General features: G+C 44.0%; 2 protein-coding genes and 1 pseudogene across 2 annotated transcripts; all 3 read left to right on the top strand.

The window, feature by feature from the left end:
• Positions 1 to 8976: 8976 nt before the first annotated feature.
• On the top strand, positions 8977 to 13381 carry LOC127302661 (protein STRICTOSIDINE SYNTHASE-LIKE 10). The gene is made up of 3 exons (XM_051333190.2): positions 8977 to 9357; positions 12325 to 12591; positions 12683 to 13381. The coding sequence occupies exons 1-3, from the start codon at positions 9074 to 9076 to the stop codon at positions 13257 to 13259; spliced, it is 1128 nt and encodes a 375-aa protein (XP_051189150.1). The 5' UTR covers positions 8977 to 9073; the 3' UTR covers positions 13260 to 13381.
• A 67777-nt stretch (positions 13382 to 81158) lies between these two features.
• Positions 81159 to 228700, top strand: LOC139831594 (protein STRICTOSIDINE SYNTHASE-LIKE 10-like; annotated as a pseudogene).
• A 2458-nt stretch (positions 228701 to 231158) lies between these two features.
• Positions 231159 to 236458, top strand: LOC127302660 (2-isopropylmalate synthase A). The gene is made up of 12 exons (XM_051333189.2): positions 231159 to 231948; positions 232498 to 232711; positions 232791 to 232871; positions 232996 to 233085; positions 233182 to 233268; positions 233536 to 233636; positions 234379 to 234412; positions 234517 to 234591; positions 234785 to 234868; positions 234948 to 235082; positions 235733 to 235872; positions 236041 to 236458. Exons 1-12 carry the CDS (start codon positions 231254 to 231256, stop codon positions 236180 to 236182), a joined length of 1878 nt encoding a protein of 625 aa, XP_051189149.1. The 5' UTR covers positions 231159 to 231253; the 3' UTR covers positions 236183 to 236458.
• The last annotated feature ends 51900 nt before the right edge of the window (positions 236459 to 288358 follow it).

The following is a 288358-nucleotide window of genomic DNA, read 5'->3' as shown; positions in this document are numbered from 1 at the left end:
CTACTGTCTGTAAGTATTATTTTTGTAATTAAGTCTCTACCGCGGCTCGTCCATTGCATGCATATAACCATACTCTCACTGTATTATGCAGAATGAAGATCCGCGAATGCCGCAAGGGGCAAATCTATGATCTTGGGTTCGTTGACCCATATACCGTGAATGGGTATACTGTCGACCACTCTCCCAAGGACACGGAGAATAACTTGGTATATGTCTTAAGGAAAAACTCATACAAAAGGGCAATACTATTTCCTTACAACTTCGCGTGAGTGTTACTGTCTTCACACATTAAATCTTTTTCGCTTACTCCATGTGTTAAGTGTAATTGATGAGTTATGCATATATATGTGTGTCCGCAGGTTTCACTATATCCTGCTAGTCATTGAACCCGACACCGGGATAGTAGAAGTCATGGACTCGAAGAGTAAACCCCTTGAGGCGTGGGGGGACATGGCTGATATCCTCCTCAAGGCTTGGAAACGGTTCACCAACAAGTCTCCGGGTTTAAAGAATAAAGAACTTCGAATAAAACATGTACCGGTAAGTAATACTGGCTAGGCCGCGCATCTCTTTGATGATTCTAGTTTCAATACCATTATTATCATCCTTGATTATATATATATATTATTTTGATTGAATTTTGTTCTCGTAAAGTGCTTGAGGCAGGAGGACGGGAATAATTTATGCGGGTATTACGTTTGCGAGTTCATCCGCCAGAATACCCACCATAAGAGGGACATTTTGGAACAACTTGATGTAAGTAAACAACATTCATGGCTTTATTTTATCACCTTCTGTTTCATTCACATACACACACATATATATTGACCACCGTACCTTCTTCAAATGATTAGATCGAACGGTTGCGGGACGGTCTTCTAGCAACCGAGCGTGTACGAGCAATTCAAGAAGAGCTGGCGGGATTCTTACTTGAGCAAGTCTTAGCTCCAGACGGAGAACACTATGTGGCCGACATCCAGTATCAAAGTTGATGTAGACATATATATATGCATGAACGTGTGTCACTTTGATCGATATATGTAATATAATGGTTTCCTATATATATATATATATTTGAATTGTCTGCATTAATATTATACCGTGTTTCGAATGGGGCAGAGTCTCTGCCGCGGCAGCGTTTTAGTGCAATTCCCTACCGCGGCGAGTGCGCGGCGAGAAGGGCACTAAAATGCTGCGCGATAACCCTTTGCACCGGTTCGTATTACGAACCGGTGCAAAAGCTTCCCCGCCGAGCGCCCCACAGCCGGCCACGTGGAGACCCCTTTAGCACCGGTTTGTAAGCCAACCGGTGCAAAAGGGGGGGGGCCTTTTGCACCGGATGGTTTGCACCGGTTGCCCATCCGGTGCATATGGCCTTTAAAAACCGGTGCAAAAGGCCATGTTTGCACTAGTGGGAGGTGGAGCGCCAGCGGAGAGAAGATCGATCTGGAGGGTCACTCCTCGTTCACCTCCCTACTCGGGAGTTTTCGCCCCCTGCAGCTGCCACCCAGAGATGACGGCGGCGACGCCAGCGGGGACGGGGGCAGCACGGCTGCGGCAAGGACGAGGGATTCTGAGGACCTCGTCTCATTCAATGGGTAATCCCCCTCTCAATCCATTAATTTTGTGTTAATTAGATACTCTCTCTGCTAGGGTTAGTTGTGGCTGAAGAACACTGCGTGTTGCCCCCCATAATTTCGTGTTCTGATCGATGTATAGGTGCTTTGACTTTCTTAATTTTGTGGGGTTGTCAATTGCGAGAACTGTTATACAATTGTGCAATGTGATGAAAGAATGTAGGCAGATTGGAGGATATTTTTAATTCCAGATGGTTATATTGTTCCCTGTGTGGAGCTTTAACATTACTATCTGATTTTGTAGGTTAGAGTTCTTTGTGGATCCGCAGTCAGGTCACATTCCAGGCACACACCAGAGTGTGAATCTATCATGGGGATGTGCAGTATATGGTCAAGAGAGCCAGATTGAAAGCATGGAAGATGTTTATTCAGATTGCGAAGATGAAGCGGAAAGCGAGCCTGACAATTATGACGACTTCCTTTTCCGCTGTGAAGGTGACACTGATGTTGAGGATTGTTTTCCAACACAAATCCAAGAAGCTGCTGTAGTAAAAGTAAGGTCTATGGTAGAAATTCGGAAGGAAGTTAGAGTTAAAGATGCCAAGTATAAGGCAGAATTGACAAGGGCGGCAAAGAGAAGGGCAATAGAAGGAGTGGTAGATGATGAAGACATCATATTTAGTGACCAAGATAGCGATGAAGGCCAAGTGCAGGTGAAGGTCAAGATGGAAGTGTCAAAGTTGCTACTATTACTTGCTCAAATTGTAATTTAAAAGGACACACGTACACCACTTGTACACAACCTTTGAAGCCTGACCTCGCAATTAGGAAGGCAGGGCATATGGTAATTATATTTTCAACAAACACTATTTCTTTTTTCCCTAGTGCATTCCATTACGTTGAAGATCTTAACACTGTCTTATTGTTTCAGAGCAATCGAACTCGACCGGATGCCCCTCCTGCAATACCTGCGCGTCCTCCGCCTACATCAGCACCTACATATACACCTACAGACCCTGCTGCAACATCGCGGCGCCATCCTACAACACCTGCACCACCACGGCGCAATGCTACAGAACCTGCACTATCACGGCAACAACAACGGCAGAATCACCCTAACTCGTCAAACTCAAGGTTGTATGGCTACTTCACAGCAGGTCGTGATACGCAACCGGCGCAAAAAAAAGGGCTTTCCAAGCCAGGTGATCACATGATCACACGAAGGAGGTCACGGGCGGCGCAACCTCGACGGCTTCCTCATCGGCGGTCGGCGGCAGCTCCGTCGCTGCAACAGGATCCACGGTCGCTGGGAGAGGCATGAACGTCGATGGTGCCGGGGGAGACATGAACGCGGACGGTGCCGGGGTAGACATGAACGTCGACGGTGCCGGGGGAGACATGAACGCGGACGGTATCGGGTGGACGGTGCCGGCGGAGACGCCAACGCAGGTCGTGCCGCCATCAGCTCTTGGCCGATGCGCTCGCGGTACATCTCGTGCCACGAACGCGCCAAGGGGTCCATCTTCTCCATGTCGGCCATCAAGATTTTCGATTCTTGAGACATTTTGGCCAACGATAGCTGCGTCGCTTCATTGTTGGCCTTCATTGCAGCAGCGTGAGCTTCCATCTTCGTCGCCTCCACCCTCTCCCTCTCCAACTCGATCTTGGCGTCTTGCTTGTCGAGGATGGCCTTCCACACGACGGCGGCTCTATCGGCAACTTCCTTGTTCTCCACCGAGAACGAGGTGATCATCTTCTCGATGGAGGCGTCCATTGCTACCAATACCGGCGCCGCATTCCTATCGGCCTTCGCCTTCTTGTTGTCAATGGGGCGCCCGGTGGAGGTGCCGGCTGGATCGATCGGCCCATCTTCCTCGTCCTTCAAGAGAGTGTGGAGGAGGTCGTCCCATTTCTTGCAACCTTGGAGCTTGTTGTAGCAATGCATAAACGGAAAGTCTTTGTCCTCGTGTTGGTGCTTGTACATTTTGAGGGTTTTGAGCATCTAACAATATATGATGCAAAACAATGAAAAACATTGAAGATCATCAATTCATATGCAACAAGTTGGATCGTCAATTCACATGCAACAACATTGATCATCAATTCATATGCAACAAGTTGGATCATCAATTCATATGCAACAACATTGGTCATCAATTCATATGCAAATAAGATAGGCGTAGATCATACCCAATCCACCATCGCCGTGCCGCTCTCCTTCCGTGCCTTGATCTTCTCATAGTAGCCGTGGAACTTGCTACACGCCCCCTTGATCAAGTTCCAATGGTGAGAGAGGGCGCCCTCGTTCCGGTTCATCTCTATGGTGGCGTAATCACCATAGTTCTTCTTCTCGTTGAAACAATCGAGGATGCGCTTGTAATACTTGCCCCCGATTTTGTTTGCGTCGGTGATGGGGCAAAAGCTCACTTGCTTCCACACCTCGATGAGGCATTCATCCTCCAAGGACCTCCACCTCGGACCATGAGTGCCGGTGGAACGCCTGCGCATCCTCCTCATGCTCGTGCCGGTCTCGGCGTCGATCAGCTGCTCCTGGACTTCCTCCTCACCTTCGTCTTCGTCGGCCTCTTCTTCATAGTCGTCGACCGGGGGTTCGTAGGCATGGCCACGTATGATGTCGTTAAGGATCTCCTCCTCGTCGGCAAACTAGGCATAAAGTTATAAACTTTCAGTCGCCGCCAGTGTCTACGATGCACACAACACATAGAAAGAAAGGAAACGAACCTCGTCCTGGCCCATGGACACGCCGGACCCACTGCCCAACACCTGCTGGGTGCGCCTGCCGTCGTCGAGGAAGAGGTCGCGAGGAAGGCCGGTGCCGTCCGTCACGTGGCTGCGGCGCATGCCAGGCGAATCGTTCAGGTCGGGGAAGCGGAAGGCGCCGCTGCCCCGAGCCGTTGAATCCGGCGAGAACGGGGCGTTGTTGTCGACGGTCATGTCGTTGTCCCCGAACTCGGGGGAGTAGCGGGCGCGACCGTCCATCTGCGACAGCCGCATCTGCGATATCGACGGCGTGTCCGCGGTGTACCCCGCGTAGTAACCCGGCGACGACGGGGAGCTCGAGATGCTGTTCAGGCCGCCGCCCAAGCTCAGGCACTCTTCCGCAGAGGCCGCCGCTTTCGCTGTGTCGAGTGCGGCGATGCGGCGCCTCTTGCAGTCGGCCGTGACGAAGGCGCGGCGTTCCATCTCCGTCTACTAGTCCTCCTGTGATATGGTCACCGGCTTCTCCTTCGGCGCGACGGTGCGCGTCTTCGGCGGCGCCTTCGTCGGCGCCTTCGCTGCCTTCGCTGGAGCCCTTCTCTTCGGTGGCATGGCGCGGCGGCTTGGGTTTTTCGGGTTGGAGGCTGGATGGGAGATTGAGCGGTTGGCGGGAGAAATGAGCGGTGGAGGGGACGGGGTTTTGGGGCAGAAGAGGTATATTTTGTTGTTGTGTGGCTGACAGGCGGCTCCCACGCCCAAAATTTTCAGCCTCGCGAGGCGCCGGCGCGCCCGATTCGCGCCCTTGGCGAAGGGGCCGGCACGGGGTTGCCGGTGCTTCTATTGGGCTCCAAAAAACTCCGGCGCCGTTTGGGGCGCGCCGGTGCGAGCCCATTTTCGCCCCCGGCCCCCAAAAAGCGATCGGGGCTGCTATCGGGCGCGCCGGTGGAGATGCTCTAACCTCAGAGTTCTTTGGATATGGGATTCCAGAAAAGAAGTTGAAACCTATTGGTATGAGTATCCTATCAATCCTATTAATCCCTGAGAGCATCCCCACTCGTCTCCCCGAAGATGCTCCCGAGCGACGTTTTTCTCATCCGGACGGCGAAATTCGGCCCAGTCGCGCCCCCGATTCCTTGTTTTTCTCCGGATTTGGGCCTAAATCCATCCGGCGAGCCCACGCCATCCCCGGTCCCCCGAGGCGCGCTCGGGGACTCCGGACGAAGCGAAAGAGTGTGAAACGCCCAGAATTCTCTCCCACGCTTTCGCTTCGGCTTCGCCACAGAGATGGACCCGGCCAGTCAGCGACAGACACATCGTCTTCCGCGCGCAATAAAGGATGCCGCCGGTCAGCTCGCCGCGGACGCGTAGCATCCACGCGGCATTTAATCGCCGAGTCCAGCCCCGCCTAAATAACTCGCCGCGACGCGTAGCACCGACGAAACCCCAGCCAGAGATGAACCCTATCCGCCACTTCTCACTCGCCGAGATCCATGGCGTTCAACGAGCAGGACGGCGCGGCCAACAACGGCTTCCCCCGCCGGTCGCTCCACGCGTGGGAGGGCCACCTCCTCCACCAGGCGGGGTACCCCTGCCCGCCGGATACGAGGCCTCCCGGCGGCGGGTGGCGGCTAAGTGCGGGCGGCGTGCCAATCCCGCCGCCGCCCCAGGGACACACCCTCGACGTCGCCATCGAGGAGGTCCGGCTGACCTTGTCGGACCAGGACCACGCCCAGCCACAGTTCCACCCCGACAACTACACGGCGTGGAACTCCTTCTTCCTACGGCGGTGGGAGCGGGAGCTCGCCTCCTACAACGGCTCGCCGCCTCCGTCTCCGCGCAACAACGCCACTGGGCGCCGGCGTTGGTGGAGCGCGCCGGGTCGGACCCTCGAGGCCGTCCTCGAACACATCGATGGCGGCAACTATCCCATTCCGACGATGCCACCGCCATCGAGGGCATCGGCCAGCCGCTGCCGGGGCAGCTGGCAGCCACGGCGCATGGCTGCTAGCTCCTCGTCGTCCGGATCGGCGACGAGGGCGACGCCGAGCTCCAGGTCGGCGCCAACCTTGGCGCCGGTGAAACGGGAGCCTCTTTCCCCGTCCCGCAACCGTGGGCGCAGCAGCGGCGGAATCGTCATCCGCGAGTCGTCGACGCCACGCGGCCACCAGCGCCTGGTTCGCCCCAAGCGCGAACCAGGCACCTCCGGCGAGCGGAAGCGGAAGCGGAAGCCGGTGAAGGAGGAGGTCCACGACGCCGAGGAAGCCGCAATCCTCGAGGCCCGAGGGAGCAGTGGGAGAAGGAGGAGGCGGAGCGGCAGGCTCGGCTCCTCGAGCAGGCCGCTCACTACCGCCGGCCTGCGACTCCTCCATCCGGTGTCCCCGTCCCCGTCATCGACCTCGAGGAGTCCTACGACGAGTGGTACAAGCCCTCGCCGTCCCCGCCTCGCAACACTGGCCAGTGGGGAGACCCCGGCCAAGGCAGCAGCCAGGCGGCGTCGGCGCCGCCGCAGTTCAACGACAACGGCTCCGACGATGATGGCGGCGACGGCGACATGGACTACACGGTGTTCTACCGCCATTTCGGCATGTAGAGCGCCGTGTTTTAATATTTATAGTTATATTCCCCTGGCCGAATTCCAAATATATTCAAATTCGGCCTCTAGTACGAACTTCGCCCTCTATATAATAAATATCATTAAAGTTAGTCTGAATTCAATTGTTTTTTGCCGTATTTCGTCAACTTTTCGTTTTTGAAAATTAAATCGCCGTCTACGACTGGGATCGCGGTTGGGAAACTGGCCCTCCCCACGCCATTTTTTTCGTCCAATCCGGACGAAATTAACCCCGGATTTCGGTGTGGGGAGGCCAAACGAGTGGAGATGCTCTGAGCCTGGATGTTACACCAACCAAGTTAGTTAAGCTCACTTCTTTGATTCTTTATTACATTTATCTAATTTTGTTTCATTTTTAGTTTTTTTGCAAGAAATGGATAATATGATTTTCCACACCAATTAACTCAGTATATTTTAGAATCTTGATTTTATATCTTCACAAAAAAATAAACAAAGTAAATTAGTCATGTTAGCTGAACAAGTTTTTAATACTTTACTATTTGTATGTATGTGAAATACACTTTGGAATATGCTTTACACATGAAACATATGTTTTACATGTAGGACCAATTTGTAGGGCCTATACGAACATTTTCTGTGATATAAACAAATTCTACATGTCAAACCCATAGATATGAATTGCATACGTTATGGGACTTTTATACATTATGTTGGGATTATTTTCTTCTTATACACATTGTATATCCGCTAGTTATAATTTTAATTGTTTTATTTCTGAAATTCTAGTGACAACAAATTTTGGAAGCATTTATTGGTCTAGCCCATGAAGACTATCAAAATGCTATGGTAGTGGACGATAGTTCCCGGGTGAGCAGGGGACTCATGTTCACCTGTCTTAGTAGGCTGGGTGTGTAGCGCCACGTGAAGGAAACAAACATTAGGCCACATTATCACATCACATCCACGTGAGAATTTTTGTGTTTTGAAATCCTATGCTTTTAATAAATCTCAGAAGAAAAACCAAGTTTCTATGAATTACAATGTCGGTCTACTAACGCAAATATATATACTTTTTGAACTGTTGAACATTTTGTACCCCCGAACATTTCTCTGGAGTCCCAAATCCATGTTTATTCTCTTAAACCCCATGGGCATTTCTTCAAACCTACTGAACCTATTTTATCTATGAAGAATTTTCCTTGCTCGTGACCATTGAAAAAACATATAAAAATAAACTAAAAGAAAGGAATAAAAATGAATTCAAAAAATGAAAGAAAGAAAGATAGAAAGAAAGAAATGAAAAGAAAAACAGGCCAAATGTTTCAGCCCACTAATTATTCGTTACCACCAAGCATATCCCTACTATGTGTGTAGCGTGGCCTTAAGGAAACAATAATTGGGCAGTATTATAGTGTCCATCAACATGTGTGAGTTTTGGTGTTTTAAAATCTTAAAATGTGTTTTCAGTAAATTTCATAAGAATGAAGATTTTCTGCCTCCTCCCCGAAATTTTTTTTCCGAGACCCAAATTCCTTGATATTTTTTTAAAACCCCATGAACATTTCTTCAAACCTAGGCAACATTCTTTTTAGACGTGAACATTGCAAAAAAATATAAAATATATAAAAAAGAAATCATAAAAAACATAAAAAATAAAGGAAAGAAAAAGAAGAAACATACATACTGGGCCGGCCTATTAGGTGGCGGCGCGAGGCCGGGAGAAAGATGGTGCACAGCCCGGCCATATGACGGAAGTCAGCTGAAATATGACCGGAGCGGCCCACAGGCAGAAAAGCTTACCCTAGATTGCACGAAAGGGACACGACAACCACATGGTCTTGGGTGTTTCCGTCGATAGCAACACAAAAACATGGCTTTGGGTGTGCGCCATGCGTGCATAGAGCCCGCATCTCCGGGAACCAGTGACGTGCGCTCCACCGAGGATCATCTTATCTCGTCTCTTGGCGCCAACACGAAAGACGACGAATTGAGACCATAGCGCCCACGACACATATGGCACCTAGCTAGGGTTCAAGCAGCTCTCATCCCTTCCCTTCAACTTCCGCGATTTGATCTTCTTTCTTAGAACCAACCAGCGTGGGCGTCGCCACACGACGACGAAGACCATATATATCGTCGCCAAGCGATCTCCACTACTATAATATCCCCCTCGATTCCGTCCCGTCGTGGTACGTGGCTCGCGACCATGATCACCAACGCCAGGCTCGTGGCGCTCGCGCTCGCCGTGGCGGTAGCGGCGGCGCTCCTGTCGTCGTCCTCGTCGCGGCGCGGCGATGACGCGCGGGCGGTCGTGGACATACGCGACCTGGAGCTGATCCCCGTGGACGGCGGCGCCGCGGGGCCGGAGAGCGTGGCGTTCGGTATCGGCGGGGATGGGCCCTACGCCGGCGTTTCGGACGGGAGGGTCATCCGGTGGCTCCCGGAGGAGCGCCGCTGGGTCGACCACTCCTCCGCCGCCGCGCCAGAACTGTAAGCCTTTCTTACTCGTTCCTCCAACATGGCAACATATATATCCCATGCTGCTTCCGTTGCGTTGCGTCGCGTGGTCCTCCAGCTCCGATAGATCAAATTGGGTAGAGACCAGAGAGCAACCAATCTATCCTCTTCCCTCGAATTAGCAACTCTTTCATGGTGCTTTGCACGATCAAACCCTGACCTGTTAATTAGAGTAGCAGCTAATTTATTTTCCCAACTATATAATTGGTTCGCTGATTGATCTTAGGCAACCGCTCGATCGGAATACGACGTGAGGTTGCCGTACTCGTACGCCAAATGGTTCGGTAATGTCACGTCCCACTATGGCTGCTTTGCCGCACTAGCCGCCGGCGTCGATGGCTCCACGACCACGCGCGTATAAGCAACCAAATGCCGCACTGTTATGTTATCTTCCCCGGCCGTGTCCACACCAAAAGGTAAATAATGCTAGGTGCCGCCGCCTCGCATAGCTACATTCCCTGTACTTTCTCCAACACCCTCTGGTTAACAGCCAATCGAGTTCAGATCACAAGGTAGATCCAACCTAGATGCATGAATTGTGCGATTGTCTGTCCCTAAGATGACGTCAGCATTTTTTCAAAAAAAAAATGACTGTCATCTTTTAGTGAACATCCCCCCTTAAAAATAATGGAAATTGCTGATTCGTAGGCTCTTGGCTAGTTGAGAATTAACTTAGCGCTCAGTCAAGTCCAAAATCTGAGATTTGTGCATCTATGAATTGCAAGTGAAGTTACAATTCAGTTGCAAGCTGAGATATTTAAGTTTCAAGTCCAGTTACAGCTGAGATATCTAGATCGCAAGTGGGCTGTAATTTTAAAAATGGTACGCGCAGTGGAAACATATTCACATAATAAAAGCTTACTCGTATAGTACAAACTTTTCAAGATTGCATCACTTCATTGAGAACTAAGTTAATTCTCAGTCGACTTGAAAGTAGCCACACCTAAAAATAATATAGTTTGGAAATTGGGATGGTAATCATCTGCTCCTACCATATCTAGTTTTTGAGATCATAGGTGTTCAAGCTATATTACTAGCTTGAGGCCCTAGTATTTTTTTATGTAGGGAACTAGTGATTTAATTTTGCTAGGAGATGGAAGGGGATTAAGGTGGATCCAAAGAGACTGTACCTCTTGTGAATTTAAAATATGATTTCCAACAACAAAGCAAACTGATCACACCCATTCAACAAAAAAAAATACACTTTTTATTGATCTGACAATTGTTAGTCCCTTCACTTTTACTTTCTCAACTTGCTTAACCGAAGAAATTTGAGTAGGATCAATGAATTTACCCTTTGAATTAACAATTCATGAGTGGTGCTTTGCACGACCAAATTCTGATCAATTAAGTGGAGCAGTTAATTTATTCCTTGGACTACAATTAATTCACTTATGAATGGTACGTTTACTTGTAACAATCATTCGCTCGATCGGAAACTGACGTGAGGTCGCCGTACCTGTAGTCATGTACCGTACTTGCTTGCTAATGCATGATTTGGTAAATGTCATGTCACAGTATGGCTGTTATGCCGCGCTAACCGCCGGAGACAGAATTGTCGATAGCTCCACGCGCGTACAAGCGAACAAATCCTGCACTGTTATCTTCCCCGTGTCCACACCAAAAGGCAATGGGTACTCTCATCAATCATCACCGCCTCACATAGCTACATTTCCATGTCCTTTCTCCAACAAATGTGGCAAGATAGATCACAAATTGACTACTAACAGCACTGTAAGATAGATCCTAGCTAGATGAATTATCTGATCACTTCCGCTTCGGGTGCACACACTATGTAACTCAACAATTGAATCATGGGGGCATATCCTATGGATTTGATATGTATTTATTTTTTCATACAAGTATAATATGTGCGTAACACGTTTCATTTATACGTAAGACGAGTGAGTAATTTTATTTTAAAATAAAGTTTCAATCATCTTTTTACCCATTTGATTCCTTTAATTAATATAGTTTAGGATGACCACCATCTACCAAGTCTTGTTTGAGATCGTAGATGTTTAAGCAAAGTTAGCTTGAAGACCCTTGTGACTTTTTTAGGGAACTGATGATATTATTTTTTAACTGAGCGTTAATCTTTAATTTTTATTTTACTTGGTATAAGTGACCTTGGAGATTGGCCTTGTATGCACGGAAGGAGGGAACCTAGCTATATTGATATTTGTTTTTAATACAAGAGGATTTACAATCCCACCACGGCACCACCTAGGTTCAGATCCTTAAGGACACGAAATTGTGCTCGTAGCTCTTCTTTTTCGTCAGAAAAAACAACATTCTTTTTATGCAACATGCCTACATCTTGGTTCAATCAGGTGACACAGAATTCAGGGTAGCTGGCGAACCGCATATCAGGGCTAATTTAACAAGCACCAGTATGTAGCTTTCCGTGTGTGATAGACATTCCTTGTATTTTTAGACATCATATTCCTCTTGATAACTGAGGGACGAGTAGCAGAGCGACACCCTTTTAATTTTCAGGTTAGTTGCAACCGTGAAACACAAACGGCATTAGTACGAAGTGACCATGAGAATGTGATTGCTGAACATGCATTACTGTTATTATTATTTTGAATAGTTGCAGCAGTACATACAGCTGTCATGATCGATACTCTGTTGCCTAGCCCAAAACTTCGAGTAATTGTCTTGGCTAAACCCTTGTCACGGCGGCAGTGATCCTCTTGTCAAGGTACTGAGGCGGTGGACGGGTTCGGCCTAATGCTTCATGCTTCCAATTTTTTATCGTGACAAAAGATGCTAAAATCTTGTGGGATTGATCATCTCACACCTCGTTCATTAACCTGGATCACTCTGTTTTTCCCTTTGTAACAGTACATATTGTAAAGACACAAGTCTGATCTCTTCCTAATCCTAACATCTTTGACTAAAACAGTAAAACTGATCAAATTATGTGAACTGCAGACTGGATGGTTGCAGAGGGTCCCAAGATCCGATGAAGGAGCACGACTGTGGACGCCCACTGGGCCTCAAGTTCAACAACAAGACCGGGGAGTTGTACGTCGCAGATGCCTATTTTGGGTTGAGAGTGGTCAGTCCTGAAGATAATGTGTCGAGGCCGCTTGGACCTCAACATGCTGGAATCCCATTTAGCTTCGCCAACGGCGTCGAGATCGACCATGAAACCGGAGTTGTCTACTTCACCGAGACCAGCACGAGGTTCCCGAGAAGGTAACGCTGCCCGTTCATTTTCCTTCTGCGTACTTATTTACCATTGATTTTTGCTAACCTGACGAGTGAGACTTTGTGTTCCATCTCGCAGGGAGTTTCTGAACATTGTCGTATCCGGTGATGCTACCGGAAGATTGCTCAAATATGACCCCATAAAAAACGAGGTGGAAGTATTGGTCGACGGCCTGGCATTCCCTAATGGCATTCTCATGAGCGAAGACGGATCCCACCTTCTCCTCACCGAGACCACAACCGGTAAGATCCACAAGTACTGGCTCAAGACACCCAAGGCCTCAACACTTGAGGAACTCGTGCAGCTACCGGGCTTTCCGGACAACATCAAGGCGAGTCCGAGAGGCGGCTTCTGGGTAGGCCTCCATGGAAAACGAGGCAAGATCGCTGAGTGGTCTACCACTTACCCGTGGCTGAGGAGGCTGGTCATGAAGTTGCCCCCACGACGCGTGCAGAGGATCATGGCCTTCCTGAGCCGTTTCGGGCGTCACGTGATCGCTCTGAGGGTAACTGGGGAGGGAGAGATAACGGAAGAGTTTATTGTCCATGGTGCAGCGAGGGAAATGTTTGGGTCCATTAGCGAAGTGGAGGAGAGGGATGGCTGCTTGTGGATTGGCTCGGTTCATTTGCCTTTTCTAGGGCGTTATTGTTTATAGATTTGGTGTTACAGATTGTGCAAATTATCGATGCGGGAAATATGTGCATATTAGGTCGTGGATGGTGTAATAGAAGGACCTCATGCACTTTGTTGCGTAGTCATTTTTTCTGTTCGTGTTTCTTTCTTTTCTCTCTATGTTTGTGCATTGGACTTCGCTCGCGCTATACAGAGGGTGCGCTACAGTCAATTTGTTAGTTTGGCATTGTATTTTAGTTTCAGCTATGGACCTTTTGTCCATGCATAGCAAAGGTGGAATACAAATTAAGGTACTTGGTAGCTCGAACTAAAATATGAACCTGGTCAAATAGATTACACAGTTAAGATTTATGACAAAAAAAGAACAGATGGTAGCAACTGACGCACTCAATAGATTTCTAATCTTGCTTATTCCACCATTAAACAAACTTTTAAAATAATAAATATGGGGTCAAACAATTTTTGTTTGCTTCCCTTTGAGATCAACATTGCAATATACATAGTGTATCAAAATAAATAATGACACTCTCTATTGGTCAATGTCACTCTTTAGCGTGGCGACCTCGCGATGGATCCAAACGATAGAAAAGATCAATTCAAAATGAGCAAAAAGAACGAGATGCAGCATGAAGAACAGCTAGGATGAAGAACATACCTGTAGAATGGAGATTGCCTGCAGGAATCTAGTGCCAGCATGCCATGAGTATATTGGGTGTTACCGGCAAAGGACTACCTACAAATTTTGATCTTACACACAACTTGGGAGAGATGGGGATGTGATCTATGGTTCGTAGTGGGTAAAGTGGAGTGTTGTGAGAATAGTGTTCGTAGAGAGGGGGAATGCTAAGAGATCTAGGTTAAGTAGTGGTGAGAGGGAGTGCGGCGGCATGGTTTGACAACATGTGTTTCGTGTGTTATGTATGAGTGTGTAGAAATCTAAAGTTAGCTTAACGGATGTTTGATTGAGTGAGGCACAACTCTAGGTCCCGCTTTCTCAAATGGCCTAAAGATCAGGTCCAAAATCTGGTGGGCCCAGCTTGTGCCGCTCGGATGATGCTATGTAGATCGGTGACAAGGTTGTTCACACATCATGAATATCTTTCAACGACCCCGGCGCGATGGGAGCTTTGGAGAACAAAGATGTGTTCAAAGACTACAAACAAATTTAAGAGATTTTTCCTGAATAAGATTTCTTTTGTTGATAGCTTGATATGTATAAATTTAGGTATAACGGTAAACACTAAGCTTTCCTCTTAAGGAAATCTTATACTGAAAGTTCCACATTAGCAAAATGATGATGCTGACATTTTAGTAAATCTTGTACTGAAAAATAATGGATGTAAATGGAATTTTATACGTAAATTAAATAAAAAATTATGATTTGAGTCTAATTAAGCATGAATTTAGTAGGCCTATTTGTATTTAAGTGTTTCAAGATGCTAATGACGTAACTAACGCAAAATCAGTGTCAGACTTATCTTTATCACGGCAGTAACTTCTCCATATATTGATGTACCGAGACATTTTAGTAATCGTGTCGCGTAGGAGAGGGTGTGGCGAATCGCGATGCGCCACGATAAAAAAATAAAGCGTTGCGTGTGCACTATCGTCGACGCGGTTATTCCTGTCGGCTTTGAAGTATCACCATAACGCGAGCGCAACGATTAGGATTGTGCCTCGGTGTTTAAAATCTCTAGGGCCCCGTGTGATGTTGTACTGTACATGCATTTATACATCATTATTAGATCGTGTTACTATTAGTTTATTTATATTTTATTTGTGTTGATCTTGTATTATTTACCTATTTCTAGTTGATTTACGGGATTTTATTTGAAAGTTATTTTACTTTCGTATGTAAGTTTGGGAGGTGGAAACACCTTCTTTACTTATTCGATGTTTCAATGACGTTACAAAATTCAAATAAAACAAGAAAAATCATTTTGTACTCCCCTGTCTCGAGAAAAACCGCCGCCCAAGGGGCTGCCCGCACCATGGTGGCCCCTGGGCCCTGGCACATCGCACATTGTCTCGCCCCCTCCTCTTTACGTATTCCTTTGTCCTGAAAAAAACTTACACCAAAAAAATCATGCGAAATTACACAGGCCGCCGTAGAGGTGAAAGTATTCTCCTTATATGGGACCCAGACTGTCGCTATTGTGAACACCAACTCAGCGTCGGGGAGCACCTCATTACTTTCTTCACCCCCCCCCCCCCCCCCCCACACACACACCCTCATCACCAACATCTCTGAGATCGACGTCACCCCCTCATAGTTTGTGTAGATCTGAATGACGTGTCCATGCTCTTATTTGGCGTAGTATTATTATTCTATGGTGGAGTTATATACTCTCTAACTGTGTTGTAATTTATGTGCCATTAGGCATGTTCATATCTCATCGATGTGAGTAGTTTCCTATGTTACTGAGGGCATAAAGTAAATTAGCTATGATTTTTATATAACATGGTCTTGCTATTTTATTAAGTCTTATACTCTCCTCGTCTAAAAATATGTGACACTTTGTCTCACTTTTGTCTAGATACAAATGTATCTAGATGCATTTTAGTTAGCGATACATCCATATCTAGATAAAATTAAGACACCTATTTTTAGACGGATTGAGTACTTTATTACATTTCTATAATGATAATGTACATATATTAACTGTATATTTACTTTACCTATATGGAAGGGCAGTGCTTGCCATCCCCCGGACGATCAAATTTTTTGATCCTCTTCTTCCAGAGAACGATACGTGTCCATCTAGCCTCCCCAAATCCTGGTTTTGCTTTCATAATATACCAATGGAGCAAAAAACTTTTCGTTTATAGCAAAATTTATTCGCACTTAAATCCCAGTTTTGCTTCCATAATGTACCAGTATAGCAAATAACGCTTTGTTTGTAGCAAAATCTATTCACACCCAAATTCCTACTTTTGCATCCATAAAACACCAGTGTAGCAAAAAAAAAGGTTTCGTTTGTAGCAAATTCTATTTACACCTAAATTCTCACTTTTGCTGCCATAAAACACCAATGTAGCAAAATTAACCTGATTTTTGCAAAAAAAAAAATCACCCATAAATTAGCAAAAAATAACTTCGTCGAAAACATCATCGGAGAAAAAAAAAAGTTGTGCAACCGACTTTGTTGGAGACTCACGTCACATACATCGTAGAAAAAACTTTGTAACATTATAGCAAAACATTTATATACTATTGTAGCAATAGATCGACCTTGATAGCGACATTGCCATCGCTGGAGAAATAAAAAAGCTAATGTAGCAAAATCGACTTCGTTTGGAGAGTAGCAACAATTTTATAATATTATAGCAAATTCACAAAATTATTGTCGCAATAAAAATTATAGGTAGGTAGCAACTCGCCGCTGCTCGAAGCAACACCGTCACCCGATGGTAGCACCTGCACCGTGGTGAACCTACAGTATCGCCGCCGCTCGTGCATCATTGGCAAACACAGGCTTGTAGTATCGGAGGCGGATGATTTGTAGCGTTGGCAGACGTATGTAGAAGCACAAAGGCGTCTCCCCCACCTACAACACATGTGGCCACAGAGGTCGAGGCCAAGGATATCCACCGTCTGCCCCGTCGCCATCACCGGTCCTAGCTCGGAGCAGCTGTCCTCTGCACTTTCACCGTTACCAGGCCCTGGCTCGCAGCCGCGGTGGCGCCTCGAAGCAGCGCTGCCATCCTCTCCATCGTAGGGGTTTCTGGCAAGATGGGGCGATGAGAGATTAAGGGGCAGCAGCATCCGAAACGGAAGTACGCGCAGGAACCGTCGGCGGCAGTTCCCGTGGTGGTACCTCACTAGTGGAGAACATGCCTAATGTTGCGGGCCGTAAGCCCCTTTTATCGCGGGCGGCCAGCCACCTTTTATCGGGGATCGCTTACCACCCGCAACATATGGTCCACCACGTGGCAGGCGCGGGTGCCCAGGTGACACACCTTTTGTCGCGAGCGGTATTACCACCCGTGACAAAAGGACCTCTACGTGGCGCGTGCAGAACGCTACTTTAGGGTTTGAGGCGTGATACGTCCAAAACGTATCTACTTTCCTGAACACTTTTGCTATTGTTTTGCCTCTAATTTGTGTATTTTGGATACAACTAACACGGATTAACGATGTTTTCAGCAGAATTGCCCTGGTGCCTTATTTTTGTGCAGAAAATCAACTTTCAGGAAAATCCCCGGAAATAATTGCAATGGGCCTATTTTCACAGAAGACCTACGGAGCCAGAAGACGAGACGGAGGGGGCCACGAGGGGCGCACACCACATGGCGGTGCGGTGGGCCCCTGGGGCGCGCCGCCATATGGGGACGCCGCCTCGGCCAGCCCCCGACGCTCCCCTCTGGACTACTTAAAGCCCTTGACCTAAAAACGCACGGGGGTTCGACCAATTTTGCAGAAGACATCCAGTACTCCGCCGCCGTCGCGAAACCCAATCTCGGGATTAGAAACTCCGTTCTGGCACCCTGCCGGGACGGGGAATTGGAGGAGATCATCGCCATCATCGCCACCGACGCCTCTCCATCAACCATCCATGCTTCCACCATCCATGTGTAGGCTGAAGGGGATGGTAGGGATTGGATGAGATTGTTCATGTAATAGCCATAAGATTGTTAGGGCATGGTGCCTAGTATCCGTTGTTGGCACTTTTATGATATTGTTGCAACTTGTTATGCTTAATGCTTGTCACTAGGTGACATAGGCATCCCAAATGGGCCTGCCGAAGATGGTACCCGGGGTTTACTGGAAGCCCAATACCCGAAGAATAAGAAGATTCGGGAGCCCAAGATTTACTAAGGAAAGATAGAGTTGTAATAGGAAGTGTTGTTTGTAATCTGGCGGGATGAGTTAGAAACCGTCCCGGACTCTGTAAACTTGTATAGCACGAATCCCTCGGCTTCACCTCCTATATAAAGGGGAGTCGAGGGACAAGGAATCAATCGAATCATTGTCTGCAAACCCTAGTTTTCATAGTCGTCGAGTACTTTTCGGCTGAAACCTTCGAGATCTACTTACCCTCTACTTCTAACTAAACCCTAGCCTACAATCCATAGGCATTGACAAGTCAATACCTTGTCAATTGGCGCCGTCTGTGGGAATCGAACCCACGACCACGATGCCTATGGATTGTAGCCGAGTCACATATGCGCCTCGATGAAGGTATTTTATCCAAGATGAGGACCGTGGTCGAAACTATCAACCGAGGCGAAGATTTCCTCGGACGTACCACAACTACGACGCTCCAGGACAAATTTCGGCAGGTTTTCGGACAAATACAGGAGGCAACAGAGATGATTACCAGAGAAGCAGTGAACAGCGAGGTGATAATAGGGATGATTCACGCAACAGGCAAAATAGTGGGCCGAGGTTTCCAAGACCTTTCGTGTCCCCCGAGGAAATGCTGAACGGACCGTGCCAGATGCATTTCTTCCTTGACAGCAACGGGAAGAGACAGTCAGGGCACCTGCAGAAAGACTGTCAAAATTTTCAGGCAATGTTCAGATACGCAGAAAATGCTCACGCTCGAGCAGCACAGAGAAACCCTCGGGAGCCTAGGAGCGAAGTTCATCTACCGCCACCTCCCGCGATTACAGAGGACAATCGACACCAGCTAAGAATAGCGGCAGCACCTGCACCACCACCCTATGTTGATCCTAACTCCAACGGAGCAGTGTCGATGATTCAGAAGGGAAGGCCGTCCAATAGAGCTCAAAAAGTAATCTCACGACAGGTGTTTATGGCAGAGAAAATGCCTCCACCAACAGTTGAGTACCTTAATTGGTCAGGACAAGATATTGGCGCCGTAAGGTTGTGAACGTCTTTCCTTCTTGGATGCATACTCTGGTTATAACCAGATCAGATTAAAAGAAGATGATGAAGCCAAGACAGCGTTTATTACACCTTACGGCGTGTTTTGCTACAAGACAATGCCCTTTGGTCTAAAAAATGCGGGAGCAACATATCAGAGGATGATGCAGAAGTGTTTAGCAACACAGATCGGGAAAAATGTGCAAGTATACATCGATGATGTCGTCATAACATCAAAAAAGGGGACAACGCTGATCGAGGATCTCAAAGAAACTTTTGACAACCTCGACAAATTCTGCCTCAAACTGAACCCGACGAAGTGTTCTTTTGGCGTCCCAGCAGGAGAACTTCTGGGGTTTCTAGTTTCGGCAAGAGGGATTGAAGCAAATCCCGACAAAATACAAGCCATAGTAACAATGAGAAAGCCAACAAAGTTGAAAGAAATACGACAGCTAATCGGGCGATCGCAGCTTTGAGCAGGTTCGTCGCCAGGTTAGGAGAAAAAGCGTTACCATTTTATGCGCTGATAAAACAAGGAGATAAATTCCAGTGGAACGAAGAGGCCGACAGAGCTTTCGAGGATCTGAAGCGAAAAATCTCGACACCACCAATCCTGGTGGCTCCAAAGGAAAAGGAACCCCTCCTGCTATATATTGCAGCCACGCCCCAAGTGGTTAGCACGGTATTAGTTGTCGAAAGAGAAGAAGAAGGGAAAATCCATGGAGTGCAGCGGCCAGTATACTTCGTGAGCGAAGTCTTGTCACCTTCAAAACAAAGGTACCCTCAGTACCAAAAGCTAGCATATGGAGTGTTCACGACAGCACGAAAATTGCGCCACTATTTTTCGGCACACCCGATCATAGTGGTCAATGAAGCTCCCTTGTCAAATATACTGAATAACCCAGAAGCTACGGGTCGTGTCTCCCTTTGGGGAATAGAACTTTCCCCTCGGGACATCACGTATGAAAAAAGAAAAGCAATAAAGTCGCAAATACTGCCAGACTTCATCGCAGAATGGATGGAGTTGCAAAATACAGGACCTCCAGATTTATCGAGAACTTGGACCATGAACTTTGATGGGTCCAAGAGACTAGAAGGAGCTGGCGCAGGAGTAGTACTCATATCACCTGAAGGCGACAAATTGAAGTACATCCTCCGGATGACGTTCCTTAACGCATCTAACAATGAAGCAGAATATGAGGCTCTCATACACGGGATGAAGATGGCGAAAGCTGCGGAGCAACTCGATTAAAAATCTTTGGCGACTCACGGTTGGTGGCTCGGCAAGTTATGAACCAATGTGATGCAGTCAATGATAGCATGATGGCATACAAGGAGGTGTACAACGAGCTTGAGAAGTTATTCGATGGATGCGAAGTAAATCATATTAGCAGGTTGAGCAACGACGACGACGTTCTTGCAAACATCGGGTCACAGTGCCTTCCGGTCCCGCCAGGTGTATTCGGGAAGAGATAACGAGAGAGATCCACTAAGCCAACAAAGTCAAAAAGAAGGAGAAGAAACCCTCGGGGGCTGCCAAGGAAAAGCAAGAGGACGAAGAAGATCAGGACTTGGTCATGATGATACAGATACCGTGGATGCAGCCGTACATATCATATATCCTTAGGAAAGAAATACCTGACGATCCAGTTGAAGCAAGGCGAGTAATTCGACGCTCCAAAGCTTTCACGGTGGTCAAGGAAGAATTGTATAAGCGAAGTATTTCGGGCGTCTTGCAAAGGTGCGTCACACCCGAAGAAGGAAGAATAATTCTGAAGGATGTACACGAAGGAATATGTGGCCACCACGCAAGTAGTCGAGCTATTGCAGCCAAGGTTTTTCGGGCAGGATTCTACTGGTTGACAGCAATCGAGGACGCCAAGGACATAGTAAGAACTTGCGACGCGTGTCAAAGGTTTGCCGCAAAACCCCACTCTCCAGCAGCAGAGCTAGCACCAATACCATTGTCATGGCCCTTTGCTCAATGGGGACTTGATATGGTGGGTAAGTTACACAAATCTTGGCCAGGAGGAAAGGAGTACATGCTAGTAGCTGTCGATAAGTTTACAAAGTGGATAGAAGCGAAGCCGATAAATTCACCAGATGGAGCATCCGCATGATAAAATTAAGTAAAAGGCCTCGTCTTCAGATTTGGAGTGCCCCACAGCATCGTCACAGGACAACGGCAGTAACTTCACATCCCATGAATTCAAAGATTATTGCGAAGAGGTGGGTATTAAGCTGAACTTTGCGTCAGTTGCACATCCTCAAACCAATGGGCAAGTCGAGAAAGCCAATGGCATCATCTGCAATGGTATCAAGAAGCGCTTGTTAGGACCACTGGAAAAAGCTCGACATACCTGGCCAGAAGAACTACCAAGCGTGTTGTGGAGCATCCGAACAACACCAAACACAGCAACGCAGGAAACTCCGTTTTTCCTGGTTCATGGAGCAGAGGCAGTACTACCAATCGAGATAGAGCACAACTCTCCACGTGTCGCTGAATATAATGAAGAAACGTCGAGAAGAGTGCTAGAAGACGACGTCGACGCACTTGATGAAGCTCGAGATGAAGTATTATCTCGGGTAACCAAATATCAACAGGACTTGAAGAATTACCACAGTCGACGTTTGCGGCCAAGATCTTTTCAGGTGGGAGACCTAGTTCTTCGGCTCACGCAAAAAAGTCATGAAAAACTCGAGTCACCATGGCTTGGCCCTTACATTGTCACGGAAGTAATTGGAGGAGGAGCATACAGAATAAAGGACAAGAAGACAGGGGTGGAGGAGCCAAACCCCTGGAACGTGGCGCAACTTAGGCGTTTTTACGCCTAGAGTCAAAATATAGTCTTTGTAAAGCTTCAATGTCCTGAAACGCCCGCGAGTTTTCAGACGCACTCTTTTCCTTTTTCGGGGCACCGAGTGGGGCCGGAGAAGGTTTTTAATGAGGCGGGCTCGCGGTGCTGCAATATAATAAAGATAGTGACAATATAACTTTTCTTCTTTATCGACATGACCAAAGTTTTCGCTCCGACGAATTTCAATATAGTTCATCGACAAAAGGAAAAACTTGCCTTGGTATTCAAATACCTCGTGAGTCAACAAAAATACAAAATAGTACTCAATAAAAAGCTTGGGGGCTCATATTCGCCTTAAATATATAAATGCCTTGGTTCAAAACCTCGCAAGTATACAAATATAGTAAAGAGTCACCGAAACACTCGGGGGCTAAACAAACAGAGAAATATAATGATTGCTTTACAATATAGTCATGGATTACAAAGAAAAAATATCTACAAGAAGAAAATAACTAGTCTTGATTCAATATGTCATCAAGAGTAACCCTGTTTTCCTCAGGAGCAGCACCAAGAAAATCGGCATAATGGCCATCGGCAAAAAAGTCGGCATCCATCCGAAGTAGGTCCTCAATCATTTCTTCGGCTATAGGCGTAACCTTCGTGTTAATCCTGTCAACACCAACTCTCCGACGTTTTACCTTTTGGTGAACCTTCTCGACAACCTGGGTAAGGTCAAGCTTCGAGTGGCAGATTTGGAGCATGATAAGAGCAAATGCGGCGCCAGCTACTAGTTGAGCTTTGACAAAATCATGGATACTGCGAGCATCCTTGAACCTTTCCATCAATTCAGGAAGAGTTTTTGGTTGGACGTTCCGAGGAAACATGGAGTTGTAAACCATGGACAAGGTCTTGGTACAGAAGTCGAGGAAATCGCGAGTTTGAGAGGCGCGATCTTGAAATCTGACAATTTGGCGGGTCCTTTCCGGGGTAGCCCAAAACCAAGAACCAGGGTCCAAGGAGAGATTAACAAGGAGGGTTGTCCTCGCATTCACCCTCTCTTCCTCGGCAGCATCGGTAAAGGCACCTATCAAAACAAAGAAGCGGAAACCTTCAAGAAACAATAGTATGCGAGATAAAGGATATCGGCGGATGAAACAGGCATACCCGACATATCTGCACTGGCTTCATTCATTAATTCGAGCATGAAATTTTCTCGAATAGTCGCCTTTTCAGCCTCGGAAGCAGAAATTTCCTTAGCAGCTACGGCCTCGCGAGCTTGTTGAAGAGCAATTTTTTCGGCTTCAGATGACTTACGAGATTGCTCCATCATCACAAGTGTTTGCTTCTTCGCATACTGAAGTTGTTGCCGAAGTTCATCCAGTTCTTGCGACAAGGTATCGTCGACAGGAGCGGTATCACCAAAAGCTTTCCTCGCGCGGGAAGAAGAAGGCGAAACATTGGAAGGAGCAGAAGATGGAGTATAGTTATCAAATATCAACTGAAAAATAAACAAGACAACATCAAATAACAAGCAAAGATAGAAGTCTTCATTAATCTCTTGGAATAATTACAAGGGCATTACAGTGGAGTTAAGAAAGTACGTGTCGCCAAATGACTACTTTGGCGACAGAAGCAAAAGAAACGAGAAAGAAAAACGAGAGGCATGCAACTAGACCTCCGGCCTCGAGGAGCTAGGAGTTGAAGCTGGCTTGATCCCCAGATACGCCAAGATCTTCTTCGTGTTGGGCTTGGCCGCCTTGATCAGCGACCTCCATCTCGATCGCTCTATCGGCGGGTGTCGCCAACCTTCATCCAATCAAGCGTCTGTTGGCTGTCAGCAACCAGGGCAACAGTACTCTCGACAGCAACCTTCATATTCTCCTGACGCATCTTCAATCCCAGGTCTTCCGAAGCATTAAACATCTTGGCGAGGTTAAGGAAAGTTGCGGGTTCTTCTTTCTTCGGGAAGAAATAAGGGAACAACGCTGACAATCCTGCATTAGCATTTGCCACGCCTTCACGAATTTCGCGCCCGTGAAACTCCAGAAGAGAAAGTGCGTCAAGGAGAGGATCGTTGACAGGATTATCCAGATCAAAATCCTGGTTTGTTTGGGCTGCCACACGAGACAAGACATCAGTCAACAACCAAGAAACAGGAAGTGCAGTAAAATAAAAGGGATTGATAATATTACTCAGAGTACGTCGACTTTGCGACTTCAAACGCTTGAGGATTCCTTCGTCACGAGAAGCTTGTGCAGCTTTGTGCTCATCCAAGGCAGCTGTCGCATCCTCAAGTTTCTTCTGCAGTTCCTCGACACCAGCAGCTTTCGCCTTAGCTTCATCAGCTTCGACCTTGGCTTTGCTAGCAGCGAGTTCGGCTTTCTTGCGAGCCGCCTCACTTTGCTCAAGTTTTTGAGCCAGTGCGTCGGCGCGTTCGTTAGCCTCTGCAAGTTTCTCTATCGAGATATAGAAAAAAGAGAGAAGAAAGATCAAAAAATCGCGGCAAGCAACAGGAGTGACAAATTAAGGAAAAACGACAAGTATGAAAGTCGTTACCTTCGGCTCTATTAGCATATTCACGGTACCCAATAAATTTGGAACCGATGCGGAGAAGATCCTTGATCATAGGCTGTTCAGCGTGAACACAGTAAAGAGAAACATCGGCATAAAAAAAAAAAAAGGTGTGAAAAAACAAAATAAGGAAGATATAGATGTCGACAAACTTACATCATCTAGGAGCGGGGTCGACGAACTGCCCAACTGAGGGGCAGGATCAACAATCTTTTCAACCCGTGCCCTTTTTGGTGAAGGGGCACGGGGGCTCGAAGGGGTAGATGTATCAACATTTTGTTGAGGAGGCGACGATTCCTCCCCTTCAACTGGTTTTTCTGAAATAACTAAAGTATGTGACGTGCTCGTTCGAGCAGCCACATCTAAAGTTGGTGTTTCTTCATCATCACTGTGACAAAATAGTGGCAGCATAAAAAGCAAGGCAAAATAAAATTCTTCAAATAAAAAAGGAAAAGAGCAAGGAACCTACGAGCTGATGATACTCTCGATGTATGGATCATAAGCTGCTTTTCGAGGTGCAGGAGCAGTTTCTTCGGGTTTCGAGGTCCCGGAATCTTCGGCATTGCTCCTTTTCCTTTTGCTCTTCGGAGAAACAGCAGGAGGAGGAGATTGTGCTGATGTTGTATCTTCAGAGGCAGCATCCCTCTCAGTAGATCCCGCAGATTTTCGAGAATCTGCGGGTTCATTTACAAAAGAGGGGGTCTCCTGGTTGTCATCATCGACAACAGCTCTTTCTTCGACCTCTCCATCCTCCGGAAGAGGAGGAAGGGAAGCCATAGTAGGATGATTCTACAAGGAAATAGTGACAAAAGAGAATAAGTGAGATACCACTGCAATAAGATACAAGGAACAGTTCAGAACAAGATAGAAATTCGAGAAGACAAAATACCTCGGGAAGAGGATTGGAAGCACTGTATGGTTCCACTCGACAGGAGGAGGGAATAGGATCCTTCTTGCCTAATCGAGAAATTCTTCGAACCAATTTTTCCAAGTCCTTGGTGGAAAGATCACCGGACATTCTGTTGGCGTCATTTTTACCAGAATACGTCCAAAGGGGATTTTTGCGAGCTTGAAGAGGCTGCACTCTAATCCTAAGGAAATAGGCAGTGATTTGAACACCAGAAAGCTCTTTGCCTCGAGTATTTTGAAGTTGGCGAATGCGAGACATCAGTGCCTCTGTCGCCTTTTTCTCTTCCTCGGAAGCTTCGGCATCCCAGGAGCGGCGGCGCTGAATTCTGGCACTTCCGTCGAAAGGCATTATGTTGTGCTCAACGGAGTTGGCACTTTCTTCGTGGATGTAGAGCCACTTCTTGTGCCATCCTTGGACAGAATCAGGAAACTTGACGTCGAAGTAGTCGACATCAGTACGAACACAAATAACAACGCCACCTATGTTATAGGTGACGTTGTGGGAGCCATTGCGGCGGAGGCAGAAAATGCGCTTCCACAGAGCCCAATTGGGAGGGATTCCGAGGAAGCATTCGCAAAGCGTGATGAAAATAGAAATATGAAGGATGGAGTTGGGGGTCAACTGGTGCAGTTGAATCCCATAAACGAAAAGAAGGCCGCGGAGGAAATCGTGGATTGGGGTCGAAAGGCCGCGGATCAAGTGATCAACAAAACTAACCCGATACTCCATTGGAGGCTTGGGGTAGCTTTCTTCGCTAGGAAAGCGGATGGCGTCCTCCTTCGTCATGAGGCCGAGCCTCTTCAGCGTATTGGTGTCTTGGTTGGAGATTTTGGATCTCTCCCACTCAAGATCCTCGGCGGCCATCTTGGATTCCGGCGTGCTGTGGCGAGTCAGACGCGTGCGCGGTGGCATCAATGGCAGCGGGCAGAGCAATGTATATGCGTACGGAAGATTGGAGAGAGTTGGGCGCAGGGGAAGTTTTGCGAAGAGGAACAGGTGAGCGGCGCAAGCGAGGGGATGAACGAAGGTTGAAGAAGGGTTTATATAAGAATCGGGTGAAGCAGTGTGCCGTTGGATGAAGAAATCGTGTGGTGAGGATGGATCTTCTAGACACAAGGGCAAAAGAGTATTTTTACTGAAATAGGCGTTACCGTACGTGCGCCAGGAAAAGCGGAGGACGTGTGTCCACTACTTGCACGACGTGTCAACGTGGTCGAAGCAATGGACCCACAGGGCAGAAAAATCACGACTATTAGAGAAGGATGAAGTAAATTTGATTAAGGGAAGTATGTCGACAAGAAAAACAAAAGAAAAGTGGCGACAGAAAGAATTATTCAATACTTCGGGAGCCTTTGGTCAAATACAAGTTTTTGCCCAAATGCTCGGGGGCTACTTCAGAAAAAAGTAAATTTTCGAGTATGACAAATATAGAAATTGCGGGAGCCTACAACCAAGCACAAGTCCTTGGCTGTAGCCTCGGGGGCTACTCCCATCGGGAGCGCTGTTCGCGCACCCGAGAGATAAAAAAAGAGAGAAGAAGAAAGAGATCATATTGGGAAGTAATGAAAATATAGCGACAAGGTGGACTAAAATGTTGAGCCTACAACCAAGCACAAGTTCTTGGTTGTAGCCTCGGGGGCTACTCCCATCGGGAACGCTGTTCGCGTGCCCGATGAAATTAACAAAAATAGAAAAACAAGAGAGTATATTTCGAGTTATAATTAACTCTACATATACTCCCATCGGGAGAACAATATAAGTCATATGTGACTCGATAAAATGTGCCATTCCAACAGCCGGAAAAGCACTCGACAATATATTCTCAGAACGCCGAAGTTGCGATCAATTTCTGAATGCCGCAAATTTGCGAAGGTAAGACCCCAGATCCGTTCTGCTGGGCGTGGCATCGCCAAAGACTGCGCTCTGCTACTTTTATCCGTATCAACAGATACGAAGAAAAATCCTAACGGACGCGTTAGGTACCCGATAAATTTGACTGGGACTCGACAGAATGGTAAGACCTTAAGCGGCACCTGTCGACGTTTTACACCAGTATCCCGAGATCATGTCCGGGGACGTGATTTTGAAGTAGGTTTTTGCGGATTGCCACTAGAGCAGTTAACTAGTACCTGATCCGTCAGATGAACTAGCCCCAATTACCAGTATCCCTGTACAATATAGAATTTTATGTGAAAAAATATAAAAGGTTAAAGCTTTCGAGTAAAAATAAACAATGGAGATTTTCCCTGACTCTACGATTCAAGCAAAATCTCGGGGGCTACTGACATAGGCATCCCAAATGGGCCTGCCGAAGATGGTACCCGGGGTTTACTGGAAGCCCAATACCCGAAGAATAAGAAGATTCGGGAGCCCAAGATTTACTAAGGAAAGATAGAGTTGTAATAGGAAGTGTTGTTTGTAATCTGGCGGGATGAGTTAGAAACCGTCCCGGACTCTGTAAACTTGTATAGCACGAATCCCTCGGCTTCACCTCCTATATAAAGGGGAGTCGAGGGACAAGGAATCAATCGAATCATTGTCTGCAAACCCTAGTTTTCATAGTCGTCGAGTACTTTTCGGCTGAAACCTTCGAGATCTACTTACCCTCTACTTCTAACTAAACCCTAGCCTACAATCCATAGGCATTGACAAGTCAATACCTTGTCACTAGGGCCCGAGTGCCATGATTTTAGATCTGAACATGTTATTGATTCATGATGATATTCATTGTTTTATGATCTTACCTGCAAGTTGTATACACATATTGCTGTCCGGAACCCGAGGCCCCAAAGTGACAGCGGAGGGGAAGGTTGTGATATGAGGATCACATGTGTTCACGTAGTGTTAATCCTTTGCTCCGGTACTCTATTAAAAGGAGTAACTTAATTACCAGTAGTTTCCCTAGAGGCCCGGCTGCCACCGGCTGGTAGGACAAAAGATGTTGTGCAAGTTTCTCATTGCGAGCACGTACGACTATATACGGAACACATGCATATGGTTATTTAGTACTTGGATACTGTTTTATTATTATCTGCAAATGCATTGTCTTGATTATTACATGAGTTATCTTATCCATGCAGCGCCCGTTCATCCATCCCTATGCCTACAGTATTTTAATCCTGCTGTTTACTATAATCATTACTGCTGTCTTTATTATACTGCTGCTTATATTTCACTACTGCTACTGCTATAAAACTATTGCTACTGATAAACTATTGCGAGCAAGTCTGTTTCCAGGTGCAGCTGAATTGACAACTCCGCTGTTAAGGATTACAAATATTTTTTGGCTCCCCTTGTGTCGAATCAATAAATTGGGTTTTACTTCCCTCGAAGACTGTTGCGATCCCCTATACTTGTGGGTCATCAAGACTATTTTCTGGCGCCGTTGCTGGGGAGCATAGCTTTATTTGCAAGTTCACTTGAATTGATATTGTTCGCTGCAAATTCTCCATCATGGGTAAACCTCGCAATGCTAAAGTCGCCATATTACCATCCACTACAAGAAAAGGGCATACCTGGACAGTTGTGCTGGTTGTGTTTTTAGGAAAAGAACTCCAGACGAAGCTGAAGAATTAATGGCTAGAATAAGCCAAAATCATGATGATTGGACTACACCTTAACCAACCCCAACACCAATATTGAAGAAGAGGGGTATGATTGAATTAAATGATGAAGATATGAAGGAAGCCAAGAAATCTCTTAAAGAGAAAGGTATTAAATCTGAAGATGTGAAGAATTTACCTCCCATAGAAGATTTATGTAAGATAACTCCCCCTTCATCCACAATTGAGGTACATTCTCTTCGACGCTTTGATAAAGAAGATATTCCTTACTCAAAACCTCCTGATCAATGTTTAGATGAATTTGATAATTATGTTGTTAAGCAAGATAACTTTAATATGACAGTAGAGAATCATTTAATGGAAAATTCTCAAGCTATTAGTAAATTGCATGATATTGTGGAGAGAACCTCCAATGATGTTAAGATGCTTGTTAAACATTTTCATATGGTTCAAACTCAAATTGATCAACTCACTAAAGTGCAAAATGACTTGTTAAGAAATACTTCTAAAGAAAAACATGCTTATGAAGTAACAACTAGAGGCGGTGTTTCCCCTCAGGATCCTCTATATCCCGAGGGGTATCCCAAAATAGTTGAACAAGATTCTCAACGAACCAAAGAAACTAGTGCTCCTTCTAAGAAAAAGAAGAAGAAACATAAAACTGTTGTAGAATCCTCTGAGCCTGTTAATGATCCTAATAGTATTTCTATTTCTGATGCTGAAACTGAAAGTGGTAATGAACATGATAAAGATAATGATATGAATGATGTTTCTAATAAAGAAGAGGTTGAAGATGAACCTGAAAAGCATGCTAAAAATAAAAAGTACACTAAAGAAGATTTTATTGCTAAGAAACATGGTAATGAAAGAGAACCTTGGGTTCAAAAGCAAATGCCTTTTCCTGTTAAGAAACTAAAAAAGGAGGAAGAACACTATAATAAATTTTGTGATTGGATGAAACCTTTGTTCCTGCAAATCCCTTTGACCGATGCTATTAAATTGCCTCCTTATTCAAAGTATATGAAAGATATTGTCTCTAACAAAAGGAAAATTCCTAATGAGGAGATTTCCACTATGCTTGCTAATTACTCTTTCAATGGCAGAGTTCCAAAGAAGCTGGGAGACCCAGGTATACCGACTATCCCTTGTTCCATCAAGAATAATTATGTTAGAACTGCTCTATGTGATTTGGGAGCAGGAGTTAGTGTTATGCCTTTTTCTCTTTACAAGAGACTTTATTTGGATAAGTTGATACCAACTGATATATCTTTGCAAATGGCTGATAAATCTACTGCTATTCCTGTTGGTATATGTGAGGATGTTCCTGTTCAAGTTGCTAATAATTGCTTAATATTAACTGATTTTGTTGTGTTGGAAATGCCTGAAGATGATAATATGTCTATTATTCTTGGAAGACCTTTTCTTAACACTGCAGGGGCTGTTATTGATTGCAATAAAGGAAAAGTTACTTTCAATGTTGATGACAAGGAGCATACTGTTTATTTTCCCAAGAGGATTGATAAAATATATGGAGTTAATACAATTTCTAATTTGAGAACTATCAAAGTGGGAGTTATTGATTGTCCTATATATGAGCCTAAACAAGGATATCAAAATATTATGATTGGATCCATATCAATACAATATAAGGTAACATGATTGATTTGAGGTTTATTTCTTCTTATGTCATGTAAAATTTATTTGGTGGCAAGACTTGATCAACCTTGTCAACAAGTACATTTTATATGCATAGAAGAGCTAAACAACATTTCTTTCTTTCTCCACACTTGTTTACTTTCTGTAGTACTACTTGTTTTGCAAGATGCTTTAGTTGTTTAGAAGTTTGAAAACCTTTTTCTGCCCTGTAATAGTTATTTTAACACCTAGAAATGTGCATTTTACGAAGTTTTCAAAAATTTACAAAAATTATATCACTGGTCCTATTTTTCAAAATGCAACCTGGGAGTGCCTGGGGCTGACCAGTGGGGCACCCCAGGTCTGCACCCCATGTGCTGGCGTGGCCAGCAAGGGGGCGCGCCACCCTGTGGGGAGGGCCCCACCTGGCCCTCCACTCACTCATCCACCTACCACTCCGCTCTCTTTCACCGAAAAACACACCACCATTGTTCAAACCCGAGTTTCTTGCTGCTCTTGCTCGAGATTTTCGATCTTCTTGCTCAGCCCATCTTTGCTGCTGAGATTTGAGGTATTTGTTCTCCGGTATGTGACTCCTCCGATTGTCCAAATAGAATTTTGTTTGGTTGAGTATATCTTGAGTATTTTCCTGTTGTAGGTGACATGTTAAGTGAGTTTGCATGCTTGTTCTAAGTTGTAGAAATTAGTTTTGATGCATGTTTAAGTACCCTATCAAGTTCCTATAGTACTTTCCCTCATTTATATGTCTCAAAATCAACTTTTATAATGATTGTTGAAAAAATTCAGAAAATGGAGTGGAATAGACACAAACTCAACCAACGTGAATTGGAGGTACATGAAGTTATGAGAGTCCACCGTGAATAGGGGGTATACCCCTCCTACTACCCATGCACCGATTTCATGAAGAGTGCAGGAATTTTCAGGATGTTCAAAATCTAATTTCTAATGTAGGGTTAGAAGATTTTGTTGTTGGTGAACCTTACCAATATGCAAAACTAACCATGTCAGTGGTGTAGGATTTTGAATTTCATTGGTCCCAACCTAACCCCATGGTTCGATATAAAATCTACAATAAAACTATCAACTTGCCCTTTGATGATTTTTGTGCAGCTATTAAAGTGCCACAATGGGGATCATGTGAGAAGATTAGGGGGCTGCCACGGCAACTCTTGAATCTATACGAGATGATCTGTCAAGGGAGAAGCTTCTCAGATGAGAGTGGGAAAATTGGTCAGTCACAGAAGATGAACTTGATGCATACATAGATAGGAGTGGCCATCATGCAGGGGACGGCATGGAGGAGGCCGAGGAACCCCTCAACTTGTCATCCGACGCAGCAAGTTCTTCACATCAGCATTTTGGGCATGTGGAGCCTTCATCGTTTTCTTCTGCACAGGGATCTTATTATGAACACGCCATGTATGATCCACCGGCGTGGAACCCTGACCCTCGCTGGGGTTGATCTCCACTTAGGCCAAAAGCCTAAGCTTGGGGGAGGTATGCCGGCATCACTCATTCATTGCATATTACAATTGCCGGTCATTTGTATATACTTGTTTCGCTTCTTTTGGTTGTTTCTCTTTCGGTTATTTTTATTTCAGTAGGTTCTTATTTTAGTTTTTGAAGGTTGTTAGTACTGTAGTAACCTTTACCTTTACATTTTATTTCATTTGTGTGCCGATAGTTGCCTCTAATATGAGGAAGATGGTATTTGGGGAAGTGCTGTCTAAAAAATAGATTCTGGACTGATACTAAAAAAAATTCTAAAACTAGCCAGAACGTTATTTTGAGCAGCCAATTTTTGTACATGTTCCCCAGGTTATCATCTAACTTTCATTAGTTGAGCACTTTTCGAGTTGAACAGCAGAAGATTTTCTAAAAAATAATTACTGTAATGCTGTCAAGTTTGACGGATTTCTGCCACCTTGTGTTTGTGTGACTCTTTTAGTTTTCATTCTCTTGTTTTTTGCTTTGTTTCTTTTCTAAAACATAAAAAGACCAAAAATATTTCTGTTGTTTCTCTTTATCATTTGTTTATTTGGTTTCTTGTTCCTATTTTGCTTTATTTACTATCGTTGGTTTGCTATGAGAAAATCCAAAAAGATTATACTTTCGCTCTTGTTTCCAATTCAAAAACACCAAAAATATTTGGTGTTCTTCTTTGGTTTTTTAAATTTTATTATGGAGTCCAGCGGTCTCCGGTGGTTGGAGCTTGTTTTTCATTTCATATTATTCAAGCCACACAAGTGAAAGGCAATAATGACGATCTACGACAACTCGACTGTGGTGAGAGGCTGGTATGAACTCTATTTGTTTTCATTTTTGTACATATACTCATCCATGTGAGCATGCTTAGGTTGTTCATGTGAGGTATATGTCATTTAATGAAAGTCTAGTAGTTCATGATCTCTCATGTTTAGCTCCAATTATTAATAATGAGTAGCATGTCATAAATATTTGCTTGCATTGTTTTATTCATAGATAGGTATGACATTGTGGTATCCTCCTATGAATAATTCATTTGAATTGACTTGGCACATGCTCACGCATGCATATGACTGAAAAACAAAAGACAATTAATCCTCGATGATTTACTTTGCTTCAGAATTCTTGTATCACTTTTATGCCTCCGTTAATTTTATTTTGTCGCAAGCATGATTATGAAGGTTATTGCTCTCTTGATTGTCGCTTCCCAGTCTATTGCTAGCCTTCACTTGTACTGAGCGGGAATGCTGCTCGTGGTTCCAAATCCCTGAAAACCAAGTTATTCCGAAGTGTCCACCATAAATACCTATGCATGGAATTTCAAACCATTCCAAGTAAATTTTCATGTGCTACCTTTAAAACCTTCAAAGTACTTCTCAATTTGTGTCAATTTTTTATAGCTCATGAGGAAGTATGTGGTGTTTCATCTTTCAACCTTGTCATTTACTCCTGACAGACTTTCACCAATGGATTAGTGGCACATCCGCTTATCCAATAATTTTGCAAAAAGAGCTAGCAACGGGGTGCCCAGCCCCAACTAATTAACTTTCATTAATAATTCTCTTCACATGTTTTGCCCTGAGTTATCAGTAAGCAACTTAATTTGCAGAAAGACACTCCTCCATGGTATGTGAATGTTGGAAGGCACCCGAGGATTTGGTTAGCCATGGCTTGTGAAAGCGAAGGTTGGGGGGAGTGTCATCCATAATGAAACTAAAATACATGTGTAAACTAAAGAGAAGAGGGATGACCTACCTTGCTGGTAGAGATAAAGTCCTTCATGGGAGCCGCTCTTGAAAGTCTGGTTGACAAGGTAGTTAGACTGCCCGCTACCATTCGTTGACAACAACAAACACCTCTCAAAACAATTTTACTTCTATTTAAAAAATGAAAAGCTTTAGCACATGTTAATCCCTGCTTCCCTCTGCAAAGGGTCAATCTTTTACTTTTATGTTGAGTCATCATCCTTTCTTTGAGCACTTTCTTGAGAGCATAATTGTCATTCTTAGTGTAATATGTTTGTCCCAGAATATGGTTAACTGTGATATAACTTTGATGCTTCTATCTTTGATAATCTTTACTTCTAGTCTTTCCATGAAATTCAGAGGTGCCTGGGCATTTATGTTTTGTTGTACAAATACGGGCAAGCGAGATACCACTTTATCATATCTTTTTATGAGCATTGCAATCCTGCTGATAGATATGTTTCATGATGCTTATTATTAGTTTGTTGGTATCTTTTTCATGATTGACATAACTGTTAGATGACTTTACTTGCATTTATCTTATTATGAATTGCCTAAGTACTTGTTCATATAATGAGAATATTTACATCATATGAGCAAATGTGTTCGTGAAAGTTCTTTTATCGCACTCAGTTGTTAACTGAATTTCTTGAGGACAAGCAATAAGCTAAGCTTGGGGGGAGTTGATACGTCCAAAACGTATCTACTTTCCCGAACACTTTTGCTATTGTTTTGCCTCTAATTTATGTATTTTGGATACAACTAACACGGATTAACGCTGTTTTTCAGAAGAATTGCCCTGGTGTCTTATTTTTGTGCAGAAAATCAACTTTCAGGAAAATCCCCGGAAATAATTGCAATGGGCCTATTTTCACAGAAGACCTACGGAGCCAGAAGACGAGACGGAGGGGGACCACGAGGGGCGCACACCACATGACGGCGAGGTGGGCCCCTGGGCCGCGCCGCCATATGAGGACGCCGCCTCGGCCAGCCCCCGATGCTCCCCTCTGGACTACTTAAAGCCCTTGACCGAAAAATGCACGGGGATTCGACCAATTTTCCAGAAGACATCCAGAACTCCGCCGCCGTTGCGAAACCCAATCTCGGGATCAGAAACTCCGTTCTGGCACCCTGCCGGGACGGGGAATTGGAGAAGATCATCACCATCATCGCCACCGACGCCTCTCCATCAACCATCCATGCTTCCACCATCCATGTGTGAGTAATTGCCCCGTTGTAGGCTGAAGGGGATGGTAGGGATTGGATGAGATTGTTCATGTAATAGCCATAAGATTGTTAGGGCATGGTGCCTAGTATCCGTTGTTGGTACTTTTATGATATTGTTGCAACTTGTTATGCTTAATGCTTGTCACTAGGGCCCGAGTGCCATGATTTCAGATCTGAACATGTTATTGATTCATGATGATATTCATTGTTTTATGATCTTACCTGCAAGTTGTATACACATATTGCTGTCCGGAACCCGAGGCCCCAAAGTGACAGCGGAGGGGAAGGTTGTGATATGAGGATCACATGTGTTCACGTAGTGTTAATGCTTTGCTCCGGTACTCTATTAAAAGGAGTACCTTAATTACCAGTAGTTTCCCTAGAGGCCCGGCTGCCACCGGCTGATAGGACAAAAGATGCTGTGCAAGTTTCTCATTGCGAGCACGTACGACTATATACGGAACACATGCATATGGTTATTTAGTACTTGGATACTGTTTTATTATTATCTGCAAATGCATTGTCTTGATTATTACATGAGTTATCTTATCCATGCAGCTCTATGCCTACCGTATTTTAATCCTGCTGTTTACTATAATCATTAATGTTGTCTTTATTACACTGGTGCTTATATTTCACTACTGCTACTGCTATAAAACTGTTGCTACTGATAAACTATTGCGAGCAAGTCTGTTTCCAGGTGCAGCTGAATTGACAACTCCGCTGTTAAGGCTTACAAATATTCTTTGGCTCCCCTTGTATCGAATCAATAAATTGGGTTTTACTTCCCTCGAAGACTGTTGCGATCCCCTATACTTGTGGGTCATCAAGGCGTGCAGCACCGCCCTCCCCCGCCGCCACCGCCCCCCCTTTTATTTCATTTTTTAATTTTAAAATAAAATTTGCATATATTTTCCCGCTACTACAAGTTGCACACGTTCATTAATTATATATGATCGTGAAAATAAATATTGGAAGCAAAAGTCTATTCGTGGATTCCCCTTACATATACATGCATGGAGCTCACTGTAGGGATTCGTTGCATAGAAAACAAAAAATTTCCTACCGCGAACACGCAATCCAAGCCAAGATGATATCTAGAAGACGGTAGCAATGAGGGGATTATCGAGTCTCACCCTTGAAGAGATTCCAAAGCCTACAAGATGAGGCTCTTGTTGCTGCGGTAGACGTTCACTTGCCGCTTGCAAAAGCGCGTAGAAGATCTTGATCACGACGCCACGAACGGGCAGCACCTCCGTACTCGGTCACACGTTCGGTTATTGATGAAGACGACTGATACGTCTCCAACGTATCTATAATTTCTGATGTTCCATGCTTGTTTTATGACAATACCAACATGTTTTGTTCACACTTTATATCATTTTTATGCGTTTTCCGGAACTAACCTATTGACGAGATGCCGAAAGGCGCTTGCTGTTTTGTGCTCTTTTTGGTTTCAGAAATCCTAGTAAGGAAATATTTTCGGAATCGGACGAAATCAACTCCGGAGATCTTATAATTTCAGGAAGCTTCCGGAGCACCGAAGAAAAGTCAGAGGGGTGCCAGGGGGGCCCCACCTCACAGGGCGGCGCGGCCCAAGGGGGGGGCGCGCCCCCCTATGGTGTGGGCACCCCGTGGCCCCTCCGACTCCGATTCTCTGCCTATATATTCGTCCCTGACCTAAAAACATCGACCAGTTCGACGGAAACAGAGAAAACCATCCAGAGCCGCCGCCATCGCGAAAGTCCAATTCGGGGGACAGAAGTCGCTGTTCCGGCACCCTGCCGGGACGGGGAATTGCCCCCGGAGCCATCTCCACCGCCGTCTCCACCGCCATCTTCACCGCCATCGCTGCCTCCATGATGAGGAGGGAGTAATTCACCCTCGGGGCTGAGGGCTCCGCTGTAGCTATGTGGTTCATCTCTCTCTCTTTGTGATCAAGTTGAATATCATCTATGTGCTACTCTAGTGATGTTATTAAAGTAGTCTATTCCTCCTCCATGATGTAATGTTGGCAGTGTGTGCATCATGAAGTACTTGGTTTATGCTATGATTGTGATCTCTTGTAGATTATGAAGTTAACTATTACTATGATGGTATTGATGTGATCTATTCCTCCTTTCATAGTGTGATGGTAGTAGTGTGCATGCTATGTTAGTACTTGGTTTAGTCGTATTGATCTATCTTGCACTCTAAGGTTATTTAAATATGAACATTGAATATTGTGGAGCTTGTTAACTCCGGCATTGAGGGTTCGTGTAACCCTACACAATGGTGTTCATCATCCAACAAGAGGGTGTAGAGTAGTCCTATTATGTGATCATTGTTGAGAGTGTCCACTAGTGAAAGCAGGATCCCTGGGCCTTGCTTCCAAACATCGAATCTCCGTTTGTTTACTGTTTTGTTGAATGTTTACTCGCTGCCATATTTTACTCAGATTGCTATTATCACTCATACTCATCCATATTACTTGTATCTCACTATCTCTTCACCGAACTAGTGCACCTATTGTATTAGGTGTGTTGGGGACACAAGAGACTTCTTGCTTTGTGGTTGCAGGGTTGCTTGAGAGGGATATCTTTGACCTCTTCCTCCCTGAGATCGATAAACCTTGGGTGATCCACTTAAGGGAAATTTGCTGCTGTTCTACAAACCTCTGCTCTTGGAGGCCCAACACTGTCTACAAGAATAGAAGCTCCCGTAGACATCAAGCACTTTTCTGGCGCCGTTGCCGGGGAGGAAAGGTAAAAGGCACTCATACTTCGGTTCCAGGTAACAGTACTTTTCTGGCGCCATTGTGTTTGTGCTCGAAGCTATCTCCTTTAGATTCTGCAATTGCATCTTTTTGTTTCTTGTTTTTATTTTCACTAGTTAGGCATAATGGAAAACAACAAAAAAATTGGTGAGCTTTTTAATCTTTTTCCTGATTTAGAATTGTTTGATGCGAAAATTAAAAAACCTATGGAACCTTATTTGCATGCTAGTAGCGATGTTATTAGTATGAATGCAATTACTGCTAATGCTATGGAGAAGTCTAAGCTTGGGGAAGCTAGTTTTTGTGATCTTTTTAGCTTCCCATCTTTAGGGGAGAAAATTTGCTCTGATAATACTTTATCTCCCATATGCAATAACTCTAATGATGCTTGTGATATTTTAAATGCACCTACTGAAAGTATTCCATATAAAATCCCTATGAAAATTATTGAACGTGTTATTGATAACCGCTATAAAGGGGATGGAACTGTCCATCCTGGAGATCATTTACTGTTTTTGCATGAATTATGCGGTTTATTCAAGTGTGCAGGTATCTCTATGGATGAAGTGAGGAAGAAGCTATTCTCTTTTTCGCTATCTGGCAAAGCGGCGCATTGGTATAAATTGTTGGAGAATAGTCATTCTCTTGGTTGGGAGGAAATTGTACCTCTCTTTTATTCTAAATTTTATCCTCCTCATGAAGTGCATATTGATAGGAATTATATTTATAACTTTTATCCTCATGATGGAGAGAATATTTCTCAAGCGTGGGGGAGATTGAAGTCACTAATGCTCAAATGTCCCATTCATGAGCTCCCCCGTAATGTTATTGTTAACAATTTTTATGCGAGGCTTTCAGGACAACACAAGGACTATCTGGACGCGTGTTCGGAGGGATCTTTCAGAAGCAAGGAGGTTGAAGCTAGGTGGGATCTTCTTGATCGGATTAAGGAGAACGCTGAAGGATGGGAGAACAATGAAGGTAAAGAGTCAGGTATAAATTATGATTATGAATGCATTGAAGCTTTTATGGATACCGATAAATTTCAAAATATGAGTGCTACTTATGGTCTTGACTCTCAAGTTGCTGCAAATCTTTATAAAGCCTTTGCTTCTCATTTTGAATTGCCTAAAAAGAATTTTGATAAGTATCATGAACCTTTTAAAGAGGCTTGCATGAAGAATGAAATTGTTGTTAATTATTGCAATAAGCATGCTCAAACTCCTAAGAATGCTATTTCCTATAAGCATGTTAATTTTTGTGGAATGCATAGACCTTGTGGAATTAATCAAGTCAAAGATGAATATTGCATCCATCATATTAATGAAAAAACTAGAAAGTGGCTTAGGGCTCTAGATGATCTTGGTAAAAAAGTTTGTGCCCTCTATCCTTTTATTTGTGAAGTTTGCCATGAAGTGGGTCATTTTAATTTTCAATGCTCCTCCAATGATAATTTGAACCCAATGAGTGCTGCAAATTTGTATTGTGATGATGAAATTACTCCTAATCAGCATGATGAACTTACTTTATTTTTTGGGTGTGAAGAACTGTCGAGAAAAATCTCTTTGTTACATATGAGTGATCTTGATATTGATGATGTCCTGCATGGGTGTTTTTCTTATTGCATTGATAATAGCCATACAAATACTTACATACAAAATATTTTAGAAGATGACACCTTGCCAAAATATGATAGGACCGCTGTGTGTTTTCAACTAATTAATGAAAAGGAGGGATCCTCCCAAGTTTCTTCTATTGTTTCTGAAAGTAAATCAGGTTATGCGGACAAGCCACCCTTCAAGCCTCTTCCTCCTAAAGAAGGGAACGAGGAGAAGGAAGAGAAGAAGAAGAAGAAGAAGAAGGGAACGAAGAAGAAGAAGAAGAAGGAGAATAAAAAGAAAGAGGTAACGGCGTATCCCCGCGTGAATGAGATAACGCTAGGTAACCGTAAGTATGTTGCTCCTAATGATTATTGTGATAATGAATCTGAATACGATGATCTACCTATGCTCTCTACATACATTAGCGATCATGATTTGAATGAGCACACTACCTTTGATATTGCAAATCTCTGGGAAACTAATTCTGAAAATGATGGTGATAATAATTGCCATAGTGTCAGTGCTATCCATGCTTCCTCCCATAATGATATAGAAAGCTCTAAGCTTGGGGAAGAGGTGTTTGAAAATCCTTTTGCTACTGATCATTATGTGTTTGATACATCTCCTTCTAATAACAATGATGGTATGGTCATAGATAAACCGACTGTGAAAGATAACTATTCTATTTCTTATGATGACACTGTGCCTCCGATCTTTGATGATTATTATAAAGAATGCTATGATATAGGTTATAATTATCCTTATGAAACTTGTCATAGTCATGATTGGATTACCAAAAACAATTCTTTTAATATGCAACTTGTTTACCATGTTCAAATTCTTGATAATAATCTTGCTCCAATTACTATTGATGAGAAGAACTCTTCTTATGCCAAAATTAATGATACTTCTATGCATATGAACCATGATAAGAATGTTTTAAGTGATGGGTATATTGTGGATTTCATCAATGATGCTACTGAAAGTTATTATGAGAGAGGGAAATATGGTTATATGCATCTTAATAATATTAAGTTTCCCCTCTTTATGTTGAGAATCTTGAAGTTGCTCGTGTTTTATCCTCTTATGCTTGTCACTTTGTTCTTCATGAATTCATTTGTGTACAAGATTCCTCTTCATAGGAAGCATGTTAGACTTAAATGTGTTTTGAGTTTGCCTTTTGAAGCTCTCTTTTGCTTCAAATACTATTTCTTGCGAGTGCATCATTAAAACTGCTGAGCCCATCTTAATGGCTATAAAGAAAGAACTTCTTGGGAGATAACCCATGTGTTATTTTGCTACAGTACTTTGTTTTATATTTGTGTCTTGGAAGTTGTTTACTACTGTATCAACCTCTCCTTATCTTAGTTTTGTGTTTTGTTGTGCCAAGTAAAGTCTTTGATAGCAAGGTTGATACTAGATTTGGATTACTGCGCAGAAACAGATTTCTTTGCTGTCACGAATCTGGGCAAAATTCTCTGTAGGTAACTTAGAAAATTATGCCAATTTACGTGAGTGATCCTCAGATATGTACGCAACTTTCATTCAATTTGAGCATTTTCATTTGAGCAAGTCTGGTGCCTCAATAAAATTCATCTTTACGGACTGTTCTGTTTTGACAGATTCTGCCTTTTATTTCGCATTGCCTGTTTTGTTATGTTCGATGGATATTTTGAGTCCATTGACTTTCAGTAGCTTTGTGCAATGTCCAGAAGTGTTAAGAATGATTATGTCACCTCTGAACATGTATATTTTGATTGTGCACTAACCCTCTAATGAGTTGTTCTAAGTTTGGTGTGGAGGAAGTTTTCAAGGATCAAGAGAGGGAGATGATACAACATGATCAATGAGAGTGAAAGCTCTAAGCTTGGGGATGCCCCGGTGGTTCACCCCTGCATATATCAAGAAGACTCAAGCGTCTAAGCTTGGGGATACCCAAGGCATCCCCTTCTTCATCGACAACATTATCAGGTTCCTCCCCTGAAACTATATTTTTATTCCATCACATCTTATGTGCTTTTCTTGGAGCGTCGGTTTGTTTTTGTTTTTGTTTTGTTTGAATAAAATGGATCATAGCATTCATTGTGTGGGAGAGAGACACGCTCCACTGTTGCATATGGACAAGTATGTCCTTAGGCTCTACTCATAATATTCATGGCGAAGTTTCTTCTTCGTTAAATTGTTATATGGTTGGAATTGGAAAATGATACATGTAGTAATTTGCTATGATGTCTTGGATAATGTGATACTTGGCAATTGTTGTGCCATTTGCCATTTGCAGTATGCCATTTGCAGTATGGCTTTCCGTTCAGCTCCTGTACCGTGGGGAATTTGAGACCTTCGGGTATCTTCAACTGCTTCTCCTTGAGCAGGAGGTCGAAGATTTGCTCAGTTTTGGTCACGTCAAAATCAAACCCCCTAGGCGGGCCTGGTGGCTTTACCCATTTGCAGGATACGGGGGTTGCCCCCCGAGTCCATTCAGCCACTGCTACCTCTTGATCTCCCGCAGAAACTTCGTCTTCCTCTGCCTCGACCAGGACTACTGCACGCTTGAATTTGTCCTGGTATAGGTCCGGGTGGCGCTGTTCATATGCCGACAGTTTCTGAACCATGTGCGCCAGCGAAGGATAGTCTGCTTGAGAGGCCACATCTTTGATTTGTGAGGCAAGGCCCACCACTGCCAACTCGACTGCTTCTTTTTCAGTCACACGAGCCGAATAGCATCGGTTCCTTAGATTTCTGAAGCGCTGGATGTATTCTGCCACAGTTTCCCCACGCCTCTGACGTATTTGTGCTAGATCAGCAAGGCCAGACTCGGAAGCGTCTGAGTGATACTGCATGTGGAACTGTTCTTCCAACTGCTTCCAAGTCCGGATCGAGTCTGGTGGCAACGAAGTGTACCACCCGAAAGCCGATCCTGTGAGGGACTGTGCGAAGAACCTCACATGTAGTTGATCCGACGCTGAGGCCGTTCCTAGCTGCGCCAAATATCGGCTCACATGTTCGATGGAGCTGGAGCCATCTGATCCACTGAACTTGGAGAAGTCAGGGAGCCGATACTTGGGTGGTAACGGGACCAACTCGTATTCATCGGGGTACGGCTTGGAATAGCCGATTGTCCTCCTTTTCGGCACCATGCCGAACTGGTCCCTCAGGATCGTACTGATCTGATCCGCGGTGCTGGCTGTAGGAGTCGAACTCTGAAGATTCGCCGGGGTGGCGTACTTAGCCAGCCATGCTTGCTTTTCCAGCTCTGAGCCAACTGCAGGAGCTGTGCTCTGGAGGTTCGTCGGGGTGGCGTATTTAGTTAGCCACGTCTGCTTCTCAAGATCTGTTGCTGACGTTCCTCCCGTTTTCCCAGAAGTCCCTGATGTCGCGGCCTGGTTTGTGAGCGCCCAGTTACCGCAATCTGGCACATACGTGCACATGTACCCGTGAGGGATCTCCTTAGGCGCCTCATGCAAGAACTGGCAGTCACTAGGGTCACCACCGATCTTGTAGACGACGAATGCCGGTGAATTCGGCACTTCTGGTGCTGCCAACGCAAATGGCAGCGGTGGACGGGACTGGAGTGGCATCTCTCCTTGGTGTGTCCCGAGAGCTGGTCCTGACGGAGAGTATTGACGACTCATGATTTCCTGGATCACTCGAAGAGCAACACGCTCCAAAGTGTTCACCAGGTTCTCAGAGTGGCGGTGTAGCGAGTGAGCCACCATGTAGTTAATCTCCCGACGAAGGGACCTGGTGCGTTCTTCTGATGGGGCAGACAGGTCTATTCCATCGAGCGCACCTTGAGGTGAGAACCCTTTCCACCTGATGCCATGTGAACGGGTCCTGTGGAACGAGCCGATGAGGTCGGCTTCGAGGATCGTTTTAACCTCGTCATACTTCTTCTTGAGCTCGTCGGTCAGATCCTCGTACGTGACTGGAGTGCCGTCCACCATCTCAGATGTAGATGGCGATGTGGTTGATGATGAAGCTTGTCCCACCGGGCGTGCCAGAATGTGTTGCGGTCAAAACCCACCGGCGGGCAGCGACGGGCAACACAGTAGAGCCGGGAACAACTTAGGGCTGCGGCTGGCCCTGGTCCCTCCGAGCGACGGCCCGCAAAGCCTCTGGTACACACGTCCGATGCTGATGCAAGGGCGTGCCACCTGACCTATACCTGGTCAGGAAGGTGATGGAGATGTCTCGCTTAGTTTCCTGCATGGCATACACGTAAACATTAAATACGAGCCTCGATCGGCTCTCAGGTTATCCTGTGAATCGGCTCAAGGAGCCGATACACCCATGATTCGTACGAGGTGCACGAATATATGGTGGTCCTGCTTGATCAAGATAAAGCTAATGCGATCTACGACGATTTAGGGTTTTCACCGCATAACCGGATCATCCTACTCACGATTGGGCCTCGCGGCCACGCACGGTGATCGTAAGCCGATCCTAGACAAGGCCTAAAAACAAAACACGAGGTTGATCCCCGGAACATCCTGTCTAGGACTAGCAAACGACACCCTACGTGCCGCTGGATCCTCCAACCCTTTGTAAGGCCTAACTATTGCAGATATTAAACTAATCCTTGAAGAACAAGGAGCAACCGTAACGGATCAGATCTACTAAATAATGATCAAGCGGGGTGCCGCCCCTACACCTAGGATAGGTGTAAGGGCGGCTAGACATGCAAGGGTTGCACTACGATAGCATGTGATACGAAGAACAATGCTAACTCTAACATATCTAAGATAACTACGTTGCTCGCCATCAAAATGGCTTCAGTACGAGTAACGCATGAACAACGGGCATAAGCTTGTGCTGCCTAGATCGCAAGATGCGATCTAGGCAGCATGATGCTTACCGGAAGAAACCCTCGAGACGAAGGAGTTGGCGATGCGCCAAGATTGATTTGTTGGTTGAACGTTGGTTGTTGTTTATTCCATAAACCCTAGATACATATTTATAGTCCAGGGGACTTTCTAACGTGGGAATAATTCCCACCGTGCACGAGACAAACTTTTCCTAAACGACACGTATCCTACTATATTACAGATACACGGGCCAACTAGCCCAAACTTTGCACAACAGGCCGATTCACGTTTTTTCTTCCATGTATATTCCTCAAGTCCATCTTGATCGCGGCCCACCTCTGACTCGGTCAAATCCTGGTGATAACACATGCCCCCCTGGTTTTGGAATTGATAATTCCAAAATCACTCTGCTTTTCCTTCGTTGGGTCATGTCGTGGCAGAACCATCGCAGTATCCTTCATCATGATGCCTTGCCTTCTCAACTTCTCCGCATGACCTGGCAGTTTTTTTTCTTTTAGGCACCACTTCCTCGGAAACTGCTGTGGCATTGAATTTCCACTATATCCCCTTTTATTTAACCGCTCCGAACAGTTTATTTCCGCATCCCCTTCGCATTAGCACTCCCAAAAGCCCTCCTGCGCCACCATGTCTTCTTCCTCCTCTGCTCCATCGGATCTTTCCAGCCAGTCCTCCTCTTCCCGCGAGCCGACGCCGGAGCCGAACCAGGAGGAGGTCCATGCGGCGAACACCCGCCGCGCCATCGAAGCCGGGGAGGAGTCCAGCCATGACTTCTCCGTCTGGTCTGAGGACGATAAGTCCTTGACCGACGGGGAAAGCGACCTCCGCTTCCTCCCCGACGGGGAAACGGAGGAGGAGAGCGATGACGATCGCTTCTCCTGCGACTTCACCTCTTCCGAGGAGGAGGAGGAGAAGGAAGAGGAGGAGGAGGAGGACGACCCCTCCTCCGACGAGCCGCCGGCCAAACGGTTCTTGCCCTGGCCGGGGAACCTCAGCGACTTCGACAGCGACGACGACGACGCTGATGAGGAGGACGAGGACAATGAGGGCCCAGTCGGCGGCCATTGGAGCAGCGACGATGAGCCCGCCGGGAGTAGCGCCGACAGCGGCGACGACGACAACGACGAGGGCAGCGACGGCCCGTAGATAGGACCAGTAGTAGTAGATGGGGCAATGTATCCCCTAGTACTTCCTTTTGAGAGCAATCAGCTCTTTATGTAAGAAATCTTGTTTATCAATGAAGAACTTCTCCCAATTTGATTTTGCCGATTTCCTTTGAGCTTAATTTAGCCGATTTCCTCTCAAACTGATCCTGCCGATTTGTCCCCTTAGCCAATGCGTAATGAGCCGATAGCCATGCATCGGTCCTTTAAAATTCACCCTTCACTTCTTCAACTGATGATTTTTGAGATCTGGTAGACAATGTAGAATCTTCAGGAAAGCCTTTGAATTCTTCCAACCAAACCTAATGGTCTTCTTCAAACACTCATCATTTCGTGAAGAAGGTTGCGACGAAAGATCAGCCGACGGTCCCCCAATCGGCTCCTGAACAGAGCATCCACCAGGCCTGCTGCCCCCCGAGCCTTACTCGAGGCGAGAATGTCAGAGAGTATGCACCAAAGCCGATCACCTTTCTTACTTCGAAAGCCGATATACCTCTTCTGTCAACACTGCTGAACTAGCACCAAGGGCTAAAAATCCTCGGCCAGAAGGTTCAGGAACCCGAATCGGCTCAAGGCAGCTGAGGAAGTTCTCATTGTTTTACTCCCACGAAGAAGCAGAGGGCCCCACAGCTGAACTGGACTTGGTGGAGATCCGGTAAACCTTGTATAATTGCACTAGAGTCGATGGCTGCGCATCGGCTGTATGTCACTCTGGCCGATTTTTTCCTATCGGCCCCAATATTTCACTGCACACATGTTCTCCTGCACATGTTCACATGTTCATCGTGTTTAAGTGCCCCCCGAGCCGAATCTGTCAGGGAACGGCAGATATCGGCTCTGTAATTTGTACGTCGGCTCCGGTAGGATCAATGTCGAGCACAAGCAGAACATGTGGTGAGGTTAATTTTGGCCGATTGCTGGAATCGGCCTCCATGTTGATTGAAGTGCTCAATGAAGGCTCTGTAATGTTCCTTCCTAGATCCTTGGGGCCGATCCAAAGGATCGGCCTCGCCACGTTTCTCATTGGTTTGTTCTTGCTACTCGGTTAGGCCAGTGGATAATACTAGCCTAACCCTGCCCTTCGTCACGTCGATACGCTCGCAGTCGTCCAAATTGATACCTGAGAGGGGTTCTTGGCCTACTGCTTCCCATGCATTCATGCCAGCCGTTGAAATTTCGGCTGAGTCATCGGCCTGGACGACCTCTACCTCATCTCCATCCCACTGTATTATGCATTGGTGCATCGTGGAGGGAATGCAACAGTTGGCGTGGATCCAATCTCTTCCTAGCAGAACAGCATAGGTGCTCTTGCTATCGACGATGAAGAACGTCGTAGGTATGGTTTTCCTTCCTACGGTCAGATCCACGTTCAGAACACCTTGCGCGTCAGACGCTTGGCCGTTGAAATCGCTCAATGTCACGTTGGTCTTGATTAGATCCGAGCTAGAGCGTCCCAACCGACGTAGCATAGAGTACGGCATAATGTTGACTGCCGCTCCGGTGTCCACCAGCATCTTATTGACAGGCCTCCCATCGATATAACCTCGCAAGTACAGGGCCTTCAGATGTCTGTAGCTTCTTTCTCGTGGCTTCTCAAAGATAACCGGCCGTGGGCCGCAGTCAAGTTGTGCCACAGGTGCCTCATCTAATCCTGGAGCATTGAACTCTGAAGGAAGGATGAACACCATGTTTGTGCCAGCCGATGTCTCGTCATCGGCTTTCCTTTGCTTGGGGCGCCACTCCATCTTTCGTGGTCGACCCTCTTCATCCAGGGTTCGCTGAATTTTCGCGGCCAGATCAGGCCGCGCCTTCCTTAGCGTATGCAGGTATAACCTTTCGGCTTCCTCCAAGCCGCGCAATCGTTGAACCCTGCGCTTTTGGGAACGGCTGAGTCCATCAGGGCACCACCTTGGACGGTGGTACCTGTCTTCTTCTTCTTCTCCCTCGTCTTCCGAATCCTCAAGATCCTCCATCCGAGGGGACTCCGCACGTTTGCTTTGTGGTGGGAGAGGCCCTAGACGTTTGAACACTGACACGTTGGCTGCCTCCTTCTTCTTCTGGTTGCATTCTGGGCAATTGCCGATTGTGGGCAATCGGCTCATTCCTGAATCCCAGCAGTGTCTGAAGAAGGGGCAGTCCCAGTGCCTATCCTCGTCGTCTCGCTCCCTTGACTTCTCCTTGGCACGGCGCTCGCACTCCTCCTCATCGCGATCATGCCGACGATGTCTTCTGGCTTCTCTAGCCAGACGATCTCTTTCATCATCATCGCTGGATCATCGACGTTGGTCATACTGACTCACATACTTGTTGAGGAGGTGATCAGAGAGGGGTCGCTGATATCTTACGTTCTTCACTTCTCCCTCTGTAACGTAGCGCTTGCCATCATGACGGAGCCGATCGCGTGGAGCGGCCTCCTCTGTGTCCTTGCTACGAGAGCAGCTGCCCTCGTCTCCATCCTTGCCAGAGTGGTGCCCAGGTCCTACCATGTTGATGCTGAACGAGGATCCTGGCTGGCAACCTTCAGGGTAAGTGCATTCCACCATGTTAACGGTGGGAAAGGGGTGAGTGTCGACCTTCATGGCGTACTGGTTGAAAATCAGACGTCCTTGTTCTATCGCCATTTGGATCTGTTGACGCCACACCCTGTAGTCGTTGGTGGCATGGGAGAGCGAGTTATGCCATTTGCAGTATGGCTTTCCGTTCAGCTCCTGTACCGTGGGGAATTTGAGACCTTCGGGTATCTTCAACTGCTTCTCCTTGAGCAGGAGGTCGAAGATTTGCTCAGTTTTGGTCACGTCAAAATCAAACCCCCTAGGCGGGCCTGGTGGCTTTACCCATTTGCAGGATACGGGGGTTGCCCCCCGAGTCCATTCAGCCACTGCTACCACTTGATCTCCCGCAGAAACTTCGTCTTCCTCTGCCTCGACCAGGACTACTGCACGCTTGAATTTGTCCTGGTATAGGTCCGGGTGGCGCTGTTCATATGCCGACAGTTTCTGAACCATGTGCGCCAGCGAAGGATAGTCTGCTTGAGAGGCCACGTCTTTGATTTGTCAGGCAAGGCCCACCACTGCCAACTCGACTGCTTCTTTTTCAGTCACACGAGCCGAATAGCATCGGTTCCTTAGATTTCTGAAGCGCTGGATGTATTCTGCCACAGTTTCCCCACGCCTCTGACGTATTTGTGCTAGATCGGCAAGGCCAGACTCGGAAGCGTCTGAGTGATACTGCATGTGGAACTGTTCTTCCAACTGCTTCCAAGTCCGGATCGAGTCTGGTGGCAACGAAGTGTACCACCCGAAAGCCGATCCTGTGAGGGACTGTGCGAAGAACCTCACACGTAGTGGATCCGACGCTGAGGCCGTTCCTAGCTGCGCCAAATATCGGCTCACATGTTCGATGGAGCTGGAGCCATCTGATCCACTGAACTTGGAGAAGTCAGGGAGCCGATACTTGGGTGGTAACGGGACCAACTCGTATTCATCGGGGTACGGCTTGGAATAGCCGATTGTCCTCCTTTTCGGCACCATGCCGAACTGGTCCCTCAGATCGCATCGATCTGATCCGCGGTGCTGGCTGTAGGAGTCGAACTCTGAAGATTCGCCGGGGTGGCGTACTTAGCCAGCCATGCTTGCTTTTCCAGCTCTGAGCCAACTGCAGGAGCTGTGCTCTGGAGGTTCGTCGGGGTGGCGTATTTAGTTAGCCACGTCTGCTTCTCAAGATCTGTTGCTGACGTTCCTCCCGTTTTCCCAGAAGTCCCTGATGTCGCGGCCTGGTTTGTGAGCGCCCAGTTACCGCAATCTGGCACATACGTGCACATGTACCCATGAGGGATCTCCTTAGGCGCCTCATGCAAGAACTGGCAGTCACTAGGGTCACCACCGATCTTGTAGACGACGAATGCCAGTGAATTCGGCACTTCTGGTGCTGCCAACGCAAATGGCAGCGGTGGACGGGACTGGAGTGGCATCTCTCCTTGGTGTGTCCCAAGAGCTGGTCCTGACGGAGAGTATTGACGACTCATGATTTCCTGGATCACTCGAAGAGCAACACGCTCCAAAGTGTTCACCAGGTTCTCAGAGTGGCGGTGTAGCGAGTGAGCCACCATGTAGTTAATCTCCCGACGAAGGGACCTGGTGCGTTCTTCTGATGGGGCAGACAGGTCTATTCCATCGAGCGCACCTTGAGGTGAGAACCCTTTCCACCTGATGCCATGTGAACGGGTCCTGTGGAACGAGCCGATGAGGTCGGCTTCGAGGATCGTTTTAACCTCGTCATACTTCTTCTTGAGCTCGTCGGTCAGATCCTCGTACGTGACTGGAGTGCCGTCCGCCATCTCAGATGTAGATGGCGATGTGGTTGATGACGAAGCTTGTCCCACCGGGCGTGCCAGAATGTGTTGCGGTCAAAACCCACCGGCGGGCAACGACGGGCAACACAGTAGAGCCGGGAACAACTTAGGGCTGCGGCTGGCCCTGGTCCCTCCGAGCGACGGCCCGCAAAGCCTCTGGTACACACGTCCGATGCTGATGCAAGGGCGTGCCACCTGAACTATACCTGGTCAGGAAGGTGATGGAGATGCCTCGCTTAGTTTCCTGCATGGCATACATGTAAACATTAAATACGAGCCTCGATCGGCTCTCAGGTTATCCTGTGAATCGGCTCAAGGAGCCGATCCACCCATGATTCGTACGAGGTGCACGAATATATGGTGGTCCTGCTTGATCAAGATAAAGCTAATGCGATCTACAACGATTTAGGGTTTTCACCGCATAATCGGATCATCCTACTCACGATTGGGCCTCGCGGCCACGCACGGTGATCGTAAGCCGATCCTAGACAAGGCCTAAAAACCAACACGAGGTTGATCCCCGGAACATCCTGTCTAGGACTAGCAAACGACACCCTACGTGCCGCTGGATCCTCCAACCCTTTGTAAGGCCTAACTATTGCAGATATTAAACTAATCCTTGAAGAACAAGGAGCAACCGTAACGGATCGGATCTACTAAATAATGATCAAGCGGGGTGCCGCCCCTACACCTAGGATAGGTGTAAGGGCGGCTAGACATGCAAGGGTTGCACTATGATAGCATGTGATACGAAGAACAATGCTAACTCTAACATATCTAAGATAACTACGTTGCTCGCCATCAAAAAGGCTTCAGTACGAGTAACGCATGAACAACGGGCATAAGCTTGTGCTGCCTAGATCGCAAGATGCGATCTAGGCAGCATGATGCTTACCGGAAGAAACCCTCGAGACGAAGGAGTTGGCGATGCGCCAAGATTGATTTGTTGGTCGAACGTTGGTTGTTGTTTATTCCATAAACCCTAGATACATATTTATAGTCCAGGGGACTTTCTAACGTGGGAATAATTCCCACCGTGCACGAGACAAACTTTTCCTAAACGACACGTATCCTACTATATTACAGATACACGAGCCAACTAGCCCAAACTTTGCACAACAGGCCGATTCACATTTTTTCTTCCATGTATATTCCTCAAGTCCATCTTGATCGCGGCCCACCTCTGACTCGGTCAAATCCTGGTGATAACAGATATCAAAGAGTAATTACAACCTTGAGAATCAAAGATATACCAATTTAACCAAGTTCAAAAATTGAAAATAGGATCACATATGATAATGGTCATTGTTGACTTTTATAGTCTGGTCACCACTTTGAGCCTCTCTATTTCAAAATTTCTAAACTAAACAAATCCAACTCTTTGCATGTCATCCAAGTACACAACAAGGTGAACAACTTTTGTAAAGATCATGACACCAAATTCATTTTTAATCACAAGATATAAGCATGCCAAAATGAGACATTGAAACATATGTAAGATTCACCAAATTCAAAATGTGATCAAACCTGGCCAAAACTTGACCACCAATTGACCTAGCCCTACTTCCCTGACCTAACCCTACCTAGCCCATGCAATGGATCGACATGGACATGACCAGAACATGGCTGGCCATGGCCATGCCGACCCCGTTCCACCTCGACGCCCTCCCCTCTCATCTCTGCCTCTCCACTCCTCTCCACCTTGCCAAACACGACGCCAGAGATCTCCTGGATCCGCCCGTACTCGCCATTGACCGAGGAGACGACGACAAGACCCGGACGACGCGCGCCCAGTACGTCCCAGGTACGCCGCGAGCGGCATGGGCGACGTCACTGGCGCACGGACACGCCCACGCGGCGCTCGCCAAATCTCGCCGTACCCGACCACATCCGCGCACCGTAGTACTTCTCTCGCCACGCGGAGCTCGCCGGACATGCTGACGTCATGCCTTGGCGACCACGGCCGCCGGAGAGGACGAACGCGCCCGCCACGGCCGCGACAGTACACGCGCCCGCCCGACCACCGTACGCGTCGCATTAACTCGCCGCGGACGCTCACGGATTCGCCGTACCCTCACGATCGTCGCTGCGTCACGCCTAGCCCTCTAGCTCGCCAGAGACGCCACGCTCGCGACGACCCACTCCATGCCTCGCAGCACCCCCTTCCTCCTATAAATAGAGCACTCCCTGGACACAACCAAGCACACCACCATGATCACCACTCACCACCGCCTCGCTCAGCACCAGTAGCCACCTCAATCGTCGCCGGAGCAAGGCCAATCGACGCCTCACTGCCGCGGAAGCTCTGCAGCAATCGCCGTCGATCCAGGCCTCCCCAAGCGACGCCACTGCTACCAGGAGCCTCGCCGTCGTCTACAACCTCGTCGAGCATACTGCCAACCCTAGCTGGAGCCACCGTAAGCCCTCCGACCCCCTACCTGCGCCGCCGGCGAACTCTCTCTCGCCGTCGATGACGATGCTTGTGAGCCGTTAGATCGCGTTCTAATCCAACGCGCCTCGTTGATCCATACCGCTTCGGCGTTAAGCGTCGCTGACGGGTGGAGCCCACTGTCAGGCGGCCCGCGCGTGCACAGATGCGTGGTGGGCTGGCCTTGGGCCGTTTTTAAACCATTGAGCCCAGTAGTTTTTCCCGCCGGCCTTTTTAATTCAAACTTCGTTTAATAAATTTAGTTTAAATTCAATACAGAACCCAACTTTGAAAATTCATAGAATCTGTTTGGCTTGGCCAAATTTAACAAACTTTATATATTTGGAAAGCTAGCAAAAAGATCTACATTATGCCACTGGTCTCACCTCGAGATCTGTTGTGGAAATAAAATGATAAAAAGAAGAAGGTAGGGACTTTTTCCTATTCAAATAATTATTAAAAATCAACCAAAATAGATATTGAATTAATTCCAACTCCTATAGCTCACATTTGACTTACACTAATTGTTTCTGCAAGAAAATGGTGTGGTCACTTTGCATGATCATGCTCTAGATTAATTAATGGACTATATGGCTAGTTTAGCTATGTGATATTGTCCAAAACTATTATGTAAAGCATATGAAGTATTTTACTTCAATTAAATCTTGTCCCAAATGAATTCATGTGATGTTTGTACCCCAGGTCCAAACACTCCTATATGAATATTTGGAGATTTAAATCATTTATAGAATTATAAAATGGTATGAGGTGACATACCTCATTTAAATCATTTTCTCAAATACTAATAATGAATGTTGACTTTGGTCAATATGCATTCAAGTATGGTTATTTGAGAAGTTAAATCTTAAGAAGATTTCAAGGAAATTAGTTTTCCTCAAGAACTAAATGGAAATTTATTAACTACATATGCTATGAGAGGAAATCACTTTTCTTTAATAAAGAAAACCAATGCACCTAATTATTTTATGTGTGTGCTTAGCCTAGATTGTGTGAGATAATGATGTGCTTAGCATAGTCCTTGAGTTTGTTTAGTGATTATACCTCGTATTCAAATTTAGACGCTAGCACCGGAGATTTCCAAGAGGAAGGAGAATTCTACCCAGAAGAGGAAGAAGAAAACCTAGAGAACTACCAAGGCAAGCTAATACTCTTGCAAAGTGCACAGCCCTCCTTGAGCAAGGCACCATGACTCTTATCTTTATTCATACCATCCTATTCTACATTTATACCATATAAGTTTTACTTGTTGTGTTTTCAAAGAGTTGATATCAAATGGTATAGTGAATATAACTACTAGAGTAGCAATGTTAGCAAAGCAATGTAGCACCCCTCAAATTAGTGCTAGTGCTAAAATACTAAAACTTGACTACTTTAGATGGGAACATATGACTTGTTGAAACCTTGGAATGGTGAAGCATTCCATTGAATGATGTGAAGTTGATGGTGAACAAGAGAAGATAGTGATTTTTGATAAAACACTGATATTGGTTTGAATGCGATACCTTTCCAATTTTTGAGTACCCCCACAATACCTGATTATGGGTAGGGCTTAACTGGAAGTTTATAGATTTTAGTATGAGTTCCCTCTGAACACACATCATAGGGGTTATGCCGAGGCTGCCTCCGTTGTTAAGATATGATGTGAATTGAGGTGAAATTGTACGGCCAAGCCCTGTGCAGTTCCCAGGTTAACAGTTGGTTTTCAGTGGGAGGCCAAGCTCATGGGGAGAGGTGCTCATACTAGGATGTGTAAGTGAAAGGTTATGGTTGATGATCCGCGTACTGTGTTACGGTGACTCGGAGTTATTCCGACGGATGAAATCAAATGTTGTGGCACAAGTGTGCAACCTCTGCAGAGTGTCAATCTATTCGAATAGCCGAGTCCACGGTTACGGACGGTTGGCAGGGCCATACAGTTTCCTGTGTCAGATATTTTGAAAACCCTAGTGAATGTGAAGGGTGATGTGGTGACTTGTTGCAATATTACCAATAATGTGGGAATGGCACTAATGTTTCCATTTGAGTTAGTTAGCACATGACTCAAGCTTGTGAACTAAAATTTGGCTTATGCAAGTTAAATTAGAGCTTGAATACCTTTAGTGAGCATTTTACACTAGTATTAGTTTGCAAGTACTTAAAGTACTTACGGCTTTGTCCCTGGCTATTCAAATGGCCAGAGTACGATGATGAACAGAATTATCACGAGGATGACCAGCAGGACGCCTACGACAACTAGGGGTTTCGGACGTCAAATGTTGGCCTGTGGACTAGAGACTCCATCTATAGTTACGCTTCCGCTATGTATGAACTTGTGTATGTATGTTGATTGAAGGATCAACTATTTATGTAAGATGAATCATGTGATTCAAGATTGTATGACAATATGGCTTGTAATAAATAATGACTGTGATATTCGACTATTATGCCTCGCAACAACATTATCCTGGGATTGCGATGAATGACATAATAGGCATCTGGACTTAAAAATCCGGGTGTTGACAAGTTGGTATCAGAGCCATTATTTGACCTTAGAAAACCTTAGTTAGAATGGGCGTTCATAAAAACCTACCTTTGAAATAAAAATGAAAAGAATATTTATGAAAAACTTATTCGTACTCTTGTCTTGGAGGATTTTTCAAAATTGGTTAAAACATGCTCTTTCTTACTATGTCTACTTAAAATTTTGCCACACTTGTTCAAATCTCTAACTTACTCTCCCAATTCACTTTCAGATGGAGCCCAACGCACCCGTCAACACCAAGTTTTACCAACTTGGTAATGGAGGCAGCTTGATTTTCGAGCATGATCTCACTGCGGTCTCGAACTTTCTGGGGCGCCTCCAGCCCGAGTTCCATGGGATCCAAGTGAACGATCAGCCTGGCGGCGAGATGCAATGGATCATTACTGCAGATCTGAGGGGGAACATGGAGTCTCCTACCGAGGAGAGAATCCTGTTCTCTTTCCGTGAGAGCAACTGGCTCGATGGCCTTGCACGCGGTCTGCAGGAGGCACTGGCACGCCTCTGCGGACAGAACGCGGTGCGCCTGCTTGCGTCCCGTTTCGCTCACCTAGTGAAGCGTGATGCCGCAGGAGTACCCATGGCACTGCAGTCTCACCCTGAGCTGAGGCATCACGCCGAGCATCTAGACTTCATGCTGTACCATACTCAGCAGGATCTGGACAACGCCAGGATGTACGCGAACCAGACTCACCTCGCCCTGGCCACCCATGGCGACGCTATCAAGATGCTGTCTCGGGACCGCAACAAGCTTCGCCTGCGGTGTGCGAAGAAGGATGTCACTATCACGCGCCTTCGCGCCCAGATAGCGTCACTTGAGACCACGGTGAAGGCCCAGGAGGAGCAGCTGCAGGAGATGGAGGAAGACGAAGCCGGTATCGATATTCGGGGAGGAGGTGCCTTCCTGAGTGACGATGACGACTTCGAGGAGGACGAGTTCACTGAGGAGGAGGATTACGCGTTCCTGGAGCCAGGACCTGATGATGTCGTTCCCATCGACATTGAGGATGAGGGCAGCCACACCTGAGCACTGATGTAGGCATGAGTTGTATCCCGTCAGTTGTATCGTAGCATGTGAAATGGTTCTTAAAACCATTGGAGTGTTGAACTACTAGTTTGTAATATGTGATGTGAAATGAATGAATGAATGTTTGTGTGTGTCATCCAAAGCATTCAAGTTTTTACAAGTTTTTGAACTTAATTCAAAATAAACCATAGAATTTCCCTCTTATCTTATAATCTCCTGTATATTCAGATGGCCCCTCCCAATCGCAACAACAATGATGCCATGATGCAACTGCTGCAAACCCTGCTTCAAGACAGGGAGACTGAAAGGGCTGAACGTCAAGCCAACATCGCAGCCCTGCAAAATCTTGCTAACCAAGGCCATGGGAATCATGATCACCCTGGATCCAAACTCAAGAACTTTCAGAATACCAACCCTCCGATATTCAGCAAGACTGAGGAACCCCTCGACGCCGATGACTGGCTTCAGACTATGGAGAACAACTTGGAGGTCACCGGAGTTGAAGCCAATGAGAAGGTCATGTTTGCAACCCACTATCTTGCCGGACCAGCCCGAGCCTGGTGGACCAGCACCCGTGCCATGAACGGAGGTCAAGTCATGACTTGGGCAGATTTCAAGCTCAAGTTCAGCAAGTACCATGTGCCCCCGGGTCTCATCAAGAAGATGCGGGATGAATTCCGCGAACTGAAGCAAGGACGGATGACGGTGGTAGAATACCGCGACAGGTTCCTTACACTGTCAAGGTACGCCCCCGATGAGACTGACACCACAGAGAAGAGGCAGGAGAGATTCCTGAATGGACTGCATGATGAGATGCAAACTGTCCTAGTCAACATCCCCTTTGCCGACCTTGAAGCCCTTGTTGATTCCGCCATTCAGATGGAGGGCAAGCTGAACCAAGCCAATGAGAACCGCAAACGCCGCATGATGCACCAGAGTGGGCCCAGCAATACTCCCAAGTATCGCCCCAGCTCAAGCGGAGGTTTTGCCCCCAGAAACAACAAACCCCAGATGCAGACTGCACGCCCCGGTTTCCAGAACCGGAGTGGAGGAAACTCCAGGCCAGGAAGCCATCCCAACCACAACCACAACTACCAGAACCACACCAACAACTTCAACCGTGCCCCAATGAGAGCCCCCAATCCCAACAACAACAACAACACCAACACTGCTCCGAGGACTGGGAGTAACGCCATTCCTGTCGCTACCAAAGACAAGTCCACCATCACCTGCTATGAGTGCGGTGTAGTGGGACACTACTCCAACGAGTGCCCCAAGAGACTCGCCAAGCTTGCCGGCAACCCTGCTGCACCTGTTTAGCAGCAACGCCGCGTCTCCACCGGAAAGAAGTTCGCCCCCAACAATCCCAATAACCGCAACGGCCGTCTCTTCCACATGAATGCCGAAGAAGCCCAGGAAGCACCAGATGTTGTACTGGGTATGTTTCCTGTCAACTCAGTACCTGCTAGAGTGTTGTTTGATTCCGGAGCATCTCTTCTTTTGTCACCGAAGACTTTGCATCAACCAGTAAAATTCACCTCTCAGTTTGAAACATGTCATGATAGTTCAAATTCCCGGATCAACCACTAAAGCCAGAAAATTTTGTAAAAATGTACCCATCAGTATACATGAAGTAGATTTCTATGCCAATCTAATAATTTTGGGAACCAAAGGTTTGGAAATAGTGCTGGGAATGGATTGGATGGCCAAACACCATGGAATGATTGACTGTGCCAAGAAAGCCATCACCATGACCAGTAGCACCGGTATCATAGTAGAACATGTCTCGGAACTGCTACCCAGAAAATTTACCTGCAACCAGAGTGTAGCCAAGCCAACCCTGGATCAAATCAGGGTCGTTTGTCGATATCCTGATGTGTTTCCTGATGGTTTACCCGGTATGCCCCCGGATCGGGATAACGAGTTCATCATCGAGTTAATCCCCGGAACTGGACCTATAGCCCAGAGAGCCTATAGCATGATCCCAGCAGAGCTAGTGGAGCTGAAGAAGCAACTGGATGAACTGTTAGCCAAAGGTCTGATTCGACCAAGTGCGTCACCTTGGAGATCCCCAGTTTTGGTTTGTGGACAAGAAGGATGGTGCCAGTCGTTTATGTACGGACTATCGTAAGCTTAACGATGTCACCATCAAGAACAAATACCCCTTGCCAAAGATAGAAGACCTATTTGATCAGCTGACCGGTGCCGTAGTTTTCTCAAAGATTGATCTCAGGACTAGATACCACCAGCTGAAGATTCGTGCATCGGACATTCCCAAAACTGCCTTTACCACGAGATATGGATTGTACGAGTACAATGTCATGTCATTTGTATTGACCAATGCTCCCGCTTATTTCATGAATCTCATGAATAAGATCTTCATGAATTTTCTAGATAAATTTGTTGTCGTTTTCATCGATGACATCCTTATCTACTCCAAGTCTGAGGAGGAACATGAGCAACACCTAGAAGCTGTGCTGGAGACCCTTAGAGAGCATAAGCTGTATGCGAAGTTCAGCAAATGTGAGTTTTGGCTGAAGGAAGTAGGATTCCTGGGACATATCTTGTCTGCAGGAGGAATTGCCGTAGATCCCGCCAAGATCAAAACTGTTGCAGAATGGAAGCCCCAACCACCCAGACCGAGGTCCGCGCTTTTCTTGGATTAGCCGGATATTACCGCAGATTTGTCGAAGGCTTTTCGAGTATCGCTCGACCAATGACTCAACTGCTGAAGAAGGACAAGAAATTTGAATGGACTGACAAATGTGAGGAGAGTTTCCAACAACTCAAGCTTAGACTGACCACAGCCCCAATTCTGATCATGCCGGACATCACCAAACCCTTTGACGTTTACTGCGATGCATCCAAGATTGGTCTCGGATGTGTGCTTATGCAAGAAGGCAAAATGATATCTTATCTGTCCCGGCAATTGAAGCAGCATGAGCAGAACTACCCAACCCATGACCTCGAGCTCGCAGCCGTAGTATTAGCACTGAAGGTGTGGCGTCATTACCTCATGGGTAATCGCTGCGAGATCTATTCGGATCACAAGAGCCTGAAGTATATCTTTACCCAGAAGGAGCTGAACATGAGACAAAGGAGATGGTTAGAATTAATCAAAGATTATGATATGGAGATCCACTACCACCCCGGCAAGGCCAATGTGGTAGCGGATGCGTTGAGTAGACTGCCGTGTCAATTAAACTCAATGATAGCCGAAGAACAACCCAGCCTATACCAGGAGTTTGAGCAGTTTAGAATGGAGTTAGTCAGTGAAGGATTCCTAGCCAGCATGGAGCTGCAACCCACCTTGATTGGTCAAATCAAGGAAGCTCAGAAGGGAAATGCCAGCATTGATGGAATCAAGACCCAGATAGCCGCCGGAAAAGCACCGGGATTCACCGTAGATGAAGAAGGAGTCCTTTGGTACCACGGACGTCTGTGTGTACCGTCAGACTCAGAGTTGAAGCAAGTTATTTTGAAGGAAGCCCATGACACCCTATATTCTATTCACCCCGGAGGTACCAAGATGTATCAGGACTTGAAGGAACAGTTCTGGTGGCATGGAATGAAGAGGGAGATCGGAAGCTACATCGCCAAGTGTGATATCTGTCAGCGAGTCAAGGCAGAACATCAACGACCCGCAGGACTGCTGCAACCAATACAGATTCCAGGATGGAAGTGGGACTCTGTAGGAATGGACTTTATCACCGGTTTGCCCAAATCCAGCAAAGGAAATGACTCCATATGGGTAGTCGTCGAGAGATTGACCAAGGTAGCCCATTTCATAGCTGTCAAGACCACCTACCAAGGCCCAAAGTTAGCTGAGCTGTACATCTCCAGAATTGTCGCCCTGCACGGAACCCCGAAGTCAATAGTGTCAGATAGAGGTTCACAATTCACCTCGAGATTTTGGCAGAAGGTGCATGAAGGACTTGGAACCCGTCTGAATTTCAGCACTGCTTATCACCCCCAGACCGATGGACAGACTGAGAGAGTCAACCAAATCTTGGAGGACATGCTGAGAGCATGTGTACTGGAATATGGATCTAAGTGGGAAGATTGTTTGCCGTACGCAGAGTTCTCGTACAACAACAGTTACCAAGCTAGTTTACAGATGGCCCCCTTTGAAGCTTTGTACGGAAGGAAGTGCCGTACCCCCCTGAACTGGTCGGAAGTCGGAGAAAGTCAAGTCTTTGGACCTGATGTACTTCGTGAAGCCGAAGAGAAGGTGCACAAGATTCGAGAGTACCTCAAGACGGCGCAATCCAGGTAGAAGAGTTACGCTGACAAGAGACGCCGAGAGATGACCTTTGAGATCGGAGATTTCGTCTATCTTAAACTATCCCCCTTGAAAGGAATGCAGAGATTTCAGCTGAAAGGAAAGCTCGCACCCCGATATGTCGGACCCTTCAAAGTTCTGAGTCGCAGAGGAGAAGTATCCTATCAACTGGAGTTGCCCGAAGAAATGTCGGCTGTACACAACGTATTTCACATCCCACTCCTTCGGAAGTGCCTTGAAGTTCCTGAGAAGACCGAAGTGTTCAAGAACATCGATCACCGTTCGGTGGATATCAACCAAGATCTGACCTACCGCAAAGTGCCGATTCACATCTTGGAAGAAGCATACAGAACCACCCGCACCAGAAGCATCAAGCTCCTGAAGATACAGTGGAGTAATCATACCGAAGATGAAGCCACCTGGGAGCGAGAGGAAGATATGAAGAAGGAATACCCAGATCTCTTTAGTACCTAATTTTCTTTAAGATCTCGGGACGAGATCTTTTGTAAGGGGGAAGGGTTCGTAACATCCCAAATTTCAAATAAAGGAAGAAGAACAATTCCAAATATCCAAATTTCAGAACCAACAAAAACTTTTACCTTGCATATAGTACTCTGCATAGGACTTGTGCATTTTGAGTGATATGCCATGATGATTGTTATAATTGTGAGTATGATGAATTCTAAAACCCTAGAGTGATCAAGTGATGATCACAAATCAAATCAATCAAAAAGAGAAAGAAATCCAATACTATAAAAACCCTAAAAACCCTAACATATGGTCTATGGCATTTTTGTAAATTTGACCCTAGACCCATTTGATCTTCACTAATATTTGTAACATGATATCAAAGAGTAATTACAACCTTGAGAATCAAAGATATACCAATTTAACCAAGTTCAAAAATTGAAAATAGGATCACATATGATAATGGTCATTTTTTACTTTTATAGTCTGGTCACCACTTTGAGCCTCTCTATTTCAAAATTTCTAAACTAAACAAATCCAACTCTTTGCATGTCATCCAAGTACACAACAAGGTGAACAACTTTTGTAAAGATCATGACACCAAATTCATTTTTAATCACAAGATATAAGCATGCCAAAATGAGACATTGAAACATATGTAAGATTCACCAAATTCAAAATGTGATCAAACCTGGCCAAAACTTGACCACCAATTGACCTAGCCCTACTTCCCTGACCTAACCCTACCTAGCCCATGCAATGGATCGACATGGACACGACCAGAACATGGATGGCCATGGCCATGCCGACCCCGTTCCACCTCGACGCCCTCCCCTCTCATCTCTGCCTCTCCACTCCTCTCCACCTTGCCAAACACGACGCCAGAGATCTCCTGGATCCGCCCGTACTCGCCATTGACCGAGGAGACGACGACAAGACCCGAACGACGCGCCCAGTACGTCCCAGGTACGCCGCGAGCGGCATGGGCGACGTCACTGGCGCACGGACACGCCCACGCGGCGCTCGCCAAATCTCGCTGTACCCGACCATATCCGCGCGCCGTAGTACTTCTCTCGCCACGCGGAGCTCGCCGGACACGCCGACGTCATGCCTTGGCGACCACGGCCGCCGGAGAGGACGAACGCGCCCGCCACGGCCGCGACAGTACACGCGCCCGCCCGACCACCATACTCGTCGCATTAACTCGCCGCGGACGCTCACGGATTCGCCGTACCCTCATGATCGTCGCTGCGTCACGCCTAGCCCTCTAGCTCGCCGGAGACGCCGCGCTCGCGATGACCCGCTCCATGCCTCGCAGCACCCCCTTCCTCCTATAAATAGAGCACTCCCTGGACACAACCAAGCACACCACCATGATCACCACTCACCACCGCCTCGCTCAGCACCAGTAGCCACCTCAATCGTCGCCGGAGCAAGGCCAATCTGTAGGATAACGTTGCATAAAAAACAAAAAAATTCCTACCGCGAACACGAAATCCAAGCCAAGATGCAATCTAGAAGATGGTAGCAACGAGGGGATTATCGAGTCTCACCCTTGAAGAGATTCCAAAGCCTACAAGAGGAGGCTCTTGTTGCTGCGGTAGACGTTCACTTGCTGCTTGCAAAAGCGCGTAGAAGATCTTGATCACGATCGGTTCCGGTGCCACGAACGGGCAGCACCTCCGTACTCGGTCACACGTTGGGTTGTTGATGAAGACGACGTCCACCTCCCCGTTCCAGCGGGCAGCGGAAGTAGTAGCTCCTCTTGAATCCGACAGCACGACGGTGTGGTGTCGGTGGTGGTGGAGAAGTCCGGCGGAGCTTCGCTAAAGCTACGTGGGAGTTATGGAGGAGAGGGGGCGGCTAGGGTTTGGGAGGGGGTGGCCGGCCACTTCAAGGGGGGCGGCCAGCTTGTGGTCTTGGTGTGGCCGGCCCCCTCCCCTTGGACCCTCTATATATAGGTGGAACCCCAAGTGTTGGTCTCCAAGTCTTCGAATAAGACCCGAACCAAAAACCTTCCATATGGTGGGGAAACCTACCCAAGCTAGGACTCCCACTAGAGGTGGGGTTTCCACCTCCCATATGGGGGGGTGGCCGGCCCCCTAAGGGGGAGTCCACTTGGGACTCCTCCCCCACTAGGGTTGGCCGGCCATGGAGGTGGAGTCCCATGTGGACTCCACCTTCCTTGGTGGTTTCTTCCGAACTTTTCTAGAACCTTCTAGAACCTTCCATAGAACCTTCCGCGACATTTTAATTCACATAAAATGACATCCTATATATGAATCTTATTCTCCGGACCATTTCGGAACTCCTCGTGATGTCCGGGATCTCATCAGGGACTCCGAACAAATATTCGAACTCCATTCCATATTCAAGTTCTACCATTTCAACATCCAACTTTAAGTGTGTCACCCTACGGTTCGTGAACTATGCGAACATGGTTGAGTACTTACTCCGACCAATAACCAATAGCGGGATCTGGAGATCCATAATGGTTCCCACATATTCAACGATGACTTTAGTGATCGAATGAACCATTGACATACAATACCAATTCCGTTTGTCACGCGATATTTTACTTGTCTGAGGTTTGATCTTCGGTATCACTCTATACCTTGTTCAACCTCGTCTCCTGACAAGTACTCTTTACTCGTACCGTGGTATGTGGTCTCTTATGAACTCATTCATATGCTTGCAAGACATTAGACGACATTCCACCGAGAGGGCCCAGAGTATATCTATCCGTCATTGGGATGGACAAATCCCACTATTGATCCATATGCCTAAACTCATACTTTCCGGATACTTAATCCCACCTTTATAGCCACCCATTTACGCAGTGGTGTTTGGTGTAATCAAAGTACCTTTCCGGTATAAGTGATTTATATGATCTCATGGTCATAAGGACTAGGTAACTATGTATTGAAAGCTTATAGCAAATAACTTAATGACGAGATCTTATGCTACGCTTAATTTGGGTGTATCCATTACATCATTCATACAATGATATAACCTTGTTATTAATAACATTCAATGTTCATGATTATGAAACTACTCATCCATTAATCAACAAGCTAGTTTAAGAGGCATACTAGGGACTTCTTGTTGTCTACATATCACACATGTACTAATGTTTCGGTTAATACAATTATAGCATGATATATAAACATTTATCATAAACATAAAGATATAAATAATAACTACTTTATTATTGCCTCTTGGGCATATCTCCAACAGTCTCCCACTTGCACTAGAGTCAATAATCTAGATTACATTGTAAGGTACCTAACACCCATGGCATTCTGGTGTTGGTCATGCTTTGCCCTAGGGAGAGCTTTAGTCAACGGATCTGCTACATTCAGATCAGTATGTACTTTGCAAATCTTTACTTCTCCATCTTCGATGTACTCGCGAATCGAATGATAACGCAGCTTGATATGCTTCAGCCTCTTGTGTGACCTTGGTTCTTGTGCATTGGCAATGGCACCCATGTTGTCACAATAGATGACTAGTGGTCCAATGCACTAGGAACCACACCGAGCTCTATAATGAACCTCTTCATCCATACCGCTTCTGACGAAGCCTCTGAAGCCGCTATGTACTCCGATTCTGTTGAGGATTTTGCCACCGTGCACTGCTTCGAGCTTGCCTAGCTTACTGCAGCACCATTCAATATAAACACGTACCCAGATGGTGACTTAGAGTCATCAGGATCAGTGTTCCAACTTGCATCAGTGTAACTTGTTACAACGAGCTTTTGGTCACCTCCATAACAAAGAAACATATCCTTAGTTCTTTTCAAGTACTTCAGGATATTCTTGACCGCTGTCCAGTGTTCCATTCCTGGATCACTTTGATATCTGCTAGTCAAACTAACAGCATGTGCTATATCCGGTCTTGTACATAGCATGGCATACATGATAGAGCCTACTGCCGAGGCATAGGGGATCTGACTCATCCTTTCTCTCTCTTCTGCCGTAGCCGGACCTTGAGTCTTACTCAAGACCTTGCCTGGTAACATAGGTAAGAATCCTTTCTTACTTTCGTCCATTCTAAACTTCTTTAGAATCTTGTCCAGGTATGTACTCTGTGATAGCCCTATTAGACGTCTTGATCTATCTCTATAAATCTTGATGCCTAATATATACGATGCTTCACCAAGGTCTTTCATTGAAAAACTATTATTCAAATAACCCTTTACACTGCTTAATAGTTCTATATCATTCCCAATCAATAATATGTCATCTACGTATAATATCAGGAATGCTACAGAGCTCCCACTCACTTTCTTGTAAATACAGGCCTCTCCATGACACTGTATAAACCCGAAGTCTTTGATCACCTTATCAAAGCGTCGGTTCCAACTTCTTGATGCTTGCTTCAGTCCATAAATTGAACGCTGAAGTTTGTATACTTTGTCAGCATTTTTAGGATCGACAAAACCTTTGGGTTGTACCATATACAACTCTTCCTCAATGTCTCCATTAAGAAACGCCGTTTTGACATCCATCTGCCAAATCTCATAATCGAAAAATGCAGCTATTGCTAACAAAATCCTCACAGATTTTAGCTTCGCTACAGGTGAGAAAGTCTCATCGTAGTCAACACCTTGAATTTGTCGGAAACCCTTTGCGACAAGTCAAGCTTTATCGACAGTAATATTACCATCAGCATCTGTTTTTCTCTTGAAGATCCATTTATTCTCGACAGCCTTTCGGCTATCAGGTAAGTCAACCAAAGTCCATACTTTGTTATCATACATGGATCCCATTTCGGATTTCATGGCTTCTTGCCATTTGTTGGAATCTGGGCTCATCATCGCTTCTTCATACGTCGCAGGGTCCTCATCATTGTTGTCCACAATCATGACATTTAGACAAGGATCATACCAATCAGGAGTGGCACGTTCCCTTGTCAATCTGCGAGGTTCAGTAGCTATCTCGTTTGAAGTTTCATGATCATTATCATTAGTTTCCTCTGTTGTTGGTGTAGGCGGCATAGGAACAACTTCCGGTACTGCGCTACTCTGATCAACTAGTGAAGATTCATTAATCTCATCGAGTTCTACTTTTCTTCCAGTCACTTCTTTAGTGAGAAATTCTTTCTCAAGAAAGGTTCCGTTCTTAGCAACAAAGATCTTGCCTTCGGATCTGTGATAGAAGGTGTACCCTATAGTTTCCTTAGGGTATCCTATGAAGACGCATTTCTCTGCTTTGGGTTCTAGCTTGTCCGGTTGTAACTTCTTTACATAGGCTTCGCAACCCCAAACTTTAAGGAACGACAGCTTAGGTTTCTTATTAAACCATAATTCATACGGCGTCGTTTCAACGGATTTTGATGGTGCTCTATTTAAAGTGAATGCGGCTGTCTCTAATGCATAACTCCAAAATGATAATGGCAAATTAGTAAGAGACATCATAGAACAAACCATATCTAAGAGAGTTCGATTACGACGTTCGGAAACACCGTTTCGTTGTGGTGTTCCCGGCGGTGTCAATTGTGAAAGTATTCCGCATTTATTTAAATGCATGCCAAACTCATAACTCAGATATTCACCTCCGCGATCAGATCGTAGAAATTTAATCTTCTTGTTACGTTGATTTTCTACTTCACTTTGGAATTCCTTAAACTTCTCAAAAGTCTCGGATTTATGTTTCATGAAATAGATATACCCATATCTACTCAGATCATCTGTGAAGGTTAGAACATAACGATAACCACCGCGCGATGCTACACTCATTGGTCCGCACACATCGGTATGTATGATTTCCAATAAGTCAGTAGCTCGCTCCATAATACCAGAGAATGGAGTCTTAGTCATTTTTCCCATTAGACATGCTTCGCATCTATCAAGTGACTCAAAATCAAGTGATTCAAGTAATCCATCAGTATGGAGTTTCTTCATGCGTTTCACTCCAATATGACCAAGGCAGCGATTACCACATATAAGTAGAATTATCATTCAATTTAATTCGCTTAGCATCAATGTTATGTATATGCGTATCACTACTATCGAGATCTAACAGAAATAAGCCATTCTTCTGTGGTGCTCGACCATAAAAGATATTATTCATAAAAATAGAAGAACCATTATTCTCAGACTTGAATGAATAACCGTCTTGCATTAAACAAGATCCAGATATAATGTTCATGCTCAACGCAGGTACATAATAACAATTATTTAGGCTTAAAACTAATCCCGAAGGTAGATGTAGAGGAAGTGTGCCGACTGCGATCACATTGACCTTGGATCCGTTTCCAACGTGCATCGTCACTTCATCTTTCAGCAGTTGTCGTTTATTCTTTAGTTCCTGCTTCCAGTTACAAATATGAGCAACCGAACCAGTATCAAATACCCAGGTACTAGAACGAGAACCAGTGAAATGAACATCTATAACATGTATATCAGATATACCTTCTTTCTTCTTCTTGACAAGGCCGCTCTTCAGATCCGCCAAATACTTGGAGCAATTACGCTTCCAGTGTCCCTTCTCCTTGCAGTAATAGCACTCAGCATCAGGTTTAGGGCCAGTCTTAGGTTTCACAGGAGGCGTAGCAGCTTTCTTGCCACCCTTCTAGAATTTTCCTTTAGACTTGCCCTGTTTCTTGAAACTGGTGGTCTTGTTGACCATCAACACTTGGTGCTCTTTCTTGATCTCAATCTCAGCAGCTTTAAGCATGGAGAAGAGTTCAGGTAACTCTTTGTTCATGTTCTGCATATTGTAGTTCATCACAAAGTTCTTGTAACTAGGTGGCAGTGATTGAAGGATACGATTAATCCCCAGTCTGTTAGGAATAACTATTTCCAAGTCACTGAGTTTCTTCGCATGCCCGGTCATAACAAGCATGTGCTCACTAACGGAGCTTCCTTCTTCCATCATGCAACTGAAGAAGTGTTTCGATGCTTCATAGCATTCCACGGCCGCATGAGTCTCAAATATAGTCTTCAACTCATTGATTAACTCATGTGGATCGTGGTGCTCAAAACGTTTTTGAAGATCGGCTTCCAGACTGCATAAGTTGGCACACTGAACTTGAGAGTACCGAGTTTTCCGAGTTGCGTAAACAGCTTTTACTTCATCGGTTTCAGTTTCTGCAGGAGGGTCACCTAGCGGTGCATCAAGCACATATTGCAGATTTCCGCCATTGAGGAAAATCCTCACATGATGGAACCAGTCGGTGAAGTTGCTACCGTTGCTCTTAAGCTTTTCTTTCTCTAGGAACTGGTTAAATTGATTGGGGACGCCATATCTACAACATATATTTGCAATAGTTTAGACTAAGTTTATGACAAATTGAGTTCAATTTTTAATTCAACTTAAATAAAAACTAGGTGAACTCCCACTCAAAACAATATCCCTCGCATTGTCTTAGTGATCACACGAACCAAATCCACCGCACCTAAACCCGATCATCACGAGAAAAGGTGTGATTTCAATGGTGAACACTCAAAGTGTTCATCATATCAACCATATGATTCATGCTCTACCTTTCGGTATCACGTGTTCCGAGACCATGTCTGTACATGCTAGGCTCGTCAAGGCCACCTTAGTATCCGCATGTGCAAAACTGTCTTGCACCCGTTGTATGTACTTATTGAATCTATCACACCCGATCATCACGAGATGCTTCGAAACGACAAGACTTGGTAACGGTGCTACTAAGGATGAACACTTTATTATCTTGAGATTTAAGTGAGGGATCATCTTATAATTCTACCATCGTGATCTAAGCAAAATAAGATGCATAAAAGGATTAACATCACATGCAGTTCATATGTGATATGATATGGCCCTTTTGTCTTTTGCGCCTTTGATCTTCATCTCCAAAGCACGGACATGATCTCCATCATCAACGGGCATGATCTCCATCATCGTTGGCGTAGCGTCAAGGTCAATGGCGCCGTCTTCATGATTGTCCTCCATGTTGCAACTCTTACAACTACTTTGAAATACTACTCAACATGAATTTTAAAGACAACCATAAGGCTCCTGCCGGTTGCCACAATACAATAATGATCATCTCATACATAGTCATCATCACATTATGGCCATATCACATCACCAAACCCTGCAAAAACAAGTTAGACGTGCTCTAATTTGGTTTGCATATTTTACGTGGTTTAGAGTTTTCGAGTAAGATCCAATCTACCTACGAACATGAACCACAACGGTGATACTAGTGTTGTCAATAGAAGAGTAAATTGAATCTTCACTGTAGTAGGAGAGACAGACACCCGCAAAGCCACTTATGCAATACAAGTTGCATGTCGAGCGTGGAGCAAATCTCATGAACGCGGTCATGTAAAGTTAGCCCGAGCCGCTTCATCCCACTATGCCACAAAGATGCAAAGTACTCAACTAAAGATAACAAAAACATCAACTCCCACAAACCATTGTGTTCTACTCGTGCAACCATCTATGCATAGACACGGCTCTGATACCACTGTAGGATAACGTTGCATAAAAAACAAAAAATTTCCTACCGCGAACACGAAATCCAAGCCAAGATGCAATCTAGAAGATGGTAGCAACGAGGGGATTATCGAGTCTCACCCTTGAAGAGATTCCAAAGCCTACAAGAGGAGGCTCTTGTTGCTGCGGTAGACATTCACTTGCCGCTTGCAAAAGCGCATAGAAGATCTTGATCACGATCGGTTCCGGCGCCACGAACGGGCAGCACCTCCGTACTCGGTCACACGTTCGGTTGTTGATGAAGACGACGTCCACCTCCCCGTTCCAGCAGGCAGCGGAAGTAGTAGCTCCTCTTGAATCCGACAGCACGACGGCGTGGTGTCGGTGGTGGTGGAGAAGTCCGGAGGAGCTTCGCTAAAGCTACGCGGGAGTTATGGAGGAGAGGGGGCGGCTAGGGTTTGGGAGGGGGTGGCCGGCCACTTCAAGGGGGGCGGCCAGCTTGTGGTCTTGGTGTGGCCGGCCCCCTCCCCTTGGCCCCTCTATATATAGGTGGAACCCCAAGTGTTGGTCTCCAAGTCTTCGAATAAGACCCGAACCAAAAACCTTCCATATGGTGGGGAAACCTACCCAAGCTAGGACTCCCACTAGAGGTGGGGTTTCCACCTCCCATATGGGGGGGTGGCCGGCCCCCTAAGGGGGAGTCCACTTGGGACTCCTCCCCCACTAGGGTTGGCCGGCCATGGAGGTGGAGTCCCATGTGGACTCCACCTTCCTTGGTGGTTTCTTCCGGACTTTTCTAGAACCTTCTAGAACCTTCCATAGAACCTTCCGCGACATTTTAATTCACATAAAATGACATCCTATATATGAATCTTATTCTCCGGACCATTCCGGAACTCCTCGTGATGTCCGGGATCTCATCAGGGACTCCGAACAAATATTCGAACTCCATTCCATATTCAAGTTCTACCATTTCAACATCCAACTTTAAGTGTGTCACCCTACGGTTCGTGAACTATGCGGACATGGTTGAGTACTTACTCCGACCAATAACCAATAGCGGGATCTGGAGATCCATAATGGTTCCCACATATTCAACGATGACTTTAGTGATCGAATGAACCATTCACATACAATACCAATTCCCTTTGTCACGCGATATTTTACTTGTCCGAGGTTTGATCTTCGGTATCACTCTATACCTTGTTCAACCTCGTCTCCTGACAAGTACTCTTTACTCGTACCGTGGTATGTGGTCTCTTATGAACTCATTCATATGCTTGCAAGACATTAGACGACATTCCACCGAGAGGGCCCAGAGTATATCTATCCGTCATTGGGATGGACAAATCCCACTATTGATCCATATGCCTAAACTCATACTTTCCGGATACTTAATCCCACCTTTATAGCCACCCATTTACGCAGTGGTGTTTGTTGTAATCAAAGTACCTTTCCGGTATAAGTGATTTATATGATCTCATGGTCATAAGGACTAGGTAACTATGTATTGAAAGCTTATAGCAAATAACTTAATGACGAGATCTTATGCTACGCTTAATTTGGGTGTATCCATTACATCATTCATACAATGATATAACCTTGTTATTAATAACATCCAATGTTCATGATTATGAAACTAATCATCCATTAATCAACAAGCTAGTTTAAGAGGCATACTAGGGACTTCTTGTTGTCTACATATCACACATGTACTAATGTTTCGGTTAATACAATTATAGCATGATATATAAACATTTATCATAAACATAAAGATATAAATAATAACTACTTTATTATTGCCTCTTGGGCATATCTCCAACACAATCGACGCCTCACTGCCGCGGAAGCTCTGCAGCAATCGCCGTCGATCCAGGCCTCCCCAAGCGACGCCACTGCTACCAGGAGCCTCGCCGTCGTCTACAACCTCGTCGAGCATACTGCCAACCCTAGCTGGAGCCATGATACGTCTCCGACGTATCGATAATTTCTTATGTTCCATGCCACATTATTGATGTTATCTACATGTTTTATGCACACTTTATGTCATATTCGTGCATTTTCTGGAACTAACCTATTAACAAGATGCCGAAGTGCCGATTCTTTGTTTCTGCTGTTTTTGGTTTCAGAAATCCTAGTAACGAAATATTCTCGGAATTGGACGAAATCAACGCCCAGGGTCCTATTTTGCCACGAAGCTTCCAGAAGTCCGAAGAGGAGACGAAGAGGGGCCACGAGGGGGCAACACCCTAGGGCGGCGCAGCCCCCCCTTGGCCGCGCGGCCCTGTGGTGTGGGGCCCCCGTGCCGCCTCTTGACCTGCCCTTCCGCCTACAAATAGCCTCCGTTGCGAAACCCCCAGTACCGAGAGCCACGATACGGAAAACCTTCCAGAGACGCCGCCGCCGCCGATCCCATCTCGGGGGATCCAGGAGATCGCCTCCGGCACCCTGCCGGAGAGGGGATTCATCTCCCGGAGGACTCTACGCCGCCATGGTCGCCTCCGGTGTGATGTGTGAGTAGTCTACCCCTGGACTATGGGTCCATAGCAGTAGCTAGATGGTTGTCTTCTCCCCATTGTGCTATCATTGTCGGATCTTGTGAGCTGCCTAACATGATCAAGATCATCTATCTGTAATTCTATATGTTGCGTTTGTTGGGATCCGATGAATAGAGAATACTTGTTATGTTGATTATCAAAGTTATATCTATGTGTTGTTTATGATCTTGCATGCTCTCCGTTACTAGTAGATGCTCTGGCCAAGTAGATGCTTGTAACTCCAAGAGGGAGTATTTATGCTCGATAGTGGGTTCATGCCTGCATTGACACCTGGGACAGTGACAGAAAGTTCTAAGGTTGTATTGTGCTGTTTCCACTAGGGATAAAACATTGATGCTATGTCTAAGGATGTAGTTGTTGATTACATTACGCACCATACTTAATGCAATTGTCTGTTGCTTTGCAACTTAATACTGGAGGGGGTTCGGATGATAACCTGAAGGTGGACTTTTTAGGCATAGATGCAGTTGGATGGCGGTCTATGTACTTTGTCGTAATGCCCAATTAAATCTCACTATACTCATCATGATATGTATGTGCATGGTCATGCCCTCTTTATTTGTCAATTGCCCAACTGTAATTTGTTCACCCAACATGCTGTTTATCTTATGGGAGAGACACCTCTAGTGAACTGTGGACCCCGGTCCAATTCTCTTTACTGAAATACAATCTACTGCAATATTGTTCTACTGTTTTCTGCAAACAATCATCTTCCACACAATACGGTTAATCCTTTGTTACAGCAAGCCGGTGAGATTGACAACCTCACTGTTTCGTTGGGGCAAAGTACTTTGGTTGTGTTGTGCAGGTTCCACGTTGGCGCCGGAATCCCTGGTGTTGCGCCGCACTACATCCCGCTGCCATCAACCTTCATCGTGCTTCTTGGCTCCTACTGGTTCGATAACCTTGGTTTCGTACTGAGGGAAACTTGCCGCTGTACGCATCACACCTTCCTCTTGGGGTTCCCAACGGACACGTGTTGAACGCGTATCAAGCCACCGTAAGCCCTCCGACCCCCTACCTGTGCCGCCGGCGAACTCTCTCTCGCCATCGATGACGATGCTTGTGAGCCGTTAGATCGCGTTCTAATCCAACGCGCCTCGTTGATCCATACCGCTTCGGCGTTAAGCGTCGCTGACAGGTGGAGCCCACTGTCAGGCGGCCCGCGCGTGCACAGATGCGTGGTGGGCTGGCCTTGGGCCGTTTTTAAACCATTGAGCCCAGTAGTTTTTCTCGCCGGCCTTTTTAATTCAAACTTCGTTTAATAAATTTAGTTTAAATTCAATACAGAACCCAACTTTGAAAATTCATAGAATCTGTTTGGCTTGGCCAAATTTAACAAACTTTATATATTTGGAAAGCTAGCAAAAAGATCTACATTATGCCACTGGTCTCACCTCGAGATCTGTTGTGGAAATAAAATGATAAAAATAAGAAGGCAGGGACTTTTTCCTATTCAAATAATTATTAAAAATCAACCAAAATAGATATTGAATTAATTCCAACTCCTATAGCTCACATTTGACTTACACTAATTGTTTCTGCAAGAAAATGGTGTGGTCACTTTGCATGATCATGCTCTAGATTAATTAATGGACTATATGGCTAGTTTAGCTATGTGATATTGTCCAAAACTATTATGTAAAGCATATGAAGTATTTTACTTCAATTAAATCTTGTCCCAAATGAATTCATGTGATGTTTGTACCCCAGGTCCAAACACTCCTATATGAATATTTGGATATTTAAATCATTTATAGAATTATAAAATGGTATGAGGTGACATACCTCATTTAAATCATTTTCTCAAATACTAATAATGAATGTTGACTTTGGTCAATATGCATTCAAGTATGGTTATTTGAGAAGTTAAATCTTAAGAAGATTTCAAGGAAATTAGTTTTCCTCAAGAACTAAATGGAAATTTATTAACTACATATGCTATGAGAGGAAATCACTTTTCTTTAATAAAGAAAACCAATGCACCTAATTATTTTATGTGTGTGCTTAGCCTAGATTGTGTGAGATAATGATGTGCTTAGCATAGTCCTTGAGTTTGTTTAGTGATTATACCTCGTATTCAAATTTAGACGCTAGCACCGGAGATTTCCAAGAGGAAGGAGAATTCTACCCAGAAGAGGAAGAAGAAAACCTAGAGAACTACCAAGGCAAGCTAATACTCTTGCAAAGTGCACAGCCCTCCTTGGGCAAGGCACCATGACTCTTATCTTTATTCATACCATCCTATTCTACATTTATACCATATAAGTTTTACTTGTTGTGTTTTCAAAGAGTTGATATCAAATGGTATAGTGAATATAACTACTAGAGTAGCAATGTTAGCAAAGCAATGTAGCACCCCTCAAATTAGTGCTAGTGCTAAAATACTAAAACTTGACTACTTTAGATGGGAACATATGACTTGTTGAAACCTTGGAATGGTGAAGCATTCCATTGAATGATGTGAAGTTGATGGTGAACAAGAGAAGATAGTGATTTTTGATAAAACCCTGATATTGGTTTGAATGCGATACCTTTCCAATTTTTGAGTACCCCCACAATACCTGATTATGGGTAGGGCTTAACTGGAAGTTTATAGATTTTAGTATGAGTTCCCTCTGAACACACATCATAGGGGTTATGCCGAGGCTGCCTCCGTTGTTAAGATATGATGTGAATTGAGGTGAAATTGTACGGCCAAGCCCTGTGCAGTTCCGGGTTAACGGTTGGTTTTCTTTGGGAGGCCAAGCTCATGGGGAGAGGTGCTCATACTAGGATGTGTAAGTGAAAGGTTATGGTTGATGATCCGCGTACTGTGTTACGGTGACTCGGAGTTATTCCGACGGATGAAATCAAATGTTGTGGCACAAGTGTGCAACCTCTGCAGAGTGTCAATCTATTCGAATAGCCGTGTCCACGGTTACGGACGGTTGGAAGGGCCATACAGTTTCCGGTGTCAGATATTTTGAAAACCCTAGTGAATGTGAAGGGTGATGTGGTGACTTGTTGCAATATTACCAATAATGTGGGAATGACACTAATGTTTCCATTTGAGTTAGTTAGCACATGACTCAAGCTTGTGAACTAAAATTTGGCTTATGCAAGTTAAATTAGAGCTTGAATACCTTTAGTGAGCATTTTACACTAGTATTAGTTTGCAAGTACTTAAAGTACTTACGGCTTTGTCCCTGGCTATTCAAATGGCCAGAGTACGATGATGAACAGAATTATCATGAGGATGACCAGCAGGACTCCTACGACAACTAGGGGTTTCGGACGTCAAATGTTGGCCTCTGGACTAGAGAGTCCATCTATAGTTACGCTTCCGCTATGTATGAACTTGTGTATGTATGTTGATTGAAGGATCAACTATTTATGTAAGATGAATCATGTGATTCAAGATTGTATGACAATATGGCTTGTAATAAATAATGACTGTGATATTCGACTATTATGCCTCGCAACAACATTATCCTGGGATTGCGATGAATGACATAATAGGCATCTGGACTTAAAAATCCGGGTGTTGACAGGATGCCCAAGGCATCCCCTTCTTCATCGACAAATTATCAGGTTCCTTCTCTTGAAACTATATTTTTATTCGGTCACATCTTATGTACTTTACTTGGAGCGTCTGTATGTTTCTTGTTTTTGTTCTTGTTTGAATAAATGCTTGTGTGGGAGAGAGACACGCTCCGCTGGTTCATATGAACACATGTGTTCTTAGCTTTTAATGTTCATGGCGAAGGTTGAAACTGCTTCGTTAATTGTTATATGGTTGGAAACAGAAAATGCTACATGTAGTAATTGGTATGATGTCTTGAATAACTTGATACTTGGAAATTGTTGTGCTCTTGTTTAAGCTCTTGCGTCATATACTTTGCACCTATTAGTGAAGAAATACATAGAGCTTGTTAAAATTTGGTTTGCATGAGTGGTTTCTCTAGAGTCTAGATATTTTCTAGTGAGGTGTTTGAACAACAAGGAAGACGATGTATAGTCTTATAATGCTTGTAATATGTCTTTTATGTATGTTTTGATGTACTAGTTTATGCTTGTGTTTGCTTCAAACAACCTTGCTAGCCTAAGCCTTGTATCGAGAGGGAATACTTCTCATGCATCCAAAATACTTGAGCCAACCACTATGCCATTTGTGTCCACCATACCTACCTACTACATGGTATTTCTCCGCCATTCCAAAGTAAATTGCTTGAAGTGCTACCTTTAAATTTCCATTCTCTACCTTTACAATATATAGCTCATGGGACAAATAGCTTAAAAACTATTGTGGTATTGAATATGTACTTATGCACTTTATCTCTTATTAAGTTGCTCGTTGTGCGATAACCATGTTCACTGGGGACGCCATCAACTACTCTTTGTTGAATTTCATGTGAGTTGCTATGCATGTTCGTCTTGTCTGAAGTAAGAGCGATCTACCACCTTATGGTTGAGCATGCATATTGTTAGAGAAGAACATTGGGCCGCTAACTAAAGCCATGATCCATGGTGGAAGTTTCAGTTTTGGACAATATCCTCAATCTCATATGAGAAAATTAATTGTTGTTACATGCTTATGCATAAAAGAGGAGTCCATTATCTGTTGTCTATGTTGTCCCGGTATGGATGTCTAAGTTGAGAATAATCAATAGCGAGAAATCCGATGCGAGCTTTCTCCTTAGACCTTTGTACAGGCGGCATAGAGGTACCCCTTTGTGACACTTGGTTAAAACATGTGCATTGCGATGATCCCGGTAGTCCAAGCTAATTAGGACAAGGTGCGGGCACTATTAGTATACTATGCATGAGGCTTGCAACTTGTAAGATATAATTTACATGATACATATGCTTTATTACTACCGTTGACAAAATTGTTTCTTGTTTTCAAAATCAAAGCTCTAGCACAAATATAGCAATCGATGCTTTCCTCTTTGAAGGACCTTTCTTCTACTTTTATTGTTGAGTCAGTTCACCTATTTCTCTCCACCTCAAGAAGCAAACACTTGTGTTAACTGTGCATTGATTCTAACATACTTGCTTATTGCACTTGTTATATTGCTTTGCATTGACAACTATCCATAAGATATACATGTTACAAGTTGAAAGCAACCGCTGAAACTTAATCTTCCATTGTGTTGCTTCAATACCTTTTACTAAGAATTTATTGCTTTATGAGTAACTCTTATGCAAGACTTATTGATGCTTGTCTTGAAAGTACTATTCATAAAAAGTCTTTGCTATATGATTCAATTGTTTACTCATTGCATTTATATTGTTTCGAATCGCTGCATTCATCTCATAAGCTTTACAATGGTATGATTAAGATTATGTTGGTAGCATGTCACCTCAGAAATTATCTTTTATCGTTTACCTACTCGAGGACGAGTAGGAACTAAGCTTGGGGATGCTGATACGTCTCCAACGTATCTATAATTTCTGATGTTCCATGCTTGTTTTATGACAATACCAACATGTTTTGTTCACACTTTATATCATTTTTATGCGTTTTCCGGAACTAACCTATTGACGAGATGCCGAAAGGCCAGTTGTTGTTTTCTGCTGTTTTTGGTTTCAGAAATCCTAGTAAGGAAATATTTTCGGAATCGGACGAAATCAACTCCGGAGATCTTATAATTTCAGGAAGCTTCCGGAGCACCGAAGAAAAGTCAGAGGGGTGCCAGGGGGGCCCCACCTCACAGGGCGGCGCGGCCCAAGGGGGGCGCGCCCCCCTATGGTATGGGCACCCCGTGGCCCCTCCGACTCTGATTCTCTGCCTATATATTCGTCCCTGACCTAAAAACATCGACCAGTTCGACGGAAACAGAGAAAACCATCCAGAGCCGCCGCCATCGCGAAAGTCCAATTCGGGGGACAGAAGTCGCTGTTCCGGCACCCTGCCGGGACGGGGAATTGCCCCCGGAGCCATCTCCACCGCCGTCTCCACCGCCATCTTCACCGCCATCGCTGCCTCCATGATGAGGAGGGAGTAATTCACCCTCGGTGCTGAGGGCTCCGCTGTAGCTATGTGGTTCATCTCTCTCTCTTTGTGATCAAGTTGAATATCATCTATGTGCTACTCTAGTGATGTTATTAAAGTAGTCTATTCCTCCTCCATGATGTAATGTTGGCAGTGTGTGCATCATGAAGTACTTGGTTTATGCTATGATTGTGATCTCTTGTAGATTATGAAGTTAACTATTACTATGATGGTATTGATGTGATCTATTCCTCCTTTCATAGTGTGATGGTAGTAGTGTGCATGCTATGTTAGTACTTGGTTTAGTCGTATTGATCTATCTTGCACTCTAAGGTTATTTAAATATGAACATTGAATATTGTGGAGCTTGTTAACTCCGGCATTGAGGGTTCGTGTAACCCTACACAATGGTGCTCATCATCCAACAAGAGGGTGTAGAGTAGTCCTATTATGTGATCATTGTTGAGAGTGTCCACTAGTGAAAGCAGGATCCCTGGGCCTTGCTTCCAAACATCGAATCTCCGTTTGTTTACTGTTTTGTTGAATGTTTACTCGCTGCCATATTTTACTCAGAATGCTATTATCACTCATACTCATCCATATTACTTGTATCTCACTATCTCTTCGCCGAACTAGTGCACCTATTGTATTAGGTGTGTTGGGGACACAAGAGACTTCTTGCTTTGTGGTTGCAGGGTTGCTTGAGAGGGATATCTTTGACCTCTTCCTCCCTGAGATCGATAAACCTTGGGTGATCCACTTAAGGGAAATATGCTGCTGTTCTACAAACCTCTGCTCTTGGAGGCCCAACACTGTCTACAAGAATAGAAGCTCCCGTATACATCAACGACGTCCACCTCCCCGTTCCAGCGGGCAGCGGAAGTAGTAGCTCCTCTTGAATCCGACAGCACGATGGCGTGGTGTCGGTGGTGGTGGAGAAATCCGGCGGAGCTTCGCTAAGCGTGCGGGAAGTGGAGGAGCGGGGCGGCTAGGGTTTGGGGAGAGGGGGCGCCGGCCACTATAGGGGTGCGGCCACCTTGGTGGTTGTTGGGGTGGCCGGCCCCCTCCCCTTGGCCCTCATTATATAGGTGGAACACCCAAGAGTTGGTCTACAAGTCTTCGAATAAGACCCCAAACCAAAACCTTCCATAACACATGAAACCTACCCAAGCTAGGACTCCCACTAGAGGTGGGATTCCCACCCTTCCTTGGGAGGGGTGGCCGGCCCCCCTTGGGGAGTCCACTTGGGACTCCTCCCCCTTTAGGGTTGGCCGGCCATGGAGGTGGAGTCCCTCCGGGACTCCGCCTTCCTTAGTGGTTTCTTCCGGACTCTTCTAGAACCTTCTAGAACCTTCTAAAGAACCTTCCGGATCATTTTAAATCTTATAAAATGACTTCCTATATATGAATCTTATTCTCCGGACCATTCCGGAACTCCTCGTGATGCCCGGGATCTCATCCGAGACTCCGAACAAATATTCGAACTCCATTCCATATTCAAGTTCTACCATTTCAACATCCAACTTTAAGTGTGTCACCCTACAGTTCGCGAACTATGTGGACATGGTTGAGTACTCACTCCGACCAATAACCAATAGTGGGATCTGGAGATCCATAATGGCTCCCACATATTCAACGATGACTTTAGTGATCGAATGAACCATTCACATACGATACCAATTCCCTTTGTCACGCGATATTTTACTTGTCCGAGGTTTGATCATCGGTATCACTCTATACCTTGTTCAACATCGTCTCCTGACAAGTACTCTTTACTCGTACCGTGGTATGTGGTCTCTTATGAACTTATTCATATGCTTGCAAGACATTAGACGACATTCCACCGAGAGGGCCCAGAGTATATCTATCCGTCATCGGGATGGACAAATCCCACTGTTGATCCATATGCCTCAACTCATACTTTCCGGATACTTAATCCCACCTTTATAACCACCCATTTACGCAGTGGCGTTTGGTGTAATCAAAGTACCTTTCCGGTATAAGTGATTTACATGATCTCATGGTCATAAGGACTAGGTAACTATGTATCGAAAGCTTATAGCAAATAACTTAATGACGTGATTTTATGCTACGCTTAATTGGGTGTGTCCATTACATCATTCATATAATGACATAACCTTGTTATTAATAACATCCAATGTTCATGATTATGAAACTAATCATCCATTAATCAACAAGCTAGTTAAGAGGCATACTAGGGACTCTTTGTTGTTTACATATCACACATGTACTAATGTTTCGGTTAATACAATTATAGCATGACATATAAACATTTATCATAAACATAAAGATATATAATAACCACTTTTATTATTGCCTCTTGGGCATATCTCCTTCACTCACGACTACCGGGACTAAAGCCCGTCGTCTATTCTAACTATTACATGGTGATCATTTGATGCGCCTATTTGGACTAAACAAGTTGTTGTCGTCTATTACTTCTCTAATCAGAAGTCCCGCCACTTGCTCCGTAATTCCTTGTAGGTGTTAGTGTGGTTGGAGCTTCTCCCGCATGAAGTCGACCTATATAGGAAAATGAGATGAATATGACTATATCAATCTTGATAACAAAATATTGACGATAATAAATTAAAGTGGTGAATGTTATTGCTTACGTTGAATCTATTATCGTTGTGCTTCTCAGTGGTTAACATGCGAATGGACTCGCAAACATCTTGTCGAACTGTAACCTCTCCTTATCCGTGTCACAGTCTCTCCTTGCATCAGAAATGGCCCGACGAAGATCATCATCAACAGGATCATCTGGTGCCCGTTCTTCACCTCCTTCTTCTTCATTGTCTTTCATTGTGGTATCATCGCATTCATAGAACATAGATCGGTACTGGTCATCGTTATCTTTTTCTTCATCGACGTCTTCCATCATAACCCCTTCTTCTCCGTGCTTGGTCCAAACATTATAGCTGGACATGAATCCGAACCGAAGCAGGTGGCTCTTAATGTCTCTTGAGCAAGAGTAATCCTTCTCATTCTTACATTTCAGACATGGACAACACATAAAACTTTACTTTGACTTGTTGGCCTCGGCCACAATCAGGAAAGAATTCACGCCCTCTCTGAAAGCGGGAGCACATCTGTTACTGTACATCCATGATGACTCATCTGCATCATAAGTACAATTATGTATCAGATGCAATCACCTTGCTAAAATTAGTATTGTACAAATTATGTATACGAGAAAATAGTTGCTAACCTTTTAGGATAAAAAAGAGGAGAAATCTTATCAAATAAAATCAAGTGGCATCCCTCACAAACATTTCATCAAACACCTCTTGTGCACATGAAGAAAAAAAAGAGCTAGCATAAACCTCCACCTTTCACCACCAAGGAAAAAAATGTAGGGAGGTGGGGGGCTGTGTGTATATATAGGCCTGTCCCTTTTGTCGCGGGCCGTACCACGATCCGCGACAAAAGGGGTGCCAGCAGGCGGCGCCGAGCCTCAGACCCCTTTTGTCGTGGGTCGTGGTACGGCCCGCAACAGAAGGCCGCGACAAAAGGCCCGAACCGCTTCAAAGGGTTTCGGGGCGACGTGGCCAGGCCATTTGTCGCGAGTCCAGACGCGCCCGCGACAAAAGGCTTCCACGGAAGCCCTGTTTTCCACTAGTGCCTCACCGAAGCCCTCCGCCTCCTCCCGGCAGACCTCCGAGCGCAGCACAACGCGAGAGCGCGACCGTCCCTTCCTAACCGCGCGCGTGAGCCCTACCGGAGAAAATGGCGGCCGTGCAAGGTGAGAGAGGCACGGCGGCACGAGACCTGCGAAGGGGAAAAGTGGCGGCGCATGGCTCGCGTAGGCCGGTTGCGAGTTCCCCACGACGTCGTTGGCGCTAAGAGTAAGAAAGGGAGAAAGGATAACCGAACATGACAGAAACCATGTCCAAATGTTAGACTCACGTCGCGTCACTCGTGCTCGGTTTCGCGATAGGGGTGGCGTTCCTGGCGTCGTCATCGCCAGGGCGCAGCAGGGACGGGCGGGCGGTGGTGGTGATACGCTACGTGAAGCTGATCCCGTGGACGTCGGCGCCGCCGCGGGGCCAGAGAGCCTGGAGTTCGGCGCAGGCGGCGAGGGGGCCTACGTCGGCGTGTATGATGGGAGGAGTGCTCGACTTGTAAGACTACTCATAGTGGGAGTAACTTCACTAGTAACTAAGTATCCAACTCAGCAAATTTGCTTATATGGCAGTGAGTTAATGAGGAGAGAGGAGGATGAAGTAACATAGCTAGTTACTGTAACATCACACTTCTCAATATATATACAATGAGTCTATAAGCTAATTAATGAAGACATATATGATACTACTTTGATGTTACTAACCCCTATGAAGATAGTAACATAGAGTAGTAACATGTGCATGTTACTACTCATGTTACTTCCCACTATGACTAGTCTAAGCCTCGCATCCTTCCTCCGATATGTTGCCTGCGTTGAGTTGCATGACCCTTCAGCTCCGATCGAATTGAGTAGAGATCTAGCTAGGGGAATCAGTTTATTCCTAGAATTAGCAGCTCTTTCATGGTGCTTCGCACGATCGAACCCTGACCAGTTAAGTAGAACAGCTAGTTTATTCCTTGGGCTACGTACAATTAATCCGCCCGATCGGAGACCGATGTGAGGTCGATCGCCGTACCCGTACGTACTAGCTAGCCAAATGGTTCGGTAGTGTCACGTCGCAGTGTGGCTGCTTTGCCGCGCTAGCCGCCGGATTCAGAACTGTGTCCATGGTCCACGAAGCAACCAGATGAAGCACTGTTATCTTCCCAAAAGGCAAAAGTTAGTCACCGCCCCCCCATAGCTCCTTTCCATGTACTTACTCCAGCACCCGTGGCAAACAGCCAATCGGCTCCAGATCACAAGCTGAATGATGATCCTTATGTGATCTCAGTCCTCTTTTTATGACGTAAACTCACGCAAATCAAAGGAGATCCGTGCGAGAGACATGGCGCCATGGAAGCTTAGGGCATCTCCAACCGCGCGACCCAAACCGCGCCCGCGCGTCCGTTTGGGTCGTGCCGGACAAAAACGCGGCCCAGCGCGGGGATGCACCGCAAAAGCGGACGGCCGCGGCGTCCGGAACGACGCAAACCCGGCCCAAATCTGGGCTAGGTTTGCGTGGCCGCGGATGGCACGCGCCGTCCGCTCGCGTCCGCGCGCTGGTCGCCTCGTCTCCCTTGGGCTCACCTGTCGGTGATCAGGGAGACTATTAAATGGGGACTGGAGGGGATCTGGCCCTCCACTTCACTCCCCGAGCAAAACCGCCGCCATGGCCCCGAAGCGACGGTTCGCTCCCGGAGCGAACGACGACGAGGCGAGCAGCAGCCGCCGTCGTCCGCCGGCGTTGCGGCCGTCGGGAGGAAACCAACGCGGCCTCCACATCGGAGAGGCCGCCCGCGGCGGTGCGGCATTGCCGCAACCGCCGCCTCTCCTCCTCGAGCCGAAGCCGGAGTCCTCGGAGGAGGACCCGGACCTCCGCGCCGCCCTGATCATCTCGGGGGCGGAGGAGGAGGCGAAATGGCCGCACCTCCATGCGGCCATTCGCACCTCCGAAATGGAGGAGGCGGCGCGGCGGGAGGTGGAGGAGGCGGAGGGCTGGGAGCTCTACGCCCAGGCCCTCCAGGCGCGACGGGAGGAAGAGGAGGAGGCGGCGCGGCAGGAGGAGGCCAGGCGCCGCGCCGACGAGCAGCGCCGCCAGAGGACGGCGCCGCGCCGACCGGCGGCGGCGCCGGAGGCCGTGCGCCGCGCCCGGCAGAGAGGCAGCAGCGCCTCGGGGAGGAGGCGCCGCTCCGTGCGCCGCCGCAGCCGCGGGTGGCTCCGGACCCCCACTCGCCGTGGGAGGAGGCCTGTGGTCTCCGTCGCCGGAGTCTCCGGCGCGGTCGAGCCACAACAGCGCCTCGCCGCCCGGGGACGTCGACGACGTCGCCGACGACGCCCACAGGGGCTAGGCGGCGCACCGGCGGCCACCGCGCCGCCGACCAAACCCTAATAGAGGGTTTTAAATAGTAGTTTAAATTTAAAAGCCCATATAGGGGCTTCTTTTGTTAGTTTTATTTGCCCAAAATAGGGCTATGTACAAATTTGCTCAAAATAGGGCATATGTTCAATATAATTTCGTTTAAATTCGTATTTTCTTTTGTTTTCCTGTTTCTACGTTTTTTGCGATGCGTCCGCGCGTTAGGCACAGCGCGCGACCCAAACGGACACGCGGACGCGGACCGCTGTCCGCGTGTCCGCTCGGTCACCCAAATGGCCCAAACCGGACGGCCCAGCGCGTCCGTTTGGGTCGCGCGGTTGGAGATGCCCTTATGCTTGAACTTGCTTGAATGCTGATCTATGTAAGCCCTACACCAATGACGAGATTAGGATGGCCCTTTTCCAAATGGACCCTACCAAGGCACCTGATCTCAACGGCTTTCCAGCCATATTTTACCAGGTTCATTGGGATCTTGTGCAGGATATGGTGTGTGAGGCGGTGAGAAGTTTCTTGGACGGCAATGATATTCCAGAGGGTCTTTGTGACTCGGTTATTTTTTCTTTTTTGAGAAACACAGTACAAACGCAGACGTTTACATACACGTGCATACACTCACCCATATGAACGCACATACGCACACCTTACCCTTATGAGCACCTCCGAAAGACTGAGCCGGCGGATTGGATCTTAAATTGACGAAGTCACCACAGGCGCCTCGCTGTCGACGGGAACGTCGCCTCCCACTGAATGAATATTCCTTCTTTATGAGACACACAGATGTCAAAACTGGGGTTTGAACTCTGGTGGGCTGGGGGTACAACCACCCTACTAACCACCCAACCTCAGGTTGGTTCTCTTGTGACTCGATTATTGTCCTCATACCCAAGGTAACCAATACAAAGGCATCATCTTTGCTGGCCTCTACGCTGGCTCTTGCCGAGTTGGGGACTAGCGGCTGTCGGTGAAAACCATGCCACGATTGGCGGGCGATGGCGGAGTTAAGCGTCGCTTCCTTCTTAAAGGCATCGTCATCGCAGTCTGCGGCTACTCACTCGTGCTGCTCTGAGGGAAACCCTAGATCCGGGTCTCCCAGATCGGATGATGACGGTGCTTCCTGCGTCGTTCTATCTCTTGGGGCATCATTTTTGGAGCAGCTGCTGGATGGAGGTGGATCTTTTGGTGGAGTGGTGTTCATCTACCACGTTGATGTTGATGATTCTCGGCGGCGTGGAGCTGCAGGGTATCGAAAACGGGCGCGGACCGCAGGACACATGCAGGATGGTGGAGCTGTCTAGCGTCATGGTGACATCGACGGTAGGTCTGGCAAGGTCAGTGCGGTGATCCCTCTTGAAGATGGGTGCGAGGAAGACGGCGGTAGAGATTTCTGTGGCGTGTGTGTTAGTGTGCGCTGAGAGTCTGCTTCACTGGATGTGCTTCTCACCTGCTATTGGGCGGCTTGGGGAGGCATTTGGTTGTTTGGATGATGTGAGTTGGTGTATTGTCACCCCCTTCATCCCTCTGTAGGTTTAGCGAGGTGGCTTCGAGTTTGATCTTTTGTATTGCTCTTGTAAGATGTTGCGAATAATCTAATAAAAAAGCCCTATGCATCCCTTGGATGCAGAAGCTGGGGCGATTTCCCCCCATATGCGTTAGTAAATAGTAAGATAAAGAAAAATTCGATATACTAGGGACAATAACGCCTAAGGGCCCAAAAATTTCTCGAATAGGAATTCTAGGATTCAATTCTTTTATCGTATTGGGATGTTTTGGGTTCTTGAATAAACCAATTTGAGAACAGTTGGATGCCGACAAAATCATCAAAGATTGGTATTCTTTATTTCGATTCAACAAGGTGCCAATAGCTTCTTGATGTTGGCTAAGTGATTCAACCTTCGCCTTGGAATAAAAGGAATTTAGATTGGTGCGATCTAACCTATTATGAGGAATTGAAGAAGAAAAGTGGGCTAAGGAAACTCGCAAGGAAAGTTCCAACCGATCGTTTACTTAAGTTTGAGCGAATTTTCAAAGCACAAAAACGTATAAATATATCTGTTTTCAAAGCACAAAGAGTTCTTGATGAGATTCGCTGGCGCTACTACGAGGAAATTGTTATGATACTGAACCTCATGCCTTATCGAGCATCTTATCCCATCTTAAAGTTGGTTTATTCGGCATCAGCGAATGCTACTCATTTCTGACTTGCTCCTCCGGAACCAAGGTCGAAAGGATTGAAAAAGTCAGTCATTCACAACCACTGATAAAGGATTCCTCGAAAAGTTAAGGATTAGTAGTTCTTTTTCGAAATCGATTTCGAAAATGAATGGATTCGGTCTTATACATACGCGAGGAAGGTCGAAAAAAGGTAACCAATACGAAACATTTGTCTAAATTTAGACCAATCAGCCTGTGTAATCTCCTATACAAGATCGCTTCCAAAGTTGTCTCTAACAGATTGAAGCTACTTTTACCGGACATTATCTCAGAATACTAGAGCGCCTTTGTATCAGGATGTCTTATTACTGACAGTGCCCTTATTGCGTATGAATGCCTGCGCACTGTTGGACGTCAGAATTGCAAGAGCCCTTTCTTTGCTCTTAAGATAGACGTGATGAAAGTGTATGATCATATTGAGTGGGAGTACATTCATGGGTGTCTTAGTAAGCTTGGTTTTGCTTCAGGTTGGATCAACTCAGCCATGAGATGTGTCACTTCAGCTAGCTGTTCTGGGCGTCCCTTATCACGCACGGGCAAGAAAGTATGGCTGAAATCGGTGGTGCAAGCTACACTGAACTATATCATGAGGTGCTTCCAAGTGTCACTTTCTATCTGTGATAAAATGAAAGGAAGCATAGCTAATCATTGGTGGGGTTTTGAGGACGGTTGCAAGAAAATGCACTGGAGGTCCAAGTCGTGGTTATCCTCCCCGAAGTTAATCTCTAGGTGGCCTGGTGTCACGACCCAGCCCAAGGCCCATGACAGGACCAAGGCCCAACCCAGGATGGCGAAGGAAGAGACGATGGCGTCGGCTACATATCTCCACGAAGAGCGCCGCCTCCAGACGAACTGATTAGATGAATGTTCCCTGAGGGTTCGTCCCTCCGATCCATCAGGATCTGTAACTCTGGATTTGCATCGAACTGTAGGAGATTTGTATGAACCCTAAGTGAGATCGTAACACCTGGTATCAGAGTCACCAACCACCACCCCCAAATTTTTTCTCTGATCCTAATTCCGAAGCGGATCCGGCGGTATCAGATCTCGATCTGCTGCTACCGGGCCGACGACGGTTGATCGAGGAGAGTTGGGTACACCCTGGCGCCGAAGAGACCCACGTCGGCGGAGCGAAGGATGTCGGAGAGCCTCGCTGCCACGGCGGAAGCCACCAACGCCAAGCTGGACTCCCTCGCCGAGCAGTTCGCGGGCTTGGCGTCGTGGATGAAGTCCATGGACGCCTCGGTCGCCGATCTCTCGGCGGCGACCACCACGCTCAAGCTTCACGCGGAGGATGCCGCTGCGAGGCTGGGCGTCATCGAGTCGCGGCCGCCACCACGACCTCCAACGCCCGTGCATCTGCCTACTACACCGCTGCAGGGCGCGGCGGCAGCGCGACGGCCCGATGGGCACGGCAACGACATTCCTACACAGGGGTACAATCACGAGGCCTCCGGGTCTCGCCGATTTCCCCCGGACAATGGTACGATCATCGTCACTGATCCATATCCTGCATACCATGAAGAGGATTCATATGATCGACCTAGGAATCACACTCGCTATACTTCCACTCCTAAGATGGATTTCCCCAAGTTCGATGGCCCCGATCCCACTATTTGGAAGGATAACTGTGAGATGTATTTTGAGATCTACGGCATCTTGTGGGGAACGCAGCGCTGTGGCTCAAAACAGTGCAATCTAAACAATATATCATCCACTGGGAAGACTTATACAAAGCTGTAGAGTCCTATCGGGGCAAAAACAAATTTAATTTGTTCATGCGCCAGATCCTCACCATTAGGCAGTTAGGAAATGTAGAGGCATACACAGAAAAATTCAATCAGTTGAAACACCAAATCCTCCTGCATGATCCTAGCACTAGTGAGGTCTTCTTTGTGGAGCATTTCATCGCAGGCTTAGCTGATGAATTGCGCGCTGTTGTTCTGTTGCATTTACCTGAAGATGTGGATACTGCTAGTCTCTTGGCCCAATTGCAGGAAACGGAGCAGGAAAATGTTCGGCAACAACAACAACACCACTCGTCTTCGTCCTCGCGCACCAATCACCGTACCTTCCATAATACGGACAAGGCCAAGTATTCTAAGCCGTGGGGATGAACAGAAGAAGCCAGAAGCACCACGCTGGGATGCCAAGCTGGAGGCACTCCGCGCCTTCCGCAAGTCGAGAGGACAATGTTTCACTTGCGGTGAGAAGTGGAACCGCACCCACAAGTGCCCCACTCAAGTGCCTCTACATATTCTGGAGGAATTGCTGGACGCCCTACCACCAGACCCGGACCCAGGGTCTGATGGCGAGGCCAGTTCGGGCGACGAACTCATGGGCGCCGACATCGTGGCGATCGCGGGCTCTACTCCAGCACGGCGCCGCACCATTCGTCTCCATGGGCACGTGGACGAACACGAAGTTCTTATCCTCGTCGACTCTGGCAGTGGTGCCTCCTTCATCGACACTCGTCTTGTCGACAAGCTCCACGCCTCTCCTCAACCTTGTGAGCCGTCACAGTTCGTCATCGCCAATGGCGACACCATGGTCAGCGACAAGATGCTGCCTAACCTGACATGGCGCACCCAGGGGCATACCTTCCAGCAGGACATGAAGATCTTACCATTGGGCTGCTATGATATCATTCTGGGAGCGGATTGGCTCGAGGAATTCAGTCCAATGTGGGTGCACTGGCGCAATCGCCGCATGCGTTTCCAGCATCGCGGGCAGCGCATTACCTTGCAAGGCATTCAGGATGAGCACACGCCAGGCCGTCAAATTACTGCCCGTCAGCTCCAGGGCCTGTTGCGTCGGGGTGCAATTGCTGAATGCGTTGAAGTGCAACCAATACACCAACAGGGCAGCCTGCATACTTTGGAGACTGCAACAGGCGAAGGGGAGCACCCAGTGATAGCTCCTGTCGTCGTCAGCACGATCACCGCATTCCGCTTGTACCAGGAGCTCAACCAGTTAATGTGCGACCATACCGGTATGCGCCTCATCAGAAGAATGAAATTGAGCGCCAAATACACCTCATGCTGCAACAAGGTATCATACGGCATAGCTCCAGCCCCTTTGCTTCTCCGGTTCTGTTGGTCCGTAAAAAAGATGGAACATGGAGATTTTGCATTGACTATCGGCAACTCAACTCCATCACCATCAAGCATAAGCACCCCATACCCGTGGTGGACGAATTGCTCTACGAGCTGGCAGGAGCTCGTTGGTGCACCAAACTCGACCTATCATCAGGGTACCATCAGCTACGAGTGGCAGAGGGTGACGAGTACAAGACGGCTTTCCGCACTCATCAGGGCATGTACGAGTTCTTGGTCATGCCTTTCGGCCTCACCAACGCTCCAGCAACATTTCAGAGTGTGATGAACTCAATTTTCGAGAAGGTGCTATGCAAAGGAGTCTTGGTGTTCATGGACGATATTCTTGTCTACACCACAACTGTGGAGCAGCATGCCAAGCAGTTGACAGAAGTGTTCCAAGTTCTTCGCGACCAGCAACTCACCTTGAAACACTCCAAGTGTTCTTTTGCCAAGCAAAACCTGGAGTATCTCGGACACGTCATTGGCATTAACGGCGTGGCCACGGATAGCTCCAAAATCACAGCCGTCAAGGACTGGCCTAGACCCAGAAACCTGAAAGAGCTCCGGGGATTCTTAGGTTTGACGGGCTATTACCGCAAGTTCATCAAGCACTATGGTCTCATCAGTAAACCCCTCACTCAAGTGTTACGCAAAGGAGAGGTGTACCAATGGACACCAGTTACGGAAGAAGCCTTTCAGGCGCTGAAACGGGCACTTGTGCAGGCTCCGGTCCTCGCTCTCCTTGATTTTTCCCAACAGTTTGTAGTGGAAACTGATGCCTGTCAATCTGGCGTGGGAGCAGTGCTCATGCAGCAAGGGCACCCCATGGCCTACCTCAGTAAGGCATTGAGTCCACGCAATCAAGCGCTCTCAACCTATGAGAAGGAGTGCCTCGCTATCCTTATGGCGGTCGATAAGTGGAGGTCCTATTTGCAACACAAAGAATTTGTTATTCGCACAGACCAGAAAAGCCTTCTCCATCTGACTGAACAGCGCCTCGGCACAGGAATACAGCACAAGGCCTTCGTCAAGTTGATGGGACTGCAGTATACCATCCAGTATAAGAAAGGCATCACGAACGCGGCTGCAGATGATCTCTCTCATTGCCAACACTCCTCTGAATTGTTGGCTATATCAGCAGTTGTTCCTTCATGGCTGGATAAATTGGTCAGTGGGTATACTGATGATGCATCAACAAAAAAGCTATGGACTGAGCTGAGCCTTTCAGGTACGAATGCTGAAGGTTTTGAACCGCGAGATGGTGTTATCCGTAAGAAAGGCAGAGTGTGGGTAGGAGGAAATTATGTAGCACAGCAGCACATCTTGCAAGCCTTACACGACAGTGGTATTGGTGGACATTCTGGAACTTTGGCCACCTACCAGCGTATCAAGAAACTGTTTGATTGGCCAAACCTGAAACAGTCATTTCATGATTTCGTCCAGCGCTGTGACACTTGTCAGCGAGCCAAGGCGGAGCATACGAAACTGCCAGGGCTGCTGCAACCTCTTCCAGTTCCACCATCTGCCTGGCACACCATCAGCCTCGACTTTATCGAAGGATTGCCCAAGTCAAATGGTCATGATGTGATTCTGGTCGTCGTCGACAAGCTAACCAAGTATGGCCACTTCATTCCCCTAAAGCATCCATATACAGCTCTACAGGTCGCCCAGGCGTTCGTGGACAACATCTATAAGCTCCACGGTCTTCCCCAGTGCATTGTGTCGGACAGGGATATGATCTTCACCAGCACACTCTGGCAAGCCTTGTTTCGCCTCACAGACACGCAGCTGATGATGAGTTCAGCATACCACCCACAGACGGACGGTCAGACGGAACGGCTTAATCAATGCCTGGAGTCATTCCTTCGATGCACAGTTCATGCTTGCCCCACCAAATGGTTTCGTTGGTTACCCCTGGCGGAGTTCTGGTACAATACAGCGTTTCATTCAGCCATTGGACGCGCCCCATTTGAAGCGCTTTACGGGCAACCACCTCGACACTTTGGTATCTCTGCTGCGGCAGCATGCAATGTCCCTGACCTCGAATACTGGATGCAGGAAAGGGAGACCATGACTGCCCTCCTGAAGCAGCACCTACTTCGTGCCCAGCAAAGGATGAAGAAGCAAGCGGACAAACACCGGACAGAACGCTCCTTCGACGTTGGCGACATGGTCTTCCTCAAGCTGCAACCATATGTGCAGACATCCCTGGCGCCAAGGAGTAGCCAGAAGCTGGCGTTCAAGTTCTTCGGGCCATACAAAATCCTGGCGCGCGTTGGAGAAGTGGCTTATCGCCTGGAGCTACCCGCCAGCAGCAAGATCCACAATGTCGTCCATGTCTCGCAACTGAAGCGTCGGCTACCGTCGGCCTCGCCAACGACAGACGACCTCGCCTTACTGGACCTGGACTCCATGGTACTCCTGCAACCTAAGAAGATCTTGGCACGGCGTTGCATCCAACGTGGTGGCGTCGAGGTGCCCCGCGTCCTCATCCGCTGGCTGGGGCTTCCGAGTTCTGCAATCTCCTGGGAGGATGAAGCACCACTTCGCGTGCGCTTTCCTGGACTACTGGCTTGGGGGCAAGCCAGCTCTCATGGAGGAGGGGATGTCACGACCCAGCCCAAGGCCCATGACAAGACCAAGGCCCAACCCAGGATGGCGAAGGAAGAGACGATGGCGTCGGCTACATATCTCCACGAAGAGCGCCGCCTGCAGACGAACTGATTAGATGAATGTTCCCTGAGGGTTCGTCCCTCCGATCCATCAGGATCTGTAACTCAGGATTTGCATCGAACTGTAGGAGATTTGTATGAACCCTAAGTGAGATCGTAACACCTGGGTTTTAGAGAATTTGCTCTATACAATCAAGCTATGCTCGGCAAACAGAGTTGACGATTACTTACAGAACCCTCGTCTCTGTGTGCCAGGGTGCTCAAAGGCCGCTACTTCCCTGACTCTGATTTCTTGGCTACTGGCAACCGAGATCATCCTCTTTTACTTGGAGGTCCATTCTTTTTGGTCATGATTTGTTTCTCCGTGGGATTAGATGGGGTATCGTATGGGGAGATGGGGAGAAGAAGTGAGTATCTTGAAGGACAATTGGGAAACTGGTTATCCCTAGGGGACTTTTGAACCTCTATGACTGATTCCTGCTACAGCAAAGGTTCACTTTTTGATGAATGATGGTGGCACTGATTGGGAGATGGATACAGTCCGCACCTTCTTCCACGAAGAACTGGTGAATATGATCCTGCATGTCCCGATTAGCCGCCATGGCGGAACTGATTTCATTTTGTGGCCTCAAACAAATATGGTGGGTATTCAGCCAGGTCAGCTTACAATCTTGCTCGCAGTGCGAGCTTTTTCTCCCAACGCACCACTGCTTGTAGTGGGTCCTCTTCAGATAGAGATACCGAGGAGAAGAATTGGAAGGCGGTATGCTCAGTCCTAGATCATAGCAAAATGAGGATTGCACTCTGGAGAATGATTCACGACTATCTTCCTACTGGTTATCAGTTAACTAGGCGACATATTCCAGCTGACGACTGTTGTGTTTTTTGTGTTCAGCAGGAGAGGATTGAGCACTTGATCCTGTTTTGTCCTTTTGCTAGGGCTGTTTGGGCAGAGGTGAAAAAGCAATTTCCTCTTCGTTTGTGCAGGAAGGACCTTGTTAATGCCAGGCAATGGATCTTTGATTTTCTAAAGCGGGAATCCATCACAAGTGCCACGGTTCAAGCTGTTATTGTGTGGCATATTTGGGATGCTCAGAATGATGTCAGAAATGATAATGTGTAGCCTCAAGCTTCGAGAGTGGCGTCGAAGATTTTGGTATATGTGGAGATGATTCTGACTCACTTGGGCAGGTCGTCAGATACAGGGAAGAGGTCGGCTAGGGTGGTGGTTTCTCGTTGGATTCCTCCTCCTACAGATTTTACCTGTATCAATGTCGATGTTGCTCTGTTCCCCAGCGGGTTGCCGCATGGGCTGTGGCATTATGCTGAGGGATCACAATGGTAACTTCATCCTTTCTGCCAGCGAGGGATTCGATGGTTTTCAGTCACTGGAACTGGCAGAGGCAATCGCAGTTCGACGTGCTCTGACGATCTCTCGATACCATGGCATTATAAAGGAAGTGCTTGTGTCTGACTACCTCTCTTTGATCCAACGCATCTCTTCAACACGTATGGACCGGTCTCTTCTAGGTTCTGTAATAAAGGATATCAAATCTTTGGCGGCAGACTTCCAGTCTTGCGCGTTTAAATTTTCTAGTCGCAAACTGAATGTGGTAGCACACAAGTTGGCTCGGTCAGCCGAGTCCCTGGTTTGTAATATTTCTGTAGGTGTCACCCCGGAACTGATCCGGGATGAACTCTGTAATGATGCTATTTGGCTCTCTCAAAAAAAAGGGAAAGGAGTTTTGATCGAGTATAAGATCTGAAGAAGAAACTAAGGTTGGAGGGACACATGTGGAAGTGAGGTCAAAACCAGGTGACACTAGCGAGAAAAGCAATTGAGATTCCTTCAAAAAAGGACTCAGGATTGTGTGAGAGGCCAAACTTGTTTGATTTTGCCAAATGAGGTGCAAATTAAGGTACATACAAAATCTCAAGAGACTAAAAATATTTTATGGAAAATTTAATTATGAAAAAATATTCGCTTCTTCACTATACTGATTCACGCAAAAGGTTGTTCCATAAAATTATGTTTTCCGCAAATAACACATAGATAGAACCACCTAGAAATTTCCATGAGTGGTGTATTTAAATAGATAATAATTATCCTTTATTTATACTTGATATTTCATATTTCGGTAATGGGTCTTGTTACTCTTGTATATACTTCCTCCGTTCGTGAATAAGTGTATGTTCTGCTCTTTTGGAAGTCAAACGTTTTCAAATTTAACCTAACTTTTACACAAAAATATAAATATATGTGACATCAAATTACCATATTATTAAACTACATGTCAATATGAATCTAACGGTTTAGTGTCATTAAATGTGCCACGGTTCTAGCTGTTATTGTGTGGCATATTTGGGAGTACTGTTTTTCAAGAGAGTTAGCCAAAACTAATAAAGTTTAACTAAAGACATATCCTAAAGTTACACTTATTTAAGTACGGAGGGAGTACATATGAAAAGAGGGAGCTTATGCTGAACCTTCTAAAAATACAAGGGACTGAAATTAGAGGGAGTGATGTACACCCCACCACCTGGGTTCAAGTCCCCCCGACCACAAATTTAGGCGTCTTACTCTCCCTTTTTTTGCAGGCAAAACTAAACTCTTTTTGGCAACATCTTGGTTCAATCATGTCAGATGAAATTCAGGTAGCCATAGCTAACCGCCATTAATCTGGACTGGTACGTGAATGGATCTAAGAAGTGCCGGCATGTAGTGTTGTATGATACGTCGTATTACAAGTTTTTGTGAGAGGTCGTATTCCAGTTTCTGTGTGGAACGAGTAGCAGCGCGTGGCAGCTTTTAATTTTCAGGTCTACTTGCAACCGTGTGCCAACAACGGCATTAGTGCCGGAGTAAGGGAGGGAGGCCTACTGGAGTGATCCCTCTCATGGACGGCGACGGTGGAATCCCTGCTTCAAGGTTTGATCGTCACAAATTAATAAATCATGCTACTGAAGCTGGGCTAGAGAAGAATTAGTGCCGGACAGCAGCTCTTTTTCTATTGTTCAGAAAGTCAAGTAACAAAGAGATACGCTCCACATTCAGCTCAGACTGTTGGCCTGGGGAAATTCAGTGCAGAACTTTACATACTCTCACCTCGTTCATTAACGCCTGAATCTCTGATCACTTTCTTTATTCTTCGTAATACTAGTACATAGTACAAGGCAATGAGTCTGACTTCTTCCTAATCCTAGCATTCTTTGACTAAAACTGATCAATTGTGTGAACTGCAGACTGGACAGTTGCAGAGAATGCCAAGGCCCGATGAATGAGCACGAGTGCGGACGTCCATTTGTCCTCATGTTTAACAATAACACCGGAGAACTATACGTCGCGGATGCCTACTTTGGCTGAGAGTGGTCAGTCCAGAGGACAACGTCTCCAAGCAGCTTGGAGCCTTGGACCTGAACTGGGCGTGCTCGTAACGAAGCTACTCATTCTAAACCTCTCCCTTCGATCGAGAGTTCCAAGCGCTTCCTCACTGGCTACATGAGGATACTAAAAAAACCTGAAGACTTCATCAACCGGAGATATGATCAAAGGCAAGCAACCAGTTCTAACTGGTTCAGTTTCAAACTCGGTTGGTGTTGTACCAAAAAAGCCACCTAACAATATTGGGAACTCCCTCCTACAGGTTGGGTGAAGTTAAACTGTGATGGATCGGTCAAGTTGGAAGATGGCTCGGCCAAAGCTGGTATGGTGCTTAGATATGAGAATGGCCACATCATTCTCGACTTGTCGTCAGTTGTTAAACTGTTCTGATCCTCTTGAGGCCGAAGCTATGGCATGTGAAGAAGGTTTGAGATTGGCTATGCAAAGGAGCGATAGTCCAATAACAGTTGAGCTCGACTGTTCAGTTCTAATTGATGCTATCAAAGAGAAGAACCAAGACCGCTCGTCAATCGCACATTTGATTTCAGAGATTAGAGATATGTTTAATAGTAATAGAGTTACTTCTTTTGTAAAAGTGGATCCTATGCAAAACAGGGTCAGGGCCGGCTCTGGACCAGGGCAGGAAGTGCGACCGCCCGGGGCCCAGCCTAAATTGGGGCCCAATATGTAGTATACAATACAGGGAAGAGTAGAGAAAAAAGGCCCAGGATCCATGTTGCACACGAAATAATCAGCGATCGCTTCACGAAATAATCAGCGATCCAGGTTCTCGACTGTTCGTTCTCTTGACGGTTGAGTTTCTTCTCGTTCTGAATTGAATCAGCAATCAATTCACGCACAGTCCGCACAGAAGCCAGGAAGAAAACCTCCTCACCTGTATATACTACAATACAGGGCAGGGCTGGGTCACGGTAGAGAGCCAGAGACTAGCTCATGCAAGATTGCACTTCGGCACATCGCACGGCCGCACGACAACGTAGCTGGGAGGCGGAGACGCGGAGTGCAGGCAGGCTCTCACCGATCTGCAGCGGAGATATCAGGCCCTAGGAGATATCAATCAGCAAGCCGTATCAATCAGCAGTCAGCCGGTTCAGGTTAGAAACTACTGACTACGTAGTTGAAAGTAATTCTCTCATCACAAATTTCATGAGGCTCTATTTTAGATTGTTCCAAGTGAAAAATTCTCAATTTGTTGACCAAATTATTGTGTTTATTTTTTGTATCAGTTACAACTACAACAGTCAGGTCTTGCAATCATCAATCATGTTGAATAAGAAGTATCCCTCTGGTTGTCAGAAAAGGAACAACAAGAAAAGAATAGACAAGTTGATTGAATCTCAGAAGGGGGCCATGAATAAATTTGTTTTGAGGAATGACACCAATCACAATTCTGAGCAATTATATATCACCAATGGTGAAGAACAGGCTGATGAGACTGCGAATATATTGGAGGAAAATGATGCTAATCTTGATGCCAATCAGAACACCGAAAGTGAGCATCCTGGCAACATAGATGAGCAAGCTTCTTCTTTTGATATTTATGATCCTAGAACTTGGAATGTTGCTGCATTGAGAGGAATATGCTGGATAGTATTGATCTCGACATTGTCATTTGATGACTTTGCGTCAACAAAAGCACGAAAGTCTCGTTTCTCATGATTACCGAAGTCTTGGAGGTTTGTTCGCATGTTATGTCTCCTTTTGTATGCGTTGTAGCTTCTACCATACTTAGTTTCGAACAAAGATAAGAAAATTTATCAGATGTATGTTGCTACTGAAAAATTATCGGTGTTTATGCAATCGATTTTTTTAACTGTTGGGCCCATTGATAGAGTTCGCCCCGGGGCCTTTGAAATCTTAGAGCCGGCCCTGAACAGGGTTAGTCAGTGTCTACCTAATTTAGCAAGGACATGAGCTAGAACTGCCGTTTGGCTTAGATCGGGGCTTGGTCAGCTGCAGCACCCCACTAAGATGTCTATCTATGGTCCCGTTGGCGATTGGTCAGCTGGAAAGTCTGCAGAACCTTGGGTTCCTGAACCTTCGTATGAACAGACTGAATGGGTTGATTCGTATTGAGATCTGAATGAGGTTCACACTGATTCTGGGTTTGTTCACAATAGCGGCCTTCTTGATCCGTCATACAACCGTTTACTGGTCAGATTCTGATGGTATTCTATGGTGATGTTGCTAAATCTGCAAGGCAAATTACTGAATGACACCATTCCAGCTTGGTCAGCTGACAAATCTTACAACAGTTAATCTGTCTTTGAAGTTTGAATGGATTAGTCGGACAGATGCTTCCTTGGTTTTCACCACTGGTACAACTGCAAGGCCTTACTCAATCAAATAACAACCTTGATGGAACCTTTCCTGCTGAGATTGGCCAAAATCTTCCAAAAATTTCAATGATAAATCTACACAGTCTTCGATGTGCAACAAATACCTAAACTGTCCGGGAGCCCATTCATCTTCGCCGATGGCGTCGAGATCGACCACGAAACATGAGTCGTCTACTTCACAGAGACCGGCACAAGGTTCCTCAGAAGGTAATTTCTACTCAGCTTTCATCCATTTGTGCTAACCTAACGACTGAGGCTTGGATCCTTATAAGGGGTGGCCCGATCTTCTCAGTAAGAAACGGTGGTGATGATGTTCACGGGGTGATTGCAGCGGAGGTAACTTGATGACGTGGATGATAACTTGTATGACGCAACGAGATCTCTCGATTGGTCCCTGTCGCCAATGCAACCGCTCTCAACCCTGCAAGATATTCGCAACTCCACACACTTGCGCACGTAGCCGCCGACCACGAAGCGGTAAGTTGCAACCTTCTAATTCCCAATGGAACAGCAGATTACACAAGACTTTCAGATCTACACAATATCAAGCAATATGGTGTAGGGAATTCAATAGTTTTGCAGAGCAAACAACTAAGAACTAGGGTTTATCTTAAACGTGGTCTAAAGCAACTTTGGGGGCGTCCTGGGCACTTATATAGGCGTTCGGGACGACCTCAGGTCGAAAAAGTACGAAAATAACCGACCCAGAATAGATCTGGTCGAGACAGACTCGGACACGGCCGGTCTGGGGGTGCGGTCGACCGGGCCCGGGACCGGGCTGGCCGGTTCAAACCGGGCCAGGGACCGGGTGCTGACCGGGCGGGTGAATTGTCGCGCAGTAATCCTCCCGGTTGGCATCAGCTGATTTTCCGGTTGGCGCCGGGCCGGATCCGGTGTGCCGCCCGGTTGGACCGGGCCAGGGACCGGGCGCGCCGGTGTGGCGGCCAGTCTGACCGGGTGCTGGGCCGGCCTAGACTTTCTCTTCTCCTCTCGCGCGCTCCACGTCCATCTTCATGTCCAGCTGCTCCTCTCCTCCTCGTGCGATGCTTGTATCCTCTTCATACCTGATGATACATAAGTAATAGGACTTAGGCAGTATAAAGTTCTCATCAATCAAAGTATCGTTTAGGAATAAGTTCACATGTTGTTTAAGTAGCTTCGCACGAGCCCTTGTAATTGGTCCAATCCGAACTTCATTGGACTTGAGCTTCACAGCAGGTTCATCTTCATTTGGTAATGACGGAGGTGGTAGTGTGGTAGGGATGTCCTCATCATCTCCCCCCTTCAAAAGGCGTCGACCTCGACGCTCCAAGGTCTTCTCCGTCATATGGTGTCAAATCAGCAACATTGAAAGAATTACTGACACCAAACTCATCAAGTGGAACATCTATCGAGTATGCGTTATCATTGATCTTGGAAAGCACTTTGTAAGGACCAGCACCACGAGGAAGCAACTTGGACTTCCGCAGCTTCGGGAATCTATCCTTGCGAAAATGTACCCAGACCATATCACCAGGCTTGAACAACATCTCCTTGCGCTTCTTGTTCATCCTTGCAGTATTGCTCTTGCCTTTCTTTTCAATCAACTCTTTAGTCTTTACATGTATCTTCCGTACAAAATCTGCCCTCTTGGATGCCTCCATATTAACTATCTCATGTATGAGCAAAGGCAACAAGTCAAGTGGAGTAATGGGTTTGAAACCATACACCACCTCAAAAGGACACAGCTCCGTGGTAGAATGTACCGCCCTGTTGTAAGCAAACTCCACATGCGGCAAACACTCTTCCCACTCCTTCAGGTTCTTCTTGATCGTGGATCTCAACAGTTGTGACAATGTTCTATTCACCACTTCAGTTTGACCATCAGTTTGGGGATGACAAATAGTACTGAAAAGTAGCTTCGTCCCCAGCTTTCTCCACAGCGTCTTCCAGAAGTAGCTCATAAACTTCACATCACGATCAGAAACAATAGTCTTCGGGACTCCATGTAGACGTGCAACCTCCCTGAAAAACATGTTAGCAATATGCGACGCATCGTCGCTTTTGTGGCAGGCAATAAAATGTGACATTTTAGAAAATCTATCCACTACCACAAATATAGAATCATGGCCTCTTTTAGTACGCGGCAAACCCAACACGAAATCCATATTAATATCCTCCCAAGGTGTAGTAGGTGCCGGTAAAGGAGTATACAAACCGTGAGGCTTCAGCTTGGACTTGGACTTGTTGCAAATAATGCACCGCTTCACATACCTGTCCACATCCCGCCTCATCTTTGGCCAATAAAAAAGGTCAGCTAGCATGAGTAGCGTCTTCTCACGCCCAAAGTGACCCATCAAACCTCCAGCACGTGATTCCTGCAATAAGAGCAAACGCACAGACGATTCTGGAACACAAAGTTTGTTAGCTCTAAACAAGAACCCATCATGTATGTGATATTTTTCCCATGCTTTACCAATAGCACACAAGCGATATGGTTCAGCAAAATCATGATCAGTAGCATATAAATCACATAGTACTTCTAATCCAGGAATTTTAACATCAAGTTGAGTTAATAGCATATTCTTCCTAGATAGAGCATCAGCAACAATATTATCTTTTGACTCAATGAACTCAACCCACTTGTCAAGACGCTTATGCAAAGTAGACTGAGCTTTCAGGTATTTTAAAGCTTCATGATCAGAATGTATGATAAATTCTTTTGGCCACAAGTAATGTTGCCAAACCTCAAGAACTCTAATTAAAGCATACAATTTTTTATCATATATAGGATAGTTCAACTTAGCACCAGACAGTTTCTCAGAAAAATATGCAATTGGGCGACCCTCTTGCATCAACACACCACCAATTCCAATACCACTAGCATCACATTCAATCTCAAATTGCTTATTGAAATCAGGAAGTACAAGCCACGGTGCAGAAGTTAACAATCTCTTAAGTTCATCAAAAGCATGATCTTGGGTTGCGCCCCACTCAAAAACAACACCCTTTTTAGTCAAGTCATTCAAAGGTGCAGCAATAGTACTAATGTTGGACACAAATCTTCTATAAAACACAACTAGACCATGAAAACTTCTTACTTGACTCACATTCATGGGAGTAGGCCAATTTTGAATAGCTTCAATTTTAGACACATCTACTTCTACTCCATGCTGAGAGACAACATAACCCAGAAATATGACCTTATCTTTGCAAAATGTGCACTTCTAAAGATTACCATAGAGTTTATTATCACGCAACACTTGCAAAATATGTCGAATATGTATAGTATGATCAGATTCATTGCGGCTGTAGATTAATATGTCATCAAAGTACACAACCACAAACTTGCCAATAAATTCACGCAAAACATGGTTCATTAGTCTCATGAAAGTGCTAGGTGCATTAGTCAAACCAAAAGGCATTACTAACCACTCATATAAACCAAATTTTGTTTTAAAGGCTGTTTTCCATTCATCCCCTTCTTTCATCCTAATTTGATGATAACCACTACGCAAATCAATTTTAGAGAAAACAGCAGCACCACTCAATTCATCTAGCATATCCTCTAAACGGGGAATCGGATGACGATATCGAATAGTAATGTTGTTTATCGCTCTACAAACTACGCACGTACGCCAAGTACCATCTTTCTTAGGAACTAGAATAACAGGAACATCACAAGGACTAATGCTTATGCGGATATAACCTTTGTCGAGTAGTGCTTGTACTTGCTTCTGTATCTCCTTCATTTCTTCGGGGTTCGTTCTATATGGTGCCCGATTGGGTAGCGAAGCTCCGGGGATCAAGTCGATTTGATGCTCAATGCCTCGTAATGGTGGTAGTCCTGCGGGTACCTCATCCGGAAACACGTCGCCAAATTCCTGCAAAACATTAGAAACACCAAGAGGAAGAGAGGTCATGTCGTTAGAAACCAAAACCGTACCCCTGTACAAAAGCACAAGAGGCATGGCTGTAGGATCCTCGCTAAATTCTCTCATGTCTTCTTTGGTGGCTAATGAGACTAAGGAATTCACTCTCTTACTTTTCGTTATGTCACTAACGACATTACAATTCTCTCGCCTATCTAAAGAAGCATCCTCCAAGTTTACTTCAACTTTCTGACGAGATTCATTGACAATTTGTTGTGGTGACATAGGCTGTAAATTGATTTTCTTGCCCTTGAACTCCAAGTGATATGTATTGGCACGACCATTGTGTTGCACAAAACGGTCATAGAGCCAAGGCCAACCCAATAGCAGGTGACACACCGTCATAGGAACCACATCAAAATCAATGGAATCCTTATACGGTCCAATCGCAAATTCAACACGCACCATGTGGTTTACCTTCATCTCACCATTGTCGCTCAACCACTGAATATAGTATGGATGCGGGTGCGGTAGATACTTCAACTTCAGCTTGGTACACAACTCCTTGCTTGCTAAATTGCGGTAACTCCCGCCATCAATAATGACCTTGCAAGCCTTGTCAGGACCAACTAAAGCCTTTGTTTGGAACAAATTGCAGCGCTGAGTAGATGCACTAGGCAACACATTAAGAGCACGCTGAGACACAACTATAGTGCGAGCTTCAGACGGATAAGCATCTACACCATCACTATCATAGTCATCATCTTCTGGAGCATTTGGATCAAACTCATCTCCAGTCTCATACTCATTGTCCTCATTGATAATCATGACCTTGCGGTTAGGACAATCCCTTCGAAAGTGACCCTTGCCACCACATGTATGGCAATTCATATCGCGGTTGCGCGCAGTAGACATGCTAGAACCACTTGTACTTGTAGCAGATTCGGACTTCTTTGTGTTTTGCACATTGGAGACCGGTTTGCTAGGCGGAGTAGAGTAAGGTGCGGAGCGCGTAGATGGCGTCGGCGCCGTAGATGGGGGCGCCCGAGGCGTGAAATGCCCTGCTCCCGTAGTACGGCCTTTCGCCTTAGCTTCGTCAGCCAACTGTGATTCAGCTTCACTTGCATGATGTAGAAACTCATTCATAGTGGTGTAATTGCAATGACGAACAATGCATTTGATATCATACTTCAAACCATTGAGAAAACGAGTCATTGTCATCTCAAGGGATTCTTTAACACGGCACGCTGCATGAGCATCTCCATCTCCATGTAGTATTCATCAACAGTCTTCACCCTTGTCTCAATAGGGTCAACTTATCTAATATATTGCGCAAGTAATTTGTGGGCACAAAACGCTCGATCATTGCCGCCTTCATAGCACGCCATCTTCTTCGCGAGCACTAACATATCGATCCCACCAACGCAATGCATAGCCATCAAATTCGGAAGAAGCAAGCTTGATCTTCCTATCTTCAGTGTAATTATGTAGGCGCCATAACTTCTCAATCTTCAGCTCCCAAGTGAGGTATTCTTCAACATCAGCACCTCCTTCAAACTTGGGTATGGAGAACTGATACGTCTCCAACGTATCGATAATTTCTTATGTTTCATGCTTGTTTTATGACAATACCTACATGTTTTATACATACTTTATGTCATATTTATGCATTTTCCGGCACTAACCTATTAACAAGATGCCGAAGAGCCAGTTGTTGTTTTCTGCTGTTTTTGGTTTCAGAAATCCTAGTAAGGAAATATTCTCGGAATTGGACGAAATCAACGCCCATGGGCCTATTTTTCCACGAAGCTTCCAGAACACCGAAAGGGAACCGAAGTGGGAGACGAGGCGCCGCCACACTAGGGCGGCGCGGCCCAGGAGGGGCCCACGCGGCCCTAGCGTGTGGGGCCCCCGTCAGCCCTCCGACTCCGCCCTTCCGCCTACTTAAGCCTTCGTCGATAATAGTTCCAGTACCGAGAGCCACGATACGGAAAACCTTCCAGAGACGCCGCCGCCACCAATCCCATCTCAGGGGATTCAGGAGATCGCCTCCGGCACCCTGCCGGAGAGGGGAATCATCTCCCGGAGGACTCTTCACCGCCATGGTCGCCTCAGGAGTGATGTGTGAGTAGTTCACCCCTGGACTATGGGTCCATAGCAGTAGCTAGATGGTCGTCTTCTCCTAATTGTGCTATCATTGTTGGATCTTGTGAGCTGCCTAACATTATCAAGATCATCTATCTGTAATGCTATATGTTGCATTTGTTGGGATCCGATGAATAATGAATGCTATGTTATGTTGATTATCAATCTATCATCTATGTGTTGTTTATGATCTTGCATGCTCTCCGTTGCTAGTAGAGGCTTTGGCCAAGTTTTTGCTTGTAACTCCAAGAGGGAGTATTTATGCTCGATAGTGGGTTCATGCCTCCATTAAATGCAGGACAATGTGAGAAAGTTCTAAGGTTGTGGATGTGTTGTTGCCACTAGGGATAAAACATCAATGCTATGTCTAAGGATGTATTTATTGATTACATTACGCACCATACTTAATGCAATTGTCTGTTGTTTGCAACTTAATACTGGAGGGGGTTCGGATGATAACCTGAAGGTGGACTTTTTAGGCATAGATGCATGCTGGATAGCGGTCTATGTACTTTGTCGTAATGCCCAATTAAATCTCACACTACTCATCATAACATGTATGTGCATGGTCATGCCCTCTTTATTTGTCAATTGCCCAACTGTAATTTGTTCACCCAACATGCTTATTCTTATGGGAGAGACACCACTAGTGAACTGTGGACCCCGGTCCATTCTTTTACATCGAATACAATCTACTGCAATACTCGTTCTACTGTTCTCTGCAAACATCATCATCCACACTATACATCTAATCCTTTGTTACAGCAAGCCGGTGAGATTGACAACCTCACTGTCATGTTGGGGCAAAGTAATTTGGTTGTGTTGTGTAGGTTCCACGTTGGCGCCGGAATCCCTGGTGTTGCGCCGCACTACACTCCGCCGCCATCAACCTTCAACGTGCTTCTTGGCTCCTACTGGTTCGATAAACCTTGGTTTCTTACTGAGGGAAAACTTGCCGCTGTACGCATCACACCTTCCTCTTGGGGTTCCCAACGGACGCGTGTTGTACGCGTATCAAGCTCTTTTTCTGGCGCCGTTGCCGGGGAGATCAAGACATGCTGCAAGGGGAGTCTCCACTTCCAATCTCTTTACTTTGTTTTTGTCTTGCTTTACTTTATTTACTACTTTGTTTGCTGCATTATATCAAAACACAAAAAAATTAGTTCCTAGCTTTACTTTATTTACTGTCTTGTTTGCAATCTCCATATTAAAAACACACAAAAAATAGTTACTTGCATTTACTTTATCTAGTTTGCTTTATTTACTGTTGCTAAAATGGGTACTCCTGAAAATACTAAGTTGTGTGACTTCACAACCACAAATAATAATGATTTCTTATGCACACCTATTGCTCCACCTGCTACTGCAGCAGAATTCTTTGAAATTAAACCTGCTTTACTGAATCTTGTTATGAGAGAGCAATTTTCTGGTGTTAGTTCTGATGATGCTGCTGCCCATCTCAATAATTTTGTTGAACTATGTGAAATGCAAAAGTATAAGGATGTAGATGGTGACATTATAAAATTAAAATTGTTTCCTTTCTCATTAAGAGGAAGAGCTAAAGATTGGTTGCTATCTCTGCCTAAGAATAGTATTGATTCATGGACTAAATGCAAGGATGCTTTTATTGGTAGATATTATCCTCCTGCTAAAATTATATCTTTGAGAAGTAGCATAATGAATTTTAAACAATTGGATAATGAGCATGTTACCCAAGCATGGGAAAGAATGAAATCTTTGGTTAAAAATTGCCCAACCCATGGACTGACTACTTGGATGATCATCCAAACCTTTTATGCATGACTGAATTTTTCTTCGCGGAACCTATTGGATTCAGCTACTGGAGGTACCTTTATGTCCATCACTCTAGGTGACGCAACAAAGCTTCTTGATAATATGATGATTAATTACTCTGAATGGCACACGGAAAGAGCTCCACAAGGTAAGAAGGTAAATTCTGTCGAAGAAACCTCCTCCTTGAGTGATAAGATTGATGCTATTATGTCTATGCTTGTGAATGGTAGGAAAAATGTTGATCCTAATAATGTTCCGTTAGCTTCATTGGTTGCCCAAGAAGAACATGTTGATGTGAACTTCATTAAAAATAATAATTTCAACAACAATGCTTATCGGAACAATTCTAGTAACAACTATAGGCCATATCCTTATAATAATGGTAACGGTTATGGTAATTCTTATGGGAATTCTTACAAAAATAATAGGAATACACCCCCTGGACTTGAAGCCATGCTTAAAGAATTTATTAGTACACAAACTGTTTTTAACAAATCTGTTGAAGAAAAGCTTGGGAAAATTGATATACTTGCTTCTAAAGTTGATAGTCTTGCTGCTGATGTTGATCTTTTCAAATCGAAAGTTATTCCTAATGAAAATAAAGATATTAAGTCATTTGCTACAGCAAACGCCATCCAAGTTATAATTAATGAGAATATAAGATTGATGGCCGAATTGCGTGCTAGGTGGGAAAAAGAAGAAGATGCTAAAGATAATGTATCTAAAGTTTGGACTATTACCACCACTAGTAACGCTAATGCTTCACATGTTGCTACACCACCTACTATCAATGGTAAAATAATTGGTGTTGGCAATGTTTGTACTTCTAATACAAAGCTTGCAAAACTGCCTGAAACTGCTAAAACTGCTGAAACCGTCTGTGATAAAACTGCTGAAATTTTTTCTAATGTTGGGAACAATGATCCCATTGATTTAGATCATAATGGTTTAGATTTTGATGATTGTAAAATCTCTGAAGTTATAAATTTCTTACAAAAACTTGCTAAAAGTCCTAATGCTAGTGCTATAAATTTGGCCTTTACGAAACATATTACAAATGCTCTCATAAAAGCTAGAGAGGAGAAATTAAATCGTGAAGCTTCTATTCCTAGGAAGTTAGAGGATGGTTGGGAGCCCATCATTAAGATGAAGGTCAATGACTTTGATTGTAATCCTTTATGTGATCTTGGTGCAAGTATTTCCGTTATGCCTAAGAAAATCTATAATATGCTTGACTTGCCACCATTGAAAAATTGTTATTTGGATGTTAATCTTGCTGATAATTCTACAAAGAAACCTTTGGGGAGGGTTGATAATATTCGCATTACGGTTAACAATAACCTTGTCCCCGTTGATTTTGTTGTCTTGGATATTGAATGCAATGCATCTTGTCCCATTATATTGGGAACACCTTTTCTTCGAACTGTTGGTGCTATTATTGATATGAAGGAAGGTAATATTAAATATCAATTTCCTCTCAAGAAAGGTATGGAAAACTTCCCTAGAAAGAGAATGAAGTTACCTTTTGATTCTATCATTAGAACAAATTATGATGTTGATGCTTCATCTCTTGATAATACTTGATACACACTTTCTGCGCCAAGCTGAAAGGCGTTAAAGAAAAGCGCTTATGGGAGACAATCCATGATTTTACTACAGCACTTTTGTTTTATATTTGAGTCTTGGAAGTTTTTACTACTGTAGAAACCTCTCCTTATCTCAATTTTGTTGCATTGTTGTGCCAAGTAAAATCTTTGATAGTAAGGTTCATACTAGATTTGGATTACTGCGCAGAAACAGATTTCTTGCTGTCACGAATCTGGGTTGAATTCTCTGTAGGTAACTCAGAAAATTCTGCCAATTTACGTGAGTGATCCTCAGATATGTACGCAACTTTCATTCAATTTGAGCATTTTCATTTGAGCAAGTCTGGTGCCTCTTAAAAATTCGTCTTTACGGACTGTTCTGTTTTGACAGATTCTGCCTTTTATTTCACATTGCCTGTTTTGCTATGCTTGATGGATTTCTTTGTTCCATTAACTTTCAGTAGCTTTGTGCAATGTCCAGAAGTGTTAAGAATGATTATTTCACCTCTGAACATGTGAATTTTGATTACGCACTAACCCTCTAATGAGTTGTTTTGAGTTTGGTGTGGAGGAAGTTTTCAAGGATCAAGAGAGGAGGATGATACAATATGATCAAGGAGAGTGAAAGCTCTAAGCTTGGGGATGTGATACGTCTCCAACGTATCCATAATTTCTGATGTTCCATGCTTGTTTTATGACAATACTTACATGTTTTGCTTGCACTTTATAATGTTTTTATGCGTTTTCCGGAACTAACCTATTAACAAGATGCCACAGTGCCGGTTCCTGTTTTCTGCTATTTTTGGTTCCAGAAAGGCTGTTCGGGCAATATTCTCGGAATTGGACGAAATCAACGCCAAAGATCTTATTTTTCCCGGAAGGCTCCATAACACCGAAGAAGAGCCGGAGGAGAGCCAGGGGGCCACCAGAGGGGTGGGCCGCGCGGGCTAGACCCTGGCCGCGCCCCCCTATGGGGAGGCCACCCTGTCGACCCTCCTGCGCCGCCTCTTCGCCTATATAACCCCTTTCGACCTAAAAACGCAGTACCAATTGACGAAACTCCAGAAAGACTCCAGGGGCGCCACCCCCATCGCGAAACTCCAATTCGGGGGACAGAAGTCTCTGTTCCGGCACCCTGCCGGGACGGGGAAGTGCCCCCGGAAGCCATCTCCATCGACGCCACCGCCTCCATCATGCTCCGTGAGTAGTTCCCCCATGGACTACGGGTTCTAGCAGTAGCTAGTTGGTATACTCTCCTCCATGTACTTCAATACAAAGATCTCATGAGCTGCCTTACATGATTGAGATCCATCTGATGTAATCGGTGTTGTGTTTGTTGGGATCCGATGGATGATACATTATGATTAGTCTATCTATAAAGTTTGTGAAGTTATTGTTGCTGCAATCTTGTTATTCTTAATGCTTGTCACTAGGGCCCGAGTGGCATGATCTTAGATTTAAGCTCTATATTATTGCTTAGATTGTATCTACAAGTTGTATGCACATGTCACTGTCCGGAACCAAAGGCCCCGAAGTGACAGAAATCGGGACAACCGGAGGGGATGGCGGTGATGCGAGGGACACATGTTTTCACGGAGTGTTAATGCTTTGCTCCGGTGCTCTATTAAAAGGAGTACCTTAATATCCAGTAGATTCCCTTGAGGCCCGGCTGCCACCGGCTGGTAGGACAAAAGATATTGTGCAAGTTTGTCATTGCGAGCACGTACGACTATATATGGAAAACATGCCTACATGATTAATGAATTGATGTTCTTTCTTAATGCTTTTTCAATCCTATCAATTGCCCAACTGTAATTTGTTCACCCAACACTTGTCACTTGTTATTGGAGAGTTGCCATGAGGAGGGAGTAGTTCTCCATCAAGGCTAAGGGCTGTACCAGTAGCTATGTGGTTAATCTCTCTCCTATGTACTTCAATACAATGATCTCAGAGCTGCCTTACATGATTGAGATTCATATGAGTTTTGTATCACAATTCATCTATGTGCTACTCTAGTGATGTTATTAAAGTACTCTATTCCTCCTGCACGGTGTAATGGTGACAGTGTGTGCATCGTGTAGTACTTGGCGTAGGCTATGATTGTGATCTCTTGTAGATTATGAAGTTAACTATTGCTATGATGGTATTGATGTGATCTATGCCTCCTTTTATAGCGTGTAGGTGACAGTGTGCATGCTATGTTAGTACTTGGTTTAGTTGTGTTGATCTGTCGTGCACTCTAAGGTTATTTAAATATGAACATCGAATATTGTGGAGCTTGTTAACTCCGGCATTGAGGGTTCGTGTAATCCTACGCAATTAGTGGTGTTCATCATCCAACAAGAGGGTGTAGAGTCTAGCATCTATCTATTTATTTATGTGATCAATGTTGAGAGTGTCCACTAGTGAAAGTATGATCCCTAGGCCTTGTTCCTAAATACTGCTATCGCCGCTTGTTTACTGTTTTACTGCATCTGTACTGTCTGCAATATTACCACCATCCATCACACGCCAGTCCTGGACAGCAAAGCACTTTTCTGGCACCGTTACTACTGCTCATATATATTCATACCACCTGTATTTCACTATCTCTTCGCCGAACTAGTGCACCTATTAGGTGTGTTGGGGACACAAGAGACTTCTTGCTTTGTGGTTGCAGGGTTGCATGAGAGGGATATCTTTGACCTCTTCCTCCCTGAGATCGATAAACCTTGGGTGATCCACTTAAGGGAAACTTGCTGCTGTTCTACAAACCTCTGCTCTTGGAGGCCCAACACTGTCTACAAGAATAGAAGCTCCCGTAGACATCAAGTACTTTTCTGGCGCCGTTGCCGGGGAGGAAAGGTAAAAGGCACTCATACTCCGGTTCCAGGTAACAGTACTTTTCTGGCGCCATTGTGTTTGTGCTCAAAGCTATTTCCTTTAGATCCTGCAATTGCATCTTTTTGTTTCTTGTTTACACTAATTAGGCATAATGGAAAACAACAAAAATATGAGAGATCTTTATGAACTTTATCTTGAATTAGGTCATGATGTGTTTGAAGAGAGAATTAAAAAACCCATGGAACTTTATATGCATGCTAATGGGAATGTTATTAATATGAATGCCTTGAACACTATTGTTGCTAATGCTATGGAAAATTCTAAGCTTGGGGAAGCTGGTTTTGATGAGCATGATCTTTTTAGTCCGCCAAGAATTGAGGAGAAAATTTTCTTTGATGATACTTTACCTCCTATTTATGATGATTATAATGATGTTGGTCTTTTGGTGCCGCCTGTTATGGAGGATAAATTTGATTATTATTACAATATGCCTCCTATATTTGATGATGAGAATAATAATGATAGCTACTTTGTTAAATTTGCTCCCACTATTACTAATAAAATTGATTATGCCTATGTGGAGAGTAATAATTTTATGCATGAGACTCATGATAAGAATGCTTTTATGTGATAGTTATATTGTTGAGTTTGCTCGTGATGCTACTGAATATTATTATGAGAGAGGAAAATATGGTTGTAGAAATTTTCATGTTACTAAAACACCTCTCTATGTGCTGAAATTTTTGAAGTTGCACTTGTTTTATCTTTCTATGCTTGTTGCATTATGCTTCATGAACTTGTTTACTTACAAGATTCCTTTTCATAGGAAGCATGTTAGGCTTAGATGTGTTTTGAAATTGCCTCTTGATTCTCTCTTTTGCTTCAAATACTATTTCTCGCGAGTGCATCATTAAAACTGCTGAGCCCATCTTAATGGCTATAAAGAAAGAACTTCTTGCGAGATAACCCATGTGTTTATTTTGCTACAGTACTTTTATTTTGTATTTGAGTCTTGGAAGTTGTTACTACTGTAGCAACCTCTCCTTATCTTAGTTTTTTTGCATTGTTGTGCCAAGTAAAGTCTTTGATAGAAAGGTTCATACTAGATTTGGATTACTGCGCAGAAACAGATTTCTTTGCTGTCACGAATCTGGGAAAAATTCTCTGTAGGTAACTTAGAAAATTATGCCAATTTACGTGAGTGATCCTCAGATACGTACGCAACTTTCATTCAATTTGAGCATTTTCATTTGAGCAAGTCTGGTGCCTCAATAAAATTCGTCATTACGAACTGTTCTGTTTTGACAGATTCTGCCTTTTATTTCGCATTGCCTGTTTTGATATGTTCGATGGATTTTTCGATTCCATTGACTTTCAGTAGCTTTGTGCAATGTCCAGAAGTGTTAAGAATGATTATGTCACCTCTGAACATGTATATTTTGATTGTGCACTAACTCTCTAATGAGTTGTTTTGAGTTTGGTGTGGAGGAAGTTTTCAAGGATCAAGAGAGGGAGATGATACAACATGATCAAGGAGAGTGAAAGCTCTAAGCTTGGGGATGCCCCGGTGGTTCACCCCTGCATATATCAAGAAGACTCAAGCGTCTAAGCTTGGGGATGCCCAAGGCATCCCCTTCTTCATCGACAAATTATCAGGTTCCTTCTCTTGAAACTATATTTTTATTCGGTCACATCTTATGTACTTTACTTGGAGCGTCTGTTTGTTTTTGTTTTTGTTTTTGTTTTTGTTTGAATAAATGCTTGTGTGGGAGAGAGACACGCTCCGCTGGTTCATATGAACATATATGTTCTTAGCTTTTAATTTTCATGGCGAAGGTTGAAACTGCTTCGTTAATTGTTATATGGTTGGAAACGAAAAATGCTACATGTAGTAATTGGTATGATGTCTTGAACAATGTGATACTTGGCAATTGTTGTGTTCATGATTAAGCTCTTGCATCATATACTTTGCACCTATTAGTGAAGAAATACATAGAGCTTGCTAAAATTTGGTTTGCATAATTGGTCTCTCTAAGGTCTAGATAATTTCTAGTATTGAATTTGAACAACAAGGAAGACGGTGTAGAGTTTTATAATGTTTACAATATGTCTTTTATGTGAGTTTTGCTGCACCGCTTCATCCTTGTGTTTGTTTCAAATAGCCTTGCTAGCCTAAACCTTGTATCGAGAGGGAATACTTCTCATGCATCCAAAATACTTGAGCCAACCACTATGCCATTTGTGTCCACCATACCTACCTACTACATGGTATTTCTCCGCCATTCCAAAGTAAATTGCTTGAGTGCTACCTTTAAATTTCTATCCTCTATCTTTACAATATATAGCTCATGGGACAAATAGCCTAAAAACTATTGTGGTATTGAATATGTACTTATGCACTTTATCTCTTATTAAGTTGCTTGTTGTGCGATAACCATGTTCCTGGGGACGCCATCAACTACTCTTTGTTGAATATCATGTGAGTTGCTATGCATGTCCATCTTGTCTGAAGTAAGGGAGATTTACCACTTATTTAATGGTTAGAGCATGCATAATGTTAGAGAAGAACATTGGGCCGCTAACTAAAGCCATGAATCATGGTGGAAGTTTCAGTTTTGGACATATATCCTCAATCTCATATGAGAACATTAATTGTTGCTACATGCTTATGCATTCAAGAGGAGTCCATTATCTGTTGTCTATGTTGTCCCGGTATGGATGTCTAAGTTGAGAATAATCAATAGCGAGAAATCCAATGCGAGCTTTCTCCTTAGACCTTTGTACAGGCGGCATAGAGGTACCCCTTTGTGACACTTGGTTAAAACATGTGCATTGCGATGATAATCCCAGTAATCCGAGCTAATTAGGACAAGGTGCGGGCACTATTAGTATACTATACATGAGGCTTGCAACTTGTAGGATATAATTTACATAACACATATGATTTATTACTACCATTGACAAAATTGTTTCTTGTTTTCAAAACCAAAGCTCTAGCACAAATATAGCAATCGATGCTTTCCTCTTTGAAGGGCCATTCTTTTACTTTTGTTATTGAGTCAGTTCACCTATTTCTCTCCATCTCAAGAAGCAAACACTTGTGTGAACTGTGCATTGATTCCTACATACTTGCATATTGCACTTGTTATATTGCTTTGCATTGACAACTATCCATGAGATATACATGTTACAAGTTGAAAGCAACCGCTGAAACTTAATCTTCCATTTTGTTGCTTCAATGCCTTTACTTTGAATTATTGCTTTATGAGTTAACTCTTATGCAAGACTTATTGATGCTTGTCTTGAAAGTACTATTCATGAAAAGTCTTTGCTTTATGATTCATTTGTTTACTCATGTCATTACCATTGTTTTTGATTGCTGCATTCATTACATATGTTTACAATAGTACGATCAAGGTTATGATGGCATGTCACTCCAGAAATTATCTTTCTTATCGTTTACCTGCTCGGGACGAGCAGAAACTAAGCTTGGGGATTCAGGAAACCCACGAACGCTGCCAGAAAGCCTCCAGAACGCCGCCACATCGCGAAACTCCGTCTCGGGAGCCAGAAGTCTCCGTTCTGGCAGTCCGCCGGGACGGGGAATTGGAGGAGATCATCGCCACCATCACCACCGACGCCTCTCCATCAACCAGCCATGTTTCCCCCATCCATGAGTGAGTAATTCCCCCGCTGTAGGCCGAAGAGGATGGTAGGGATTGGATGAGATTGGTCATGTAATAGCATAAGATTGTTAGGGCATAGTGGCTAGTGTCCGTAATTGGTACTTTATTGATATTGTTGCAACTTGTTATGCTTAATGCTTGTCACTAGGGCCCGAGTGGCATGATCTCAGATCTGAACATGTTATTATTTCATCATGATATTCATTGTTTTATGATCTTACCTGCAAGTTGTATACACATGTCGCTGTCCGGAACCAATGGCCCCGAAGTGACAGAAATCGGGACAACCGGAGGGGATGGTAGTGATGTGAGGATCACATGTGTTCACGGAGTGTTAATGCTTTGCTTCGGTACTCTATTAAAAGGAGTACCTTAATATCCAGTAGATTCCCTTGAGGCCCGGCTGCCACCGGCTGGTAGGACAAAAGATGTTGTGCATGTTTCTCATTGCGAGCACGTACGACTATAATTGGAACACATGCCTATTGATTGCTTTGTACTTGGACACTGTTTTATTATTATCTGCAAATGCCCTGCTATGATTGTTACATGAGTTTCTCTCATCCATGCAACGCCCGTTATCCGTCCCCGTGCCTGCAGTATTTTAATCCTGCTGTTTACTATAATCACTACTGCTGTCTCTGTTACTCTGCTGCTGTTATTTCACTACTGCTCGCTATAAATCATATTATCGATAAACTCTTGCGAGCAAGTCTGTTTCTAGGTGCAGCTGAATTGACAACTCCGCTGTTAAGGCTTCCAAGTGTTCTTTGTCTCCCCTTGTGTCGAATCAATAAATTGGGTTATACTACCCGCGAAGACTGCTGCGATCCCCTATACTTGTGGGTCATCAAGACTGTTTTCTGGATCATGTTCACTGATACGTCTCCGACGTATCGATAATTTCTTATGTTCCATGCCACATTATTGATGATATCTACATGTTTTATACATACTTTATGTCATATTTATGCGTTTTCTGGAACTAACCTATTGACGAGATGCCGAAGGGCCGATTCTTTGTTTCACTGTTTTTGGTTTCAGAAATCCTAGTAAGGAAATATTCTCGGAATCGGACGAAATCAACGCCCAGCATCTTAGAATCCCCGGAAGCATCCAGAACACCCGAGAGTCGCCAGAGTGGACCCACAGGGGGCCCAGGAGGTAGGACGGCGCGGCCCAGGCCCTGGCCGCGCCGCCTTATGGTGTCACCGCCTCTTCGACCCTCTGACGCCGCCTCTTCGCCTATTTAAGCCCCCTCGACCTAAAACCTCGAGACGAAAAAGCCACGGTACGAGAAACCTTCCAGAGTCGCCGCCATCGCGAAGCCAAGATCTGGGGGACATGACTCTCTGTTCCGGCACACCGCCGGGACGGGGAAGTGCCCCCGGAAGGCTTCTCCATCGACACCGCTGCCATCTCCACCGCCATCTTCATCAACGCTGCTGTCTCCCATGATGAGGGAGTAGTTCTCCATCGAGGCTAAGGGCTGTACCGGTAGCTATGTGGTTCATCTCTCTCCCTATGTACTTCAATACAATAATCTCATGAGCTGCCTTACATGATTGAGATTCATATGATGATGCTTGTAATCTAGATGTCATTATGCTAGTCAAGTGGATTTTACTTATGTGATCTCCGGAGACTCCTTATCCCACGTGTGTAAAGGTGACAGTGTGTGCACCATGTGGGTCTCTTAGGCTATATTTCACAGAATACTTATCCACTGTTATGAATGGCATAGTGAAGTGCTTATTTATATCCCTTTATGATTGCAATGTGTTTTGTATCACAATTTATCTGTGTGCTACCCTAGTAATGTTATTAAAGTAGTTTATTCCTCCTGCACGGTGTAATGGTGACAGTGTGTGCATCGTGTTAGTACTTGGTGTAGGCTATGATTGTGATCTCTTGTAGATTATGAAGTTAACTATTGCTATGATGGTATTGATGTGATCTATGCCTCCTTTCGTAGCGTGAAGGTGACAGTGTGCATGCTATGTTAGTACTTGGTTTGGTTGTGTTGATCTGTCATGCACTCTAAGGTTATTTAAATATGAACATCGAATATTGTGGAGCTTGTTAACTCCGGCATTGAGGGTTCGTGTAATCCTACACAGTTAGTGGTGTTCATCATCCAACAAGAGAGTGTAGAGTCTAGCATCTATTTATTTATTCTGTTATGTGATCAATGTTGAGAGTGTCCACTAGTGAAAGTATAATCCCTAGGCCTTGTTCCTAAATACTGCTATCGCTGCTTGTTTACTATTCTACTGCATTTGTACTGTCCGCAATATTACCACCATCAACTACACGCCAGCAAGCACTTTTCTGGTGCCGTTACTACTGCTCATACTTATTCATACCACATGTATTTCACTATCTCTTCGCCGAACTAGTGCACCTATTAGGTGTGTTGGGGACACAAGAGACTTCTTGCTTTGTGGTTGCAGGGTTGCTTGAGAGGGATATCTTTGACCTCTTCCTCCCTGAGATCGATAAACCTTGGGTGATCCACTTAAGGGAAACTTGTCTTTGTTCTACAAACCTCTCGCTCTTGGAGGCCCAACACTGTCTACAAGAATAGAAGCTCCCGTAGACATCAAGCACTTTTCTCGCGCCGTTGCCGGGGAGGAAAGGTAAAAGGCACTCATACTTCGGTTCCGTGTGATGCATTTTCTGGCGCCATTGTGTGTGTGCTCGAAGCTATTTCCTTTAGATCCTGCAATTGCATCTTTTTGTTTCTTGTTTACACTAGTAAGGCATAATGGACAACAATGAGCTTCTTACTCTATTTCCTGATTTAAGACATGGATGGTTTGATCCGAAAATTAAAAAACCCATGGAACATATTAGTATGAACACTTTGAACACCATTGTTGCTAATGATATGGAAAATTCTAAGCTTGGGGAAGCTGGTTTTGATGAGCATGATATTTTTAGTCCCCCAAGCATTGAGGAGAAAATTTACTTTGATGATACTTTGCCTCCTATTTATGATGATTATAATGATAGTAGTCTTTTTGTACCGCCTGTTATGGAGGATGAATTTGATTATGATTACAATATGCCTCCTATATTTGATAGCTACTTTGTTGAATTTGATCCCACTATTACTAATAAAATTGATTATGCTTATGTGGAGAGTAATAATTTTATGCATGAAGCTCATGACAAGAATGTTTCATTTGATAGTTATATTGTTGAGTTTGCTCATGATGCTATTGAAAATCTTTATGACAGAGGAAAATATGGTTGTAGAAATTTTCATGTTACTAAAACACCTCTCTATATGCTTAAAATTTTGAAGCTGCACTTGTTTTATCTTTCTATGCTTGTTGCATTATGCTTCATGAACTTGTTTATTTACAAGATTCCTTTTCATAGGAAGCACGTTAGACTTAAATGTGTTTTGAATTTGCCTCTTGATGCTCTCTTTTGCTTCAAATACTATTTCTTGCGAGTGCATCATTAAAACTGCTGAGCCCATCTTAATGGATATAAAGAAAGAACTTCTTGGGAGATAACCCATGTGTTTATTTTGCTACAGTAACTTTGTTTTATATTTGAGTCTTGGAAGTTGTTACTACTGTAGCAACCTCTCCTTTTCTTAGTTTTGTGCTTTGTTGTGCCAAGTAAAGTCGTTGATAGTAAGGTTCATACTAGATTTGGATTACTGCGCAGAAACAGATTTCTTTGCTGTCACGAATCTGGGCAAAATTCTCTGTAGGTAACTCATAAAATTATGCCAATTTACGTGAGTGATCCTCAGATATGTACGCAACTTTCATTCAATTTGAGCATTTTCATTTGAGCAACTCTGGTGCCTCAATAAAATTCGTCTTTATGAACTGTTCTGTTTTAACAGATTCTGCCTTTTATTTCGCATTGCCTATTTTGCTATGCTTGATGGATATTTCGATTCCATTGACTTTCAGTAGCTTTGTGCAATGTCCAGAAGTGTTAAGAATGATTATGTCACCTCTGAACATGTGAGTTTTTGATTATGCACTAACCCTCTAATGAGTTGTTTTGAGTTTGGTGTGGAGGAAGTTTTCAAGGGTCAAGAGAGGAGGATGATATACTATCATCAAGGAGAGTGAAAGCTCTAAGCTTGGGGATGCCCCGGTGGTTCATCCCTGCATATTTCAAGAAGACTCAAGCATTTAAGCTTGGGGATACCCTAGGCATCCCCTTCTTCATCGACAAATTATCAGGTTTCTTCTCTTGAAACTATATTTTTATTCGGTCACATCTTATGTACTTTACTTGGAGCGTCGGTTTGTTTTTATTTTTGTTTTGTTTGAATAAAATGGATCCTAGCATTCATTGTGTGGGAGAGAGACACGCTCCGCTGTTGCATATGGACAAATATGTCCTTAGGCTTTACTCATAATATTCATGGCGAAGTTTCTTCTTCGTTAAATTGTTATATGGTTGGAATTGGAAAATGATACATGTAGTAATTTGCTATAATGTCTTGGATAATGTGATACTTGGCAATTGTTGTGCTCATGTTTAAGCTCTTGCATCATATACTTTGCACCTATTAATGAAGAAATACATAGAGCATGCTAAAATTTGGTTTGCATATTTGGTCTCTCTAAGGTCTAGATAATTTCTAGTATTGAGTTTGAACAACAAGGAAGACGGTGTAGAGTCTTATAATGTTTACAATGTGTCATTTATGTGAGTTTTGCTGCACCGCTTCATCCTTGTGTTTGTTTCAAATAGCCTTGCTAACCTAAACCTTGTATCGAGAGGGAATACTTCTCATGCATCCAAAATACTTGAGCCAACCACTATGCCATTTGTGTCCACCATACCTACCTACTACATGGTATTTCTCCGCCATTCCAAAGTAAATTTCTTGAGTGCTACCTTTAAATTTCTATCCTCTACCTTTACAATATATAGCTCATGGGACAAATAGCCTAAAAACTATTGTGGTATTGAATATGTACTTATGCACTTTATCTCTTATTAAGTTGCTTGTTGTGCGATAACCATGTTCCTGGGGACGCCATAAACTACTCTTTGTTGAATATCATGTGAGTTGCTATGCATGTTCGTCTTGTCTGAAGTAAGGGAGATTTACCACCTAATGGTTAGAGCATGCATTTTGTTAGAGAAGAACATTGGGCCGCTAACTAAAGCCATGATCCATGGTGGAAGTTTCAGTTTTGGACAAATATCCTCAATCTCATATGAGAAAATTAATTGTTGCTACATGCTTATGCATAAAAGAGGAGTCCATTATCTGTTGTCTATGTTGTCCCGGTATGGATGTCTAAGTTGAGAATAATCAATAGCGAGAAATCCAATGCGAGCTTTCTCCTTAGACCTTTGTACAGGCGGCATAGAGGTACCCCTTTGTGACACTTGGTTAAAACATGTGCATTGCGATAATCCCGGTAATCCAAGCTAATTAGGACAAGGTGTGGGCACTATTAGTATACTATGCATGAGGCTTGCAACTTGTAAGATATAATTTACATAACACATATGCTATATTACTACCGTTGACAAAATTGTTTCTTGTTTTCAAAACCAAAGCTCTAGCACAAATATAGCAATCAATGCTTTCCTCTTTGAAGGACCATTCTTTTACTTTTATGGTTGAGTCAGTTCACCTATCTCTCTCCACCTCAAGAAGCAAACACTTGTGTGAACTGTGCATTGATTCCTACATACTTGCATATTGCACTTGTTATATTACTCTATGTTGACAACTATCCATGAGATATACATGTTATAAGTTGAAAGCAACCGCTGAAACTTAATCTTCCTTTGTGTTGCTTCAATACCTTTACTTTGAATTATTGCTTTATGAGTTAACTCTTATGCAAGACTTATTGATGCTTGTCTTGAAAGTACTATTCATGAAAAGTCTTTGCTATATGATTCATTTGTTTACTCATGTCATTACCATTGTTTTGATCACTGCATTCATTACATATGCTTACAATATATGATCAAGGTTATGATGGCATGTCACTCCAGAAATTATCTTTGTTATCGTTTACCTACTCGGGACGAGCAGAAACTAAGCATGCCTATTGATTGCTTTGTACTTGGACACCGTTTTATTATTATCTGCAAATGCCCTGCTATGATTGTTACATGAGTTTCTCTCATCCATGCAACGCCCGTTATCCGTCCCCGTGCCTACAGTATTTTAATCCTGCAGTTTACTATAATCACTACTGCTGTCTCTGTTACTCTGCTGCTGTTATTTCACTACTGCTACTGCTATAAAACTGTTACTACTGATAAACTCTTGCGAGCAAGTCTGTTTCCAGGTGCAGCTGAATTCACAACTCCGCTGTTAAGGCTTCCAAGTGTTCTTTGTCTCCCCTTGTGTCGAATCAATAAATTTGGGTTTTACTTCCCTCGAAGACTATCGCGATCCCCTATACTTGTGGGTTATCAAGACTGTTTTCTGGCGCCGTTGCCGGGGAGCATAGCTTTATTTGGAAGTTCACTTGGATTGATATTGTTCGCTGCAAATTCTCCATCATGGGTAAACCTCGCGATTCTAAAGTCGCCAGAAAGCCTCCAGAACGCCGCCACATCGCGAAACTCCGTCTCGGGAGCCAGAAGTCTCCGTTCTGGCACTCCGCCGGGACGGGGAATTGGAGGAGATCATCGCCATCATCACCACCGACGCCTCTCCATCAACCAGCCATGTTTCCCCCATCCATGTGTGAGTAATTCCCTCGCTGTAGGCCGAAGGGGATGGTAGGGATTGGATGAGATTGGTCATGTAATAGCATAAGATTGTTAGGGCATAGTGCCTAGTGTCCGTAATTGGTACTTTGATGATATTGTTGCAACTTGTTATGCTTAATGCTTGTCACTAGGGCCCGAGTGTCATGATCTCAGATCTGAACATGTTATTGTTTCATCATGATATTCATTGTTTATGGTCTTACCTGCAAGTTGTATACACATGTCGCTGTCCGGAACCAATGGCCCCGAAGTGACAGAAATCGGGACAACCGGAGGGGATGGTAGTGATGTGAGGATCACATGTGTTCACGGAGTGTTAATGCTTTGCTCCGGTACTCTATTAAAAGGAGTACCTTAATATCCAGTAGATTCCCTTGAGGCCCGGCTGCACCGGCTGGTAGGACAAAAGATGTTGTGCAAGTTTCTCATTGCGAGCACGTACGACTATAATTGGAACACATGCCTATTGATTGCTTTGTACTTGGACACCGTTTTATTATTATCTGCAAATGCCCTGCTATGATTGTTACATGAGTTTCTCTCATCCATGCAATGCCCGTTATCCGTCCCCATGCCTACAGTATTTTAATCCTGCTGTTTACTATAATCACTACCGCCGTTGTCTCGTTACTGCCGTCGTTATTTCACTACTGCTTTAAAACTGTTACTACTGATAAACTCTTGCGAGCAAGTCTGTTTCCAGGTGCAGCTGAATTGACAACTCCGATGTTAAGGCTTCCAAGTGTTCTTTGTCTCCCCTTGTGTCGAATCAATAAATTTGGGTTTTACTTCCCTCGAAGACTATCGCGATCTTCAGTCTTGATGACCCACAAGTATAGGGGATCGCGATAGTCTTCGAGGGAAGTAAAACCCAAATTTATTGATTCGACACAAGGGGAGGTAAAGAATACTTATAAGCCTTAACAACTGAGTTGTCAATTCAGCTGCACCTGGAAAAGCACTAGCAACAGGGGTGATGTGAAAGTAGCGAGAATATGAGAGCAGTAGTAACAAAGAACACAAAGAAGAATAGCAATATGAGAGCGATGGCACCAGAAAATAGTTGATACTACTTCCAATGACATATAGAATGAGTATATAATGATGAGAGATGGACCGGGGTTCCCAGCGATCTACACTAGTGGCAACTCTCCAATAACAAGTAACAAGTGTTGGGTGAACAAATTACAGTTGGGCAATTGATAGGATTCAAAGCATTAAGATAGAACATCAATTCATTAATCATGTAGGCATGTTTTCCATATATAGTCGTACGTGCTCGCAATGAGAAACTTGCACAACATCTTTTATCCTACCAGCCGGTGGCAGCCGGGCCTCAAGGGAATCTACTGGATATTAAGGTACTCCTTTTAGTAGAGTACCGGAGCAAAGCATTAACACTTGGTGAAAACATGTGATCCTCACATCACCGCCATCCCCTCCGGTTGTCCCGATTTCTGTCACTTCGGGGCCTTTGGTTCCGGACAGCGACATGTGCATACAACTTGTAGATACAATCTAAGCAATAAGTATAGAGCTTAAATCTAAGATCATGCCACTCGGGCCCTAGTGACAAGCATTAAGCATAACAAGATTGCAGCACCAATAACTTCACAAACTTTATAGATAGACTAATCATAATGTATCATCCATCGGATCCCAACAAACACAACACCGATTACATCAGATGGATCTCAATCATGTAAGGCAGCTCATGAGATCTTTGTATTGAAGTACATGGAGGAGAGTATACCAACTAGCTACTGCTAGAACCCATAGTCCATGGGGAAACTACTCACGGAGCATGATGGAGGCGGTGGCGTCGATGGAGATGGCTTCCGGGGGCACTTCCCCATCCCGGCAGGGTGCCGGAACAGAGAGTTATGTCCCCCGAATTGGAGTTTCGCGATGGCGGCGGCGCCCCTGGAGTCTTTCTGGAGTTTCGTCAATTGGTACTGCGTTTTTAGGTCGAAAGGGGTTATATAGGCGAAGAGGCGGCGCAGGAGGGTCGACAGGGTGGCCTCCCCATAGGGGGCGCGGCCAGGGTCTGGCCCGCACGGCCCACCCTTCTGGTGGCCCCTGGCTCTCCTCCGACTCTTCTTCGGTGTTCTGGATGCTTCCGGGAAAAATAGGATGTTTGGCATTGATTTCATCCAATTCCGAGAATATTTCCCGAACAGCCTTTCTGGAACCAAAAACAGCAGAAAACAAGAACTAGCACTGTGGCATCTTGTTAATAGGTTAGTTCCGGAAAACGCATAAAAACATTATAAAGTGCAAGCAAAACATGTAAGTATTGTCATAAAACAAGCATGGAACATCAGAAATTATGGATACGTTGGAGACGTATCAGCATCCCCAAGCTTAGTTCCTGCTCGTCCCGAGTAGGTAAACGATAAAAAGAATAATTTCTGTAGTGACATGCTACTTACATAACCTTGATCATACTATTACAAAGCATATGAAATGAATGAAGTGACTCAAGGCAATGATTTATAGTTGCTAACAAATAGATAACATATAGCAAAACTTTTCATGAAGAGTACTTTCAAGACAAGCATCAAAAGTCTTGCACAAGAGTTAACTCATAAAGCAATAAATTCAAAGTAAAAGCATCGAAGCAACACAAAGGAAGATATAAGTTTCAGCGGTTGCTTTCAACTTTCAACATGCATATCTCATGGATAATTGTCAACATAAAGTAATATGATGAATGCAAATAAGCAAGTATGTAAGAATCAATGCACAGTTGACACAAGTGTTTGCTTCTAAGATGGAAGGAAGTAGGTAAACTGACTCAACATAAAGTAAAAGAAAGGCCCTTCGCAGAGGGAAGCATTGATTGCTATATTTGTGCTAGAGCTTTGGTTTTGAAAACACAAAGAGAGCATAAAAAGTAAAATTTTGAGAGGTGTTTGTTGTTGTCAACGAATGGTAGTGGGCACTCTAACCCCCTCGCCAGACAAACCTTCAAAGAGCGGCTCCCATTTTATTTTATTTTTGTGTGGCACTCCTTCCAACCTTTCTTTCACAAACCATGGCTAACCGAATCCTCGGGTGCCTGCCAACAATCTCATACCATGAAGGAGTGCCTTTTTATTTTAGTTTTATTATGATGACACTCCTCCCCACCTTTGCTTTCACAAGCCATGGCTAACCGAATCCTTCGGGTGCCGTCCAACAATCACATACCATGGAGGAGTGTCTATTTTGGTTAATTAATTTGGGACTGGGAATCCCATTGCCAGCTCTTTTTGCAAAATTATTGGATAAGCGGATGAAGCCACTAGTCCATTGGTGAAAGTTGCCCAACAAGATTGAAAGATAAAACACCACATACTTCCTCATGAGCTATAAAACATTGACACAAATCAGAGGTAATAAATTTTGAATTGTTTAAAGGTAGCACTCAAGCAATTTACTTTGGAATGGCGGAGAAATACCATGTAGTAGGTAGGTATGGTGGACACAAATGCCGTAGTGGTTGGCTCAAGGATTTTGGATGCATGAGAAGTATTCCCTCTCGATACAAGGCTTAGGCTAGCAAGGCTATTTGAAGCAAACACAAGTATGAACCGGTACAGCAAAACTTACATAAGAACATATTGCAAGCATTATAATACTCTATACTGTCTTCCTTGTTGCTCAAACACTTTTACCAGAAAATATCTAGACCTTAAGAGAGACCAATCATGCAAACCAATTTCAACAAGCTCTACAGTAGTTCTCCACTAATAGGTTTAAACTACATGAAAAAACTTAATCATGATCTACTTGAGAGCTCAAAACAATTGCCAAGTGTCAAATTATCCAAAACATTATGAGGCATTCTCTATTTCCAACCAAATAGGTATTCTAGCTTCCAACTTTTATCATTGAATATTAAAAGTAAAACGAAGAACAAGTGTTCATATGAAAAAGCGGAGCGTGTCTCTCTCCCAAACAAGGATTGCTAGGATCCGAATTTATTCAAACACAAACAAAAATAAAAGCACACAGACGCTCCAAGTAAAGCACATATGATGTGACCGAATAAAAATATAGTTTCAATAGAAGAAACCTGATAAGTTGATGAAGAAGGGGATGCCTTGGGCATCCCCAAGCTTAGATGCTTGAGTCTTCTTGAAATATCAGGGATGAAACACGGGGGCATCCCCAAGCTTAGACTTTTCACTCTTCTCGATCATATATCATCCTCCTCTCTTGACCCTTGAAAACTTCCTTCACACCAAACTTCTCATAAACTTCATTAGAGGGGTTAGTACTCAAAAAATTTGAATCCACCTTGGTCCTGTAGTGACACATTGCAAGAACTCAATAAAACATTAGCTACAGCTCTCCACATGTAGAAAGTCTTGCTTAAAGTCCACAAGAGACAATGCAAAAAACAGAGACAGAATCTGCCAAAACAGAACAGCCAGTAAAGACGAATTTTAAAGAAATACTTCCGTTGCTCAAATCAGAAAACTCAAAACTAATGAAAGTTGCGTACATATCTGAGGAACACGCACATAAATTGGCATATTTTTCTGAGTTACCTACAGAGAAAACAGCCCAGATTCGTGACAGATAGAAATCTGTTTCTGCGCAGAAATCCAAATCTAGTATCAACCTTCGATTAGAGGCTTCACTTGGCACAAAATTGCAATAAAATAAAGATAAGAAGAGGTTGCTACAGTAGTAACAACTTCCAAAACACAACAAAACAGTAGCAAAATAAACACATGGGTTATCTCCCAAGAAGTGCTTTCTTTATAGCCATTAAGATGGGCTCAGCAATTTTAATGATGCACTCGCAAGAAATAAGAGTTGAAGCAAAAGAGAGCATCAAGAAGCAAATTCAAAACACATTTAAGTCTAACCCACTTCCTATGCATAGGAATCTTGTACACAAATAAATTCATGAAGAACAAAGTGACAAGCATAAGAAGATAAAACAAGAGTAACATCAAAATTTTCAGCATATAGAGAGGTGTTTTAGTACCATGCAAATTTCTACTTACGTATTTTCCTCTCTCATAATAATTTCCAGTAGCTTCATGAATAAACTCAACAATATAACTATCACATGCAGCATACTTTTCATGATTCACAAACATATAATTTTTATCAAGCTCAAAAATAGTGGAATTAAAACTTTCAAACTCACTTTTATCAATAATATGACAAGATGATTGATCAATCTCAAGAGATATGGGACACATAGATAAAGTCAAGAACTCTCCAATCCCATTTTCATTAGTAGTACAATTAATATTATCAAGTAACATAGGACCATCATCTAAAGATTTATCATAAACATTTGGTAAGCAAAATTTTTTAGTACCATGCATTTCGACATCAGGCACAAACAAAGCATTATCATAAGATTTATCAAAGTAGCATGGATTATCATAAATAATAGTAGCATAATTATTCTCACAAGTATTACTCATAGGGAATATTTCAAGAGAATCCACAGAAACATAACATTCAACCTCTTTTGGTAAGCATGGAGGACAATCAAATAGTGTAAGAGATAAAGAGTTACTCTCATTAGAAGCTTGGCATGGGTAGCTAATCCATTCTTCCTCCTTTTGTTCATCACTCTCCTCTTCTTTTTCATCCAATGAGCTTTCAGGTTCATCAATTTCCTCCTCTTTTTCATCTAATGAGCTTTCAGGTTCATCAATTTCTTCTTCCACAGGTTCCTGCCAATTGTGAGTGCATTCTTGTGCATTAATGAGTCTCTCTTTATAATCAATGATATAAGGATTATCACTGTAACTTTCATTGAAAAAATTAAGGATAGAAGAGACATAATCTTTAAGGTCCTTACAAACAACACAAGTTTCATAATTTTTAGCCATGAAGGATTCTATCTCAGAGGCTCCCATAAATATGATAAATTGTTCTACTTCTTCGAACCCATAATGAATATAGCAATTCCGATTATAGTTCTTAATTAAAAATTCCTCACTAAAGCCACATTGAAATTTAAGATGTTTAGTGTCCTGTTGAGAGCAACAGTTTATATCATGGCGTTTAAGCAAGATTTTAGCCATTGTATTCAATTTTTCTATCACAGCACTCATTACTTTACCAGTTCTTGATTCTTTATAATTATTATAACATTCTATGAGCTCCAAGTAGGTTGTAGGTTATCCCATAACAACAGTTTTTAATTTTTCGATTTTTCAAATTTTTATGGATTTTTGGGTATATGAGAAAAATAAAACAAGACAAAAATAAGCTAGACAAAAGTAAACTAAGCAAAATAATACTAGACAGAAATAAACTAAGCACAAGTAAACTAGGAAAAAGTAAACTAATCAAAACAAAATAAAACAAAATAAAAATAGAGAGGGAGGTAGAGTGTACTCCCCAGGTGAACTTATGAGTAGAGCTATGCCTCCCCGGCAACGGTGCCAGAAAACAGTCTTGATGACCCACAAGTATAGGGGATCGCGATAGTCTTCGAGGGAAGTAAAACCCAAATTTATTGATTCGAAACAAGGGGAGGTAAAGAATACTTATAAGCCTTAACAAATGAGTTGTCAATTCAGCTACACCTGGAAAAGCACTAGCAACAGGGGTGATGTGAAAGTAGCAGTAATATGAGAGCAGTAGTAACAGTAACACAGCAGCAGTAATAGCAATATGAGAGCGATGGCACCAGAAAAATAGTTGATACTACTTCCAATGACATATAGAACGAGTATATAATGATGAGAGATGGACCGGGGTTCCCAGCGATCTACACTAGTGGCAACTCTCCAATAACAAGTAACAAGTGTTGGGTGAACAAATTACAGTTGGGCAATTGATAGGATTCAAAGCATTAAGATAGAACATCAATTCATTAATCATGTAGGCATGTTTTCCATATATAGTCGTACGTGCTCGCAATGAGAAACTTGCACAACATCTTTTGTCCTACCAGCCGGTGGCAGCCGGGCCTCAAGGGAATCTACTGGATATTAAGGTACTCCTTTTAATAGAGTACCGGAGCAAAGCATTAACACTTGGTGAAAACATGTGATCCTCACATCACCGCCATCCCCTCCGGTTGTCCCGATTTCTGTCACTTCGGGGCCTTTGGTTCCGGATAGCGACATGTGCATACAACTTGTAGATACAATCTAAGCAATAAGTATAGAGCTTAAATCTAAGATCATGCCACTCGGGCCCTAGTGACAAGCATTAAGCATAGCAAGATTGCAGCAACAATAACTTCACAAACTTTATAGATAGACTAATCATAATGTATCATCCATCGGATCCCAACAAACACAACACCGATTACATCAGATGGATCTCAATCATGTAAGGCAGCTCATGAGATCTTTGTATTGAAGTACATGGAGGAGAGTATACCAACTAGCTACTGCTAGAACCCGTAGTCCATGGGGAAACTACTCACGGAGCATGATGGAGGCGGTGGCGTCGATGGAGATGGCTTCCGGGGGCACTTCCCCGTCCCGGCAGGGTGCCGGAACAGAGAGTTCTTTCCCCCGAATTGGAGTTTCGCGATGGCTGCGGCGCCCCTGGAGTCTTTCTGGAGTTTCGTCAATTGGTACTGCGTTTTTAGGTCGAAAGGGGTTATATAGGCGAAGAGGCGGCGCAGGAGGGTCGACAGGGTGGCCTCCCCATAGGGGGGCGTGGCCAGGGTCTGGCCCGCGCGGCCCACCCTTCTGGTGGCCCCCTGGCTCTCCTCCGACTCTTCTTTGGTGTTCTGGATGCTTCCGGGAAAAATAGGATGTTTGGCGTTGATTTCGTCCAATTCCGAGAATATTGCCCAAACAGCCTTTCTGGAACCAAAAACAGTAGAAAACAAGAACTGGCACTGTGGCATCTTGTTAATAGGTTAGTTCCGGAAAACGCATAAAAACATTATTAAGTGCAAGTAAAACATGTAAGTATTGTCATAAAACAAGCATGGAACATCAGAAATTATGGATACGTTGGAGACGTATCAGCATCCCCAAGCTTAGTTCCTGCTCATCCCGAGCAGGTAAACGATAAAAAGAATAATTTCTGTAGTGACATGCTACTTACATAACCTTGATCATACTATTACAAAGCATATGAAATGAATGAAGTGACTCAAGGCAATGATTTATAGTTGCTAACAAATAGATAACATATAGCAAAACTTTTCATGAAGAGTACTTTCAAGACAAGCATCAAAAGTCTTGCACAAGAGTTAACTCATAAAGCAATAAATTCAAAGTAAAGGCATCGAAGCAACACAAAGGAAGATATAGGTTTCAGCAATTGCCTTCATCTTTCGACATGTATATCTCATGGATATTGTCAACATAAAGTAATATGATGAATGCAAATATGCAAGTATGTAAGAATCAATGCGTAGTTGACACAAGTGTTTGCTTCTAAGATGGAAGGAAGTAGGTAAACTGACTCAACATAAAAGTAAAAGAAAGGCCCTTTGCAGAGGGAAGCATTGATTGCTATATTTGTGCTAGAGCGTTGGTTTTGAAAACATAAAGAGAGCATAAAAAGTAAAATTTTGAGAGGTGTTTGTTGTTGTCAACGAATGGTAGTGGGCACTCTAACCCCCTCGCCAGACAAACCTTCAAAGAGCGGCTCCCATTTTATTTTATTTTTGGGTGGCACTCCTTCCAACCTTTACTTTCACAAACCATGGCTAACCGAATCCTCGGGTGCCTGCCAAAAATCTCATACCATGAAGGAGTGCCTTTTTATTTTAGTTTTATTATGATGACACTCCTCCCCACCTTTGCTTTCACAAGCCGTGGCTAACCGAATCCTTCGGGTGCCGTCCAACAATCACATACCATGGAGGACTGTCTATTTTGGTTAATTAATTTGGGACTGGGAATCCCATTGCCAGCTCTTTTTGCAAAATTATTGGATAAGCGGATGAAGCCACTAGTCCATTGGTGAAAGTTGCCCAACAAGATTGAAAGATAAAACACCACATACTTCCTCATGAGCTATAAAACATTGACACAAATTAGAGGTAATAAATTTTGAATTGTTTAAAAGTAGCACTCAAGCAATTTACTTTGGAATGGCGGAGAAATACCATGTAGTAGGTAGGTATGGTGGACACAAATGGCGTAGTGGTTGGCTCAAGGATTTTGGATGCATGAGAAGTATTCCCTCTCGATACAAGGCTTAGGCTAGCAAGGCTATTTGAAGCAAACACAAGTATGAACCGGTACAGCAAAACTTACATAAGAACATATTGCAAGCATTATAATACTCTACACTGTCTTCCTTGTTGCTCAAACACTTTTACCAGAAAATATCTAGACCTTAAGAGAGACCAATCATGCAAACCAATTTCAGCAAGTTCTACGGTAGTTCTCCACTAATAGGTTTAAACTACATGAAAAAAAACTTAATCATGATCTACTTGAGAGCTCAAAACAATTGCCAAGTGTCAAATTATCCAAGACATTATGAGGCATTTTCTGTTTCCAACCAAATAACCATAAGTGCTGTCGCTTCCAACTTTTATCATTGAACATTAAAAGTAAAACGAAGAACAAGTGTTCATATGAAAAAGCGGAGCGTGTCTCTCTCCCAAACAAAGATTGCTAGAATCCGAATCTATTCAAACACAAACAAAATGAAAATAAACACACAGACGCTCCAAGTAAAGCACATATGATGTGACCGAATAAAAATATAGTTTCAATACAAGAAACCTGATAAGTTGATGAAGAAGGGGATGCCTTGGGCATCCCCAAGCTTAGACGCTTGAGTCTTCTTGAAATATGAAGGGATGAACCACGGGGGCATCCCCAAGCTTAGACTTTTCACTCTTCTTGATCATATATCATCCTCCTCTCTTGACCCTTGAAAACTTCCTTCACACCAAACTTCTCATAAACTTCATTAGAGGGGTTAGTAATCAAAAAAATTGAATCCAGCTTGGTCCTGTAGTGACACATTGCAAGAACTCAATAAAACATTAGCTACAGCTCTCCACGTGTAGAAAGCCTTGCTTAAAGTCCACAAGAGACAATGCAAAAAACAGAGACAGAATCTGCCAAAACAGAACAGCCAGTAAAGACGAATTTTAAAGAGGTACTTCCGTTGCTCAAATCAGAAAACTCAAAACTAATGAAAGTTGCGTACATATCTGAGGAACACGCACGTAAATTGGCAGATTTTTCTGAGTTACCTACAGAGAAAACAGCCCAGATTCGTGACAGATAGAAATCTATTTCTGCGCAGAAATCCAAATCTAGTATCAACCTTCGATTAGAGGCTTCACTTGGCACAATATTGCAATAAAATAAAGATAAGGAGAGGTTGCTACAGTAGTAACAACTTCCAAAACACAACAAAACAGTAGCAAAATAAACACATGGGTTATCTCCCAAGAAGTGCTTTCTTTATAGCCATTAAGATGGGCTCAGCAGTTTTAATGATGCACTCGCAAGAAATAAGAGTTGAGGCAAAAGAGAGCATCAAAAGGCAAATTCAAAACACATTTAAGCCTAACATGCTTCCTATGAAAAGGAATCTTGTAAATAAACAAGTTCATGAAGAGCAAAGTAACAAGCATAGGAAGATAGAACAAGTGTAGCTTCAAAAATTTCAGCACATAGAGAGGTGTTTTAGCACCATGCAAATTTCTACAACCATATTTTCCTCTCTCATAATAATTTTCAGTAGCTTCATGAACAAACTCAACAATATAACTATCATATAAAGCATGCTTTTCATGATCCATAAACACATATTTTTTGTCAAGCTCAAAAATAGTGGGATTAAAACTTTCGAACACACTTTTATCAATAATATAACAAGATGATTGATCAATCTCAAGAGATATGGGACTCATAGAAAAAGTCAAGTATTCTCCAATCCCATGTTCATTAGTAGTACAATTAATATTATCAAGTAGCATAGGACCATCATCTAGAGCTTTATCATAAACATTTGCCAAGCAAAATTCTTTAGTACCATGCATTTCGACATCAGGCACAAACAAAGCATTATCATAAGATTTATCAAAGTAGCATGGATTATCATAAATAACAGTAGCATAATTATTCTCACAAGTTTTACCCATAGGTACTATTTCAAGAGAATCCACAGGAACATAACATTCATCCTCCTTCGGTAAGCATGGAGGACAATCAAATAGTGTAAGAGATAAAGAGTTACTCTCATTAGAAGGTTGGCATGGGTAGCTAATCCATTCTTCCTCCTTTTGTTCATCACTCTCCTCTTCTTTTTCATCTAATGAGCTTTCAGGTTCATCAATTTCTTCTTCCACAGGTTCCTGCAAATTGTGAGTGCATTCTTGTGCATTAATGAGTCTCTCTTTATAATCAATGATATAAGGATTATCAGTGTAACTTTCATTGCAAAAATTAAGGATAGAAGAGACATAATCTTTAAGGTCCTTACAAACAACACAAGTTTCATAATTCTCAACCATGAAGGATTCTATCTCAGAGGCTCCCATAAATATGACAAATTGTTCTACCTCTTCAAACCCAAAATGAATATAGCTATTCCGATTATAGTTCTTAATTAAAAATTCCTCACTAAAGCCACATTGAAATTTAAGATGTTTAGTATCCTGTTGAGAGCAACAGTTTATATCATGGCGTTTAAGCAAGATTTTAGCAATTGCGTTCAATTTTTCTATCACAGCACTCATAACTTTACCAGTTCTTGATTCTCTATAATTATTATAATATTCTATAAGCTCCAAGTAGGTTGTAGGTTCTCCCATAACAGCAGTTTTTAATTTTTCGGTTTTTCAAATATTTATGGATTTTTGGGTATATGAGAAAAATAAAACAAGACAAAAAGAAACTAAGCAAAGTAATACTAGACCGAAATAAACTAAGCACAAATAAACTAGACAAAAGTAAACTAAGCAAAACAAAATAAAATAAAATAAAACAGAGAGAGATGTAGAGTGTACTCCCCAGGTGAGCTTATGAGTAGAGCTATGCCTCCCCGGCAACGGCGCCAGAAAACGGTCTTGATGACCCACAAGTATAGGGGATCGCAGCAGTCTTCGCGGGAAGTAAAACCCAAATTTTTTGATTCGACACAAGGGGAGGTAAAGAATACTTATAAGCCTTAACAACTGAGTTGTCAATTTAGCTGCACCTGAAAAAGCACTAGTAACAGGGGTGATGTGAAAGTAACAGTAATATGAGAGCAGTAGTAACAGTAACACAGCAGTAGTAACAGCAATATGAGAGCAATGGCACCAGAAAATAGTTGATACTACTTCCAATGACATATAGAACAAGTATATAATGATGAGAGATGGACCGGGGTTCCCAGCGATCTACACTAGTGGTAACTCTCCAATAAGTGACAAGTGTTGGGTGAACAAATTACAGTTGGGCAATTGATAGGATTGATAAAGCATTAAGAAAGAACATCAATTCATTAATCATGTAGGCATGTTTTCCATATATAGTCGTACGTGCTCGCAATGAGAAACTTGCACAACATCTTTTGTCCTACCAGCCGGTGGCAGCCGGGCCTCGAGGAAATCTACTGGATATTAAGGTACTCCTTTTAATAGAGCACCGGAGCAAAGCATTAACACTTGGTGAAAACATGTGTCCCTCACATCACCGCCATCCCCTCCGGTTGTCCCGATTTCTGTCACTTCGGGGCCTTTGGTTCCGGACAGTGACATGTGCATACAACTTGTAGATACAATCTAAGCAATAAGTATAGAGCTCAAATCTAAGATCATGCCACTCGGGCCCTAGTGACAAGCATTAAGCATAACATGATTGCAGCAACAATAACTTCACAAACTTTATAGATAGACTAATCATAATGTATCATCCATCGGATCCCAACAAACACAACACCGATTACATCAGATGAATCTCAATCATGTAAGGCAGCTCATGAGATCATTGTATTGAAGTACATGGAGGAGAGAATACCAACTACCTACTTCTAGAACCCGTAGTCCATGGGGGAACTACTCACGGAGCATGATGGAGGCGGTGGCGTTGATGGAGATGGCTTCCGGGGGCACTTCCCCGTCCCGGCAGGGTGCCGGAACAGAGACTTCTATCCCCCGAATTGGAGTTTCGCGATGGCGGCGGCGCCCTGGAGTCTTTCTGGAGTTTCGTCAATTGGTCCTGCGTTTTTAGGTCGAAAGGGGTTATATAGGCGAAGGGGAGTCGGAGGAGAGCCAGGGGCCACCAGAGGGGTGGGCCGCGCGGGCCAGACCCTGGCCGCGCCCCCCTATGGGGAGGTCACCCTGTCGACCCTCCTGCGCCGCCTCTTCGCCTATATAACCCCTTTCGACCTAAAAACGCAGGACCAGTTGATGAAACTCCAGAAAGACTCCAGGGCGCCACCACCATCGCGAAACTCCAATTCGGGGGACAGAAGTCTCTGTTCCGGCACCCTGCCGGGACGGGGAAGTGCCCCCGGAAGCCATCTCCATCAACGCCACCGCCTCCATCATGCTCCGTGAGTAGTTCCCCCATGGACTACGGGTTCTAGCAGTAGCTAGTTGGTATTCTCTCCTCCATGTACTTCAATACAATGATCTCATGAGCTGCCTTACATGATTGAGATTCATCTGATGTAATCGGTGTTGTGTTTGTTGGGATCCGATGGATGATACATTATGATTAGTCTATCTATAAAGTTTGTGAAGTTATTGTTGCTGCAATCTTGTTATGGTTAATGCTTGTCACTAGGGCCCGAGTGGCATGATCTTAGATTTGAGCTCTATACTTATTGCTTAGATTGTATCTACAAGTTGTATGCACATGTCACTGTCCAGAACCAAAGGCCCCGAAGTGACAGAAATCGGGACAACCGGAGGGGATGGCGGTGATGTGAGGGACACATGTTTTCACCAAGTGTTAATGCTTTGCTCCGGTGCTCTATTAAAAGGAGTACCTTAATATCCAGTAGATTCCCTTGAGGCCCGGCTGCCACCGGCTGGTAGGACAAAATATGTTGTGCAAGTTTCTCATTGCGAGCACGTACGACTATATATGGAAAACATGCCTACATGATTAATGAATTGATGTTCTTTCTTAATGCTTTATCAATCCTATCAATTGCCCAACTGTAATTTGTTCACCCAACACTTGTCACTTATTGGAGAGTTACCACTCGTGTAGATCGCTGGGAACCCCGGTCCATCTCTCATCATTATATACTTGTTCTATATGTCATTGGAAGTAGTATCAACTATTTTCTGGTGCCATTGCTCTCATATTGTCATTATCGCTGTTGTGTTACTGTTACTACTGCTCTCATATTACTGTTACTTTCACATCACCCCTGTTACTAGTGCTTTTCCAGGTGCAGCTGAATTGACAACTCAGCTGTTAAGGCTTATAAGTATTCTTTACCTCCCCTTGTGTCGAATCAATAAATTTGGGTTTTACTTCCCGCGAAGACTGCTGCGATCCCCTATATTTGTGGGTCATCAGGATGCCCCGGTGGTTCACCCCTGCTTATTTCAAGAAGACTCAAGCATCTAAGCTTGGGGATGCCCAAGGCATCCCCTTCTTCATCGACAACATTATCAGGTTCCTCTAGTGAAACTATATTTTTATTCCATCACATCTTATGTGCTTTGCTTGGAGCGTCTGTTTGTTTTTGTTTTTGTTTTGTTTGAATAAAATTGGATCCTAGCATTAATTGTGTGGGAGAGAGACATGCTCCGCTGTTGCATATGGACAAATATGTCCTTGGCTTTACTCATAATGTTCATGGCGAAGGTTGAAACTGCTTCGTTAATTGTTATATGGTTGGAAATGGGAAATGCTACATGTGGTAATTGGTAGAATGTCTTGAATAATTTGATACTTGACAATTGTTATGCTCATAAGGATCATGTTTAAGCTCTGGCATCATATACTTTGCACCTATTGGTGAAGAAATACATAGAGCTTGTTGAAATTTGGTTTGCATGATTGGTCTCTCTAAGGTCTAGATATTTTCTAGTAAGGGTTTGAACAACAAGGAAGACGGTGTAGAGTCTTATAATGCTTGCAATATGTTTTTATGTGAGTTTTGCTGTACCGGTTCATACTTGTGTTTGCTTCAAATAACCTTGCTAGCCTAAGCCTTGTATTGAGAGGGATTACTTCTCGTGCATCCAAATCCTTGAGCCAAAAACTATGCCATTTGTGTCCACCATACCTACCTATTACATGGTATTTCTCCGCCATTCCAAAGTAAATTGCTTGAGTGCTACCTTTAAATTTCTATTCTTTGTCTTTGCAATATATAGCTCATGGGACAAATAGCCTAAAAACTATTGTGGTATTGAATATGTACTTATGTATCTTATTTCTTATTAAGTTGCTTGTTGTGCGATAACCATGTTCATGGGGACGCCATCAACTACCTTTGTTGAATATCATGTGAGTTGCTATGCATGTTCGTCTTGTCTGAAGTAATAGGATTTACCATGAGTTGAACGGTTTGAGCATGCATATTGTTAGAGAAGAACATTGGGCCCCTAACTAAAGCCATGATCCATGGTGGAAGTTTCTGTTTTGGACAACAATCCTCAATCTCTTATGAGAATATTATTTGTTGTTGAATGCTTAAGCATTAAAGAGGAGTCCATTATCTGTTGTCTATGTTGTCCCGGTATGGATGTCTAAGTTGAGAATAATCAAAAGCGAGAAATCCAATGCGAGCTTTCTCCTTAGACCTTTGTACAAAGTGGCATAGAGGTACCCCTTTGTGATACTTGGTTAAAACATATGTATTGCGGTGATAATCCAGGTAATCCGAGCTAATTAGGACAAGGTGCGGGCACTATTGGTATACTATGCATGAGGCTTGCAACTTGTAGGATATAATTTACATAACACATATGCTTTATTACTACCGTTGACAAATTGTTTCTTGTTTTCAAAATAAAAGCGCTAGCACAAATATAGCAATCGATGCTTCCCTCTTCGAAGGGCCATTCTTTTACTTTTATGTTGAGTCAGTTTACCTATTTCCTCCCATCTCAAGAAGCAAACACTTGTGTTAACTGTGCATTGATTCTTACATACTTGCATATTTGCATTCATCATATTACTTTATTTTGACAACTATCCATGAGATATATATGTTACAAGTTGAAAGCAACCGCTGAAACTTAATCTTCCTTTGTGTTGCTTCAATGCCTTTACTATGAATTTATTGCTTTATGAGTTAACTCTTATGCAAGACTTATTGATGCTTGTCTTGAAAGTACTATTCATGAAAAGTCTTTGCTATATGATTCAGTTGTTTACTCATTATCTTTACCATTGCTTTGGATCGCTGCATTCATTACATGTGCTTACAAATAGTATTGATCAAGATTATGATGGCATGTCACTTCAGAAATTATCTTTGTTATCATTTACCTACTCGGGACGAGTAGGAACTAAGCTTGGGGATGCTGATACGTCTCCAACATATCGATAATTTCTTATGTTCCATGCTTGTTTTATGACAATACCTACATGTTTTATACATACTTTATGTCATATTTATGCATTTTCCGGCACTAACCTATTAACAAGATGCCGAAGAGCCAGTTGTTGTTTTCTGCTGTTTTTGGTTTCAGAAATCCTAGTAAGGAAATATTCTCGGAATTGGACGAAATCAACGCCCAGGGGGCTATTTTTCCACGAAGCTTCCAGAACACCGAAAGGGAACCGAAGTGGGGCGACGAGGTGCCGCCACACTAGGGCGGCGCGTCCCAGGAGGGGCCGCGCGGCCCTAGCGTGTGGGGCCCCCGTCAGCCCTCCGACTCCGCCCTTCCGCCTACAATACGGAAAACCTTCCAGAGACGCCGCCGCCGCCAATCCCATCTCGGGGGATTCAGGAGATCGCCTCCGGCACCCTGCCGGAGAGGGGAATCATCTCCCGGAGGACTCTTCACCGCCATGGTAGCCTCCGGAGTGATGTGTGAGTAGTTCACCCCTGGACTATGGGTCCATAGCAGTAGCTAGATGGTCGTCTTCTCCTAATTGTGCTATCATTGTTGGATCTTGTGAGCTGCCTAACATGATCAAGATCATCTATCTATAATGCTATATGTTACGTTTGTTGGGATCCGATGAATAATGAATGCTATGTTATGTTGATTATCAATCTATCATCTATGTGTTGTTTATGATCTTGCATGCTCTCCGTTGCTAGTAGAGGCTCTGGCCAAGTTTTTGCTTGTAACTCCAAGAGGGAGTATTTATGCTCGATAGTGGGTTCATGCCTCCATTAAATCTGGGACAGTGACAGAAAGTTCTAAGGTTGTGGATGTGCTGTTGCCACTAGGGATAAAACATCAATGCTATGTCTAAGGATGTATTTATTGATTACATTACGCACCATACTTAATGCAATTGTCTGTTGTTTGCAACTTAATACTGGAGGGGGTTCGGATGATAACCTGAAGGTGGACTTTTTAGGCATAGATGCATGCTGGATAGCGGTCTATGTACTTTGTCGTAATGCCCAATTAAATCTCACACTACTCATCATAACATGTATGTGCATGGTCATGCCCTCTTTATTTGTCAATTGCCCAACTGTAATTTGTTCACCCAACATGCTTATTCTTATGGGAGAGACACCACTAGTGAATTGTGGACCCTGGTCCATTCTTTTACATCGAATACAATCTACTGCAATACGCGTTCTACTGTTCTCTGCAAACATCATCATCCACACTATACATCTAATCCTTTGTTACAGCAAGCCGGTGAGATTGACAACCTCACTGTCACGTTGGGGCAAAGTAATTTGGTTGTGTTGTGCAGGTTCCACGTTGGCGCCGGAATCCCTGGTGTTGCGCCGCACTACACTCCGCCGCCATCAACCTTCAACGTGCTTCTTGGCTCCTACTGGTTCGATAAACCTTGGTTTCTTACTGAGGGAAAACTTGCCGCTGTACGCATCACACCTTCCTCTTGGGGTTCCCAACGGACGCGTGCTGTACGCGTATCAAGAACTTAGGCTTACCCAATCCATCTTCTTCCTCAAACCCACGACCTGGACGTCGGAGTTCAGCAAACCCACGAGGACGATTACCACGTGGCGCACCACGAGCATTGTGTGCGTCATCTTGAAGCTCAGGATCTTCGTCGTCTTCTTGTTGTTGTTGTGCGGTCAAATTCTCAACAGCTAGGCGCAAATCGAGAAGACTGCGCTGTATATCCGTCACTTGATCTTTCATTGTAGTGACAGTCTCACATGTAGTATCCAGCTTCTGGGAGATCCCTTGGACCGTTCCCCTAAGCTCATCATCCTGAGTGCGGAATTCACGTCGCATCTCATTACGAAGATCCTCATACTCCCTCCATGTCATCAAATCCGCGGAGTTCTTGTTCTCCTGGTTAACAATTTTTTCATCACTAGCAGACATGGTTAGTAGGTTAGTGCACTAAAACAAATATATATGGTGGTACTCTCACAACTCACTCAAAACTGATAAGAAAAGGAAATCTTACCGCTCCAAAGTGAATTAGTATTGCTTACCACTTGTAGCGATGACTAGTGCACGGATGTAGCGAAGCGAATATCAAGGGTATAAGAACAAATCACACGGCAAAGCAGGATATATGTGGGGCTGTAGGTGGGCTACCTATTTGCACCAATAACAAACTCTAGCGCTGACCGTAGACAACCAATGATACTTGATACGCGTACAGCACGCGTCCGTTGGGAACCCCAAGAGGAAGGTGTGATGCGTACAGCAACAAGTTTTCCCTCAGTAAGAAACCAAGGTTTATCGAACCAGTAGGAGCCAAGAAGCACGTTGAAGGTTGATGGTGGCGGAGTGTAGTGCGGCGCAACACCAGGGATTCCGGCGCCAACGTGGAACCTCCACAACACAACCAAAATACTTTGCCCCAACGTGACAGTGAGGTTGTCAATCTCACCGGCTTGCTGTAACAAAGGATTAGATGTGTAGTGTGGATGATGATGTTTGCAGAGAACAGTAAGAACAAGTATTGCAGTAGATTGTATTCGATGTAAAGGAATGGACCGGGGTCCACAGTTCACTAGTGGTGTCTCTCCGATAAGAAATAGCATGTTGGGTGAACAAATTACAGTTGGGCAATTGACAAATAAAGATGGCATGACAATGCACATACATGTTATGATGAGTAGTGTGAGATTTAATTGGGCATTACGACAAAGTACATAGACCGCTATCCAGCATGCATCTATGCCTAAAAAGTCCACCTTCGGGTTAGCGTCCGCACCCCTTCCAGTATTAAGTTGCAAACAACAGACAATTGCATTAAGTATGGTGCGTAATGTAATCAACACAAATATCCTTAGACATAGCATTGATGTTTTATCCCTAGTGGCAACAGCACATCCACAACCTTAGAACTTTCTGTCACTGTCCCAGATTTAATGGAGGCATGAACCCACTATCGAGCATAAATACTCCCTCTTGGAGTTACAAGTAACGACTTGGCCAGAGCCTCTACTAGCAACGGAGAGCATGCAAGATCTTAAACAACACATATATGATAGATTGATAATCAACATAACATAGTATTCCATATTCATCGGATCCCAACAAACGCAACATGTAGCATTACAAATATATGATCTTGATCATGTTAGGCAGCTCACAAGATCCAACAATGATAGCACATGAGGAGAAGACGACCATCTAGCTACTGCTATGGACCCATAGTCCAGGGGTGAACTACTCACACATCAATCCGGAGGCGGTCATGGCGATGAAGAGTCCTCCGGGAGATGATTCCCCTCTCCGGCAGGGTGCCGGAGGCGATCTCCCGAATCCCCCGAGATGGGATTGGCGGAGGCGGCGTCTCTGGAAGGTTTTCCGTATCGTGGCTCTCGGTACTGGGGGTTTCGCGACGAAGACTTTTTATAGGCGAAAGGGCAGAGAAGGGGGCTGACGGGGGCCCCACACGCTAGGGCGGCGCGGGGCCCCCCTGGGCCGCGCGGCCCTAGTGTGGCGGTGCCTCGTCGCCCCACTTCGTATCTCCTTCGGTCTTCTGGAAGCTTCGTGGAAAAATAAGACCATGGGCGTTGATTTCGTCCAATTCCGAGAATATTTCCTTACTAGGATTTCTGAAACCAAAAACAGTAAAACAAAGAATCGGCTCTTCGACATCTTGTCAATAGGTTAGTGCCGGAAAATGCATAAATATGACATAAAGTGTGTATAAAACATGTGAGTATCATCATAAAAGTAGCATGGAACATAAGAAATTATAGATACGTTTGAGACGTATCAAGCATCCCCAAGCTTAGTTCCTGCTCGTCCTCGAGTAGGTAAACGATAACAAAGATAATTTCTGAAGTGACATGCTATCATAATCTTGATCAATACTATTGTAAGCATGTGTAATGAATGCAGCGATCCAAAGCAATGGTAAAGATAATGAGTAAACAACTGAACCATATAGCAAAGACTTTTCATGAATAGTACTTTCAAGACAAGCATCAATAAGTCTTGCATAAGAGTTAACTCATAAAGCAGTAGATTCAAAGTAAAGGCATTGAAGCAACACAAAGGAAGATTTAAGTTTCAGCGGTTTCTTTCAACTTGTAACATGTATATCTCATGGATAATTGTCAATGCAAAGTAATATGATGAATGCAAATATGCAAGTATGTAGGAATCAATGCACAGTTGACACAAGTGTTTGCTTCTAAGATGGAAGGAAGTAGGTGAACTGACTCAACATAAAAGTAAAAGAATGGCCCTTCGCAGAGGGAAGCATGGATTGCTATTTTTGTGCTAGAGATTTTATTTTGAAAACATAGAGAGAGAGCATAAAAGTAAAGTTTTGAGAGGTGTTTGTTGTTGTCAACGAATGGTAGTGGGCACTCTAACCCCCTTGCCAGACAGACTTTCAAAGAGCGGCTCCCATGAATTTTTTTTATTTTTGGGTGACACTTCTTCCAACCTTTGCTTTCACAAACCATGGCTAACCGAATCCTTGGGTGCCTGCCAACAATCTCATACCATGAAGGAGTGTCTTTTATTTTAGTTTTATTTAGATGACACTCCTCCCCACCTTTGCTTTCTCAAGCCATGGCTAACCGAATCCTCGGGTGCCGTCCAACAATCACATACCATGGAGGAGTGTCTATTTGTAAAATTATGAAAGTTAATTAATTGGGGCTGGGAACCCCATTGCCAGCTCTTTTTGCAAAATTATTGGATAAGCGGATGAAGCCACTAGTCCATTGGTGAAAGTTGCCCAACAAGATTGAAAGATAAACACCACATACTTCCTCATGAGTTATAAAACATTGAAACAAATAAGAGGTAATAACTTTGAATTGTTTAAAGGTAGCACTGAAGCAATTTACTTTGGAATGGCAGAAAATACCATGCAGTAGGTAGGTATGGTGGACACAAATGGCATAGTTTTTGGCTCAAGGATTTGGATGCATGAGAAGTATTCCCTCTCAATACAAGGCTTAGGCTAGCAAGGTTATTTGAAGCAAACACAAGTATGAACCGGTACAGCAAAACTTACATAAGAACATATTGCAAGCATTATAAGACTCTACACTATCCTCCTTGTTGCTCAAACCCTTACCATAAAATATCTAGACTTTAGAGAGACCAATCATGCAAACCAAATTTTAGCAAACTCTATGTATTTCTTCACTAATAGGTGCAAAGTATATGATGCAAGAGCTTAAATATGAGCACAACAATTGCCAAGTATCAAATTATTCATGACATTATACCAATTACCACATGTAGCATTTTCTGTTTCCAACCATATAACAATTAACGAAGCAGTTTCAACCTTCGCCATGAACATTAAGAATAAGGCTAAGAACATATGTGTTCATATGCAACAGCGGAGCGTGTCTCTCTCCCACACAATGAATGCTAGGATCCAATTTATTCAAACAAACAAAAACAAAAACATACAGACGCTCCAAGTAAAGCACATAAGATGTGACGGAATAAAAATATAGTTTCACTAGAGGAACCTGATAATGTTGTCGATGAAGAAGGGGATGCCTTGGGCATCCCCAAGCTTAAATGCTTGAGTCTTCTTGAAATATGCAGGGATGAACCACGGGGGCATCCCCAAGCTTAGAGCTTTCACTCTCCTTGATCATATTGTATCATCCTCCTCTCTTGATCCTTGAAAACTTCCTCCACACCAAACTCAAAACAAACTCATTAGAGGGTTAGTGCATAATCAAAAATTCACATGTTCAGAGGTGACATAATCATTCTTAACACTTCTGGATATTGCACAAAGCTACTGAAAGTTAATGGAATAAAGAAATCCATCAAACATAGCAAAACAGTCAATGCGAAATAAAAGGCAGAATCTGTCAAAACAGAACAGTCTGTAAAGACGAATTTTTCTGGGGCACTAGACTTGCTCAAATGAAAATGCTCAAATTGAATGAAAGTTGCGTACATATCTGAGGATTACTCCCGTAAATTGGCATATTTTTCTGAGTTACCTACAGAGAATACTACTCAAATTCGTGACAGCAAGAAATCTGTTTCTGCGCAGTAATCCAAATCTAGTATGAACCTCACTATCAAAGACTTTACTTGGCACAACAATGCAATAAAATAAAGATAAGGAGAGGTTGCTACAGTAGTAACAACTTCCAAGACTTGAATATAAAACAAAAGTGCAGAATTAAATTATGGGTTGTCTCCCATAAGCGCTTTTCTTTAACGCCTTTCAGCTAGGCGCAGAAAGTGTGTATCAAGTAACATCAAGAGATGAATCATCAACATCATAATTTTCATAACTTGTCACAGTAGGTATCTTAGATGCTCCATTATCTACAGTGGTATTAAGGGCTTTGTCAATTTTAGGCCTATAATAGTTTTTTGGTTTAGGCACCTTAGAGACATACATGAACTTTTGCTCCTTACCCACATAAGCTTTCTCCTTAATAGAAGAAAAAGTTGAACCCAAGGTTCCCATAGCTTCTTCAAGTTCACTAATCCTATGGGTTTGATTATCATGAATAGCACAAGCTTCTAAGATGACAATTTTCTTATTAATTCCACCTAGAGATTTATCAAGTTTATCAGTGCTATTAAGTAATACTCCCAATTTAGTCTCAACACTTGGAAGATTTTGCTCTATGGTCTCCAACTTTTTCGTGACATCTTCAAGAGAGATTTCAGTTTTAACTTCATTAACAGGTGGTATTCCAAATAGACTCTCAATAATGCAACTAGCTTCTAAAGCAGGAGTGCCTAGGAAATTACCTCCCGCGAGACAGTCAAGAACATACCTATTCCAGCTAGAGATAACAACATTAAAATTCCTGAGTAGGATAATGGTGGAGTGTTTCTTAGTGCACCTATTATGAGCATCGCTAATTCTATACCAAGCATCTTTTAAACATTCTCCCCCTTGTTGCTTAAACGAACGAACTTAAACTTCAGGATTACTCATTTTAGCAATAAAGCAAACTAGATAAAGTAAATGCAAGTAACTAATTTTTTGTGTTTCTAATATGGAGAATGCAAACAAGATAGTAAATAAAGTAAAGCAAGTAACTAATTTTTTGTATTTTTTATATTGTAAAGCAAACAAAGTAGTAAATAAAATAAAGCAAGACAAAAACAAAGTAAAGAGATTGGAAGTGGAGACTCCCCTTGCAGCGTGTCTTTATCTCCCCGGCAACGGCGCCAGAAAAAGTGCTTGATACGCGTACAGCACGCGTCCGTTGGGAACCCCAAGAGGAGGTGTGATGCGTACAGCAGCAAGTTTTCCCTCAGTAAGAAACCAAGGTTTATCGAACCAGTAGGAGCCAAGAAGCACGTTGAAGGTTGATGGTGGCGGAGTGTAGTGCGGCGCAACACCAGGGATTCCGGCGCCAACATGGAACCTGCACAACACAACCAAAATACTTTGCCCCAACGTGACAGTGAGGTTGTCAATATCACCGGCTTGCTGTAACAAAGGATTAGATGTATAGTGTGGATGATGATGTTTGAAGAGAACAGTAAGAACAAGTATTGCAGTAGATTGTATTCGATGTAAAGGAATGTACCGGGGTCCACAGTTCACTAGTGGTGTCTCTCCGATGAGAAATAGCATGTGAAAGTATAGAGATGGTAAACCTAGAGGGGGGGTGAATAGGTTTCTACAGATTTTAATTCTTTTTTTGCAATATTAGGCTTTGCGGAATATAAAGGTGAGCCTAATGCAAACTAGGTGAAGCAACCTATATGAGGATACAACTAACTCGAGCACAAAGGCTCTCTCAGGCAGTTAAATCACAAGTAAGGAGTTCGGTTAGAGATAACCGATAGCACGCGGAGACGAGGATGTATTCCCGTGTTCCCTTCCTTTGCAAGAAGGTACGTCACGTTTGGAGGGGTGTAGGTCCCACGAAGGATTCCCCACGCCATGAAGGCTCACCCTATTCTCCGGAGCCTATCCCACGAAGGAATAGCTCACTCACTTGTGGTAGACTTTGAGGTATCCTCCAAACCTTCACAATCTTGCCCGGAGCAAATCCACAGCCCGGATGCTTCCGGACTCCTCTTGCCTACCTAGGGTTTCCAAGGAACCCTAGGAAGAAAGCTTCTCGATGAATACAAGGGGAATGAGATTTGGCTTGGTAGAACAGTAGATCGGGTCCTCCTCTAGTGATTCCCCGGAGGGATTTGAGTTTGGGTGGAGGAGGAGGGAGATCGGAGGCTTTTGGTGTTTCTAGCAATGGAGTAAGAGAGAGAGAGAGCTCAAGAACAGCTTGTAGTGTAGTGCCTAACTGTTCTGAGGTAGGAGAAGGCCTATTTATAGTGTTCTTCGAAATATGGTCGTTGGTCACTTGCCACCTCATCTTTTCTCTCGACAAACCCGGTCAACCGGACCCCTGACCGGACTGTCCGATCTGCAGGCCGGTCAGACCGGGCCAGTGACCGGATCTGCCGGTTGTGACCGGATGCTGGACCGGATCCTAACCGGGAGACACTTTTCTTCTTCCAGGAGCTCCTCCGGTTGGCGCCCGGTCGACCGGACCACACGCCAGGCTCGCCGGTCTGGAGGCCGGCTGACCGGGCGGCAAACCGGATTACTCAGGCGTTTGTTTGGCGTCCGGTTGGCGCCCGGTTGGCGCCCGGTCGACCGGACCGCACGCCGGACCAGCCGGTCTGGAGCCCGGTCCAACCGGGTGGCAGACCGGATTTCTGCTGTAGACCCCTTTTCGATTGTTGTTTAAGTGAGGGGTCTCCTTTAGCCTTCTTGTTCCTTTGATACACCATTTATGCCTCTTTGCAATACCTGAGATAATCCTTATAAACGTATTAGGTCAAATACTCTAGCACGGTGTCATTGTTACCAAAATAATGGATAAGGGTAAAATACCCTTACAATCTCCCCCTTTTTGGTATACGATGACAAACCGAGCTAGAGTCACATATAGATATTATGATAAGCTCTAAACCTTGATTCCATATAAGATATTACGACAGCTCCCCCATAATGTGTGCACTTGGAGAATTTGCGTTTGAATGCAAAGTGCACCATTTGTGGAATATGAGAAGCTCCCCCAATATCTATAGGAAACAAGCATGGTATGGACAAGTATATCAAGATTTATAAACATAAAGCATGATTATCCTAATAGAGTGATTAAGCAAACATAGTCGTCCATACACGTCCATACACAAATTATTCGAAGTAGCAAGAAATCAAAGGCAAATAAGCACAAGCCATATAAGATCCAAATAAAGCAACTCCCATGGCTTGTGACAATCCAAGAGCCCCATGGTCCTAGACTCTACTCTCTTCTCCCCCTTTGGCATCGGAACACCAAAAAGGCGAAGAAAAGAGGAGAGATGCTATCGCACCCATCAAAAGAACTGATGCCCAACGGAGTAGGAGCTCTCGCCATCATCGCGCGCAGCCGCACCACTGTCATCCTCATCACCATCATCATCAGAAGGAGTAGGAGCACGAGCAGTCTGAGGAGGAGGGTGATACGTCTCCGACGTATTGATAATTTCTTATGTTCCATGCCACATTATTGATGATATCTACATGTTTTATGCATACTTTATATCATATTTATGCATTTTCCGGCACTAACCTATTAACGAGATGCCGAAGAGCCAGTTGCTATTTTCTGCTGTTTTTGGTTTCAGAAATCCTAGTAAGGAAATATTCTCGGAATTGGACGAAATCAACGCCCAGGGGCCTATTTTCACACGAAGCTTCCAGAAGACCGAAGAGTCAACGACGTGGGGCCACGAGGCGGCTAGATGATAGGGCGGCGCGGCCCAAGCCCTGGCCACGCCGACCTGTCTCCTGGGCCCCTCGTGACGCCCCTTGACCTGCCATTCCGCCTACAAATAGCCTTCGTCGTGAAACCCCCAGTACCGAGAGCCACGATACGGAAAACCTTCCAGAGACGCCACCGCCGCCGATCCCATCTCGGGGGATTCAGGAGATCGCCTCCGGCACCCTGCCGGAGAGGGGATTCATCTCCCGGAGGACTCTACACCGCCATGGTCGCCTCCGGAGTGATGAGTGAGTAGTCTACCCCTGGACTATGGGTCCATAGCAGTAGCTAGATGGTTGTCTTCTCCTCATTGTGCTTAATTGTCGGGTCTTGTGAGCTGCCGAACATGATCAAGATCATCTATCTGTAATGCTATATGTTGTGTTTGTTGGGATCCGATGAATAGAGAATACCATGTTATGTTGATTATCAATTTATATCTATGTGTTGTTTATGATCTTGCATGCTCTCCGTTACTAGTAGATGCTCTGGCCAAGTTGATGCTTGTAACTCCAAGAGGGAGTATTTATGCTCGATAGTGGGTTCATGTCTCCGTGAATGCTGGGAGTGACAAGAACCCCTAAGGTTATGGATGTGCTGTTGCCACTAGGGATAAAACATTGATGCTATGTCCGAGGATGTAGTTATTGATTACATTACGCGCAATACTTAATGCAATTGTCTGTTGTTAGCAACTTAATACTGGAAGGGGTTCGGACGATAACCTGAAGGTGGACTTTTTAGGCATAGATGCATGCTGGATAGCGGTCTATGTACTTTGTCGTAATGCCCAATTAAATCTCACTATACTCATCATAATATGTATGTGCATGGTCATGCCCTCTCTATTTGTCAATTGCCCAACTGTAATTTGTTCACCCAACATGCTATTTATCTTATGGGAGAGACACCACTAGTGAACTGTGGACCCCGGTCCAATTCTTTACATCTGAAATACAATCTACTGCAATACTTGTTCTACTGTTCTCTGCAAACAATCATCATCCACACTATACATCTAATCCTTTGTTACAGCAAGCCGGTGAGATTGACAACCTCACTGTTTCGTTGGGGCAAAGTATCTTGGTTGTGTTGTGCAGGTTCCACGTTGGCGCCGGAATCCCTGGTGTTGCGCCGCACTACATCTCGCCGCCATCAACCTTCAACGTGCTTCTTGACTCCTACTGGTTCGATAAACCTTGGTTTCTAACTGAGGGAAACTTACTGCTGTACGCATCACACCTTCCACTTGGGGTTCCCAACGGTCGCGTGCTGTACGCGTGTCAAGCTAAATTTCTGGCGCCGTTGCCGGGGAGATCAAGACACGCTGCAAGGGGAGTCTCCACATCGCAATCTCTTTACTTTGTTTTTGTCTTGCTTTATTTTATTTACTACTTTGTTTGCTTTCCTATATCAAAATACAAAAAAAATTAGTTACTTGTTTTACTTTACTTAATTCCATGCATGTTTTTATTTCACTAGTTAGGCTTAATGGAAAACAACAAAAATATTAGAGATCTTTATAGTATTTATCTTGAGTTAGGGCATGAGGAGTTTGAAGAGAAAATTAAAAAACCCATGGAACTTTGTTTGCAAAATAGTTGTAGCAATGTTATTAGTATGAACTCTTTGAACACTATTATTGCTAATGCTATGGAAGAATTTAAGCTTGGGGAAGCTGGTTTTGAGGAGCATGATATTTTTAGTCCCCCAAGCATGGAGGAGAAAATTTACTTTGATGATACTTTGCCTCCCATTTATGATGATAGTGGTATTTTGGTGCCACCTACTATGGAGGATAAAGTTTATTATGATTATACCATGCCTCCTATATTTGATGAGAATAAAAATGATAGCTACTTTGTTGAATTTGCTCCCACTACAATTAATAAGAATGACTATGCTTATGTTGGGAGTAGTAATTATTTTATGCATGAGACTCATGATAAGAATGCTTTATGTGATAGTTATATTGTTGAGTTTGTTCATGATACTACTGAAAGTTATTATGAGAGAGGGAAACATGGTTATATGCATCTTAATAATATTAAGTTTCCCCTCTTTATGTTGAGAATCTTGAAGTTGAGCTTGTGTTGCCTTCCTATGCTTGTCACTTTGTTCTTCATGAATTTGTTTATTTAAAAGATTCCTTTTCATAGGAAGTGGGTTAGGCTTAAATTTGTTTTGAATTTGCTTTTTGATGCTCTCTTTTCTTCAACTCCTATTTCTTGCGAGTGCATCATTGAAATTACTGAGCCCATCTTAATGGCTATAAAGAAAGCACTTCTTGGGAGATAACCCATGTTTTTACTACAGTACCTTTATTTTATATTTGAGTCTTGGAAGTTGTTACTACTGTAGCAACCTCTCCTTATCTTAGTTTTGTGCATTGTTGTGCCAAGTAAAGTCGTTGATAGTAAGGTTCATACTAGATTTGGATTACTGCACAGAAACAGAGTTCTTTTCTGTCACGAATCTGGGCAAAATTATCTGTAGGTAACTCAGAAAATTATGCCAATTTACGTGAGTGATCCTCAGATATGTACGCAACTTTCATTCAATTTGATCATTTTCATTTGAGCAAGTCTGGTGCCTCAATAAAATTCTTCTTTACGAACTGTTCTGTTTTGACAGATTCTGCCTTTTATTTCGCATTGCCTGTTTTGATATGTTCGATGGATATTTCTATTCCATTGACTTTCAGTAGCTTTGTGCAATGTCCAGAAGTGTTAAGAATGATTATGTCACCTCTGAACATGTATATTTTGATTGTGCACTAATTCTCTAATGAGTTGTTTTGAGTTTGGTGTGGAGGAAGTTTTCAAGGATCAAGAGAGGGAGATGATACAACATGATCAAGGAGAGTGAAAGCTCTAAGCTTGGGGATTCCCCGGTGGTTCACCCCTGCATATATCAAGAAGACTCAAGCGTCTAAGCTTGGGGATGCCCAAGGCATCCCCTTCTTCATCGACAACATTATCAGGTTCCTCCCCTGAAACTATATTTTTATTCCATCACATCTTATGTGCTTTGCTTGGAGCGTCGGTTTGTTTTTGTTTTTGTTTTGTTTGAATAAAGTGGATCCTAGCATTCATTGTGTGGGAGAAAGACACGCTCCGCTGTTGCATATGGACAAATATGTCCTTAGGCTTTACTCATAGTATTCATGGCGAAAATTTCTTCTTCGTTAAATTGTTGTATGGTTGGAAATGGGAAATGTTGCATGTGGTAGTGTATAATAAAATGCTTGTAGAACATTGAGCTTTGATAACTTGATGCTTTGCAAATGTTTTGAGGTATTTAGATGGTAAGGCTTGCTGGATAAATAAGTTAAAATTAGTAGTGGATTGTTGTCTTTAAGCTTGTGCCGTACTACAAACTCTATTTAAATAGTTGAAGGCGTAGTTGGACTTGATAGCTTTCCATGTCTGAGAGTTCATCGTAATAACTAAGTTGTGCTAAAGGTCGAGGGAGCTAGCGGGGTACTTGTGCCACCGTGAACGGCCCTCCTTGGAGTAAATTTTAATCATGCTCTTAATGATGAACCTGCTAGTTGTTTGCAATAAGCTTGTGAGTTCTTTTTTGACTAATGTTAAGCTACGGTTTTTGGCACTTCCACCATCCAAATTTGCTAGCCTCTTCGGTACTGTGCATTGCCTTTTGCTCACATTGAGAATTGTGCATACTTCGCCGGTACATCCAAACCCGTGGGAGAACTTTCTCTTGTTCTCCTACACATAAGCCCATGCATCTCCTCAAAACAGCCACCATACCTACCTACCACAGCATTTCCATAGCTGTTCCGAGATATATTTCCATGCAATATCCATTTTACATTACATGCCATGTTGTCATTTATTATTTATATATTGCTTTGCATGATCATATACAGCTGATGTGTGGTTTACCCATGTTACGCTAGATCATTGCACATCCTGCTACACTGGCAGAGGCATACAGTTTCATACATCATGTTTCATTCATTATGAGTTATTTGTACCAAAAAGTGTGTTGTCATATTAGGATGTTGCCCCTAAAAATGAAAAGAGCCGTGGAGGCCATCAAAAAGAAAAAAAAAGAAAGAGAGAAAAAATGAAAAGAAAGAAAAAAAAGAGAAAAAAAGAAAAAAGGAAAAAAGAGAATAAAGAAAAAGGGGGCAGCATTACTATCTTTTATCCACACTTGTGCTCATGTTTTAGTACCCGCATTATTCATAGTCATCATTTGTGCTCATGTTTAGCACCTACATTCATATGAGAGAGTTTTCATGTTTTACTAGTATAACTATGTGGGGAATTTACACTATAGAACTTGGGTTGTATATTCCAATGATGAGCCTCCTCAAAAGTGCTCTAGGTCTTCGTGAGCAACCAAGTTGGATGCACCCCCACTAGTTCCATTGGAGAGCTTTCATACACATATAGCTCTATGTGCATCCGTTGCATGGCAATCACTACTCCTTGCATAGCTTCGATCATAAAGCTTCCTCTTGTCTAATGGTCATTTACAGCTTTGCAAGCCTTTCTTCCATTTGGCCTTCCAAACCCCCATTAACGTTCTTTATGCCATAACATCCTGGTGCTAATACCAAATGCTTGCACTCACCGGTTGAGTAGACTTCGAAACAGTTGATTCATGACGTTCATGTTTATGTTTACTTGACTGAATCCTTCTTATGTTGTGAAAATTTACTTGATGCTTGGAATGAAGGATAGAACTTCTATGCTGAATACTTAATACATCTTTAATGAACTTTGTACGGTTGCATGTTTTAAAGCAATGGTTCATGAAAACTTCTAGCTTGTCTAACTCTTGCATTATCATCTCTTATATCAATATAGATACTTGCTTTGAATGATTTGATCTCAGCTCATATGCTTTACAATAGTATGATCAAGGTTATGATGCACTACAAAGGAAAACATTTTTTTTGACAAATCACTTTCGTCATGTTAAGGCCAATTTTCGTCAAGGATTACTTCGCGGTGACAAAATTTGATCGTCATGGGGTTCGTCAAGGAAGCTCCGTCATAAAATATCGGGGGTGACGGTATGCATTTTTTCGTCAACGTCAAATGTTTGATGGTGACGACCTGCAAATTCGTCAACATCAAAGGTTCATTGTTGACAGACAGGTTTGTCACGAAAAATTGCAACTTTCGTCAATATCTAAATCTTGGGAAGTTTCTGATTGGTCCAAAAAAAGCATACGTGGCCTTACATGTGGGTCCATTTGGCTTCTGACAACATGGGTCCGACGGCGCTGACATGGATATCTATCATGTGGGACCGGCATGGTGCTGACTGGTGGGACCCACAAAATATTATGACAAGCTGGACCCACAATATTCTGACCGGTGGGATCCACAAAATTCAGACAAGTGGGACCAGGTTGTTGCCGACATATGGGTCCCAATAATGCTGACTGGTGGGACCCACAAATTCTGACAAGTGGGACCAGAAATTGGTGCCACGTGGTTTCATTTAATAGTGACGTTGTGACATTTTCCGTCACCTTTTGAATTTGACAAAATTTGAGAGCATTTGAATTATTTGCGAAATTTGGGAAACAAAAAAACTGGCGAAATATCAAAAAGTAGACAATAAATATCATACTTAAATGGTAGCACAAGAAGTATATATGTCTCTCACAGACCGAAAGATTCATAAGAAAATTACAATTGGAACACAAAGAAATTAAAAGACCTATGATTAATAATGTTGTAGGACGGTGGTGCAATAGATTAGTTGACCTGGGATTGATACATTGATGGTGGCTGTGATGTAATCAAGATCAAATTAAGCACGGAATCCATTTCTCGACCTCTTTTCATAAGCCGTAGTCTTTTCTTCTTGGGCTTTCTTCACAGCTTCAAGTTCTTCCTCCTGCTTCTTCCGATCTCTTCAAATTTTTCATCTTGTTCTTGCAGTCTTGCTCGCATCTCAACGTGGTACGTTTCAGCTGCCTCGTATGGAGTTCTGCTCTTGATCTGCCGCCTTTGTTGTAGCTCTCGGATGCGTGTAGCTGAGACAGAAGACTTCCTGGAACTTGTTGTGACGCCCAATCTTGGTAGGAATGTGCTGTTGCAGGTGGTGGATGGGCTTTTCTCGCTCAGAACTAGCTGAACAATTTGCAAATCAGTCAAATTAGGTTCATCTTCATTGCGTGGCGCCGCTTTTTTTGCCACCATTTGATCCTGCATAAAGATTACAATCATTGCATGGACAACATACAAAACTGGATTATATTATATTGTGCTAATAAGAAATATTTCTTACATATGCACTTTTTGCTTCAGCACTCATAATTTTATCCTTGTTAGTGTGTGTGATTCTAAAAATTCAATAGGAGAGGATACTTCTACCTGCTGCTTAGCCTTCGCTTGAAAAATGTAGAATGCACATTACCATTGTACACTGTGTATGACAGAAGTATGAACTGTATTGGGAAATTCAGAACACTTACTAGATGTTCCCAGTGAGCAACATAGCTTCGAGATCCAGTGGTATGGAACTGTTTCACAGCTTCTCTGTTCTTTCCATTTATTACACACAGTCCCTATGTTCAGTACATGCATTTTATTTATCCAGATCAGAGAAATGTAAGAATTTAGTAGCTGTTATTGAAAGGAATAACGTTTATGTACCTGGTACTTCTCATCAAACCATCTTTTCACCAGTTCTTTCCAGCTTTTCTCTTCTACATGATCTGGCTTCTTGAGATATGCTTGCTCCAGTGTGAGATTTTTAATTTTCGGCCAATACTCCTTTTTAAGCCTATATCGGAACTGCCGAATACTAACTTGCAAGATATCGGTGCACACATCTTGAGCCACCTCATCATTTTTGTCCATATTAAACTTTCCCTTCAAAATAGTGATGCATTAATCGGTAGATTCTTAGATAGTTGATCATGTAGCATACTAATTAGGTTAAACCAAGATTGTACAGACTCACCGCTACCGTACTTATAGCATGAGGAATGACATGTTTGAGAGTTTCATCTTTCTTGTACCGTGTCCAGTGTGTTGCAAGCGGCATTTTTTCACGGATGTGAATACCAACCTCATTGCTCGGCTTTGCTGACTGGACATAATCCTTGGGTCTCCCGACACCAGCGGTGAATTCAATTGGCATCTTATTGCCACCATGTCTTCTTGTGTACTCATGTAGTCCATGGCCCATGGTACGTCTGCGTCCACCTCTCTTTCTCTTACTACCGCCAGATGTTGTCAATGTCTCTGAAAGAAGAGATATGAAATGATTCTCTTTTATATGAAAATATGCGTACAGTGTTTAGTTTTTACAAATTTTCATACCTTGCCGCTCAAAGTTTACAATTTGATTGTCCTCAGGAGATGAGGTGCTGCCTCCAGATGTCATGATCTGGTTAGGTGAGGGTGCTCCTTCAGTGTTCAGACCAGCAGTGGCCGTCGGCTCATCGAGATGACCCAGCTTCAGGTTCGATTGTTGCCATTGATCTTGTTGCAATGTTGGATGGTGCAACTTCAGGTATGGATCGCTTCTTCTCGTGCAACTATTGCAGAAGAAGCAACTATCTACAAGCAAAGTAGAGGCTACATTAGTAGGAAACATTTAGCATGTACGTATTTCCTATCATAGTTCAGTACATAGTTCCACAGACCTGAGCTGAAGTTTTGCCGACAGGCGCTCGATCCTCATCTGAATGAAGATCATCATCAGCAGTAGCTATCTCTTACGGATTCGGTTCATACGAAGGGTCCTCTTCGACCTCCATCTCTTCGCATCTGTGTCCTTTAGATTGTTACTAGTTCCTATTTGTACCCCACCATACACTAATGTACGTGCAAAACCGAGACAAATCTTTTACGAAATTTGTGGCCAGGTCCATATCTTTCAGCGAAATTTTTTTCCATGCGTACTACATTTTCTTGCATTTGTTTCTCCTTGGCAAGCTCATATGCCGGCTTGACGGGGTTTTGTGTCTCCGCTGAAATAATCGGAAGAGCGGAGCGTGAACAAAACATAAGAGGGGGCCAATTCCATAGAAAACAGCAAATAATTGTCTTTGCAAAATATTGTACAACAGCAAATGATTGAAAACATAAGAGTCTACGTATGATGTCGGCGAACAAAACATAAGAGGGGGCATATGCCAGGCTAAGGGACATCATGTGCTTTTAGATATCTACTCGTAACAAATAATTGACATATGAGACTCCCTCGCACACCGAATTATGCATGTCTGTTGATAGCTGGTTTCAGTCTGTTATTGGACAACTACCACCTCACATGGTGGATACTACCCTTCTGGTTGCTTGGCGGGCTTGGTATGCACGTAATGAGGTATCGGTAGTTCAGTCCTATACCGATAGAAGTTCAGATATGTGCTGATAGAAGTTCAGATATGTGCTGATAGAAGTTCAGATTTGTGCTGATAGAAGTTCAGATATATGCTGAAATTTGATTTTTGACTTTTGAAAGACATAGATAAACAAAAATTGTGGAAATAAATAGACTGATGAAACAAAGTACATGATTAAAAAAACTTCATTACATTGTTAAGACGTGCATTGCACGTGCAAACTAACTAGTTCCATAGAAAACAGCAAACAATTGTTCTAGATCAAACTCTGCTTCCCTCTGAAACTGAGGAATAAAAGTCTGAAGCAATGTCGTTGTTCACTGTAGCTCGTCAGGCTGTTTTCGGCAACGGCTGGAAATAGTTCAGTTAAGTGTTTCGGCAAACAATTGTCTATGCAAAAGATTGTACAGCAGCGGGATGGCAAAGATTGTATAGCACGGCATGATTGTCTCTGCAATAAAAACGATAAACCCTATACGTATGATGTCGGGATTGGATCTATCAAATATGCAAGATCTAGATATAGGTCAAACGGGCGTGGTAGACATGTAAAACCGATCTCTCGATCTAACCATCTGAAAAACACAACAACAAGCCGATCACCGACAGATTTACCTTGGCGTTTCTTCGAGCCGGGCGCCTTCTTCGGCGTGTGTGCGTGATTTTCCTTCCCCCCGACGTTTCGACGATTGCCGGCCATGGCGACCACCAGCCGGGGAGATAGATGCGAGATGGAAGAACGTCCGGCGAAGACACCGGATCGGGGTGAGCACGAGAGGATGAGGTCGGGGGGGTGGGTAGTTAAGATGCTTGTAAATCATGGGGTAGAGGCACGACGTATATAAGGGAGGGCGAAATATTTGATAGGTGGGGTGCGCGGGAGGAGTGGAGGGAACAAAAAATTTGGGCGTTTTGGCAGCCGGCGTACTACAATTTGGAGGGAACAAGTTTTTGCCATGAAAGAAAAAATATTACTCTGAAAATGGAACTGTACATGTATATTTTAATTAAAAAATGACAGAAAACGAGTAAAACTCATAATAAATGCTAAATTCAATGTAAAATCATCAGTAACAAGTGGGACTGAGTAAATGTTGTGACATTCATGTGGAAAATTCAAATTTAAATTTTTCATGAGGTTTGGTGTAGTTTGATGTGAATTTACACAAGTGAGGGCATTTTCGGCATAACGGTCGAATCGTCGACCCCGGAAGTTGTAAAACCTTTTGCATGTGAGGTATATGTGAGAACACATCCCACATATACATGTTATTGTTCACACATGTGAGATTTTGTCTGAAAACACTTGTGGAACCTCATGTTTGTTGGGTCGATCCATGTGTGGACCCACATCGATCATGTCGGTGAAGGGCTCTTTTTCAAGCAAGCTGCACTTCAAATACTCAGATTGAGCTGCAAATTTTTGTGAGTGGTCATGAAGGGTAGGTATGTGTGCCTAAGGAGTTTCAGATTTTTCTGACAATTTTAGGTGTTTGTTGATTTTTTTATTAAAAAATGACAGAAAACGAGTAAAACTCATAATAAATGCTAAATTCAATGTAAAATCATCAGTAACTAGTGGGACTGAGTAAATGTTGTGACATTCATGTGGAAAATTCAAATTTAAATTTTTCATGAGGTTTGGTGTAGTTTGATGTGTTGAAGTGATGCCTACTTTGGTATAATTGTGCACTTCGTCCACAAATGAGCATTTGTTTTTTATGTATGTTGAAAAAATGACTAACATGCCATAATTGTTCTGACCTAACCTATAGTCCGAACAAAGGCATGTAGTCAACATTTTGTTGTACATTTGAAGTTGTAAATCATATGGTTTTAAATAATTTTGAAGTGCAACTTTATGATTCAATGTATTTTTCAGTGTGCTGATGTTTTGCCATTGTGAACTTATTGACAGAGATTACATAATAGCAGTGGGCTCCATTTTTGCATGAGATACTTTGTGTTTGACTTTTGAACTTACAGGATAGCAACCACCATCTACCCCAAAGCATCATTAACTAGCGGTTGTAGGCGATTACTACTACTTATTGTATTTATAATGCCCCTGGTTGGTTTTGCCTTCTGCCCTCCCTTGTTCATGCGGTGAAGCAAGTCTCCTTCATCTTCTTTCTCTCTCTTTTGTGCTGAAAAACTCTTTTCTCTCTGAAGATTTTCGTTTGTTTTGAGAGGTAGGAAAATATGTTTTTACATGTCACTACTTCACCTCACCTCCTTTTTCTCTGTTTGTTGAAAATCCTTTTTGTCCTCTGAATAATCTTGTTGGTTCAGATCTATGGATATATGTGTGTATGGTTTCAGATCTATGGATAGATTTCTATGAATATGCCCTACCTACCTGTATTTTTTACTAGCTTTGGTAATTGCTAAATATACACAGGATGAACTGTGTTGTTTGTGGTTCGATGGGCAATCATTGTCAGCAGAGGCGGGAGACTCTTAGTTCATTTCGTTGTTATCTTGGAAGCAGATTTGATGACTTTATGGTATATATCCTTTTTTAGAATGTATCTTTTTTGTTGACAGATTCTAGACTATATCCTTATTTTCTGCATTTTTGTTCTACTGTTTTTCAGACTGTGCCTTGTTTTGTGAGGAGGCAGTTCAACAACCTTGTTGGTAATATCTTTTTTGTCGTTACATCGGATGAAGTGAAGTACAAATTTCATGTTAAGAAAGGCAGTTCGAAGACACGTGTTTTTGGTACTGGATACCAAAAATTTCTTCATGACTACGACCTGAAAGTTGGTGACTGTATCATGTTTGGGTTTGATAGTGCTCCTGAACTGTTTGGGATTTTTGCAGAAGGTCCTGATGGCACTGAAAAGCATCGTGTCGATGGTAATTCTGTTTTATCCTTTACCATGTGTTGCCCATTTTTTTAATATAACTGATGTTATATCTCCTCTTTTTTAATTCTTTTATTAATTTTAAATTTGTATGCAGAAATTCCAACTGCAGTTGTCCACACTAAAGGTGTTATGCTTACTACTGCTCAAACATTGAAGAAGGAACAACTTCTCCGTGAGCGTGGTCTTGGTCTTGGTGTTGTTTTTGTGCACACCTTGACGAATACTGATTTGAAGGGCAATGGACTGGTATAATTCTCCTTTTCTTTATGTAATCTTAGTTATCCTTTATATCCTTCCCATATATAATTTAATTTTTATTATTCAGCGTATACCGAAGGAAGTTGTTAGGTCCTTGAATATCTCTGAAAGCGGGGAGGCATGTTTTTTTGTTGAGGACTATGGCTACCACCCTCAGGGTGCATACTACACTACTACTGATGGAAGGATGAAGTTCGATTCCTGCTGGTCGGAGTTTACTAAGGAGTATAACTTTGAATCTGGGAATGTTGTTCTCATTCTTTTCAACCAGGGCGGCCGTGGTGGTATTGAAGTTTCAGTTGATATCATATGATATAATCTTTATCATATGATATAATTGTTTTAGTCTACAATTTGTGTGTGCCCATTGTGTGTTTATGTCATATCGCTACCCTGGCCGCTCTTGTATGAAGGGATTGTATAGTGGGATTATGTAGGGGGTACACTTTACGATTGACTATTTGTTCCTGCATTTTTTCTACTGCCAGTTCAATTTTCACTGATTTTAATTGTTCATTTTTTGCAAATTAATATGTACTTCCCTGGGCCTTGGGAAAAACAGAACAAGCCCACTAGGATGGAAGTTAAACAACTGGGTATGATTGCCCAGGTTCCAAATAACAAAAGTAGAACATAGTCTTTGAAACATGACATAGTTTAACCATGAACCTCCAGGGGAACAACTAAACAGAAACTAAATTTAGTGGAGAACATGAGGGCCAACAGCTGGACCGACGAGCGGGATGAGGCCAGTCCTGACGTAGTCCCTGAGGAACTTGCCAAAGGCAGCGTGCTTTGCCTTGCTAGCAGGATTGTGCTTCTGCTTGCTACCTTTTCCAACTCCCGTCGCGTCCTGGATCAGACACTCGAGATCGTTCGGGAAAACCCTGCCGCAGAATGGGCAATGTGGCTTTCCGTTACGACGGAAAGGGATCGGCCGCCTTCAGCTTCTTCAGAACGAAGCGGCTCTTCCGATCCCGGTCCTCCTTGTCGCTGTCAACGTCCTCAGAGTCTTCCTGCGATTTTGAAAGTAAAGAAGAAGTGAGAGAAGGAAATTAACTGAAATACAATTGAAGCATTAAATATTTTTGTATGAACATTATTAAGAATTAATCATGTAGAATCAACATTTATGATCCAGATCCAACCATACATAATTACTTCACTAATATAAATAACCACCAATTTAAACTATTGTCACAACTTGTTCATGGGTAGTCCAATCATTATTTCAGTATTATAACTAAGCACCAATTTAAGAGAAAATGGTGATTATAAATTTCATGGATCAGGGATCAATCATTTGTTCCCTGAAGATGTACTGATTCATAAAACAATATGGATTCATGACGTCAATAAGCAGGAATTGAACAAAAATTATGGTCATAAATTACATGCAACTGATAATTCATTTGTTCCCCAAATTAAAATGATGTACACACTATGGTTTCATCATATAAATAAGCACCAGTTTAAGACAAATGGTGATTATAAAATCCATGTATCAGATCAATTAATAGTACCTATAATATAATTCTTGTAATCATAATCACTCTGGTATGATTCATATTCGGATGAATTTAAGTTTGAAATGCAGTGAGCGTTACACTAAGCAGGTATGATTCATCACACAAAAGGAATCATTACAGTTGAATCAAGATGTGCATCAAATATTACAGATCTAGTAACTACAAACCATAAATCAGATGAGCAAGAACCCCAGAATCATCAATTTGTACAAGAAGTCGCAGACAGGGCAAATCAATCTACCCTATGAGCAAACCCTATGGTGAACAGTAAGATCAAGAAAAACAGGGGATCGATTGGAATAGTAGAGTACCTCGCTGCAGTTGTCGGAGGCCTCCTCTTCGAACTCGTCGCACTCTCTGGGGCCATATAGCTCGCGGTACTGCCTGGAGTGGCGGTAGAACGGGTCATTCGGATCGAAGCCCTGGTCATCTGCTTGTGCCGCGGGAGCGAGGACGTCTCCCTTGGCCTCATCAGCGACGGCGACCACGGCCGGTTGGGCGGAGCCCTCCACGGTCACGGCGCGGCGAAGAGCGGCTCCAGTTCCGGAAGAAGATCCCGCCTCCGCGACGTCGACTACTACCGGACCCTCGCCGTCGCCTCTGTCGACGTTGACGACCGCACTCGCCTCCGGCTCGTCTCCGCGAACACGCTTCATCTTCGGGATCTTCGGTGGAAGGGGAGGTCGGTGTTGCGCTGGTGGAGGTGCAAGCAGGGTTTTTTTGCCAGAGATTGGGGAATAGAAGTTGCGGGTGGGAGAGACGATGGGGCCGATGGATATACAGTAGGTGCTGCCGTTTGGGTTCCTCTGTCTGACGCGTGGGTGTGAAAACGTGGATTGCTGCATGTAGTCAGTCCACTTTCCCATTACTTTGACATGGGTCCCACGCATGACGGATGGGCTGGCACAGAATTTTCAGTATGGGTATTAAAAACTCTAAAATATTTGAAATACGAATTAGTGATCACACATAGCCTCTTCTTGAGTTTAGGGGATGAATTTTTGAAAATTTTCAAACCAAACTGCCAAGATAGCATGCTAGCGTCATTACCCACATGTTGATGCACCCTTATGCCAAATTTCAGTCCATTTCAAGTTATGTACCTCAAAAAATGGTCAAGAACTGCCCGTTCGAGGTAGACGGGCATAATCTTTCACTACGCACCTCACTTTTGTGAGTGCTTTGGTAGGGAAACAAATTTTTTTCTAGTTTGTTATTTTCCATGGAAAGTGTTAGCCACACATTGGCCAATACACAAGGTTTGGAAAGATTTCAACAAATTTTCAATTTTATATGAAAGTTTGAGTGTTTGGTGAAACCTAGGTTGACCTAATTGCACTAAGAGGTTTTCAAACCTTTTTCCAAGTGAAACTTCTGTTGTAGGGTAATGTGGTGACTTTAAATGCCCCAAATCCAAGGTGGTTTGGTCAGTTTTTGGCGATTTTCCCCTCTTTTCGTCCGAAAACCCCTCGCTCGACACATGTCCACCATGGGGACACCATGCCACCAACTCCAAAAAATCAAAACCCATAGCAAGCAAGGTGTCATATCACAATGTGCACAAGGGTGCCAAATCATGCCCCAAATCCATGGTGGTTTGGTGAGTTTTTGGCGATTTCCCCCTCTTTTCGTCCGAAAAACCCTCGTTCGACACATGTCCACCATGGGGACACCATGCCACCAACTCCAAAAAATCAAAACCCATAGCAACCAAGGTGTCATATCACAATGTGCACAAGGGTGCCAAATCATGCCCCAAATCCATGGTGGTTTGGTGAGTTTTTGGCGATTTCCCCCTCTTTTCGTCCGAAAAACCCTCGTTTGACACATGTCCACCATGGGGACACCATGCCACCAACTCCAAAAAATCAAAACCCATAGCAAGCAAGGTGTCATATCACAATGTGCACAAGGGTGCCAAATTATGCCCCAAATCCATGGTGGTTTGGTGAGTTTTTGGCGATTTCCCCCTCTTTTCGATCGTCCGAAAAACCCTCGTTCGACACATGTCCACCATGGGGACACCATGCCACCAACTCCAAAAAATCAAAACCCATAGCAAGAAAGGTGTCATATCACAATGTGCACAAGGGTGCCAAATCATGCCCCAAATCCATGGTGGTTTGGTGAGTTTTTGGCGATTTCCCCCTCTTTTCATCCGAAAACCCCTCGTTCGACACATGTCCACCATGGGGACACCATGCCACCAACTCCAAAAAATCAAAACCCATAGCAACCAAGGTGTCATAGCACAATGTGCACAAGGGTGCCAAATCATGCCCCAAATCCATGGTGGTTTGGTGAGTTTTTGGCGATTTCCCCCTCTTTTCGATCGTCCGAAAAACCCTCGTTCGACACATGTCCACCATGGGGACACCATGCCACCAACTCCAAAAAATCAAAACCCATAGCAAGCAAGGTGTCATATCACAATGTGCACAAGGGTGCCAAATCATGCCCCAAATCCTTGGTGGTTTGGTGAGTTTTTGGTGATTTCCCCCTCTTTTCGTCCGAAAACCCCTCGTTCGACACGTGTCCACCATGGGGACACCATGCCACCAACTCCAAAAAATCAAAACCCATATCAACCAAGGTGTCATATCACAATGTGCACAAGGGTGCCAAATCATGCCCCAAATCCATGGTGGTTTGGTGAGTTTTTCGCGATTTCCCCATCTTTTCGTCCGAAAACCCCTCGTTCGACACATGTCCACCATGGGGACACCATGCCACCAACTCCAAAAAATCAAAACCCATAGCAACCAAGGTGTCATATCACAGTGTGCACAAGGGTGCCAAATCATGCCCCAAATCCATGGTGGTTTGGTGAGTTTTTGGCGATTTCCCCCTCTTTTCGTCCGAAAACCCCTCGTTCGACACATGTCCACCATGGGGACACCATGCCACCAACTCCAAAAAATCAAAACCCATAGCAACCAAGGTGTCATATCACAATGTGCACAAGGGTGCCAAATCATGCCCCAAATCCATGGTGGTTTGGTGAGTTTTTGGCGATTTCCCCCTCTTTTCGTCCGAAAAACCCTCGTTCGACACATGTCCACCATGGGGACACCATGCCACCAACTCCAAAAAATCAAAACCCATAGCAAGCAAGGTGTCATATCACAATGTGCACAAGGGTGCCAAATCATGCCCCAAATCCATGGTGGTTTGGTCAGTTTTTGGCGATTTCCCCCTCTTTTCGTCCGAAAACCCCTCGTTCGACACATGTCCACCATGGGGCCACCATATTATGTTATTGTTCACCACTTTGAGATTTTTTCGATGAAAAATTTCAGATAAATGAGTAAAAGTCATAAAGAAAATTTGAATCACAATTTTTGGTGATTTTTACGTCTGGTATGTTTTGATTTTGAAGAACTCTACTGCTCTGAACATTTAGTTTACTAGCACTTTGAAGTACTAGGATGTACACAACATAAAATTGAAACCTCCCAAGACAATTGTTAACATATCATGGCAAAATATTTACAGTTTCAAAAGAACGGACTACTAGCCAAAAGCACCTCACGCAGGAGGGAGACCAAACCAAAAGATCAGGGGGTCATGCAGCAGAAGAGATGATCAATCCACCATCAGCAGGACTCTGTCGACCACGATCTTGCGGTAGAGCTCGTACGAGACCCAAGCATCAATGGCTGCATACTCGATGTTCATATTTGGAAGTGGGAAGTCCCCCCACAGTCTGTGCCGATGGTGGTGGAACTTCTTCTTCATATCACCGAACCATGAATCAATGAGTCTTGTTGCCATGGTAGCCATGCCAGCCCTCGCATGACCAGTGTACTTGAAGTACTCGTCCTGGAGATCGACGTAGTACTCAGAAGGAATCTCCATGTGCCATGTCCTCCACAGAACTCTCTTGTCACCACGGATGTCAACACTCGCAAACGTAGCGCCTTCTCGAAAGAAATCGCAGATAGCCGGAGACTCCCACCAGTTAGCACTGCAGTAAACAAAGTAATGTACTAGTCACAGATCAGTTACAAATATGCAAGAACCTACAGAGGAGACGAAGATGAAACAAATTAATAAATCGGGAACAATGTGTAGCAGATTTAGATCGGGAATGTACTGCTCTTCTGGAACAATGTGTAGCAGATTTAGATCGGGAATGTACTGATTTTCAGGAACAATGTCTAACGAAAATCAAAGAGAGACAGAACGGCGGCAAGTAAAAAACCCCAATCGAAAGATTAAAAAAGGGGATTAGTTCTTACGCTGCGTAGTGGAACACCAGCACATGTCGACGCATGCAGATTTGAACCACGGCGATCTTCTTCTCGTCCTCGGCTCGATGGTTGGTGTACTCGAAGTCGAGGCCGACGAACTTGTGCTCGTCCTCCATGAGCCACTCCGTGTACATGTCGAGGACGCGGCGCACTTCCCAGGGGTCGTTGGTGTAGACCACCTCCAGGTCCTCCTCGTCGTGGATGTGGACTGCGCGCGTGCTAGTCCAGTTGTACATTTGCTGCTCATCCATGTCCATGGCGACGCAGCGGCGGGAGACGAAGATAATGAGGGAGAGGAGACGACGAGAAGTGTGGAAACCAGGATGCGGTGCGAATATTGAGACGGTAGGGGAGGGGGAAGGGGATAAATATCATCCCCATTAATTACTCCGTGCGAATATTGACACGGCAGACGAAGAGAAAACTGACGCGGGTCTAGTCCAACTGACGCGCATTCGATCATGTTGTCACGTCAAAACCCAGCACCGCCCATTTGCACTCCTATTAACCTACCGAAATTTACTCCACGATATAACTTGCCATCATATCACGACCTCCTTCAGCCGCCGCCAGATCTCGCCACGTCTCTCGCCGCCACAGCTCGCCACGTCTCTCGCCGGCGAGACTTGTAAGACTCTCGCTCCGCGTCGAGACCAAGGATGGCGCCTACTAGTGGAGTACGTAAATAACATGTACGTCTCGCGATCGATCGTTGTTTCCGATTTGTAATCTTTCTTCATATTTTTTGCAGTGTCCAGTTTGCTTTGACAAGAAGGGGATGTGCGGCGGAGGGGGAGTCGCGTTAGGTTTTTTCGTGCAAACACTACAAGAGGGTTTTGAGGAGAAGACGGTACATGCACTTATAAGTTTAAAATTCATTCAGATGTTTTATTAATTCGCCGCCACATCAAAGTTTAACACGTGATCCTAGTAGTTATTGCTAGTTTAGTACTATTATTCAGATGTGTGTAATAATTGTTGGTCACCATATGTATTAACCGCTTATTTATGGTTGAGTTTTACGATAGTTGTGATAACTTTTACGTTCATACCAGTTTTACGATAGTTGTAGCTGTTAGAGATAGAGGTATCGGTAGTTCAGTCCTATACCGATAGAAGTTCAGATATGTGCTGATAGAAGTTCAGATATGTGCTGATAGAAGTCCAAGATCTGAGACTCGGTGATTATCCGAGTAGACGCATATTTAACTTACTTTTGTATTAACTCTACTGAATTTAGGTCATCCCTTGCTACTATAGACCGTATTTCCTTAAGAAGTATGGTGTCCAGACCTCCCACAGACAACTTTTGAAGCTGCACTCAAAACCAAAGATGGCCATGCATTTGTTGTTAATGTTACCAACAGAGCTGCGTAACCTATATCAATGGAAGATTTTGGAACGAATTTGCTAGAGTGTACAATTTTAAGGTTGGCATGGAGTTAATTTTCAGAGTTAACTCATCTGGTCAGGATACTCTTGTAATAACTGGAACTGAACCACTAATCCATCCAGGTAATTTTCCACCTTTGGACAGAATGATTGATCATATTAATTATTCCATCTTATGTCAGTTATTTTAATTATGCAGCTTACTACCAGTTGTCCCGTACGAAGCGTGACATTGTTGACTCGCTCAGTAGTACTGATGGAACAATGATAAATTGGAGGATGATGCATACCGTCATTCTTCAGGTGGACAACTTGGACTACCTTGTTGAGTACCACAATGCTGGAGATTATGATCAAGGAGCACTAGTTGTCCCAATGCTGCATACTCTGAATTGGACAAACAGCGAAAATTACAACAAACACGTGGTAAGCAGTAGATCATATCATTTCATTAAGTTTGCGACCTACATTACGTACAAGTGTTAACTAAACTATGTCCCTACTGTTGGAACAGAAAATCCCTAGCCGTTTGGTTCCTAAAGATATGGAACAATATGGTGCAATCAGTATTGTGTGCCATCCCAGTACTTTGGTGCATGCGTCCTACGCAATTTCTTCAGACGATGGTCGTCTCTGCGTCAGTGGGTGGAAGGATTTCATGGACAAGGAAAAGCACCTTCAGATGGGTGACAAGATGCTGTTCTTGCTTTACCTGGGAAATGCAGGGGTTTACTTGTTTGCTACCCATGTGCCTGAAATCGATCTGGAGTAGCTAGTCCGTGATTCATGGTGCCCGTGTGTCCAACTATGCAGCCCCTTTAGGTTTAAATTAAGTTGTAAGACTCTTTATGCGATTGTCGATTTTGCTTGTGTTAAAACAATAGTTAGTCATATCGTGCTGCTGGTTGTAATCGTGTCAAGTGTCGATTAATTAAAACCATTGTCAAAGTTATGTTACCGACATGTTGGCTTTCTTATATTTGTCCATATTTTTGCTTATATTAATTTGCTCTTAAACCCTTCTGGATAATTCAATGACAAGTTCGAGATCGTAAACATCTAAATAAGAACATTTCAAATGTTTGGAACAAAACATATAGTTGTATGCATTACATGTTTCTATCAATCTAAATCACTATCTTCTTCTGAATTTTTTCCCTCGTAATCATGTATGTTCTCTTCCAAAATGAGACTATCTTCCTGATTCTCTAGTTCATCTTCGCTCATATCCATGTCAACATTGGGACTATCTTCCCCATTCTCTAGTTCACGGATTGTACGAGCATCATGAATACGTACAACTTCAGCAGCACGATGATCATCCTCCTCTGCTTCCACCTCTGCTTCCTCGTCTAGGTCGACAACATCATGAAATGTATGGTCGACTGAACCTTCATCCTCCTGGTATGCGTCTTCATTCCGTACAAATGCATCATCGTTACCATCTTCTAATTCTGGAACGTCGTACACATGTCTATGGCTGAACTTCTGCACCACTTTCCACGGATCACCAAACTTTGTATCCTCCAAATAGAAGCATGTTTCAGCTTGACTGGCCAATATGAATGGTGAATTCTTGAACCATAGGATAGAAGTGTTAACGCTTTTAAAAAAACCATCATCTTTTATCTTGGAACCCTTGCCCGCAAGGTCGAACCAGTCGCAACGAAACAAGTACACGGACCTGTCACCGTGTTTGTTAGTCCCGTACTGCAGTTCAAGAACTTCTTGCAGAACACCATAGTAGTCGGTCTCATCTGCATCACCAAAAGATCCCTTAGTCGCTACGCCCGAATTTTGAGTCTTCAGGTCTTTATCCCGAGTAAGCGTGCGAAACCTCGCACCCTTTACGTTGCAACCAGCGTATACTACTACACGCCGGTCTGGCCCAAAGCAGCCAGCAGACTTCAAATCTTCGATGCATTGTCCAACTGTCTCACATGGTTTGCAAACCAACACCTGCAAACTCTCTCTGAACCGTCTCCTCGATGTCACGCACACCCCTACCTCCCAATTCTTGTCGGAATTCACTGAAACATAGAAAAAACACATATGAAATACGGGACAATTATGTCTGCAACATTGAGAAGTAGTTATTAAAGTGAAGCTAACTACTTACTTGATATAACGTTCTACATCGTCACAGTTGTTCAGCACATACCAAACCATTTTGTCAAATTCCTTGTCAAAATGTTTCAAAATGGATTTCCCAAGACCTTTAGCTCCAACTGAAAATACTTCCATCTCGTCAGGATAAGGTTTTCTCCGTATGTCTTGGTTCCTATCATCTTTGTTAAATCTTGTTTCTGTGCCATCCTTGAAAAATCTAGAGCAAAAAATCAAACACTCATCAACAATGTAGCTCTCTGCGATAGAACCTTCTGGCCTTGCTTTGTTACGGACCGTAGACTTTAGATAACCTAATCTTCTCTCAACTCGGATACATCCAACCATAATGAACAGGACCCCTCGAAAGAGCCTCCTCAGGAAGATGAATAGCTAAGTGCACCATTACATCAAAAAATTGTGGGGGGAAGAGCTTCTCAAGTTTGCATCGGATCACAAGAAGTTCAAGCTTGAATCGATTCAGCACATCAACTTTCGTGGTTTTGGCACACAGCTCCCTAAAAATCTTCCTAGCTCTGCAATAGCCACATACATTTCCTTAGATGCAATTCCCTTGAGCCCAGCCGGCAACACTCGCTGCAGAAGTATGTGGCAATCATGCGTCTTCATACCGGTAACCTTACAACCATCAATATTCACACATCTTCCCCGCTTGCGCAATAACCATCTGGGAACCTAGTGTTTGCCAAATACCTACACAAATGTCTCTTCTGTTCCTTCGAATGCGTCCACGGTGCAGGGGGCTTCGCATAAGTTACTGCTGCATCATCATCATCCTTCACAATTTTCTTCAACCAATACTTCTTCCACATTTTGAATTTCTTCAAATCAATTCTAGCACTAACAGTGTCCTTATTCCTGCCCTCAAGTTCAAGTAGTGTACCAACAATATTGTCACATATGTTCTTCTCAATATGCATCACATCTAAGTTGTGAGCTATCTTAAGTTCTGGCCAGTACGGTAGATGATGTAAGCTGACTTTCGTGTGCCATGTTGGTTCACCGGGTACGCTTGCACGCTTCCGCTTTCTACTTATTGGATTTTTCCCATGTTCAAAATCCTTAACCCTTTCTACCTTCGCAGCTACCTCTTTGGGTGTGTACTTCCTTGGTGGATCTCTAGTCTCAGTTGTACCATTGAAAAGTCTGCTTTTCCTGTATGGGTGATCTTTATCAAGAAATCGCTGATGCCCAATATATCCAATTTTGTTTTTCAAAGGTTCAGCGCAAGGATTCTCATCGCAATGCACACACGCATGAAATCCTCTTGTGCTTCGGCCTGACATAGTGGCATATCCAGGATAATCATGAATAGACCAAAGAAACGCAGCATGCAATGGGAAATATTCCTCTGTGCATGCATCAAATGTCTCCACACCACTCCATAGCTGCATCATATCTTTTATCAGTGGCTGCATAAATACATGAAAATATTTCCCTGGGGAATACTTTCTGGGGATTAGCAATGCCATCATGTAATTCGATTGATCCATGCACATCCATGGTGGGAAGTTGTAAGGAATCACAAAAACAGGCCACATACTGTAAGGATTACTCATACTTCCAAAAGGACTGAAGCCGTCTGTGGCAAAACCTAGTCTTATGTTACGAGGATCTTTAGCAAACCAATCAAACTTGCCATCAAAGTGCTTCCATGCCTCACCATCAGCAGGGTGCCTCAGTACATTGGGCTCAACAACCCTCTTCTCTTTGTGCCATCTAGTATGTGTCGACATTTCCTTTTTAACAAATAGTCTCTGCAACCTTTTAATTATAGGAAAGTACCTTAACACCTTGTGAGGGATTTTCTTTTTCCAAAGAGGGTCTCTATATCTTGATAATCCACAAACATGGCAGTTCGTATCGTCCTTGTGATCTCCCCAAAATAAAGAACAATCAAACTTGCATGCATGAATTGTCTCATAACCAAGCCCAACATCAGAAAGAACACTCTTAGCATCAGCATATGATTTGGGAAAGTCCACATCTGGCAAAGCTGTACGTAAAAGCTGAAGTAAGAGATCAAATCCTCTGTTTGTTATCCAGCTGTATGATTTGACATGAAGGAGCTTAATAATGAACGACAACCTAGTGAAAGAGGTGCATCCCTCATAAAGTTCTTTTTTCGCTGACTCAATTAGATTAGCATACAGATTTGGCAGGTCAGGACCTTTATTTCCAGACTTCTGCAGTTCATCGATCATACTAGACGAATCATCAACATAACAATCACCATTGTCTTCCTCTTCATCGTTGTCACTATCATACGCACCATCATAGTTTCTATCCCGCCCTTCGTCATCACTAAAATCTTCCCCATGTCTAGTCCATCTTGTATACGTCATGGACATACCTGAACAATTGCAGTGATCCTCGAATGTTTTTATATCCTGACGTATCAGATTTAGGCAGTCCTTGCAAGGGCACAAGATTGGTTCATCTGTATTGTCCAAGTGTTCTCGCGCAAACTTGATGAAATCCCTAACACCTGCCATGTACTTTGTTGTGAACTTCTTGGTGCCATCAGTTATCCAACTTCGATCCATTGCCTACAATTCAGTTAAGAACATGCCAACGTTCTTCAGAACAGATCTTGACAACTGATTAAAAAATCTAGACCTAACGAACAATCAGGAGAACTCACCGATGATGCGTCTCGCCGCCACCACAATGGAGCCTTCACAGAATTCTTCTCACCTCGACGAGAACCCTAGTCGATTCGACTGTTAGCAAGAGCACCTATATAGGCCGTGTCTGCTAGCGGCGCGACTTAAACGAGGCACCCTCGGCCGACATAAATATTAATAAGGGAATTATTATGTCGTAACATCTAGATCACACCATTGAAATAAATATGTAGAATAGACTACTTACGGATCCAGATCAAAATTCCATATCTACCTTAGCGGTAAGACTCCGCGTCGGTCACGCCGAAGCCCTTGTTCGATTCTTCCAAACCACAATTTTTACTTAATTAAATATGTTCCTGACAAGTGGGTCACGCATGATATATAAAACTAATAACATTTAATAAAGTAACTTAGTATTATTTCGTCACCTCGATCTTTGATTTCGTCACCTATTAACAGACACGATGGAAGCCCTTCCCGCTTGGGTAATGGGTGACGATTTTTTCTTGACGAGAAATCATACCGTCAAGCATTACCTTAAATGCTTGACGAAAGATGAATTCGTCACCTATAAGGACACATCCATGACGGTATGCATTTTTGTCACCAGGGTTTTCGTCAACAAATCCCCCATCTCTTGTAGTGATGGCATGTCACTCCAGAAATTATCTTTGTTATCGTTTACCTGCTCGGGACGAGCAGAAACTAAGCTTGGGGATGCTGATACGTCTCTGACGTATCGATAATTTCTTATGTTCCATGCCACATTATTGATGATATCTACATGTTTTATGCATACTTTACATCATATTTATGCATTTTCCGGCACTAACCTATTAACGAGATGCCGAAGAGCCAGTTGCTGTTTTCTGCTGTTTTTGGTTTCAGAAATCCTAGTAAGGAAATATTCTCGGAATTGGACGAAATCAACGCCCAGGGGCCTATTTTCACACGAAGCTTCCAGAAGACCGAAGAGTCAACGAAGTGGGGCCACGAGGCAGCCAGATGATAGGGCGGCGCGGCCCAAGCCCTGGCCGCGCCGACCTGTCTCCTGGGCCCCTCGTGACGCCCCTTGACCTGCCCTTCCGCCTACAAATAGCCTTCGTCGCGAAACCCCCAGTACCGAGAGCCACGATACGGAAAACCTTCCAGAGACGCCGCCGCCGCCGATCCCATCTCGGGGGATTCAGGAGATCGCCTCCGGCACCCTGCCGGAGAGGGGATTCATCTCCCGGAGGACTCTACACCGCCATGGTCGCCTCCGGAGTGATGAGTGAGTAGTCTACCCCTAGACTATGGGTCCATAGCAGTAGCTAGATGGTTGTCTTCTCCTCATTGTGCTTAATTGTCGGGTCTTGTGAGCTGCCGAACATGATCAAGATCATCTATCTGTAATGCTATATGTTGTGTTTGTTGGGATCCGATGAATAGAGAATACCATGTTATGTTGATTATCAATTTATATCTATGTGTTGTTTATGATCTTGCATGCTCTCCGTTACTAGTAGATGCTCTGGCCAAGTTGATGCTTGTAACTCCAAGAGGGAGTATTTATGCTCGATAGTGGGATCATGTCTCCGTGAATCTGGGGGAGTGACAAGAACCCCTAAGGTTATGGATGTGCTGTTGCCACTAGGGATAAAACATTGATGCTATGTCCGAGGATGTAGTTATTGATTACATTACGCGCAATACTTAATGCAATTGTCTGTTGTTAGCAACTTAATACTGGAAGGGGTTCGGACGATAACCTGAAGGTGGACTTTTTAGGCATAGATGCATGCTGGATAGCGGTCTATGTACTTTGTCGTAATGCCCAATTAAATCTCACTATACTCATCATAATATGTATGTGCATGGTCATGCCCTCTCTATTTGTCAATTGCCCAACTGTAATTTGTTCACCCAACATGCTATTTATCTTATGGGAGAGACACCACTAGTGAACTGTGGACCCCGGTCCAATTCTTTACATCTGAAATACAATCTACTGCAATACTTGTTCTACTATTCTCTGCAAACAATCATCATCCACACTATACATCTAATCCTTTGTTACAGCAAGCCGGTGAGATTGACAACCTCACTGTTTCGTTGGGGCAAAGTATCTTGGTTGTGTTGTGCAGGTTCCACGTTGGCGCCGGAATCCCTGGTGTTGCGCCGCACTACATCTTGCCGCCATCAACCTTCAACGTGCTTCTTGACTCCTACTGGTTCGATAAACCTTGGTGACAAGGTATTAACTTGTCAATGCCTACGGGTTGTAGACTAGGGTTTAGTTGGAAGTAGAGGGCAAGTAGATCTCGAAGGTTTCAGCCGAAAAGTACTCGACGATTATGAAAACTAGGGTTTGAGAGACAATGATTCGATGCTTTCTTTGTCCCTCGACTCCCCCTTATATAGGAGGCGAAGCCGAGGGATTCGTGTTGTACAAGTTATAGAGTCCGGGAGGGTTTCTAACTCATCCCGCAAGATTAGAAATAATGCTTCCTATTACAACTCTAGCTTTCCTTAATAGTATCTTGGGCTTCCGAATCTTCTTATTCTTCGGGTAGTGGGCTTTCAGTAAACCCCGGGTACTATCTTCGGCAGGCCCATTGGGGATGCCTATGTTAGTAGCCCCCGAGATTTTGCTTGAATCGTAGAGTCAGGGAAAATCTCGACTGTTTATTTTTACTCGACAACTTAAAACCTTTCGATATTTCTTCACATAAATTTCTATATTGTACAGGGATAATGGTAGTTGGGGCTAGTTCATCTGACGGATCAGGTACTAGTTAACTGCTCTAGTGGCAATCCGCAAAAACCTACTTCAAGATCATGTCCCTGGACATGATCTCGGGATACTGGTGTAAACTTCGATAGGTGCCGCTTAAGGTCTTACCATTCTGTCGAGTCCCAGTCAAATTTATCGGGTACCTAACGCGTCCGTTAGGATTTTTCTTCGTATTTGTTGACACGAATAAAAGTAGCTAACCGTCGTCAGAGACGGCGCCACGCCTCACAGAACGGATCTGGGGTCTTACCTTCGCAAAGTTTTGCGGCATTCAGAAATTGATCGCAACTTTGGCGTTCTGAGAATATATTGTCGAGTGCTTATTCGGCTGTTGGAATGGCACATTTTATTGAGTCAAAGATGACTTATATTGCTCTCCCGATGGGAGTATATGCAGAGTTATTTATAACTCGAAATATACTCTTTTGCTCTTCTATGTTTCTTCTTTTCATTCATTCTTTCTTTTTTATAATTTCATCGGGCACGCGAACAGCGTTCCCGATGGGAGTAGCCCCCGAGGCTACAGCCAAGGACTTGTGCTTGGGTGTAGGCTCCACGTCTTATGCCGCTATATTTTCTTTCTCTCCCGAAGTTTTACAATTTTCTCGGGTGCGCGAACAGCGCTCCCGATGGGAGTAGCCCCCGAGGCTTTGAACAAATATTTGTATTTGATCATAGGCTCACGCCATTTCTATTTTGTCTTTCTTGATCTTTTCATTTTTTCAAAGTAGCCCCCGAGCATTTGATCAAAAACTTGTATTTGATCAAAGGCTCACCAATATTTTTCCATGTCGCCTTTTTTATGAAACTGTTGAGGCGAATTTTTTCCTGCAAAGGTGACGTTATTGCTGATGATAACCACGATTTCGAGTTCGAAAATCGCGAGAAGTTTTCTCTCGCTGCCTTGCGGGCCCAAAGTAACCATTATCTTGACACGTCGTGCAGGTGGGGGACACACGTCCTCCGCTTTTCCTGGCGCACGTACCGTAACTTCTCCAATGTTAAAATACTTTTTTACCCTTGTTTCCACGTGGTTATCATCTGCCGCACACTTTTTCCATCCAACGGTCCGCCGCTTCACTGCACCTCTATATAAGATCCCCTTCTTCTTCCTCGAGCACTTCCGCTCACGCCGTTCCTCTGCTTTCATCTGCAAAACTTCCTCCTGCGCCCCACAACTTCCAGAGCTCATCCTCTCCTAGCTGCATTCCCGCGCCATTGTTGATGCCACCTCGTCGGTTGATCAGACACAGCACGCCGGAGTCGTCAATGGCTGCCGTAGATCTGGGAAGCGCGGAGTGGGAAAGGTCTAAAATTTCCACCCAGGACATCAATCTCTTGAAGAAGTTGGGGATCAGCAAGAAGCCGAAGGCGCTGTGCTTCCCTAGCGAAGAAAGCTACCCAACCCCTCCAATGGGGTATCGGGTAAGTTTCATCGACCATCTCATCCGCGGTCTCTCCGCCCCCATTCATCCTTTCCTCCGTGGACTGCTTTTCGTTTATGGTCTGCAACTTCACCACCTCACGCCAAATTCTATCCTCCACATCTCCATTTTCATCACTCTCTGCGAGGCCTTCCTTGGCGTCCAGCCTAACTGGGCGCTATGGAAGCGCATTTTCTTTTGTCGTCGTAATGGCTCTCCCAATGTCGCCTATAATATAGGCGGCGTTGTTATTTCCGTTCGCCCCACAGTCGACTACTTCGACGTCAAACTCCCTAACTCAGTTCAGGGGTGGCGCAAGAAGTGGTTGTACATTCAGGAGGAGAACCATGGATGTGCTGAAGACAACATCCCTCCCTTCGATGGTGCCGAGAAAATCCTTCGCCACCGCTCCTGGGATGCAGAGGCCACCGAAGAAGAAAAAATGTCGACAGAGGCCCTGATGACTCGTATCCATGAGTTGCAAAATACTCGTGGCAAGGAGCTGTCAGGTATTCAAATCACAGCGTATTTTCTTAGAACCAGGGTGCAGCCTCTTCAAGCTCGCAAATACCCTCTCTGGAAGTATGCTGGCGACAAGGACGTAGATCGGTTGTCGGCGGATTTAGAGGTCAAGGACTTAGAAAAGCTTGTCCGAAAAATCTCCTCCCTCAGCAAAAAAGATCCTGTCCCTTCTTCCTGTCGTGTAAAACCGTACAGCGCCACCAATGCGCTTCCCAAGGTAAACTTTGTTGATAGATTTGTTATTGCCTTGCTATCTTTTTTTTGTAACTCCTTTCTTGACATCTTCCCCTGTTTTTTTTATATATAGAACCATCCAAATCTTGTCTCGCTTCCTCCCCTTCCTGAAGGTGGAGAAGTCGAGGAAAGGGCCGTTGTCACCGACGACAACCAAGATGCCCCCTCTTTTGTGAATGAACCCGTAGATTCTCAAAAATCTGCGGGATCTTCTGAAGGCACTGCATCGGCACAATCTCCTCCTCCTGTTGTTTCTCCAAAGAACAAAAGGAAAAGGGACGATGTCGAAGATTCCGGCACCTCCAAAGCCGAAGAAGTTGCTCCTGCACGCCAGAAGGCAGCTTACGACCCATACCTTGAGTCCCTCATCAGCTCGTAAATCAACTTTTTTTTTGCCTATATTTTTGTACTCGAAGATTTTTTTTCTATCTTGCTTTTTATGCTGCCAACATTTAATCGCAGTGATGATGAGGAAGAAGTACCAGCTTTTGATGTGGCTGCTCGAACGAGTACGTCACATACTCTGGTTGTTTTGGAGATGCCAGTTGAAGGAGAGGAATCCTCGCCTCCTCAACAAAACGTCGGCGCTCCTACTCCCCCTTCAAGCCCTCTTGTCCCTTCACCAAAAAGGACAAGGGTTGAAACAATCCCGGAGCCTACCCTCCAATTGGGTAGCTCCTCTAACCCTCTCTTGGATGATGTAAGTTCTTAATTTTCTTGTCACTGTTTATATTTCCTCTGTTTGCTTCTTTATGCCATCATATTTTTCCCATACCGACATTTTCTTTCTTTGTCCTTCTTTGACAGCCTATGATCAAAGAGCTTGTGCGCATCGGTGCCCAATTCATTGGGTACCGTGAGTATGCCAGCAAGGCTGAAGGTAATAATTCTTTGCTGACCCTTGTGTATAACTTCTTGCTCCTGTTTTGTCGCAATTTTGACGATTCTTAACTATCTTGGCAGAAAAACTTGCGGAGGCCAACAAGCTTGTCGACACGCTTGCTCAGAAGTTAGAGCAAAGTGAAGCGGCTCGCAAGAAGGCTGAACTTGATGCTAGTAAAGCTAAAGCGGAGGCTGATAAGGCCAAGGCAGAAGCTGCTGGTGTCAAAGATCTGCAGAAAAGACTTGATGATGCCGAAACTGCTTTGAACGAGCACAAAGCCGCCCAGGCTACTCGTGAAACGGCGATCATCAAGCGCTTGAACACGCAAAATCAGCGCTTTGTCAGTAAGTTTGTCGATCCACTCTATTTTTCTTTAGACTTGCTTTTCTTTATTTACTGTCAACCAACATATATTTTCTGCGACAGGTAAAACAAACCAAGAATTCGAGCTTGAAGATCCTGACAACGATCCTCTTCTTGATGCGCTCTCTATGCTTGAGTTTCATGGAACCGAAGCTCGCGAAGGCATTGGACATGCTGATTCAGGATTGTTGCGGCTGTTCCCCTACTTCTTCCCGAAGAAAGCGGAACCCAAGACTTTCCTTGCTCTTGCCAAGGACTTCAACCCACCAGAGGATCTTGGACTGAAGATGCGCCAGGAAAACATGAAGATTGCTGTCGAAAACACTGTTGCCTTGGTCGCTGATAGCCAACAAACTATCGACTGGGCAAAAGTAGGCGACACGGAGCAGATAGAGCAAACAAAATGGCGATCGCTGATTAAGGCGGCAAAGCCCAACACGAAGAAAATCCTGGCCTATCTTGGAATCAAGCCATCCTCAACTCCTAGCTCATCAAAGCCGGAGGTCTAGTTGAATGCCCCTTCTTTTTATTTTTTCTGTTTCTTTAGCTATTGTCGCCATATTAGCTTTGGCGACAATTACCTTAGTAGTCCTTTTGAAGAACTCCCTCTGTAATATCCATGTAAATTTCCTGAAGATCAATGGAATTCTGTCTTGCGCAATCATTTGATATTAAAATTTTCTTTTCCAGTTGATATTTGATAACTACTCCGCCAACCCTTGTTCTGCCGATACTTCGCCTGCTTCTTCATTCTCGAAGAAAACCCTTGTCGAAGATTTTTCCGGTAAACATTTGTCGCAAGATTTGCAAGAGCTTCGCCAACAACTCCAATCCATGAAGAAACAAACTCTTGCGATGATGGAACAATCTCGACAAGCATCCGAGAGAGAGAAAATTGCTCTTCAACAGGTGAAAGAAGCCATTGCTGCAAAGGATGCTGCTGTTGCTGAGGCTACCGAAGCTTCTTCTCGAGAAAATTATATGCTTCAGCTAATGACTGACGCCAGCTTGGACATGACAGGTATGTTTCTTGTTCATAACCATGCTGGATGTTGTTTTTGCTATTTTTTCCTTCCTTCACAATTTAGTTGCTGTACCAGGCTCATTTTTGGATACTGCTGCCGAAGATCAACGTGTTGAAGCTCGAGCCAATGTTTTGCTCAGACTGGCTGCACAACATGGTTCTAATTTTTGGGTTACCCCTGAGCGTACCCGCCAAATTGTCAGATTCCAAGATCGAGCGGCTCAGGTCCGTGTCTTCCTTGACTTCTGTACGAAGACTTTGTTTTTGGTTTATGGAACCATGTTCCCTCGCAACAAGATGCCAGAAACTCTTCCTGCTTTAATGGAAAAATTTCGAGATGCTCCTTGAATTCATGGCTTTGTGCGGGCTCAACTCTCTGCTGGCGCAAGATTTGCCATGATGATGATAAAGATTTGCTATCCAAAATTGCCCATGAATCAAATTGTTCCCACGTGCCTGGCTAAAATGTCGAAGAAAAAGAGAAACATGGGCAAGATTGATGATCTGGTGACTCCTGTAGCCGAAGATATGATGGATGAACTTCTTCGGATGGATTCTGAGTTCTTTGTGAAGGGTAGCTATGCCGAGCATAGTACTCGTCCTTCCAATGAGCGAATAACCATAGACCATGTGCTAGGTATCCATTGACTACTTTCTCCTTTTTTCTTGCTGTAGTTTCACCATTGATATGTTTTTGTATATTTGAAAACATGATCTATATTGTAAAGTTGTCAACTCTGAAAATATGTATTATTTCTATTTTTGATCGTCAAGCCCCCAAGCCTTTGGCTGGAGTTTATACTGCTTTGTTATCCCGAAGATTTTTCTCTTGTTACAAGGAGATATATATATTTTGCTGTCGATGGGTGCAAGCCCCCGAGTGTCTTGGTGGTGACGTTCTATATTTTTGTTGCGAGGTTTTTAAACCAAAGCAGTAAAATTTTGTCGAGTACTCTATATTTATAGTTGTTAGCTCCTGATGTTCTATAGTAGCGAGGTATTCTTGTACCAAGGCGAAATATTTCGATAAATCTTCTTTATCTATATTGTGTATATTTTGTCACTTGAAGGCGTTGAGCCCCCGAGCGTGTCGAAGAATAAGAAATATATCTCCACTATCTTTATTATATTGCAGCACCACGAGCCCGCCTCATTAAAAACCTTTCCGGCCCCACTCGGTGCCCCGAAAAGGAAAAGAGTACGTCTGAAAACTCGCGGGCGTTTCAGTACATTGTATTTTTACAGAGGAGGACTATATTTCGACTCTAGGCGTAGAACCGCCTGAGCTGCGCCACGTTCCAGGGGTTTTTCTCAGGAACCCCTATCTTCTTATCCTTGATCCTGTATGCACCTCCTTCGATTACTTCTGTGACGATGTAAGGGCCTAGCCATGGCGATTCGAGCTTTTCAGTACTTTTTTGATTTAACCGTAAGACCAAATCTCCGACCTGGAAAGATCTTGGCCTTAATCGTCGACTGTGGTAGTTTTTGAGGTCCTGCTGGTATTTGGTGACTCGTGAAAGTACTTCATCTCGAGCTTCATCGAGTGCGTCTACGTCGTCCTCCAAAGCTTTTCTTGAAGTTTCTTCGTCATACTCTGTCACTCTTGGAGAATCATGCTTTATCTCAATTGGCAGTACTGCCTCAGCTCCGTGGACGAGGAAGAATGGAGTTTCTTGTGTCACTGTATTTGGTGTTGTTCGGATGCTCCATAAAACACTTGGCAATTCTTCTGGTCAGGTATGTCGAGCCTTTTCAAGCGGTCCTAGCAAGCGCTTTTTGATACCGTTGCAGATGATGCCATTGGCTTTCTCGACTTGGCCATTGGTTTGCGGGTGCCCAACCGACGCAAAGTGCAATTTAATGCCTACTTCTGCGTAGTACTCCTTGAATTCCTTGGACGTAAAGTTGGTACCGTTGTCTGTGACAATGCTGTGAGGCACTCCGAACCGAAAAAACGAGGCCTTTCACAAACTTTATTGCCGATGCTGCGTCTGGTGAATTTATTGGCTTCGCTTCTACCCACTTTGTGAATTTGTCGACAGCAACCAACAGGTACTCATACCCTCCTGGCGAAGCTTTGTGCAACTTGCCCACCATATCAAGTCCCCATTGGGCAAAGGGACACGACAATGGTATTGGCATCAGCTCTGCCGCCGGAGAGTGAGGTTTTGCGGCAAATTTCTGGCACACGTCGCAGGTTCGTACTATCTCTTTTGCATCCTCGATTGCTGTCAACCAGTAAAATCCTGCCCGAAAAACCTTGGCTGCAATAGCTCGGCTGCTCGCATGGTGACCACATATTCCTTCATGCACATCCTTTAGGATTATCCTTCCTTCTTCGGGTGTGACGCACCTTTGCAGGACGCCTGAAATACTTCGCTTGTATAACTCCCCTTTGATCACTGTGAAAGCTTTGGACCGTCGAATAATTCGCCTTGCCACAACTGGATCGTCGGGTATCTCTTTCCTAAGGATATACGATATGTTCGCTTGCATCCAAGGAACTTCTACCATCATCACAAGCTCTTGGTCTTCTTCATCCTCCACGGCCTCTTTGAGGGGGGCCGAAGTTTTTTCTTCCTTTGCTTTTTTCTGCGCCTTCTTCAGCTTTGTGGATCTCTCCGCTATTTCTTCCCAAAATACACCTGGTGGGATTGGGAGGCACTGCGACCCGATGTTTGCGAGGACGTCGGCTTCATCATTGCTCAACCTACTGATGTGATTTACCTCGCATCCATCAAACAGCTTCTCAAGCTCATTGTACACCTCCTTGTATGCTATCATGCTATCATTGACTGCATCACATTGGTTCATAACTTGCTGAGCCACCAATTGTGAGTCGCCAAAGATTTTTAGTCGAGTTGCGCCGCAAGCTTTCGCCATCTTCATCCCGTGTATGAGGGCTTCGTATTCTGCTTCATTGTTGGATGCGTTTGGGAACGTCATCCGTAGGACATACTTTAACTTGTCGCCTTCAGGTGATATAAGTATCACTCCTGCGCCAGCTCCTTCTACTCTCTTGGATCCATCAAAGTTCATAGTCCAAGTTCTCGACAAATCTGGGGGTCCCGTGTTTTGCAATTCCATCCACTCTGCAATAAAATCTGGCAAAACTTGCGACTTGATTGCCTTTCTTTTTTCATACGTGATGTCCCGAGGGGAAAGTTCTATTCCCCAAAGGGAGACACGCCCTGTAGCTTCTGGATTGTTCAGTATATTTGAGAGAGGTGCTTCATTGACGACTATTATCGGGTGTGCCGAAAAATAGTGGCGCAACTTTCTTGCCGTTGTAATCACTCCATATGCTAGCTTCTGGTACTGCGGGTACCGCTGTTTGGAAGGCGATAAAACTTCAATGATAAAATATACCGGCATTTGCACTCCATGGAGTTTCCCTTCTTCTTCTCTTTCGACGACTAGCACCGTGCTAACCACCTGGGGTGTGGTTGCAATGTATAGCAGGAGAGGTTCCTTTTCCTTCGGCGCCACCAAGATTGGTGGTGTCGAGATTGTGGGTTTCAAATCCTCGAAAGCTCTATCGGCTTCTTCGTTCCACTAGAATTTCTCCCCTTGCTTTATTAAAGCGTAAAATGGTAACGCTTTTTCTCCCAGCCTGGCGACGAATCTGCTTAAAGCTGCGACTCGCCCAGTTAATTGATGTATTTCTTTCAACTTTGTTGGCTTCCTCATTGTTACGATAGCTTGTATTTTGTCGGGATTTGCTTCAATCCCTCTTGCTGAAACTAGAAACCCAAGAAGTTCTCCTGCTGGGACGCCGAAGGAGCACTTCGTCGGGTTTGGCTTGAGGCAAAATTTGTCGAGGTTGTCGAAGGTTTCCTTGAGATCCTCGATCAGCGTCGCCCCCTTTTTTGACGTTATGACGACGTCGTCGATGTATACTTGCACATTTTTCCCAATCTGTGTCGCCAAACACTTCTGCATCATCCTCTGATATGTTGCTCCCGCGTTTTTCAGACCAAAGGGCATTGTTCTGTAGCAAAACACGCCGTAAGGTGTGATGAACGCTGTTTTTACTTCATCTTCTTCTTTTAACCTGATCTGGTTATAACCAGAATATGCGTCCAAAAAGGAAAGACGTTCACATCCTGCCGTGGAGTCGATAATTTGGTCGATCCTCGGGAGGGGAAAGTGATCCTTTGGACAATGTTTATTGAGACACGTAAAGTCGACGCACATGCGAAGGACCTTAGTGTTTTTCTTCGGCACCAACACTGGATTAGCTACCCATGTGGCCTCTTGATGACCCACAAGTATAGGGGATCGCAACAGTCTTCGAGGGAAGTAAAACCCAAATTTATTGATTCGACACAAGGGGAGGTAAAGAATACTTATAAGCCTTAACAACTGAGTTGTCAATTCAGCTGCACCTGGAAAAGCACTAGTAACAGGGGTGATGTGAAAGTAGCAGTAATATGAGAGCAGTAGTAACAGTAATACAGCAGCAGTAATAGCAATATGAGAGCAATGGCACCAGAGAATAGTTGATACTACTTCCAATGACATGTAGAACGAGTATATTATGATGAGAGATGGACCGGGGTTCCCAGCGATCTACACTAGTGGCAACTCTCCAATAAGTGACAAGTGTTGGGTGAACAAATTACAGTTGGGCAATTGATAGGAATCAAAGCATTAAGACAGAACATCAAGATTATTAATTATGTAGGCATGTTTTCCAATTATAGTCGTACGTGCTCGCAATGAGAAACTTGCACAACATCTTTTGTCCTACCAGCCGGTGGCAGCCGGGCCTCAAGGGAAACTACTGGATATTAAGGTACTCCTTTTAATAGAGTACCGGAGCAAAGCATTAACACTCCGTGAAAACATGTGTCCCTCACATCACCGCCATCCCCTCCGGTTGTCCCGATTTCTGTCACTTCGGGGCCTTTGGTTCCGGACAGCGACATGTGCATACAACTTGTAGATACAATCTAAGCAATAATATAGAGCTTAAATCTAAGATCATGCCACTCGGGCCCTAGTGACAAGCATTAAGAATAACAAGATTGCAGCAACAATAACTTCACAAACTTTATAGATAGACTAATCATAATGTATCATCCATCGGATCCCAACAAACACAACACCGATTACATCATATGGATCTCAATCATGTAAGGCAGCTCATGAGATCATTGTATTGAAGTACATGGAGGAGAGAATACCGACTAGCTACTGCTAGAACCCGTAGTCCATGGGGGAACTACTCACGGAGCATGATGGAGGCGGTGGCGTTGATGGAGATGGCTTTCGGGGGCACTTCCCCGTCCCGGCAGGGTGCCGGAACAGAGACTTCTGTCCCCCGAATTGGAGTTTCGCGATGGCGGCGGCGCCCCTGGAGTCTTTCTGGAGTTTCGTCAATTGGTATGGTGTTTTTAGGTCGAAAGGGATTTTATAGGCGAAGAGGCGGCGCAGGGGGCACCTGGGGGCGCCTCACCCTAGGCTGGCGCGGGCCCAGGCTTGGCCGCGCCGCCATAGGGTGTGGTGGCCCTCTAGCCCCTCTCCGACTCTTCTTCGGTGTTCTGGAGCCTTCCGGGAAAAATAGGAGGTTTGGCGTTGATTTCGTCCAATTCCGAGAATATTGCCCGAACAGCCTTTCTGGAACCAAAAACAGCAGAAAACAGGAACTGGCACTGTGGCATCTCGTTAATAGGTTAGTTCTGGAAAATGCATGAAATCATCATAAAGTGCAAGCAAAACATGTAAGTATTGTCATAAAACAGGCATGGAACGACATAAATTATGGATACGTCGGGGACGTATCAGCATCCCCAAGCTTAGTTCCTGCTCGTCCCGAGCAGGTAAACGATAAAAAGAATAATTTCTGTAGTGACATGCTACTTACATAACCTTGATCATACTATTACAAAGCATATGAAATGAATGAAGTGACTCAAGGCAATGATCTACAGTTGCTAACAAATAGATAACATATAGCAAAACTTTTCATGAATAGTACTTTCAAGACAAGCATCAAAAGATTGCACAAGAGTTAACTCATAAAGCAATAGATTCAAAGTAAAGGCATCGAAGCAACACAAAGGAAGATATAAGTTTCAGCGGTTGCTTTCAACTTTCAACATGCATATCTCATGGATAATTGTCAACACAAAGTAATATGATGAATGCAAATATGCAAGTATGTAAGAATCAATGCACAGTTAACACAAGTGTTTGCTTCTAAGATGGAAGGAAGTAGGTATACTGACTCAACATAAAGTAAAAGAATGGCCCTTCGCAGAGGGAAGCATTGATTGCTATATTTGTGCTAGAGCTTTGGTTTTGAAAACATAAAGAGAGCACAAAAGTAAAGTTTTGAGAGGTGTTTGTTGTTGTCAACGAATGGTAGTGGGCACTCTAACCCCCTTGCCAGACAAACCTTCAAAGAGCGGCTCCCATTTTATTTTTATTTTTGGGTGGCACTCCTTCCAACCTTTATTTCACAAACCATGGCTAACCGAATCCTCGGGTGCCTGCCAACAATCTCATACCATGAAGGAGTGCCTTTTTATTTTAGTTTTATTATGATGACACTCCTCCCAACCTTTGCTTACACAAGCCATGGCTAACCGAATCCTTCGGGTGCCGTCCAACAATCACATACCATGGATGAGTGTCTATTTAGTTTAATTAATTTGGGACTGGGAATCCCATTGCCAGCTCTTTTTGCAAAATTATTGGATAAGCGGATGAAGCCACTAGTCCATTGGTGAAAGTTGCCCAACAAGGTTGAAAGATAAACACCACATACTTCCTCATGAGCTATAAAACATTGACACAAATTGAGAAGCATTTTGAATTGTTTAAAGGTAGCACTCAAGCAATTTACTTTGGAATGGCAGGAAATACCACATAGTAGGTAGGTATGGTGGACACAAATGGCATAGGTTTTGGCTCAAGGTTTTTGGATGCACGAGAAGTATTCCCTCTCAGTACAAGGCTTTGGCTAGCAAGGTTGTTTGAAGCAAACACAAGTATGAACTGGTACAGCAAAACTTACATAAGAACATATTGCAAGCATTATAATAATCTACACTGTCTTCCTTGTTGCTCAAACACTTTTACCAGAAAATATCTAGACCTTAAGAGAGATCAATTATGCAAACCAATTTTAACAAGCTTTATGGTAGTTCTCCACTAATAGGTTTAAACTACATGCAAAAACTTATGATCTACTTGAGAGCTCAAAATAATTGCCAAGTATCAAATTATCCAAGACATATGAGGCATTTTCTGCTTCCAACCAAATAAAGATAAGTATTGTAGCTTCCAACTTTTATCATTGAACATTAAAAGTAAAACGAAGAACAAGTGTTCATATGAAAAAGCGGAGCGTGTATCTCTCCCAAACAAGGATTGCTAGGATCCGAATTTATTCAAACACAAACAAAAATAAAAACACACAGACGCTCCAAGTAAAGCACATAAGATGTGACTGAATAAAAATATAGTTTCAGGGGAGGAACCTGATAAGTTGATGAAGAAGGGGATGCCTTGGGTATCCCCAAGCTTAGACGCTTGAGTCTTCTTGAAATATGCAGGGATGAACCACGGGGGCATCCCCAAGCTTAGACTTTTCACTCTTCTTGATCATATATCATCCTCCTCTCTTGACCCTTGAAAACTTCCTTCACACCAAACTTCTCATAAACTTCATTAGAGGGTTAGTGCATAATCAAAAACTCACATGTTCAGAGGTGACACAATCATTCTTAACACTTCTGGACATTGCCCAAAGCTACTGGAGTTTAATGGAACAAAGAAATCCATCCCACATAGCAAAAGAGGCAATGCGAAATAAAAGGCAGAATCTGTCAAAGCAGAACAGTCCGTAAAGACGAATTTTATTGAGGCACCAGACTTGCTCAAATCAGAAAACTCAAAACTATTGAAAGTTGCGCACATATCTGAGGAACACGCACGTAAATTGGCATATTTTTCTGAGTTACCTACAGAGAAAACAGCCCAGATTCGTGACAGATAGAAATCTGTTTCTGCGCAGAAATCCAAATCTAGTATCAACCTTCGATTAGAAGCTTCACTTGGCACAACAAAACACAAAACTAAGATAAGGAGAGGTTGCTACAGTAGTAAACAACTTCCAAGACACAAATATAAAACAAAGTACTGTAGCAAAATAACACATGGGTTATCTCCCAAGAAGTTGCTTTCTTTATAGCCATTAAGATGGGCTCAGCAGTTTAAACGATGCACTCGCAAGAAATAGTATTTGAAGCAAAAGAGAGCATCAAGAAGCAATTTCAAAACACATTTAAGTCTAACATGCTTCCTATGAAAAGGAATCTTGTAAATAAACAAGTTCATGAAAAGCAAAGTAACAAGCATAGGAAGATAGAACAAGTGTAACTTCAAAATTTTAAGCATATAGAGAGGTGTTTTAGTACCATGCAAATCTCTACAACCATATTTTCCTCTCTCATAATAATTTTCAGTAGCTTCATGAACAAACTCAACAATATAACTATCACATGCAGCATACTTTTCATGATTTCCCAACACATAATTTTTATCAAGTTCAAGAATAGTGGAATTAAAACTTCCAAACTTACTTTTATTAATAATATAACAAGGTAGTTGATCAATCTCAAGAGATATGGGACACATAGATAAAGTCAATAACTCTCCAATCCCATTTTCATTAGTAGTACAATTAATATTATCAAGTAACATAGGACCATCATCTAGAGCTTTATCATAAACATTTGCTACGCTAAATTCTTTAGTACCATGCATTTCGATATCAGGCACAAACAAAGCATTATCATAAGATTTATCAAAGTAGCATGGATTATCATAAATAACAGTAGCATAATTATTCTCACAAGTTTTACTCATAGGGAATATTTCAAGAGAATCCACAGGAACATAACATTCAACCTCTTCCGGTAAGCATGGAGGACAATCAAATAGTGTAAGAGATAAAGAGTTACTCTCATTAGAAGGTTGGCATGGGTAGCTAATCCATTCTTCCTTCTTTTGTCCGTCGCTCTCCTCTTCCTTTTCATCCAATGAGCTTTCAATTTCATCAATTTCCTCCTCTTTTTCATCCAATGAGCTTTCAGGTTCATCAGTTTCTTCTTCCATCGATTCCTGCAAATTGTGAGTGCATTCTTGTGCATTAATGTGTCTCTCTTTATAATCAAGGATATAAGGATTCCTACTGTAGCATTCTATGCAAGAATTAAGGATAGTAGAGACATAATCTTTAAGGTCCTTACAAATAGCACAAGTTTCATAATTCTCAACCATGAAGGATTCTATCTCGGAGGCTCCCATAAATAAGACAAATTGTTCTACCTCTTCGAACCCATAATGAATATAGCAATTCCGGTTATAGTTCTTAATAAAAAATTCCTCACTAAAGCCACATTGAAATTTAAGATGTTTAGTATCCTGTTGAGAGCAACAGTTTATATCATGGCGTCTAAGCAAGATTCTAGCAATTGTATTTAATTTCTCTATCATAGCACTCATTATTTTACCAGTTCTTGATTCTCTATAATTATTATAACATTCTATAAGCTCCAAGTAGGTTGTAGGTTCTCCCATAACAGCAGTTTTTAATTTTTTGGTTTTTCAAATTTTTATGGATTTTTGGGTATATGAGACAAATAAAACAAGACAAAAATAAACTAAGCAAAAGTAAACTACGCAAAATAATACTAGACAGAAATAAACTAAGCACAAATAAACTAGACAAAAGTAAACTAAGCAAAACAAAATAAAATAAAATAGAGAGAGAGGTAGAGTGTACTCCCCAGGTGAACTTATGAGTAGAGCTATGCCTCCCCGGCAACGGCGCCAGAAAATAGTCTTGATGACCCACAAGTATAGGGGATCGCAACAGTCTTCGAGGGAAGTAAAACCCAAATTTATTGATTCGACACAAGGGGAGGTAAAGAATACTTATAAGCCTTAACAACTGAGTTGTCAATTCAGCTGCACCTGGAAAAGCACTAGTAACAGGGGTGATGTGAAAGTAGCAGTAATATGAGAGCAGTAGTAACAGTAATACAGCAGCAGTAATAGCAATATGAGAGCAATGGCACCAGAGAATAGTTGATACTACTTCCAATGACATGTAGAACGAGTATATTATGATGAGAGATGGACCGGGGTTCCCAGCGATCTACACTAGTGGCAACTCTCCAATAAGTGACAAGTGTTGGGTGAACAAATTACAGTTGGGCAATTGATAGGAATCAAAGCATTAAGACAGAACATCAAGATTATTAATTATGTAGGCATGTTTTCCAATTATAGTCGTACGTGCTCGCAATGAGAAACTTGCACAACATCTTTTGTCCTACCAGCCGGTGGCAGCCGGGCCTCAAGGGAAACTACTGGATATTAAGGTACTCCTTTTAATAGAGTACCGGAGCAAAGCATTAACACTCCGTGAAAACATGTGTCCCTCACATCACCGCCATCCCCTCCGGTTGTCCCGATTTCTGTCACTTCGGTGCCTTTGGTTCCGGACAGCGACATGTGCATACAACTTGTAGATACAATCTAAGCAATAATATAGAGCTTAAATCTAAGATCATGCCACTCGGGCCCTAGTGACAAGCATTAAGAATAACAAGATTGCAGCAACAATAACTTCACAAACTTTATAGATAGACTAATCATAATGTATCATCCATCGGATCCCAACAAACACAACACCGATTACATCATATGGATCTCAATCATGTAAGGCAGCTCATGAGATCATTGTATTGAAGTACATGGAGGAGAGAATACCGACTAGCTACTGCTAGAACCCGTAGTCCATGGGGGAACTACTCACGGAGCATGATGGAGGCGGTGGCGTTGATGGAGATGGCTTCCGGGGGCACTTCCCCGTCCCGGCAGGGTGCCGGAACAGAGACTTCTGTCCCCCGAATTGGAGTTTCGCGATGGCGGCGGCGCCCCTGGAGTCTTTCTGGAGTTTCATCAATTGGTACGGTGTTTTTAGGTCGAAAGGGATTTTATAGGCGAAGAGGCGGCGCAGGGGGGCACCTGGGGGCGCCTCACCCTAGGCTGGTGCGAGCCCAGGCTTGGCCGCGCCGCCATAGGGTGTGGTGGCCCTCTGGCCCCTCTCCGACTCTTCTTCGGTGTTCTGGAGCCTTCCGGGAAAAATAGGAGGTTTGGCGTTGATTTCGCCCAATTCCGAGAATATTGCCTGAACAGCCTTTCTGGAACCAAAAACAGCAGAAAACAGGAACTGGCACTGTGGCATCTCGTTAATAGGTTAGTTCCGGAAAATGCATGAAATCATCATAAAGTGCAAGCAAAACATGTAAGTATTGTCATAAAACAGGCATGGAACAACAGAAATTATGGATACGTCGGGGACGTATCACCTCTGTGTGCAGCTCCTTGATAAAACCAGCTTCTCTTAGTCGATCAATTTCTGACAGCATAGCCTTGCGGTTTGGTTCCGAAAAACGTCGCAAGGGTTGTTTGATTGGTCTTGCCAGTGGATCCAAGTTTAGGTGGTGCTCGGCAAGTTCCCTGGGTACTCCTGGCATGTCAGCTGGACACCATGCGAAGATTTTCCAGTTCTCACGGAGGAACTCGACGAGCGCACTTTCCTATGCGAGGTCCATGTCGTTTGCGATGGATGTCGTCTTTTTTGGGTCTGTCGGGTGAATCTGCACCTCCTTAGAATTTTTCTCAGTGTTGAAAGTTGATTCTTTATTTGGCCTTCCAACGTCTGGCAGCACGTCGTAGTCAGTCATGAGCCTTGACGCCAAATACTCAGCTTGCATTCCGAAAGTTTCTGATATTCGATGAAAATCCTTATCACATTTATCGGCTAGGGCGAAGCTTCCTTTGACTGTGATTGGTCCCTTAGGTCCAGGCATCCTCCACAACAGGTACGTGTAATGTGGTACCGCCATAAATCTAGCATATGCTGGTCGTCCCAACAAAGCGTGGTACTATGATGGGAAATCTACGACTTCAAACTCCAACTTCTCGATTCTGTAATTTTCTCGGGTCCCAAACTGAACATCGAGATTAATCTTCCCCAGCGGATAACTTGGCTTCTCTGGTGTGATACCGTGGAATCTCGTGTCTGTTGGCTTCATGTTTGCTAAGGATATGTTCATCTTCCTTAATGTATCTGCGTACATAAGGTTTAAGCTGCTGCCGCCATCTATAAACACGCGAGATACGTCAAATATTGCGATGACCGCTGGTAGTATGAGTGCTGACTGCCCTGGTCGAGGAACTTGCTGTGGATGGTCCGCTATGGTGAAGCCAATGTCCTTCCCTGACCAATTAAGGTACTCGACTGTTGGTGGAGGCATTTTTTCTGCCATGAACACCTGTCGCGAGATTACTTTCTGAGTTCTATTGGATGGCCTTCCCTTCTGAATCATCGAGACCGCTCCGTTAGAGTTAGGATCCACGTAAGGCGGTGGTGGAGGTGCTGCCGCTATTCTGAGCTGATGTCGATTGTCGTCCGTAATCGCGGGAGGAGGTGGCAAGTGAATCTCACTCCTTGGTTCTCGAGGATTTCTCTGTGCTGCTTGAGCATTAGCATGCCTTGCATACCTTAGCATTGCCTGGAAATTGCGATAATCCTTCTGCAGATGTCCTGACTGTCTTTTCCCGTTGCTGTCGAGGAAAAAATGCATCTGGCACGGCCCGTTCATCATCTCTTCGGGAGACACAAAAGGCCTCTGGAACCTTGGCCCGCTATTTTGCCTATTGTTTCGAGAGTCATCTCTATTGTCGCCTCGTTGCTCGTTGCTTCTCTGGTACTCCTCTCTGTTGTTTCCTCCTGCGCTTGATCGGAAACCAGCCGAGATTTGTCCTGGAGCATCATAGCTCGAGTACTGCCGAGGAAATCGTCGCCTTGGTTGATAATTTCGACTACGGTCTTCCTCTGGCGACCTATGCTGTTTGTTGTGAACAGCATCTTCTCCATCTGCCCATCTGTTTGCTATTTCCATTAACGCGGATACTGTCTTTGGATTGGTCCTCCCCAAATCCTCGACAAAATCTCCACGCCTGATTCCTGCGACAAACGGATCTATTGCTCTCTCGTCAGATATATTTTCTGCCGAGTTTTTGATGATATTCCATCTTTGGATATATTTTCTCATAGGCTCGTCTGGCTTTTGTCGGCATGCTTTTAGCTCCTCTAATGACGCAGGTTTTTTGCATGTGGACTGGAAGTTCTTGACGAACACGTCCTCGAAGGTTTCCCAACTGTCGATAGATCCTGGAGGAAGTTTCTTTATCCAAGATCGTGCGGCTCCACTCAGATGCACCTGGATGCTTTGCATAGCTGTTGCTCTGGTTCCTCCTGTGAGTTTCACCGTCTCAAGATAATCGATTAGCCAATCCTCTGGATCTTGAAGGCCGTCGAATTTCTTGAAGTTATCGGGTAACTTGAATCCTGAAGGGACTCAAGTTTTTCGAACTCTCCTCGCAAAGCATGGCAACCCACACATATCCTCGTCGTTTAGCTCTGGGGACTGCCGATGTTCCCTTCTGCTTTGTCGCGCTCTGTCGACCCTTGCTTGTGCTGCCGTGTCCCTTGCTCCACTTGGTCCTTCGGGAGCTGCTGCTGTTGCTGCCGCAGGTCGTGGACTATTTTGCCTTGCTGTTCCTTCGGGAGGTGTTGTTACAAACGCCGTCCCCATGGCTCCAACTCCTGCCATTGCCATGTTGTACAATGCCTCCCTTGGATCTCCTGGGGGTGGTCTGGATGCAAGGATGAAAGCTTGTGTCGCCATATACCCAGCTTCTGGTGTCTTGGGTATGATGTTTCCTCTGGTATCAATCGACATAAAAGACATGTCGAGGTTTTGAACCAAGTGCTCTCTTTCTCCTTCAGGTACGTTTTGTAACCTTGATCTTGCTCTGTTCCGAGCTTCTCTGTGGCTATCACCCGAAGTTCTAGAGTGTCGACTCAGCTCTGCCCTTTGCCTACTTGATGCAGAGGCTGCCTCCTTTCTTCTGTTTAGCTCAGCTGTCTGTTTTTCCAATTCCCTTGCAGCTCGTGCGAGCCTATATTGATATGCTTGTAATTCTTCTGGTGTGGCTGTGGTGGCCATTGGTTCTGAGCCATCCATAGCTCTTGCGGCTCTATCCCATGCTGCTTGCGGAAGTCGTACTCTGTCTCGCGGCTGTGGCCCGATATATTTATTGCCTAGGCCTCGTCGCAAATCAGAGGGATCGACGTATGGATTTCCCAAATCGTCGAAAGCCTCAGATGTTTCCTCCTGATCATGACTTGGATCTCCGATGACATAAATATGGTGATACTTTGTATTCAGATCTATGTTGGGTTTGGTGACACCATCATGAAGATTGGCGAAGACCTTGCCCACTGATACGTCTCCGACGTATCGATAATTTCTTATGTTCCATGCCACATTATTGATGTTATCTACATGTTTTATGCACACTTTATGTCATATTCGTGCATTCTGGAACTAACCTATTAACAAGATGCCGAAGTGCCAGTTGCTGTTTTCTGCTGTTTTTGGTTTCAGAAATCCTAGTAAAGAAATATTCTCGGAATCGGACGAAATCAACGCCGAAGATCTTAGAATCCCCGGAAGCATCCAGAACACACGAGAGAGGCCAGAGTGGGGCCACAGGGCCCCCAGATGATAGGGTGGCGCGGCCCACCCCCTGGCCGCGCGGCCCTATGGTGTCGTCGCCCCTTCGACCTTCTGACGCCGCCTCTTCGCCTATATAAAGGTCCCAGACCTAAAATCTCGGGACGAAAAAGCCACGGTACGAGAAACCTTCCAGAGCCGCCGCCATCGCGAAGCCAAGATCTGGGGGACAGGAGTCTCTGTTCCGGCACGCCGCCGGGACGGGGAAGTGCCCCCGGAAGGCTCCTCCATCGACACCACCGCCATCTTCATCAACGCTGCTGTCTCCCATGAGGAGGGAGTAGTTCTCCATCGAGGCTCGGGGCTGTACCGGTAGCTATGTGGTTAATCTCTCTCCTATGTACTTCAATACAATGATCTCATGAGCTGCTTTACATGATTGAGATTCATATGAGCTTTGTATCGCTGCTAGTTGTGTGCTACTCATGTGATGTTATTAAAGTAGTCTATTCCTCCTGCATGGTGTAAAGGTGACTAGTGTGTGCACCATGTGGTTCTTGTCGTAGGCTATGATCATGATCTCTTGTAGATTGTGGAGTTAATTATCATTATGATAGTATTGATGTGATCTATTCCTCCTTCATAGTGTAATGTGGGCAGTGTGTGCACTATGTTAGTTCTTGGTTTATTTTGCAATGATCTATTATGCTCTAAGGTTATTTAAATATGAACATTATTGTGGAGCTTGTTAACTCCGGCATTGAGGGTTCGTGTAATCCTACGCAATGTGTTCATCATCCAACAAAAGAGTGTATGTAGCACATATGAGAAAGAGTTATTTATTATGCGATCAATGTTGAGAGTGTCCACTAGTGAAAGTATGATCCCTAGGCCTTGTTCCTAAATACTGCTATCGCTGCTTGTTTACTGTTTTACTGCGTTACTACTGCTGCAATACTACCACCATCAACTACACGCCAGCAAGCTATTTTCTGGCACCGTTGCTACTGCTCCTATATATTCATACCACCTGTATTTCACTATCTCTTCGCCGAACTAGTGCACCTATTAGGTGTGTTGGGGACACAAGAGACTTCTTGCTTTGTGGTTGCAGGGTTGCATGAGAGGGATATCTTTGACCTCTTCCTCCCTGAGTTCGATAAACCTTGGGTGATCCACTTAAGGGAAAACTTGCTGCTGTTCTACAAACCTCTGCTCTTGGAGGCCCAACACTGTCTACAGGAAAAGGAGGGGGCGTAGACATCAAGCTATTTTCTGGCGCCGTTGCCGGGGAGGAAAGGTAAAAGGTACTCACACTCCGGATCTCGGCTACTAAGCTATTTTCGCCGTTGTAAGTACTCGAAGCTATTTCCTTTAGATCCTGCAATTGCATCTTTTTGTTTCTTGTTTACACTAGTTTGGCATAATGGACAAGAATGAGCTTCTTTTTCTATTTCCTGATTTAAAACATGGATTGTTTGATGCGAAAATTAAAAAACCTATAGAATCTTATTTGCATGCTGGTAGTAATATTAGTATGAACGCTTTGAACACCATTGTTGATAATAATATAGAAAGTTCTAAGCTTGGGGAAGCTGGTTTGCATGATATTTTTAGTCCCCCAAGCATTGAGGAGAAAATTTACTTTGATGATACTTTGCCTCCTATTTATGATGATGATAGTAGTCTTTTGTTACCACCTGTTATGGAGGAGAAATTTGATTATGATTACAATATGCCTCCTATAAATGATAGCTACTTTGTTGAATTTGCTCCCACTACAACTAATAAAATTGATTATGCTTATGTGGAGAGTAATAATTTTATGCATGAGACTCATGATAAGAATGCTTTATGTGATGGTTATATTGTTGAGTTTTCTCATGACACTACTCAAAGTTATTATGAGAGAGGAAAATATGGTTGTAGAAATTTTCATGTTACTAAAACACCTCTCTATGTGCTGAAATTTTTGAAGCTACACTTGTTTTATCTTCCTATGCTTGTTACTTTGCTCTTCATGAACTTGTTTATTTACAAGATTCCTATGCATAGGAAGCATGTTAGACTTAAATGTGTTTTGAATTTGCCTCTTGAAGCTCTCTTTTGCTTCAAATACTATTTCTTGCGAGTGCATCACCAAAACTGCTGAGCCCATCTTAATGGCTATAAAGAAAGAACTTCTTGGGAGATAACCCATGTATTATTTTGCTACAGTACTTTGTTTTATATTTGTATCTTGGAAGTTGTTTACTACTGTAGCAACCTCTCCTTATCTTAGTTTTGTGTTTTGTTGTGCCAAGTAAAGTCATTGATAGAAAAGTTCATACTAGATTTGAATTACTGCGCAGAAACAGATTTCTTTGCTGTCACGAATCTGGGCTAAATTCTCTGTAGGTAACTCAGAAAATTAAGCCAATTTACATGAGTGATCCTCAGATATGTACGCAACTTTCATTCAATTTGAGCATTTTCATTTGAGCAAGTCTGGTGCCCTTTTAAAATTCGTCTTTACGGACTGTTCTGTTTTGACAGATTCTGCCTTTTATTTCGCATTGCTTCTTTTGCTATGTTGGATGGATTTCTTTGTTCCATTGACTTCCAGTAGCTTTGAGCAATGTCCAGAAGTGTTAAGAATGATTGTGTCACCTCTGAACATGTGAATTTTTGATTATGCACTAACTCTCTAATGAGTTTGTTTCGAGTTTGGTGTGGAGGAAGTTTTCAAGGGTCAAGAGAGGAGGATGATATACTATGATCAAGAAGAGTGAAGAGTCTAAGCTTGGGGATGCCCCGGTGGTTCATCCCTGCATATTTCAAGAGGACTCAAGCATCTAAGCTTGGGGATGCCCAAGGCATCCCCTTCTTGATCAACAACATTATCAGGTTCCTCCCCTGAAACTATATTTTTATTCCGTCACATCTTATGTGCTTTGCTTGGAGCGTCGGTTTGTTTTTGTTTTTGTTTTGTTTGAATAAAATGGATCCTAGCATTCACTTTATGGGAGAGAGACACGCTCCGCTGTAGCATATGGACAAGTATGTCCTTAGTTTCTACTCATAATATTCATGGCGAAGTTTCTTCTTCGTTAAATTGTTATATGGTTGGAATTGGAAAATGATACATGTAGTAATTGCTATAAATGTCTTGGGTAATGTGATACTTGGCAATTGTTGTGCTCATGTTTAAGCTCTTGCATCATATGCTTTGCACCCATTAATGAAGAATTACATAGAGCATGCTAAAATTTGGATTGCATGAGTGGTTTCTCTAGAGTCTAGATATTTTCTAGTGAGGTGTTTGAACAACAAGGACGACGATGTATAGTCTTATAATGCTTGTAATATGTCTTTTATGTAAGTTTTGATGTACTAGTTCATGCTTGTGTTTGCTTCAAACAACCTTGCTAGCCTAAGCCTTGTATCGAGAGGGAATACTTCTCATGCATCCAAAATACTTGAGCCAACCACTATGCCATTTGTGTCCACCATACCTACCTACTACATGGTATTTCTCCGCCATTCCAAAGTAAATTGCTTGAGTGCTACCTTTAAACAATTCAAAATTTATCACCTCTGATTTGTGTCAATGTTTTATAGCTCATGAGGAAGTATGTGGTGTTTATCTTTCAATCTTGTTGGGCAACTTTCACCAATGGACTAGTGGCTTCATCCGCTTATCCAATAATTTTGCAAAAAGAGCTGGCAATGGGATTCCCAGTCCCAAATTAATTAACAAAAATAGACACTCCTCCATGGTATGTGATTGTTGGACGGCACCCGAAGGATTCGGTTAGCCATGGCTTGTGTAAGCAAAGGTTGGGAGGAGTGTCATCATAATAAAACTAAAATACAAAGGCACTCCTTCATGGTATGAGATTGTTGGCAGGCACCCGAGGATTCGGTTAGCCATGGTTTGTGAAAGAAAGGTTGGAAGGAGTGCCATCCAAAAATAAAATAAAATGGGAGCCGCTCTTTGAAGGTTTGTCTGGCAAGGGGGTTAGAGTACCCGCTACCATTCGTTGACAATAACATACACCTCTCAAAACTTTATTTTTATGCTCTCTTTATGTTTTCAAAATAAAAGCTCTAGCACAAATATAGTAATCGATGCTTTCCTCTTTGAAGGACCATTCTTTTACTTTTATTGTTGAGTCAGTTCACCTATCTCTCCCTACCTCAAGAAGCAAACATTTGTGTGAACTGTGCATTGATTCTTACATACTTGCTTATTGCACTTGTTATATTGCTTTGCATTGACAACTATCCATGAGATATACATGTTACAAGTTGAAAGCAACCGCTGAAACTTAATCTTCCATTGTGTTGCTTCAATACCTTTACTTTGAATTATTGCTTTGTGAGTTAACTCTTATGCAAGACTTATTGATGCTTGTCTTTAAGTACTATTCATGAAAAGTCTTTGCTTTATGATTCAGTTGTTTACTCATGTCATTACCATTGTTTTGATCGCTGCATTCATTACATATGTTTACAATATGATCAAGTTTATGATGGCATGTCACTTCAGAAATTATCTTTGTTATCGTTTTACCTCGCTGGGACGAGCGTAACTAAGCTTGGGGATGCTGATACGTCTCCGACGTATCGATAATTTCTTATGTTCCATGCCACATTATTGATGTTATCTACATGTTTTATGCACACTTTATGTCATATTCGTGCATTTTCTGGAACTAACCTATTAACAAGATGCCGAAGTGCCAGTTGCTATTTTCTGCTGTTTTTGGTTTCAGAAATCCTAGTAAAGAAATATTCTCGGAATCGGACGAAATCAACGCCGAAGATCTTAGAATCCCCGGAAGCATCCAGAACACACGAGAGATGCCAGAGGGGGGCCACAGGGCCCCCAGATGATAGGGTGGCACGGCCCACCCCCTGGCCGCGTGGCCCTATGGTGTCGTCGCCCCTTCGGCCTTCTGACGCCGCCTCTTCGCCTATATAAAGGTCCCAGACCTAAAATCTCGGGACGAAAAAGCCACGGTACGAGAAACCTTCCAGAGCCGCCGCCATCGATAAGCCAAGATCTGGGGGACAGGAGTCTCTGTTCCGGCACGCCGCCGGGACGGGGAAGTGCCCCCGGAAGACTCCTCCATCGACACCACCGCCATCTTCATCAACGCTGCTGTCTCCCATGAGGAGGGAGTAGTTCTCCATCGAGGCTCGGGGCTGTACCGGTAGCTATGTGGTTAATCTCTCTCCTATGTACTTCAATACAATGATCTTATGAGCTGCTTTACATGATTGAGATTCATATGAGCTTTGTATCGCTGCTAGTTGTGTGCTACTCATGTGATGTTATTAAAGTAGTCTATTCCTCCTGCATGGTGTAAAGGTGACTAGTGTGTGCACCATGTGGTTCTTGTCGTAGGCTATGATCATGATCTCTTGTAGATTGTGGAGTTAATTATCATTATGATAGTATTGATGTGATCTATTCCTCCTTCATAGTGTAATGTGGGCAGTGTGTGCACTATGTTAGTTCTTGGTTTATTTTGCAATGATCTATTATGCTCTAAGGTTATTTAAATATGAACATTATTGTGGAGCTTGTTAACTCCGGCATTGAGGGTTCGTGTAATCCTACGCAATGTGTTCATCATCCAACAAAAGAGTGTATGTAGCACATATGAGAAAGAGTTATTTATTATGCGATCAATGTTGAGAGTGTCCACTAGTGAAAGTATGATCCCTAGGCCTTGTTCCTAAATACTGCTATCGCTGCTTGTTTACCTTTGTTTCTTTGCGTTACTACTGCTGCAATACTACCACCATCAACTACACGCCAGCAAGCTATTTTCTGGCACCGTTGCTACTGCTCCTATATATTCATACCACCTGTATTTCACTATCTCTTCGCCGAACTAGTGCACCTATTAGGTGTGTTGGGGACACAAGAGACTTCTTGCTTTGTGGTTGCAGGGTTGCATGAGAGGGATATCTTTGACCTCTTCCTCCCTGAGTTCGATAAACCTTGGGTGATCCACTTAAGGGAAAACTTGCTGCTGTTCTACAAACCTCTGCTCTTGGAGGCCCAACACTGTCTACAGGAAAAGGAGGGGGCGTAGACATCACCCACTGTAGTAGATTTGTCGATGAAGTTGTAGCTGTCGACACTGCTTGAGCCATCGCTTATATAGGAGTCCGCAGATGACTCAAGCGACATGTCGCTGAAGATCTTGGCAAGTTTTTTCTCTTGCCCTGGTGCTGATGAAGCGTGACGACGAAGTTTCTTACTCTCCTGATTCGGTTGACGATGTATAGCTTGAAAAATCGGAATCGACCGCCGACGATCCCGACGAAATCGGAAATTCGACACGATACGATCCCTCTTTCTCGACGCGAAAGTGAAATCTTCCGAACGTCATCTCCATAGGCTCCTCCAGATACGCATATGCATCCAAACGGGAGGGCGGGTGAGGAACAAAATCGACAAGACCAGTTGCGATATGTTTACCTCGATCCATCGCGTTGCTTGCGGTTGAGGAAGTCGACGATTTTGAACGTGCCATCGAGATCAGATCCTTGACGCCTCTAGTTCCCACAGACGGCGCCAATTGACAAGGTATTAACTTGTCAATGCCTACGGGTTGTAGACTAGGGTTTAGTTGGAAGTAGAGGGCAAGTAGATCTCGAAGATTTCAGCCGAAAAGTACTCGACGATTATGAAAACTAGGGTTTGAGAGACAATGATTCGATGCTTTCTTTGTCCCTCGACTCCCCCTTATATAGGAGGCGGAGCCGAGGGATTCGTGTTGTACAAGTTACAGAGTCCGGGAGGGTTTCTAACTCATCCCGCAAGATTACAAATAATGCTTCCTATTACAACTCTAGCTTTCCTTAATAGTATCTTGGGCTTCCGAATCTTCTTATTCTTCGGGTAGTGGGCTTTCAGTAAACCCCGGGTACTATCTTCGGCAGGCCCATTGGGGATGCCTATGTCACTTGGTTTCTAACTGAGGGAAACTTACTGCTGTACGCATCACACCTTCCACTTGGGGTTCCCAACGGTCGCGTGTTGTACGCGTGTCAGAGGGCCACCATGAGCATACATGGAGAAGTCAAAGTTCTGGAGCATCTCATCGGTAATGGGAGGCATCTCCCAAGCTGGTGCAACCACAGGCTCCATCTCAGGGCCAGAAGGAGGAACAGGAGCATTCCGTACAGCCATGAACTCACTCTGTCTCCTCCATGTCTCCTGGTTAATGGCAAGACTCTGATGTGCAACATCATTGGTGTTCTTGCACATCTGCCACATGCTGGAGAAGAAGCGAGCGGCACCACGCTGAGGGTGCCGGGAGTAGCTGGAGCTTGCTGCAGGATCATGCTGTTCCTTGGAACGGCGCTCAGTGGTGGGCATCATGGAAGGGACTTCCGGGCGACCGTCCAGAGTAGGGAATCTGAATGGTTCCATGATGACCTTTTCATCAAGAATGTCGAGAGGAGCAGGAACAATGTAGTTGATGAGCCGCTGAACATACTGAGCATAGTTTGGAGTCATGCGGTCCATAACTGCACGCTTCAGTTCACAGTGAATAAGATCACACCCATCAATCTTCCTTATCTTGGCAGGGTTGCAATAGACATCATATTCAGGTGATAGTTCCTGACTTCACTAGTATCTCCTGACTTGCTAATGAGGCTCTCACAGAATAGCTTGGCAAGTACAAGGTATGAGTAGTACATCCCGGAGATGGTGGGAGGCCCAGCTGTGGGGTTAGTGGGATAGCAAAAGGAGATGTCACCTCTAGTCATCTTGGATCGAGTGTGAATTCTGTACCCTGGAGCACGGTCACCACCAACACCCATGGCCGCACAGAACTGTGTGTAGGTGCAGGAGTACTTCTCCCTGCCAGTCATCCAAGTCATGGTGCGATCTGCATCGTCATGGAAGAAGACGGTGCAATGTAACTGACGGACTAGGAGAGGACAATAGGTGGGATCTTCTTGTGTATCATCGGGCTTGAGGCACACAAGGTCATATAGTCCCATACCCTTCAAGGTTTCAACCACAAAGCGGTACTTTGTGGCTTCATGCAAGGCAAGCTCTTGAGGATTGATGGCCTTGGGCATCACAACAGCCCCAATCTTCATACACTCTTGAGTATCATAGAAACCATGCCATAGGGTTGCTTGTGTCTTGGTCCAGAAGAACTTGTCCCCACCCGTGTAAGTCCGGTGATCATAGCGGTATGGATTCACCATCCTCACTTCCCGCCAATCACCACGGTGTGCATCCGCAAGATTGAAATCTGGCACTATTTCATCATCTTCTTGGGCGGCATGCTTATCCTTTTTCTTACCACCAACTGACTTGGTTCTTCTCCTCTCCGAGCTGCCAGTGTCAGTAGTCTGATGAGCTGCAGGGGGTACGCGACCACTAGACCGGCGGGGTGGATTCTCAGCAGTCCGTCCTCTCTTGGCAATAGTGCCACGTGGTTCACCATTCCAACTTCCTGTGAATGAGAGAATAGAGCGAGGATAGCAGTGGGGTAAGTGTACATGTCATCAATAAGAGGGAAGCCAAAAAGCATAGCATATATCCAGGTGTATTGATGAGATTGTGTGAAAACTGGGCGATCCGGCGCACAGGCCGGTCCAACCGGGCGACAGACCCGACGAGCCGGTTGCCAATTCGGTCAGACCGGGCGGCACGCCGGGCCGGCCGGTTGAGAGGCCGGTTGAGAGGCCGGTTGACCGGGCTGGTGACCGGATCTGTCGACTTGTGAAGAGTTGCCCAGATTTTCTACCACAAATTCATGCAAAAACTCAAAAACTTGAATATAGACTATAGCAATAGAGTGGAGTATGTGCTTTGTGTTGTGAGACACTCTAAAGGCATGAGGACTTGCAAACCCTAACCCTAAGATTTCCTCAAATCTTGTCAAAAACTTGCAATGTGTGATGAGGATGAGAAATTAGGGAGGAAGGGAGAGTACATTACTCGAAGACATGGTCCTCCTTGATCAAGAGAGCAAGAGGAACACGAGGTAGGGCTTGAAAAACCAAGAACTCCAAAATTTCCCAAACTAGCTTGAGAGGGACCAAATCCTTCGGTGGAGATGTTCCAAGGGGCCCGATCTATGGTTTGGTGGAGTTTGGGGGGATTCTTGTGGTGGGAAGGGCCTAGATCGTGGTGGAGGTGATGAAGGCGGCGACCATGGAGGTGTGGGAGTTGGGGGATAATGAGGAAGATGACCCCAAGGGGTATCCCTTCCCAACTCATATCAGGCCGCACGGCCGGTCGGGCGCCCGGTCAACCGGACCTGGCGCCGGCTGATCCGGCCCAGAGCCTGGTTGGCGCCCGGTCGACCGGACCAGCCGGTCTGGAGCCCGGTCCAACCGGGCCAGGGACCGGCCAGCCCAGTTTTGTCTAGTTTTGCCTCGTTTTGCCCCTATGCTTTGTGTAAATGTGTGTGAATGCTCAGATGATGACATGTACATATAGATAGAGAGATGATGATGAGATGAGCATAGACACGGGGTTGGAAACACAAAGTTCTCTAGGCATACCCATTGGAGAGAAAAATCCAAACAAGATGTAAATAGCAACAATGGGCATGATTCGAAATATATATCAAGAATCATAAGTCATTTGGAAATGATTTTTTTGCAATAAGATCATTTGGCCTTATATAATCAAATCAAGTTGTAATGAAGGCTCAGTGAGGGGTGGGGGATTACTCCCCCTATGTGAAAGCGCAAATGTCATGAGACCTCGAAGAGACGTGCTTGGGTCCATATAATGACATTGGGTCTATTTATGTTGCACACATAGGTATGCATCATACCAAGACATGGTAGGATGACTATCCCCATATGTGCTATGCCTCTAAGCTAGATAGCAAGATAAATGCAAGAATATAGTGCAAGAAGTTAATCAATCCAAGTTTTTAGGATCAAGAATACCAAGTTCTCCTCTCAAGTTAACAAAGCGGGCTTCATCCAAAGGCTTAGTGAAAATATCCGCCAATTGGTAGGTTGTTCCCACATGAGTGAGATCAATATCCTTATTGGCAACATGATCACGTAGGAAGTGATGGCGAATGTCAATATGTTTGGTGCGACAATGTTGAACCGGGTTGTTGGCGATCTTTATTGCACTTTCATTGTCACAAAGAAGAGGCACCGTACCAAGAGACACACCATAGTCTTTCAAGGTTTGCTTCATCCATAACAATTGAGTGCAACAAGATGCCGCGGATATGTATTCGGCTTCGGCGGTGGATAGGGCAGTGGAGTTTTGTTTCTTGGATGACCAACTCACCAATGACCGGCCAATAAATTGGCAAGCCCCGGAGGTAGACTTCCAGTCAACCATATCACCGGCCCAATCGGAATCCGAATAGCCAATGAGTTCAAAGGTTGACCCCTTTGGATACCATAGTCCGAGAGTAGGAGTGAGAACAAGGTATCTTAGAATCCGTTTGAACGCCATTAAATGTCTCTCCTTAGGAGCGGATTGAAAATGAGCACACATCCCTACACTTAGCATGATATCCGGCCTAGAGGCACAAAGGTAGAGCAAGGATCCTATCATGGAGCGGTATACCTTTATGTCCACATCCTTCTCACCGTCACATGAGCCAAGTTTTCCCTTTACGGGCATGGGTGTCTTCATTGGGCTTGCATTGGTCATGTTGAATTTCTTGAGCATGTCCCTCACATACTTTTCTTGAGAGATGAAGGTGCCTTTTGCAAGTTGCCTGATGTCTACGCCCCCCTCCTTTTCCTGTAGACAGTGTTGGGCCTCCAAGAGCAGAGGTTTGTAGAACAGCAGCAAGTTTTCCCTTAAGTGGATCACCCAAGGTTTATCGAACTCAGGGAGGAAGAGGTCAAAGATATCCCTCTCATGCAACCCTGCAACCACAAAGCAAGAAGTCTCTTGTGTCCCCAACACACCTAATAGGTGCACTAGTTCGGCGAAGAGATAGTGAAATACAGGTGGTATAAATATATATGAGCAGTGGCAACGGCACCAGAAAAGTGCTTTGCCCAGGACAGTAAACAAGCAGTAGTAACGCAGTAAAACAGTAAACAAGCATCGATAGCAGTATTTAGGAACAAGGCCTAGGGATTAGACTTTCACTAGTGGACACTCTCAACTTTGATCACATAACAGAATAGATAAATGCATACTCTACACTCTTGTTGGATGATGAACACCATTGCGTAGGATTACACGAACCCTCAATGCCGGAGTTAACAAGCTCCACAATTCAATGTTCATATTTAAATAACCTTAGAGTGCATGAAAGATCAATTCGACTAAACCAAGTACTAACATAGTATGCACACCGTAACCTTCACACTATGAAAGGAGGAATAGATCGCATCAATACCATCATAGTAATAGTTAACTTCATAATCTACAAGAGATCACAATCATAGCATAAACCAAGTACTTCATGATGCACACACTGCCAACATTACATCATGGATGAGGAATAGACTACTTTAATAACATCACTAGAGTAGCACATAGATGAATTGTGATGCAAAACTCATATGAATCTCAATCATGTAAAGCAGCTCATGAGATCATTGTATTGAAGTACATAGGAGAGAGAGATTAACCACATAGCTACCGGTACAGCCCCGAGCCTCGATGGAGAACTACTCCCTCCTCATGGGAGACAACAGCGTTGATGGAGATGGCGGTGGTGTCGATGGAGGAGCCTTCCGGGGGCACTTCCCCGTCCCGGCGGCGTGCCGGAACAGAGACTCCTGTCCCCCAGATCTTGGCTTCGCGATGGCGGCGGCTCTGGAAGGTTTCTGTGGGTTTCGTCGAACTTAATAGGGTTTTCGCGACGGAGGCTTTAAATAGGCGGAAGGGCAGCCTCGGAGGGGGCCTGGGGCCACCACACCATAGGGCGGCGCAGCCCCCCCTCTGGCCGCGCCAGGGTGTAGTGTGGGGCCCCCAGGGCTTCCCTCTGGTGGCTCTCGGGTGTTCAGGATGCTTCCGGGCAAAATAGGAACCTGGGCGTTGATTTCGTCCGATTCCGAGAATATTTCGTTACTAGGATTTCTGAAACCAAAAATAGCAGAAAACAGGAACTGGCACTTCGGCATCTTGTTAATAGGTTAGTTCCAGAAAATGCATGAATATGACATAAAGTGTGCATAAAACATGTAGATATCATCAATAATGTGGCATGGAACACAAGAAATTATCGATACGTCGGAGACGTATCAGCATCCCCAAGCTTAGTTCTGCTCGTCCCGAGCAGGTAAAACGATAACAAAGATAATTTCTGGAGTGACATGCCATCATAACCTTGATCATACTATTTGTAAAGCATATGTAGTGAATGCAGCGATCAAAACAATGTATATGACATGAGTAAACAAGTTAATCATATAGCAAAGACTTTTCATGAATAGTACTTTCAAGACAAGCATCAATAAGTCTTGCATAAGAGTTAACTCATAAGGCAATAATTCAAAGTAAAGGCATTGAAGCAACACAATGGAAGATTAAGTTTCAGCGGTTGCTTTCAACTTGTAACATGTATATCTCATGGATATTGTCATCATAGAGTAATATAATAAGTGCAATATGCAAGTATGTAGGAATCAATGCACAGTTCACACAAGTGTTTGCTTCTTGAGGTGGAGAGAAATAGGTGAACTGACTCAACAATGAAAGTAAAAGAATGGTCCTCCATAGAGGAAAGCATCGATTGCTATATTTGTGCTAGAGCTTTGGTTTTGAAAACATAAAGAGAGCATAAAAATAAAGTTTTGAGAGGTGTATGTTGTTGTCAACGAATGGTAGCGGGTACTCTAACCCCCTTGCCAGACAAACCTTCAAAGAGCGGCTCCCATTTTATTTTATTTTTGTGTGGCACTCCTTCCAACCTTTCTTTCACAAACCATGGCTAACCGAATCCTTCGGGTGCCTGCCAACAATCTCATACCATGAACGAGTGCCTTTTTATTTTAGTTTTATTATGGTGACACTCCTCCCCACCTTTGCTTTCTCAAGCCATGGCTAACCGAATCCTTCGGGTGCCGTCCAACAATCACATACCATGGAGGAGTGTCTATTTTTGTTAATTAATTTGGGACTGGGAATCCCATTGCCAGCTCTTTTTGCAAAATTATTGGATAAGCGGATGAAGCCACTAGTCCATTGGTGAAAGTTGCCCAACAAGATTGAAAGATAAACACCACATACTTCCTCATGAGCTATAAAACATTGACACAAATCAGAGGTGATAAATTTTGAATTGTTTAAAGGTAGCACTCAAGCAATTTACTTTGGAATGGCGGAGAAATGCCATGTAGTAGGTAGGTATGGTGGACACAAATGGCATAGTGGTTGGCTCAAGTATTTGGATGCATGAGAAGTATTCCCTCTCGATACAAGGTTTAGGCTAGCAAGGTTATTTGAAACAAACACAAGGATGAACCGGTGCTGCGAAACTCACATAAAAGACATATTGTAAACATTATAAGACTCTACACCGTCTTCCTTGTTGTTCAAACTCTTTACTAGAAATTATCTAGACCTTAGAGAGACCAATTATGCAAACCAAATTTTAGCAAGCTCTATGTATTTCTTCATTAATAGGTGCAAAGTATATGATGCAAGAGCTTAAATATGAGCACAACAATTGCCAACTATCACATTATCCAAGACATTATAGCAATTACTACATGTATCATTTTCCAATTCCAACCATATAACAATTAACGAAGCAGTTTCAACCTTCGCCATGAATACTAAAAGCTAAGAACACATGTGTTCATATGAACCAGCGGAGCGTGTCTCTCTCCCACACAAGCATTTATTCAAACAAAAACAAAAACAAGAAACATACAGACGCTCCAAGTAAGGCACATATGATGTGGCCGAATAAAAATATAGTTTCAAGAGAAGGAACCTGATAATTTGTCGATGAAGAAGGGGATGCCTTGGGCATCCCCAAGCTTAGATGCTTGAGTCTTCTTGAAATATGCAGGGATGAACCACCGGGGCATCCCCAAGCTTAGACTTTTCACTCTTCTTGATCGTAGTATATCATCCTCCTCTCTTGACCCTTGAAAACTTCCTCCACACCAAACTCGAAACAAACTCATTAGAGGGTTAGTGCATAATCAAAAATTCAAATGTTCAGAGATGACACAATCATTCTTAACACTTCTGGACATTGCACAAAGCTACTGAAAGTCAATGGAATCGAAAAATCCATCAAGCATCTCAAAACAATGCGAAATAAAAGGCAGAATCTGTCAAAACAGAACAGTTCGTATTGACGAATTTTATTGAGGTACTAGACTTACTCAAATGAAAATGCTCAAATTGAATGAAAGTTGCGTACATATCTGAGGATCACTCACGTAAATTGGCATAATTTTCTGAGTTACCTACAGAGAATTTTGCCCAGATTCGTGACAGCAAAGAAATCTGTTTCTGCGCAGTAATCCAAATCTAGTATGAACCTTACTATCAACGACTTTACTTGGCACAACAAAACACAAAACTAAGATAAGGAGAGGTTGCTACAGTAGTAACAACTTCCAAGACACAAATATAAAATAAAATTACTGTAGCAAAATAAACACATGGGTTATCTCCCAAGAAGTGCTTTCTTTATAGCCATTAAGATGGGCTCAGCAGTTTTAATGATGCACTCGCAAGAAATAGTATTTGAAGCAAAAGAGAGCATCAAGAAGCAAATCCAAAACACATTTAAGTCTAACATGCTTCCTATGCAAGGGAATCTTGTAAATAAACAAGTTCATGAAGAGCAAAGTAACAAGCATAGGAAGATAAAACAAGTGTAGCTTCAAAAATTTCAGCACATAGAGAGGTGTTTTAGTAACATGAAAATTTCTACAACCATATTTTCCTCTCTCATAATAACTTTCAGTAGCATCATGAGCAAACTCAACAATATAACTATCAAATAAAGCATTCTTATCATGAGTCTCATGCATAAAATTATTACTCTCCACATAGGCATAGTCAATTTTATTAGTTGTAGTGGGAGCAAATTCAACAAAGTAGCTATCATCAAATATAGGAGGCATATTGTAATCATAATCAAATTTACTCTCCATAGTAGGTGGCACCAAAAGGCTACTATCATTATAATCATCATAAATAGGAGGCAAAGTATCATCAAAGTAAATTTCCTCCTCAATGCTTGGGGGACTAAAAAGATCATGAAAACCAGCTTCCCCAAGCTTAGAACTTTCTATATTATTATCAACAATGATGTTCAAAGCGTTCATACTAATATTACTACCAGCATGCAAATAAGGTTCCATAGGTTTTTTAATTTTCGCATCAAACAATCCATGTTTTAAATCAGGAAATAGAATAAGAAGATCATTCTTGTCCATTATGCCAAACTAGTGTAAACAAGAAACAAAAAGATGCAATTGCAGGATCTAAAGGAAATAGCTTCGAGTACTTACAACGGCGAAAATAGCTTAGTAGCCGAGATCCGGAGTGTGAGTACCTTTTACCTTTCCTCCCCGGCAACGGCGCCAGAAAATAGCTTGATGTCTACGCCCCCTCCTTTTCCTGTAGACAGTGTTGGGCCTCCAAGAGCAGAGGTTTGTAGAACAGCAGCAAGTTTTCCCTTAAGTGGATCACCCAAGGTTTATCGAACTCAGGGAGGAAGAGGTCAAAGATATCCCTCTCATGCAACCCTGCAACCACAAAGCAAGAAGTCTCTTGTGTCCCCAACACACCTAATAGGTGCACTAGTTCGGCGAAGAGATAGTGAAATACAGGTGGTATAAATATATATGAGCAGTGGCAACGGCACCAGAAAAGTGCTTTGCCCAGGACAGTAAACAAGCAGTAGTAACGCAGCAGTAGTAACGCAGTAAAACAGTAAACAAGCAGCGATAGCAGTATTTAGGAACAAGGCCTAGGGATTAGACTTTCACTAGTGGACACTCTCAACTTTGATCACATAACAGAATAGATAAATGCATACTCTACACTCTTGTTGGATGATGAACACCATTGCGTAGGATTACACGAACCCTCAATGCCGGAGTTAACAAGCTCCACAATTCAATGTTCATATTTAAATAACCTTAGAGTGCATGAAAGATCAATTCGACTAAACCAAGTACTAACATAGTATGCACACCGTAACCTTCACACTATGAAAGGAGGAATAGATCGCATCAATACCATCATAGTAATAGTTAACTTCATAATCTACAAGAGATCACAATCATAGCATAAACCAAGTACTTCATGATGCACACACTGCCAACATTACATCATGGAGGAGGAATAGACTACTTTAATAACATCACTAGAGTAGCACATAGATGAATTGTGATACAAAACTCATATGAATCTCAATCATGTAAAGCAGCTCATGAGATCATTGTATTGAAGTACATAGGAGAGAGATTAACCACATAGCTACCGGTACAGCCCCGAGCCTCGATGGAGAACTACTCCCTCCTCATGGGAGACAGCAGCGTTGATGGAGATGGCGGTGGTGTCGATGGAGGAGCCTTCCGGGGGCACTTCCCCGTCCCGGCGGCGTGCCGGAACAGAGACTCCTGTCCCCCAGATCTTGGCTTCGCGATGGCGGCGGCTCTGGAAGGTTTCTGTGGGTTTCGTCGAACTTGATAGGGTTTTCGCGATGGAGGCTTTAAATAGGCGGAAGGGCAGCCTCGGAGGGGGCCTGGGGCCACCACACCATAGGGCGGCGCGGCCCCCCTCTGGCCGCGCCAGGGTGTAGTGTGGGGCCCCCAGGGCTTCCCTCTGGCGGCTCTCGGGTGTTCTGGATGCTTCCAGGCAAAATAGGAACCTGGGCGTTGATTTCGTCCGATTCCGAGAATATTTCGTTACTAGGATTTCTGAAACCAAAAACAGCAGAAAACAGGAACTGGCACTTCGGCATCTTGTTAATAGGTTAGTTCCAGAAAATGCACGAATATGACATAAAGTGTGCATAAAACATGTAGATATCATCAATAATGTGGCATGGAACACAAGAAATTATCGATACGTCGGAGACGTATCATTGCCTCACTTGGAAGCCTAGGAAGAACTTCAACTCTCCCATCATGGACATCTCAAATTTCCTAGTCATCAATAGCTCAAAAGCTTTGTGACGATTGGGGTTAGTTCCACCAAAGATAATATCATCAACATATATTTGACATATAAATAGGTCACCCCCTTTAACCCGCTTGGTGAAAAGGGTGGAATCGACCGTACCCATGCAAAACCCATCATGTAGTAAGAAATCCCTAAGGAACTCATACCAAGCACGTGGAGCTTGCTTGAGACCGTAGAGTGCCTTATGGAGTAAATACACGTGGTTGGGTCGGCATGGGTCTTCGAAACCCGGGGGTTGAGCCACATATGCGGTTTCTTTTAGGGTACCATTCAAAAATGCACTTTTCACATCCATTTGATATAATTTGAAATTGTGGAAAGATGCAAATGCAAGCAAAAGACGAATAGCTTCAAGACGGGCTACCGGCGCAAAGGTATCCTCAAAATCCATACCTTCTATTTGGGAAAACCCTTGCGCCACTAACCTTGCTTTGTTTCGTATGACAATGCCATTCTCATCTTGCTTGTTCTTGAATACCCATTTGGTCCCAATAACATTGATGCGACGATCCTTGGGTCTCTCAACTAGAGACCATACTTCATTACGAGTGAAACACTCCAATTCTTCTTGCATGGCAATTACCCAATCCGGATCAACCAAGGCTTCATGTACCTTGAGTGGTTCAAAACTAGACACAAAAGCATGATGTTGACAATAAGTGATAAGTAATGCATGGTGTCTACGAGTTACCATTCCTCTTGAGATGCTACCAAGGACTTGATCCACTTTCATGTCACTTGCTCTTGTAGCGGCCTTGATCTTCCGAATGGTTCCTTCATGATCAATGAATTCATCTCTTGCTAGTGCTTGATCGTGAGGGATCACTTGAGCTTGATCATGAGTTGAGGATGTTTCTTGATCATCATCATGGTCTTGCTCCGTGGAATGAGGATTTTCTTCTTGTTCTTCAGAACGTGACTCATCTTGAGTAGAGGATGGTTCTTGAGTTGCACTTGATGGTTCGGCTTGAGTTGAGCTGGGCTCCACTTGAGCCGTGCTTGATACATCTACTCCATCATCTTGATCATCATTATGAACTTCCATGGGTCGGATGTGTCCAATGCCCATATGCTTGATGGCACTAGATGGATCATCATCATTACCTGCAACACATGGAACAACTTGCTCCACTTGGGAGCCATTATCCTCCAAGAACACCACGTCACAAGATACTTCAATAGTCCCGGTGGACCGGTTGTAGTATCTATAGGCGTGAGAGTTCTCCGCATATCCAACAAATATACCCTCTATGGTTCTAGTTTCAAATTTACCGAGCTTTCCTTTGTTGTTCTTAACAAGGCATTTGCATCCAAAGACACGAATGTACATGACATTAGGCTTGTTACCGGTAAGAAGCTCGTATGGAGTTTTGTTGTGGAGGGGACGGAGGAAGAGCCGGTTGGAGTAGTGGACGGCCGTAGAGATGGCTTCTCCCCAAAAGTTGTGGGGTGAGTTGAATTCACTCAACATGGTTCTTGCCATCTCAATGATAGTCCGGTTCTTCCTTTCAACAACACCATTTTGTTGAGGGGTGTATGGCGCCGAAAACTCATGTTTGATGCCCTCATCATCAACAAACTCTTGCATAGTGTAGTTCTTGAACTCGGTGCCATTGTCGATCCTAATTGCCTTGATCTCGGATTCATACATACGTTGAGCTTTCTTGGCGAAGGTGATGAACTCTCTATGGGTCTCGTCCTTAGACTTAAGGAGAAATACCCAAGAGTATCTTGAGTAATCATCAACAATGACAAGTCCATACTTGCTTCCACCAAGAGTATCATAATGTGATGACCCAAATAGATCCAAATGAAGGAGCTCCAAAGGCCTAGATGTGGTAACAATACTCTTGATAGGATGCTTCTTCTTGAGTTGCTTTCCGGCTACACATGCACTACAAACACGATCTTTCTTAAAAGAAATGCCGGTTAGTCCCACAATGTGCTCACCCTTTAGGAGTTGTTTAAGATTTCTCATGTTAACATGACCAAGGCGGCGATGCCACAACCAACCTTCGTCATGCTTGGCCTCCATTAGACATGTGGAGGGAGAGGAGCTCTCTTTCGAGAGGTCAACCACGTAAAGGTTGTTCTCCACATATCCAACAAGGACCAATTTGAGATTGTCACTCCTAAAGACTTTCACACAATACTTAGTGAAATATGAATTGTAACCGGCATCAGCAAGATGATATATAGAAAGTAAGTTATAGCCAAGGGATTCAACAAGCATAACCGTCTCAAGGCACAAGTCCTTAGAGATTGCTACCTTGCCATACCCAAGTACCTTTCCTTTTGAATTGTCACCAAAGGTGATGCTTGACTTCTTGTTGATATCTTCAATGAATTGATCAAGCACACCTCTTCCTCCGGTCATATGATTGGTGCATCCACTATCAAACACCCATTTTGGACCACCGGAGGAATACCCCTACAAAATCAAGTAGAGGATTTAGGAACCCATCGATTAATGGGTTCCTTTGCAATGGCAACCATATCTTTTGGTACCCAAATTGAGTACTCTCTATAAGCATAGCCATTAGGAGGGCCAACATAGTTAGCATAGACATCACCATAATAATCAACAAATAATGCATAGTGATTGTTTGGCCCCGTGCGGTCACCATTAGTGGCTTTGCCCTTTGAGGCTTTGCCATTATTAGTGACCTTCTTGTTCTTATCTTGAGCGGGTTTCTCCTTCTTGTAGTTGTTCTTCTTGTGGGACTTGGGAACATATCCAAGTCCAAACTTTTGATTGTTTGACCTTTGCTTACTCAAGAGGTCATCCAATCCCATCTTGTTCTTGGCGGTGGTGAACTTTGCAAGTTCCTTTGTTAACCTAACATTTTCCTCAAGAATAGATGCTTGCTCACAAGAAGATTCATTAGGATGATAGTCAAGACCATATTTGGTCACCAAGGATTCAAGATATGCATTGGTCTCAACATGCAAAGAGAGTTCCTCTTGTAAACGAACATGTTCCTCAACAAGTTTAGCATGCTCACTAGTAAAGGAAGTGGAGGAACAAGCAAGCTTTTCAACATCAATGGGATCCTTCATTGATCCAAGAGCCTTTTTGTAGGTTTCTTGGAGTAGGTCATGGTTCTCTCCAAGTTTCTTGAGCTCATCCTTGACAAGCTTGTTAGCCTTTTCAAGGTGGTCAAGATCCCTAGTGAGAGAAGCATGAGCAATGATACGTCCAATTTGCATCACTATTTTATATCATAATTTGCTGTTATTCATTGATATATTTCATATTGAGACACAATACTTATGTTATTTCATCTATTTTGCATGTTTCATCATTATTGGAGGATCAAGCACCGGAGTCAGGATTCTGCTGGAAAAAGCACCGTCAGAACGCAATATTTCGGAAGATCAACTCTGGAAGGAAATTATACAAAAAATCCTATTTTTCAAGATGACGAAGGAAGCCAGAAGGAGGAGCTGAGAAGACCCAGGGTGGGCCCACACCATAGGGCGGCGCGGCCCATGGCCTGGCCGCGCCACCATGTGGTGTGGGGGTCCACAGCCCCTTTCGCCTCCTTTTCTTCGCGAAATCCTTCGTCCCGAAAACCTAAGCCACAGAGGGTACCTCGCGAAGAGTTACAGCCGCCTCTGCGGGGCGAAGAACACCAGAGAGAAAAGAGCTCTCCGGCGGGCAGGAATCCGCCGGGGAAATTCCCTCCGGGAGGGGGAAATCGACGCCATCGTCACCGTCATCGAGTGGACATCATCTCCATCACCATCATCATCTCCACCATCATCACCGCCGTCTCCACCGCTGGACACCGTCATTGCCATAGCAATTTGGGTTTGATCTTGATTGTTTGATAGGGGAAACTCTCCCGGTATCGATCTCTACTTGTTGTTGATGCTATTGAGTGAAACCATTGAACCAAGTTTATGTTCAGATTGTTATTCATCATCATATCACCTCTGATCATGTTCCATATGATGTCTCGTGAGTAGTTCGTTTAGTTCTTGAGGACATGGGTGAAGTCTAAATGTTAGTAGTGAACTATGGTTGAGTAATATTCAATGGTATGATATTTAAGTTGTGGTGTTATTCTTCTAGTGGTGTCATGTGAACGTCGACTACATGACACTTCACCATTTATGGGCCTAGGGGAATGCATCTTGTACTCGTTTGCCAATTGCGGGGTTGCCGGAGTGACAGAAACCTAAACCCCCGTTGGTATATCGATGCAGGAGGGATAGCAGGATCTCAGAGTTTAAGGCTGTGGTTAGATTTATTCTTAATTACTTTCTTGTAGTTGCGGATGCTTGCAAGGGGTATAATCACAAGTATGTATTAGTCCTAGGAAGGGCGGTACATTAGCATAGGTTCACCCACACAACACTTATCATAACAATGAAGATTATTTAGCCGTATGTAGCGAAAGCACTAGACTAAAATCCCGTGTGTCCTCGAGAACGTTTGGTCATTATAAGTAAACAAACCGGCTTGTCCTTTGTGCTAAAAAGGATTGTGCCACTCGCTGCAATTGTTACTCTCGCACTTTACTTACTCGTACTTTATTCAACTGTTACATCAAAACCCCCTGAATACTTGTCTGTGAGCATTTACAGTGAATCCTTCATCGAAACTGCTTGTCAACACCTTCTGCTCCTCGTTGGGATCGACATTCTTACTTATAGAAAATACTACGATACACCCCCTATACTTGTGGGTCATCAAGACTATTTTCTGGTGCCGTTGCCGGGGAGTGAAGCGCTATTGGTAAGTGGAATTGGTAAGGAAAATCTTTACTGTTTGTGCTGATTTTATTTCTGCCTGCTGCTATAAGTCATTATGGAGAGGTCTTCTCTTCAATTTTTATTTGGGAAATCTACTACTACTGCAACGGTAGTGGATGAGGCGCCAGGTGAGGAAGTGATACCATATAAAATACCTATGAAAATTATTGAACGTGTTATGGATAACCGCTATGAAGGGGATGGAACTGTTCACCCTGGAGATCATTTATTGTTCTTACATGAATTATGCGGTTTATTCAAGTGTGCAGGTATTGCTATGGATGAAGTGAGGAAGAAACTATTCTCTTTATCGCTGTCTGGTAAAGCAGCGCATTGGTATAAATTACTGGATAATGGGGATTCTCTTGAATGGAATGATATTGTGCCCCGGTTTTATTCTAAGTTCTATCCTCCAAGTGAAATTCACAAGGATCGGAATCGCATATATAATTTTTGGCCTCATGATGGAGAGAGTATTGCCCAAGCTTGGGGGAGATTGAAGTCTTTAATGCTCAAATGCCCCATTCATGAGCTTCCTGGTAATGTTATTATTGATAATTTCTATGCAAGACTTTCTTTTCAAAACAAGACCTTGCTGGATACTTCTTGTTCTGGATCATTTACACGCAACAAAGAAGAGTTTAAAAGGGACCTTCTTGATCGGATCCAAGAAAATACTGAAGGTTGGGAGAACGACAAGGATAGAGAATCAGGTATAATTTATGATTATAAATGCATTGAAGCTTTTATGGATACTGATAAATTTCGTAATATGAGTGCTACATATGGTCTTGATTCTCAAGTAGCTGCAAATCTTTATAAAGCTTTTGCCTCTCATTATGAATTGCCAAAGAAGAATTTTGATAAGTATCATAAACCGTATAAAGATAAAATTGATTCATCTATTAATAAATGTGGTGTAGTTGAAACTGCTGATCATGTTATTCCTGAAGCTTATATTGAAAAAACTCCTTTCCCTGCTAAAATGAAGGAGTACTCTGTTATAAATAGTGCGGTTCATAAAAGTGAAAAGAAACCTGTAGAACCTGAAGAACAAATAAAAGTTGAACCTGCTGTTGCAATAGTTAAAGATCTTGTGACTGAAAATGTGGAGGATGGTCATATTATTTTCTGTGAAGATGCTTCTAATATTGTTTCACATCCTAATAAACCCAAACAAGCTAGTGTTCCTATGCTATCTGTTAGAATTGGTAATCATTCCTATTATGGATTATGTGATATTGGTGCAAGCGTTAGTGCTATTCCTTATGAGCTTTACACGGAGATTATGCATGAAATTGATTCTTGCGAACTTGAAGATATTGATGTGGTCATTCAGCTGGCTAATAGAGAAACTATTTCTCCAATTGGTATTGTTCGAGATGTGGAAGTTTTATGCGGTAAGATTAAATATCCTGCTGACTTTTTGGTACTTGGTTCTGCTGCTAGTGATTATTGTCCTATTATTTTTGGTAGACCTTTTCTAAATACTTGTGGAGCTATTATAGATTGCAAGAAAGAGAAAATTTTGACTAAATTTGCTGGTGAATCTTATGAGTTTAACTTCTCTAAATTTACCAAAACTCCTTATAAAGCTGATTTGCCTAGTGATGATTTTAAAATGGAACAGTGTGCATCTATTGTTCTTGTTCCTAATAATCCTTTGCAGCAACATTTGGAGGATAGCGAGAGTGAAGTCTTTAGGAAAGAAAGAGATGAGCTTGAGGAAATTTTTCTTCGCCAACCTATTCTCAAGCATGATTTACCGGTGGAAGACTTGGGTACAACACCGCCACCAAAGGAAGATCCTGTTTTTGATTTAAAGCCTTTGCCTGATAACCTTAAATATGCTCATATTGATGATAAAAAAATATATCCTGTTATTATTAGTTCTAAGCTTTCAGAGATTGAGGAAGAAAGGTTATTGGAAATATTGAAGAAACACCGAGGCGCTATTGGCTACACTCTTGATGATTTAAAAGGGATTTCTCCTTCTATTTGCCAACATGCTATTAATATGGAAGATGATGCGAAGCCTGTTGTTGAACATCAGCGTCGTCTAATTCCGAAGATGAAGGAAGTGGTAAGGAATGAGGTATTAAGACTTCTTGAAGCTGGTATTATATATCCTATTGCTGATAGTAGATGGGTTAGTCCTGTGCATTGCGTTCCCAAGAAAGGAGGAATGACTGTTGTGCCTAATGATAATGATGAGCTCATTCCTCAAAGAGTAGTTGTAGGGTATAGAATGTGCATAGATTTTCGAAAAGTTAATAAAGTTACTAAGAAAGATCATTACCCTTTACCATTTATTGATCAAATGCTAGAAAGATTGTCTAAAAATACACATTTTTGTTTTCTTGATGGTTATTCCGGGTTTTCACAAATTGCTGTTAAAGCTAAAGATCAAGAGAAAACCACTTTCACTTGTCCCTATGGAACTTATGCTTATAGACGTATGCCTTTTGGTTTATGTAATGCTCCTGCTACTTTTCAAAGATGCATGTCTGCTATTTTTCATGGTTTTTGTGAGAGTATTGTAGAGGTATTCATGGATGATTTTTCCGTCTATGGGAATTCTTTTGATAGTTGCTTGCGAAACCTTGATAAAGTTTTGCAGAGATGTGAAGAAACTAACCTTGTTCTTAATTGGGAGAAATGCCACTTTATGGTTAATGAAGGAATTGTATTGGGACATAAAATTTCTGAGAGAGGTATAGAAGTTGATAGAGCTAAAGTTGAAGCGATTGAGAAGATGCCCTATCCTAGGGATGTTAAAGGTATTCGTAGTGTTCTTGGTCATGCTGGGTTTTATAGGAGATTTATTAAAGATTTCTCCAAGATTTCAAAGCCTCTTACTAATCTTCTTCAAAAAGATGTACCTTTTTTTTTTGATGATGATTGTAAGGAAGCTTTTGAAACTCTTAAGAAAGCCTTAACAACTGCTCCTATAGTTGAACCTCCTGATTGGAACTTACCCTTTGAGATTATGTGTGATGCTAGTGATTTTCTTTGTAGGCGCTGTTCTTGGACAGCGAGTAGATAAAAAACTGAATGTTATTCATTATGCTAGTAAAACTCTTGATGCTGCTCAAAGAAATTATGCTACAACTGAAAAAGAATTATTAGCTGTAGTCTTTGCTTGCGATAAATTTAGATCTTATATTGTTGATTCAAAAGTTACTATTCATACTGATCATGCTGCAATTAGATACCTTATGACAAAGAAAGATGCTAAGCCGAGGCTTATTAGATGGGTACTTCTTTTGCAAGAATTTGATTTACATATTGTAGATAGGAAAGGTCTTGATAATCCTGTTGAGATAATTTGTCTAGATTGGAAAATATTGCTTATGATCCTGTTCCTGTTAATGATAGTTTTCCAAATGAACAATTGGCTGTAATAAAGGTGAGCTCGCGAGACAGTCCTTGGTATGCTGATTATGCTAACTTTATTGTTTCCAAGTACTTGCCTCCAACCTTTTCAAATTTCAAAGAAAGGAGGAAGTTCTTTTATGACTTGAGGCATTATTTCTGGGATGACCCACACTTATATAAAGAAGGAGTGGATGGTATTATGCGAAGATGTGTTCCCGAATATGAACAACAAGAGATATTGAGTAACTGTCATGGTAGTGCTTATGGAGGACATCACGCCGGAGAAAGAACCACGCAAAAGGTTCTACAATCAGGTTTTTATTGGCCAACTCTCTTCAAAGATGCAAGGAAGTTTATTTTATCTTGTGATGAATGCCAAAGGGTTGGTAATATCTCCAGACGTAATGAAATGCCTATGAATTATACTCTTGTTATTGAACCGTTTGATTGTTGGGGATTTGACTTCATGGGACCTTTTCCGTCTTCAGAAGGTAATACTCACATACTTGTTGCTGTTGATTATGTTACTAAATGGGTGGAAGCTATACCTACAAAAAGTGCTGATGGTGAGACCTCTTTAAGAATGCTTTTAGACATTATTTTTCCTAGATTTGGAGTGCCTAGATATATTATGACTGATGGAGGTTCTCATTTTATTCATGGAGGTTTTAGAAAAACTCTTGCTAAGTATGGTATTAATCATAGAATTGCTTCCGCTTATCATCCTCAAACTAGTGGCCAAGTAGAATTATCAAATAGAGAGATTAAATCTATTTTGGGAAAGACCGTTAATAAAACTAGAAAGAATTGGGCTAGTAAATTGAAGGATGCACTATGGGCTTATAGAACTGCTTATAAAAATCCCATGGGAATGTCACCTTATAAAATGGTTTATGGGAAAGCTTGTCATTTACCTTTAGAACTAGAGCACAAAGCTTATTGGGCTGTTAGAGAATTAAATAAAGATCCTAAACTTGCCGGTGATAAGAGGTTGTTGCAATTAAGTTCTCTAGATGAATGAAGAAGTGAAGCTTATGAAAATGCTAAACTCTTTAAAGAGAAAGTTAAAAAATGGCATGATAGAAGGATTATCAAAAGAGAATTTAATATTGGGGATAAAGTCCTATTGTATCGGTCTCATCTCAGATTCTTTGCAGGGAAATTACTCTCGAAATGGGAAGGACCATATGTTGTCGAGGAGGTGTATCGTTCAGGAGCAATCAAAATTAGCTCTCTCCAAGGCAATGCCACGCAAGTGGTGAATGGACAAAGACTCAAGCATTATATCTCAGGTGATTCCTATAATGTTGATGTTGATATTATTCAAGTGGAAACACCGAAGGCTTTTATCAAAGGGCAAATTGACAGTCCGCCAGAACTCGACTTTGAATAGGTAACGATCGTAATGAAAAGTACGCAATTTACTTTCCGAACAATATTTTTACTGTTTTTGGAAAATATGAAAAATTACGAGTTCGAAACGGAGTGGAAAGGACGCACGAGGGGCTGCCACCATAGGGCGGCGCGGCCTGACCTGGGCCCGCGCCGACCTATGGTCTGGTCGCCTCGTCGCCCCTTTCCGACTCTGGTTCGATCTGGTACTTTCCGTTTGTCGTGAAATTTTTTGCTATATAATCCCCCGGACCCCTGGAGGTCCGTATATCGTTTTCTCGATGTATTTTGTTTCGAGCTGTTTCTGCCAGGATCTGTTTTCAGTTTAGAAGCACCATGGTCTCCAAGAACAAAGGCAAGGAGTTTCCGGATGAAGATGATCGAGATCTTGGGTGGAAAGAGGAAGACAAGGACGTCAAGGAAGAGGATGAAGAAGAGGTGGAGGAAGATTCGCGCGCACACCCGCGTGCTACCATCGCAAGCATCAAGGTGGTGGACAACCCTTTTAGTGCAAACAAGAGCGCAATAATTCGCACTGGAGGAGCGGTTCCACGTCATTACCTAGCTTCGAAAACATCTCTATCAGGCATTCACCATCCCTTCCACAATCTAATTTTCAATAATCAAATTGAAGGGACTCCAAAGGCAGCATTGCCTAGCCAGTGGGATATAGATCATTCTAACACTGCAGGAGAGAAGGAGCCTGAGGCTGAAGAGTGGGGAAATAACTCCAAGAGCTGGGACTCGCCGTCGGACAGACTCCTTAACCGCGTCGAGCACAATTCAGAGATGATTCGCAATCTCATATACAGGATTGATGAGCTTCAGGAGCTTATTGAGAAGCTTGTCAGGAATTCATCACCACCATCACCGAAGGAGTAATTCATCATCGGTATTGGCATCCCCTTGGTTTGTTCCAAGCTTGGGGGAGCGCCGCGGTATCACATTATCACTACCTTTTACTTTTATTGTCAAGTAGTGTCATATCATGAGTAGGGAAGTTATCATATAAGATGGGTTGCAGTTGGAAGTATCTCTCCTTTAGTTGGTTGTCTATGTATCCCTTGGTGTGAGTTATCGTTATGGAATATTAATGAGAAGTCTTATCATTTACGTATTGCACATCTTATTTTAGTTTGCAATCTCTACTATATGATTTACCTTGTTGTTAGTATTGGTATCACTTTGGGAGCATTGAATAAATCTATTTGGTTTTGGCAAACTTAGCATTGGTCAATAGCAACAACACTTTGAGGTTTAGTTAGAAAAGAGAAATACATGTAGATGTTTCATTGTCTTTCTTTCTTGTTAGCTCATAGCTTATTATTCTGAAGTTAAAATTGTTTGTGCTTACAAGGAAGATGCATGATTGTTTCTATCACATGTATATTTGTTTGTTTCCCTCGACTCTTATGCTTGCTAATTAACCTTGCTAGCCAAAGACCTGAACTGAGAGGGAATACTTCTCGTGCATCCAAACCTTAGCCCAAACCGATGCCATTTGTGTCCACCATACCTACCTACTACATGGTATTTTCTGCCATTCCAAGTAAATACTTCATGTGCTACCTTTAAACAATTCAAAACTTAGTATCTCTTATTTGTGTCAATGTTTCATAGCTCATGAGGAAGTATGTGGTGTTTTATCTTTCAATCTTGTTGGGCAACTTTCACCAGTGGACTAGTGGCTTCATCCGCTTATCCAATAATTTTGCAAAAAGAGCTGGCAATGGGAGTCCCAGTCCCAAATTAACTAAACTAAATAGACACTCCTCCATGGTATGTGATTGATGGACGGCACCCGAAGGATTCGGTTAGCCATGGCTTGAGAAAGCAAAGGTTGGGGGGAGTGTCATCATCATAATAAAATTAAAATAAAAAGGCACTCCTTCATGGTATGAGATTGTTGGCAGGCACCCGAGGATTCGGTTAGCCATGGTTTGTGAAAGAAAGGTTGGAAGGAGTGCCACATAAAATGAAAATAATATGGGAGCCACTCTTTGAAGGTTGTCTGGCAAGGGGGTTAGAGTACCCGCTACCAGTCGTTGACAACAACAAACACCTCTCAAAATATTACCTTTATTATCTCTATATGATTTCAAAACTGAAAAAGCTCTAGCACATGATTTAATCCCTGCTTCCCTCTGCGAAGGGCCTGTCTTTTACTTTATGTTGAGTCAGTAAACCTATTTCCCTCCATCTCAAGCAAGCATTTGAGTAGTTGTGATCAAACCATTATATTGTGATTTGCTTCATCATGTCTTTTATTCTTCCTTGTTTAGTACAAGTTTTATCTGAATGAATATAGCTTTGCAAGTTATCAATGATCATGAAAAGACCATTATGATTGAGTATGCAAGTTGTGCCTTATAAATTTTAACATGAGAGCGCTGCTCAATGAGATAAGTATAATCTGTTAATTGTTCTCTGACCAAGAACGAAGTTTGCCATCACCATTTATGATTTCTTATGCACCTTTATTTGTGATTACCTTATACTTGTTTCAAGTTGAATTATATGAGGAAGTTGTTTATTATAATGTCTTGTGTGAATGAATATGATGCTTCTTGTCCGTATTTTATTTATCGACTCTTCACTCCATAAACATGTGGTCCTGTTTATCGAGCTCAGTTTCGCTTGGGGACAAGCGAAGTCTAAGCTTGGGGGGAGTTGATACGTCCAATTTGCATCACTATTTTATATCATAATTTGCTGTTATTCATTGATATATTTCATATTGAGACACAATACTTATGTTATTTCATCTATTTTGCATGTTTCATCATTATTGGAGGATCAAGCACCGGAGCCAGGATTCTGCTGGAAAAAGCACCGTCAGAACGCAATATTTCGGAAGATCAACTCTGGAAGGAAATTATACCAAAAATCCTATTTTTCAAGATGACGAAGGAAGCCAGAAGGAGGAGCTGAGAAGACCCAGGGTGGGCCCACACCATAGGGCGGCGTGGCCCATGGCCTGGCCGCGCCACCATGTGGTGTGGGGGGGCCACAGCCCCTTTCGCCTCCTTTTCTTCGCGAAATCCTTCGTCCCGAAAACCTAAGCCACAGAGGGTACCTCGCGAAGAGTTACAGCCGCCTCTGCGGGGCGGAGAACACCAGAGAGAAAAGAGCTCTCCGGCGGGCAGGAATCCGCCGGGGAAATTCCCTCCGGGAGGGGGAAATCGACGCCATCGTCACCGTCATCGAGCTGGACATCATCTCCATCACCATCATCATCATCTCCACCATCATCACTGCCGTCTCCACCGCTGGACACCGTCATCGCCGTAGCAATTTGGGTTTGATCTTGATTGTTTGATAGGGGAAACTCTCCCGGTATCGATCTCTACTTGTTGTTGATGCTATTGAGTGAAACCATTGAACCAAGTTTATGTTCAGATTGTTATTCATCATCATATCACCTCTGATCATGTTCCATATGATGTCTCGTGAGTAGTTCGTTTAGGTCTTGAGGACATGGGTGAAGTCTAAATGTTAGTAGTGAACTATGGTTGAGTAATATTCAATGGTATGATATTTAAGTTGTGGTGTTATTCTTCTAGTGGTGTCATGTGAACGTCGACTACATGACACTTCACCATTTATGGGCCTAGGGGAATGCATCTTGTACTCGTTTGCCAATTGCGGGGTTGCCAGAGTGACAGAAACCTAAACCCCCGTTGGTATATCGATGCAGGAGGGATAGCAGGATCTCAGAGTTTAAGGCTGTGGTTAGATTTATTCTTAATTACTTTCTTGTAGTTGCGGATGCTTGCAAGGGGTATAATCACAAGTATGTATTAGTCCTAGGAAGGGCGGTACATTAGCATAGGTTCACCCACACAACACTTATCATAACAATGAAGATTATTTAGCCGTATGTAGCGAAAGCACTAGACTAAAATCCCGTGTGTCCTCGAGAACGTTTGGTCTGTCCTTTGTGCTAAAAAGGATTGGGCCACTCGCTGCAATTGTTACTCTCGCACTTTACTTACTCGTACTTTATTCAACTGTTACATCAAAACCCCCTGAATACTTGTCTGTGAGCATTTACAGTGAATCCTTCATCGAAACTGCTTGTCAACACCTTCTGCTCCTCGTTGGGATCGACATTCTTACTTATCGAAAATACTACGATACACCCCCTATACTTGTGGGTCATCAAGCAACTTCAAGCTCCTCCTTTGAGGCATTGAGCTCTTGAGTCAATGATTGAGCCCTATCAATAGTTTCTAGGTCCTTAACTTTATCAAGTTCATAAGTTTCAATTTGTTGCTTAAGGCCTTGAGATATGCACCTTTCGGTTTTTAGCTCTTGTCTTAGGAGATTGAATCTCCGTTCCTTCTCATTCAAATGATATTCTAATTCCTCAATAGACTCATCCTTTTCTTTGAGTGAATCCATCAAGAAATCAAACTTGACAAGAGCTTCACCACGAAGGGTGCATCTAACATCATAGAGTTCCTTAAGCACAATTAATTCTTCTTGATTTTCATTTTCATCATCAAGAACACTAGATAGGGAAGGTGGGGGTTCCATTACCTTGGTTTCCCTTGCCATAAGACAAGAGCCAACAATTGTAGATGAGGGAGAGTCATCGGAGTCATCATCTTGAGTTGTCCTTGCCATGAAGGAAGATCCAACATCATTCTCCGTGGAGTAGTCCTTGGAGTAGTCATATGTGAAGAGTGACCCGGGCTTAGAGAAAGCCAAACCGGCCACCCCGACCTCCTTCTCCTCATCTTCCTCTTCATCATCGGACAAGTACTCGGCCCTAACAAAGGCTCTTCCCTTGTTCTTCTTGTATCGATCGTTGATTGGGTTTGGCTTCAATCTTGGCTTGACCCCTTTGATGAATCTTGGCTTGTCTACCCTTTTCTCATAAGGGCACTCATTTGCAAAGTGGCTATCTTCATCACAATTGTAGCAAGTTCTCTTCTTCTTCTTGTCATTGAGGAGCATAGGGAACTTTGCCTTGTACTTCTTGGCAAAGAAAGCAAAGTCGGTAGCAATGTCACTAGTTGAAGTCATCTCTTCATCTTCTTCAATCTCATAGTGTTCTTTGCTTCCATGATCGGCCCTAGCTTTGAGAGCAAGGTTGTGTGGCGCTTCATGGTTGTGTGAGGCTTCATCAACACGGTTCATTGCCATGAGCCTCTTTCCCGCTTTGGCCATGTTTTCATTGGCGGCCACATAGGAGACTAGATCATCGGAGTTGAGGTTGGCACTCTTGGTCATGATTTGCAAGTTGAGTGCAAGGTTGGTGTCTTCTTGATTGACGGCAATCATAGCAATGACCTTGGACTTTATGAATGCTTCATTCATCTCGAAGCCGTCATTACACTTCTCAACACCAAGTCCCTTGACCCTTACTCTAAGAGCACCAAGTCTTGCATAAGCATCGACCACGGACTCTCCTTCTCGAATCATGAAATTGATGGGCCTCTTTCTTTGCGGTCTCATAAAGAGCTGATTGGATCAAATCGGTTCCCTCTTGGAGTACTACGATTCGATCCCACAACTCTTTAGCGGAGTCTATGTCATTGACTTGATCAAGGAGCTTGCGGTTGATGCCACTCCTAATCTTGTCACGTGCGAAGGCGTTGAGTTGACGGTTGTAGAATATGGTGGAGGTCAACCGAATGGGATCTTGTGGCTCCCGGTATCCATGAACAATAATCTCCCATAACTCCACGCTGCAGCTGCGAATATGAGATTCCATAGAAGATTTCCAAAAAGGAAAGTGAGTTCCATCAAAATGGGGAACATTCCCACTATGGTTTATATGAGGCATGGGTGAAGTGTTTTTGGGATAGTCATGGTTGACTTCACGAAAGCTCCCTAGGTAGGCCGAAGCCGTACTAGGGGGCCCGCTAGTCAAGTTCTTAAGCATGGCAGACATCTCTGCCATTTGGCTTTGTAGTTCATCCTCCTTTTTCTTCTTCTCGGCATCATATGCCAAGAATCTAGATTTCATCTCTTTAACCGAAAGGTTAGAGTTTTCATCTAGACCCTCAAATAGTTTATCCATCTCACTCTTAAGGCGGTGAAGCCCTTAATAAGAGTCCAGGCTCTGATACCAATTGAAAGTATAGAGATGGTAAACCTAGAGGGGGGTGAATAGGTTTCTACAGATTTTAATTCTTTCTTTGCAATATTAGTCTTTGCGGAATATAAAGGTGAGCCTAATGCAAACTAGGTGAAGCAACCTATATGAGGATACAACTAACTCGAGCACGAAGGCTCTCTCAGGCAGTTAAATCACAAGTAAGGAGTTTGGTTAGAGATAACCGATAGCACGCGGAGGCGAGGATGTATTCCCGTGTTCCCTTCCTTTGCAAGAAGGTACATCACGTTTGGAGGGGTGGAGGTCCCACGAAGGATTCCCCACGCCACGAAGGCTCACCCTATTCTCCGGAGCCTATCCCACGAAAGAATAGCTCACTCACTTGTGGTAGACTTTGAGGTAGCCTCCAAACCTTCACAATCTTGCCCGGAGCAAATCCACAGCCCGGATGCTTCCGGACTCCTCTTGCCTACCTAGGGTTTCCAAGGAACCCTAGGAAGCAAGCTTCTCGATGAATACAAGGGGGAATGAGATTTGGCTTGGTAGAACAGTAGATCGGGTCCTCCTCTAGTGATTCCCCGGAGGGATTTGAGTTTGGGTGGAGGAGGAGGGAGATCGGAGGCTTTTGGTGTTTCTAGCAATGGAGTAAGAGAGAGAGAGAGCTCAAGAACAGCTTGTAGTGTAGTGCCTAACTGTTCTGAGGTAGGAGAAGGCCTATTTATAGTGTTCTTCGAAATATGGTCGTTGGTCACTTGCCACCTCATCTTTTCTCTCGACAAACCCGGTCAACCGGACCCCTGACCGGACTGTCCGGTCTGCAGGCCGGTCAGACCGGGGTAGTGACCGGACCTGCCGGTTGTGACCGGATGCTGGACCGGATCCTAACCGGAGACACTTTTCTTCTTCCAGGAGCTCCTCCGGTTGGCGCCCGGTCGACCGGACCACACGCCAGGCTCGCCGGTCTGGAGGCCGGCTGACCGGGCGGCAAACCGGATTACTCAGGCGTTGGTTTGGCGCCCGGTCGACCGGACCGCACGCCGGACCAGCCGGTCTGGAGCCCGGTCCAACCGGGTGGCTGACCGGATTTCTGATGTAGACCCCTTTTCGATTGTTGTTGAAGTGGGGGGTCTCCTTTAGCCTTCTTGTTCCTTTGATACACCATTTATTCCTCTTTGCCTAATACCTGAGATAATCCTTATAAACGTATTAGGTCAAATACTCTAGCACGGTGTCATTGTTACCAAAATAATGGATAAGGGTAAAATACCCTTACAGCATGTTGGGTGAACAAATTACAGTTGGGCAATTGACAAATAAAGATGGCATGACAATGCACATACATGTTATGATGAGTAGTGTGAGATTTAATTGGGCATTACGACAAAGTACATAGACCGCTATCCAGCATGCATCTATGCCTAAAAAGTCCACCTTTGGGTTAGCGTCCGTACCCCTTCCAGTATTAAGTTGCAAACAACAGACAATTGCATTAAGTATGGTGCGTAATGTAATCAACACAAATATCCTTAGACATAGCATTGATGTTTTAGCCCAAGTGGCAACAACACATCCACAACCTTAGAACTTTCTCACATCGTCCTGCATTTAATGGAGGCATGAACCCACTATCGAGCATAAATACTCCCTCTTGGAGTTACAAGTAACGACTTGGCCAGATCCTCTACTAGAAACGAAGAGCATGCAAGATCTTAAACAACACATATATGATAGATTGATAATCAACATAACATAGTATTCCATATTCATCGGATCCCAACAAACGCAACATGTAGCATTACAAATATATGATCTTGATCATGTTAGGCAGCTCACAAGATCCAACAATGATAGCACAATGAGGAGAAGACGACCATCTAGCTACTGCTATGGACTCATAGTCCAGGGGTGAACTACTGACACATCAATCCGGAGACGATCATGGCGATGAAGAGTCCTCCGGGAGATGATTCCCCTCTCCGGCAGGGTGCCGAAGGCGATCTCCTGAATCCCCCGAGATGGGATTGGCGGCGGCGGTGTCTCTGGAAGGTTTTTCGTATCGTGGCTCTCGGTACTGGGGGTTTCGCGACGAAGACTTTTTATAGGCGAAAGGGCAGAGAAGGGGGCTGACGGGGGCCCCACACGCTAGGGCGGCGCGGGCCCCCTGGGCCACGCGGCCCTAGTGTGGTGGCGCCTCATCGCCCTACTTCGTATCTCCTTCGGTCTTCTGGAAGCTTTGTGGAAAAATAAGACCATGGGCGTTGATTTCGTCCAATTCCGAGAATATTTCCTTACTAGGATTTCTGAAACCAAAAACAGCAGAAAACAGCAACTGGCTCTTCGGCATCTTGTCAATAGGTTAGTGCCGGAAAATGCATAAATATGACATAAAGTGTGTATAAAACATGTGAGTATCATCATAAAAGTAGCATGGAACATAAGAAATTATAGATACGTTTGAGACGTATCAATACTCACACAAGGCGATAAATGTGGCAATGCAACTATATGTAGGAAAGGTTGCAATGCACTAGAGAGACGCTGGCAAAGCTCAACGAGACAGGCACAAGATTGCTCAACTACGGGTACAGTAAAGTAAACTTAGGCCTTCACTTGATTCTTCTAGCACTTCACTTTTCTTTTTGGATTTTCTATTTTGTATAACACGCAGCTATGTAGCTCTTTTTTCTTCTTTTCTATTTTCTGTTTTTTATGACTCAACTCCTTGATAACACGGCCAACAGATAATGCAAAGTACCAAAACCCTAATGAGCAGCCTGTCGAGCGGTAAAACAAGTCTCTTCTGGAGAAGTTCTTAGTCACTTATATCGAAAGTTTGTGGCTATGGTTTGGACAAACACACTGTATGCTATGTGTACTCGGAGTAACAAAAACTGAAACTAGATGATAGTAGAGACTCAAACCCTAACAACTAGATGAAAGAAAAAGATACGCAAAAATAACTACGAAAAGCAACTAAAACTTGAAATTAGTGCAATCTAAGGCTATGGCAAACCCTAACCCTATTTTTTTGGCTTTTTATGGATAGGAAACACTCACAACTCAACTATGGGGTGGATTGTGGATGGCTTGCCGAGGAAACACCGGAATCTGATACCAAGATGATAAGGGGTGGCCCGATCTTCTCAGTAAGCAACAGTGGTGATGATGATCACGGGGTGATTGCAGCGGAGGTAACTTGATGAAGTGGATGATAACTTGTATGGCGCAAAGAGACCTCTCGATTGGTCCCTGTCGCCAATGCAACAACTCTCAACCCTGCAAGATATTCGCAACTTCACATACTTGCGCACGTAGCCGCCGACCACGAAGCGGTAAGTTGCAACCCAGATTACACAAGACTTTCAGATCTACACAATATCAAGCAATATGGTGTAGGGAATTCAATAGTTTTGCAGAGCGAACAACTAAGAACTAAGGTTTATCTTAAACATGGTCTAAAGCAACTTTGGGGGCGTCCTGGGCACTTATATAGGCGTTTGGGACGACCTCAGGTCGAAAAAGTACGAAAATAACCGACCCAGAATAGACCTGGTCGAGACAGACTCGGACACGGCCGGTCTGGGGGCCGGTCGACCGGGCCTGGGACCGGGCTGGCCGGTTCAAACCGGGCCAGGGACCGGGTGCTGACCGGGTGGGTGAATTGTCGCGCAGTAACCCTCCCGGTTGACATCAGCTGATTTTCCGGTTGGAGCCGGGCCGGATCCGGTGTGCCGCCCGGTTGGATCGGGCCAGGGACCGGGCGCGCCGGCGTGGCGGCCGGTCTGACCGGGTGCTGGGCCGGCCTGGACTTTCTCTTCTCCTCTCGCGCATGCCTCCCGCTCCTCCCTCGCGCGTCCATGAGATATCTTCATGTCCAGCTCCACGTCCATCTTCATGTCCAGCTGCTCCTCTCCTCCTCGTGCGATGCTTGTCTCCTCTTCATACCTGATGATACATAAGTAATAGGACTTAGGCAGTATAAAGTTCTCATCAATCAAAGTATCGTTTAGGAACAAGTTCACCTGTTGTTTAAGTAGCTTCGCACGAGCCCTTGTAATTGGTCCAATCCGAACTTCATTGGACTTGAGCTTCACAGCAGGTTCATCTTCATTTGGTAATGACGGAGGTGGTAGTGTGGTAGGGATGTCCTCATCAGATCCCATCTCACATGGAATTTCTGAACTGTCATGTCCGACAACGCCACCGGCGGGTTGCTCAAATATACCAACGAGGTGGGAGTTTTGGTCGATGATCTAGCTTTCCACAACGGCCTACTAACGAATGAAGACGAATCGTACCTTTGTCCACACCGAGACCACAACCGGCAAGATCCACAAGTACTGGCTCAAGATACCCAAGCTAGGCCTCAACCCTCGAGGAACTTGTACAACCACCGGGGTTTAGAACAACATCAAGGCGAGCCCGAAAGGCGGGTTCTGGATCGGCCTCCACAGCAAGCGAGGAAAGTTTGCCAAGTGGTACATCACTTACCCGCGGCTTAGGAGGCTGGTCAGGAAGCTGCCTCCATGGCACGTGCAGCAGATCATGGCATTCATGAGCCATTTCGGACGTCACATGATCGCTCTGAGGATAAGCGAGGAGGGCAAGATAGTGAAGGAGATTATTGTCCATGGTGCAGCGAGGGAGATGTTCGGGTCATTAGCGAAGTGGAGGAGAGGCATGTGTGCTTTTGGATTGGCTCCGTTCATCTCCCTTTTCTTGGGTTTTATAGTTTATAGGTTCGGTGTTACAAATTATGCGAATTACCTGTAAAAATTGTGCAAATTAGGGAATTTGTTGTGTACTAAAAGGACCTCATGCAATGATGTGCTGTTTTTTTTGTTGTTGGTGTTTTTTTCTCCATGTTTGTGCATTGGGCTTCGCTCCTTTCATTGGGTGGCGCTATAGAGAGGGCTTGCTTCGATCGGTTTGGTAATTTGGCATTGTGTTTTGGTTTGAATTGTGAACTTTTCTTCATGTATAGAAAGGTGAAAAACATATTGAGGTATTTGGTTCCTGAAACAAAAATATGAACCTGGTAAAATAGATTATGTAGTCAAAATTTATAACAAAATAAAATAACAGCAAAGTACACTCTCAATAGCTTTGTAATCTTGCTTATTCTAAGCATTATACTAATTTCTAAAATAATTATCAACATTTTCGTTTGCTTCCCTGTGAGATCAACATTGAAATATGTACAAGTGTATCAAAGTTTTTTAAAAAACACAGTGTTTTGATGAAACTTAATTTGTTGCCCTTGATGAGAACATAGTGATGCTTTCAACAACAACACACATCACATATTCATTTCTACATGCAATTTCTTGCATACATTCACTTAGATTAAAACTAGTTAATGTTGAAACATTTTATGTAACTGTTTAGCATATAACATGTGTATAATGGTGTCCATGTGGCATTGGTTAGCTCAAGAGAAGCTCGTGTTAGAAATATGTGCCATAATCAAACGTACATTATTTTGTATAAGTTATTCACGTGTAAACATTACATATGCCATCAATTACGTGATGCTATTGTGCAACCATATGCTCAACTAATTTATACCAACTGGTATGTAGTAGAAATGGTTAAGTCGGACACTTAACCTAAAATAGTGTGTAAGGCGGCAGATGAACCGATTCCACTAGTTATGGGCATGTGATGCTAATGCCACTTACATTGACTTGGCTAAAGAGTTAAGCCGGTTGACTGACTTAATGGTTAAGCCGCCCATGAGAAATTTATCATGTGGTCCGACTTAACAAAAGGAATCCTTAGACATGAGGTGATCCCACGATCAGGTTATCACAGAGTAAAGTGCATATATAAGTAAAGGATATGTGGTTGAGGAATAACCGAGGCACGTGGAGACGATGATGTGTTCCGAGGTTCACACCCTTACGGGTGCTACTCTCAGTTGGAACGGTGTGGAGTCACAAGGCACTCCAAATGTCATAGTAGCGCACCATATTCTCATCGAGCCTTCTCACCCAAAGGGAAATCCTCAATTCACTATGGGACCCTTGAGGGTGGTCACCGAACCCGTACAAGCTTGGGGCAAGCTCCACAACTTAATTGGAGGCTCACAAGTAATCTCCATGAAGGTCACAATCTTGAGGCAAACTCCACAATAATTGGAGGCTCCTAGGTAATTTCCACCAAGATCACAACACCACAAAGACCAACAAGCAGTCTAGGATTCCAAGAACCCAAGAGGTACAAGCTCCGGGTATAAGAACCCGAGAGAAATCACCCACAAACTCTCACTTCACCGAATCTCCATAGAGAACTCAAACCAATTCATATTATGCAATGGCAAGAACGCAAGTTGTCAAATCCTTCACTCCAAAATTCCACCAAAGCTACAAAAGTTTATGGGGAAATAAGCGAGGAAGAACCAAGAAGAAAATCCACAAAAGATTCCAAAATCTTCTCCTAGTAAGTTCCCCTTACCAAGAGAAGATTTTGACTGGTGGGTAGTAGATCTAGATCTTCTCTCTTTTCCTTCAAAAAGATTCAAGAATTATGGGAAGAATCAAAAGATTGGGTAAGATCTTTAAAAATATTTAAGAATTAATGGAGGAGAGAGAATAAGAAATAGTTAGAGACAATAGGGAAAAGGGGGCCTTAAATATGTCACCACAAAATCTGGACATTATATCTAGATTCCCGATGGTACTACCCTCGAGCAAGTGGTAGTACTGCTCTAGTCGTTAATATTAGTCCTTATCAACGAGTGCGGCTCACTAAACGATATTACTGGTACTGTGCCAGTTGAGGTATCGCCGCTCGTTTATGTGAGTTATGTGTCCCAGGTGATACCTGAGCGGTACCGAGCCGTGAACTTCTGCGACCGCGTGAGCGGTACCTCAGCGGCACCATGACATGTACTAGACACATAGAACAAAATAGGTCACGCCACTGGATGCACTGGCAGGGCTGGACCGGACCGCCAGTCTAACCAAATAAATAGTAAGATCTAATTAAATATGGTGCTGATTTGGATAGGCCCGCTGGAAATGCTCTTAAAGTAGTGTATAGTACAGTACAATACGGTACAATACACAGTTGGCAAGTGCGGACCACGGCGCGCTTGGTGGGCGCACTCGTGTTCGTGCCCGCTACGAAAGCTAGTTCATACACAGCCGGGATAAGCATAAAACGTCAGGTTAAATACCTTTTCCATGGCAATAGTCATCCATATTCCGGGGCTCCAGCTAAGTGTCCACGCCGCCGCACCTCCATCTCTTCCCCACCCCCTAAACCCCCGCGCGCCGCCTCCGACCGCCATGGCGTCCGCCCCCGCTAAACCCTACTGCTGCTCCTCCCTGAACCCCGCCGCCTCCGCCCCGCTCCCCAGGCGCGCCGCCCTCTCCCCCTTCCCCGCCGCCAAGCCCCGCCGCCTCTCCCATGGCCTCTCCGCCGCCGCCGCCGCGAACCCTAGGCCCCCCCGCGCCGCCGTCCGCGCCTGCCTGGCGGCGGCGCCGCGGCGGCCGGAATACGTCCCGGACCGCATCGACGACCCCAACTACGTGCGCATCTTCGACACCACGCTCCGCGACGGGGAGCAGTCCCCGGGCGCCACCATGACCAGCGCCGAGAAGCTCGTCGTCGCGCGCCAGCTCGCCCGCCTCGGCGTCGACATCATCGAGGCCGGCTTCCCGGCCTCCTCGCCCGACGACCTCGACGCCGTGCGCTCCATCGCCATCGAGGTCGGGAACACCCCCGTCGGGGACGACGCCCACGTCCCCGTCATCTGCGGCCTCTCGCGCTGCAACAAGAGGGACATCGACGCCGCCTGGGAGGCCGTGCGCCACGCGCGCAAGCCGCGCATCCACACCTTCATCGCCACCAGCGAGATCCACATGCAGCACAAGCTCAGGAAGACGCCCGACCAGGTGGTGGCCATCGCAAAGGAGATGGTGGCATATGCCCGCAGTCTTGGATGCCCCGATGTTGAGTTCAGCCCAGAGGACGCCGGCAGGTACAACTCAAACTTCTCCTCTCTTTTAAAAATAATTACTACTAAGTGCCAATACGGTTGATCTGTAGGCCCAATTCGTTTAAATTATATTACTATAAAATAAAATAGGCCTGACAATCTGGTTCTAAACTGCCATTTCACCTATCTTGTGTTCTCAAAGTTAACTATTATTAGAGTTGGATTTGAAGCAAGTTCAGTACATACTTACTGTCAAGTACTGATGAAGTTGCCGTGGTTCAGAAAGTTGTATATTATATCTTCAATAGCTTAACTCTTATGTTGTTTTAAGAGAAGATGCCTTGCAATATCTTGTTTCTGGAAGTTTTATGGGCAAATCAAGAAAGGGTGGATACCCAAATATTCCGGCCATGTTGAACTTCACATTTTTACAATGTGTATCTGTGTATTTCAATTATATTTTGGCTTGGCAGTGTTGTTTGCAAAAGGATTACCAAAGTTTTAAGTTGCTTGTGTCTTTCTTCAGTTTTATAATCGTATTTACAAACAAGCATAAGGCTGTGGCATGATAGGTTTCCCTTTGTCATCCAGGTCAAACAGGGAGTTCCTCTATCATATTCTGGAGGAAGTAATAAAAGCTGGAGCAACAACTCTCAACATCCCAGACACTGTTGGATACACCCTTCCTCACGAATTCGGGAAACTAATTGCAGACATAAAAGCTAACACCCCTGGAATTGAAAATGCAATTATTTCTACTCATTGCCAAAACGATCTTGGTCTTGCCAGTGCCAACACTTTAGCGGTAATTCATTTTTCTGTGTTCTACATTTTTTATCTATTATATTGGGTCTAATCATGTTACTAATTTGGCTTAGCTTTAGGGTGCTGATGCAGGGGCACGACAGTTGGAGGTGACTATCAATGGTATCGGTGAAAGAGCTGGAAATGCTTCCTTGGAGGAGGTGAGCTTGTAATTGTATATTTCCTGCGCATTACTTACAATTTATCCTATTTATTGGGTAGTGGAAAGACATGGATGTGGCTTGACTACTTGCTACATGTATAATATTTTTTTACCCTCTTCAGGTTGTCATGGCGATAAAATGTCGCCGAGAACTCTTAGATGGCCTATATACTGGAATTAATTCCCAACATATCACTATGACAAGCAAAATGGTATATATTGGTGTCTCTTGTACTGTTCCATTTTTGTTCTTTTGTCCTTGTAAAAGGCAACTTTGACTCGTGTGCAAAATTCTGTAACTATTCTAGGTACAAGAGCACAGTGGACTTCATGTGCAGCCGCATAAAGCTATTGTTGGTGCCAATGCCTTTGCTCATGAAAGTGGAATTCATCAGGTACCTGAATTTGCAGTCTCTTTTATCAGCATTACTGATCAAGTTTTCAATTGGCCATTTAATAGAAATGGTTAGTTTTCCTTTTCATGGTATGGCACATTCTGTCTTTGCTCGCTCTCCTTTCTCAGTTACCATGTACACATTATCGCTGTGCTAATTTTGATCCACTGATACATGTTCTCATTAGTATGTTTTTTACCTTTTCCGTATTAAGCATTCTATAATAGAACCACCAACTTCAGTGCACTTTTTGTTTGTGTTTTGCAGGATGGGATGCTTAAATTCAAAGGAACTTATGAAATAATATCGCCTGATGATATTGGTTTAACACGTGCAAATGAGTTTGGCATTGTTCTTGGGAAGCTCAGGTACCATGCAAATACATCTTTGCGCCTTAGTTGGCGGTCTGCAAAAGTTCTGTGTGATGCACCTCTTGTGTATTGTTCTTCTCTCTTTTGAACTTCTGTTAACTTGGTAGGGTTTATGACTATGTCTTCCAACTAGCAAACCCCACATGCTTAGATTTTGAGTATACACAACATATATTTTTTTATGAAAATGCCACATTATTATGGTTCAACAAAATACCCCACCCTGTTCAATGACACAAGGCATGGAACATTTGTGTCAAAGTGCTAACAAATATGGCATTCTGTCAAATACTCAATTATTTTCACATAATATGAGTATCTTGGAGAGATGTGCATGTAGCGTCATAGCACAATCGGTCATCAAGGGTGCTATGTACACCATTGCACTCTTCTTTGGTAACAACCTAAATAACTTAGTTATTCAAGCTCAACCTGGACCATTTGACATGCAGGAAACTTTTACTTAAATGTATTATTATTTACCTAGCACTATTTAAGGGTGCTATGTACACCATTGCACTCTTCTTTGGTAACAACCTAAGTAACTTAGTTATTCAAGCTCAACCTGGACCATTTGACATGTAAGAAACTTTTACTTAAATGTGTTCTTATTTACCTAGCACTGTTTATCATTTGTACCCTTCTAAATTAGGTTAGCTTGATCCTGCTTGAGTACATTCAGATAAACATACAATAGTTTTCTGAACCATAATTGCTGTTTGTGGCCTTTTTTTTTCAGTGGAAGGCATGCTGTCAGAACTAAACTAGTGGAGGTATTGCTAAGATTATTTGATCTTGTTTGTAGTTACTGCAGCGCAATAGGATTTCTTTTTTAGTTATTCTTACCAAATGATATTCTTGCCGTACAAACATGTAGCTTGGATATGAAATCAACGACAAGGAATTTGAGGATTTCTTTAAACGCTACAAAGAGGTTGCAGAGAAAAAAAAGGTGATACTTTTCTCCGTGTATGTTTTTTTTTGAAACAAGAGCTCTGTATATGTTTTCACTGAACCATTATAAGTTTTTTTTATATATATCTCAGCAGGAGATTCTGTTCTGCATGCAATGTTTTTCCCTAATATTTACCTGGAACTTCAAACACCCACCCTGCATGGAAGTTAATCTAGTTTCTCTTTTGTAGCGTGTAACTGATGAAGACATCGAAGCTTTATTATCAGATGAGATATTTCAGCCTAAGGTTATTTGGTCCCTTGGTGATGTACAGGTATTTTCAGGCTGCAACCAAATCCTATTTGTTTTATGGTAATCAACTATTACTTTACTGTTGCTCATCACCTTTACAGGCAACATGTGGAACACTTGGTTTATCTACAGCAACCGTCAAACTGATAGGTCTAGACGGAGAGGAGAAGATAGGATGTTCAGTTGGAACAGGCCCAGTTGATGCAGCTTACAAAGCTATTGATCAAATAATACAGGTTTGCTGTTGCTTTATTCTTCCTTTTGCTTGCTGTAATGAACTAGTTTCTTCTTTTACTTTTATAGGCAACTAGTATAGATTTTCCATTGTGAAGAAGAATAACTTATGCCCATGATGCAGCTTATTGGCATCGTTACAATATTGAAATTCACGCTGGAATGTGATTTTGTACCATGATTGGCATGCAGTGTCTATCCTTACAACTATCTTCAACAGAATGGATACCCTAATCTTTTGTTTAAGATGATTTACCTATATCTGTGGCTTGTAAACTATTGGGGTTAGGGCGGTAGGCTTAGAATTTTGTTGGTTAGGCATAGTATATTTTTTGGTTGGCAGCTCAAGAAAGAATTGAATATCAGTTGTGCTAGTTGTAGGTCCATTTTAATGCAGTGGTGCTGTTGAAAAGTTCCACTGGTAAGAGAAAAATACACATTTTCTGCTTTGCTTGAAAACTAGAGCAACTTACAACCTGTGTTGGTCATGTTAACCTAAAAATAACATGTATCAACTAGCTTTCATTGCAAGCATTCTTATTATGTGAACTATCATCTAATACACCACGCAAGGTATATTTGCTGGAGGCTGCATGTTTCTTATTATGTTCACGGATTATCATTTGATTATAAATTACCTTACAATCCGCAGATTCCGACTGTTCTTAAGGAATATGGCATGACTTCTGTCACAGAAGGCATTGATGCAATTGCAACTACTCGAGTACTCATCACTAGAGATGTCACCGGTGATGAACATAGTGCATCCGGTTACTCCAGTCGTTCCTTCAGGTATAGTCCTATAAATAATCTCTCGCTCTCCGAGGGGTTCCTTTCCATCTTTCTTGTAATCTCTCGCTCTCCGAGGGGTTCCTTTCCATCTTTCTTGTCCCTACTATCTATTGTTTTGCATTCCTTTTTGACTCCTTACAAACTAATCTCTGTGTCTGTTCACTTCAGTGGGAGCGGTGCAGCTATGGACGTTGTTGTGTCCAGTGTCCGAGCTTACCTCAGTGCCCTGAACAAGATGTCCAGTTTTATTGGTGCAGTAAATGCCAGCAGCGAAGCACAGGAAAGCATAAGTGTGAAGACCTCAGAATGAGCGTCGACATTCCTTTTCTTTATCTCATCTCGGAGCAAGGTGGAAGGCCTGGCGAGAAGTGTTTGAAGTCCTGCATTCCATGTTACTAGTAAAGTGTTGGTTCGTGTTATAGAAACTGGGTATTCCAATTGGTGTGCATCCGAAGGTTGTTTGCTCTCCTTGGTGGATTGAACTTTACCCTGAACAATCAGCAATGTTAGAGCATATAATATCCAGTGTATGACTTTACAACCATACTCCCAACAAGTCAGATAATAAATGATTTCCTGGACATAACACCGTCTCAAATCTTATCATGTTTAAGTTTCTGGGCAAATTGTCAAAATGCAGTGTTATGGACGAAAATGTTGGAAAATATACTACTCGCTCGTCACTGATGTCTTAGATTTGTCTAAATTTAAATGTATCTCTACACTAAACAATGTATACATACATCCAAATTTAAATTTAGAGGTAGTAGGTTAATTGGATAAACGTTATTGTGGTAGGCTCCACCTCAATCAGGGTTGACTGCATCCACTTGCTCATGATTTGTGAGCCATATATGTTGACTGCGAAGGACGATCGGGTTACGCAGTTCCTTCCTTCTTCCTCACTTGGCAGGGCATTTCCAACCTAGAATTGTAGCGATGATGATGGGCGTGGTGACGGTGGAAGCTGGCGATTCAGGCTGGGTCAAGCACTCGGTTCCTGCGCTCCATCCCCACCTTGTGACCGGAGAGAAGCTCCACGGCATCCTCCCTGCCCTTGGCGGCAGAAAGTGTAGGATGGCAGGGGCGGACGGTGGCAAGCATGACGGCGGCAAACATTAGCGAGCCTGGGGCCAGCCAGCACCTCATTCACGCATGCCAACCCTCCTATCCGACTGGATATAATGTATAGAAAATTGCAGGGAGACTTATATAGGATCTCTTTATTAGGTGAGATTATAAGATCAACTTATAAAAGTTATATTTACAAAATGCAAAAAAATGGATAAAACATGTGTGACATACCTATGAGTTGTATCTACGACTACAAAAAAAATCAGCTCAAAATTCAACCTACATTTAGAGAAACATAAAAGATAGGTTCTCCTACAAATATTGTCAGCTTTGGGTTAATTGTTTTTCACACTATTCACTCCTAAATTTATCTTTTTTGGCTCTCTAAATATAGGTCGAATTTGAAGCAGCAATTTTTTTTGTATTGCATATGTAACACAGATGTATGTTGTCGATTCTTTTGAGAATATTTGAAATGTGTTTTATTTTCAGAAAAAATTGAGCTCATAGATCCTACCTAAGTTGTAGTGTTTTTTCTTAAATAACTGAAAATTGCAGTGACATATTATAACCTTTTCCTGTACCGATCGAGACAAGAGTCCCACTCCAGTGAATCATCTGAAGATTCAGCCTCCTAGCCATGTTCTTGCCCGAGGAGGACACGGAGCCGGATTCCGACTCCTACACGGAGCCGGAGTAGTACCTATCTCGAGTCGTCTGGCCCGTCCTACAAATTCAGCAAACACCCGTCCGCTTTGCTCCACTCCCGATCGCAACCTGCCGTGCGTACGTGTGCTTAGCCTTAGATCGTCGTCGTCGTCAAAGAGCACGGAAGCCGGCGGCTACGACGGCACCAGCTCCTACCGGCCGATGGCAATCGTGGAGGACTTGACCGACGAGCAGTTCGACGAGCTTTGTCGACAATTCAAGCCCATGTCTCTTCCTCGCCGGTTTGAGCCCCCCGCGCCGGCCGTCGAGGCCAGGACGATCCTCGAGATCACGTTCGAGAACGGCTTCCCGGAGTTCTCCGACGGCACCAGCCACTACGACGTCGTGGCGGACGACGCGTATTCCGACGATAGCGACAGTGAGATCGAGGCGGACGACAGTGACATCGCGGTGGATGGGTTGTTCCAGGCACTCTTTCCGTATCATATATGAGTGATCCAGGGGCCGAGAGAGGACGGAGGTGGCCACACGGAGTGACGTAGGAGGTGTTTGTTTAGTCTTAATTTTTTGCTTTTAGATTTTGTGTTGTGTAAACTAAAGAACACCTAAATCTGTACTATTGATTTTGGATGGAAAATGATTCGTTGCCCCTGGGGGATAAGGCTCTCCCAGCCCCCGGGTCCCTAGCCGCCGGATCAACCATTTTGATGGTTAGATTTGCATGTAGCAAAAAAAAATATTCGGCAGCAAAAAATCACCCCCGGCAGCAAATGACTGAAGCAAAAAATGGTTCGTTCAGAAAAAGAAAAATAAAAAGGCTGGACTCGCTGGAGACCTCCCCGAAGACCACGTAGCAAAAAAATGTGATAATGTAGCAAAGATGAAAATCGTGAGAGACATCGCCGGAGACAACGTAGCAAACATATTATCACAATGTGATGCTATTTTTTTGCTATAATTGTTTTGTTGTTTTGCTACTTTAATTTAAAAAAATTGCTACGAGCTCTCCGGCGAGATCTCCGGCGAGCTCAGCCTTTTTATTTGATTTCGTAACTGAACCGTTTTTTGCTACAATGTAGCAAAAGCGGGTTATGTTTTTGCTGTCGGGAGGTATTTTTTTGCTACATTCAGTAGAAGCAGATCTGACCGTCCAATATAGCCGATCCGACGGCTGGCGACCCGGGGGCTGGGAAATCAGATCCCCCGGAGGATGCCCAGCAGTTCCCATTTTGGATTTGAGTTTATTAGTTTATAGCATCATGCTACACACTGTCCCGTTTGAAAACACGGTACACACCACACTGTAGTCGTGCATATTAGGCCCAGTTCTTTTCAGCTTCCTAAAGAGCTTTACTGCAAAATTAAGCCTAAACTGAAAAGAACTGGATTTTTAAGCCCAACTTAGCTTATGAGCTACCGCCTCTTTCTGTTTAGTTAGGAGAAGCGGTCAGAGGCCAGCTTCCCGCGGCTACCCGAGCTTATTTTCTAATGTGAATTCTTCGCTTCCGAAACTAGCCCTGACACGAATCGTTATTACTGAGAAAATGCCCCTCAACATCCTCCTGTATCTCCTCTCTCACGTATCTCTCCTTGAGGAAACGAATCGCTGTGTTCGTAAAAAACAGAACGCATCCGGAGTCCTGGCTCGACGGGGCTAGGGTCACTACAAGAAATCTGCCATAATATGACGTTTTTTTTATGACTGGAAATCAAAATGTCATAGCTTTATGACGTTCCTAGCTTTGACCGTCGTTGGCCACTCGGGGGGGGGGGGGGGGGGGGGGCAAAACCCTAGAAAATCATGACGTTATTGGGCAAAAACATCATTGCCAATTTAGGTCAAACCGTCATTATCAAAATTAAGTGGCCTACGACGTTTTCCTACTGCCGATTGCGACAAATCAATAACGTCATTGGCATTTGGCTCAATACAATGGTATGTGTTTGGCTGCCATGTCATCCATTTTGCCTATGTGTCCCTTTTCGGGTCCCACGCGCCTCACACGTGTCACTAGAAGCATCTTGCTTGAACTAACTGACATGTAGGACCAACTGATACTTGTGTCGTGTCCACGTGTCAATTTTCACCTACGTGCCATGTCCACGTGTCAAATTCCGCTTATGTGTCCACTTGACCTATCTAATGTGTGGAACCCATATGCCATACTGACAAAACATACAAGGTATGGGACACACGCACCTGACAGTAAGTGATACAAAACGATGTGGCATGTGGGCCACAAATAATATACTTCGGTGACATGTAGCCCATTGACTTGTACCCAATACACTCGCGTGTGGCATAATGGAACAAAAAAAGCTTTTTTTTGATGAGATGACAATAGAAATAGAGATATCCAGCAATTCCGTGGACACATTTTTCTAGCCAATCGAAATGTATGAAGGAGGCTACCCACGGATCACCCATCAAAATGGATCTTAGCCATCTACAATAGCCTGATCCAACGCTTGGGAACTCACTCTTCGCCGCACCGAAATTTTGGAGCGAATCTGCTTGCATTGTGAAATTGGTGTTGGCGCCACAGGCTTTCGATTTTGGGCCGCAGGAGACCAAAATTTGGTCCGAAAGTTTTTCTAGGTCAGCCCGTATCCAACCCCACCTACTCCTCTCACAGACCCCTCCCTCGTCTCCTCCACACACCCTCGTGCGCCGCCTCCACCTTGATTAAGATCTCTTCCTTCCCCGGCGCCACATCGCCGGCCACCGCAGACCTCCGGCGCCTCTCCTCCCCTCCGTACCACCTCCGGCCCCTCACCCTCGACCGGTCTACACCCATCTCCCCTCGTGGGATTTCTCCCCTGCGGCTGACCCCATATAGATCGAGGGAGCTGATGACCCACAAGTATAGGGGATCGCAACAGTCTTCGAGGGAAGTAAAACCCAATTTATTGATTCGACACAAGGGGAGACAAAGAACACTTGGAAGCCTTAACAGCGGAGTTGTCAATTCAGTCGCACTGGAAACAGACTTGCTCGCAAGAGTTTATCGGTAATGCTTTATAGCAAGAGCGATAGTGAAATAACAATGAGTAACAGAGACAACAGTAGTGATTTTAGTAAATAGCAGGATTAAAATACTGTAGGCACGGGGACGGATGACGGGCGTTACATGGATGAGAGAAACTCATGTAACAATCATAGCTGGGCATTTGCAGATAATAATAAAACGGTGTCCAAGTACAAAGCAATCAATAGGCATGTGTTCCATATATAGTCGTGCGTGCTCGCAATGAGAAACTTGCACAACATCTTTTGTCCTACCAGCCGGTGGCAGCCGGGCCTCAAGGGAAACTACTGGATATTAAGGTACTCCTTTTAATAGAGTACCGGAGCAAAGCATTAACACTCCGTGAACACATGTGATCCTCACATCGCTACCATCCCCTCCGGTTGTCCCGATTCTTGTCACTTCGGGGCCATTGGTTCCGGACAGCGACATGTGTATACAACTTATAGGTAAGACCATAAACAATGAATATCTTGATGAAGCAATAACATGTTCAGATCTGAGATCATGGCACTCGGGCCCTAGTGACAAGCATTAAGCATAACAAGTTGCAACAATATCATCAAAGTACCAATTACGGACACTAGGCACTATGCCCTAACAATCTTATGCTATTACATGACCAATCTCATCCAATCCCTACCATCCCCTTCGGCCTACAGCGGGGGAATTACTCACACATGGATGGGGGAAACATGGCTGGTTGATGTAGAGGCGTTGGCGGTGATGGCGGCGATGATCTCCACCAATTCCCCGTCCCGGCGGAGTGCCAGAACGGAGACTTCTGGGCTCCCGCGACGGAGTTTCGCGATGTGCGGGCGTCTGGAGGGTTTCTGGCGACTTCGACTTCTCTCCTGGCGTTTTTAGGTCGAGGCCGATAAATAGTCCGAAGGAGGGCGTCGGAGGCCGGCCGAGGGGGCCACACCACAGGGCCGCGCGGGCCCCCCCTGGGCCGCGCCGCCCTATGGTGTGGGGCCCTCGGGCCTCCACTTCAATTGCCCTTCTGGCTCCGTTAGTTTTCTGGGAAAATAGGGCCTTCTGCATAAATTCCGAGGTTTTTCCCGAAAGTTGGATTTCTGCACAAAAACGAGACACCAGAGCAGTTCTGCTGAAAACAGCGTTAGTCCGTGTTAGTTGCATCCAAAATACACAAATTAGAGGCAAAACAATAGCAAAAGTGTTCGGGAAAGTAGATACGTTTTGGACGTATCAACTCCCCCCAAGCTTAGCTTATTGCTTGTCCTCAAGCAATTCAGTTAACAACTGAGCGATAAAAGAACTTTCACGAACACATTTGCTCATATGATGTATATATTCTCATGCTATGGCTAATACTTAAGCAGTTCATAATGAGATACATGCAAATGAGATCATCTAACAGCTATGTCAATCATGGAGAGGTACCAACAATTAATAATAAGCATCATGAATCATGCATATAAGCAGAATTGCAATGTTCATAAGAGAGCATGATAAAGTGGTATCTCGCTTGCCTGTATTTGATTGGCAAAACATAAATGCCCGGGCACCTCTGGAGTTCATAGAAAGACTAGAAGTAGTGATTGTCAAAAGATAAATGCATCAAAGTTATACCACAATCAATCATATTTTGAGACAAGCATATTATACTAAGAATGACAGTTGTGCTCTCAAGATAGTGCTCGAAGAAATAATGGAGACACAACATAAAAGTAAAAGATTGACCCTTCGCAGAGGGAAGCGGGGATTAACATGCGCTAGAGCTTTTCATTTTTGAAATTAGGAGTAAAATTATGTTGAGAGGTGTTTGTTGTTGTCAACGAATGGTAATGGGTACACTAACTACCTCGCCAACCGGACTTTCAAGAGCGGCTCCCATGAATTATTGCATATTTATTTGGCACTCCTTCCAACCTTTCTTGCACAAACCATGGCTAACCGAATCCTCGGGTGCCTGCCAACAATCTCATACCATGAAGGAGTGCCTTTTTATTTTAGTTTTATTATGATGATGACACTCCCCCCAACCTTTGCTTACACAAGCCATGGCTAACCGAATCTTCGGGTGCCGTCCAACAATCACAAACCATGGAGGAGTGTCTATTTAAGTTAATTAATTCGGGACTGGGAATCCCATTGCCAGCTCTTTTTGCAAAATTATTGGATAAGCGGATGTGCCGCTAGTCCATATGAGAGTCCGTCAAAAGTAAATGACAAGGTTGAAAGCTAAACACCACATACTTCCTCATGAGCTATGAAACATAAACACAAATTGAGAAGCATTTTGAAGGTTTTAAAGGTAGCGCATGAGAATTTACTTGGAATGGTTTGAAATGCCATGCATAGGTATTTATGGTGGACACCTTGGAATAACTTGGTTTTCATGTGTTTGGAAGCACGAGCAGCGTTCCCGCTCAGTACAAGTGAAGGCTAGCAATAGACTAGGGAGCGACAAATCAAGAGAGCAGTAACTGTCATAATCATGCTTGCGGCAAAATATATTAACGGAGACATAAAAGTGATACAAAAACTCTGAAGCAATATAGATCATCGAGGCTTAATTGACTTTTTGTTCAGTCATGTGCATGCGTGAGCATGTGCCAAGTCGATATGAATGAATTATTCAGAGGAGGATACCACAATGCCATGCTTACTTATGAATAAAACAATGCAAGCAAACATCCATGACATGCTACTCATATTAATAAATTGGAGCTAATCATGAGAGATCATGAACTATTAGACTTTCTCAAATAACATATACCTCACATGAACCAACTAAGCATGCTCACATGGATGAGTATATGTACAAGAATGAAAACAAATAGAGTTCATACCAGCCTCTCACCACAATCAGATTGTCGTAGATCGTCATTATTGCCTTTTCACTTGTGTAGCTTGGATAATATGAAATGAAAACCACGCTCCAGCCACCGAAGACCATTGAAATCAAAAAGAACTTTACAAACCAGAGAAGAACAGCAAATATTTTTGGTGTTTTCGAATTGCAAACAAGAACAAAAGGAAACAAACAAACAAAGCAAAATCTTTTTGGGTTTTCTTATAGCAGACTAGCAATAGCAAATAAAGTGAAACAAATGCAAGAAACCAAAGCAAACAAATGGTGAAGAGAAACAACAGAAATATTTTTGGTCTTTTTGTGTTTTGGGAAGGAAACAAAGCGAAATCAAGAAATAGCAAACTAAAAGAAACACAGAAAAGCGAGATGGCAGAAATCTGCCAAAACCTGACAGCAGTACAGAAATCGATTTTTACAAAAATCTTACGTTGCTCAGATCGAAAAGTGTTCAACTAATGAAAGTTAGATAACAACCTGGGGAACCTGCACAAAAATTTGCAGCTCAAAACGACGCTCTGGCTATTTTTGACAATTTTTACGGTAACGTTCCAGAATCTGTTTTCAGGCAGCATTTCCCCAAATATCATCTTCCTCTCATTAGAAAACCACTCAAACGAACAAAACAAGTATGTGCAAGTATCCAGCAACCATAATATGCAAAGAATGAGTGATGCTGGTATACCTCCCCCCAAGCTTAGGCTTTTGGCCTAAGTGGAGTTCAATCCCATCGATCCCATGAGGTAGTGTCTCCGTAATATGAAGATGGGTCGTATTCCGGGTATGTGCTAGAAGAAGCACCCGGGTATGTGACGGTGTGGTCGTAGGAGGTCCCGACGTCCTCGGAGTCATGTTGCTGGTGGAAGTCTTTTATCTTCAAATGTTCATCCACCTCCTCCTTAGTGCACGACCATGACTGCCTGTCAATACTCAACAAACCAGGTTGGGGAAGAGGGATTTCCTTCTCCTCCCCGTCAGAAAACAACATTCTATACACCATACTATCTAAAGTAGAGTCAGTAGTAACAAAGTGATGACTCTTCATAGCAGTAATATCGAGTCTCCTAGGGGCCAATGGCACATCATTAGGATCAATAGGAAGATTAAGAAATGTTAAAACACGCAGTGCGATAGTTCCTCCAAAAATAGGCCCCCTGGTAGTCAGGCGGCGAGCAATAAGAGCACCAAGGTGATAAGATGTTTGACCAGTAAGTGCAATGTTCAAGAAAGCAAGATGGTAGCTAGAAATATTACTAGTGTTCTCCCTACCAAGAATGCTAGTAGCAATGTAGTATGCAAAATATTTAATGGCGGGGAGTTGAATGTTCCTTATCTTGCCCCGCTGAATGGTGCGACAATCATCGTCGGTGATCCCGCGGTAGAGCTCCAGCAAGTCCCGGGGGTTGTCATCAATCCTACTTGCTGTACCTACAGGGGCAATATCCAAGGCACAACAAAAATCCTTCAATGGCATAGTCACAGTATTACCATAGATCCTGAATGCAACCGTTGGCTCATAGTGTTTGTTGTTGAACTGGAAACTCTCGACGAAGATTTTGGTGAGCAAGTAGTATTGCTCCCTTTCATCGCCCATATAAGTGGTTAACCCTGCCCTGTTGACAAGGGTTAAGAAATCCTCCAGTATCCCTGCATTCCTTAGAAAATCATAACATGGAAAAGTAGAAGCATTAGGAGGACCGTTGTCCTCTTCAGCGCAAGCTAGGCGCGAGAATGTCTTCATTGTATGATTGCCTAATCCGGGTGGCGGCCCTAGAAGGCCTCCCGGTGCTGGTTGTCCCCTTCTTGAACAACTCCCCAAAGCTAAACTTCTTCATAGCTTCTCTGAAATTTTCAACAAATGACATAAAAATTTGGTTTGGTGACATATAATTGAGGGAAACTACCATAGGAACTTGCTAGAGTACTAATCATGCATCAAAACTAGTTTCTACCACTTAGAACAAGCATGCAAGCTCACTAAACATGTTACCTACAGCAGCAAAATATTCAAGATATACTCAACCAAACGAAATTCTACTTGGATGGGTGGAGGAGTCACATACCGAAGAGCAAATGTGCCAAATTTCAGACGAATCTGGGCTGAGCAAAGAGATCGAAAAATCTGGAGCTCTGGAGCAAAAACGCGAGTGAGAGGAACTTGGTGTCGATTTTTTCGGGAGAGAGAAGAGTCTGGGAGGAAGAGATGGCAAAGTGGGGCAGAGGGGGACCCACACCACATGGTGGCGCGGCCACCTCCTTGGCCGCGCCGGCCTGTGGTCAGCGCCCTCTCGGTGCCCCACAGGTCATCCTCTGGTGCTCCCAGGTGCCTCGTCGAAAAATAGGACCAACGGTATAATTTTTGTGAATTTTTGAAAACTTTGAAAAACGCACATTTCTGGGTATTTAGTTTATTATTACTGGCCAGGAAATTTTTTGAAATCTTCAAATAACTAAAGAACTTTGCAAATTAAAAGTGCTACAGCAACTAGAGCAAGTGGAGGAAGAAAAATATGTTGTTTACCTCCTCTATGCATATAAAAAGTATCCGTTAACAAGGTTGATCAAGTCTTGTCACCAAATAACTTTTTCATAGCATGAGAAGAAATAAACCTCAAATCAATCATGTTACCTTGAATTGTATTGATATGGATCCAATCACGAGAGTTTGATATTCTTCCTTAGGCTCATATATAGGACAATCAATAGTTCCCACTTTGATAGTTCTCACATTAGAAATAGTATTAACTCCACACGCTTTCTCAATCCTCTTGGGAAAATAAACGGTATGCTCCCTATCATCAACATTGAAAGTAACCTTTCCTTTGTTGCAATCAATAACAGCCCCTGCGGTGTTAAGAAAAGGTCTCCCAAGAATAATAGACATATTATCATCTTCAGGCATTTCCAACACAACAAAATCAGTTAATATCAAGCAGTTAGTAGTAACTTGAACAGGAACATTCTCACATATACCAACAGGAATAGCAGTAGATTTATCAGCCATTTGCAAAGATATATCAGTAGGTATCAACTTATCTAAGTAAAGTCTCTTATAAAGAGAAAAAGGCATAACACTAACACCGGCTCCCAAGTCACATAGAGCAGTTTTAACATAATTATTCTTGATAGAACAAGGAATAGTAGGTATACCTGGGTCGCCCAACTTCTTTGGAATTTTGCCATTGAAAGAGTAATTAGCAAGCATAGTGGAAATTTCCTCATTGGGGATTTTCCTTTTGTTAGTAACAATATCTTTCATATACTTTGAATAAGGAGGCAATTTAATAGCATCAGTCAAAGGGATTTGCAAGAATAAAGGTTTCATCCAATCGCAAAATTTATTATAGTGTTCTTCTTCCTTTGATTTTAGTTTCTTAGCAGGAAAAGGCATTTGCTTTTGCACCCAAGGTTCTCTTTCATTACCATGTTTCTCAGCAATAAAGTCTTCTTTAGTATACTTTTTATTCTTAGCATGCTTCTCAGGTTCTTCTTCAACCTCTTCTTTATCAGGAGTATCATTCTTATCATTATCTTTATCATGTTCATTACCACTTTCAGTTTCAGCATCAGAAATAGAAATACTATTAGGATCATTAACAGGTTCAGAGGATTCTACAACATTTTTATGTTTCTTCTTCTTTTTCTTCCTAGAATGAGCACTAGGTTCAATGCGTTGAGAATCTTGTTCAATTCTTTTGGGATGCCCTTCAGGATATAGAGGATCCTGAGTAGAGACACCACCTCTAGTTGTTACTTCATAAGCATGTTTCTCTTTAGAATTATTCCCTAACAAGTCATTTTGCACTTTAGTGAGTTGATCAATTTGAGTTTGAATCATTTGAAAATGTTTAACAAGCATCTTAACATCATTGGAGGTTCTCTCCACAATATCATGCAATTCACTAATAGCTTGAGAATTTTCCATTAAATGATTCTCTACTCTCATATTAAAATTTTCTTGCTTAACAATATAATTATCAAACTCATCTAAGCATTGTGCAGGAGGTTTCGAATACGGAATATCTTCCCTAGTAAAGCGTTGAAGGGAGTTTACCTCAATCATGGATGAAGGGGGAATTATCTCACATATATCTTCAATAGGAGGTAGATTCTTCACATCTTCAGATTTAATACCTTTCTCCTTGAGAGACTTCTTGGCTTCCCTCATATCTTCATCATTCAATTTAATCATACCCCTCTTCTTCAATATTGGAGTTGGAGTCGGTTCAGGCGTCGTCCATTCATCATGATTCCGGCTTATTTTAGCCAATAATTCTTCAAATAGCCCTGAGTTCTTTTCCTGAAAACACAACCAGCACAACTATCCAGGTATGCCCTAGACTCAATGGTTAGTCCACTATAAAATATATCAAGTAAATCATGCTTTTCCAAATCATGCTCAGGTCGAGCTCTAATAAGAGAGCAAAATCTCGACCAAGCCTCAGGCAATTTCTCTTCATCTTCCTGATTAAAGTTATAAATTCTCTGCAAAGCAAGATGTTGAGCACTAGCAGGAAAGTATTTGCGGAAGAAAACATCAAGCAATTCTTTCGGACTTTTAATAGAATTAGGTGGCAAATTATTATACCAAGTTTTAGCGTCATCCTTTAATGAGAATGGAAATATTTTAGCAACAAAGTAAGTACGCATCTTGACATCATCAGAAAACAAGCTACTAAGAGTAGATAATTCAGTCATGTGTTCAACAGCACTTTCTTTTTCAGTACCACAAAAGGGTGTTTTCTCAACAATAGCTATATGAGATAGATCAAGAGAAAAATCATAATCTTTATCCCTAATGTTTATAGGAGATGTGGCAAACTTAGGATCGGAGACAGTTTATATCTAACAGCATGTTCGCAAGCAACTTTTTAATTTTTCTTGCATCAGTAGTAGCATTGCATTTTTCAATAAAATCATCATTAAGCTCCACATAATCTTCCTCAGGATCATCACTAAAATAATCAAGTTCAGGTGAACTAACAGGTGTAGTAGCATTAGGAGTTTCAGTATTTTCAATTTGTCTAGACCTAGCAATTGTAGCATCTAGAAAAGATCCCAATAAACCACTATCATCAAGCACAGCAGAAGCATTATCAATATTATGAGAGTGTTCAGATTCAGCAGATGTACCCGCATGCGAAGCATGTGGCGGTGAAACAAGTTTATCAATCACAGATGGTGAATCAAGTGTAGCGGAGGTACTTAATTGTACCTTTTCTTGTAGTGGATGGTAATATGGCGATCTTAGTATCGCGAGATTTACCCATGATGGAGAATTTGCAGCGAACAATATTAATCCAAGTGAACTTCCAAATAAAGCTATGCTCCCCGGCAACGGCGCCAGAAAATAGTCTTGATGACCCACAAGTATAGGGGATCGCAACAGTCTTCGAGGGAAGTAAAACCCAATTTATTGATTTGACACAAGGGGAGACAAAGAACACTTGGAAGCCTTAACAGCGGAGTTGTCAATTCAGCTGCACCTGGAAACAGACTTGCTCGCAAGAGTTTATCGATAGTAACAGCTTTATAGCAAGAGCGATAGTGAAATAACAGCAGCGAGTAACAGAGACAGCAGTAGTGATTTTAGTAAACAGCAGGATTAAAAATACGTAGGCACGGGGACGGATGACGGGCGTTGCATGGATGAGAGAAACTCATGTAACAATCATAGCTGGGCATTTGCAGATAATAATAAAACGGTGTCCAAGTACAAAGCAATCAATAGGCATGTGTTCCATATATAGTCGTGCGTGCTCGCAATGAGAAACTTGCACAACATCTTTTGTCCTACCAGCCGGTGGCAGCCGGGCCTCAAGGGAAACTACTGGATATTAAGGTACTCCTTTTAATAGAGTACCGGAGCAAAGCATTAACACTCCGTGAACACATGTGATCCTCACATCGCTACCATCCCCTCCGGTTGTCCCGATTCTTGTCACTTCGGGGCCATTGGTTCCGGACAGCGACATGTGTATACAACTTATAGGTAAGACCATAAACAATGAATATCTTGATGAAGCAATAACATGTTCAGATCTGAGATCATGGCACTCGGGCCCTAGTGACAAGCATTAAGCATAACAAGTTGCAACAATATCATCAAAGTACCAATTACGGACACTAGGCACTATGCCCTAACAATCTTATGCTATTACATGACCAATCTCATCCAATCCCTACCATCCCCTTCGGCCTACAGCGGGGGAATTACTCACACATGGATGGGGGAAACATGGCTGGTTGATGTAGAGGCGTTGGCGGTGATGGCGGCGATGATCTCCTCCAATTCCCCGTCCCGGCGGAGTGCCAGAACGGAGACTTCTGGCTCCCGCGACGGAGTTTCGCCATGTGGCGGCGTTCTGGAGGGTTTCTGGCGACTTCGACTTCTCTCCTGGCGTTTTTAGGTCGAGGCTGATAAATAGTCCGAAAGAGGGCGTCGGAGGCCGGCCGAGGGGGCCACACCACAGGGCCGCGCGGGCCCCCCCTGGGCCGCGCCGCCCTATGGTGTGGGGCCCTCGGGCCTCCACTTCAATTGCCCTTCTGGCTCCGTTAGTTTTCTGGGAAAATAGGGCCTTCTGCATAAATTCCGAGGTTTTTCCCGAAAGTTGGATTTCTGCACAAAAACGAGACACCAGAGCAGTTCTGCTGAAAACAGCGTTAGTCCGTGTTAGTTGCATCCAAAATACACAAATTAGAGGCAAAACAATAGCAAAAGTGTTCGGGAAAGTAGATACGTTTTGGACGTATCAGGAGCACGCCCGCCGTGCTGCCCCTTCTCGCCAGTGGCCAGGCTTCAACAGCCAGCCGACCTACTGATACGTCTCAAACGTATCTATAATTTCTTATGTTCCATGCTACTTTTATGATGATACTCACATGTTTTATACACACTTTATGACATTATTATGCATTTTCCAGCACTAACCTATTGACGAGATGCCGAAGAGCCAGTTGTTGTTTTCTGCTGTTTTTGGTTTCAGAAATCCTACAAAGAAAACATTCTCGGAATTGGACGAAATCAACGCCCAGGGTCTTATTTTTCCACGAAGCTTCCAGAAGACCGAAGAGCATACGAAGTGGGGCCACGAGGCGCCGCCACGCTAGGGCCGCGCGACCAGGGAGGGGCCCGCACCGCCCTAGTGTGTGGGCCCCTCGTCAGCCCCCCGACGCTGCCCTTCCGCCTATTTATTCCCTCCATCGCGAAAACCCTATTACCGAGAGCTACGATACGGAAAACCTTCCAGAGACGCAGCCGCCGCCAATCCCATCTCGGGGGATTCAGGAGATCGCCTCCGGCACCCTGCCGGAGAGGGGAATCATCTCCCGGAGGACTCTTCATCACCATGATCGCCTCCGGATTGATGTGTGAGTAGTTCCTCATTGGACTATGGGTCCATAGGAGTAGCTAGATGGTTGTCTTCTCCTAATTGTGCTATCATGTTAGATCTTATGAGCTGCCTATCATGATCAAGATCATCTATTTGTAATGCTACATGTTGTGTTTGTTGGGATCCGATGAATATGGAATACTATGTCAAGTTGATTATCAATCTATCATATATGTGTTGTTTATGTTCTTGCATGCTCTCCGTTGCTAGTAGAGGCTCTGGCCAAGTTGATACTTGTAACTCCAAGAGGGAGTATTTATGCTCGATAGTGGGTTCATGCCTCCACTGAATCTGGGACAGTGACAGAAAGTTCTAAGGTTGTGGATGTGCTGTTGCCACTAGGGATAAAACATCAATGCTTTGTCTAAGGATATTTGTGTTGATTACATTACACACTATACTTAATGCAATTGTCTGTTGTTTGCAACTTAATACTGGAAGGGGTACGGATGCTAACCCGAAGGTGGACTTTTTAGGCATAGATGCATGCTGGATAGCGGTCTATGTACTTTGTCGTAATGCCCTGATTAAATCTCATAGTAGTCATCGTGCATTGTTATGCCCTCTCTATTTGTCAATTGCCCAACTGTAATTTGTTCACCCAACATGCTATTTCTTATTGGAGAGACACCACTAGTGAACTGTGGACCCCGGTCCATTCTTTACATCTGAATACAATCTACTGCAAACATTGTTCTTTACTGTTCTTCGCAAACAAACATCATCTTCCACACTATACATTTAATCCTTTGTTTACAGCAAGCCGGTGAGATTGACAACCTCACTATTACGTTGGGGCAAAGTACTTTGATTGTGTTGTGCAGGTTCCACGTTGGCGCCGGAATCCCTAATATTGCGCCGCACTACACTCCGTCACCAACGACCTTCACGTGGCCCTTGACTCCTACTGGTTCGATAAACCTTGGTTTCTTACTGAGGGAAACTTGCTGCTGTACGCATCACACCTTCCACTTGGGGTTCCCAACGGGCGCGTCATCAAGCTAAATTTCTGGCGCCGTTGCCGGGGAGATCAAGACACGCTGCAAGGGGAGTCTCCCACTTCCAATCTCTTTACTTTGTTTTTTTCTTGCTTTACTTTATTTTATTTACTGCTTTGTTTGTTCTCTATATCAAAATACAAAAAATTAGTTACTTGCATTTACTTTATTTACTGTCTTGTTTGCCATCTCTATATTAAAAACACAAAAAATTAGTTACTTGCATTTACTTTATTTAGTTTGCTTTATTTACTACTGCTAAAATGGGTACTCCTGAGAATACTAAGTTGTGTGATTTCAGTAGCACAAATAATAATGATTTCCTATACACACCTATTGCTCCACCTGCTACTACAGCAGAATTTTTCGAAATTAAACCTGCTTTACTAAATCTTGTTATGAGAGAGAAATTTTCTGGTGTTAGTTCTGATGATGCTGGTGCCCATCTTAATAATTTTGTTGAACTTTGTGAAATGCAAAAGTATAAGGATGTAGATGGTGATATTGTAAAATTAAAATTGTTTCCTTTCTCCTTAAGAGGAAGAGCTAAAGATTGGTTGCTATCTTTGTCTAAGAATAGTATTGATTCATGGACTAAATGTAAGGATGCTTTCATTGGTAGATATTATCCTCCTACTAAAATTATATCTTTGAGAAGTAGCATAATGAATTTTAAGCAATTGGATAATGAGCATGTTGCCCAAGCATGGGAAAGAATGAAATCTTTGGTCAAGAATTGCCCTACCCATGGACTGACTACTTGGATGATCATCCAAACCTTTTATGCAGGACTAAATTTTTCTTCGCGAAACTTATTGGATTCAGCTGCTGGAGGTACTTTTATGTCCATCACCTCAGGCGCCGCAACAAAGCTTCTTGATAATATGATGATCAACTACTCTGAATGGCACACTGAAAGGGCTCCACAAGGTAAGAAGGTAAATTCTGTTGAAGAAACCTCCTCCTTGAGTGATAAGATTGATGCTATTATGTCTATGCTTGTGAATGGTAGATCTAATGTTGATCCTAATAAGGTTTCTTTAGCTTCATTGGTTGCTCAAGAAGAGCATGTTGATGTGAACTTCATTAAAAATAATAATTTCAACAACAATGCTTATAGGAATAATTCTGGTAACAACTATAGGCCATATCCTTCTAATAATAGTAATGATTATGGAAATTCTTATGGTAATTCTTACAAAAATAATAGGAGTGTACCCCCTGGTCTTGAAGCCATGCTTAAAGAATTTATTAGTACACAAACTGCTTTCAACAAATCTGTTGAAGAAAAGCTGGATAAAATTGATATTCTTGCTTCTAAGGTTGATAGTCTTGCTGCTGATGTTGATCTTTTAAAATTTAAAGTTATGCCTAATGAAACTAAAGATATTAAGTCATTTGCTACAGCAAACGCTATCCAAGTTCGAATTAATGAAAATATTAGATTGATGGCTGAATTGCATGCTAGGTGGGAAAGAGAAGAAAATGCTAAAGAGAATAATGTAGCTAAAGTTTGGACTATTACCACCACTAGTAATGTTGATGCTTCACATGTTGCTAGACCTCCTACTATCAATGGTAAAATAATTGGTGTTAGCAATGTTTCTACTCCTAATGCAAAGCGTGCAAAACTGCCTGAAACTGTTAAAACTGCTGAAACTGCTTGTGATAAAACTGCTGAAATTTTTCAAAATATTGGGGACAATAATCCCATTGCTGTAGATCATAATGGTTTAGATTTTGATGATTGTCATATTTCTGAAGTTATTATGTTCTTACAAAAACTTGCTAGAAGTCCTATGCTAGTGCTATAAATTTGTCCTTTACAAAACATATTACAAATGCTCTCATAAAAGCTAGAGAAGAGAAACTAAAACTTGAAACTTCTATTCCTAGAAAGTTAGAAGATGGTTGGGAGCCCATCATTAAGATGAAGGTCAATGATTTTGATTGTAATGCTTTATATGATCTTGGTGCAAGTATTTCTGTTATGCCTAAGAAAATCTATGCTATGCTTGACTTGCCACCATTGAAAAATTGTTATTTGGATGTTAATCTTACTGATAATTCTGCAAAGAAACCTTTCGGGAGGATTGATAATGTTCGCATTACGGTTAACAATAACCTTGTCCCCGTTGATTTTGTTGTCTTGGATATTGAATGCAATGCATCTTGTCCCATTATTTTGGGAAGACCTTTTCTTCGAACTGTTGGCGCTATTATTGATATGAAGGAAGAGAATATGAAGTATCAATTTCCTCTTAAGGAAGGTATGGAAAACTTCCATAGAAAGAGAATGAAGTTGCCTTTTGATTCTATTATTAGAACAAATTATGATGTTGATGCTTCATCTTTTGATGTTACTTGATTCACACTTTCTGCGCCTAGCTGAAAGGCGTTAAAGAAAAGCGCTTATGGGAGACAAACCATTATTTTACTTCCGCACTTTTGTTTTATATTTAAGTCTTGGAAGTTGTTACTACTGTAGCAACCTCTCCTTATCTTTATTTTATTGCATTGTTGTGCCAAGTAAACTCTTTGATAGTAAAGATGATACTAGATTTGGATTACTGCGCAGAAACAGATTTCTTACTGTCACGAAATTAAGAAGCCCCGTCTGTAGGTAATTTAGAAAAATCTCCCAATTTACGTGCGTGATCCTCAGATATGTACGCAACTTTCATTCAATTTGAGCCTTTTCATCTGAGCAAGTTAAGTGCCCCAGAAAAATTCGTCTTTACGAACTGTTCTGTTTTGACAGATTCTGCCTTTTATTTTGCATTGCCTGTTTTGATATGTTTGATGGATTTCTTTGTTCCATTATCTTTCAGTAGGTTTGTGCAATGTCCAGAAGTGTTAAGAATGATTATGTCACCTCTGAATATGTGAATTTTTGATTATGCACTAACCCTCTAATGAGTTTGTTTTGAGTTTGGTGTGGAGGAAGTTTTCAAGGATCAAGAGAGGAGGATGATACAATATGATCAAGAAGAGTGAAAAGTCTAAGCTTGGGGATGCCCCCGTGGTTCATCCCTGCATATTTTAAGAATACTCAAGCATCTAAGCTTGGGGATGTCCAAGGATCCCTTCTTCATCGACAACTTATCAGGCCACCTCTAGTGAAACTATATTTTCATTCCGTCACATCTTATGTGCTTTACTTGGAGCGTTTGTATGTTTTTGTTTTTGTTTTTGTTTGAATAAAATCGGATCCTAGCATTCTTTGTGTGGGAGAGAGACACGCTCCGCTGTTGCATATGAACACATGTGTTCTTAGCTTTACTTTTAATGTTCATGGCGAAGGTTGAAACTGCTTCGTTCATTGTTTTATGGTTGGAGACAGAAAATGCTTCATGTGGTAGTGATATAATGAAATACTTGTAGATCATTGAGCTTTGATAACCTGATTCTTTGCAAACATTTTGAGGTATTTAGATGGTAAGGTTTGTTGTTTAAGTAAGTTAAAATCGGTAGTGGATTGTTGTCTTTAAGCTTGTGCCGTACTATAAACTCTACTTAAATAGTTGAAGGTGTAGTTGGACTTGATAGCTTTCCATGTCTAAGAGCTCATCGTAATAACTAAGTTGTGCTGAAGGTCGAGGGAGCTAGCGGGGTACTTGTGCCACCGTGAACGGCCCTCCTTGGAGTGAATTTTAATCATGCTCTTAATGTTGAACCTGCTAGTTGTTTGCAATAAGCTTGTGAGTTCTTTTTGACTAATGTTAAGCTACGGTTTTTGGCACTTCCACCATCCAAATTTGCTAGCCTCTTCGGTATTGTGCATTGCCTTTTGCTCACATTGAGAACTGTGCATACTTCGCCAGTACATCCAAACCCGTGGGAGGACTTTCTCTTGTTCTCCTACACATAAGCCCATACATCTTCCTCAAAACAGCCACTATACCTACCTACCACAGCATTTCCATAGCTGTTCCGAGATATATTGCCATGCAACTTCCATTTTACATTACATGACTTGTTATCATTTATTATTTATATATTGCTTTGCATGATTCTATACAGCTGATGTGTGGTTTACCCATGTTACGCTAGATCATTGCACATCCTGCTACACTGGCAGAGGCATACAGTTTTATACATCATGTTTTATTCATTATGAGTTATGTGTACCAAAAAGTGTGTTGTCATATTAGGATGTTACCCCTAAAAGTGAAAAGAGCCATGGAGGCCATCAAAAATAGAAACGGAAAAAGAAAAAATAGAAAAAAAGAAAAAGGAAAAAAAAGAAAAAAAAAGAAAAAGGGGGCAACATTACTATATTTTATCCACACTTGTGCTTATGTTTTAGCACCTGCAGTATTCATAGTCATCATTTGTGCTCGTGTTTAGCACCTACACTCCATATGAGAGAGTTTTCATGTTTTACTAGTATAACTATGTGGGGAATTTACACTATAGAACTTGGGTTGTATATTCCAATGATGAGCTTCCTCAAAAGTGCTCTAGGTCTTCGTGAGCAACCAAGTTGGATGCACCCCACTAGTTCAATTGGAGAGCTTTCATACACATATAGCTCTATGTGCATCCGTTGCATGGCAATCACTACTCCTTGCATAGCATCGATTATAAGACTTCCTCTTGTCTAATGATCACTTATAGCTTTGTGAGACTTTCTTTCATTGGCCTTCCAAACCCCCATTAACGTTCTTTTTGCCATAACATCCTGGTGCCAATACCAAATGCTTGCGCTCACCGGTTGAGTAGGCTTCGAAACAGTTGATTCATGACGTTCATGTTTATTTTTACTTGACTGAATCCTTCTATGTTGTGAAAATTTACTTGATGCTTGGAATGAAGGATAGAACTTCTACGCTGGATACTTAAAACATCTTTAATGAACTTTGTACAGTTTCATGTCTTTAAAGCAATAGATCATGAAAACTTTTAGCTTGTTTAACTCTTGCATTATCATCTCTTATATCAGCTATAGACATTTGCTTTGAATAATTTGATCTCAGCTCATATGCTTTACAATAGTATTGATCAAGATTATGATAGCATGTCACTTCAGAAATTATCCTTGTTATTGTTTACCTACTCGAGGGCGAGTAGGAACTAAGCTTGGGGATGCTTGATACGTCTCAAACGTATCTATAATTTCTTATGTTCCATGCTACTTTTATGATGATACTCACATGTTTTATACACACTTTATGTCATTATCATGCATTTTCCGGCACTAACCTATTGACGAGATGTCGACGAGCCAGTTGCTGTTTTCTGCTGTTTTTGGTTTCAGAAATCCTACAAAGGAAATATTCTCGGAATTGGACGAAATCAACGCCCAGGGTCTTATTTTTCCACGAAGCTTCCAGAAGACCGAAGAGCATACGAAGTGGGGCCACGAGGCGCCGCCACGCTAGGGCCGCGCGGCCAGGGAGGGGCCCCGCCGCCCTAGTGTGTGGGCCCCTCGTCAGCCCCCCGACGCTGCCCTTCCGCCTATTTATTCCCTCCGTCGCGAAAACCCTATTACCGAGAGCTACGATACGGAAAACCTTCCAGAGACGCAGCCGCCGTCAATCCCATCTCGGGGGATTCAGGAGATCGCCTCCGGCACCCTGCCGGAGAGGGGAATCATCTCCCGGAGGACTCTTCATCACCATGATCGCCTCCGGATTGATGTGTGAGTAGTTCCTCATTGGACTATGGGTCCATAGGAGTAGCTAGATGGTTGTCTTCTCCTAATTGTGCTATCATGTTAGATCTTGTTAGATCTTGTGAGCTGCCTATCATGATCAAGATCATCTATTTTTAATGCTACATGTTGTGTTTGTTGGGATCCGATGAATATGGAATACTATGTCAAGTTGATTATCAATCTATCATATATGTGTTGTTTATGTTCTTACATGCTCTCCGTTGCTAGTAGAGGCTTTGGCCAAGTTGATACTTGTAACTCCAAGAGGGAGTATTTATGCTCGATAGTGGGTTCATGCCTCCATTGAATCTGGGACAGCGACAGAAAGTTCTAAGGTTGTGGATGTGCTGTTGCCACTAGGGATAAAACATCAATGCTTTGTCTAAGGATATTTGTGTTGATTACATTACGCACCATACTTAATGCAATTGTCTGTTGTTTGCAACTTAATACTGGAAGGGGTGCGGATGCTAACCCGAAGGTGGACTTTTTAGGCATAGATGCATGCTGAATAGCGATCTATGTACTTTGTCGTAATGCCCTGATTAAATCTCATAGTAGTCATCGTGATATGTATGTGCATTGTTATGCCCTCTCTATTTGTCAATTTCCCAACTGTAATTTGTTCACCCAACATGCTATTTCTTATTGGAGAGACACCACTAGTGAACTGTGGACCCCGGTCCATTCTTTACATCTGAATACAATCTACTGCAAACATTGTTCTTTACTGTTCTTCGCAAACAAACATCATCTTCCACACTATACATTTAATCCTTTGTTTACAGCAAGCCGGTGAGATTGACAACCTCACTGTTATGTTGGGGCAAAGTACTCTGATTGTGTTGTGCAGGTTCCACGTTGGCGCCGGAATCCCTGGTGTTGCGCCGCACTACACTCCGTCACCAACGACCTTCACGTGGCCCTTGACTCCTACTGGTTCGATAAACCTTGGTTTCTTACTGAGGGAAACTTGCTGCTGTATGCATCACACCTTCCACTTGGGGTTCCCAACGGGCGTGTGCTTTACGCGTCATCACCTACCATCCCGTTGCCCCTCCGCTGCTTCCCATCCTCCTATTTTGGGTCGAGGGAACAACCATACGACAAGGGAGGCAACAGGTGATGTTGAACATGTTCGGCAACCGGATTCACCCTACGGGCCAGATGCGGTAGGTCTACAAGCCCATGCCTTCACTGACGATGGTGTTCCCGTGTTCTACAGGACCGCCAACAACAGCGTGCAGTTGGTATTTTACTTCGACTACGCGCCGTATGCCTAGCAGTAGCCTCATAAAGCAGTAGATGATTTGGCTTTCGTGCCTGCTGACAACTTGCAGTAGAACAGTAGAGGATATTAGATGCAGATCACGATTTGCAGGGCATCTCGCTGGGCTAGATGCAGATCTATTTTAGTTGGTAAAAATTGTTGTTTAGGTTTGTTCGGAATAACAATACGGGCTTCATGGGTACAAAATCACCTTCCTCGTTTTGTTCTAGCTAGGATTTATTGAATCCATTCATGCTATATTGTTGCTGCCTAGTCTTTCCTTCATTGCATATTTATTCAGATAAATAATTTTGTGGAAATATTAGTCCTCTTTATTATGAATCAAGATTTGATATCAATTTCTGCTCATGCTTATTTTATTTCCAAGTGGGAAAAATTTACGTAGTTGTAGGTCACTAGATGTTTTTGGGTATCCATTTGGGTGAGCTGCATGTGGATCCATCAGAAGCATCCCTAGTTTGGTTTTGGTGCTTGTCTGAGAGGAGGTTTGTCTCACCTTCTCCTAAATTTGATAACTTGTTTGCTGCCTGCGTGGATGGGAATTTTATAGAAATTTTGGTTCCTGGACATGTCAATCACATTGTTCTCTGACTGTTTATGTGTGTTTTCCTGTGAACAGAGGAAGAGGTTTGGGCTGCTGATGTCTACTGCCCTGCTGGAACGGGCTTTGGTTGGACCTCTGATCAAGCTTATGTTAGACTTTGACCCAGGGTGTTGACAAACTTATATGTGTTGTTGTTTCAAATGTCCTTCATTTGTTATCAGTGGATTAGGGAAAAACTTTCTGGTAGCAAACCAAGTTGGTGATAGTGTTTATTGATTTGTTAGCTTGCTCCATGCGTGTCTGTGTATCCCCTTGCTCATTTGTGGCGCATGAGTATTTGCTGCTGTCTGGAGGCAATTATTTTACCAAGTATGCAATGTACTGAATTAATTTAGTACTACTCCTCTAGGGTTGTATCAAACCTGACACAACGTGTATTAGTTCAACAATGTGTAGATGCTTTCCTAGGGTCCTTTTACTGATTACTACAACTGTGTGTGCTTGCAGTCTAGATGCCAGCCATAGGAGTAAAGTCAATGGTTGCTTTACACCATCTTGGAGTACTAATTTTTCTTCAACTAGACTTAATTTTCTTGCAGTAGAGTAACTTCCTGATGGCAATGGTTGCATATCACAGAGATACGCTGCTAGAGCAAAGCAGGTGTGCTTCTTGGAACTGGCTAGGTGCGAGCTGGTGAGATGCTGTCGAGCCTGAAGCAATGATGCCTTCTCTAGATTAGGTAAGTCTTTGGTCTATCTTATTCTCCTCTTTGTTACTTGGTTGATGGGCCATGATGATGTGCATTATTTTGAGTCAAGTACCTATGTGATATGGAATATATGGTCTGAATAGCTTTGTATTAGGGTCTGATCAAGTCTCTATGATGTTACTTTATGGTTAATTATATACGTGTTGCTTTCTTTTCAGTTTATGATGTAAGTGATAAGTCATAGTCATAATGATCTCCATAAAATGGAAAATATTATACTCCAATTCTCTATTTTCGAATTTATTGGCTGCATGATGTTCCAGGGGTAGCATTTACATGACTAGCCCTCTTTTATTTCACTTTAGGCCATGCTCTCATTTCTCTTGCAGTAGATAGAGGCACAAATCTCTTACAGTCTGATGCATATTTTTCTTTGAAAGCTTAATGTTTTGTGAATCGTGAAACTATTATTTTGTCAAGTCCCTGATTCTTGAATGGTTTTCATTATTGGCTTGACCAGTTAAGTATGTACTTGTGGACTAATTTTCCTTTGCATTGTTGTTGTCATGCAAAATAGTCCAGTCCCTGATTCTTGAATGGTTTTCATTATTGGCTTGACCAGTTAAGTATGTATTTGTGGACTAATTTTCCTTTGCATTGTTGTTGTCGTGCAAAATAGATGGATGAGCATATGGTGGAGTCTTGCTCTTGGGCCGGTGGTGGTTGGTAGCCGGACGTTGTGACGCGTTGCTAGAGAGAGCGGTGCACACAGGGACAAGTTGGTAGGTTGCCATAGTGTTGGTGGACAGGAGAGGTCCTGATCATGCAGATGCAAGAAGGGGACGTGTAGGCATATATGCCTGGAGGTTGGGGGCTGTGTCTGGCCAGAAGGACTGATAATGGATGTTGCTGCTGTGTGGTGGGTTTACATTATGGGCTAGCTTTATGTGCATCCTTGTGTCTTTCTTGTATTTGTGGTTTGATCCGTGGATTACTTGTGTCTCCTTTCAAAGAAATTCATGTCTTTGTTGTTTCTAATTGAATTATATGTTGTTTAATTTTGTCAAACTGTTTAAAAACAAAAACTGACAAATGGGATGAAATAATAGATCGCAAAAAGACCAAGGCCCTAAAAAATGTAAAGGCTGTTAAGTGATCAAGGCCTGAAAGGTAAATTGGCTAACAAATATGAGGCCCAGAAGATAAATGGGCCGAACAATGGCTGCAAAATAACAAAGGCTCAAAATTTAAATGGATCAAAAAAGACCATGGCCTGGAAGAAAAGGGCTGATATTAATGGGCTCGGCCCATGCAAACCAGCGAAATGGATCGGGCTGATTTTGGATTACGACGATTTAATTTCGTCATAATTTTGCCACGTCAGACTAGCCACGTAGGATCTAATTCGTCACAATTTTGCCACGTCGGATTGCCACGCTGGACTCGGGGGCAGGTGCCCATGACATTTTGGGAACGTCATGCCGTCAGTGACATTTTAAAACGTCACAAAGCTCTACGGCGTTTTCAAGTGGAACGTCTTAAGCAGTCACTGCTGACTCCCAGCTTTCGACGTTTTGAAAAGCGTACCGTAACGTCACAAGTAGCCATTAGTGACGTTTCAATGACACCTTTATTTTGTCAACTTATGGCAGATTTCTTGTAGTGGGTTCCGGACCAGCCCGCCGCCGCTCTCCGGCCGCGACTCCGCCAACATTTTTCACCGGAACTCGCCCACCCCGCGCCGCCACCGGAGACATCTTCCCCGACCCAGCACCAGAGCCACCTCCCCCGACCTCGAAACATGCAGCGACACCTCCGCCGACTTCGCACCCATGAGCGCCGCCGTCCCTGACCTCGCAACAGCACGAATCTTGTAGGCCGCTGCTGTATACGGTCGTCATCCTGTTTGGAAGATCCAAGATAGCCTTTGCTATGAAGTAGTACCACGTGCATGTGTTTCTGTTTTTTTTTTCTCTGTCCAGTAAGTTGATAGTACTCAGTAGATGATTCTTGTTGATTGATATTGTTAGCTAGTGAGCTTTGATGATTGCAAAGATTGATTGTGATAACTGAATTGTTCTCGACAAATGGCATGGTAGATGTACAGCTCAAAAAAAGTTGCGTGAGTAATGTTCCAGAAAATGGTCAAACTTGTAATAAGTTGGCCAACTTGCTATTGTTTGATATGATTCTGAAGTACGACACTTTATTCTCAAGTACAAAACCTTATTTTCCTTGTAATATTCGGTATAAGCTCAGATGACATAAGCTGAAAAGAATTGGACGGAAGTTTCTCTAGGGCTTATTTTCACTGCAGTTTCGCTAGGGCAGCTAAGCTTAAGCCGTTTCTGCACAAGCCTCAGCCGAAAAGAACTAGGCCTTAGACCGTACCCCTCCATATTTTACGATGAACGAATGCATTCCATTGAGCTCGAAAAAAAAGCCCGAACACACACAAAAGCCCCCATCTCCCGATCGTTCTTACCATTTTCATGTGTAGACGTTCGTTGCCATTCTCATTGGTTAAGGAGAGGTATTTAGAGGTCTTGTAAGGTTTAAGCCAACGCTTGGCCAAAGCCAAGTAGTAAGACAAGAGCCTACTTTAGCATAAGGGTAATCGATCGGTCGTTCGCTTTCTTTGGGTTACTAGCGGGCCACTCGCTAAGGTCAGCATAGCTAGCCCAGCATCAATGTGATCCGTAACCCATATAGCTAGCACGTTTCTCCCACGTATTATGCACCCTGTAGCTAGCTCACTCGAAAAAGAAGCATGTATGCATACGCACCTTCCCTGCCTTGCTTCCTACGTAGTAGCACCGTAGCACGTGCATGTAGTCTAGTTTGACTTCTACCTGCTAGCTAAATTTATGCACCACTACCACAACCTATGGTGCTGGCCAGGGGTGTACCCAGAAGGGTAGCGGGTGGGCCACAGCCCACCCTAAATTTTTAGAAAAGTTTTATATTGTCATTTGAGCAAAATTTTATCACACATGAGCAATAAAAATAGAAATTAGAGGTGTGTGCCCACCCTAGGGTATTTTTGTGCGTCCGTCACTGGTGCTGGCTGGTTCTCCGACGGCAGCAACAACTACGACATCGCGGCGGACTATGTAGTCTAGTTCTCCGACGGCAGCTGCCACTACGACATCGGGGCGGACGATGCATACTCGGACGACAGCGACAGTGACATCGCGGCGGACGACAGCGACATCGCAGTGGACGATTTGTTCGGAAATCATCCTATACATATATGTGGGTATCCCGGGTCTATCTTGCACATTCAATAATGCTTTAAGATGCGTGCAAAGGTCTTCCACACATTGCAAAACACACCCTGACCAATACCAAATTCATGTCAGGAAGGCCCTCCCCTTTTCCATAACAGGCCTCCCATTTTTCATGGTTTGTTTATTGGTTCAAAAGTTTTGCAGCATGTACAGATCTCCTTTTGCTGATCCAATTTGTTCATGAAAGAAAACATGCATCTAGTCAAACTTGAAGCACACCACGCATCAAGAAACAGAGAGACCAAGAACAAAACATGACGAGTTTTTCTGGATCAACAATATTTATATGAGGAAACAAATCAAGGGAGAATCAGATCTGCAATAAAGATTAGGAAGAAGGAAACAATCAGGGAACAAACACGAATATCCATGATATCCATTCCCAAAATAAGAATAAGAAAAAAAGAAACAAATCCTACGGACCTAAGCTATGAAATATCTATACGATTTCCATGCCTTGATCCAATCTCCATGGAATAGATCAAGGTCTCCTTCGACCTGGCACCTCCTCGAGGATGTCCAAATGGCAGGGGCCTCAGAGGCGGTTCGGGACTAGATCCGTCAGAGGCCAGGGAGAGAAATCGGGGACAGGGTGCCATTTTGGAGGGGATAGAGAGAGAGGTGGGCGAGTCAGGACGGGACGAAGTGTACATGTGCATGTTGTTTTTCATAGAGGTGGGAAGGTGTACCATGTACATGTTGTTTGTGCAAAATGTTCGTGCATGAATCTTAGCACGTTTCTGGCCATCGGATCAGACCGGGACGCCCACACCATTGTAGAATCTATACTGAAAGAACATCTCTCACATTATGTTTTGAAGTGTTTGATGAAGTTGTGCAGAGATTATATATATACATGTATATGGGTGTCTTGTGTGGGAAAACAAGACAAAAGAAAGAAGAAAAACTTTCACCAGGCCGGATAATCCGGGCCGGATATTTGCAAAATATCCGGGGCCCAAAATCGGCTAAGGACTTTTGGAGAAGTGGCTCAGTACTCCCCTGGACATGGGCCGGATTTTTGGCCGGACTTTTGCCCGGAATTTCCCAGGGCCGGACTTTTCGGGGGGGGGGGGGGGGGGGGGGATTATTCGGCCCCAACTTAGGCCGGATTATTCGGCCCTCGAAAGTCTCCAACGGATGGATTTTGAGAGGGGTGATTTATACCCCCTTCTTCCTCCTTCCAACCTGCTCAATCATTGCACAAAAAATCTGCCAAGCTTCACCACCATTAGAGCCACCTCAAGAACACAAAATTTGCAAGATCTTCTCCTCCACCCAACCAAAGCTCTTGATCTTTGGAGATTCGAAGGAGAAGACCCCGATCTACATCCTCACCGAAGCGATTTGCATTCCCCCCTCATATGCTTGAGGGCCCCCTTGCTAGTGTTTCTCTTTGGATCCCTAGTTGTTTGTTGTTGATGTATTCTTGTTGATTGTTGTGTTGTTACAGATTTGGGAGCCTCCAATTTGGTTGTGGATGTGTGCCCCAAGAACCTTGTAAATGCCCGGTTTCTGCCTCGAGGAAATCCCTTAGTGGAAGTGGGCTAGGCCTTCGTGGAGTTGCTCACAGGAGACCTGAGTGAAGCCTTCGTGGCGTTGGTTTGGCTTTCGTAGCAACCACACTCCTCCAAACGTAGACATACCTTCTTTCAAAGGAAGGGAACTACGGGAATCAACTCCGTGTCTCCGTGTGCTCCACTCTCGGTTACCTCTATCCTATTATCTCCCCTATATATTGTGTTGCTATATCTTGCTTAGTCGTTGACCTTGTCATATAGGTAAATTCACATAGTTGCATATCTAGAGAATTTACCTTTGTGTCAAGCCTAAATTGAAAAAGAACTAAAAATTGGTTAGCACCTATTCACCCCCCCCCCCCCCTCTAGGTGCGGCATACAATCCTTTCAATTGGTATCAGAGCCTTGGCTCTTATTTTGGGCTTAACCGCCTAAGAGTATGCCGGACGATAATGTTACGAAAGGAGTCGCAAAGCCGGTTTCTATGGATGATCTCAAGTTGTTGGAAACATCCTTGAGGTCCTCTATGGAAGCTCAAATGGAAAGCATGAAAAAGATGATTTCCGAGCTTTTTCCGCGGGTTCCCGCCGTCATCCCCGTCATAGAGGGAAGGGACAAGAGTGGTTAGAAAAGGGAGGTGCTTCGGGCTCACCCTCCTCTACCACACCCTTGGAGAGTGATCACTTAGAAAATAATAAAAACCTCACTACTTCTCCTAGAGCAACAAGTGAGGGTGGGAGCTACCATAATGTGCCTCCATTTTTCCGCTCCCCCGACATTCCGGTTCCCCATCCTCATATAAACATTCAGGGCGACCAACCTAAGTTTAATGATAAAGATTTCGATACATGGCAATTTGAGTTTCGCTCTCATGTTCACAGTGCCTCCAATGAACTTTGGAGAATCATCTTGGAAGGCTTCAAGCTGTACAACCCCAACAAGTTGACTAGAAGAGAAGAGGTTGATAATCAACTCAACGACATTGCCTTGCACATGATTCAAACTAGTGTGGGGACAAAGGACTTGTCTCTTGTTCGGAATTTCTCCACCGCCAAGGAAGCTTGGGATGGTTTGGCCGCTAGTTGCATGGGAAGTGAAAGCATGAGAAGGAACAAGTATAATGCCCTTCGGAATCAAGCCGAAGGATTCATGAGGCTACCGGATGAAGATCATCAAGTCATGTATAGACGACTTATCACCGTTGCCGATGCTTTCCGGAATGTGGGTGCCAAACACATTGATGACTCTTGGATCAAAGATAAGTACATTGACTGCATGATGCCGTTTGAACCCGTTGATGTCAAGACTCTTGTTGGAAGAGAATGATTTTCCTCTCTCACTTCTCAACAAGCGGTGCACGAGTTGCAAGCTCTCAAAGTGCTTGAGCAAAACTCTCATGATTCTCGCAATCGAGCTATTGGGATGTCAAGAGGGACCAACCTTGCCTTGGCGGTCAACTCTGTGGAAGAAGTGAACCCTCAAGAACCATATAGGACATCTTGGAGTATGTCATATCCGGATGATTTGGAATACCACTACAATCACCACATGGCATTCCATGCAAAAAACTTTTGGGTTGATCCATCCAAGGCCAAGGAAGACAATATTAAGAGAAACAACTCAAGTGGGTTCAAGGGTTTGGGCCCAAAAACAAGAACTTGATACAATTGTGGTGACAAGAATCATTTCATCGCCCAATGCCCCTATGAGCATAGGGAAACTCGTGGTGGAAGGCTCATTTCCAAGGACAAGGGCAAAGTCAAGGCACCCAACAAGAAATTGTACAACAAGGGTAAGAAGGACAAGAGAAACTACAAGAAAAGTTCAAATAGACAACGTCCCAAAATCGTCCACTAAGGGCCATTTTTCGTCGCCTATGGGCCTAACCCGACGATATGGGTTCTGTGGTCCAAACTGCATCAGGCAAAGTCCTACCACGTTTTTGTCGGTCCGTCGCGTTCGGGCGGCCTTCCGCCACGGAAAATCGGACCGTTGCAGATGTGTTTTCGGGAGCCCGTTGACTACTGACGCCATGCAAACTGACACGTGGCAGACGCCGTTAACTGGCAGTTAACGGCGTTAACCGCCTGAAACCCTGTGGTAGATGGTAGGCCCACACGAGGCCTGCCACGCCTTAAGCGGGCTGGCCCATTTAGTTTCCAGGCCGGGCCAGCTGACTTAGTTTGACCGGTCAACTATATAACTGGGCTAGTCCATTAGTTACGTGGGCCGGGCCTAACCTCTAATGTTGACTGGTCAAAATTTAAATGGGCCGTCCCACTAAGCCCGTGGGCCGAGCCGAATGCCCTCGTTTGACCGGTCAACAGGCAAACGAGCCGGCCCACTAGACATGTGGGACCCACTTTCCTGTTATAGGGCCGACCCATTTAACATGTGGGGACCACCACGAAGCAATTGGGCCGGCCAAAAAGGTATTGGGCCGGCCCATTTAGCATGTGGGTCCCACTTTCTCTACTATCGGGTCGGGCCATTTAGTAAGTGGGGTTCACCTTACATCAAGTGGGCTGGCCCAACAAGCTAGTGGGCTAGACCAAAAACATAGGTGGGTCCCACTTTCCTGTTATTGGGCTGGCCCATTACACAAGTGGGGTCCACCATATAGCAAGTGGGCTGGCCCAACAAAATACTGGGTCGGCCCAGTAAGCAGGTGGGGCCCACTTTCATGTAACCGGGCCGGCCCAGTTATAAAGTTGGGCCCATCATAAAACACGTGGGCTGGCCCAACAGGTTGGCGGACCGGCCCAATAACAAAAGTGGGTCCCACTATTGTGTTAACGGGCCGGCTCAAGTAGCCTGTGGGACCCATGGTGTTGGCCCAATAAGTAGATGGGTCCCACTTTCCTGTTAACGGGCTGACCCGGCTAGTGAGTGGGGTCCACTTAAAGCAGTTGGGCTAGCCCAATAAGTAAGTGGGCTGGCCCAGAATGAAAATGGGTCCTAAACTATTGTATGTGGGCCGACCCACTAAGTTGTAGGTCTTGGTTGTTTGACTAGTCAACTTGCATTCTGGGCCACCCAAGTTAGGCTTATGAGAAGGACCATTAAATTTCATAAGCCTAAAATCTGATATCAATGATACAAACAATTACATACACAAATAAAATAACAAGGAAAATTACAAGGCAATTAATGTGCCCAAATAAAAAATTACATATAATCATGGAGGACTTCTATTAGCATCAGCAATAACACGTTGACATTTGGCAATCGCCTTGATTGAATCTTGTGTACTCTTTGTCAACATATCAGCTACAGATCTTAAAGCAGCAATACCATGTCTTTCATACAGCATAGCCTTTAGATATCTATTGTTTGATGAAAGGAATGGTCTAGGTTGACGGCTATGAGAGGTTGCATCAGAAGAAAGATCAGAACTTTTTGTGGGCCTCTCTTCTAATGAAGATTGCTTCATCACAACTGCATTCTGATAATAATGCAAAAAGAGTTAAATGATGAACTATACAAACATGTATTAAGCATTATCGATATGAGATAGTCACAAGTACTAAGCACAGACTTACATTATATCGTTGCATAGGCTCACCCCGGAACCTTTTTTGCCCTCTATCTTCTATTAATGACTTCTTCATTACAACTGCATTCTAGTAATATTGCAAACATAGTTACAACAGTGAACTATTCAAATATTCATTATGCAATGTAGATATAAGATAATAACAAGTTGCATAAATAAGACAATGTATGGAACTTGTACTAAGCACAAACTTACATCATAATGTTGCACAGGGTTGCTACAGATCCTTTTTTGGTGACTATCTTCTAATGATGACTGCTTCATTACAATTGCATTCTGGTAATATTGCAAACATAGTTACAACAATTAACTATTCAAACATGTATTATGCAATGTAGAGATCAGATAACAGCATGTTGCGGAAATAAGCACAAGATTAGATATGATACATGTACTAAGCACATACTGGCTCGCTGCAGGTCATTCTCTTGCGTGCACTAGTCGTGGTAGACATGCCTGTCATTTTAGGTTCAGCCATCAGCCATCAGGTGAAATGCTAATCCTCGTGCTCCATTGTCCTTAATCTGTGTTTAGATATCACATTTAAGACCAAGTCAGCTGGTTTCAAATAACAAAAAACTTGAGCTGCCAAATGAATAAGCCAATATTTACTAGATATCAGATTAAAACCAACTAGATGTTGCTTTGCATGAGATACGAATTTCAGATATTCAGATTTAGAGTAGGGTAATGCCAAGGCTTTCCACATAAAGTAAACTGACATTAAGAATGACCAAATGTCGGGTTCAAATCACCTTCGCAGTTGCTCCAAGACAAGCATATCAAATAGGAAGAAACATAGTAAAGCATGAATGGCATTGCTATGGCAGGGTTCCAAGTGTTAATCTCTTGCATAAGGAACAATGCATATAGGTTATAGATAATAACGGAAGTAAACTGCCAAAATTACCAACCAAGAACTCAGATTCCAACCTTCCCTAGCGTTACCGCTGTTAATTGGATGTTCTAATAAGAGGTTCGCATGATCAATCCCTAGGAAAAATAACATTGACAAGTTAGTCTACGATAATACAAAGACCAGACATGCACACAACAATAACTATACAAGCTGTGCGACAGGAGCATTCATGGAAAAAATAGCTATAAACTAGTGACGAGGTATAAGAGCAAGCAGATTGGAAATGCACGTAGCATGATTATAAAAGCAGTGTGAGAATAGCAGGCACAAGAAAACAACTAGTAGCTAGCGGTGAGCTAATGACGTGGTATAAGAACAACCAGATCCGGAAATGCCAATAGCATGACTATAAAAGCAGTGCGACAATAGCATGCAGTACAAAAACAGCTGGCAGCAAATGAATGGGTATAAGGCTATAAATATGTGGATGCACACAGGTGTCAGTAGAATGAACATGATGGTAGCGACCGGATAATGCTTTTGTACTGTACAATATTTAAACGAACTTCATGCGAAGCAACACATCAAGAAAGTTAATGGCATATGAGATCTGCAAATAACTACACAAAACATGGCTAAGGAAACACCACGATCCAACGGGCAAACGTACTAACCAAACTGCGACGGGGTGGACAGGGGCGGCAGCTTGCATTCCAGCGGCGGCGAACGCGGGAGACGATGAATCGACCCTGTTTCAGGAGAAGCGGGCGTTAGTGAAGCAGATCTGGTTGGCTGGCAAGGGATTCCGTGAAGTTGATACAGCCGCTGCGCCGAGTTAGTCGGTGGAATAGATCGGCTTCTGTAGAGGGGGGCCGCGGTGAAGTAGACCCGGTTCCGTTGGAGAGGATCCGGTGCGTCGACAGATCAAACGTTAGTGAGCCTGGGGCGGCCAATACCTCATTACTGTTGCGAAGATGATGGGCATGGCGGTGGTGGAAGCTAGCGATTCATAGGCGAGGCCAAGCACCCAGTTCCTGCGCTCCATCTCCACCTCGTGGACTGGAGAAAAGCTCCACGACATCCTCCCTGCCGTTGGCGGCAGAAAGTTTCAAGGATGGCAAGGACGGACGGCGGCAAGCATGGCGGCGGCAAACGTTAGCGAGCCTAGGGGCGGCCAACACCTCATTCATGCATGCCGACTCACCTATCCGATTGGATAGAATGTATAGAAGATTGCAGGGAGACTTATATAGGATTTCTTCATTAGGTGAGATTATAAGATTAGCTTATAAAAGTTATATTTACAAAACGCGAAAAATGGATAAGTAACATACCTATGAGTTATATCCACGGTAACAAAATAAATCAGCTCAAAACTCAACCTACATTTAGAGGAACATAAAATATAAATACCCCTACAAATATTCTCAGCTTTGGGTTAATAGTTTTTCACACAATTCACTCCTAAATTTATCTTTTTTGGCTCTCTACAAATAGCTCGAATTTGAATCAGCAATTTTTCTGGTATTGCATATGTTACACAAATGTATGTTGTAGATTTTTTTGAGAATAATTAAAATGTGTTTTGTTTTCAGAAAAAAATGAACTCATAGACCTTTGTAAGCCTAGATCCTACCTAACTTGTAGTGTTCTTTCTTAAATAGCTGAAAATTACAGGGGCATATATGTAATTATAACTTTTTCATGTACCGATCGAGACGAGTCCCACTCCAGTGAATCATCTGCAGGACTGCAGATTCGGCCTCCTAGCCATGTTCTTGGCCGAAGAGGACACGGAGCCGGATTCCGATTCCGATCGGGAGTAGTACCTATCTCGAGTCGTCTGACCGGTCCTACAAATTCAGCAAACACCCGTCCGCTTTGCTCCACTCCCGATCGCAACCTGCCGTGCGTGCGTGTGCTTGGCCTTAGATCGTCGTCGTCCAAGAGCACGGAAGCCGGCGGCTACGACGGCACCAGCTCCTACCGGCCGATGGCAATCCTGAAGGACTTGACCGACGAGCAGTTCGACGAGCATTGTCGACAATTCAAGCCCATGTCTCTTCCTCGCCGGTTCGAGCCCCCCGCGCCGGTCGTCGAGGCCACGACGATCCTCAAGATCACGTTCGAGAACGGCTTCCCGGAGTTCTCCGACGGCACCAGCCACCACGACATCGCGGCGGACGACGCGTACTCGGACGACAGCGACAGTGAGATCGAGGCGGACGACAGTGACATCGCGGTGGACGACTTGTTCCAGGTGAGCGGCATCGGCGCCCGTCCGGCCTGTGGCCTGGCCATTGCGACGCTGCCGGCGGCGGTCGCGGGGGAAGCGACGCGGGAGGAGCAGTGCGCGGTGTGCATGGAGGCCTTCATGGAAGGGCAGGAGCTTCGGATGCCGTGCTCAAATTCGCACCGATTCCACGAGAGCTGCATCTTCCGGTGGCTCACGGTCAACCGCGTCTGCCCGGTCTGCCGCTTCGAGCTGCCGCCGGCCGTGGAAGAGACGGACGACGAGGACAGCCATACGGACACGGCGACTGGGGAGTCGGTAACCTGGAGCTACGAAGACGAGTCGGATGACACGGACACGGAGGCGAGTGATTTTGCACCAGATTCGTCGACAGAGACCTTCGATCCGGATATGACTCGTATCATATATGAGTGATCCAGGGGCCGAGAGAGGACGGAGGAGGGCACACGGAGTGACGTAGGAGGTGTTTGTTAGTCTTAATTTTTTGCTTTTAGATTTTTGTGTTGTAAGCTAAAGAACACCTAAATTTGTACTATTGATTTTGGATTTGGGTTTATTAGTTTATAGCATCATGCAACACACTGTCCCGTTTGAAAACACGGTACGCACCACACTATGTAGTCGTGCATATTAGACCGTAGACCCTCCATATTTTACGATGAACGAATGCATTCCATTGAGCTCGAAAAAAAGGCCCGAACACACACAAAAGCCCCCATCTCCCAATCGTTCTTACCATTTTCATGTGTAGACGTTTCGTTGCCATTCTTATTGGTTAAGGAGAGGTATTTAGAGGTCTTGTAAGCCAACGCTTGGCCAAAGCCAAGTAAGACAAGCGCCTACTTTAGCATAAGGGAAACGCTGTCGACCGATCGTGCGCCGCGATCGGTCGATCGGTCGTTTCCTTCTGGTGTGCCTGAACTTGCACCGCTTCCACGAGAGCTGCATCTTCTGGTGGCTCACGGTCAACCGCGTCTGCCCAGTCTGCCGCTTCGAGCTGCCGCCGGCCGTGGAAGAGACGGACAACGAGGACATCCAGACGGACACGGCGGCCGAGGAGGAGACGGTAACCGGGAGCAATGCAGAGACATACGAAGACGAGTTGGATGGCACGGACACGAAGGTGAGTGATTCTGCACCAGAGACAGATTCTTCGACCGAGACGGAGGAAACGGACACTGAGAGGGAGGGCCAGAGAGAGACATGACGGAGGCGGGGGCACTGAGAGTGACGTAGGAGGTGTTTTGTCAGTCATAATTTAGGCTTTCGGATTATGTTGGATTATTAGGCAATTTTCGTGTGAGTTTAATTATCGAAAGCAACATTACAGATGCACAAGCATACTTAACCATACACATCAGACTAAGCACATGCATCAGATCTGAACATGGAACAAGTAGCAGTGCAAGGTAGGAGAGGGAAATCACGTACATCGCGACCGGGAAGGTCGCACCAGCAGTAGCACCACCACCACCATGGGAGTTGTTGATGTCGCCCATGGTGTAGTCGAAGTCGTCGATGAAGCAGACGAACCGTCGAAGAAGAAGACGAACAGCAGCGAGCAGTCGCGCCGAGACGCTCCCCAAAAACCTTATCGCCCGTCTCCCGGTGCAGGATCTCAACGGACGGAGTTTCGGAGGCCTGCTCTCCCGGACGGCCGTGCACGCAGTCGCCGGGATGGGAAAGACTAGAGAGTAGCACAACAAAAGGAACTTCACGAGAGAGATCTAAGAGCACTATTCTCCAGATCTGATCGGTCTCCTTGTATAGCCTGGGAGGAGAGCCGCCCCGACCGCGTTGACACGCGTAGGAAGCCAGGGACACACGGCGACACGTACCCAACTCAATTGGTGCACCAAGCAAAAATTTAGGCTTCCTTGAGTGTGTCTCGAACTCGAACTCGAGTCACGAAACGCGACATGCGTGCGTGATGTGTCGAGGCGAGGCGGGGCGGGCGGAGGAGGAGGAGTGCGCGAGGGCTCCTTCTGTTCTCGCTCACTTGGAATGACTAGAACAGCAGCCTTTATATACCACTCCAACTCACTCCCAACTAGCAATGTGGGACTAAACTTTGTCTCCCAAGGCTGGCCCAAGCTGTCAACGTGATGGGCCTTGAGATTTCAGGAATTGTAGACTATATGGGCTGCCTAATTGAGCTGCAGCCCATCTACATTCAACAATCCCACACTATATCTCATATGCACATCAGATGACACATTAGTTTCATTCACTGTTTAATATACCTGCACTTCAGTGGAGACTATTAAGTTGAACTTCCACCTAGGCAAGGTGCTACGCTTAACTACAACTGAACAATGGACTATGCCTTGAATTGTCAGTCTTTGTGCAGCAAGTTTCGCTCAATGCCGGCACGGTACTAGGCTACCATAGCCTTCCCCTCGGGTGGAGCTTATAAGTCATACTCCTCGGCCTTTCATGAGCTTACTAGAGATTCACCCAAATCTCCCACACTATGACCAGTAGTGTCACTCATATAGGTGTGTTCTTCAAAAGATCGCCCAGTAGGACGGCGTCTTCGCTCATCAAGAGCCGCTCAGAACACATTAAGACATTGTCAACCTGCCTTACAGTAGCTATGAGAGAATTGCATCTGCATCGGAGTGGGAGTATTAAATTATCTCTCAACTCAGTTGCTTCGGTTTGTTTTCCCAGGTCCTACTTCACGGAATTTCCGATCACATAGGTTGGGTTACCCCCTCGGCAACTCAAGTGGGTCTCAAACCCATCACCCTCGATGCAAGGTCTATCATGTTCCTTGATAGTTCTTTTGTGAAAGAATCTGCCAGATTTTTAGCACTTTGGACATAATCCAATGCTATCACTCCGGAGTTTCTCAGTTTTCTGACAGACTTCAGTCTCCTCTTGATATGTTTGGAACTTTTCATATTATCCTTAGAACTTTTCACTTTGACAATCACAGTTTGATTATCACAGTTCATGAGGATGGTCGGTATTGGTTTTTCAACCATACACTACTAGGGAAAAGCCTATAGGTGGAGGCAAGTGGTGCCGGCGCACCACCTTGGACATGCGCCGGTGGAAAGGATTGCCGGCGCACCACATTCAAGACGCGCCGGCGATGAAGGACTACTGCCGGCGCACCTCGGGGAAAGGCTCGCCGGCGCTATTTCCTGGCATGGCCCCGGCCGATTCGGGCCAGGCCCAAGAATCATTGCCGGCGCACCGGCCCAGTGGTGCGCCGGTGGAAAATTTTCTATTGCCGGCGCACCCCTGGGCCGGTGCGCCGGCAATGATTCTTGGGCCTGGCCCGGGTGATATAGCCGAAAGGGGTATATGTTGCCGGCGCACCATGGTCCAGTGCGCCGGCAATAACCTGGGAGTTATTTCAGCCACCAACCAGCCCACTCACTCACACACTCACTACACTCCACTTCTCCACACAAACCCGAGCCTTCTCCCAACCCAGCTCATTTTTGCCCATTTCTATCCCCAATTTCACCAATTTGACCAAACAAAATCATATTTTTTGAGCAAATCTTCCCTTCCTACATGCATCTCCCACATCCCCCTATGTAGATCTAGATCTACTATCCCGCATTGACCGCTCAATCTAGATCTAGATCTAGAAAGTCGGCTTCCATACGCCATTGTCGCGGCGCGTCGTCTCGATCTTATCGACGAATATATCAAACAAATAGGTGATTAATGAACAAATTAAGGAATGAAATCGATGTATGTTGGACATTTGAAGAAAAGCTCTCGTGTGTGGCATATATATATGTTGTGCTTGTGCTTGTGTGTGTGTTGGCGTTGAAAATGAGTTGCCAACGTTGCGCCGAAATGTTGATTCTTCAAGTTTCCGTTTCGGCACATTTTACGGCGCTCCTATGTCCTACCGTGTAGGAAGGTCATGCCGAAATTTTCCGTGAAAACTACCGACGGATGCATGGTTCTAATGAATTATGTAATCTTACCATGCAGGCGATAATGGTTATCGAGATGAGTGAAAGCATCGTGATGAGATATCTGAAACACGCGATCATCGACATGTATGAAAATAACCGCACGGAGGTATTGTGTCCGTGCCGGAGATGCAAACGAGGGAAATGGTTTGACCCGTATTCAGGCAAATTGCAGGGGCACCTGCTCACTAATGGTTTCATGCATGGACACACTCAATGGATGAGTGATGATGGCGCGGAGGTCAATGGGGCGACGGCGGCAGGTGGTAAAAATGGCCGGCAAGAAGGAGGGCATCATGATACTGATGACGATGAAGAGTTTGTCGCACATGACGATAACCTTGACGATGACAATAACCTTGACGACGACAATAACCTTGACGACGACGAAGAGGTGCCGCTAGCTTCAGTCGTGCGGGACCCTCATCTTCAAGATCTGCTTCTCGAAAAGACGAAAGGCGCCAAGCGGAAATCAAAGCTTGAGCAACTCGAGATAGACTCGAATACTCCGTTGTACGACTCAGGTCGCGGGTTGGGGAGTCTCGCTTGAGAGTAGCTCTCGATGTCTTTGCAGATGAAGGCGAAACACGGATGGACGGACACAAGCGTCGACGACATCCTGGAATACGTGAAAGATCTCCTTCCTGCCGGGAACACGTGTCCTGGTAGTCTAGCCGAGGCCAAGAGAATCACGTGCCCTCTCGACTTACCCCACGAAAAGTATCACGCCCGCATCAACGATCGTATCATGTATCGCAAGGAGCACATGGACAAGACCAAATGTCCTGTGTGTAAAGCTGAACGGTACAAGAAAGGGAAGAAGAAAGCTCCTCGGAAAGTTGTGTGGTACTTCCCGCTCGCCCCCCGGCTTCAACGGTTCTACGCGGACCGCAAGGAAGCAAAGCTCATGCGGCGGCACGCGAAAGAAAGGAGGCGGTGTTGAATGATAAAGAGCGGATTGAGCACCCGGTCTTGACGCACCCTTCGGATGCAAGCCGAGTGGAAAGCATTAGACAATGAATTCGGAAGTTTTGGGGCAGATCCCGACACATCACGTTGCGTGCGAGCACGGACGGCGTCAAACCGCTCGGAAACCACCGCACCACACATTGCACAAGTCCCGTGTTTGTATGTATATACAACCTCCCGCCCGGGCAGTGCATGACGAGGAAGTACATACAGATGAGTATGCTAATTCAAGGGCCGACACGACGGGAAACGATATCAACATGTATCTCGAACTATTAAAGGAGGAGCTTGAAACGTTGTGGGCGGAGGAAGGGGTAGATACATGGGACGCCGTCGCGGAAGAATATTTCCCTTTGAGAGCCGCGTTGATCACGACGGTGCAGGACTACCTCGGATACGGTTACATTTCGTGCCGGGTGTGCCATGGACACAAGGCATGTGTCAGGTGCATGGAAGAGACGATGTTTTTGCAGCTTGGTAAGGATGGCTCTTCGAAAACGGTTTACATGGGGCATCGAAGGTGGCTACGTAAAACCGACCCGTGGAGAAAGCGTGGAGATCTGTTCGATGGTACAAATGAACCCCGAGGACCTCCACGTAAGAAGAGCGGCGAAGAGATCGATACATTACCGAAAGGTTGGAAGGAGTGCCCTGCGCCGGAAAGATTCGTCAAAAGCACGGAGAGAAGAAGAAGAAAAAGGAAACGACGCCGCTCATTGGTGTATGGAAAAGGAGGTCCGTGTTTTGGGACTTGCCGTCTTGGAAAATTCTCGATACACCTCACTGCCTTGATGTCATGCATATTACAAAGAACGTGTGCGAGAGCTTGCTTGGCACTCTTCTCAACATGCCGGACCGGACCAAAGATGGGCCGAAAGCAAGACAGACCTGAAAGTTTTGGGCATCGGGGAAGAGCTTCGAGATCCCGCCGGCCCAAGAGGGACAATCGGAGGAGGAGGCGGACGGCGGTCGAAGCGCAAAAGGATTAAGCAGCCGGACTATTACTGTCCCCCTCCTGCTTCACTTTTAGTCCGGCCGAGGTCGATCAATTTTTCAATTGCCTTGTAGGAGTCGTGAGTGCCCTTCGGTTACTCCGGGCTAATAAGCAGATACATGGACCCCAAGAAATGAAACTTCAGCGGCATGAAGTCTCATGAGCATCACGTGATGATGACGCAGATTCTTCCGGTTGCAATCCGAGGTATAATGGATGACCATGTCCGTGCAACGCTGGGCTCTGTAACTTCTTCGACGTCATAACTCGGAAGTCGATAAGCGTGAAGAAACTCGCAAGGCTCCGGGAAGAGATCGTGGTGATCCTATGTGAGATGGAGATGTACTTCCCTTTGCATTCTTTGACGTGATGGTCCATCTGTTGGTCCATATCATGGATGATATCGTCGAGTCTAGGGCCGGCATTCTTACACAACATGATGCCGTTTGAAAGAATGAATGGGGTCATTAAAGGATACGTTCGTAACAGGTCACATCCGAGATGGAAGCATCGTACGGGGCTGGCTCACCGAAGAGTGCATCTCTTTACTGCACGAATTATCTAGACATCGAGGACCCTGTTGGTTTGCCTCAAAACAAGTACCTCTGTAGGTTCGAGGAGTAGGCCACAAAAATGGAAGGAAGGAACTGCACGTGCACATGTACGGTCGGAGTTCCGACTTTGACAGGAGCCAACTTAGTAGCGCTACAACACATTGACTTGATCGATCCTTGGTTGAAAGAGCACAAAACCATGATAGAGAACAGTGGCAAGCCGATGATGACGGAAGCGAAATATACAGAGAGCACAACTCCTCTTTCGCGCGCTGGTTCAAAGACCACATTGATGCTAATCCCCCACCAATGGATTCTGACAAGGATAAACTAGTATTGGCCTTGTCACATGGCCCCGCGCCCAACATCATGACTTACCAAGCGTACGATATCAACGGCTACACATTCAACACGGAAGAAAAAGACAACAACAGAGTTTACCGAACTCGGGGGTAACGATGGATTCCTGGACGGGTGACGTAAAGACTAGATACTACGGAAGAATCGAGGAAATGCTGGGAGCTTAGCTACGGCTGGGGAGAAAGTGCCGATGTTCCGTATCGGATGGGCTAAGAGCGTCGAGAAAAGAAGACCGGTATTTCACCACCATGTTTCTACCCGAAGCCAACAAATCAAAGTCCACGAACGCCACCGCACGTAATGAGCCATGGGTGCGCGTAACACGTGCACCAATGCTTCTTCATAACCGACCCATCCAGGCCTAGCCGTGTTATCGTGAGGAGAGGCAAGAGGACCATCATCGGAATGGATGGAGTCGCCAACGAGGAAGACTTCGAAGGACAAGTCGGAGACCCAATGATGGAAGAATCCGAGGACGAAGACACAACATACACCACAAGAAGAAGCGGGACCACGCTACGAGGTCAGGTCGACCCTTCAAAAGAAGAAGTCACGACACGGGGCTAAATTATTCAACGACGAGCAAGAAAAGCAAGAAGAAAGCGAAACACTCTTCTCAATCGATGATGTAAAACTTTATTTGCAATGTATAACTCATATTTTGTGTAATTCATAACTACTCATATTGTCATGGCCAATATTTTATGTTTGACTAATTAATATTGTGTTGGTCAATATTTTATGCATGCATGTATATAACTCATATTTTTTGTAATGCATAAACTCATATTGCTTGGTTATTATCTTGAAAAGAGAAGGAAATAAAATAGTATAGGATTTGTGGGAAAAGAAAAGAAACATAAAAGAAAGTGAAAAGAAATAAAGAAAAGAATAAAAAAAAAAGTGAAAAGAAATAAAGAAAAGAATAAAAAGAAATGGCCAGCCAGGTTGGGGGACAAGTCCCAGGTATAGCTGGGCTCACCTTATTGCCGGCGCACCACATGTTTGGTTCGCCGGGGGTATAGTTGTCCCCGGCGAACCAAACATGTGGTGCGCCGGCAATAAGGTGAGCCCAGCTATACCTGGGACTTAACCGCTGCGCGTGCTATCTCTCTCTTCCTCTTCCTCACATCTTCCCCGTACCGACGACGACGACCACCCGCCAGCGCCGCCACCCGCCGTTCTGCACCAGCCTCTGTCCACCACCATCCACCTCCACCAGCCCCCCACCACCTGCCTCCGCTGTCGAGGAGGAGCCGCCGCCGCCGCTGTCGGATCAGGTCGAGGAGGAGCCGCCGCCGCTGTCGGATCCACCGCCGCCGTCGGATCCGCCGCTCGCCAGCCGCCACAGAGAGGAGGAGCAGGAGCAGGAGACCCGTACCTGCCGCTAGCCGCCGCCGTCGACCCCTGCTGGTAGTCAGGTAGGTCCACCCCCTCTGCCCCCAATCCCCCTCCGCCCCCAATCCCCCTCTGCCCCCATTGCTTTTTCAATGTTAGGGTTCATACAGAATGAACAAACAGCAATCAGGCTTTTCCAATACCAACCATCATACTGACCAATAGCACTAAAATCATCAATTTGAAATTTTCTGGTTTGAAATTAAATGATGAAATGCAGTAGCAAATGATGAAATGCAGTAGCAAATGATGAAATGCACTCATATTCATTCTATGGTTTGAAATTTTGAGAGAGCACTACAATGAATTCATTCTCTGGTTTGAAATTAAATGATGAAATGCAGTAGCAAAAAATGGGGATTTTCAGTGCTTCTTTTCATGTTTTTTAGGTATGTTCATAATAATATGATGGTTCTCTAGTTAAAATAATTTAGTAGGTTTAGTTAATAAAATTTGCTAGCACTAAAAATGCTGCCATAAATTGCTACTGGTTAAAAATGCTCAGTTGTTTAGTTCAAAATGCTCATGCATGCTCACTGGTTGTAAATTAATTTGGTTCAAAATGAAAATGCATCATTACCTACTGCCAAAAAAAGAAAATGAAATAGAGGTTTGGCTCAAAATTGATTTTACTTGCAGTAGCTAAAATGAAAATTGATTTTGTTTAGTTAATTGGCCAGTGCATGTACAAGGTGAAGGAATGTCACTTTAATTCCACTTTAATTCCACTTATAGCAGCCGATTACTCTATTTGCTATATATGCAGTAGTGGTTCTTCATTTAAATGCCTACTGCCAAGAATGCTAGCAGTAGCAAGTGTTAGGGTTAGGCATACATTTAAATGTTAGGGTTAGGGTTAGCCAAGAATGCTAGGGTTAGGGTTAGCCAAGTGTTAGGGTTAGCCAAGAATGCTAGCAGTAGCAAGAAAATTCATTGGTATTTGCTTCTTATTTTTTGAATAAATAAAAACTAATTAAGCATCAAATGCTACCAGTAGCAAGTGTTAGGGTTAGGCATACCTCACATTTATTCACTAGCAGTAGGTTTACTTTATTTAAAAAGAACAAGTGATATGTTCATTCTCTGGTTCATTTAAAAAGAACAAGTGCTATGTTCATTCAGAGAACTAGTATACATTTAAATTATATAGATGTTCATGCTATTCTATAAATTCTATAGATGTTTGCTGGCTAAAATTCTGGTTCAATTCATTCTTTTAAATTCATTCTCTGGTTCAATTCATTTATGCTTGTTTGAGAATTTGAGATATGGTGGTATGGTGGTTCAATTCATTCTCTGGACAAAAGAAAATGCCATTGCAGAGAAAATGGTCCCCTTAACCAGAGAAAGTGGTCCATGCTATTGTAAAATACATGTTATTCTCAACATTTATATGTTCCCTTAACCAGAGAAAATGCTCTCTGCCATTTATATGTTGTATGAAATTTTGTATGTCAGCATTTCCATTTTTATTTTAGTGTTTGGGAAATCTGTCTTATGATAGTAGCCGTGATCTTTCTTGCTTATTCCTGTATCATTCATATCTTATGTTGCACCAGGCACTAAGCAGAGTTTGATGTAGCACTGCTTATTAGTAGGTTTAGTTGATAAAGTGGTTCTTCATTTAAATGCCTACTGCCAAGAATTGGTTGATATATAAAATTCACTATGTTCATTCTCTGGTTTTAAATGGAGGTTGTCAAGTGTTATTTTTATGCTGATGTAAAATGCAACTGTAATGTATATGCTAAAAAGCTAGCTATTGTAATTTATGTGGTGATGGTTATGGTGATGGCATGGTTATGGAGATGGTTATGGTTATGGTTATGGCATTTATATGTTTGCATTTCTGTTACAGGGATTGAGTTGCTATTGAGTGCCGGAATGTCGATTCATTTCCGTTCCGGCAATTCTAGCACTCGGCATGACCAATTTTTAGCAAAGGTCATGCCGAATTTTTCCGTGAATTCTAACTCTTTTTCATCTTCTATTAATGCAAGCCACCATGTCGTCTCAAGAAGAGTTAGAGGAGCACTACAATAGGCACTTCTTTAGGACGGAGGAGGATGCCGAGGCCGCTGGTGTTGGCGGCGACGAGGACCATGAGATGGAGGATGCCGCTGGGGGTAGTGCTGACGAGCCGAGTGGCAACGAGGCAAGCGCCGCCGCCGGGGGTAGTACCTACGAGCCTAGCGGCGATGAGGCAACCGGCGCCGCCGGGGGTGGCGGCGAGACAAGCGGCGACGATCCTAGCGGCGCCGCCGGGAGTAGTGGCACCGGGACAAGTGGAGCCAAGAGGCCGCGGAAGGCAAGGCGCCAAAACACGGTCGGCACCGGCAGAGACACAGTCACAGAGGTGGACCCCGCCAGTGGTTTGCCGGTGGAGCCTAAGGATGTTGCCAAGGGGTACGGCAACCAACTGGCATGTATCCTCCGAGAGGTCGTCAATCTCAACGAGACGGACCTCCGAGCTGAGAGCAAAGCGTCTTTGCGAGCCCAGCTCATTGCGAGGTTGCACGCACGATACAAGTTCCTAGGCGACTACGCCTCCAGTCATCAAACCAACAACATTGTGAACTCACAAGCCCTCCTGAAGTTCACCAAACACCTCAGCAGCTATAAGTACATGGTGCGGAAGCTGATTGCTGAGGGCAAAGGTTTCGAAGAGGTCCACTCCGCCTTTCCGCATGTCACCCAGGCGGACTTTGATGCTTTTGTGGCCAATGAAGAGCTACAAGCAACCAAGAATCGCAAGTTGTGGGGGAAGGAAATGCGGGAGCTTAACATCGGCAACCACAACCTTGGGAGCCGTGGGTACGAGGGAAAGGAGCCCTATTGGGAGAAGGAGGACGAGGCGTATGTAAATGCCGGCATTGAGAACCCCTGGCTCAAGTACAAGGACCCGCTTGAAAGAAGATTCATCAGGTCCCGGTACCATAAGAAGAAACTAACCGGGGAACTTGTCACGGACCCGAAGGTCGTAACCGACATAATTTGGTTCACGAACGACCAGAAGGTCCTGGCGTTGGAGAAAAAACTGGTAAGCAATTTACCGGTTTTATTAGATCAAGTATCGTTCATATAATAGTAGCAACATTTCTAAATGGTTCGCGTTTCTTCCGCAGGAAGAAGAAAGACAAAGACTTTCTCAAGCCTCCCAAGGTGACGAAGGCTCCTCGTCCCAGGCGTCGACGGGCAGGGTAGCCTGGGACAAGCCTCTCGTACGGGCGCTAAACATCGTTAATGAGCATTCACCGACGAGAAGGCCGCATAGAGGCCGTGTGGCTAGCGCCGGTACAGGCTACAAGCATGGTCACTATGGCTTGTCGTCTGCGGCCGATAAAAATGCGCGTAATGAGAGGAAGCAGCGGGAGGCGGAGGAAATGAGGGAGTCAATCCTAGCCCAAGTCCAAGCTGGTTTGGTACCGCAACTGGTACCGCAACTCAAAGCTACACTCGTACCTGAAGTCAAAGCTGAAGTCGCTCTACAAGCGTGGTATGAGGGTGGCAAACAAGGCCCCCCCCCCCCCGAAAATGCAAGTGGTTAGCTTCAACGGCAGCAACTCGATGGTGCCGCCGTCCGCCGGCACGGACCAGGTTATAATGGAGACTCCTCCGGCCGCCGGCAATGTCGCTGGTGCTAGGGATTCACCGTCCATGCCGGGTAGCAGCCCCTCCGTCACTTGCACGCCCGCCGCCGCATGTGCTGGCCCATCGACATTAGCCGAGCTCAACGCCCTCACGGTAATTAACTAATGTGTACATCAAGTTAATATATTAGTTTCGTCATCCTTGCCCTCTCTCTAACGCCATACACATGTTCTCGCAGGCGCTCTCGACGCCATGCACCTTTTTGATGAGAGTAAACGACGAACTCAAAGACGTCGCGAGGGGGTCCATCATTCGGCCCCTGGATAAGAAGTGGCACACACGAGATATGGCGGATGATGTTTACCGGGTTGAAGTGGATCGGGCGTTACCGGGCTATGAGGATTTGTTTCCTCCTAATCAACCGCATGGTGCCGATGACGATAGCCCGTTGAATCTGGCCTCACTGAAGGGTTGGGTACTGCTATGGCCGAAGACCCTAATTCGGATCAACACCTACTCGGGGTCGACGGCAAGCAAAGACAAGCACCTTGCGGCACCACATGTCAGCGTCCCTCCACGACAGCCAGCGGCGCCCGTGGTCATCGCCCCACCAGAACGGCCAGCTGCGCCGGAGGTCGGCGCCCCACCACAACAGCCAGTGCGCCGGAGGCCGAGGAATATGAACGTGACAACTTCCAATGGGATATTCCTACGTCTTCACAAGTTGTCCATGAGGATGCGCCGGGCTTGAAATATGTGTGCTCCAAGAAGTCTGTTCGATTCTCAAGAAACGCTGATGAGGAGGAAAATCCAGAGGAGGTCGCCACCGCCGCCGTCAAAAATATGTTGAGCCCAAACACACTCCGTGCTACGGCCACTACGGCGATGGATGGTCCAGCACTACAACCCAAGAAGAGGAAGAGGGCAAATAAGAAGGACGCCCAAGACAAGGCGGCGGCGGCCAAATCCAAGGACAAGGTCCCACTCCTTGACAAGTTGCCAAACAATTGGCGACCTCTGCATCACTTGGGTCAACCGATGCTGCCGGAGCATGTCGTGAAGAAACTCACCCCGGATATGAGGAGCTTGCATGAGACTGTCTTGCATGTGGAGAACCTTCTTCTCAAATCAAAAGATCCTGGTTACCCTCTCTTCGTGGTGAAGGTGCCAACTGGCATGAACTTCGTCGAGAAGTACCCCGCGGACTTGTGCTTCATCCGGTTCAACGACATCTTCAGCATCTATCGCATGCAAGCGCTCCACTTTAGTGTGGTTCGCCTAGTTGCTCTTAGCATGTCTTCCCAGATTGTTAAGGAGGGGACGCCGACCATCGCGATCATGGACCCCTTCTATATGCGGGAGAGCATCATCTGCAACCCTGGGGATCGCGCGATTGCCACCCAGCAGGTCGAGGATTTCATGCTGGCGAACATTAAGAAGGGCACCATTCTCATCCCTTACTTCCCCGAGTAAGTAATCACTCGCTAGTCCCCCATCACCATTCTATCCTATATCTCCATTTGCATTTCCAAAGGTTAATCCGTGTGTTTTCCGCAGAGACAAGTTCTGCACCCTCATCGTCATGCACCCGCAACACTCGCATGCAGTCTATCTCGACTCGGGTAGGGACCGCAAGAAAGACTACTCCCACATCAGGGCCCTTCTCAATGATGCTCTCACCGGCTTCGCCAACAAGGCAGGCCCCCTCAAAGTAGAGAGGAAATCCCGAGGAGTCTTCGTATTAACCCACACAACCAACTTCCCTGCCTCGAGCGATCGACGCCCGACAATGGGATGGACGCGTGGTACGCCATCCTTCGATGCGTGAGTACATAAAGTACGCAGATGACATGTTGCTGCCGAGATAATCTCGAAACAGGTTTGCAAACATGGCGGATGTCCCGATAGAGAGATTAGAAAGAAGCGGGGTCGCATCCGGCGGTTCATTTGCACGATAATCCTGCAGGATGTCAACAATAGGTCTGGCGAGTTCTTCTACGGCTATGGTCTACCACCTAATGACGAGATAGACCTCCGCTTGGAGATGTCGCGTGATGAGAGGCCGTTCAACTCGCTTGAGGGCTGCCGTCCATTCCCCCCTAGGCGTACAACCTGATCCTACGACGGGAACACTTGCTAAAACTTGAACGATATGTCCTTGAACTTCCGTACTGTAATAATTGCTATATATTCCCATAGAATCGACTAGTTGCTTTTATTTAGTTGTATGAATGTGCATGTGAACATGTGTCTGTAGTTTCATTTACTTTGCTATATATTTCAAGATTATGGCGTACATAGCTTAATAATTATTTGCATTTACTCGACCACTACTTGCCTCGTATTTGGAGTTCGCCGATGATTAGAATGTTCGGTCAATCGTACACTCGGGGTGGAGCCAGTGAGCCTTGGTGCGACGGCCACAAGTATCAATCTATTGTGCATCCTACCTAGCCTCACTGACTCCATCCCTGGATGTTAATATTTGTTTCGACCGACAAAGTATGAGGCACGCTATTTAATTCGTACTACTTGTCTTCTATTTGAGTTCGCACTTCTTAATTGCATTGGCCGATGATTAAAATGTTCGGTCACTTGTACACTCGGGGTGGGGCCGGTGAGGCTTGGTGTGATGGCCACAAATATCAATCTATTGTGCATCCTACCTAGCCTCACTGACCCCATCCCTGTATGTTATTATTTATTTCGACCAACAAAGAATGAGGCACATGCTATTTAGTTCATACTACTTGTCTCTTATTTGAGTTGGCACTTGTTAATTGCATTGGTACTAACGTTTTACTTGTCTTGTGAATGGAGATGCCGACGACATATGTCGTGTACAAGGGGAGGGTTCCTGGAGTCTACGACGACTGGGAGGACTGTCGGAGACAGGTGCACCGTTTCAGCGGCAACAGCTACAAGGGATACCCCACTAGGGTGGAGGCGGAAGGAAGATACGCCCGTTATCTAGCGGGAGAGATGAGGGACATGAGGAGGAACCGGATGAAGACCATGGCCTTCGTGATGATGGTCATGACCATGTTGGTCATGTTCTATGTGATTCTAGTTTAGGTTAGGACCTACATTGTGAGGTGTATGACGATACTTGTGACGACTATGTACCAAGACTTCTAACTTTGTGAAACTTCGTCGTTCGGTGTTGCATATGCACATGTGTTGTATGAATCAACACATTCCGAAACGAGACTTGCGTATTTGTGTACTGATACCGAAATGAAACTTGGCTCTCTATGTGCTTCTCATATTGCATGTAATACTGTATAAATATGAACTGCGTTGTAAATATATACTGCTGTCAAATATGTATTGTAATATGCTGGAAAAAAATTTGGAAAAAAGAATTTTCGAATTAATTGCCGGCGCACCTAAATGACACATTGCCGGCGCACGTGGCATGCGCCGATCTTTGGAAGCACTACTGCCGGCGCACCTGATTGTGCGCCGGTGGAATATATCTTTGCCGGCGAAGCTTGGTGGTGCACCGGCAGTAGCTGACATATCGCCGGCGCACTACCAGGTGCGCCGGCAGTGTCCGTTTATCACCGGCGCGTTTGCACCGGCGGGCTCGTGGTGCGCCGGCAATGGGCGTTTTAGGTGCGCCGGCAATGGGCCTTTCCCTAGTAGTGATAGGCAAGTCCATCAAGAGCTCACAAAGCCATTCCGCTTCGACAGTAGCTGTATCTAATGCTGTGAGTTCTGCTTCCATAGTTGACCTCGTTAAGATGGTTTGCTTGCAAGACTTCCAGGAAACAGCGCCACCACCAAGAGTGAAAACATATCCACTTGTGGCCTTCATTTTAGCATCAGAAATCCAATTGGAATCGCTATACCCTTCAAGTCCTCTTGGATGCCAGGTATAATGAATTTCATAACTCATGGTTCCCTTTAGATAGCGCATTACTCTCTCAAGAGCATGCCAATGATCATCTGCCGGGTTGGCCACAAACCAGCTAAGTTTGCACACAGCAAACGAGATATCAGGCCTCGTAGCGCAAGCTAAATACATGAGTGAACCAATGATTTGAGAGTATCTCAATTGATCTTTAGTTGCCTTTTCATTCTTTCGAAGCAAGACACTAGTATAATAAGGTGTGAGAGAAGATTTGCAATCAGCATAGCCAAATCTGTTCAACACCTTCTCAACATAATGAGATTGCACAAGTGTAATCCCATTATTCTCATCTCTCAATAACTTGATGTTCAAAATAACATCAGCTTCTCCAAGATCTTTCATCTCGAAACTTTGAGATAAGAAGGTTTTGACCTCCTCAATCACTTTGAGACTTGTCCCAAAAATTAGTATGTCATCCACATACAAGCATAGGACAACTCCCTCACCCCCACCATGGCGGTAGTACACACATTTGTCAGCTTCATTAACAACAAAGCCCACAGATGTCAAAGTTCTTTCAAACTTCTCATGCCATTGTCTGGGTGCTTGTTTGAGACCATACAAAGATTTCTTTAATTTACACACCTTTCTTTCTTGACCTTCTAGTACGAAACCATCAGGCTGTTCCATGTAAATTTCCTCGTCCAACTCTCCATTTAGGAAAGCCGTCTTAACGTCCATTTGATGAACGAGAAGACCGTGTGAGGCAGCCAATGAGAGTAGTACTCGAATGGTGGTCAATCTCGCCACAGGTGAGTAGGTATCGAAGAAATCTTCGCCTTCCTTTTGGGTATAGCCTTTGGCTACAAGCCGAGCTTTGTACTTCTCAATAGTACCATCAGCTCTAAGCTTCTTCTTGAATACCCATTTACATCCTACAGGTTTGCACCCATAAGGACGCTCAGTTAACTCCCACATTCCATTAGCCAAGATGGAATCCATCTCGCATTGAACCGCTTCCTTCCAGTAGTCTGCATCAGGAGATGCGAGAGCTTCTGAAATGGTAGTGGGAGTATCATCCACAAGATACACAATGAAATCATTACCAAAAGACTTTGCAGTCCTTTGTCTCTTACT

Source organism: Lolium perenne, chromosome 5, assembly GCF_019359855.2.
Source record: "Lolium perenne isolate Kyuss_39 chromosome 5, Kyuss_2.0, whole genome shotgun sequence".
NCBI classification, from domain to species: Eukaryota; Viridiplantae; Streptophyta; class Magnoliopsida; order Poales; family Poaceae; genus Lolium; species Lolium perenne.
Note: the sequence above shows the minus strand (reverse complement) of the source record. Positions and strands in the feature narration are given on the sequence as shown.

Coding starts and splice junctions, on each gene's coding strand:
- LOC127302661 (XM_051333190.2), top strand. CDS start 9,074: ATGATCACCAACGCCAGGCTCGTGGCGCTCGCGCTCGCCGTGGCGGTA. Junction 9,358..12,324: donor TCCGCCGCCGCGCCAGAACT/GTAAGCCTTTCT, acceptor TGTGAACTGCAG/ACTGGATGGTTGCAGAGGGT. Junction 12,592..12,682: donor AGCACGAGGTTCCCGAGAAG/GTAACGCTGCCC, acceptor TCCATCTCGCAG/GGAGTTTCTGAACATTGTCG.
- LOC127302660 (XM_051333189.2), top strand. CDS start 231,254: ATGGCGTCCGCCCCCGCTAAACCCTACTGCTGCTCCTCCCTGAACCCC. Junction 231,949..232,497: donor AGCCCAGAGGACGCCGGCAG/GTACAACTCAAA, acceptor TTTGTCATCCAG/GTCAAACAGGGAGTTCCTCT. Junction 234,592..234,784: donor AGGTTGCAGAGAAAAAAAAG/GTGATACTTTTC, acceptor TCTCTTTTGTAG/CGTGTAACTGATGAAGACAT.